Source organism: Rhinatrema bivittatum, chromosome 2 (assembly GCF_901001135.1).
Source record: "Rhinatrema bivittatum chromosome 2, aRhiBiv1.1, whole genome shotgun sequence".
NCBI classification, from domain to species: domain Eukaryota; kingdom Metazoa; phylum Chordata; class Amphibia; order Gymnophiona; family Rhinatrematidae; genus Rhinatrema; species Rhinatrema bivittatum.
In genome coordinates, this window is record NC_042616.1 from 673,855,387 (window position 1) to 674,143,744 (window position 288,358).

Sequence of the window (288,358 nt, forward strand, 5' to 3'; positions counted from 1 at the left end):
TTACAGACTTTAGTCCTATGAAGGCTATTAATAAATCACGGTCGAATTTTAAAACGGCCACGTACATAAAAAATGGAGGTTAAGCGTGGCCGGGCCTTTTTGTGCACCATGCGCATTTTCAAAACGATCCGACCACGCGCATAACCGCCATAACATATAGAAGTGCCGGGCCTAGAGAAAGGGGTGGGAAGGGGTGGGGCTGGAACAGTAAGCAATAAAACAAAAAAAAAGGAAAGGTAGGAGAACGTGTTTATGGGGTGGGGAGGAGAGGGGAAGAGGGAGGGAGTATGGGTAGGGGGGGTAGGGAAGTTCCCTCCCAGGCTGCTCCTTAATTGGAGCAGTCTGGGAGGGAACTGAAGGAGGCCCAATTGCGTCGCCGTGCGTAATCTTACAAAATTGGGCCCCCCTGCATGCGCTGCCCACTCATGCACGTGCGGATTATAAAATCCGGCATGCATGTGCACCCAGCCATGGGACTTTATAACATGCATGTGCCAGCGCTCATGTTATAAAATTGGCACGCCCATGTGTGCACGCCGGGAAGCACGCGTACAAGGACGCGCGTGTGCAGCTTTAAAAATCTACCCCTTACTCTCATAGGCCTTGATTTTCAAAGCGACTTATGTCTATAAAAGCAAGACAAAATCAAAATCATGTATCCAAGCCATAATGAGCCATATAATAATGCCATATATGCTCCTAGTTACATTTCTTACTCTTCAGCACAAATCAAAGCTATTCAATATCTGCTATTCCTCTAGTTTGTGAATGCCAATGGTCCATGCATAGGTAGAATTTCCAGAAAGTAGCAACTGTTAAATGAGCTGACAGAAGAAGCCAGTCTACTGGTATTCTCAATTTGGAAGGAATCCTTAGAAGCTCTAGAAGGGGTGTCACTTGTATTGGGATGTCTATAATATCTGAAATTTCATGATTTACCTGAGCCCATTATTATTTTACTCCAGGAGAGCCCCACCACATGTAAAAATAAGAACTAACTGCACATCACCCCTGCTAATAAGAGGTATCTTTAGTAGAAAATAGCTTGTAAAAATAAATATGTTGCAGTAGGTCCTATGGATCAACTTGATTATTAGCTCAGTTCTTCTATTACATTTGGATATATGATGCACCACTTTTCAGATCTTTTTCCAATCTGCAACACTGAACTGTAGGCCTAAATCTGTGTTCCAGGTATCTATTAATGATTGAGGGTTACCAGCCCTTAGTTGAGCCCTCTTAGGGCCAATATCACATTGGTAACACATTAGAGGGCGTTACCAATGCAAATGAGGCTTCTTTCGTGCAGTGGGGAAACATTGCGTGCGGCGATGTTTTCCCAGTGTGCGATGATTCTTTGGGTGTTTCATTGCAGGCCAGAGAGAGAGCACGAGAGAGAGAGAGCGAGCACCTTACTATAGTGCCTATGCCCTAGACAGGTATTTAATCCCTATGGAAGGGCCACCTACTAACTCGGGGTGGGGATTAGGTATGAGCGTCGGGGGTTGGGGGCCACTTTCGCATTCCACATGAGACCTACGGAAAGAACAGTGGTCTCTAGTGAAGATTTGCTGGCCGTCGGAGTGAGGAAACTCACTCCAAGAGGAGATTTGGGCTACGTTCTCTCCACCTAGCTTGTTGTTGCTCAGGTAGAGTATCCAGCATGCTAGGTGGAGAGAACGTTGCCCAAATCTCCTCTTGGAGTGAGTTTCCTCACTCCGACGGCCAGCAAATCTTCACTAGAGACCACTGTTCTTTCCGTAGGTCTCATGTGGAATGCGAAAGTGGCCCCCAACCCCCGACGCTCATACCTAATCCCCACCCCGAGTTAGTAGGTGGCCCTCCCATAGGGATTAAAATACCTGTCTAGGGCATTGGCACTATAGTATGGTTCTCGTTCTCTCTCTCTCTCTCTCTGTGATAACCCTTTACTGGCCCGTAGCGCAGTCCATAATGCAAATGTGAGGGTTGTAGATAGCAGCCGTGCTAACACTGCGGCTGTTTTGCCGCACACGATAAACTGGTTTCTGCTTTACATATGCTCCGCCCCAACTCCGCCCCCTGAATACCAAATTACTAATTTGCATTCGCAAATTAACAGCTGTTAACGCGATTTGCGAATTTATCGCACGCGGTAAACTGCTTGGAAAATGAGGCCCTTAATTGCTAAGAAATTCCTGCAGTCCATTCAATTGCCGTAAAAGTCTCTGTAAATCAGGGAACACTCCCAAGGCTTTCCTAAGCTGTGAGTAGCCAGAGAATCTTCCTGAAGATCAAATTTAGTCTTAAGCTCTGGAAAGGACATGAACCTTTCATCATTCCAAAAATGCCTAACCAGAAACAGTCCATTAGCTCTCCAACTCTGAAATAGAGGGAAGAAGGTACAAGAAGCTATACTTGGATTTTTATAAACAGGAGCAAAGACCTTGAAGATAAACCCAAAAATGTTTGCACGCCTCCATATTCATATTATATGTGCTATGATAGTGTTGCACTGGTGGTGGACCCTTGGCCTGAGGTGGGGTTGATGCTACCCGTAGGGCAGGCCCCACGGGTCCCCACCATTGGGAGGCAGAGCAGACCGGGAGACTGAGGCCAACTGGAGCTTCGCCAATACCAGCCCTTATTCCCCGCAGTTTAAGCCCTTGGGTGCCAGGGCCGGCTGGGTTTAGGCAGGCCTCAATCAGATGAATCCCAGTAGATGTTCGAAGTAGGCAGCCAGGGTCCAGCAGAGGTATCGGAGGGACCTAGACAGGTCCGGACGAGGCAGGAGTCCAGAGGCCCGGGCGGCAAGGATGGACCAGAGTGCAAGGATAGGTGACGCCTGGGCAGTAGAAGGCCAAAGCCTAACAAGGCCAGGCGAGGTCAGGAATGGGCTGGAGTCGGGGCAAGTGGCAGTGCTAGGCAAGGTACAACGGAGCAAAGGTAAAAGCCATAAATCAGTCCTGCGCATAGTCCGAAGCAAGGGTCAAAGCCAGTAATCAGTCCAAGCATAGTCCAACGAAGCAAGGGTCAAAGCCAGTAATCAATCCTGAGTGTAGTCCAACGAAGCAAGGGTCAAAGCCAGTAATCAGTCCAAGGCAGAGGCTAGGTAGGAACCAGGAACGGAGTCAGGAACAGGAACCAGGAACGAAGTCAGGAATCGGAATGGGCAACGAAGCATACAACTAGTGTGGAGATCTGTTGCCAAGGCAAGGAGTGAGTAGCAGGCCCTGCTTAAATAGCGAGGCCTGATGATGTCATCATCCGGGACCGCGGTTTAGTTTCCCGCCGTGGCCCCATTAAAGGCCGACGGGACGCGTGCAAGTGTGCCTAGGAGGAGGCAGGATGGTGGACAATGGCGTCTCCCTGCAGCACACGTGGGGAGACCCGCCAGCAGCAGTCCACGGAGCAACTACCCTGTTTCCCTGAAAATAAGACAGTGTCTTATATTAATTTTTGCTACCAAAGATGCACTAGGCCTTATTTTCAGGGGATGTCTAATAGAGCTGCTGGCCTCCCCTGCGTCAGCCATGTCCCACCAGTGTGCTGTCAGAGAGAGGTAAGAGTGTGCAGCATTCATGGTAGTCAGCTTGGGCTGACTCTGCTGCTTTTGAACCTCTGCACACTGCTTGGAAGGGGTCCCCCGACTGGTACTGCCACCATCCCCAGATGTCAGTAATCTTGCTGCCACTGTCACTGCTGCCACATGGCTATTGGGGAGGCGCCGATTGCTGCTACTGACACTGAAGCCCATTCTGCTGCCTCCTCTGTGCAGGCCCCGTGGGCTTCCACTTTCTCCATGCTGATCTCGTACATTGTGAGATCCGCATAGAGAAAGTGCTATTCTTGCACATTCCCAAAGATTACATGTGCCAATCACTAAAAAGTAATTTTTTTTTTTTTTTACCTTTGCTGGCTGATGTTAGTTTTCTAATCGGTTGGTCACAGGCTTTTTTTTTTTTCCACCTTCCCTTTCTTATTTTTTTGCCAATTCCTTTTATATTGTCCTTTTTTCTTCCGTATTTCTTTTCTCTCCATCTTCTTCCCTCAAACACAGTCAAGTTCTCATTCTCACATGCATTTCTCTCTCTCACACACACAGGCTCTCACTGTCACATGCTGTCTCTCATACAATCATTCATACACAGTCTCTCACTGGCACAGGCTGTCTGAGTCTCACACAAAGGCTCTCTCACACCCCCACATGCTGTCTTGCTCAAGCATAGGCTCTCACCGTCACACGCTGTCTCTCTCACACACACAGAGGCTCTCACATGCTGCCTCTGCAAACATTCAGATCCTCACTCCCACACACAATCTCTCAACTCATCTCATACACGCACGCACGCACACACCCTCTACAGACCCTCAGCCTCTCTCTCACCTCTGGGCCTCCTCTTCGCGGGTTGCCGCAGGATGGGCTCTGCAGCGGCCCTGAACTTCTCAGGGCGCGGCAGCCCTGCTACCGGGCCTCTTCCTCTTCTTTAGCCCTGCTACCGGGCCTCTTCCTCTTCTTGGGCCACTGCGACTTGGGATTCGCAGCAGCCCGCGGCGGCTCCTCTTCTGCATGCGCTGATGCTCTTCCTCCTTTCTGCCCATGCGGCTCCGGCAACGTTTACTTCCGGGGCCGCACAGGCAGGGAGGAAGAGCATCAGCGCGTTTGAACGCAATCTTTTTCTTCGGGCAAGGAGGCTCAGCGGCCGCATGATCCTCCTTGCGCCCGGGGGCATTGGCTCCCCTGGGGATACCACTGCTCGCGTCTGCCCCTAATACTTTGGAAACTTTATTAAAAAAAAAAAAATTGACGTCACAGGATTGACCGGCCCACCGGGGGAAGTCCGATCCCCTGATAGCTCAATCCGCCCCTGTTTACAAGGGATGGCTTACTTTCGGGGGAGGTCTTATATTTAGGAATTCGGCAAAATCTCTACTAGGTCTTATTTTTGGGGGATGTCTTATTTTCGGGGAAACACGGTAGGAGCACCCGAGAAGGCAGCAGGGGAGCAGGAGCACAGGCGGCTGCTCACCGCCGTCAGTGAGGACGGGCCAGGTCTGGGAGCCGGGCGCCAGAGGTAAGTAGGCCCGGTCGCGGGCCTGCCGCAGCCGGGGCATGCAACAGATAGGTCAATTTCAACATATCAGGTAACTAAGTGGAAGGGAAGCAGGCAGGCATGTATAGCAAAGCTGTCAAGTTGGCTATGCTAGCCTGCTCTCTTTTTTGTATATTATGCTTTTTGGCACTTCAGAGTGTATTATATTCAAGTACTGTAGGTATTTTCCTATCCCCAGAGGGCTTTACAATCTAATTGTACCTGAGGAAGCAGAAGGTAAAATGACTTGCCCAAAGTCACAAGGAACAACATTAGGACTTGAACTGTGGTTGCCCTGGTTTGTAGTCCACTGCTCTAACACCTAGGATACTCCTCTACCCTTTCGGTGTAAACCAGGTTTTAATAATCATGAGTCATGCTTCCCAGTAATACATATGGAGGTTGGGCAGAGTGAAGCCTCCCTGTACCTTTGTAATCCTAGCCGACTCAGCTTGATTCTTGCTTGCTTACGTTGCCAGATAATAGTGCTCAGGTGCCTGTGCATATCAGTAAAACCTTTCACTGGAATGTTATAAGGAATCTGCTGAAAGAGGTATAAAAACTTAGGAAATGCATTCATTTTAAACAAATTGCATCGGCTCAGCCAAGAAATGGTGACATATTCCCACTGAGCAATATACTGTTTAATTTTACCAAAGGTGGCACCATAATTCTTTAGATATAGAAATTGAGGGTCACCTGCCACATAAATACCAAAGTATTTAAAACTGTCCTAAACCATACTGAAAATCCCCTGGCAAGGAAGAATTGAAATTTACCACCAAGTGGGAACAACTCTGATTTGTCAGACTTAATTTTGTAACCAGAGAGAGAGAGAGAGCTCTATAGCAACAACACCTCCATCAAGGCCAGTGGTATAGCCAGAATTGATTTTCTGGGTGGGCACAAGGTTAACATGGGTGGGCTGTAGGCATGTAGGTCTGAGACCTTCTAACTGTATTCTTATTGATAAATAATGCCATATTGTTGCGCTGGGAGTGGACCCTTGGCCTGGTGCAGGATTGGTACTGCCCTCCGGTCGGACCCGGAGAGCGCCTGTCACTAGGAGGCGAAGCACAGGAGGAGACAGAGGCTAGCTGGAACTTCACCAATAGCATCCTGGGGTTCCCTCAGGTTGAGCCCTTGATTATCCGGGCCGCCTGGTCTTAGGTAGGCCTCGCAGGGTTTCCTAGAGATAAGGTTCAAGGAAGTGCCCACCACAAACAAGGGTGCACAGTCGGTGCTCAGACAAGGAAGTCCAGAGGTCGCAGGAGGCCAGTCCGAGTGTATGGCAAGAAACAAGGCCAGAGTCTTGTGCAGAATGGTCAGCCAGGTAGGGTCGGTAGCAAGGGTCAGTCCAGACATAGTCAGGTCAAGAAGGGTTTGGGTTCCAGGTGGCAGACGAGAATAGTCAGTGTTCCAGGCAGAGGTCAGGTCAGGTGGCGATCAAGGATAGTCGGAGTTCCAGGAAGAGGTCAGGGCAGGAAGCGATCAGAGAGTAGTCAGGAACAAGCAAAGGTCAGTACTGTGAGATCAGTCCGAAGGGTACTACCAGGGATGGAGAGACAAAGGAGCAGGAGACGCTGCACTTTAGTCACACACGCACACAGGCAAAACAGACACCAACCTTTACCTAATATAGAAATAGGATACTACAAATTAGAAACAGAAACATGCAGAGAAAACCAAAATAGAAAGCCTTAGAAACTAGACTCTGAACAGTGGAATACTGAAGAAAGAGCAACATACAAAAATATAAGAAATGGTCTCATTTTCCCTTATCGCTCATTTCCTAATTCCTTTATAGTGTCTCTTTTCTACTACTATCTTCTTCCCTTCCTCTCTCCCACTCAAACATACACACACACACACTTTCTCTCACAGACTTCATCATACACACAAGCTCTCACTCTCATATTCTCTCCCCCCACACACAAGCTCACATTCTCTACACACATACACACACATAAGCTCTCACTCTACATGTTGTATCATACACACACCCACACAAGCTCCCCCCCCCCAGGTTCCCATTCTAAGCATACACAGTCACACACATCAGGCTCCCATTCTTATACACACATACACTTACCCAGACTCCCATTTTCACCCACATACACACATTTGAACTCCCATTCTCACCCACACATACACACATTCAAGCTCCCATTCTCACTCACCCACACACACACTTTCAAGCTCCCATTTTCACCCACATACACACATTCAAGCTCCCATTCTCATCCACACATACCCAGGCTCCCAGTCTCACCCACACATACACACCTTCAAGCTCCCATTCTTATCCACACATACACACATTAAAGTTCCCATTCTCACCACATACACACATTCAAGCTCCTATTCTCACCTATACATACACACATTCAAGCTCCCATTCTCACTCACACATACACACATTCTAGCTTCCATTCTCACCCTCACACACACAGGACCCTTTCAATAGGCACAGCTGCACAGCCAAAATCCTACTTCTGCCGCTGCAGGGATGGGATCCCGCAGCAGTCTTGCAACTCCGGCCCTCCTCTTCGCTGTTGTGGGGATGGGATCCCACAATGGGTGTGCAACTACGGCCCTCTTCTTTGCCGTCGCGGGGTTGGGACCCTACAATCGGCTTGCAACTCCAGCCCTCCTCCGCCGTCATGGGGATGGGATCCTGGATTGGCCTTGCAGTACCCGTGCTCCTCTTCTCCATCACTGGGGAGGAGATCCCGTGACTGCATTGCTCAAACAGGCTTCTTCTGGTTCTAGTTGGGTGGGCCTTGGTCCAAATTGGATGGGCAATTGCCCACCTAGACCCACCTGTGGCTATGTCACTGATCAAGGCAGGCCCCAATTTTGGAGGCTCAATTAGGTAGAGAAGGACATCATTAGAATAAAAGGAAATGTTATATTTCCCCCCTGCCCCCCAGTCATACACCCTTAATACTTTTCAACTGCTGAATAGCAACTGCCAGGGGCTCAATGGCTAGTTCAAACAAAAGCAGGGAAAGTGGGCACCCTTGCTATTTCCTTCTCTCTATTGCAAAGGAATTATTAATTAGCAGCCAAGCCCTAGACCTTTCATATAAGGCCTTTATCCACTCCATGAACTAGCCAGAACACCCAAATTCTTCTAACACTGTAAACAGGAACAAGATATCCATTCAAAGGCTTTTTCAGTGTCCAAAGAAGCAATCAATCCAGATAGATCTTTCTTTTTCGCCATGTGCAGGATATTAAAAAGTTGACAGGTATTATTTGTGCTTACCCTAGTATCAATGTACTATAGATTGCAGAAAAGATTCCAATCTCAACTGCAGTTTGGTCAGAAACTTAAGATCTGAATTAAATAAGGTAATGGGTCTACAAGAACTGCAAGTCTCATACTACCCCTTCTTTTATATAGGTGTTTCTATCATGTTTCTTAGAGATGCTTCTTGAACCCCTGAGACATTAAACAAACTCAAAAGAAGGGCACAAATCTGGCAAAAAACATTTTGTAAAAGTCAACAAGGAGCCCATCTGGGTCAGGGCATTTCCCTCTGGTTAAAGATTTAACTGCATCTGAATCTCCATGAACTCTAGCTGGTCAATACATTTCTAAGTTTAGGAAGCTTTAGAGAAGACGGGAACTGCTGGGTGTCCAAATTAGATACCTCATCCTGTTTTGAGTACAAATCTGTGAATTATTGAACAAATTCTCTCTCTACATCAGCGGGTTAATAAATAATGGTACCTGATTTACATTTGATTTTCTGGATATTGAACTTCACGGCCCGCCCAGCACTTAACAGCTGTTGACAATAGCGCCCCAAGTTGGTCTCCATGATCATAAAATTTCAGCGTGGTATATCTTATGGAGTTTTCTATGGCACTAATTTCCAAAGTTTTTAACTCCTGCAGGGATTTCTCCAGTAGGACAAGGTACAAACTAAGCAATCAATTTTATGCTGACACTCAAGTTCTTTTATTTTCCCCAGTGGATAATTGATCTTTTGCTTGCACTCACTCTGCTTAAAGCTAGTATATGAAATGATTTTTCCCCTTAGAAATGCTTTAAATGCCTCCCTGCATAAAACAGGGGAATAGTCCCCTTCTGGGTTAAATTGATTAAACTCTGAAACTGCCTCTATCATTAATGTAGGAAAATATTTATCACCCAGCAGTAAGACACTGAACCGCCAAAAGAAATCCTGGGAGAAATCTTCCCAAAGTCCAGAATAGATCTCATTAAGATATCACTAACAATGATCATGGAATAAAAATCTGGAGAGCACATGAAAAATATGATTCTACTATACATCTGATGCCTGGGTGAGTATAATGTATAGTCTCTGGCATCCAGATGTTGCTTCCTCCAGACATCAAGCAGCTGGAAAATGTCAACAATTACCTTAGGATTTAACCTCAGACCAGAGTATATCAGAGATGTTTTATCTATATAAGTGTCAGGACAAACATTCCAATCCCCTTCAATAATCAATTTCCCCAGATCAGTTGAGAACAACTAGTCAACTATACTTCTATAAAACACCTTTTGGTCGGTGGTAGGATTGTAAACATTGACTAAAGTAAATTTAAGTGAATACAGGCAGCAAATCATAATGACATAACCTGCCTTGTGTGTTGGTTAGAACTGCATTCATTGTAAGTGGAAGGTTTTTGTCAATAAGAATGCACACACCTCTGCTCCTTGAGTTACTGTTATGGTTTAGCGGTGTTTGGGTGGATTCTTGGTGCTGTGGCAGATGACCATGCCCACGGGGAGGAGCCCTGTGGGGAACTACAGTACTGGGCTAGACTTAGAACACACAAACACAAAATAGATCTTTATTTGTACAGCTGAAGTAAGCCACCAGAGGTGGCAGTAGTGAGCAGGTCCTGAAGTAGCATTCCAGGGACCCTCGGCAGAGGGGACCCGTCTCACCAAGATTACATAGGGAGGTTTTGGTGTAGGTTCCCTAGCATGGCAAGCTGTAGATGAGACAGACTGAGAATTAGATTACTCCCTAGATGGTAGCTGTAAAGTTGAAGGTTTCCACCAGGCCGAAGTAGATGGTTCCAAGGAGAGCAGGTCCTCGAGGAGTGAGTACCTGATCCCAGTAAGGCACCTGAAGGAAAAAGGAAGGGCCCCCGAGGAGCGGGTACCCAGGTTAGCAGTTACCCTGAAGGGCAGAGAGAGAGCTTCCAGTGGTAGCACAAAAGCGACAGAGCAGCGTAGACCGGACGAATCCAATCCCACTCACACTCTGGGACAAGTCTGTAAATCCATAAGAACATAAGAACATAAGAAATTGCCATGCTGGGTCAGACCAAGGATCCATCAAGCCCAGCATCCTGTTTCCACAGAGGCCAAAACCAGGCCACAAGAACCTGGCAATTACCCAAACACTAAGAAGAACCCATGCTACTGATGAAATTAATAGCAGTGGTTATTCCCTAATGGGTGGATTTTAAAAGCCCAGCTCGTGTAAATCCACCCGGATTTACACGAGCAGGGCCCTTGTTCGGCGGCGCGCCCATTTTGCATAGGCTGCCGGCGCGTGCAGAGCCCCGGGACGCGCGTAAGTCCCGGGTTTTTTTTTAAGGGGGCGTGCCGGGGGCGTGTCAGGGCGGGGCTGAACGACGCGGCCTTTCGGGGGCGGGATGCGGCATTTTGGGGGCAGAACCGGGGGCGTGGCGCCGGCCCAGGGGCGTGGCCGAGGCCTCCGGACCAGGCCCCGGGTAAGGGGGGGTTTAGATAGGGCCGGGGGGGTGGGTTAGGTAGGGGAAGGGAGGGTAAGGTAAGGGGAGGACAAAAGAAAGTTCCCTCTGAGGCCGCTCCGATTTCGGAGCGGCCTCGGAGGGAACGGAGGCAGGCTGCGCGGCTCAGCGCGCGTAGGCTGCCCAAAATCAGCAGCCTTGCGTGCGCCGATCCATGATTTTATAAGATACGTGCGGCTATGCGCGTATCTTATAAAATTCTGCGTACTTTTGTTTGCTAGGGATGTGAATCGTTTTTTGACGATTTAAAATATCGTCCGATATATTTTAAATCATCAAAAATCGTTAGGGCCACGATACAATACCAATTCCCCTGATTTATCATCAAAAAATCGTAAATCGGGGGAAGGGGGAGGGCAGGAAAACCGGCACACTAAAACACCCTAAAACCCACCCCCGACCCTTTAAATTAAATCCCTCACCCTCCCGAACCCCCCCCCAAATGCCTTAAACTACCTGGGGGTCCAGCGGCACACTAAAACACGGCACACTAAAACCCCCTAAAACCCACCCCGACCCTTTAAATTAAATCCCCCACCCTCCCGCACCCCCCCCCCCCAAATGCCTTAAATTACCTGGGGGTCCGTAGCGGCGGTCCGTAGCTTAAATTACCTCCGTAGCCTTAAATTACCTCCGTAGCGGCGGTCCGTAGCTAAATCGGGGGAAGGGGGAGAGCAGGAAAACCGGCACACTGAATCGTGTAGTCTTCAGCCGGCGCCATTTTGCAAAATGGCCGCCGCAAAATTGCGGCGGCCATAGACCAAAACGATTCGACGCAGGAGGTCGTTCCGGACCCCCGCTGGATTTTGGCAAGTCTTGTGGGGGTCAGGAGGCCCCCCCAAGCTGGCCAAAAGTTCCTGGGGGTCCAGCGGGGGTCCGGGAGCGATCTCCTGCCGCGAATCATTTTCCGTATGGAAAATGGCGCCGGCCATACGCGTATGGCCGGCGCCATTGTCCGCACGGAAAATGGTGCCGGCAGGAGATCGACTGCAGGAGGTCGTTCAGCGAGGGTTTAGCACCTATTATTTATTTCGTTCATTGTTCCTTTTCTCACTCCACTGTTTATTGTAAAGAAAATAAATAATGGACTTCTCCTCCAAGAACTTATCCAAACCTTTTTTGAACCCAGCTACACTAACTGCTCTAACCACATCCTCTGGCAACAAATTCCAGAGCTTTATTGTGCGTTGAGTGAAAAAGAATTTTCTCCGATTAGTCTTAAATCTGCTACTTGCTAACTTCATGGAATGCCCCCTAATCCTTCTATTATTCAAAAATGTAAATAACCGAGTCACATCTACTCGTTCAAGACCTCTCATGATCTTAAAGAACTCTATCATATCCCCCCTCAGCCATCTCTTCTCCAAGCTGAACAGCCCTAACCTCTTCAGCCTTTCCTCATAGGGGAGCTGTTCCATCCCCTTATCATTTTGGTCGCCCTTCTCTGTACCTTCTCTATCACAACTATATCTTTTTTGAGATGCGGCGACCAGAATTGTACACAGTATTCAAGGTGCAGTCTCACCATGGAGTTTCTCATGAAGAGGATTAGGGAAGTCCAGTAACTGCTGGTAGAGATCCCAGTGGGCTGAGGTAGATGGTTACGAGCACCGTCAGGGAGAGCAGGCCCTCAAGGAGCGAGTACCTGATCCCTTTAAGGCACCTGAAAGAAGTCAAGGGGCCTCGAGGAGTAAGTACCCAGGTAGAATAAATTCCCAACGGCAGTCCGAAGGCAAAATAGAAGCAAGAGAATTTTGATGATGGCGAGAAGTCCAGGTATGCAAATCAGAGGGAGAGAACCAATCAATGTCCTGCGGAATTGAAGAAACTGGAACAAAGGAAGTCTAAAAAATAGAAGAACCTTCTGAACGATAAATCATGGAGAAGCTTGGAATGCCAAAGAGAATTCCTTGCTAACTCAAGGAGTGAAAGATGGAAGAGGCTTTAAATAGCCCTCTTGGGATGACGTCATCCACGGGGTGGACTCAGGTCTTCCCACCCTGGTCTCTTTAAACTTCCTACAATGACGTGCGTGCACGGGTAGAGATGTCAGGAGGCGGGGATTAATGAGATGACGGTGTTCCGGCTGTGGATCCAGGCCGCCCACCCGCAGGGTAGGTCGCAAGACACCACGGAGTCTTGGAGGGTGCTCTGCCCTCCTCTGGAGAAGCAGGAAGTGCGGCCGGCTGGAGGGTGAGCAAGCTCGGCCGTGTTAAGTGAAACCAAGCGTCGCAACAGTTACATGATGAATAATAAATATAAGCAACCCACCCACTTTCAATTTTTCATACTCAGATTAAGTAGGTCTCTTGAAGTAGAAGAATTTTAGTTTTATTCCTATGGGCCAAATGCAAACTGCAAAGCATGTTTCCTTTTAATCGTTGTTGAACTATCTTTAAAAGCTAGTGCTTTTTAACAATTGCTGTCATTTAAGAAAACTAGCATACATTTCTGAGTCCCAGCAATCAAGAATCATCCCCATAGTTATACCTTTCCAATAGGGATGTGAATCGTTTTCCATATCGTCTTAACGATAGAAATCGTGTGGCAGGGCAAGAAAATCGTCTTAGGCACGATTTTTTAGTTAAAAAATCGTTAAAAATCGTTTTTTCCGATTAGTGCGCACTAACTCGAGTTAGTGCGCACTAACGGGAGTTAGTGCACACTAACTGGGAGTTAGTGCGCACTAACTGAAAATGATACAATTTGACACTTTTCAGGTCAGTTAAGGTCAGTTTAGGAATGAATATGTATTCCTATTGGCTGCCCTCTTATTTATTCATGTTACCAAGTTTCCTACTGACAGTATATGGGGGATGGGAAATGGAAACAGTTGGTAGCTTGACAAAACAAGTAATGTGATCAGTCAATGTGACTAGAACTTGTGCCCTAACCCTGATACCAGGGGTATTGTGATCTTCCTGCACACAGTGCCCTATCCCTATTAATACCAGGAGTGTTGTGATCTTCCTGCACACAGTGCCCTATCCCTAATACCAGGGGTGTTGTGATCTTCCTGCACACAGTGCCCTATTCCTGATACTGGGGGTGTTGTGATCTTCCTGCACACAGTGCCCTATTCCTGATACCGGGGGTGTTGTGATCTTCTTGCACACATCCTGGTATTAATAGGGATAGGGCACTGCATGCAGGAAGATCACAACACTCCTGGTATTAATAGGGATAGGGCACTGCATGCAGGAAGATCACAACACCCCTGGTATCAGGGATAGGGCACTGTGTGCAGGAAGATCACAATACCCCGGAGGAGTGAGGGTCAGGCAGCTCCCCCCTGTCTGTGAAGCCAGCCTCTCACTAGTAATGCAGGGAGGGAGCTGTCTCAGACTTCACCATCCTCCCCCCCCCCTCACCCACACACCATTCACTAGCTGGGACATGGGGGAAGTCAGGAGTGAGGGTCAGGCAGCTCCCCCCTGTCTGTGAAGCCAGCCTCTCACTAGTAATGCAGGGAGGGAGCTGTCTCAGACTTCACCATCCTCCCCCCCCCCTCACCCACACACCATTCACTAGCTGGGACATGGGGGAAGTCAGGAGTGAGGGTCAGGCAGCTCCCCCCTGTCTGTGAAGCCAGCCTCTCACTAGTAATGCAGGGAGGGAGCTGTCTCAGACTTCACCATCCTCCCCCCCCCCCTCACCCACACACCATTCACTAGCTGGGACATGGGGGAAGTCAGGAGTGAGGGTCAGGCAGCTCCCCCCTGTCTGTGAAGCCAGCCTCTCACTAGTAATGCAGGGAGGGAGCTGTCTCAGACTTCACCATCCTCCCCCCCCCCCCCCTCACCCACACACCATTCACTAGCTGGGACATGGGGGAAGTCAGGAGTGAGGGTCAGGCAGCTCCCCCCTGTCTGTGAAGCCAGCCTCTCACTAGTAATGCAGGGAGGGAGCTGTCTCAGACTTCACCATCCTCCCCCCCCCCCCCTCACCCACACACCATTCACTAGCTGGGACATGGGGGAAGTCAGGAGTGAGGGTCAGGCAGCTCCCCCCTGTCTGTGAAGCCAGCCTCTCACTAGTAATGCAGGGAGGGAGCTGTCTCAGACTGGTATCAGGGTTAGGGCACTGTGTGCAGGAAGATCACAACACTCCTGGTATTAATAGGGATAGGGCACTGTAAGAGATGACTGTAGTAGATTGAATAAAGATCTGATGTTTCTGCTCTCCTCACACCAAACAAAAACAACACACAAGCAGAGAAGCCCTTCTTACAAAGCTGAGCTAGTGAGTTAAGTAGGAGGAAAAGTAAACATACTGGTGCCAGTGTGGCTACTTAAAAAATACACTTACCAACAATCAATTACATATATTTGAACTGTGTACAGTTCCAGCCAGGACCACCTTTCTAAAATGCACAGTGATTGGCAAATTCAACATGCACTAGCATTTCAGGTGCCTGCTAACAAAAATAATAAACAAACAAGTTCTAGTCACGTGAGTGCTGATCATTACATTACTTTTTTTTGTCAAGCTTCCAACTGTTTCCATTTCACATCCCCCCAACCATATTGGTAACATCAATAGATAAGAGCACAGCCAGCCAATAGGAATACATACATACATATTCATTCCTAAGTGACCTTTACTGACCTGGGAAGTGTGAACACTTTGTTTCATTTTCTGTTGGTGTTCGTTAGTTTCCAGTTCCATTTCCCATCCCCCCCAACCATCACCTCAGTGGTAACCTTGGTAATATCAATAGATAAGAGGGCAGCCAGCCAATAGGAACACATATTCATTCCTAACTGACCTTCAGTGACCTGGAAAGTGTTTATTTGTATCATTTTCAGTTAGTGCGCACTAAATCGAGTTAGTGCGCACTAACGGGGAGTTAGTGCGCACTAACTCGAGTTTAGTGCGCACTAACACGATTTAACGATTTTTAACGATAAATCGTTAGAATTTCTATTGTATCGTGTTCTATAACGATTTAAGACGATATAAACATTATCGGACGATAATTTTAATCGTTGAAAAACGATTCACATCCCTACTTTCCAATACTATATCATATAGCGTTAGTGTACACTTCTGTTCCTCATTTAAATCAATCACCTTGGTGCAAGCATTACCAAATCAACAAGTGAAATTTTTGTTTTCAGGCTACAACCCAAACCTGGGCCTAATATGAACACAATCAGCCCTCCATATACCTTTACCCTAAACTCTTTAACTATTAACTAACCCCTCTCTCACCTAGACTGAATCCACCCAGAAAAGGCTGAAGGACCCTGTTCACCTCCAGTGGGATGCAACTTGGAACTGAGAGGATGCATTACTTGACCCCCAGAAACCATCCAAACCCCCTTCCCTTCCACCCCTCTTGCTGTCCCTCCCAAACCCCCAGCAATACCATACTCAGAAAGTTCCAGTACTTTGAATGAAAGGATAAAAACTATAAAAATAACAGTCCCAAAATAAATAAATACAGTTTAGAAGGAAATCAGATGCTTGCAGCATACTCTGAAAGCTCAGAATGGAAGAGCAACTATGAAAGCCTCTCAAAAGAAAGAGATATTCATCAAGCAGTATGTATCATGCAGAGCCAATGCATCAGCAAAGTGGCAGCCCTAAGATCCAAAGACCACTTGACCAGCATTTTGAAAGCATATATTGTCCATTGTTGTCCTGGACCCAGAGAGATTGATCAGCAAATGGTTGTTCAGTATGCTTTGCTGGATGAGAAGGAGAAGCATGCAACCATCAAAGAGGCATGGCAACCTCCAAAGATACAACAAAAAATACTGAGACAAAAATAAAAGAAGGAAATGCAAATATAGTGTTCATTCTTTAAGACCACCGGAGAGATTAACAGCAAGTGACCTAGCTATCACTCCCACCTGAATATGAGAGACAACTAACAGCATATAAAAAAAAAAACCATGAGGATTTATGTTTCAGCCATGTAGCTAGAGTTCTGCTTGAGCAGCAATTTTTCAGTTCCTTAACTAATTCAAAAATGACATGTTTACCGTCAACCACCAGTTTGAGCTTTGCAGGATAAAGCATAGAGTAACCCGTTCAGTGTTTGCAGATATCTTTTGATCCCTAGGAAAGTCTGCTGCTTACGCTGTACTTCCACAAAGAGTCTTGAAAAATAATAATGTGTTGCCTTGGAAGGTCAAGTCTGATGCCTTCTGTACTGCATTTAATAATGCTCTTTTACCTCTGAAGTTTTGCAATTTTACTATTACTGCACATGGCCACCCTTCCAGCCCAGGAACCAGTGCTAGTGAGCAGTGGGCATAATTAACTTCAACCAAGGCTTTGGCACATTCCATTTTCAAAACTTTGAGGAGCCATCCACCTTCTCCAAGATGCCGAGAATTCAGAAGTATCTCAAATTTATTTTTATTTTATTTATTTATTTAGAGTTTTTATATACCGGCAATCATGAAAAACATATCTTGCTGGTTTACATCGAACAGGAGTGCATTATATACAAAAACTAGAACTGTGGTGTCCGAAGGTACAGTTACATTTAACAAGGGTAGCCGAACTAGGAGAAGGAAGAAGAGAGGAGAGAAAAGAGATGGTTAAACAATATACAATTTAAATATAGTATACAAAATAAATGTTATATACAAGAGGAATGGTGTTTTAGGAGTCATTGGAATGTGTCATTGGGTTGTGTCCGGAAATGCTTGTTTGAATAACCAAGTCTTAAGTTTTTTCCTAAAAGTTGGGAGGCAGGGCTCCTGTCTGAGGTCTGTAGGAATGGAATTCCACAAAAGAGGGCCAGCTGTGGAGGTGGCGCGATCTCTTATGGTGATGTGTCTGGTCGTTTTTGCTGGGGGAACTTGGAGGGAGCCTCTATAAGCATCTCTAGTAGGTCTGGTAGAATTATGTGTTTGGAGAGGGAATTGAAGATCGAGAGTGGTGAGTTGATGTATAGTTTTGTAGGTGATGGTTATGGCTTTGTACATGATGCGGAAGTAGACGGGTAACCAGTGAAGCTCTTTCAGGACGGGGGGATATGTGGTCTCTTTTCCTTGCGCCTGTCAAGATTCGGGCTGCTGAATTTTGAACCATCTGTAGGGGTTTGGAGTATGATGATGGTAGACCTAGCAATAGGGAATTGCAATAGTCTAGTTTCGAAAAAATGACTGCTTGGATGATCGTTCTGAAGTCTTGAGCGTGGAAAAGAGGTCTTATCCTTTTCAGGACCTGGAGTTTATAGAAGCAGTCTTTGGTTGTTTTGTTGATGTGTGCCTTGAAGTTTAGCCGGTTGTCTATTATTACTCCTAGGTCTCTAGCTTGTGTGGTAGGCAGATTGGTAGGAAGAGTACTGTTGGAGGTGTTGTTCTCAGGAGAGATGAGTAGGATTTCAGTCTTAGAGGAATTTAAGATGAGGTGTAGGCTGTTGAGTAGTTGTTTGATTTTTTTGTGGCATGATTCCCAGTAGTCAAGAGTATTAGAGTATGTGTCTTTGATAGGGATGATGATTTGAATATCATCTGCGTATAGGAAAAACTTTAGATTGAGGTCGGTGAGAAGTTGGCAGAGAGGAAGAAGGTAAATATTGAATAGAGTCGGAGATAAAGACGAACCTTGTGGGACTCCTATGGCAGAGTTGAATCTTGAGGATTCCTTGTTTTGGAGTTTAACTTTGTAACCTCTATTGTTGAGAAAGGTTTTAAACCAGGAAAGGACGGTGCCGCTGATTCCTATGGATGACAACTGGTTAAGGAGGATAGCGTGGTTGACCGTGTCGAATGCTGCGGATAGGTCTAGCAGGATCAATAGGTATGAATTTCCTTTGTCAAGGCCCAGTAGGATATGGTCTGTCAAAGAGATAAGGAGGGATTCTGTGCCTCAATTTTTTCGGAATCCGTGTTGTGGGGCGAAGAGGAGATTGTTGTCTTCGATGTAGTTTGAAAGTTGAGAGTTGACTAGTTTTTCCATGATCTTGGCGATGAATGGAAGGTTAGCTATGGGGCGGAAGTTGTTAGGGTCCTTCGGATCAAGGTTGGGTTTCTTTAGGAGTGCTGAGATTGAAGCCATTTTGAGATCATCTGGGAAGGATCCTTGGGCTAGAGAGCAGTTAATGATGTTTATCAATGATGTGGCTATTGTGTCTGGAATAGATAGAAGTAGTTTGGTGGGGATGTGGTCTGCGGGATGAGACGAAGGTTTCATTCTTCTCAAGATGGCTTGTATCTCAGTGGAAGAGACGGGCTCAAAAGTGTTTAGGCTGGAGTTTTTGAAGGTTGGGTGTTGATATAATGGAAAGGCGTCAGCGGTATTGGAGGGCAGTTGAGTTAAAAGATTGTTGATTTTATTTTGGAAAAACTGAGCGAGTTCATCAGCTTTAGACTGTGCCATGTCGCAGGGGATTTCTCGCGGTATGGTTTGAGTGAGGCTGGAGACATAAGCGAAGAGAGCTTTAGCATCAAAGACCAGGTTGTGAATCTTAGATGCAAAATAATCTTTTTTTTATTTTGAGGTGAGGGCTTTGTACTGATATAGTGTGGATTTGTATGAAGAAATGGTGATGTCACAAGGGGTTTTACGCCAAGTCGCGTCTTTCTTTCTTAAGCTTTGTTTTAGTTCATTGGTGAACCAAGTTCATTGGTGAACCAAGGCTGTCTGTTGGAGGCGTTGGTGTGAGATTTTTTTATAGTTGAAGGGCAGAGCTTGTTAGCTATGTTTTCTGTTATGTTGTTCCAGGAACGAATGGCAGTGTTCGGGTCGGTGAAATCTAATAGAGGGAGCTGTGAATCCAGCTGGTTGTGAAGGTCTTCTGGGGGGCATCGCCTCCTGTATTGGAATGAAGGTGAGCGGATATTAGGAGAGTTGGTTTCTTTCAGAGCGAAAGAGGTAGAGATGAGAGTGTGATCCGACCATGGGACCTTTATGTTCTTCAAATTGGATGTAGTAGTAATGCCTTTGTTGATGAAAATCAAGTCCAGAGTGTGACCCGCTTTGTGTGTGGGTTCATTGACTAATTGTTGGAATCCCATTGCTGACAGGGCTGTGAGGAGGGTTACGCAGCTGTTAGAAGGTGAAGGATTGTCTATGTGCAGATTGAAATCTCCTAAGATGATTGCTGGAGAATCCAGGTTGATGAGCGTAGTGGTGATTTCAAGGATGGGGGAGACATCGGATTCTAGGAGCCCTGGGGGGGCGTAGACAAGAAGGATTTGAAGATGTTGTGATGTGAAGAAACCGACTTCCAGTTTTGTGTTAGAACTGAATGGGTGTTGGGTGAAGTTAAGGCTTTTTTTGGTAGCCAGAAGGATTCCCCCTCCTCTTTTTTTCAGTCTTGGGAGTGAGAAGAAGTCATAGGTCAGCGTAGGGAGTTGGTTTATTAAAGCTGTATCTGAGGGCTTAAGCCATGTTTCGGTTACTGCGCAAATATCTGGTTTGGCGTCGGTGAGGTAATCATTGAAAATTAGAGATTTTTTTGTTAGGGATTGTGCATTGAAGAGTGAAAGTGAAAAGAGGGTGAGGCCTAAAAGCTGGGTGATTGGTGCAATCAGAATAGGGGTGAGTGTTTTCAAGTTGTAGTGAAGGGCTTGTCTGGCAGATGGTCTTTAGGTAGGAGGTGGTGTTGCAGAATTGATATTGGAAGAGCTGGATACATTTTGGATGGTTAGCTGGATGGTTGCTTGCAGGATGAGCGCTGGATGGTTGCTGCAGGGTGAACGCTGGATGGTTGTTTGTAGGGTGAGCGCTGGATGGTTGTTTGTAGGGTGAGCGCTGGATGGTTGCTGCAGGGTGAGCGCTGGATGGTTGTTTGTAGGGTGAGCGCTGGGTTAGCACTGGTACGGTGCTTGTGGGGTAATGCTCGGGGAGAGCGAAGGGCGACACGAAGGGGCGAAACAAAGGGGCAGGCCCCTTTGTCGCGCTCCTTTGTGCGCGCGACGCCCGGCGCGCGACACCAGGGAGGGTGGTGGATTAAATACCCCGCCGGTCGGTCGCGCCTCTGACGTCACCGCCGCGACGTTTTCGTGGGCGTCTCTTTTTCTATGATGGCGGTTCCGGGCGAGGGCTCACGGCTCGGGTCTAGGCCGGCGGAAGCGAGGGCTCGCGGCCCGGGTCGAGGCCAAAGAGGGCGGATGTTCGCGGCCTTACCGGATGGTAAGCAGCTGGAGAGTTTCTGCAGAGAAGGGCCGGCGATCGGCGCAGGAGCCCGTGAGGGGCGAGCGGAACAAGAGGCCTTACCCCGACGGGCTTCAGCGCCGATCGCGCAGGCCAAGTTCACCGCTGGACCCCAGGTAAGCAAAGGATTGAGTTGAGGAGAGCGATGGTTTAAATACCCCGCCGGTCGGTCACGCCTCTGACGTCACTGCCGCGACGTTTTCGTGGGCGTCTCTTTTTCTATGATGGCGGTTCCGGGCGAGGGCTCACGGCTCGGGTCTAGGCCAGCGGAAGTGAGGGCTCGCGGCCCGGGTCGAGGCCGAAGAGGGCGGATGTTCACGGCCTTACCGGATGGTAAGCAGCTGGAGAGTTTCTGCAGAGAAGGGCCGGCGATCGGCGCAGGAGCCCGAGAGGGGCGAGCGGAACAAGAGGCCTTACCCCGACGGGCTTCAGCGCCGATCGCGCAGGCCAAGTTCACCGCTGGACCCCAGGTAAGCAAATGGTTCTCAAGGTCATCAATCTTATCCAAGGTATATTTCCTTTCCATTTTTTCCAGTTTAGCCATTGCTGTAATAACGAAGGGTTCTAAGTCAAGAAGCTGTATCTCATGCTCTTCAAAACCACACAGCATTGTCCTGAACTAAATCAGCTGTCAAAGCCACATTTTCAACAATTATTGCCAGGCACAAATCTATTTTCTTAGATATTTTCTTGGCAAGTCTCTCTATCCAATTGCAAATGGAGGCCACATTTTCTCCAAATTGTGTATTTCCACCCCCATGTCTTCCTCAAGGCCGAGTCATCTATGAGCATCAGTTTGATCACAGAAGCAGTTTTACTGGTATTTTAACTCAAATGATCAACAACCAAATTCAGCATTTAAAAGACATCTCTGCAGCAGCAGTCAAAAGAAGCTTTATTTAAGAAAAATCTACAATTGTTTGGCAGGAGCTTAGTGAAGTCACAGCCTCTACTTTCAGAACATAACCTTCATCTAATTACATTTTTACATCTAACTTACCAATGCTTACGCTCTTTCCTATTTTCCTCATGTGAGTCTGCTTTCCATTTGGATTTAATTGCCTCATTAATCTCATTATTTAACCATGCCAACAGTCATTTGATTTTCTTTCAATCTTTTTTAGTTCATGAAATACATTTTGTCTGAACTTCTAGGATAGTAATTTTAAACAGTGTCCACGCCTCCCCTGCAAGTTGTTAACCTTGTGGATTGCTCCTTTCAATTTTTCTCCAATATATTTACTCATTTTATCATAGTCTCCATTTTATAGTTAAATGCTATTGCTGTAGTTTTCCTTAGTATTTGCCCTCCAGTGATTATGTGAATTCAACTACACTGTTTAACTGTCACCAAGCAGATCAACCACCTTAATCTCTTGCAATTCATTGATAACTAGATCTAATGTAATTTCCCCTCTTGTTGGTTCCATGACCAACTGCTGCATAAAGCAGTCATTGATGGCATCTAGAACTTTTCCTCCCTTAAATGTTCTGAAGTGAAACTTACCAATCAATACTAGGGTAACTGAAGTATTCCATTATTATTGTTCTCTCATTTCACCAGCCAGTGCCATTCTGCAGTCTGTTTCCTCATCCTGGATAGGTGGGTGGTAGTATATCTACACTACTATACTCTTCCCTTTTACCTTGAAATTTCTATCCAGTTTCTATCTGGCATGACTCTTTGCCCACACCTTTCCTTAGAGTCCTCTCTAGAAACACTCAGTATTTCTGACCTATCTGAACTGTCAAGTAAGGATTATAAGTTATACACCATGGCCTCTCAGTGTTATCCACTGTAAATTTGATTCAACTGTAATTGTAAATAACCTTCGACCAATGTACTATAACTATTAATTAAAAGTTGTTTTGTAATCTACCTTAAGGCCACTCATGCAAAAAGGTGGAATATCAAATGTTTATAAATATATCTCTATGGTGTGACCTCATCTTGAGTATTGTGTGTAGTTCTGGTCACCAAATCTCAATAAAAATAAAGCAGAATTAGGAAAGTTACAGAGAAGGGTGAACAATATGATAAAGGGGATGTAACAATTCTCCTATGAAGAAAGGGTAAAGAGGTTAGGCCTCTTCAGCTTGGAGAAGAGATGGCTGAGGGATTATTTATTTATCTATTTATTTGTTTATTTGTTTACTTATTTATTTATTTGAAGTTTTTCTAGACCGACATTCGTTGGGAACATCACATCGGTTTTCATGGAATAAGAAATACAGCTATAGGCTTTACAATGAACTGACTTTAACATAATAATGTAGGGCAGGTTGATTAAATAATGGGAGATGAACTGTGTAAATAATATAGGTAATATAAGTATAGGTATAAAATATAAAATATAAAATGAAGATAAGATATTTACATGGTGATAAGAAGAGAGTAGAGAGCTGAAAAGGATAGATTGTGGTTGCCGTACAATTAAAATATGCATTATAAGGGGGAGGGGAAAGTGAATAGGGCATCGGGGTGAGAAAGTATGGCAAGATAGTAGTGAAGTGGTATTATTGCGGAAAGAGCGTGTAAGAGCAGGTGGATGAAGAAAATGCCTGTTTGAATAGCCATGATAGAAGTTGATAAAATAACGAGTGGAATGGAACAAGTAAATGTTAATCAGTTGTTAACTCTTTCTTAAAGTAAAACAAAAACAGGGCACACTAATAAGAGAAAATATTGTTTTTTTCAACACATAATTAAACTTTGGAATTCATTGCTAGAGGATGTGGTGAAAGCTATTAGTGTAGCTACATTTAAAAAAGATTTGGACAAGTTCCTGGAGGAAAAGTCTATTAACCATTATTAAGATAGAATTGCAGAAATCCACTGCTTATTTTTGGGATAAGCAGCTTGGGATCTATTTACTTCTTGGGATCCTGCCAGGTACTTGTGACTTGGATTGGCCACTGTTGCAAACAGGATACTGGCCTGGGTTGATGGATCTTTGGTCTGGCCCAGTATAGCAAGTCTTAGACTTCTGGCATTAGCATACAAACATTTCAAAGTGTGTTTTTTGTTTGTATTTATATTCTGCTTTTCAGTTAACAGGCTAAATTGAAATCTTTTAGACTCCATTTTTAATACAAAAACACAAACTTCTGTTTGTTGCCTGCTTTTCTGACTACCTTTTAAAAACAAAAAAAAACACAAACTTCTGTTTGTTGCCTGTCTTTCTACTACATATTTAAAATAAAAGCACACAAACTTCTGTTTGTTGCCTGTCTTTCTACCTATTTAAAACAAAACACTCAAACATATTAATATAACCCAATAGTTTCCCATGCTCCGATACTTTTAAGTTTTAAAAATTTCTCCAAGCAGTATTTACTGATTCTTTCCAGCCACCAGCAAGGTAATCCTCTCCTTTCAGTACTTCTATTGGATTATGGGTTACTGAGCTCTTCCCTTACATTATATCTGGTGCTTCTAAGGTAAATTAGTAGAAAACAATATCTTTGGAGATTTACACTACGGTTAGTTGTCCTGAGTGACTCACTGACGTTCTGATTAACAAATGGTACCTAATCAAATCAAATACACAACCTTATCACTTCATTTGGTCAGCCTGAGTGACTCACCGCTGTCTTGATTAACAAATGCTAGTACCTAATCAAATTGATCACACTACCTTAACACCTTTCGAAGGTGGGTAACTGAACATTTTTCAAACGTTTACCTTAGGTATACACTGTTCCCAGCTTATTTCTTTCTTCTGGCTAACTTTTCAATACAAACACAAACTTATGTTTGTTGCCTGTCTTTCTGACTACCTTTGCTCTCAGTGCTCCCACTGTTATTGATGGCAGAAAAAATCCAAATTGTCCATCCCTGTCTGCCCAGCAATTTACTTATGGTATCCACCGTTCCATGCAGGCTACCTCCATGTTTCTATTAAGGGTAGTAGCTGCTGTTCCATGCATGTTGCCCTCATGTTTCTGTTAAGGGTAGTAACTGCCACACTATGTAGGATACCTCCAAGCCTTATATATTAACATAGCAATATTTTTACTGAGTGAGGAGCCTTCTTGAAAATTCAGTCAATGCTACTTGACATACTTTGCTTTTGGACTTGGCTGTAGAAGCAGTCCTATGCTTTTTCTCTTCTGTCTGTGTATCAATACCCCATATCATAAAAGTTGGGGCTCAAGCTGATTGTCACCTGAATCCAATTCTCCTCCCCTGCTGTCAAAGCAGAGAGCAATGTTGCAGCTGTATCAAAAGCATCAAAGCTTATTGATTAAGGGTAGTGATCCCCATGCATACTGTTAAGGGTAGTAACCACCGCCAACAGGTTATTCTCATGCACCCTCTTCTTCATTTCTTTCCTTTAGAGATCCACGTGTATATCCCATACCTCTTTGAATTCTTTAATTGTTTTTATGTTCTCCACTTACTTTGGAAGGGCATTTCAGGCATCCACCACCATTTCCATGAAAATATGTTTCCTGATGTTGGTTTTGAGTCGTCCCTCCTGGAGTTTCATTTTGTGAACCCTAGTTCTGCTGTTTCCAAGAGAAAAGGTTTGAAGTTTTTGTATCACTGAAACCTGTCAGGTGTGTAATCATTTCTCCCCTGTACCTCCTCTCTTCCAGGGTGTATAAATTCAGATCCTTCAGTGTATCCTTATAAGTCTTCCAATACAGACTGTCACCACTTTTTCCTCCAATAATCTGGATGTCATCTCCTCTGAGTTGAGGAGGTGGTGGGACCTTCAAACTTATTCTGTGCTAGAGGGATTCTGAAGTCAGTTGCCATAGCCATAGTGGAGGAGGCCTGAACAGCAGTTGGACTCGCTTGGCCAATGAATAAAAAGTCATCCAGGTATGTCCAATGCAGAAAAGAGCTGAGCAGTTCGAATAGATGCACAAATATCGAGCAGCCCATAGGCACTTATCCCCTTTCATTCTAGTTATTCCCATCCAAAGCATATTCGCCCTAATGCTCTCACTACCTCCTCTTTATAGCTCAATTCTTGGCCCTAAAACTGAAAGAATGGCTAGAAATCTGAGTTAGTTTCTGTAGGCCTGCTGCTCAGGTTCAACTTTCTGCTCTCATGAGGTGCCCAACCACCAGCAAGTGTTGCACCAACCTGGCCATCATCTGAAGAGTTTTAGCTTGCTGGGTGCCAACCTGCCTTCTACTATGTCTCCACTTTCTTACCACTAAGACTCTTCTGTATTTATCTCATGTCCTTTTGAGGTCAGTTACTGCTTTAGCCTCTGGCTCCCAAAGACTGTTTCATGAATGCCACACCCTTTCCTGGAAAAAATATTTTCTGATAAAATTCCTGAATCTACCATCTTGGAGCCTCACATCCCATCCTCCAGTTCCAGAACTTCCCCTTCATTTGAAAGGTTCATTCATTGTGTACAATTACCAATCTCTAGGTATTTGAATGTCTCCACCATTGTCCCTGCAAGGCCACAGACCAACTCCAAATCCAATGCCAATGGGAAAACTGCCATAAAAGTGGCATGTATGAAACCAAAAAGGCCCCTTGCCTAAAACCAGGTTTGACAGAACAATGTGTACCTCACTCTGATTGAATAACTGCATGAAGCAGCAGTTGCTACCTTTAAGAGAATCATGGAGTAACCTTCATGGCATGGCAGATACCACCAAAATAAGCTTGTTGGGCAGACTAAATGGACACTGGTCCTTTTCTGCCCTCACAACTAGGTTACTACATCTTGAAAGGAAACCTAGGAGGTGGCCAATATAATGCAGGCATCTGAGCATCCAAGTCTCTGTCACCCATAGGGCCTGCAGACACAGTAGGGCACTCAATATGACAGACTATGCTATGCAACCATGTGTACCCAAGACATGGAGAAGAGAAAAGAGAACACGCGTGCACCTCCCCACTTGTTTGCAACTTCTGAATGCCAGCAGCTACAGGATCTGATGGAGATTCCATCAAGCCCATCACCATGCCTCAAATAGTGGCCAATCCAGACCACAATCACCTGGAAAGCACACAAACTCCAAATAGATCTTATAATACCAATGCCAGCAATAGTTGAATTTCTCTTTTTTTTATTAATAATACCTCCCTTCATGTGTAAAAACCCTCATGCATGGTGATGGCCACCACTACCTCCCAATAAGACTGCTAACTGGGGGGGGGGGGGGGGAGGGACCATGCACCAGGGCCAATGCCAACTGGATCATCCAGCTATAATCCCAGAACTGCTGACCAACTTCCAACCCACCCTCCAACCACACTACAGAGAGCCCAGAAGGGAGGAACGTCACATCCACGCTAGTATCCAGCCAGACTATCCACTCTGCATTCCGTCAAGCTCAAGCCACAGCTTCCAACTCCCCCAACCACTGCTTAAATGTGCCATGTTGCCACCTCCTTGCTGAAACAGTCCCTCATCAGGAGGGAAGTACTGCAGGAGTTCTCTAGCAGCGCTACCAAGTAAAGACCTGAAACCTACCCCCTGATTCCCTCAGCAGGGATTGCCACCAACCCCTCTCCAGCTCTGGACCTGCACCGCTGAAAACCATTGCTGTGGCCCAGTGACTCCCCACCTCGGAAGCTGCCCACAGGTCTGACCAGCATGGCTCAAAAGAGAAATGAAGAAACTGCTGAGTGCCAGCTAAACTACACCACAGCTGCCACCAGGGAAGAAAAAAGGAGGAGGACCCCACCCTCAGAATACGAAAAACATGGTGCTGAGCCTAGTAAGGCAATGGAAAGAGGGGCGGGAGGAGAAAGCACATCCCAAATGCGGCAATGGCCTCCAATATCCTGCCTCATCCCTCATTGAACAAAGCAGCTGCAAAGCATGCCTAACTCCCAGGCTCCTCCCTCCTGACCCGCATTTCTGCCTGGGATGCCCGATGCCATAGGACATGATGAGCTGATGTATCTCTGCCTTGCCACCTATTTCAGCATGCAGCTTCCAACGCCATCCAGCTGATAGTCCTGTCCCTACTCTCCTCCCCCACCTCTACACTCTCACCCGCAGAAGAGTTGCACTATGAAACCGAGGTGATAGTCTCTCTCTGAGCATCTGCTGCACTGCCGCCTCCTCGGACCATACGCAGAATAGCGCCGAAGCTGCCGCCCAAGTCAGCAGAGAGGTAGTGGGGGGGGGGGGGGGGGCGTGATCACGCACGCAGCCTTGCACTACAGCTGGGGACAGCCACAGCTGGAAGTCAGGTAGGCCAGAAAATGCACAAATGGTGGCCGTGAAAGGAAGAGGCCAGAAATGCCTCAGTTGTGGCCCTTTAACTGGGCCGCAACATCATCATCACACATCCACTCTTCCTACCGCTCTCCCTGCCTGGCCGTGCACCATCATGCTGGGCCAAGGAAGGAAGGAAAGCCGCACCCGACTGTGCTTGGATACAACCGGGCTGCCACGCACGTCACATAGTTACTTGTGGGCTCCAGGCTTGGGGGCATGTTTTTGTTCTTTGTAAACAGGTTTGATTTGCATCTAATGTAGGAAGATCGGTATAAAAAAACAAAAAATAAATAAATAAATAAATAAATAAATAAATAAATAAATGGGCCCACTCATTTCCCTTGTGATTTGTCTTGATCTGTGTGAGTGAAAGTTAGTGTTAGTTTGTCCAGTTTGTCTGATCGTCTTTGTTTTTGGGTGAGGCGTGGTGATGAGGCAGAGGAGGAATGGCGAGGAAGAGTGGTGGGGCATGGTGATGAGGCAAAGGAGGAGTTGTGAGATGTGGTGGTGAGGCAGAGAAGAACTGGTGAGGAGAAGTGGTGAGGTGTAGTCATGAGGAAGAAGAGGAGTGATGAAGCATGGTGTATTGAGGATGGAGCATGAGAGATAAGGGAGAGAGGAGAGGAGAGGCATGAGGAAAGAGGGGGAGGAAGGAGGACGAGGGTAGGAGTGATAGGAGAAGGAAGAGGTGTAGGAATAGGAGTAAGGACAGGGACATAGACATAGACAGGATTAGAGCTAGAGAGGGGAGATAGGATAGGAGGAGGCAGGAGGTGGAAGGGAATAGGCAGGTGAGTCCTGTGGCAGGAAGACAACAGACTAGAGTGAGACAGAGAGAGTAGAGGGGAGGGGAGTTTGTAGATCAGGTGCAGAGGGGGGGGAGAAAGGGAGGGGAGATGGTAGGGGACATGAGAGTCAGGAAAGAGAGGACACCTTACCAAAAGCGGAAATGCACCCCATTCAGGCAGCCAGGCAGCAGGGTGCATTCATCTGAGAGCACTGAAGTTTATCCCAGAGGACAATGAGATAATCATTGTGAGGTCCTGGAACATTATGCCATGCTCTTTGGCAATCATGCGGCCAAGACCTCGAGTGCATCCAAGAGCCAGATCAGGTGCATCCATACCCAGACTATCTCAAGGCACAGAGGCATGAAACACAGTGGGGAGCAGGTAGCTCACAGGTACCGGGACATAAAGGCCCAGTTGAAGACAAAGGTGGCTAACTGCAACAAATACATGTGACAGACTGGCGGAGGAGCTCCATGTCTGATTGAGCTCACACCCATGGAGGACACCTCATCCAACAGCTGGGACCGGATTTGTTCGAAGGCATGGCTGAGCCACTGAACACCATGTGAATCATAGCCGGTAAGCTAACCTCACCTGTAAATGGCAAGGCTGCTACAGTTGTGCACATCATTTGGCATAAAATGCTCACATTGATTGACATGAATCTCATGCCAATCAGTGCTTCTTATGCCAAGTGGTGCATGTGTGTATCTCTTGGATTTGGTACATATGTCTTCTTCTTTGTTTCCACAGCTATCACAGCAGTCCCAGCCATCAAGCCCAAGTAACCAGCAGTGAAGCCCCAGGGACCAAAAGTGAAGCCCCAGGGATCAGCTGCACAACAGTACTTTTTCCATAAGAACATGCCATACTGGGTCAGACCAAGGGTCCATCAAGCCCAGCATCCTGTCTCCAACAGTGGCCAATCCAGGCCATAAGAACCTGGCAAGTACCCAAAAACTAAGTATATCCCATGTTACTGTTGCTAGTAATAGCAATGGCTATTTTCCAAGTCAACTTAATTAATAGCAGATAATTGGCTTCTCCTCCAAGAACTTATCCAATCCTTTCTTCAACCCAGCTACACTAACTGCACTAACCACATCCCCTGGCAACAAATTCCAGAGTTTAATTGTGCAGTGAGTGAAAAAGAACTTTCTCCGATTAGTTTTAAATGTGCCACATGCTAACTTCATGGAGTTCCCCCTAGTCCATACCCCCTTGCTTATAGATTCACAGACACAGTTCAGCCAGGAGGAGGAGAAGTAGGAGTAGCAGCAGCAGCAGCCTCCTTAGCACAGCCAGATCCTAGAAGTCTTGGGCTCACCAAGCCTACTGAATGTGAGCTTAAACATTTCAGCATTCATGGAGGAACCCAGCCTTCAGTGAGATACAGTTTAACCAGTGCAACCTCGCTCAAGCACACTACATGGCCAGCACAAGGCAGCAGGCACTGAGTCAGAACAGCCTACCAACATCCTTATGCCACTTCTAGAGGCCCAAACATCCACTCTGGCTTTGACGAGTACACAATCAGCACCAGCTCTGGCACTGACAGAGACCTCAATTGATGAGCAGCTGGACTGGCTGGAAAGGAACAATGGTGTCCACCTCCACCATATACGGGCAGAGCTAGTGTGCCTCAGGAGGGATGTGAATGGGTAGATCCAAGCCCTCTGTGACCAGATGGCAGCCCACACACAAGCTCTCATCACAGTGGCTACCTCGATAAATAACCTCACCAGTGTCCTAACCCAGATTCTGCAACGAATACCGAAAACTCCACTTGTGCCATCCCCAGCATCCCAAGACTCCATGCCACCTAGCAGTCCTCAGCCTGAGAGATGATGCAGGGATAGGCCCTCAAAGACATGACACCCTCAAGTGACAAGCCACGGTATGGCAAAGGGCCATGAAGGATCAGAACTGCTGCCCTGTAATGCCTAAGAACAAGACTTATTGAACAAGCCTGCTGGAAGTCTGGATAGAGTTCCTGTGCCAGCTAGATGGAAGAAGCTTGCTGGGCTCATCCTGACTACTGAGTTCCAATGCTGGCTAAATAGAAGAAGCCTGCTGGGCCCATCCTGACTACAGAATTTCTGTGCCGGCTAGATGATGGGGATGGTCTACTGTCTGCCAATGTTGTCCTGCTGTCTGTTTCTAATGCTATCCTCAATGCTCTGCCCATACGTCAGCCTCCTTGATGCCACCTCCAGTCACAGTCCAGCTGATGTCTATTCTCATCATGCTTCATCTCCTGCTTCTGATGCTGGTGTTTCATACCATCTCATCTAATCTCATCCTGCTGCTGCCTCCATGCTGGTGTTTCATTTCATTTCATCCTGCTGCTGCCTCCATGCTGATGTCTCATCTTATCTCATTCTGCTGCTGCTTCCATGCTGCTGTGTCTTCTCCTGGGTATCCTGCCTCCATGCTGCAGTGTCTTGTCCTGGGGATCCTGCCTGCATGCTGTGATGTCTTCTCATGAGGCTCCTGCTTCCATGCTGTGCTCCCCAGTCCTGGTCCTGCTGCTTGTTACTTAACCTTTTCTGTTTTGGCCCTTAGGCTGTCCCCCTTGAGTGCACTCTTTCATCATGGACTGTCTAGGGGCCTTCATTTGAAATCTGCTGCCTTGCCCTTAGCCTGTCTTCTTGAGTGCAATCTTTCAACATAGACTGTTTGGGGGCCTTTTGATTATCACATAGTTGTGCTGTTATCAGCTCTTATGTTAGAGCTGTACTGTAGCTATTGGGGTGCCATTTCCGCTTTTTATGTTCTTTGCTGTAATTATAATTGTTCAAAAGGATAATATACTAATACTGTATATGTAATGTTGCCATAGAGGTCTACACTCAATGTGCTGTTCATTTCAATTGCAATGTCATGTGCAATTGCATATCTTGTCCTTGCAGAATGTGATTACCAAAGATGTTGACTTGCTTTCAATCTGATGACATTTGTTGTGTAATAAAGTGATCACATGTTGGAAAGAACAATTTCTGCGTGTCTGTTTTTATTGTATGCTTTTTCTCTTAAGGATTCACTGTCGAAGGTTTTGGATCCACATGGCCTTGCATGCTAGAGTGCCATTAGCCATTCCACATAGGCACTTTTGTGGCAGGCAAGACCATATGACCTTCGGCCTACAACCAAAAGCAGATTGTATGCTCCCAAGGAAGACAGCAAGAACTAAAAAGGAAGTTACTTACTGTGGAGCTTCAGTATTGATGCAGATTGCTTCTCCAGGGAGCATTTTCTTAGCTAACTGTTGGGTACATGGGCATGTATGTGAGATGGGCACTAGCTAGCTAGTTTTCACCTCCATATGCAGTCCAGTAGAATAGATGCAGAAATGTTTGCTTAGAGGTGCAGTAGCTATGTCTTCACTCTGTTCGGGACCAATCAGTTGTCTAGCTATTACAAGCCATTGGCTTGTAACATTGTGAAGAATTATCACCTCTTATCAAATAATGGCTCTGCTCTCTGGTTCCGGCACCAAATGCTATCATGACAGAGGGCAACTTGAAAATGACATAAAGCCCTAGGTGTATTTTATCTCTAAGAAACATAAATGTACAGCTGCGGTATCCTTGACAGAGGTGGTGTTAAGGGCAAGTTACATTAATTACCCCACAAGACTTACTTGGGTCCTCATTCCACCTGAAAGGCAATCTTGATGAAACGTTTTTTAGATTCCACACTAAAAAAATGTCTTCTACTTCCAGGCTGCTCTAATACTGTGTCAGCCAATGTGTGACAACTGAGAAGGAGTGAGGGAACTGTGAGGGCTAGATAAACCCGATAGTCTAAAAGCTAGAGATGAGCTTTGTTTTTTTCTACCGGGTAGTTTTTTTGAGTCGGACGCTTCGGGGTAAAGTTCGTTTTTTCTCGGTTAGTTTTTTTGGGAAAACTAAACGGGGACAAACGAAACCGACCCAAAAAATGACGCGGGAAAACGAAGCTCAAAAAAACCCACCCCAAGCATTAAAATTAACTTTAATATATTAAATACAACCCCCCCCCCCATACCATCCCGATACCTCCCCAAGACTTACTAACATTCCTGGTCGTCCAGTGGGGTCCCGTGAGGGATTTCTCCCTCCATGCTGTCTGACTTTCAAGCCTGCCTCGATCAAAATGGCACCGATAGCCTTTGCCCATACTTTGTCACAGGGGCTACTGGTGCCATTGGTCAGCCCCTGTCACATGGCCATCAGCGCCATCTTGTGCTCCTACCATGTGACAGGGGCTGACCAATGGCACCGGTAGCCCCTGTGACATAGTATGGGCAAAGGCTATTGGCGCCATTTTGATTACTGGCGCCGATGGTCTGAGTGCAAGAGGTCACTCCCAGACCCCCGCTGGACCACCACATGGCCATCGACGCCATCTTGTGCTCCTACCATGTGACAGGGGCTGACCAATGGCACCGGTAGCCCCTGTGACATAGTATGATCAAAGGCTATCAGCGACATTTTGATTACTTTCCCCATACTATGTCACAGGGGCTACCAGTGCCATTGGTCAGCTCCTGTCAAATGGTAGGAACAATGGATGGCCGGCACCATCTTGTGCTTCTACCATGTGACAGGGGTCGACCAATGGCACCGGTAGCCCCTGTGACATAGTATGGGCAAAGGCTATCGGCGCCATTTGGATTACTGGCGACAACGGTCCGAGTGCAGGAGGTCACAGGGGCTACCAGTGCCATAGTATGGGCAAAGGCTATCGTCGCCAGTAATCCAAATGACGCCGATAGCCTTTGCCCATACTATGTCACAGGGGCTACCGGTGCCATTGGTTGACCCCTGTCACATGGTAGGAGCACAAGATGGTGCCGGCCATCCATTGTTCCTACCATTTGACAGGGGCTGACCAATGGCACTGGTAGCCCCTGTGACATAGTATGGGCAAAGGCTATTGGCACCATTTTGATTACTTGCGCCGACGGTCCAACCGCCGACGGTCCGAGTGCAGGAGGTCGCTCCCGGACCCCCGCTGGACTGTTTGCAAGACTTGTAGGGATCAGTAGGATCCCCCAAGACTTGCCAAAAGTCCCTTGTGGTCCAGCGGGGGTCCGGGAGCGACATCCTGCACTCGGACCATCGGCGCCAGTAATCAAAATGTCGCCGATAGCCTTTGATCATACTATGTCACAGGGGCTACCGGTGCCATTGGTCAGCCCCTGTCACATGGTAGGAGCACAAGATGGCGCCAATGGCCATGTGACAGGGCATGACCAATGGCACCAGTAGCCCCTGTGACATAGTATGAGCAAAGTCTATCGGAGCCATTTTGATCGAGGCAGGCCCGTAAGTCAGACAGCACGGAGGGAGAAATCCCTCGCGGGACCCCGCTGGACCACCAGGGATGTTAGTAAGTCTTGGGGAGGGATTGAGATGGTGTGTGTGTGTGTGGGGGGGGGGGGGGTTGTATTACAATTAATTTTAATGCTTGGGGTGGTATTTTGTACAAACCCGAAAAACTAATTTTCCTCGTAGTTCGGGGAAAATTAGGGTTCGGGGCCCCCGATCCACGATGAATTCGTGATAAACGAATGCACATCTCTACTAAAAGCAGACAGCTAGGAGGCCTACTGTTGATTCAGAGCAGGCAGATCTCCACAGATTGGCTGCCTCCCCTGTTTTGGCCTGGCTTATGGGTCTGTATAATACCTGTTTGCTAAGGTTGAAAGTTAGACAAGTTTCACATTCACTCCCCCTCCCCCCCCAGGAATAAAAAGTGTGAGCTATAGGTGGAATGTTTTTTTGAGTAAGCCTAAGGCCATTTTCTCCACATACGACTTAGTTTTTGGGTAATAGACTTAGTTTTTGGGTACTTGCCAGGTTCTTATGGCCTGGATTGGCCACTGTTGGAAACAGGATGCTGGGCTTGATGTACATGGTCTGACCCAGTATGGCATTTTCTTATGTTCTTACGATACAATCATATCTCTGAGGCACCTGTGGTAAACAATGGAAGCACAGGATCACTTGTGTTGAAAGACAGTCTGTGCAAAATGGATGCATACAAACACTGCCTGCTCTGGGGTATGCATAACTATGACAATGGAAGGAACAACAAGACCAACATTACCCGCAGACAAAGATGTAGATGAAGGCTTACACAGCACATCACTTTTCCAGATGCACAGAGTCACACATATGTGTTGGCCTTCTTTGCAGTTTGTGTACCTATATATTGGCAATGAGTATGTTCCTGGCATGTCCATAATCCTCCATCATTGATGTATGTGGCTGCCTGGTTCCTAACTGATAATGAGTGAGTCAGAGTCTGAACTATGCACAGAAGATTTGGTACACCTGCCAACATGACAGACATCTGTGAGAAGCATATATGATAAGCACTTTGTCAGAGATACTAACATGAGCTCTTCAAGCCTTCAGATGGCAGATCTTGGAAATGGACCATTCTGCAAGCTGTTCACCCCAGGATTCCTCAGCCTATGTGCTTTAAGGATGGCCACAGAAAGCATAAGGACTGTAACTGATACTAGCTATCGCAACAAGCAAACTACTCTGCATATTTTCTAGGTACAGCAGCACCATCTGACTATTCCTGAGCTAGTATGGTACCAATCCACAAGAGTATTTATCAGATCCCCCACGTGTCTAATTAATCAACCTTAGCAAACAGATATAATTAAGATATGAAATATAATGATTTAATGATAATACTTTTGTAATAAATACACATGCTGTTTTTAAAGGGATGAAATGCAATAAATTAATAAATAATATTTTGTGAAATAATTGAACTGTGTATATAAAAATATAAAAATATAGTGTATATGGTGGGATGAAATTAGTGGTGCAGATGTACATGGTTTAGTCTTTTGTGATGCCCATTGTTATGTGTAGTTGAAGTATTCCTGAGCTAGACCAGCCAAGGGCCTTGTCTCACCTGACCTGTGACAGGTCAGGTGAGACAAATAGCTTCTAACACATCTTTGAATTGGGTTCAGTGACAGGAACCTTTTCTTAAGAGACATGTGAGTGCTCTTAGAGTCATTAGAAACTATACTGTGACACTGGCATTTCTGAGGTCACTTGCAAATACAAATGAAGGCATGACAACATCTGATTCCCAAACCTGCCTTCACACCAGCATCCTTGTCTAGCCTCCCCGAGAAGCCAACCTAACCAACATGACATCCCAACAGTCAAGGCCCTCAACAACTGTACATGATAGTTGAATGTTTTCCTAGGTAGGTGTAGAAGGGGGCATCTGTATATGGGTGCATGCAGCCACAAAGAGGTATGCTAGCTTGGAATGACCTGTGAGCATTGTAGGACTACCACAATGTTGCACAGGTGCTTTACTAAAGGATGGAACTGAAGGCCTGCTAGGCGAGCACTCTGATGTCAGCACTGGCCCTGAAACAGCTGAGGCAGTGCTGTCAACAGTGTCTTTGCAGGCCCTTATGACACAAAGCATCCCAAGTTCAGGTGCATAACTTCACATGCACATGGTTGTCAACTATGGGACGAGGCTGTAAAATGGCAAATCTGTGATTAATACCTTAAACTATCTACCAGTTTTAGGCTGTGCCATTAAACTTCAGAGCTACTTGTGATTTATAGGATTTCTAGAGCTGTTGCTCTCCATTTTAAAAGCACAGATGAAGTTCCATTACACAAATGGCACTATCTTACCCACATGTGTTACACACTGAAAAAGACAAAGGAGCAGTGAGTAAAACAAAGATGATAGAGAGGATAACAGCTGCAAATATTCTATTGGCCTCCCTTCCATGGAAAGGGAAGGAATAGTTGAGGCCTAACAGGCAAAGTAGCATTTTATGAGGCTTTGCTGAAGCTGGCTGCCACTCAGTGTGGTGTCATCAGCTTGTTCGGGGGTACATTGGGGATCCTGGGGTAGATCCAGAAGTATCATTGTTAACCCATGGTGTAGATTGAGATTATGGAATATACAGCAGAGTAGCACTATATCTCCAACTTTGGGTGGGGCATACATTAAAGCTTCACCCTTTTTGTCCAAACAGAGAAATCTACTTTTGAGAACTCTGAAGATGCTTTCTATGACACAGCAGGTAGAACATAAGGACTCATGGTACCACATCTCTGCCTGTGTGTTGAGAATAGTAATAGAGGTGAGAAGCCACATCCTTCAACCATATCCCAAATCTCCTACGGCAAGCACAGAATGCATCATTCACACCATGGTCACTTTGAGATCTGGCTGCCAAACCACAGCATGCTATAAGACAGTAGAAGCTAACCTCTAGCTCAGCATGAGCCTTAAAAGCTTATTTCCCTACCCTGTGCATGCCACCTTTCTTCTGTGAATCTATAATACCAATATAGCAGTAGTCTAGTAAACTGCATCTGGGGATTCCACCAAATGAGTGGAAGCCCCTCACAACCAAGCTAAGGCTACTCATTTGAAGCAGTCATCAATTCCTAAGGCACTACATCAGAGCCGCCACACCTATCCTAGCAGAAAAACCTCTGCCTAGTGATCTGAATGTGCAAATCCCTGGCTGCTGTGACATATGTCCTTCAGAGATACAAATTTGTCAGCCCTGACACAGGGAATATGCTAGGCCCCAAAATGCACAGGCTGTAGCTTCTGGTTTAGCTGTGTGATGAGCAAGACCAATGGTGCCTGACATCCTGGCTGACCCATCACTAACAGAGCAAACCTGATTTACGTGTACCAGTAGTGTGGACACTTAAATGTGATTAATCAGTGAGATTTTAACTGCTCCAAATGGGAGGAATGGAAAAGGCCACTGTTTAAAGTGAACCCGTAGAAAGTGTGCAGTGCCTGCTCATACCCCAAGCTTTATGGCAAGTGTATTATTTGGCATCACAAGATTAGCAGGCCTCTGGAGCATGGGGAGAGAAAACCAGGACCTGGCACAATGCCGTGTACACCTAACTGTACAAGCCACCTGTCATGTCAGGGATGCTGTTACATCCCTCACCGCCACACTCCTCCCCCCATGTCCACTCCTTTTGCTGCAAAAACATAGCCAGAGGGGGAATAGAGAAAGAGGCATCTCTGTTACCTATGAACCAACCACTGATGAATTTATTTAAAGAAGTATAAGAAATAGCAAAAGAGAGAGGATTTCTTACTATAAAGAAATTGTGTTTTTAAAGCTGGAACATCCAAAACTTCCAGTTTTATACACAGTCCCCATGATATATAAAGCCTTGAAAATCCTCCAGGCAGATCTATAGTTCCATAAATTGGCTCCATTCTAGAACCACTGTCTATATTTATAGATTCCTTTATGAAAAGTGCTGTGTCTAAAGCTAGATCGTACATCAGAGACACTAAAACAAATGTTAAGCAGTTTAGAAAAAAAATGATATCAATAACAGAAGATTCTATCTTAGTGACTCACTCTAGATATTCAAGTGTTATACACTAAGGGGTAGATTTTAAAAGCCCTGCGTGCGTAAATCCTGCCGGATTTGCGTGCGCAGGGCACTCTTGCGCTGGCACGCCCATTTTGCATAGGCCGCCGGCGCGCGCAAAGCCCCGGGACGCGCGTAAGTCCCGGGGCTTCGTAAAAGGGGCGGGAGGGTGTGTGTCTGGGGGCGTGTCAGCAGGCCAGGGATGTGTCCAGGGGCATGTCCTGGGTCAGGGGGCGGTCCGGGGCAGGTCCGGGGGCGAGCCGACGGTTCGGTGGTGGGCCGGGAGGGCGGTCCCGAGTCCCCCGGCACTGCGGCCTGTGCCGGGGGATGCCTCAAGCAGGCGTAACTTGCACAACAAAGGTAGGGGGGGGGGATTTAGGTAGGGCTGGGGGGTGGGTTAGATAGGGGAAGGGAGAGGAAGGTGGGGGGACGCGGAAGGAAAGTTCCCTCCGAGGCCGCTCCAATTTCGGAGCGGCTTCGGAGGGAACGGAGGCAGGCTGCGCAGCTTGGCGCACGCAGGCTGCCGATTTTGCACAGCCTTGCAGGCGCCAACCCAGGATTTTATAAGATATGCGTGGCTATGCGCATATCTTATAAAATCCGGCGTACTTTTCTTTGCGCCGGATGCGCTAACAAAAGTACGTGCGCGTACTTTTTTAAGATCTACCTCTAAGAGGTAGATTTTCATACATACGCACAGGTGTACATGTGCGTGCACTACCCAGTGTGCACACAAGTATACCCAATTTTAAAACATGCACCGTAGAGGCATGTTATAAAATCGGGAATTGGCGCACGCAAGGGGGTGTACAATTGTGCACCCTGCGCGCCAATGCCTGTGGGCTTCCCCCATTCCCTACCCCCTAGCCTGACCTTCCCACCACTTTCCCTAGCCTTTCCGCCCCTAACCCTAACCTAACCCCCCCCTCAAATTTGTATTTCACCTTTTACGCCGGTTGCGCACACACACGATCCTCCGACACAACCACAAATGGCCACTGTGCTGGAGGCCTCTGGCCTCACCCCGCCCCACCCCTTTTGTAAATCCTCGGGACTTAGACGCGTCCTGGGGCTTTATGCGCATTCCCAGGCCTTTATAAAATAGGCCCGGCGCATGAAACCCCCACTATGCCCATAAATCCTTTGGATTTATGCGCGAAGGGCTCTTAAAATCCGGCCCCAATATTCCTCAGCAGGCTGCACTAGAGGTGGTTTATGCCATATTAGAACAACAGACCAGACTCCAAAATATACTATCAGAGTTTATTTTGAAATTGGCTGTACTATGTATTTGCTGTACTATGCAAATACATAGTACAGCAATGGGAGCCACTATGTTCCCCAGTGTATTGAACCTTATTGTGGCACAATTTGAAGAAAGATTTTTGTATTCATCACCTGCTTTTCATCACATTGACTGTTGGTCTAGATACATCAATAATGTATTTTTTTCTTTCTACTTCCTCGTTGAATATTTTAACATTTTTGCAGTGGCTTAATTCTCTTAATCAGAATTTACAATTTTCCAAGGCATATGATTACCTTTTTTTAGATATTCTGATTTATAAATATCAAGAAAGGTTGGGATCATCAATGTAAAGAAACAATGCAAACAGAATGTTGGGAATTATTAGAAAGGGAATGGTGAATAAAATGGAAAATGGCATAATGCCTCTGTATCGCTCCATGGTGAGACCGCACCTTGAATACTCTGTACAAATCTGGTTGCCACATCTCAAAGAAGATATAGTTGTGATGGAGAAGGTACAGGGAAGGGCGACCAAAATGATAAAGGAGATGGAATAGCTCCCCTATGAGGAAAGACTAAACTGGTTAGGACTGGTCAGCTTGGAGAAGAAATGGCTGAGGGGAGCTATTATAGAGATGTTTAAATCATGAGAGGTCTAGAATGGGTAAAAGTGAATCAGTTATTTACTCTTTCGGATAATCGAAGGACTAGGGGGCACTCCATGAAGCTGGCATGTAGCACAATTAAAACTAATCGGAGAAAGTTCTTTTTCACTCAACGCACAATTAAACTCTGGAATTACTTGACAAGGGATGTGGTTAGTGCAGTTAGTGTAGCTGGGTTTAAAAAAGGTTTGGATAAGTTCTTGAAGGAGAAATCCATTTCCTGCTATTAAGTTGACTTAGAAAATAGCCATTGCTATTACTAGCATCAGTAGCATGGGATAGACTTAATTTTGGGGTACTTGCCAGGTTCTTATGGCCTGGATTGGCCACTGTTGGAAACAGGATGCTAGGCTTGATGGTCTCTTGGTCTGACCCAGTGTGGTATGTTCTTATGTTCTTACCAGTTTTCTCCCATATCGTCTATCCAATTTGCCAGTAGGACAGTTCTTGCAATTAAGGTGCCTTTGTACACAAATAGAAGATTTTAAGAAGCAAGTGCAAGATCTAAGCACTTGCTTGTTGGTGAGAGGATATCCTTTTTCAATTATTAAAAAAGTTTACAAAAGTGCTCTGCATGAGGACTGTACTTGGTTATTGCTGGACAGAGTACATCAAGACACATTTAATATAGAATGTGTCCTTAGATATTCATCAAACGCAGATGCTGTTCCATCAATCTTACACAAACATTGGCATGCATGCACCTTCACCCAATTTTCACAATACTGTAGCAAAAAGATTTTATATGCAGTCAAAACATTAAAGACTACTTGGTTCACTCCCAGCTCCCTTTGAAAACAGTTGTCTCTGAAAGTTGTTTTGAAGGACCTAAGCCACGTGGATTATGTGACTTTTGCAGTGCTACTCTATTGGGTGAGACATGGCAAGATCCAGTATCTGGAAAAAGTTTTTAAACTCTTGTGCTACCACATGCCTTTCAATATTTGTAATCTGTTACATCAAATGTCCATGTGAAAAATTATATATTGGCAGAAAAAAGATTATGATAAAAATGCATCTTTTGTAACACCAAAGTTGTTTGAAAATGAAGAAAATTCAAGCACCCCTAGTAGAAGAACATTGTCTAGAATATCAACACTTTTCAAGATTTAAAGTGGGGTGTCATTGAACAGGTACCTGAATTCTCAGGGGGAGGGGTTCGTCAAGTCTATTTAAATCATAGCAAACAATTTTAGATATTTTCCCTCCTAACAACTGTTCCAAGAGGACTCAATCTATATACATTGAGTGGTACTCTATTACATAGAGCAAACCCCCACAGGTCCCTACCATCAGGAGGCGAGGCCAAGCAGGAAGCGGAGGCTGACTGGAGCTTCGGCAATACCAGTCCTCATTCCCCACAGGTTGAGCTCTTTGGTCCCGGGGCTGGATGATCCAGGGAGATATTCCAGAGGGCAGAATGCCAGATAGCAATGGAGTTGGAGGGTCCCAGCAAGGCGAGATGAGGGCCAAGGTCGAGTCCAGGTAGAAGGTCGAAGGCAGGTGGCTATAGGTGAGGTCAGGTTTAGGCAGAATGGTTGGCTGCAGGTGCTAGGCTTGGAGTCTAGTCCAGGCAGAATGTCGAAGGCAGGTGGCTATAGGCGAGATCAGGTTTAGGCAGAATGGGCGGCTGCAGGTGGCTAAGCTCAGAGTCGAGTTCAGGCTGAAGGTCAGTGGCAGGCGGCAAGGTTCGAAGTCAGATTCAAGTCTGGGCCAAGCCAAGGAAGTCTGTCCGAAGGTAGAGCACAAATAGGAAATGAAGCTGGAGCAGGAACTGGATCAGGAGCTGGAACTGGAGCAGGTACTGGATCAGGAACTGGGTCAGCAACAAAGCACATAGCAGAGAAGCATGGAAACCTGTTGCCAAGGCAGGCTCTGAGCATCTGAGCCTGCCTTATATAGTGGAGCCAGTGGACATCATCACCTGGGGCCGCAGGAGACTTTCCCTCTGCGGTTCCTTTAAATTCCGGGGAGACGCGTGCATACCTAGGGCCGACAGGCCAAAGTAGAGGTGGTGGCACACACATGGAGGCCTGGTCGGCCCCGGAGGAACTCATTGTGGCACAGGAGGGTCCCGGGAACCCGGGAGGAGCTTGGGCGCTGAGGTGACTGCCCACTGCCGCCAAAGAGGTTGGGCCAGCTCCAGAGGTCCAGTGTCAGGGGTGAGTGAACCCAGTCATGGGCCTATCATGGCCAGGGAAAGCAACACAGTATGAGGGATAGCAGTTCCTCTTTTATTATATGATAATATGAGAAACCAGGAAGTCACTCTCACTACCATAGATTGATTGACATTCATTTCCATCACCTATGTTATGAAGGAGTGACATCAGAACTGATGCAAAGATGAATCAATATTATTGGGAGACACATTTGAGAGCAGGGACGCTCATTTAATGATGGTCTCTTTAACCCTGCCTTGTTGTTTACCTCTTTTAAACTTTGTGTGTCTTGTGCGATTTATGATTTTGATTTGTTTATTTGTTATCATTTTTCTTGCTCATATAATTTGTATTATTTCTAGATAAAATGATTACAACTATGGTGTAAATGAAATGTTTAAAGACCTCAGTAGACAGAAGATTCTAAGATCACCCTGATGCACATCTTTCAAAACATGGACCTGTGTCGGTGGTACATAGATTACATAGTGTACAACACCGTAAGTTTTGAAGTTTTTTAAGTGCAATATAAAATACCAGAAAAGTACATACAATCAACTTATGATCAATTGAAAGATGCTGACCTATGATTATGAATAAGGCAAATGAAACTTATTACAGAAGTGCCTAGTATGAAGGTCAAAATCTGAATGAGTATAATTTATTGGAGGATCTTTTATATTGATCACAGTTCCTTTGATTCCTCATCTTAGACATACATTTCCTTTGTAAATGACTAATTTAATTATCTAGAAGCCAAAATACAGTAAACGTATTATCCCTGGGCAAGTTAAAGTCAAAGGAGATCTATGTTATGAAGGTTCCATATTAGGAGCTACCACCCAAGAAAGAGATCTAGGCGTCATAGTAGATAATACATTGAAATCGTCAGCTCAGTGTGCTGCAGCAGTCAAAAAAGCAAATAAAATGTTAGGAATTATTAGGAAGGGAATGGTTAATAAAACGGAAAATGTCATAATGCCTCTATATCGCTCCATGGTGAGACCACACCTTGAATACTGTGTACAATTCTGGTCGCCGTATCTCAAAAAAGATATAGTTGCAATGGAGAAGGTACAGAGAAGGGCAACCAAAATGATAAAGGGGATGGAACAGCTCCCCTATGAGGAAAGGCTGAAGAGGTTAGGGCTGTTCAGCTTGGAGAAGAGACGGCTGAGGGGGGATATCATAGAGGTCTTTAAGATCATGAGAGGTCTTGAACTAGTAGATGTGACTCGGTTATTTACACTTTCGAATAATAGAAGGACTAGGGGGCATTCCATGAAGTTAGCAAGTAGCACATTTAAGACTAATCAGAGAAAATTCTTTTTCACTCAACGCACAATAAATCTCTGGAATTTGTTGCCAGAGGATGTGGTTAGTGCAGTTAGTGTAGCTGGGTTCAAAAAAGGTTTGGATAAGTTCTTGGAAGAGAAGTCCATTAACTGCTATTAATCAAGTTTACTTAGGGAATAGTCACTGCTATTAATTGCATCAGTAGCATGGGATCTTCTAGGTGTTTGGGTAATTGCCAGGTTCTTGTGGCCTGGTTTGGCCTCTGTTGGAAACAGGATGCTGGGCTTGATGGACCCTTGGTCTGACCCAGCATGGCAATTTCTTATGTTCTTATGTTCTTATAAATAGGTCCATATTGGTCCTGATGTGCAAATTGGTTGTCAGACCAAACTATAGGGCAAAAAATGAATCAAACCATCTAGAGCTCCATACTCAAAAGCCACTTAGATGGCTAACACAAAAGCTAAAATATATATAAGCACCACTGTGAACAGCGATCCTCTTAATACATAAACCAATCAAGAACAAAATGTTGCTCTGTCGCTATAGAAAAAAATGTTCATAATTTTTTTCACATGATTCATGGATCAATTTTAAATGAAGGTATATTCAAAGTTAGAATTTTGATTTAAATACCTACAATCAAAAGCAGAAATCTCCAACTACTGCATATCTCGGAACAGATGTCTCGGGACATCAGCTGTTCCGAGATATGGAGTGGCAAAGAAGCGGAAAAAAGCGGAGTAATGAGTAATGTGAAGTGATGAACTGTGCAGCGAGGTAAATTATTCCAGTAGTTGGAGATTTCTACGGTGATATTCCCCTGAAGAAAGACTCAGGTCTGAAACACGAATGTGTCGGGATATATTTTCATCATTTAAGGAAGCCAACACCAAAGAGGCCTGAAGGTACCCGCTTTAATATCAGCATAAATTTCATCTAAAAAGTTTTATTTTTCTCCAACCAAAGAGCAGTGTTAACTTAATACGGACGTCATCGAGATTTTGGGACTACATTGAGAAAATAATTTCTAAAAAATGTTTTCAAAAAAATTAGGTATATGGAGGTGGCAGGAGGTTAATGATTATAACCAACACAAATTGGTGCGGGGACACCTAAACTCTATATGAAACCTTCTGTTCTTCCTAAAAAAATATTCTTTCAGATAAAACTTGTTAGATGAATAAATAAGATTCATTGAAAAATTATCAGACCTACTTTTGATTGTAGGTATTTAAATCAAAATTCTAACTTTGAATATACCTTCATTTAAAATTGATACATGAATCATGTGAAAAAAATTATGAAAAAAAAATGTTCTACAGCGACAGAGCAACATTTAACTCAAAAGCTAGCCATCTAAATGGCAAAATTGACAGACTGACAGACATTTATACAGCTAAATGTATTTAGCTGATTAAAAGGGGGCTTTCCAGGGGTGTAATGGGAAGGGTTTGAGTTATCCGGTTAACATAGCTGAATATCAGGGATATCCACTGCAGAACTGATCTAAAGTTATCTGGCCTTATGTAGCTGGATAACTTTCTGCTTACCTGGATATCTTTAAAAGATATCTGGTAAGTATCACTGACAGTCAAAAATAAAAAATCAATTGACCTGAGGCTCAAAGTATTCCTTCCCTATTTTTAAATATAAAATTGCTCAGTCTTCCCAGCACCCCAATCATTACTGGCTCGCTTCCACTTCTTTTCCCCACTTTGCAGTAAAAAGTTTAACTTTCACATCCCCCTCCCACAAGCTCAAACAAATGTGGACCTTCCTCCCACACTTCCAGACTCCCCCATCCACTCCACCAAAGCCCAAAACAATTCCCTGCTAGGTGTGAGGTTCTTCCTTTACACACTCTCAGCAGCTTCCACTTAGTAACAGTGTTGATGTGAAATCAGACCTCAGATCTGGGACTAGAGATAAAGGCTACTTCAACCATCTAGAATCCATAAGATAGTAAACATTTTTTCCTGGACAAGGTAATGTCAAAGAAAATTTCTACAAGAGGTCATAGTGATTCTGATGTTTCCATAGAGCATCATGCAGAGGTAAAAACACCCAAAAGCAACAAACAGTAGGGATGTGGGTGTAAAAAATTTCAGTACAGTTAGTTTGCCTTCAAGATTCAATTTATTTAGTTTCAAATGAAAAACATGCTTTCATTTATTTATGTCATTTGTTCATTTGTTTCCCATTAAAGTTGATGGGGGAAGCAATGCATCTTATTTTGGGCTAAAATAATTGTTTTGTTTGTTTTCAAGTTTAAGGAAACTTGCAGAAAGTAATCAACAGCAAAGAGAAGAGCATTCCAAGACAGTATGAATGCAGCAAAGTTGTACCAAGAGTGACATGAATACCCCAAGGTATTGTGACAGGGCAAAACAGCACAAAAAGAGGCATCAAAACCACTATGAGAGGAGCAAAGCAGCATCAAGAAAGGCAAGAAAAGAAGGTCAATGGGCACTAACAACAGTGGCATAATATTCCAAGCTATCATGGGAGAATGGGAGATGCAAGTGTGTAAAGCATCAGCTTGGCATGGCAATACCAATAATCAGGAGGTACTATATTTATTTTATTTATTTATTTTTAATTTTTATATACCGAAGTTCTTGTATCAGATACAAATCACTCCGGTTTACATAAAACAGTGAGATGCCCAAACGGAAGGGGCTTTACATATAACTATAAGACAACAGGCTTTACATATAACTATAAAACTGTAATAACAGCGTACAACTGTAACATGGTATAGAGATAGTTACAAGAGAAGGAAAAACTTTTGATTATAGCGATAAATAACAGTGGGTATGGTAGATTTGAACATGAGCTAAAATAAAGGTAAAAGTAATGCATTAAAACAGAAAAAAAATGCAAAGTAATAAGCGCAGTATATACAATAAAGCATATTATCTTAATGGGGTAACATGTGGAAGCGTTGATTTGATTGAAAACTCTATTGTATATTGCGCAAGAATGCGAGAATCTAGGCTGCGTTAAGTGTCTGGGTATGCTTGGCGGAAGAGCCAGGTTTTTAGTTTTTTTTTGAACTCCTGATGACTGGGTTCAAGTCTTAGATCTGGGGGGAGCGCGTTCCACTGGTGGGGGCCTGCTGAAGATAGTGCTCTTTTCCCTAGTAGTGTTTTTGCAGGTGGGACTATAAGGGAATCTAAAAAGAAGTATGAAGACAGCAGGAGCAAAGGCAGAAATACCCATGACACAAAGAAACCAAAATAGGCCCAGAGCAACAGGAGAACTGCTGTTAAAACTACAAACCATAAATGCAGAGTAAGAAGAGTGACTTTGAGCCACTCTATGAGGCTCCATGAGGGGGCAGAACAGCCTAGACATAGGTATGAACAGCCCAAGGCATCAAAAGAGGAGCAAATGGCACCAGCAGCAATGGCATGAACATTTCTCAGTACTAAACTGTGAAGGATTTCAAAGGGGCATGGGATAAACAGTGTGGATCCATAAAGGCTAGAGGATAGGAATGAAAAGAGCCATGGGGGTGGCTTACTGGAGTGGAGGCTACTACATAGTGATTACTTACTACCCTTACTCAATAAGCCTTTCCAAGGTTAATGCAACTCCAACATTGCTCTCTGCTTCAACTGCAGGGGGAAATGTGGAAAAGAGGATTTGCATTCAGACAACAACCAACAAAGACTGAACTTCACAATCTGGATAAACAAATAAGCGTGGGGGTAGCTTGCTTATTACGGCGGTTACTACCCTAAACCAGTTAAGCCTGATACATCACTTTGAATGCATATTTAGCATTGCTCTCGAAATGTTGGAAACATGATTTACATTCAGACAACATCCAACAAGGCAATGATCTGAGCAGTCTGGGTAAACAAGCATTGGGGTAATTTGCTTGATGCGGTGGTTACTACCCTTAACCATTAAGCCTTATGCTCACCTTTGATGCAACTTCAACATTACTCTCTGCATCAATGGCAGGGGATGGCAAGAAACTTGAATCAAACAGTTAACAACAAGGGCCCTGAAATTGGTGGTGGTGAAACAGATACGTATGGGAAAATAAGTGTGGGAGCTTGCTGGGCAGACTGGATGGGCCAATTGGTCTTTTTCTGCTGTCATTTCTCTGTTTCTCTGTTTCTATATGTTTCTAAAGGGGAGCAAAGCACCAATTAGCTGCAGAAATACCTATTCTGTAGGACTCTTTACAGCAGATGTCAAAGAGAGTGTTTGTGAATGTATAAGGTAAAAAACACCAAATCTTTAGATAGGCACCCAATGCCTTCAAGGGATTTATACAATATGACAATCAATAAATCACAAACCCCTCTTGAAAAAAACTTTTGCACAAGCTATATGAAATTAACTGCCCCGATATCGGGTGATGTGTCAAATGTGACCTGAACATTTTTTTATTAGGATCTGTATAACGAAAACAAATTTTTGATGAGAAGAGGAACATTTCATATATTAGTATCATGAACCCCAACGGGTGATACAGTCATAGTATAATCATGAACGGATCTCCTCCATCCCCATTTTTTTCTTTATATTGTGATGCACCAAGTGAACTGAATAAATCATTCGTTTAAAAAAATCTTTGCTTGTGTTTAAATTCAACACTTATGAGACTTAAACTAGCAATATCAAAATCCAAGCGAAATCAAAGTCCCGGCATTATTTAATGTAAGGCTTAAATAAGCTCCCTCAATGTCCAAGACGTATCTGTTATTAGCAAAAGATGACCATTTATTCAATCAAATGCTAGTAAAACTTTGACAAGCTATGTCAACCTCCCAGGCATTATTTGATGTGAAACAAGGCTTGAAAAACAAGCTCTATCAATGTCCCGACTTATCTGATGTTGTAAGCAAATGACCGACGCAGCCACATTTCAGGTGATGTATTAACTCACTAGGCAAGATTTCAACACCCACCGACAGAGGATTAATAAGGACAAATTCCCTGATGAAAGGTCCCTGGGCGGACCTGAAACGTGGCTGCGTCGGTCATTTGCTTACAACATTTTTAAAGATGGCACCGGCCGTCCATTACTCCTACCATGTGACAGGGGCCGGCCAATGGCATGGATACCCTGTCACATGGTAAGGGCAAAGGTCCATCGGCGCCATTTTGCTTAGTGGCAGCCGACAGCCCGAGAGCGGGAGATCCCTCCCGGGGCTCCCACTGGACCACCAGGTACTTGTAAAACGTTTTAGGGGGTTTTGGGAGGGTGGGAGAAGCTAAGGGATCAGTTTTAAAGGGTCGGGGTGGGTTTAGGGATTGTTTTGGTGTGCCGTTTTTCCCGCCCTCCCCCAAAACGATAAGAGAACCCCACGAACAATTTTGTGGGGTTTTCCTATTGGTTTCAGAGAGCCCCATATTTCTAATGACTTTGAAAATATCATATGATATTTTCAATCGTCAGAATCATGATTCACATCCCTAATGCTTAACATTTTTATCCAGTGGATAATAACGTATCACAAAGGGGCCTATATGGGTAGAAATCCCTTGTGTGTTGGGGAAGACTATAGTGATAGGGGTATACTACCGTCCACCTGGTCAAGATGGTGAGACGGACAGTGAAATGCTAAGAGAAATTAGGGAAGCTAACCAAATTGGTAGTGCAGTAATAATGGGAGACTTCAATTACCCCAATATTGAGTGGGTAAATGTATCATCGGGACATGCTAGAGAGGTAACATTCCTGGATGGAATAAATGATAGGGGTGTGCACTCGGTCCTTACGTATTGGCAATCCGCAACGGATGTGTCAATATTCGTTGTATTCGTGGGGAAGCGAAACATATCGCGATTCCCCATGGATACAACTAATTTTCGCCGAATTATTCGGCCGCCGATTTAAACAACCCCCCCACCCTCCTGATCCCCCCCAAGACTTACCAAAACTCCCTGGTGGTCCAGCGGGGGATCCGGGAACCATCCCCTGCACTCTCACACCCTCAGTACCAGTTCAAAATGGCGCCTATAGCCTTTGACCTGCTATGTCACAGGGGCTACCGGTGCCATTGATCAGCCCCTGTCACATGGCCATCGGCGCCATCTTGTGCTCCTGCCATGTGACAGGGACTGACTAATGGTGTCGGTGGCCCCTGTGACATGGTAAGGGCATAGGAACAACGCAGGATCAAGGAATGCAAGACTGCAACTAGCTACACCGGAAGTGTCGACCCGATTGCCAAGGCGAGGTCCTGGGGACAGGGCCTCGCTTTAAATAGAAAGTTCAAGGGTCGTCATCTGGGTGCGCCGCGGAGGGAGTTCCTGTCATGGACCCTTAAAAATGTGTGGAATCCATGCGCGCGCTCCTAATGGCGTGGTCTCAGCTCGGGAGGATGCCGAGGCCCTGCACAAGGCGTGCAGGGTGGCCTGGGAGATCGAAGGCTCAGAAGAGGCAGACGAAACCGATGCGGAGCTCCCGGGATGGCAGCGATTGGCTGCGGCAGCGTGGGATACCGGGTTGGGGCCTGTCAGAGCATGGCCAAGGTGAGCAGGGCCATCAGCCGTGGGGCCTCGGATGGGTCGCACAACATTAGGGACCTTTGGTTTCCTGACCAAGGTTTTTTACCATGAGAAACAGTACTCATGGCTGGTTCAGAGACTTTTTTTTTAATAGAATCAGTGTAAAACCTCTTTTTTTCTGCTTGAATGAATATATCTGTTTAGAGGCTCTCTCTTCTTATCTCTCTGTTCTTCTTAGTTGTATGCCAAATAGGGATGTGAATCGTTTATCTGACGATTGAAAATATCGTCCGATATTTTCAATATCATCAGATATCGGGGGGATCCCGATAGCGGTAGGAAACCCCACAATTAATTTAGTGGGGTTTATGCCCCCACCCTCTGGACCCCCCAAACATTTTTTTAAAATACCTGGTGGTCCAGCGGGGGTCCCAGGAGCATTCTTCCGCACTCGGGCTAAAAATGGCGCCGATGGCCCTTTGCTCTTACCGTGTGACAGGGGCTATCGGTGCCATTGGTCAGCCCCTGTCACATGGTAGGTGCACTGGATGGCCCACGCCATTTTTAAAGATGGCGCCGGCCGATAAAAAAACCCGATCGGACTGCAAGATAAAAATTTCACGATGTGAATCGGAACCGGAATGGCATACAGCTGCACCAAAGCCGTTCTGGGGACGCCAGATAGGTCGGCTTGATGACGCTGTGGTAGCCATCTTGCCCAGGTAAACGGGAGGAGCCAAGGTAGGGGTACAACAAGCATTAAATGAATTGAATGAACCGTATGAGGATATTATAATGGTGACACTAGATATAGAAGCTCTATATACAAACATACCCCAGTTGGCAGCACTAGAAATTATTATGCAGATATTACAGATACGTACAACACATAAACGCATCCCTAATGAATTTCTGATTAATTTAGCAAGAATAGCACTCACAAAATCTTTTTTTAGCTTCAACAGAAATGTATATCAGCAGATAAAAGGAGTAGCTATGGGGTTCACGATGGCCCCATCAATTGTGAACCTATATGTAGCTAAATTTGAAAAAGATTTTTTAGTAGTCCATGAATTTGAAGAAAATATATTACTATGGAAAAGATTCATTGATGACATTTTTGTATTATGGAAGGGCAATACGGAGACTTTAGACAAATTTTATATTTGGTTGAATTCCTTGGATTCCAATTTAAATTTCACCATGAATCACAATAAAACATTGATTCCTTTTCTAGATATTCAGATTAATATAATTAATGGTAAATTCATTACAGATATTTACAGGAAGCCGACTGACACAAATAAATTATTGCATTATACGAGTAGTCACAATAAATCATTGTTGAAAATCTTACCTTACTCACAGTTCTTAAGGTTAAGGTGACTTTGTACTACTGAATCCACTTTCAAAGAAAGGTCAATACAGATGAAACAGAGGTTTTTAGAAAAAGATTATCCTCTCAAGCATGTACAGATTGGTTTTGAGAAAGCATTGAAACAGAAATGGTCTGAATTACTGACGAAGACAAATAAGAAAACAATTGACCATGTAGTCTGTCCTATCACTTTCTCTCACATGTCGCATAATATTATTGTCTTGAAAAAGGTCTGGCCCATCATACATGCATTACCTGCCTTTAAAGAAAAGGACTTGATGATAGCAAATAAAAGAATCACAAATCTGAAGGATCTACTGGCTCCATCCTCATTGACATTTAATCCAGTCCGCGACAAGAGACCACTGGGCCACCACCTGTGTGGTAATTGTTTAGTTTGTAAAGTTAATATTAAAACAGATAAACTACAAATACCTGGACAGCAAAAATATTTTAAACTCAAATCATTTACTAATTGTAAAAGTAAAGGAGTGGTATACACAGCGATATGCCCATGTAATACATTTTACATAGGTAAAACGATTAGAGGGTTTAACAAACGTATCATAGAACATAGGAGCAGTTTGAAACGCTGTGTAACGTCTAAACCTTTGGTCGAGCATTCTGTACAATATAATCACAAGTTCGATGTATATAAATTTTGCGTAATTCAGCAACCCACTCTTAACTGGAGAGGAGGTAATCTGGACCAATTACTGTTGCAATTAGAACAAAAATATATATATGAATTCAACACCATGGCTCCAAATGGATTAAATATGGAAATAGATTATTCTGTGTTTTTATGAAAATGCTCATAGTTTGTATCACTGTATAATATCTGCAATATAATTATTTGCTGCATTTTTTTAAACCTGTCCTTTTAAATATTTTTACAAGAATTTTTCTTAATATTTATACAAGTTTTTATTTTTTAGCTTGACCATTTTATTATCTCATCTTTATTGAACTTTTTAATGTTTTTATTTTTCGTCCTCTGCGCTAATTTTTTGCACAGTCATTATATGCCTTTACAATTTTAGTAATTTTTTAGATACAATTACTATGCATGGCGCACAATAATAATTAAAAAAAAAAAAGTAGTTTACCCATTGTCCGATACCTCTCTGATATGTCTGTTTGCACCTCACCTTTGCAGGCGATTGTTGTTCATCCACATAAAGACATCTTAACATATTTATATTAGTTAGTTTACAGTCCTCTTCAAAAATATATTTTCAGTAATGTATAAAGCAAAATATATATTTGGTTAAATAACAGCGTTTCTATAACAGGTCATTTAAATTGAATGCTTCCTCAGCTGTTTTTTATGTTGAAACCACATCCAGTTAGTTGATTGACAACATCATGCATTTTTGTTTGAGGAAAGATTTTTATTGGTCTTATAGTTTTTTTTATATTTTTTATTTTTTACATTATGGAATTCAATAACTTGTGTTTATTTAAAGTATATTTGGACTTTTAAATTTTAAGTTTTTGGCACCAAAATAGCCCTTAAAAATGGTCGACTGACAGCGCTTAGTGTACGGTACGGCGCGTTGCAAGGTAAATAGTCTGTCTAGTTTAATCGCGTTTTTAAATTACTGCCTTGTGCCCAATTAAAAGAGTAGCAATGTGATCTAGGCTTACTTTAACAAAGATACCTTGATCTGATTTCACTAGTCGGCTTACAGTCATAGAAAAATTAAAAAAATGCTTTTCTAGCAATACATAAAATCAACAGCGCTTCCTTTAAAAAAGTCCATTTAAATTATATGCCTTCTGTTTGAACCGCGGTCAGATTATCGACTGAAGAGATCATGTATTTTAGTTGAAGGCAAGTTTGTCTTTTTACAGCATAGCATTTTTCTGAATTATTTGCGGCTCTTTTAAACTAATGTGTTTGGCGCCAAAATATCCCCTTCATAATTGGAAAACCGGCAGCGCTTAGATCTTTTACAATTTAAGGGTAGTAAGTGAACACTAGACTGTATGATGCAGGGCCAACATTTATTATGATTTTAAATTATTCTTTTTTGATATTTTTCTATTCGCGATTGTACTGTTTTCAACATTCGCTTTTATGGCCTGCCCTTTTTTTTGATCATACACATTGGAGTCAATTCAACTGGGTGCTTTTAATATCATAGATTTTAAAGGACGTTTTAAACACTGGGCTGGTTTTAAATATGTTGTAAGCTTCACTTTTCAACTAAGTTATAGAGGGTAGTTGTATTGTAATATATGGATTATAAGACTCGTGCAGAGGAGAGGTGTCTACTCCAATTTGGTTTTCCAATGGTAGATTTTAATAAGATGATATTTTTTATTTAATTTATAGATAGTTAAAACAAAGGTTAATATTAAAATTAAGCATTGTAAAGGTTTAAATATTACTTATTGTTCATTAATGACTTGTGCATTTTTTGTAGTTGCTTTGCATTGCCAACTTACAGAAATTTGTTCCTTGATGTTTCCACATCATTCTAAATTTACTCGAGATTCATGATTGTCTAAGGTAAAGAGGGATAATAACATTGGTCATTATATATTGACAAGGAAAATTCTCTGTATAAGTAACACATCAACAGTATTCTTTATGTTACATCTTCTGTCAAACTATAGATGTCACCATTTCACAATTTTAATCGAGTTTCACAAGTTATCTGTATGATAGCTGAAAGTTTTCAATTTACTTATTATATTTATTGTATGATTTATTTATAGCCCTTGAGGCAGTGGCTGTTGAGCTGCGAAACTCGGCCTGAGTCGGGCATTTTTTAAAAAAAATACGTCTCTAATAAATATTTGAAAAAGGACCAAGGCATCTATTTCCTTTGTTTTCCTGATGGCCATTATAGATCACTTACCTCTTTGCTTTTTGGGACCATCCCTTTTGGGGACCATGTCTTTTTCACCGTGGAAAGATGGTGAACTGAATGAACCTCTTCCTTCTGAGCCTTTCTTAAAAAATGATGAAGTTTTTGATGATTTTATAAAGAAATGGGAGCAAACAATAAGCATCAGCAAGAGTCTAATAAGAAGTTCCCTACACGCATCAACACTCCTAGACTATTGCCGATTTAAACGCATACCTAGAGGGCTGTGGGTCAATAAACCCCCCAGCATGTTCTGAGATGATTCAACATTTATGAACTGCTGGGAAGCTATTCTCAATAAATGTTCTTTGGACTTGATGATATTGATTATTAAGACTTCCAAAAAAAGAGAAGAAAAACTTAAAAGTGAATTAGACGACCATTTGGATTATTTGAAAAAACACAATGTATGCTTCGACATCATTCACGAAGACTATAAAAACAATGTTGAAAGCTTAACTAAAGAATTGAAAACAACGAAATATGAAAAATTTAAGCATGACGAAGCAGACTATAAGAACAATCGAGTTTACTCTTGGCAGTACTCCAAAAAACAGACTTATAACAAACATGACTATGTTAACAATGTCAATACTAGAACATTTAATAAAGATGAGAGGATTGAAAAGAGACAATAGGATAACCCTAACACAGATAGGAATGTGAAACGTGTGCAGCGTAGTACTGATCCTGATATTGACACTTCAGCACCTTTATTTACCACCATTAATAAAGAGAGACCATTTATTAGAATACATGAAATTGGTAAATTTTGGAGAAATAAATATTTGAAAAAGAACCAAGGCATTTATTTCCTTTGTTTTCCTGACATCTTGTCTACAGTACATACACAGCCCTAATTTCTTCCGCGTTCTTCTCTCCTTTGACATCAGGTGGCTGCGGCCTAATTGCATCAGTTCCTCTTCGCCAATGGCTGGGGCCGTAGAGGCAGCCTTGGATGCAGTCTTGACTCGGACTTCACTCAGAAAGGGTCTCCTGGAAATCTTGGTTTCTTGAACTTTATCTCAAAGCCAGCAATCAATTCTAGTTGCCAGTTTCACCAGTTCAGCCAAGGTTTCAGGCATCTCTCTGGCTGAGAGTTCATCCTTCAGGCGAGTGTTCAGTCCTTCAAAGAACAGCGTCTTCAGGCATCTTGGGTCCCAGGATAATTCAAATGCCAGTGTCTTGAATTCAATAGCGAAGTCAGCTAGGGTCTTGCTCCCTTGCTTTAGGTGAACCAAGGAAGATCCTGCAACAAAATATTGGGCAGGGTCATCAAAAACTGATTTAAACAGTTCAAGGAATCCTTCAATGTTGTGAAAGATCGGGTCCTCGCATTCCCACAGCAAAGATGCCCAGGACAGGGCTCGTCCATCTAGGCATGAAAAGATATATGTAGTCTTTGCATAAGCTGTGGGGAACTATCCAGGTTGTAACGCAAACTGCATGCAGCATTGGACAATGAAGTATCTACATCTCTATACTTCTCCCGAAAAGCGGGTAGGAGCTGCTAGAGGTACAGTCGTCTTGACCGTCACCTCTGACGGTTTTAGCCTCTTACCTGATGTGGGAGGCGAATTCATCTGTTGGTGTAGCAAATTAAATGCAGCAGTCTGCCCTCCAGCGCAGTCTGCTGTTCAGCGATCCGCTGGGCCAGGCTTGGAATGGCCTGCAACGCCGTGAGCTGAGGCGGATCCATGGAGTTGGCAATCTGTTGTTATCACTTGTGTTTTAGTGGATCCTTGGGTGCTGTGGAGATGACCACGCCCATGAGGAGGAGCCCCGTGAGGAGCCTCAGCACTGGGCTAGACTCTTATACACTAAACACCGGGATATAACTCTTTATTTATACAGCTGAAGATAGCCACCAAGTGGCAGTGGTGAGTTGTAGTCTCAGGGACCTCGGCAGAGGGAGCCCTTCTCTCCTTGGTGACATCAGGAGGTTCCGCATAGAGTTGTGGTCCGTTTATCACGAATTAGGCAATTTCAACGAAATTGCCTAATTCGTCATGGGTCGGGGGCCCGGATCCCTGAAACTGATTTTCCCCGAACTACGAGGAAAATTAGTTTTTCGGGTTTGTAGGGGGGGAGGGGCACATTTTATTTTTTAAATAAAAAACAACCCCAAGCATAAAATTTATTGTAATACAACCCCCCCTCCACCATCCCGCTCCCTCCCCAAGACTTACTAATATCCCTGGTGGTCCAGCGGGGTCCCGTAAGGGATTTCTCCCTCCGTGCCGTCAGGCTGTCTGGCCTGCCTCGATCAAAATGGCGCTGATAGCCTTTGACCTACTATGTCACAGGGGCTACCGGTGCCATTGGTCAGCCCCTGTCACATGGCCATTGACGCCATCTTGTGCTCCTACCATGTCACAGGATCCGGCCAATGGCACGGATACCCTGTCACATGGTAAGGACAAAGGGCCATCAGCGCCATTTTGATTAGTGGCAGCCGACGGCCCGGGAGCAGGAGGACCGCCCGGAGCGGGAGATTGTGGGAGATCACTCCCGGGACCCCCACTGGACCACCAGGTACCTGTAAAAAGTTTTTTGGGGGGGGGTCGGGAGGGTGGGGGAAGCTAAGGGGTTACTTTTAAAGGGTCGGGGTGGGTTTTTTATCGGCTCGGGCGCAGCCGATAAACAAATCTGCGATCGGGCCCGATTGAAAAAAACCCACATGTGAATCGGAACCGGAATCCGAACTGATTCCAGTTCCAATTCACATCTCTAGTGCTTAGCCCTAGCAGGAAAAAGAAGAAAATCAGAGTAGAAATAGGATCACAAGAGACAAATGAAGTCTTTAAGGTTGAGAGGACAAGCATGGTTCTTGGTATCTGGGAGGATTTCTTCATCTGTTGGATTTCTGGCTATTCAGTTGAAAGTTCCTGAAGTTGCTGCTGATTCAACTGCATTGTCTGATCTTCCTCCATCTTTTCTTCCTTTGTTGCAGGTTCCTTCTCCTACTCTTGATCCACCTCCTCCTTATCCTCCATTAAGTCCAAGACAGAGAAGGCCAGTTCACTCTCCCTCTCTATTTTCTTCAAGGGTTGCTGGACATTCAGAGTTTTCTGGAACATCTGCTAAACTTGCAGCTTCAGTCACATGTCATTTTTCTCCTCATCTTCCTCTATTGTAAGATTTGTCAGCTTCTCAGTAACAGAATACTCCTCTCTAGTCATTTCCTTGAACTCAACTGCAACACAATTCTAGGATATACCTCTTCTACAATCAGATAAATTGAAGCCAGTGACCCATTTCTAGTCCAGATAACATATTGTTGAATATTGGGTACTTTGTTCTTCACCTGATGTTTACAATCATAAAACATTGTTATGCTTGTAGGTATGTGGGTCCTGGGCTGAGGTGAGAGATGGTACCACCCACAGGGAGGAGCCCTGTGAGTTCACCGTCAGGAGGCGCGGTCTCAGTGGATGTCAGACACAGCTGTGGAATAGAGTCTTTATTAGAGAGGTAGAAAGGCACAGCCTGTGGATCAGGAGGTGCAGGAAAAGTAACAATGTCTGAGCAGAGGGGTATACCCAGAGGGAATACCTCAGACGTGGAGATCCAGTAGTGGCCCACAGAGTGGCGTACGTCGAAGAAGTCTCTCCATAGTGGTGATGCGGTAGAGGCCTGCAGCGCAGGGTACCCCAAGGGATTCCTCATTCAGAGACAGTATGGTAGTGGCCCGAGGTACGGGAACACGGGTGAGGATCCTGTAGAGATGATGCAGTAATGGCCTGAAGCACAGGGTACACTGGAGTGGTTCCTTACTTAGAGATGGCACGGTAGTGGCCCGAAGCACAGGGTACATCAGAGAGGGTCCCACAATAAGGCTGGTATAGTAGTGGTCCGTGGAGTAAAGGTACTCACAGAGTGGTAGTTCCAGGAGAGGTCCCGGGGAACAGGAACAGACAGAAGTCCAAGGCAGAAGGCCCCCCGAGGAGCAGATAGCCAGAGATGAGGAAGGGCCCCCGAGGAGCAGGTACCCATAGCGTCTCACGCTGAAGTGCAAAACTGGAACAGGAAGTTCGTAAGAGTGAAGCGGATTCAGCAATGAGGGAACTCCTTGCTAACTCGTCAATAAGCAGGGCCAGCCAGCTTAAGTATAGCAGAGTGAAGATGCCATCTAGAGTGGACGCCCCCGATGTTCCCACCATGACGTGCTTAAGACTGGCCTGTGGGCGCGCCTAAGTGAACCCGAAGGCAAGATGGCAGTCGGCAGCACCAACACCAACACTGTTTCGGTAACGCCAGGAAGGTCGGCGGTAGCTGGCAGAGGCCGCCACTCTCCCCAATGAGGACAACGTAGCAAAGAAAGAGGTGAGGTCTTGCGAGAAAACCAGAATGTCATCCAGGTATACCACTATACAGCTGTAAAGCAGATCCCTGAATATTTCATTCATGATATTTTGAAATACTGCTGGGGTGTTGCAGAGGCCAATCTGCATAACTAAATATTCAAAATGGCCATCGTGGGTGTTAGTGTGGTTTTCCATTCATCGCCCCGGCGTATCCTTACCAAGTTATATACTCCTCTGAGGTCCAATTTAGTGAATATTTGGCCCTTTGGAGCCTATCAAAAGTTCAGAGATTAAGGGCAATGGGTAGCGGTCCTTCAGGGTGATCTCATTCAAGCCACTGTAATCTATGCACAGCCGAAAGGAACCATCCTTTCCCACAAAAAAGAACCCGGCTCCAGCAGGAGACTTAGAAGACCAGATGAAGCCTTTCACCAAATTCTCTTGAATATATTCAGACATGGCCTTGGTTTCCATCAGAGAAAGTGGGTACACCCTTCCTCTGGGAGGTTCAATGTTGGGTAACAAGTTTATGGTGCAATCAAATGAGTAGTGAGGTGGTAGAGTGTCCGCAGCTTTCTTGGAGAATACGTCTTGAAAAGAGTAGTACTGCAGAGGAAGACCTGGAAGGGATGTGGTTGTGGTCAGGCAAGGCATAGGAGTCACGACCTCTAAACACTTTCCATGGAAGGACTTGCCACATTGGGACAGTTGAAAGGTGCTCTAATCAAATTATGGTGTGTGCATTTGTAACCATAGCAGTCTAAGCACCACAGGATGTATAGCCTTATTTAAGACCAAAAAGGAAATGGTCTCCGTGTGCAGTGACCCAGTGCGAAGTTGGACTGGCGTGGTGGAGTAGGTAACTTCACCTGGTAATGGCTTGCCATGAATTGAAGACAGTAGCAATGGCGTAGGTGTCCAGACGGTGGGGATTCGTAGGTGTTCCACAAGTTGTCTGAGTATAAAGTTCTCACCGGCCCCGGAGTCCACCAGAACTAGGGTGTGGAATTCTAAGGTGTCCGAGTTAATGGAGACAGGTAGTATCAGCGGAGGAGATGGCACAGTCAGGCCTAGGAGGAGTCCTACGGTGGATCCTAGGCCTAGAAGTTTCCCAGACAGAGTGGACAGGAGGGTACCGCATGACCAGGCTGGCCACAATACATGCGAAGACCTGATCTTTGCCGATGACGCCTCTCCTTAGCTGATAGATGACTGTGACCCATTTGCATTGGTTCCTCCTCCTCGATACTGGGTGCAGGAGCAGTCTGAGTGGTAGATGTTGGATGAATGCGTGGAGCCCCTAGCCTCGTGTGATCGCTCACGTAGACGATGAGCAGTGCGACCGGCCAGGTCGATATGGGAGTCCAAGGCCTCAGGAAGCTCACGTGCTGCTAATTCATCTTTGATGCATGAACTTAGACCTTCCAGGAATATGGCACGCAGGCAGCCCAGATCCCAGTGTAATTCTGAGGAGAGTCCTAAACTCAATGACATATTCAGTCAGTGATCTGGCACCTTGTTGTAGATGCAGGAGTGCGGATCCAACGATGGTCTTGCGACTGGGGTAATCAAATACATAGTGAAATAGGGCAAGGAAGCCTGTAAAGTCATTGAGAATTGGATCCATTCACTCCCAAAGGGGTGATGCACAGGCCAAGGCTTTTCCGTCCAGGAGGGATAAGATGTACGTAGTTTTGGACACTACGTCGGGAAAATATGCAGGTTGCAAAGAAAAGTGAATGCTGCAGTGGTTCAAAAAGCCCCTACATGACAAGGGGTCACCTGCAAAGCGAGGGGGTGCCGGCAAGGACACAGAAGGCCGGAAAGGCAATGCATGTGAAGCAGAACTTGACTTGGCAGGCATCAAGGCAGAGTCCAGCCGAGTGCTTAATTGCTTAATGACGTTAGCCAATGTCTCTAAAAATTTTTGCTGCTCTGAAATTCGCTGGGTCAGGCCAGGGATGGCCTGCATCACTGAGACCTGTGCCAGGTCCATGGAGTTAGCAATCTGTTATGACGTAGGTGTGTGGGCCCTGGGTCGAGGTGAGAGATGGTACCACCCACAGTGAGCCTCACTGTCGGGAGGTGCGGTCTCAGTGGATGTCAGACATAGCTCTGAAATAGAGTCTTTATTAGAGAGGTAGAAAGGCAGAGCCCGCAGATCGGGAGGTGCAGGAAAAGTAACAAAGTAATGGCCTGCAGCACAAGGTACACCAGAGTGGTTCCTCACTTAGAGATGACACGCTAGTGGCCCAAGGCATGGGGTACACCAGAGAGGATCCCACAATGAGGCTGGTATATAGTGGTCCGTGGAGTCAAGGTACTCACAGAGTGGTAGTTCCAGGAGAGGTCCCAGGGAATGGGAACAGACAGCAGTCCAAGGCAGAAGGCCCTCCGAGGAGCGGATAGCCAGAGCATCTCAGCCGAAGTGCAAAGCTGTAAGTCTACATACTAGATAGCATCTGACCACTAAAGGTGCAATAGGATCCCTCCCTACTTGCCTTATTTTCTATTCTCCCATATTTGCTGTTCTTTTCTCTCTCACTTCTCTCACACTCTTTTTCCCTCTCCCACTCTACTACACTCTCTCTGATCACTACTTTCATTCTCTGTCTTCACCACTGAGACACCAATACACTCTAACACAAACTAAGTTAGTACAAATCACACTCAGTTTCACTGCCACAGATACCAAAGACCAGAGGGATAGGTATCAGAAGAGAAAGACAATGGATTGGAGACAACAATCAACAATGGCATTATGAAACTTTGAACAATCAAATCCTCCACAACATATGTCCAGATCTACCTCCACCCACCACTCCACATTCATAACACTGACAAATTTTATCCATAGAGACCTGAATTAAACTTTATAAGAAAGTATGTGTCAAGAAATGATAGTTTTGGTATTGGGTGTGTGAAGAATAAGATGTGATACTTATTGTACCTAGTATTGCTCTTGCAAGAAATACAATGTCTTCCCAGACCTAGATGATATTCACTATACTTACTTCTTTCATCACACCACTTTTCATGATAAATGCCAACAAATCATTATACCCTATTATTAAAGATGTGTATTCATTGTGTTACTTTATGAATGAAATTTTCTATGCTCATAAAATGGTACTTGAACACATAAAATTGATTTTATGCATGTAAGAACCTAAGAACATAAGAAGTTGCCATACTGGGTCAGACTGAGGATCCATGAAGTCCAGCATCCTGTTTCCAACAGTGGTCAATCCAAATTACAAGTACCTGGCAAGTACCCAAACATTAAATAGATCCCATGCTTCTAATGCCAGTAATACCAGTGACTCTACCATAAGTCAACTTGATTAATATCAGTTTATTAACTTCTCCTCCAGGAAATTATCTAAACCTTTTTTATGCACAGCTACACTAGCTGCATTAACCACATCCTCTGGCAACAGAGCTTAATTGTGCTTTGAATTAAAAAGAGTTTTCTCTGATTAGTTTTAGATGTGTCCTATAGTCCTATTATCTGAAAGAGTAAATAACCGATTCACATTTACCCATTCTAATTCTCTCATGATTTCCTATTTCCCCTCAGCTGTTGCGTTTCTCGGTCACGGCAGGCCCGTGGCCGGCTTCACTCACTCCTCAGGTCCCTGACCTGGCCCATCTTGTCTGGCAGTGATAGGCATCTGCATAGATGCTTGTACTCTCTGTGCTCCCAGGCCCCTCCTGTGTTGTTGCGGTATCCTCCGGTCCCGGCTGGGCCTCCCCATGTGCGACACGGAGAGAACCGCCACCTCTTAGTTTCCGGCCTGTCCACGTTATGTGCGCATGCGCCTTCCCTGGCTTTAAAGGGACCGTGGCGGGAAAGCCTCCCGCACCCCCGGATGATGACATCACTCAGCATCTATATATAAGGCAGTCCTTGCCACAGACTTCGCCTTGGCAGCAGGTCTCCATGCTTCCTGTTGTGTGCTTTGTTGCTGTTTGTTCCAGTTCCTATTCCAGTGTTCTAGTACCTATTCCTTGTTCCAGTACCTGTTCCAGCATTCTGCACCTGTTCCTTGTTCCAGTACCTGTTCCAGCATTCCAGTACCTGTTCCAGCTTCCTGCTCCTTCTACCCTTCGGACAGATCTCCCTGGCTTAGACCCTTGCTCAGACCTGACTTTGTCTCTAGTCGCTTGCCCTGACTTCTGCTTGAACCTGACCTTGTCTCCAGCCGCCTGCTCTGACTTCTGCTTGAACCTGACTTTGTCATCAGTCGACTGTCCTGATCCTTGCTTGTACATGGCCCTGTCTTAGGCTTTTGCCTAACTTACAGTTCGGACTTAACCTTCCTGCTTCAGTCTGTCCGGACTTTGGAACCCAGCCTCATCTTCAGCTCTGCCTGACTTGCAGTCTGGACTTGCCTCTGTCCCAGTCAGTTCAACCTTGAATCCTGCCTCTCCGCTGCTTCCTGCCACCCCGCCTTGGGCCTGGATCAACCACGCAGAGGCCCACATAAGTCCAGCTGGCCCCGGCACCCAAGGGCTCCACCTGCGGGGAACGAGGGCTGGTATTGGTGAAGCCCCAGTTGGCCTCCACTTCCCGTTTGGCCTCACCTTCTGATGGTGGGGACCCGTGGGGGCTTTTTCTCCATAGGTAGCGCCAACACCACCTTGGGCCAAGGGTCCACCTCCGCAACAGCCATCTCTTCTCCAAGCTTTATTATTTTGGTTGCCCTTCTCTGTACCTTCTCCAGTGCAATTATATCTTTTTTGAGAGGCGGCAATAAGAATTGCATGCAGTATTCAAGATGTGGTCTCACCAAGGAGCACTACAGAGGCATTATGACATCCTCCATTTTATTCACCATTCCCTTCCAAATTATTTTTAACATTCTATTTGTTTTTTGACCACCACAGTTGTGATTCCTCCTGTGGCCAGAGCCACGGGAGGCCTCTTACCTATTGCAGCAGGAGCCACGAATGCCCTGGTTCCTGAGGTTCGGGCCCGGGTTCGCCTCCACGGCCGGTGGCTGCCATCTTGCCAGGAGCCATGCCAGGGTTCTTCATGTGCCGGGAGCCGCTGCGAGCTAGCCATTACCGTTAATGGTTCTGTGACCTCTTGCACTTTTCCTTCAGACCTGTTTTCAAATTTAGCCTTCTATGGATTATACCACCAAATTATGGTCCTTGGCTGTCTTGATGCATCAGGGTATTATTAACTCACCTTAGACACAGAAAATGGAAAGTCAATCTTCAAACCTAACTCTCCAGCTAATTTCCCAAGTGATGCCATTGGGAAATGACAACAAGTTCATTAGAGACCTGCTGCAGAGATTCCCACATGACTTTCTTCTCCTAAGTTTAGCAAGTTTACCATTGCCAGTCTTCTAGATGGTTTGATTAGTCATTTTCCCTATATATACATGTCTGAGATATAATTTGCATATCATGACTTCCACAGACCTTCTCCAAACATTTCTCTGGCTTCTTGTCACTGTTTGTGATGATTTTCCCCTCTCATGCTAATTTGGAGTTTCTAGCAAGGAAACACAATTCATGTAAACCTGGCCAGAGAAAGGTACTTCTGCTTTTAAAGAAGGTTTCCTTTTTGACCAAGCACCTAGCTCTGGAGGGACGAGTATGGAGCAATGAGGGACGAAGGGGATATCCATCCTCCCACCTATCCAGGCAGATCAGCTGGATCAATCAATTCAAACATGTCACAGCTAGAATGCCCCCACATCCCTCTCCTGGTGCCTTGGGTTTTTTTATGCCAGTGCTGTTGGTACCATTTGTCTTTCTTTTGTTGCCTTGGTGTCTCTGTAATAATCTTATTGGTGACCTTTGCTTCTCATTTGGAGCCTTGGAGTATTCTTGCCACTGTGGGTGGATGCTTTGCCCTCTTTGGGGGTCTTCATGCCACTGTTCATGCTGCATTGGCACTCTATTGGTGTCTTAGCGTATTTCCTATTTGCTGCTTTTTAGTTCTTTCTCTCATGGTGCATTAATCTGTTTATTTATATATTTATTTCAAGCATTTATAGGTTGCCTTGAGGCTAAAACATACACAATCCAAAAAAATAAAACATAACACACCACATCAGCATAAAAAAAACCAACATATTCATGAGTAAAACTCAACTCAGCAGCAGTAAATAACTGCTACGTGAATGCCTGCTGAAATAAAAATATTCATGCCACTGATGGTGCTGCTTTGCACCTTGCTTGGCACATTGAAGTCTTCATGCTACTGCTGTTGGTACCCTATGCCACTCTTTTGGAGCCTTGGGCTTTTCTTGCCAGTCTTGGTGCTGCTTTGCTTCTGTCACAGTGCTTTGGGGGTGTTGGTTGATGCTTCTGTTTGGGCTACTTTGCCCTGTCATGATGTCGTGAGCTATTTATGCTACTCAGTGCCACTTTATGCCAGTATTGGTGCCTTTAAGTGCTTTTCCTTCTGCTGTTGATGTCTTCTTGCAAATGTCACTAAACTTGAATAGCCAACCCAAACCTGAGTGCCAAAGGGGATTCATTACTTTCTGAATTCACTTTAATGAAAAATGAATGAACAAAAGAAATGAATAAACAAATACATTTGCTTTCATTTGAAATAAACAAAACAAATTGTGGAAGCAAATTTAACAAATTAATGAACCAAAATGAAAGACTGTTCTCCACATGTCCCTAGTTCTCTCCATCCTTCCTCCTGGCACTTTCTCGCACTTTGTCCTATCCCTCCTTCCAAGCATATCTCCCCTTTTCCTTCTTTCCCAGTACACATTCCCTTTTTCCCTCCTCCTAACCTCCAGTCACTCTATCCCCCTTTTCTTCATCCTCCCTGACACTCTTGCCCTCATCTCCCTGCTCTCTCCAGATACTACCCCCTTTCTTCCCTCCTTTTCCCTCTCCCCCCAAATACTGAAAATGTTTATTCCGCTTGGGAAAAGCACAGCTGTTCCCTAGAATATTCTGCTCTTTTCTTCAGCAGACATCAGGGATCAATGAAGAAAATGTGATTTAAAAAAAAAAATCTTGCAATATTTTCAAAGTAACCCAGTTGCAACACTAGCCCTTCTCCTGATTCTTCCTAAATCCCAAGCTAGCAGGAGGAGCACACTTAATCAGATATAGTCTTCTGCTGACAAATTGCTCATTTCATAAGACTGGTCCCATCTGGCAACAGAATATGACATCTGATAAAGCACTGCAGTGTTCCTCTTGCCTAGCTAGGGGGGTGGGAGGAGGAAGAGTTCCAATGTATTGGGAGGTCAAGGCAAGTGATGCTATTGATCTACTTGGAAAATGTCTTTTTTTTTTTTCATTCCATTGCTTTGAGCAGAAATGTGGATTGCCCCAAGCTAGTAGGGATGTGCAGAGCAAAATTTTATGTTCATATTTTTTATGTCCGAAAGGGGGTCCCACTTGCGGCCAATATGGACATAAAAAAAATCCAATGAGTTGGGTATATGTACATATGTGCAAAAAAAAAAATTAAACCCCCTCACCCTCCTTAATCCCCCCCCCAGACTTACCACAACTCCCTGGTGATCGAGCGAGGAGTGAGGACGTCATTTCTGCAATCCTTGGCGAGAAGCATGTGACGTCGGTGGCACGTCGAGTGACGCAGCGTCACGTGATTCCCGGCTCGTTCGCGCCGGACGGCTCGTTCGGCCCAAAAAGAACTTTTGGCCAGCTTGAGGGGGTCAGGAGGCCCCCCCAAGCTGGCCAAAAGTTCTTTTTGGGCCGAACGAGCCGTCCGGCGCGAACGAGCCGGGAATCACGTGGCGCCGCGTCACTCAGACGCGACGTCACGTGATTCCCGGCAAGTTCGCGCCGGACGGCTCGTTCGGCCCAAAAAGAACTTTTGGCCAGCTTGGGGGGGCCTCCTGACCCCCTCAAGCTGGCCAAAAGTTATTTTTGGGCCGAACGAGCCGTCCGGCGCGAACTTGCCGGGAATCACGTGACGTCGGTGTCACGTGATTCCCGGCTTGTTCGCGCCGAACGAGCCGTCCGGCGCGAACTTGCCGGGAATCACGTGACGTCGCGTCTGAGTGACGCGGCGCCACGTGATTCCCGGCTCGTTCGCGCCGGACGGCTCGTTCGGCCCAAAAAGAACTTTTGGCCAGCTTGGGGGGGTCAGGAGGCCCCCCCAAGCTGGCCAAAAGTTCTTTTTGGGCCGAACGAGCCATCCGGCGCGAACGAGCCGGGAATCACGTGACGCCGGCGTCACTCGACGTGCCGCCGACGTCACATGCTTCTCGCCAAGGATTGCAGAAATGGCGTCCTCACTCCTCGCTCCATCACCAGGGAGTTGTGGTAAGTCGGGGGGGGGGGGGATTAAGGAGGGTGAGGGGGTTTATATTTTTATTTTGGCTCAACAATCGCGATTTCCCACATATCGAACATATCTATGTTCGATATGTGGGAAATCCGATCGTTTATGTCGAATCAATTTTTTAAGTAAAAAAAAAATATGAGTTGCGTTTTACTAATGCGGTCAATCCGAATGCACACCCCTACAAGCTAGCAGGAATGGAAAAGGTGGTCATGGCACAAGTCTGTAACATTGTGGAGGCAAGAGGGATGCAAGCCATTTTTGGAGAGGGGGAAACTTGCCTCATCTTGCCTTTCTGTCTGCTGGAATGTCCAAAACAACTGCATGATTATATCACTTGCAGGCAACGTGTCTTATCGCTGGGAATGTGATAAAAGAAATAGATCAACTATTGGGGATCCAACTATTAGGAATCAGATGGATACTTGTGAACTGGACTGGCCACTGTCAGAGACATTATGCTGAGCTTGATTGACCTTGGTCTGATCCAGAATGGCATTTCTTATGATCTTTTGCACTTATATTTATTCCTTTGCTGGATCTGCCACTTCACAGCAAGCATCAGAGTTCCATTCCTAGTAGCATCAAGACAAACTAATCAAATACAACAGGTGTCTACATACAGTTTGGTCAACATCTTTCCTTGCTATACCCTAATACACTGCTAAACTCCTAGCAACAGACTTTACAGTCTTCCCCTTTCCTAGAGGAAATTGTAGCTTCAGGTTCGCATAGTCTCACTTTGATTGCTTGTCTGGCAGCTTGCTGGGCCTGACTTTCCTGGCCACACGGTTGCCAACCAGATCCAAATTTTCAGGACAGGTTGATCCAGTCCTGGGTTTACTCCCCTGCACGCAGGTACTTATAGTCTTGTTTTTCTGAGGGAAAGCAATAGGTAAATCAGAATAAGTCCCAGCATGCAGTGGGATTATACCAGGACTGGATCAACCTGTCCTGAAATTCTGGAGCCGGTTGGCAACCCTACCTGGTCTTTTCCTGGCCTTCTTATCCTTGTGACTTCTCCATGAGTTTCCTCTCGTTTTCTAACTCACACTCTGCCTGGTTACCCCCTGCATGTCTCCCTGGTACTATAATTCCCAGTAGTTATATCTTAAAGTGATCTCTTAGTGCTTTATCTCATTCATCTTGCTTTCTGGTGCACCTTTTGTGTCTATGCTGAGCTAACAGCAAACCTATCTCTGGGCAGACTCAGTTTCTGCAGAGTATTAGTTCAATCACAAATGCATCTTACCCATCAATATGATCTGCCAGTAGTTGAAAACCTGCCAATAGTTGCCATCTGCTCAACCAGCTCCTTAATAATTATTCTTGATGCTCATTAGATAAGACATATAGCCCCAATACACAATAATTTTAATTTTAATAAATATCATACTTGGGTGTTTATCCACAAACCCTGTGCTACCATGAATTTCAGCATTCTACCCCAAATATAAGCATTAATGGATCTTGATAAATACAAATTCAAGTAAAAAGGACATTCAAATTTGATCTGGTCTTTTAAAAAAATCTTACAATAAAGTTCAGATCATATTTGAAATCTCCTCATTTATAGTCCAGTTATCCTGCTTGAGAGAAAACAAAAGGACATGCACTATTAATATTCCCATAAAATTCATACTTCTTTCTCAGCCACTGACAATGCTGGAGTTATTAAAAATCAGTATTTCCCTTTACTTTATGTCATATTTTACAATCCACAATATGCAAATTCAAAGCACAGTATAGAAAAATATAGTTAATATTGTAGGTAGAAATAGACTTTCTATTTATTGTAAAATGTACTTTTTATAATTAAAAATAAGACTTTTCATGTTTTTCCATTTGTGCTGGATAATGGAGTCATGGGTATATTTTAGACCAACTATTGAGAAAAGCCATGTTCAATACCAATGTCTATACCATTTAAACAATAAAAGCATCAGGTAAGTAACAACATTTGGACAGCAAGTCAATAAGACTATGAAAGGTCTCCAATAATGAACAAATTCAAACCAATACACCGTTTGAGTATTTGGCCTTCCTATTGACAAAGGTTGCTTTCAATCACACTGTATCTATTCCCATATCAATCATCACTCTAAATGAATACAACATTATCATTGACGAAGACATCACTTAAACAGGGAAACTAAAGGCCCTCTATAAAAAAGGAATATAGAAAGCTAAGCTGATCTCAGCATCACATGCCTCAATCTGTTTAACAGTAAAACAAACACATTGCAACAGAAAATGCAAAATCTGTTACTGCCTGGAGATTTTAGGATATATGGGAAATGATCAAACATTCTTAATTATTAAAGATAATGCAATTCAATATTATGCTTGCTGTACAAATTAAGATATGGAATTGAACTGATGAAAATGATTTACGTGCAGGATTAAAATATTGGCAGCTTTATAGAGTGAAATGTCACTATTCTGCTGTAGCTTCAAGTTTTACATTTCCTTCTTTGAATCCCTGTCAGCCCTCATGAACAGTAGAGAGTTTAATCAATGTTTGTAGTAGCCATAATATAACACTGAATATTTTTCCCATGTAATAATCAAAATGCTATTTAGTATGAGTCATGATGAGAAATGACAAATACATATATTTTCGATCTGGCACATTTACAATTTACATAACAGTGCACATAAAAAGCAATTCAAGTGCATTTCAACAGATCCTATATCTGTATGAAACAAGACCACCTTCTGCTGCAGCTCAACGTTGCCTACGGCAATCCGCTTGCATTAAGGAGGACTCAGAGGGCATAAAGCTCACAAGCCTATGAGACAGAGCACTTGAAACAATTTTTAATTCATTAGATACAAAACACTTATGAAACAAGCACCTTAATTTCTCTGTGCACACCTTAGGTTTGGATTCTGCTTTTCTATTTTGCTGCATTTTGTGAAAATAGGAAACATTACCAACTGTTTAATTAGTTTCAAAAGAAAAGAAGAGAGTGCTTTTATAGTGTTATATGACTCAAGTTCTTGTTTGGATTAACCACAGTAATTTTTAAATTTAATCTTATTAAGACAAATCTTAAATTCTAAGGAACAACTAAAGAGTACATAGATATAACCTAATATTGTACAAATAAACAAACAACAATGTTTTGGATAAAACTGAATGCAACTTCTTTTTTTCCCATTTTGTAGACAAGAAATACTATTATTGCACATACAGAGGTCAACAAAATAAAATGCAGCAAAAAGTGTAAACCAAGAACATAAGAAATGCCATGCTGAGTCAGACCAAAGCCTATCAATTCTAGCATCAAATCTAGCAACAGTGGCTAGTCTGGATTACAAGTACCCATCAGTTCCAAAAAAGTAGATCTATGTCTTGTTACTTTTTCCCAGGATTTCCATAGTCTTTCTGGCTAATGGGCTTTTCCTTCAGGAATTTGCCTAAACCTCTTTTAAACCCTGCTATGCTAGTCACCTTGATCATATCCTCTGGTAACAGATTCTACAGCTTGATTGCACTTTCAGGCCGATACAGTACAGTGCGCTCCGACGGAGCACACTGTTAGCCTTCTCTTGGATGCGCGTTTTCCCTTACCCCTTATTCAGTAAGGGGAGGAAAATGTGTGTCCAACCCGCGGCACCTAATAGCGCCCTCAACATGCAAATGCATGTTGATGGCCCTATTAGGTATTTGCACGCGATACAGAAAGTAAAATGTGCAGCCAAGCCGCACATTTTACTTTCAGAAATTAGCGCCTACCCAAAGGTAGGAGCTAATTTCTTCCGGCACCGGGAAAGTGCACAGAAAAGCAGTAAAAACTGCTTTTCTGTGCACCCTCCGACTTAATATCATGGCGATATTAAGTCGGAGGTCCCGAAGAGTAAAAAAAAGTTAAAAAAAAAAATTTGAATTCGGCCCGCAGCTGTCGGGCCGAAAACCGGATGCTCAATTTTGCCGGTGTCCGGTTTCTGAGCCTGTGGCTGTCAGTGGGCTCGAGAACCGACGCCGGCAAAATTGAGTGCCAGCTGTCAAACCCGTTGACAGCCGCCGCTCTGGGCTAAAAAGAGGCGCTATGGATGCGCTAGTGTCCCTAGCACCTCCTTTTGCCCGTTTTTACCGCCAGGCCTAATTTAAATACTGAATCACGCGCACCGGCGAGTGGCTGGTGCATGCGCCAGGAATTCGCCCGCTCTCCCGCGGACTTTACTGTATCGGCCTTTTTGAGGGAAAATTACTTCTACTTTAATGTTTTAAATCTGCTGGTTCTTATTTTCATGGAATGACTATTATTGTAGTATTATTTAATAGGGTAAACAACCATCCTTTATTTACTTGTTCTGCACCACTCCTGATTTTATAAACTTCTATCATGTCCCCCCTCAGCTGTCTCTTTTCCAGGCTGAAGAGCTTGTAACCTGACTAGACTCTCTTCATATGGGAGCTATTCCAGCCCCTTTATTATTATTATTTTTTGCTATTCACTGCAACCTTTAAAGTTTTGCTATGTGTTTTTTGAGATTAGGGCCACCACAACTGCATGCAATAATCAAGGTGCTGTTGCACTATGGCTCGATACAGAAGCAATATGGTATTTTTCTGTGTTATTCTCTGCTTTTCAGGCTGCTGCCACACATTGAACCAAGGATTTCAATGTATTATCCACAAGGACAATACATTGAAAAGGTCCTTTTCCTGAGTGGTGACTCCCAATACAGAACGCATCATTTTGAACTTGTAGTTAGAATATAAGAAGACTAGCCTTAATGCCCATTAAAACGGGCGAGATTTGCAGTGCTCCAGCTGTCCTAACTCCCTCCCCCCTTCCCCGGCAGCAGCAGAGGGACGGGCTCAGGCTTTGTTGGTCTGATTGACCTTCTTCCCCCAGCACCACGAAGGGCCGGAGGCGGCGGCGGCGGTGGTGGTGGCAGGAGCTGCAGCGGCGGCTGAGGGGGATCTCGCGAGGCGTCTCATGACTGTCCCAGCTCCCTCCCCCCTTCCCCAGCGTCGGAGGGACGATGCCGTGCATGCGCGGCCGTCCCATCTCCCTCCCCCCTTCCCTGGTGTCAGAGGGACGATCCTGTGCATGTGCCGGCCGTCCCAGCTCCCTTCCCCAGCATCAAAGGGACGATTGCTCTGCCTTGGGGCGTCAAATCAGCACGTCCATTGGAGCTATCTCTTCACCGCATGCGCAGCCCATCGGACCCAGCCGCTCTCTACTGCGCATTCGTGGCACGTCGGTCCGGGCTCCCTTATAGGTATGATAAGAACATGCCATACTGGGTCAGACCAAGGGTCCATCAAGCCCAGCATCCTGCTTCCAACAATGGCCAATCCAGGCCATAAGAACCTGGCAAGTACCCAAAAACTAAGTCTATTCCATTTTCCTGTTGGAATTATTTTTCCCTATGTGAAGGATTTTGTACTTTTCCACATTGATTTCATCTTCTATTCAGCCATCTATTCTTGCAAAGTCCTTTTGCAGTTCCTCACAATTTGGGTTCTATTCATTATCTATTAATTAATGTACGTATATGAAAATGATAGAGGTGTGAACAGGAAAAGTTTTATTTTGATTATTTTGTTTTGTTCACTTTTTATCACATTTGTTTAATTTTTGTTTCATTACTTATGGTTGAAAAGAAGTGGCCAAAGAGGAAAAAAATCATAATAAAAACTTTTAAAAATATATCCATAAGTAGGAAGCCTACAAGGGAGTTGGTTGGACCATTAGATGATCGATGGGTTAAAGGGATACTTAGAGAAAATAAGACCATTGTGGAAAGACTAAATGAATCCTTTGCTTCTGTGTTTACAAATGAAGATGTTGGGGAGATATCCATTCCAGAAACAGTTTTCAAGGGTGATGATTTGGAAGAACTGATCCAAATCACGGTGAACCTGAAAGATGTAATAGGTCAGATTGACAAACTGCAGAATAGCAAATCACCTGGACCAGATGGTATATATACCAGGGTTCTGAAAGAACTAAAAAAATGAAATTTCAGACCTATTAGTAATAATTTGTAACTTATTCCTAAAATGATCCATTGTACATGAAGACTGGAAGGTAGCCAATGTAACCCCAATATTTAAAAAAGGATCCAGTGATGATCCGGGAAACTGTAGACCAGTGAGCCTGACTATAGTGCTGGGAAAAATTATGGAAACTATTCTAAAGAACAAAATCACAGAACATATAGATATACATGGTTTAATGGAACACAGTCAGCATGCATTTCCCCAAGAGATGTCTTGTCTTACAAATCTAAATTTTTTATAAGGGTTAATAAACCTGTGGATAAAGGTGAACCAGTAGATGTACTGTATTCTGATTTTCAGAAGGTTTTTGACAAAGTCCATCATGAGAGGCTTCTAAAATACTAAAAAGTCATTGGATAGTAGGTTATGCCCTTTTATGGATTGCAAATGGTTAAAAGACAAGAAACAGAGAGATTAAATGGTCAGTTTTCTCAGTGGATAAAGGTAAACAGTGGAGTGCCTCAGGGACCTGTTCTTGGACCAGTGTTTTTTTAATATATTTATAAATGATCTAGAAAGGGATACGATGAATGAAGTGATCAAATTTTCAGATGACACAAAATTATTCAGAGTAGATAATCACAAGTGGATTGTGATAAATTGCAGGAGAACCTTGTGAGATTAGAAGACTGGGCATCCAAATGGCAGATGAAATTTAAGGAGGACAAGTGAAAGGTGAATCATATAGGGAGAAATAACCCATGCTATACTTACAAGATGTTAGATTAGATTTTTGTAGTTACCACCCATAGTGGTATCATAGTGAATAATACATTGAAATCATCAGCTCAGTGTGCTGTGGTTGTTGTGCTGCGATGGGAGAGAGCACCAGGGGGCACTCCCTAGCGCGGGGTGAGAGTTGTGTGCCCTTGCGGAGAGACGGTCCTTGTCTGGGAACTGGAGAACCGGGGACCTCCTCCGGACCTGCATGCTTCCGTGAGGCCACCAACGCAATGGTGGGCTCTGAGAGGTCCTCCGACCACTCCAAGCCCTTTAGGACCTGCCGCTGGGTAACAACAAGAAGCGTCAGGCCAGACAGAGGTCATGGGCGGACGGAGACATCTGGAAAGGATGAAGACTCAGGCAATAAGGAAGATGAAGACTCAGGCATTGAGGAAGACGAAGACTCAAGCTTTGAAGAAGATAAAGACTCAGGCATTGAGGAAGATGAGGAATGGCAAGGCAAGGCAAGGCAGGACATGGCAAGGCAAGGCAAGATATGGCACAATAAGGCATGGCATGGCAAGGCAAGGCAAGGTTAAAATCAAGTAGTTAAAAATCCGGAACCTCCAGGCAAGCAATGTCTCTCTGGTGCCTGGCACAGCCCAGCCGGGCTGGTTGCGGACCACACTGAAGGACGGGCCTGCCCAGGGAAGGAAGACATCAGGCTTTCAGACATCAGGATAAGGCAGACATTGAACATCAGGAACAAGGCAGATCTGACGAGGGTCAAGAAGACTCCTTGGTGTCGTCAGATGGAAATACTCACCAGCGCCCTACACATCACAGCGGGGGTGGTCGCGGACCACGGGGCCACTATGCGCTCTATTCAACCCAGCTGGGCTAGTTGAGGATCACGAGAGATGAGTCAGAGCGGAGCTGAGGATATCTGGACATTGGACGAAGACATCAGGGAATCTAAGACAAAGGACGTTGGGAATGCTGGGACATCAAGGAAAGCTAGAACACTAGACATATCAGGAGAGACCGGAACATGGAACATCCAGAGAAGAGACCAGGAATGAAGAGGAATCCCATGAAGATACAGGGATGCCAGCAGGAGCAGAGACAAGGAGTCCTCAGGAGACCAGCTTCAGAAGGACAAGTTCCAGGAAGGAACTTGCTCCTTGGGAAGGCAAGTTGGAAATGAGGACTGAACCCTTTTATAAGGCTCTGCAGGAAACACCCAGGGAGGAGCTTGCAGGTGGGGCCAGAGGGAACACTCCCTCCTGGCCCTTTAACTCTGGAGAGGAGATGCAGGCCTGCCCCTAGAAGGCAGGAAGAGGAAGTCTGCAGGACCCTGGGCAGTGGCCCTGCAGATGCTGAAGCACGGAGGAGCCAGAGCTGGGCCGTGCAGGCCCTGACAAGGGAGATGGCTCCCTTGCCGCCCAAGGAGGAACGAGAGCGGCTCCCTGGTGTGGAGGACACCGGGGACTGTGGCCTCCGGGCCGCGAAGAGAATGGCTATCTCACGGCGGCTCCCGCTGCGTGAAGAACCCTGGCACAGCTCCTGCTGCGCCGGCACGATGGCGGCCTGGACCACAGGAACCAGGGTGTTCGCAGCTCCTGCCGCAATAGATAAGAGGCCTCCCATGGCTCTGGCCATGGGAGAAATTGCATCAGCACCCCCCCCCCAAAGGGGGTTCCCTCCTGTCCTTCAGGAGGTTGGAGATAGAGGAACATCGATGATGCAGGCATCTCCTGCAGGTCGTGAAGGGAAAGAAGAAAAACTAATTTTTTTTTTTTTGAGGCCAAAGAAAGAGTCTAGAAGTAAGACCCAGGACAAGGATGTCCCACCAGGCACATGGCCTTCACAATCTGTTATCCTGCGAAGGGAGAGAGCACCAGGGGCCACTCCCCAGTGTGGGACGAGAGTTGTGTGCCCTTGTGGAGAGTCAGTCCTTGTCTTAGAAGTGGAGAACTGGGATCCTCCACCGGACCTGCACACTTTCGTGAGGCCACCAATACAATGGTGGTCTCTGAATGGCTAGGTCACCTTATTGCATAAGGGGATTAGTTAGTGCCTATACAACCCACTGTTATCTTTGGTGTTGACAGACTGCTTGGGAGACAGCAGTCTGTAGGTATTTGTAGGTGGATCCTTGGACCAGTGGCAGATAACGATGCCCTCAAGGAAAGATCCTGAGAAGAACCACCAGTCAGGCTTAGAGTATGGAGGCAGACACACACTAGTTCTTTTATTAAACAGTATACTGAACCACCAGGGGTGGCAGTAATGAGTTGGAATGCCCGGCTGGGCTGCAGTCCCTCTGATACTGGAACAGTGATCCCTGGAGGCTGAGCTGGAGAGAAACTGAAATATAGTGAGTAGGCAGGGTATGCAAAGTTCATGTATCGAACCAGATGATAACACTCACACACTGTCTCACAGAAGCCCAGGAGCTGAAAGGTATAGGCCCTCGAGGAGCAAGTACCTGTTCCAGGGAAAGCTCTGAGAGAGTGATGGTAACTCACTGAAGTAGTTTGGCAGTAAATACTTCCAGACAGAAGGGAATTCAGCAACAGGTCCGGGGACGTAGGCCCTCGAGGAGCAAGTACCGGTTCCAGACTGACCTGAAAAACAAGAAGAGAGCGAGGCCCCCGAGGAGTGGGTACCCCTGGTAAGTCCAAGGAGGCAGAATAGCTCAGATAGAACAAATCCTTATCCTTGCTAAGTCAATGTGTTAGCAAATACTGAGACCTTAAATATCCATTGTGGGTGACGTCACCTTCGGGGGACGCCCACGAGGTTCGCGTCATTGCCTGTACTTCTGTCGGAGCCGTGCCGCACGCGCCCCTAGGCCTCTCAGGAACATGGCGGTTTGCAGTGTGGAGCCGATCCTGGGACGCCGGAGGACCTTGGCAAGAAGATGCCGTGGCAGCCATTCTTCCCGCGGACGAAGAGGGAGGCGCCAAGGAGGTGAGGAGGGCAGAGAGAGGGCATCGGGCACCGACGGACACAACACCCATGTCCAACTGCGGGTTATACAATGCGCTTGGCTGAGCGCACTGTATGGCATCGCCCCCTATAAGTGCAAATCAATGCAGCAAGAAGAGTGGCATTAACACCTCAAGGCTTACAGTGAGGGGATGTAGAAAGCCAGGAGGGTTTAGTCTTATAATAATACACAAACTCCCAAACAGAGCAGACAATCATGTTTGATAGACAAAAAGCACACAGTAGTATTATCAACACCCCAAAAAATGAAGAGAGATGCTAAACCAGGATGAAGTGTAGTATCAAACCTTGAAAGCACTGAAAAGTCAGCAAAGGAGCACTATCATGAGTACCACTTCTTCACTAATATGAACACCCATTACCCATGGACACCAAGATAGCCTAGATGCAGTAGGATCACTGGCAGTCAAACACACAAATTATAGATACAGAGCAATACAACAATATGAGCACCATCTACATATCAAAGCTCTGTGATGGGGCCATCATCGCCTAATACCTACAGTACCGGAATGTAATCTACTTTGAAGTGGCTGAAAGGTGGAATATAAAAGTTAAAAAAATAAATCAATCATTGACATGAACACCACAGAGGAGCAAGGACACCAAAAGCAGTGGAATGAAGACCGCAAAGCATTAAAAGAGGAGCAAAGTACACCATCAGTAGTGGAAAGAACACTCCAAAAGAAGGACAAAAGACAAAAACAATAGTGGAATGAAAAGCAGGCTTTGTGAGAGGTATGGAAGGGAATTCTGGCACTTACCCAAAGATCCCTAAGGTTGAGTCAGCTGATCTGGCTGGTTATGTGCATGGGTGAGTGTCCCCTTCCTCCCTTACTACTCCTTACTTATCTCTTTGTAAGCTGTACAAATGATTAGAGAGAATGACCTTCTAGGGATGTGCATTCGTTTTGAACTTATGCACAATCCTCAACAGATAGGTCCCTATTCATTACATTTGTGGGATTCCGTAACGTATGGCGAACCCCCACGAATGCAATGTATCATTAACTAATAAAATCCCCACCCTCCTGACCCCCACCCCCCAAGACTTGCCAAAAGTCCCTGGTGGTCCAGCGGAGGTCCTGGAGCGATCTCCTGCACTTGGGCCGTCGGCTTCCGGTATTCAAAATGGCGCCGATAGCCTTTGCCCTTACCTTGTCACAGGGGTTACCGGTGCCATTGGTTGGCCCCTGTCACATGGTAGGAGCACAAGATGGTGCCGGCCATCCATTGCACAGTGCAATGGATGGCCGGCGCCATCTTGTAACCAACTAATGGACGAATCAGGGTCCCCCAAAAACGGATGCAACGGATTTGGGTCCCGACGAATACGAATACCGAATCAGATGAATCCGTCCCTGCGGCACATCCCTATGACCTTCTCTGATGGAAAAAGTATCTTTCTTTGGTCAAGATTATATGATCAAATAGAAGACTACATTTAAAACAATCTCCAATTGATAACTTATTCCGCTAAAGGTAGCCAGCTAAATTATGTCAGATATTCAGTGTGATAAATGTCTCACTGAATATCCTCGATTAAAATTATCCAGCTGCTTTTAAAATTTAACTATCTTTTGAATATCGCTGGTTCGGTTTAAAGTTAGCCTCATGTGGCTGGATAACTTTACATTTAACTGGCTATATTAAAAAGAATGTAGCCAGTTAAGTGGAAAATAAGTAATAAAAAATAATAATTGTGTATCATGGACTAGGTGGTGCCATTCCAAACCCAACCTCACGCCTACTAAATGAAAAAAATGTGGTCTAACAGGCCAAGTCCCCAACTCCCTCAATTATCCCTCAAAGAATTGAATACAAATCAAATTTTGAAGGATCGGAGCCAGCCTCTCCCTTACCCATCCACTTCCTTGTTCAGCATAAATTTATCCCCAGTGAGTCTGTCTGTACCTCCTAACCCTCCCCCCATCTCAACACTCCCACCCTCCAGTCCCTTTTTCAAGTACATTTTGCCTGACTTACTAAGGATTTTTCAATAAATTTGAGTTACTTTAAATTTATCTGTGTTATAAATATGCCCTGATGAAGCATATTTAGAGAAACAATGGGCACCTCAGCATTATATGAAACCTCTTTCACCATAGCTACTGTGGGTTGATGAGCTCTAGATGCCTCAACTTTCTTGCTCTCCATTTCATTAAATTGCATGGACATGTTTTGCTGCATCTATTAAGCTAATTTCTACCTTTTTAAAGCATTTATCTCATGTGCTTTACATTCTTTATAAGTGAGGAATTTGAATTCTCCCTTCCCCCTTTTTTAATTTTGACTATGTATCCTATTACTTATTACCATGATTGTTAAGGCTACATATTTACCAATGTAGTCTTTATATCAAAGCAGATGGCAATGTAATTGTTGGTCCCATGTTATGAATCCAGGATGAAAACTTATCAACAGATATTCAGGTGCATTGGAACATGATCTGGCGACAATATGAAATCAATAGATCCCTAATTGATTTTGAAGTGTGACAAATAATTGTTTAAAAATGTCAGTTCATGAATATGAATCATGTTCTTGTAAATAAATAGCATGTATAGCAAGCATTCTTCAGCTGCACTCCCTCCAATAAAGTGAAATCCTTAAGAAGACCTAATAGTGAGTAACAGAAAGCAAGATACTGCTGGACTTTCTTACCTAACCATTCCTCAACTTAGGCGGTCATTTACTAAGCATTTTTCTCATAGACACAGAATGGGAGAAAACCTTTAGTAAATGACCCCCTTAGTGAGGTGCAACATAGTGAAACTCCTTTTTTGGAAGTGGTAACTTCTTTCAGGTCACACAACTAATGTATATCTTTGGGTTCTTCTGGCTAACACTTCTGCCAGGTCCTGAACTCTCTATCCCAGAGAGGAATTCTTTTTTTTTTTTTTTTTTTTGGGGGTGGGGGAGACTCGTGTTGGTAGCAGTGGCAACCCCAGGAGATACTTGCTGTAACAGAATAAGCAGGATAAGTGCTTCTTGGTGTTTGCTGTCTCCTATCTTGTTGTTATTTTGTGATTAGATTGAGTTCAGGATTGCTGGGATTGTTTGTTTTTTAGTTCCAGAATAAGCAGGCCAGGCACTGGTTGTTAAATAATAATTTATGATTGGATAAAATCAACTTAAAATCTATCTTTAAATATGTATGTAGTTATAGTTGATTTTAGTACAAATAAGGTGTCTCATCTTGGGTAGGTGTCCTTTTCTTCAGCAAACTGGTCAAGCTCCCATGGTGGTGTAAAATATGCCGCGAAAGCTCTCCCAGCAGCTTACCCAGGATTCCTATGTCATAAATTCCCGTTTAATATAGAAAAACCCATCCTACTTCAGTTCCAGTTCAAATCCAAACACTTAGGCCTGGGTCCTGGTCCCATGTAAGCAGAGATCTGGATGGGGCCTCCATGATCTTATTTGATTCCTTCAGTTGATCTGAAAAATAAAAGATTGAAGAGTCTGGGGGTTCAGGGATCCAGCCAGGCTCCCAGTGAGGTGAGGTGGCTCAAAACCACCTCATCACAACAAAAAAGAAATTGCTTTCCTAGTCAAAAATCTTCCCAGGCTGGTGTTCCGCTGTCACAGGTGCTTACCACATTCATGGGGTGAATAGGCTCACTGAATCTTCAGCCCCTGCCCTCTGAGTCCAGACAGCGAGGATGACTTTCTTCAAAGAAGCAGAGTTAAACACAGTCCCTTCCAAAAACAGGATTCTTCTAGACTTCAAGCCCCTCACACAGCCAAACCTGTCACAGGTGCTTGACTCATTCAGGGAGGAATAATCTTCAGTCCTGGTGTGGGAGTCCCGTAGGGGTTCCAGCAAAAAGAGGTCCTAATTGTAACTAAACTCTAAGAGTCCTTCAAACTCTAAGATTCCCCTCAAAAAGCAAAAATCTGATGAGGCAGAGACGCCTCACCAGGAAGGGAAACACATTCATCTTTACTGCTCTTTGTCTGTTCTGAACTAATTCTAGCCACAAGTTATCTCACAAAATGGCTAGTTAAAAAGCAACGAGCAACCAATCACAGCTTTTCTAGGTGGGAGGAGGTCGAGGGGGGTGGAAAGCTCAGGTATGTTTTCCATCCAGAATGGACACCAAGGGAATTTAGTGGCGGACTGGGGAGGTCTTGCCACAATAGAAAATGGCACTTCATTATTATGAAGCTGTTTCTTCACCTCCACATATTGCTACCTCAGCCTATCTATGTCAACATTTTAGTCAGGGTAAAACATAGGTTTATGACTCGTATACTGTACCTCACTCATTTGCCACAAAATCTTCAAAATCTGCTCCATTTGCTTGAAATTCAATTGAGGAGTGTGATCATGGTAGTGCATAGTCGGTCATCAGTCTTATTTGGGCATGTGACAGCATGTATATTCTAGGGCAATCAGACCAGGAGAGACACAGCTTTTCACTTCACTTGTAGCATGTGATCTCCCAACTCTATTCTAAATATTCTCATAATTCCATACTGACTATTCAATTACATTGTTTGCCTCACCTTTAATGATCATCATTCACAAATTATCTGTGGCTAGTATGGAAATGCCAGTATGTGCCCAATCCATTATTTTTCATGGAGTTAGCTGCAAATTGCTCACTATTCTTATTGCATTAACCACAAATTCCCATAGCAGAATAAAGATGAGGTGCACCTTAGAAAGAAAAGAAGTAGTTTTAATTATAAACTTGCCTATCTGGGGAAGAGTTGTTTAAACTAAGTTTTTCAGGGGATGGTGACTAAAGCCTATTGGTAAGCAAGAAATATAGTATCCAGAAAGATACACTGAAACAGAAGTGAATCATATGTCATTTCTAATACTTGACTGGAATTGTTTAGTTCCTAGGTTTGCATTGGCTGGATAGAGGAATAAAAATAGCCTAGTCCATCCTAAGAGAAAAAAGCCCAAATTCAACTGTATAATAATGGAAAGATACAATTGAATGTGGAAGCGATGGTGGTCAGTTTACAGAATAAAAAGTAAAGAACTAATAATAAACAAGTGAAAAAGTTATAAACTATCTAACAAATCATTGACCTAGAAGCTACCATAGTGAAGAGGACCTTGCTGTGATGTCATTAAGTAATGATGGTTCAGATACAATCGAGACTGGAAAGTGACCATATTGGGATATGCACTTTTCAGAAAGGACAAGATAGGTTAAAAAAAGAGAGAGAGATAATTCCTACATGTTCGTGATGAAATAAATGCCATTGGAGTCAAAGTGAGCAAGGAGTTGCTGCATTTGTGTGGGGATATAAGATTCAGTATCTATATAGATGTGATAAATTGAAGGAATCAGAGTGCATGTGGAAGCAAAGATATTATAATAGCCTTGGTTCGGCGAGACCTTTCTTTCATATCCTGGTATGGTAGTTGCCACAAATGTTCCTTATTCTTTATGATAGAGTAGTTAACATCCCAAAGCAGGTATTGTGATGCCAAAACTCAATTGTATTTGGACCAGGGAAAAAAACAAAGCTAAATTTCCCCTATTTCTCACGTTACATTTGGCATATTGGTAGCAGCAAGGCTATGTATTCCCAACCTCCTCTCCAGTCTAAATCTAATCTTAAATTCCGCAAGAACAGAACTCCTCATAATTTCACCCGAAAACAGTAACCTCACCTCAAATCCACCAACCGGCTTTCAAACTTCACAAGTAAGAGACCTAGGAGCCATCATTGATAATCGACTAAATCTAAAATCATTTATTAATCAAACCACGAAGGACTGCTTTCATAAGCTGCACGTCTTAAAAAGAATTAAATCACTTTTCCACTTCCACGATTACAGAACAGTCTTGCAATCAATAATCTTCTCGAAGTTAGATTATTGCAATTCTATTCTATTAGGTCTCCCGTCTTCCCATACTAAACCTCTTCAGATGGTTCAGAACACGGCGGCCAGAATTTTGACAAACACAAGAAGAAGAGACCACATATCTCCGATCCTCAAAGACTTACATTGGCTGCCAGTGCACTATAGAATTTTATATAAATCCATTACCACCATATACAAAGCATTCCATCAACTCTCTCCGCTTAACCTCCAAATCCCATTTAAAAAACATACCTCCACCAGACCGATCAGAGAGTCCTACAGAGATTCACTACAGGTTCCTCCTGCCAAAACCTTTCACCATATGACTCTTAGAGAAAGGGCCTTCTCTACTGCAGGACCGACTTTGTGGAACTCCATCCCACCAGAACTGAGACAGGAACCCTGTCTTCCTACATTTAGAAAAAGACTTAAAACCTGGTTATTTATGAAAGCCTTTCCAGATACCAACTGAACTTACTTTCAATTCAAGCAACTCAACTCCGACAGAGTAATCAACAACCTTGGACAACTCCTTAATGTATTTTTCTTTTTCTAATTTGGCAGGTTGTATTACCTTGGCTATTTCTTTTTTAGCTCATTGTTAATTTCTCTTTCACCTTCTCTACAATCCAAGTTGCATTATGTCCCTGTTTTATTGTAACTGCTATCTTCCTATTCTATCACATGTTAATGTTAAGTGTTTTTAAGTATTTATCCTTTTGTCACACCCTGTTTATTGTAAACCGGCATGATGCGACTCCCATCGCGAATGCCGGTATATAAGAAATGCAAATAAATAAATAAAATAAATAAATGTAATCAGTGATAGCAGGAGTGTATAGTTTCCTTCGAATAGAAGGAGACTCATGGGTAGAAATTTTTAATTGCATGCATACAAAAAAGGCTTTGAAATAAATAATTTCTAACTGTATGATTATAGACACAAAGGGATGACATAGCACATGTCCTTCAGTAAATTTAATTCTCAATCTATGCAATTTTATTTTTATTATTATTACTATTATTTTTACCACTTTGTAAACCATTTTGGTCACATAATTGTTAAGATGGTATAGAAATTGTTAAAATAAATAAATAAATCAATTAATTAAATAATTGATACATAGATGTCAATTATCAAGGCATTACTGTTCACAAGCTAATTCAACACCTTTTGTATTTTTAGCTTTATGGTTATAATGATTGCTGGATTTTGATGATCTTGATGCTCTTATCTTTTATGAATAAATGTGTCTCATGCATTTATTTATTTATTTACTTACTTATTTATTTAGGGGCCAATATTCAAAACCACCTGAGCCCCTAAAATTTGGCTCCTAAGTAGGTCCCTAAATTTGACACCTATTTTCATCCAAAGATAGGAGCCTAAGTGTTGTATCTGTGGACCTTGACATAGGGTGAGATTGGCTCTCCCTGCAGAGGAGAGCCCTACAGGATTTCCCTGCCACCAGGTAGAACCAGGTGAAGCAGATACCTATCTGGAGCTTTGCCTTTACCAGCCCATGTTCCCCTTGGGTTGAGCCTTTGGGTGCTGGGGTTGACAATACTTAGGCAAGGGTCTCTACTGATGACTAAGGATATGGTCCAAGGCTAGGCTAAGGTCATAGGCAGGTAGTGATCAGTTGTCTTGAGAATCCAGGCAAGGGTCAATAGCAGGCAGCAATCAGGCATATTGAGAGTCCAGGAAAGGGTCAGAACCAAGTATCCATCTTAGGGGAGGAAGATGGACAGATAGCACTGAGGCAGGCTTAGTAAGCAAGGCAGGAGCAGGCAGGGCAAATGAAGGTTAAAACAGGCTGGAGGATGCAGCAGGCTAGGCAGATGAAAGCAGGAACAGGCAGGGCTAATGAAGGAAGAAAGCAGCATGTACTGCAATCTTAGCTGGACCTGTTGCTGAGGCAAAGTGAGTTGGAGGAGCTGCCCTAATGGTGAAGAGAATGATGTCATCAGTAACGGCCACAGGGACTTTCCTGCCACAGTCCCTTTAAGAGGCCCGATGTTGGGCACCTGCATGCCTAATGGGTGCAAGAAAAGGCAGGAGCTGGTGGCACTTGGTGGCCTCCTGCTGCATGAGGGGTCAGCAGTGTCCAGCCATGGAGGGGCAGCAGCGGCAGGTTGGAGCATACCAGCCACATAGGAGAGAGTGACAGCTATAGGCTGATCCTAAGAGTTATCAAATGCAACAGTACCTTCCTTCTTAAGCACCCTCCCTGAGGTTTTGGGTTTGGGTTTCATTGAGTACCGCTGATGGAAGTCCTTCAGTAGACTGCAATCCAGTATGTTGGATGATGGCTCCCATTAGTTTTTCTCTGGGTCATAGTTCTTCCAGGAGATCAGGCTCTCAATTTTTTTGCCTCTTTGGCAGGAGTCCAGGATCTCTTGGACTTCATATACCTGGTCTTCATTAGATACAACTTCTTGGGATTCGGGCAGCACCCTAGAAGGCCAGGAAAGAATCAGTGGTTTGAGCAATGAAACATGGAACACACTGAATCTTTAAGGTGGGTGGTAACTTCAACTGGTAGGTGACATGATCAAGTTGTTGTATCCCTGAAAACAGTCCAATGAAGCATGGCTCCCAGTCATAAGGAGAGAAGTCACAGGTATAAGTGTATGGTGTTTATTATCCATCCTGAACTGGGGAACTGGCCTTTTTCAGACGTTAGCAGTTCTTTTGGTTCGTGTAGCGGCCTTTTCAATTAGCTGGTTGGTTTGATCCGACAGGTCATGTAATCCTTTGGCAACAGTTGAGCCGCTGCTGAAGAGACTGTCATGATCATTGGTAATGGTAGGCGGGGTTGTTTTTCATAAACAATTAGGAAAGGGGAAGAGCTGGGAGCTGCATTAATGTGATTGTCATGAAAGAATTCGGCCCAGAGCAGGAGGGCAGTCCAGTTGTCCTGGCGCTCATTGACATAGGAGGAAAGACATGTTTTAAAGGCTTGGGGCCGATACAATACAGTGTGCTCAGCTTTCTGTGATAATATTGCATCGGCCCCTTGATTAGTACATTCCACTTGTCCATTGCTCTATGGATGATAGCAGTCGTGTAGTTAAGAGTGGTGCCAAATTTCTTGCAGACAGAGCGCTAGTACAGGGTAGTAAATTGAACCCTTCTATCTGATAGAATATGTTTTGGTAAGTCATGCAAGTGGAAGATGTGGAGAGTAAAGAGACATGCAGAAAGAAGGATGGGCAATGGTATAAAATGCACCATCTTTGAGAAATGATTGATTACCACTTATATCATTGTAACACCATTACAGAGAGGGAGATCTATGATATAATCCATGGACAAGTGAGTCTGTGGTTCCCTTGGAGCTGGTAATAGTCCAGCATCGGCCATGCAAGGCTTTTTGCTATGTGCAGATGAGACATGAGGTGACATAGGCCTGACATCCTGCTTCACTTGGGGCTACCAATAGTGCTGTTGAAACAGTTCAAAGGTTCATGCCTGTCCAGAGTATCCTGCTACATGAGATTCATGGATTCATTTTTATACTTTTTCAAACAATCTGGAAGGCACCACCATCTTCTCTGGAGGGACGGGTACTGCTGAAGCCAGGAGTAACTTAGCGGGATTGATGATTTGTCTTGGAGTTTCCAGGACATCCTCAGTCCAAAAAGTGTGAGAGAAGGCATCTGCTGGTTGATCTTTGAGTATGGGGTGGTATCATAGCTCAAAATCAAAATGGGAAAAGAACTAACAAGCTTGTCTTGCTGTCTAGCTGCTGAGCTTGATGTAGATATTCAAGATTCTTGTGAGCCATGTATATAGTAATGCAATGTTGAGCCCCCTCAAGAAGATGATACAACTCTTCTAGGGCTAATTTCTACCAAGAACTCCCAATCCCCAATGCTATAGTTGCACATGGCCAAAGAGAACTTTGTGGAGAAGAAGGAACTTAAACAAAGAGCACCTTCAGAGCTGTGTTGGCTGAGAACAGCCCCTAATAACCAGCATAGAGGCATCTATATCCAAAATGAATGGATCCAGGTGACATAGACAAGGTCAATGGGAAAAGGCATTCTTTAGTCTCTGAAAAGTCTCAGTAGCCTCTGACACCAATCTTTTGTGTTGGCACCCTTGCAGGTAAGGATGATAAGGAAGGCTGCCAAGGTGGCGTAAGTAGGGATAAACTGGGGATAATAATTAGCAAACCCCAGGAACCTTTGCAAGGCTCAGAGTCCAACTAGGCAAGGCAATCCAGAGTGGCTTTTATCTTGGCCGGGTCAATCTGAAATCCATCTTGAAAGACTATATTCACCTGAGGAATAGGAGCTCCTCTTGCTCAAATAGACTTTTCTCCAGTTTGATGTAGAGGTTATTTTCCCAGAGGCATTGAAGAATGGTCCACACATTTCTGCGATGGGAGCATAAGGTCTTGGAAAATATCAGTATGTCATCCAGATATATGACCATGCAGGTGCACAGCAGGTCTTGAAAGATCTTGTTGATCATTTTCTGGAAGACTGCAAGGAAGTTGTAAAGTCAAAAGGGCATTACCAAATACTCTTAGTGCCCATCGAGTGTGTTAAAATCGGTCTTCCGGGGGGCGTGTTCAAGATGGCGACCGCATGAGACGCTGTTGAAGGAGCTGCAGTTTTTTCCTCCTTGAAATTTGCCAATATTTCCTAAGAATGCCTCACACTAAACGCAAGGCTCGTCTTCGAGAGAGCCTTGCGAATGCAGATTTAGAAGAATTAAAACAAACTACTATTTCCACCTTTTACGCGTCAACCCCGAAAGAGCTGGGAGCGAGAGCCGTGGGAGGCCTGGGTGGAGAGCGAACGCCCGTGCCTCAGGCTGAAGAGATCTCGCTTAGCCCCGGCGAGCCAGAGATGCCGTCCCAGCCTCAGCGTCAGAGGTCAGTGCTAGAGGCGGAGATGAAAGAGCTGCTGCAAGCTGTTGGAGAGAAAAGATCTTGCCGGGAGGAATAGTTGCAGCAGAAACTAGTGAAAGCCCAGCACTGGGGACATACATTCCTGCCGCTTTGGAGGCCGGTGAGCTCGCAGATCTGCGGGAGCACGAAAGGGACTCTGTAACCGAGACCGTGGAAAGGGGTGAGTTACCTCAACCTTTAACTCCTTTCTTGGTGAGGCCAGAAGACATTACAAATGAAGCAATATGGGAAGCACTAGCAGCAATTGAGAGTGCTATTGTAAATTTTTCTAAAACAGTTTCTGTGGTTGCGAAAAATTCAGTTGAGAATGAAGGAAAATTGCAAGTTCAAGAAAGAAAGATTGGAACTGTAGAAGAAAAGATTAAAACCATAGAAAACCATCATCAGAGGATGTTTCAGAAGGAAACAATACAAGACAAGAGATTAGAAAACATTGAAAACTCCTTGAGGAGTCTAAATGTGAGAGTAACAAATTTTCCACGAATAGATCATATTGTACCTATGGATCTATTTAAAGAATATTTGAATAAGATATTAAAGATCCCGAAAGAAGCAGCTCCTCTGATAACTAGAGCATATTTCTTACCACAGAGAAATAGAGAACAGCAAGAACCGCGGCAACAACAACAACAATTGGATGTTTCAGCGCTACTAGAGTTAAGTAGTAATGAAGAAATTACTACGCGAGGAACATTACTAGTAACATTTGCATTTACTTCAGAAAAAAATAATATCATGAGATTGTTTTTTCGCAATAGCCAAGAACTGTTTCGGGGACAAAAGATATGGATGTTTCCTGTTATCACTAGATCCACCCAAGAGAGGAGAAAGAAATTCCTGGAGTTGAGAGAAGAAGCTGTGTTAAAGTGTTCAAAATTCACTTTAAGATATCCTTGCAAGTGTATTATTAAGTATCAAAGTTTTTCCTATGTGTTCTTTGAGCCATCACAGCTCCGTTTTTTTCTTAGTTCCCACCCTGAACCGATCCATACGGTTCAGAATGGCAATGAGTAAGGGTTTCATCCGGTCGCCTGAAATTCCTATTATTGTTTGGAGATAACATTCGCTTATAGTTCTTTATATACACAACCCCCACTTAATTTCCTTTTATATAGTGGTATTATAGAAGACATTTTGGAAAAGTATATTGAAATATTGTTTGTTATTTGCATCTGGATACCACTTATCTATTGTCACAATGTATAAATTGTGTAAAATTTAAAAATTCAATAAAAATAAAAATAAATAAATAAATAAAATCGGTCTTCCATTCATTCCCACCCTTGATACAGATGAGATTGTATGCACCCCAGAGATACAGTAGCACCTCGCAGACAATCAAAGAGCTCCATTATTAATGGCTGGGGTTATCTTTCCTTTTTATTAATAGCATTCACATTGCAATAATCTATATATGGTCTGAGAAATCCATCTATCTTTGGGATGAAAAATAAACTATCTCCTGCTGGATTAGAGGATGAATCCATGGCAAGGTTCTCTTGAATATAGGCTGACATGGCAAGAGTCTCGAGTGGCGATAAAGGATAGACCGGTCCCCATGGGGGTGTAAATCCAGGAATAAGCTCAATGCCACAGTCAGAAGAGCAATGAGGCAGCAGGGTCTTGGCACTCTTCTTAGAGAAGATATCTCTGTACTCCAAACATTGAGGTGGAAGTCCCAGAAATGTTGGACAAAGTCATTGGGGAGACAGATACCAAGCAGGATTCTGTACATCCATGCCCCCAGTGAGTGAGCTCCAAAGTGCATTAGTCAAACTGAGGTTGATGTTGTTAGAGACATGGCAGGCCTAATATCACCAGATTCATGACTCTGAGAATGACGTGGAAACTGATTTTTTCCATGTTCAAGAGACCCATGTGTAAGGTCAGAGGCAAGGTGGTCCGAGTGACCTGTTTCAGGAATTGGTCACAATAGAGGATATTATAAGTGGAGAGGTCATCTGAACAGTGGTTATTTGCAGCTGGTGGACCAGGTCCTGCAGAATTAAGTTCCTCCCAGTCCCAGAATCCACAAAGGCCTGTGTGGAGAAGAAAGTCAGGCCCAGTACCAGAATAATTGGCAGTAAAATTTGAGAAGTAAAATTTGGGACCATGAGACCTAGGGTCATCTCCCCAAGTAACCCTAAGTGTTTAAGTTTCCTGACCTCTCAAGGCAATGAGCCAGGAGATGACCCAAGCCATGCAGTAGTGACAGAGGCCCTGGTGCTTGCGATGAGGCCTCTCTTCAGCAGCCAGGTGGCAGTGGCCCAACTGCATTGGTTCTTCCAGCACTGTAGAGGCCAAAGACATGGCAGTAGTGGGCAAGAGCGGGTATTGGAAACATAGTGCAAAGGTGATGATTCTGCATGCTGGATGAATCTCTCTGGCTCTTTCCTGCAGATGTAAATCTATCTTGCCAGTTAGTGCAATGAGAGCCTCTAGCGAGTTTGGGAGCTCCAAGGGAGTGAGTTAATCTTTAATATTCCCCAAGAGGTCTTCCAAGAAGATGGCAACCAAGGTATACCCTTGCCACTTGTTTGGAGTCCAGGATTATGAACTTCATGGCATACTTGCCTAAGGTGTGGGAGCCCTGATAAAGATGAAAGGCTGCCGTGGCTGCTCAACCTGACTCTTCAAAGATGGAACAGAATTGTTCAGGAACTGCTAGAAGTCAAGCAGGATGGAGTTCTCTCATTCCCAGAGTGGGGAGGCCCAGGCTTGCACTGCCCCATCTAGCAGAGAGAGGATGTAGGTTGCCTTGGCTTGGTCATCAGGAACAGAGGAGCCTGAAGCTGGAAGTGCATTCTGCATACATGTAGATGGATAACTTTAAGCAAGTATATTCAGCGGGACATTTATCCCACTAAATATACAGGACACATTATCCGTCTAACTTTACCAAAATAGCTTGTCCACTAAACGGCCTACTGAATATTGGCCTCTGGGTGTCCGCAAGGTCAGAGTTAGGGCACCTATTGTATATTCTTGTCTATAAGTCGATCTCATGTATAAGTCAAGGGTATTTTTTGGGCCCCAAAATCAAGAATTTTCTGTGACCCATGGATAACTCAAGGGTAAAACCTAGGGGTCTTTTGAAATAGTGAAATCACATGAAGAAATAAACCAGTAACTTAAGAAAATCATTTTTATTTATTTTTAAAAAGCAGAATAAAGTATATCACAAGAAACAGTATTTTGATCTTATTGCTGTATACTGTATGTGCTGATAGCTAACTGAGAAAGAGATACATGAAACACCTATTTCATTATTTATCCAGTAATTGTATCAGTAGCATGACATCTTCTTGGTGTTTGGGTAATTGCCAGGTTCTTGTGGCCTGGTTTGGCCTCTGTTGGAAACAGGATGCTGGGCTTGATGGACCCTTGGTCTGACCCAGCATGGCAATTTTTTATGTTCTTATGTTCTTATGTAACATTATCATTTAACAACTTAAATCTCTTATTTACCAGTAGTTATTAAATGAAGAATAAAGTGCCTCATTCAAGTCCTTCTAAGTCCAGTTCATCAATCCATACACAACCAACTACCACTAGACCTCCAGTTCCCATTAAAGCTATACTTGTCCGCAAGACCAACTAGAGAAGCATATAAAGGAACCCTTCAAGCTCCCCCAACTAAATCCACATGCCTAACCTCCACCAAAGAACGGGCATTCTCCACAGTGGGACCCATCATCTGGAACAACCTTCCGACAGACCTAAGATTGGAACCCTGCCTGCTAACCTTCCATAAAAAACTCAAAACCTGGCTTTTCCTCCAAGCCTTCCCTTAGCCCGAATATCTCATCATAATTCAATCAGATGCTTCCCAATTAGCCAGACGCCCGCTCCAGTCACAATATAGACATAAGTTCTCATCCTCTAGTTTTTTTGCTTTCCTTTTATTTCCAGACTACCCTAGCCCCCAAGTTCTATCTCCCTGTTATATGTAACTATGCTTCGGCCTTCCTGTTAGTTGGTTATGTTTAGTTAGCCCCTAAGTTCCATGTAAACCGGTCTGATATGAATCTTGTCATGAAGTTCGGTATAGAAAAATGTTAAATAAATAAATAAATAAATCATTGGAATGTCTGAATAAATCATGGAATTGTTCTTTGTTGATGCCATTAACATAAACATTGTCTTCAGTGTTTCCAACTGTTGAATCATTATCTGATGCTGATTTGTCCTTGTCTTCATTTATGGCGTTGTCTTCTGTTCCTTCCATAGCATTGCTAAAAAGCTGCATTTTAGGAATGACTTCTTGACCATTTCTGGTGGAATTGATTCCCAGGCATCCTTTATCCATTTTGCTAGCAAATCAATGTCTGTTTTAATCAAGTTCCATCCTTCGTTAACTTTGCTTGACCAGAACACATCTATTGTTGCCACAAATTCCACAAGTGGTCCTTAAAAGGCTTGTTGAGACACACATCTAACAGCTGGAGCATTGATGTCAGACTTCTTGGAATCACTGCCAACGTGGTCACCAATTTCTTTGTATCATACTTCACATCTTCTATTATATGTGCATGGAACATATCCTACACTATGTTTTCTTAGCCCCACGCCTGGTCGCCTAGCCCACACATTGCACAGCAACCATTTCTTTATCTCCTCATCCTTCCAGCCTTTAGAATGAACCCAAACATTTATGCCTGCTGGAATTTTTAGGTTCATGGGCATCATTTTCCTCTTGAATATTACCACTGGATGCAGTTTTCTGCCATCTTCCAGGCAAGACAGGACCACTGTGAAATGGGTCTTTTCATGACCAGTTGTTTTTACAAGTACAGTCGTCTCACCATTGTCAGCTACAATGTGATTGCCAGGCACATCAAATGTCATTGGCATTTTGTCCATATTACCAATGTTATTCATATTGAAATGATTCTTTATTCACTTCTGAATAATGAATTTGTAGAATGAACAGATCTTTTCATCAAGCTCTGTAAGCAGTTTCTGTGAAATCTTTGTGTGCTGATGAAGGCACAATCCATATCAATTCATGAACAGCGAACACCAACCAGATGATGCTGAGAATTCTTTCAGACCTTCGGTCGCTGAATATTTTTCTTCTTTTGCCATTTGAAGGGCACGAATGCTAATGCTCGAATGAGTCACAATGTAGCCATTCTGTATGCATCCCATTACCCAGTCATTCAAATCCTTTTCCATTCCTTCAAAAGGTGCAATTTTGAAATGCAAGGCTTTCTTTGACTTTGGCATGTCTAGCAGCTTTTCCTCATTTTTTCACCAATATCTGCCATATGAACCCTTCCCTCCCTCACCATGGCTGTCCCTGCTATATGAAACCTTCCCCCCTCCTACATGGCTGTCACTGCCATATGAATGCCTCCCTCCCCCCCCCCCCCCCCATGGCTGTCCTTGCTGTATGAATCTTTCCCTCCCTCCCTCATGGCTGCCTCTCCTGTTTGAAACATTCCAGACATCCCCCTTGCAGTATGAATCCTCCCCTCCTTTCCTCATGATTGTCCCTGCTGTCTGAATTATTCACTCACTTCCCCTCCTCACCCACTGCTATCTGGATGGCGATGGCACTTGTAGTTTCTCAGGAACGTCCTCCCTTCTCCCCTGTAGTATCCAGGTGCGGTGGTAGGACAGCTTCTCCCCCACAACTCCTCCGGATCCTTAACTCAACTGCTTGCTGCTTCTATGAGGACTACAAACTTACAGTCAGTCATATCCTCCCTCCTCCCCTGCAGGGTCTCAGTGGTGAGCTTTCAACCACAGGGTTCTAAGTGCACCAAATGGACCCTGGCTTGGGATGACAGAGGATGTCCCTGCACAACCTCATGTCTCGTTGTTGTTCTGATAGGAGCAAGCAGATGAGTTAAGGAATAGGGAGAGGGTGCAGATGAGAAGCTGTCTGAATGCCTTGGTGGATCACCACAGGGGAGAGGGAGGATACGCTTTAGCAACTGCAAGTGCCCTCATTGTCCTCAAAGCACTGGGTGAGTTAAGGGATCAGAGGAGGATTGAGTGAACAATTCAATCATGCATCATTAAGGTAGATTGACACACAAAAAAGATGACTGCGATTTCAAGGACCGATTTTTGGGGTAAAATTGTCCACTTATACACTATTATATAAGGATCCTAAATTGTCCTTATATAAGGATCCTAAAATTGTCCACTTATACACTAGTAATTTAGGATCCTAAATTGAGGAAAATGAATAGCAGGTTTAAATTTAGGAGCTTAAATTTTAGACCTTAAAAGCATGAGAATTTTCAGCTGAAAATTTAGGCTCCTAAGTTGGGCTGAAAATAGACACTTAATTTTGCTACCTAACATAGGGCTGGATTTTCTATTTTCGTACAGCTTACTGAATCCCGTGGTAACGGGGGGGCGGGCCTGCGAAAACAGGCAGCGATTGCACCACCACAGTGTTATCGCTGCTGGCTTTCACACCCAATAGCACCACCATGAAAGGTGGTGCTATTGGGCACGCCACTGGCGGCAATAACGGGTGAGTGATAATGGTGAGTGAAATAATGTTGATAATGTATTACAATAGGATAAAATGCCAGGTACATAGATCAGAAACAGATGAACAAAATATTCTTTGTTTCTTTATTTATTTTACTAAAGTTAGCACAGCAAGAAATACAATTATAAACAGTTTGCTCTTTTTTGAGATATGCTTCGCTTTAGTCTGCAGTGTCTAGTATTAAAGGAATGTTATACTGCTTGAGCACTTCCTTAGAATCATGTTATATCTAGTTCAGTTTCTAATTTATCTAGACCCAGCTTGTCATCAGAAACATAGTCTGTTATTGATTAGATAATTCATTTAGCTGTCCATGTGATGACAAATCTGCTTATAGTCACCAGAAAGTTGATATATACTTTGGATAGGTAGTATAGCTGTTGGAAAGACATTTTCCATTGCAGTAAAGTTCTATTTACATTTTAAATACTGTATACTTCCATCTGCAGAGTTTTATTCTCATTAAATGCAAGACATGCTTTTTCTTAGAAAGACTGAAATAAGACCCCAAAATACAAAATCAAAGCATTTATAGACTGGATCATGTTACCACTTTTTTTCTTTACTGTCCTTTCCCTTGCGAAATCTCATGTAGTATACACATTAAAAATAGATTTATTCAAAAAAGGAATAATAGGGTCTAAAGAAACCATACAATAAAGTTATGTTTTTCAGAAACTCCTAAACTTCTACACACATATTTGAAATGCATTTGTGAGTAGTATTTGGTCTTATTGCTATATACTGTATGTGCTGCTAGCTAGCCGAGAGAAGCTCAGAGATACAAGAAACACCTATTTCATTATCTATCCAGTAATATATATGTATCAATTAACTAGTCATTTAAATAACCATTCTTAATAAAGAGACTAATTTTTTGCATTTCCTTTAAGCACAGCATTCATTCACTAATGATGAATATTATATTCTATCAGTGCCCTATTTAGTTTCAAAGTATTTAATCAGAACATCATCATTTTAGTGATGTATATATATGATAATGTATATCATGTACATGCATGTGTATGTGTGATTTTTATTTAAGAGACATAATTTCACATGGTTTCATTCTTATTCTATAGTAATCTCTATGGAATGTTAATATAACATAGATTTTAAATTAAGATGCTACTAAATTTGTATAGCACATTATATAAGGTAGGATGCTTTTTTTTTTTTAGAAGCAATCATTTCAGTGACTAAAAGCATCACAAAGTTTTGTGTAAGGGGGAAGTGCGCTGATAAACAAATGTTAGTTTGCAGATTGGTTTTACCTCAAAGGTTATTTGGGGTCATAATTGTAAATCTCATTACCTTGCTTGAAGGAGAAGGTCTTTTTCATTATTACAGTGCTGAGGTCCATATCCCTGAAGCTAATTGCAAGGTATTGCTGCAGAGTTCTAATTGTTTGCCATCAAAGTAGCTGTGTAAGCTTGATTAACAGTGTTCAGGAACATTCATAATAGTCCAAACCTGGTCCTGCATAAAATAGAAACTGGGAAAAAATCAATAAGATTTAATAAGATCAGGAACAATCACTTACAATAGTACATCAATCACACAAAGTAATAGGCACTGGATTTGATAGGGTCCTGAACTGCCTGAGAGATTCATAACCAGTACTCGTTAATGATTTCTTCATTTGCATTTTATCAATCCTGCTACAACTGACAAGCCAAAAGAGCTGTGAGGAAATATGTTGACTTAAACTCATCAAACTTTGCAATTAAGAAAAATAACAGATAATAGCATTTGACATGTCATATGGAAATAAGGTGAAAAGATGTAGGAAAATATCTACCTTTTGCTATAAGCTAACTCACATTAGCAAAAGCCGGTGGGTAATGGTGCTCCTATAACCTCAAAGTTGCATTATGTTATAAGAAGTCTACAGCTGAAAGGACATTTACTGTATCCTACTTTTTTAACTCATTTCACTCCAATTTTCTTTGGACTCTGGAGGGTGAACACGGAGGAAAATCACCAGATAACTAATATAAATGTAGCTATTTTGCATGTTTGGCTACATATTTTTCACAACTTGAAAAAATGAGTTTGAAATGCTCCATTTGTTATGAATCCCAGTCGCGGGATGCTGCCGGGCTCTCACCTGCCTTGCTGTCAACTCCTGCCGAGTCGTGGCTTTCTCTGGCCTTCCCCGGGCCATGGCTGGGCCTCTCCGCGGTGGCATCTCCATGAGGGAGACGTCGCCGAGCTCCTGCTGCAAACCCCGCCCCTTAGGCGTGCGTGCGCGCAAGGGCTCAGATTTTAAAGGGGACGTGGAGGGAAACCCTGGCCCGGCCCCTAGGATGATGTCAGACACCACAGGGTATTTAAACCCAGCAGCTGCTTCTATGCTTTGCCTTGCAATGAGGTTCACTCTACTGTGTCACTAGTTGCTCTGATCCTGATCCTGCTGTTCCTGATCCTGATCCTGCTGGTCCTGAACCTGATCCTGCTGTTCCTGATCTTGCCCCAGTACCTGCTTCCGAGTCCTCGCTCCAGCCCCCAGCTTCCTCTTGGCTTGTCTTCCTGGTTCCTGACTTTGGTTTTGTTTCTGGTGCTCTGTGTCTGCTGCTTGCCCTGACTACTGGTCTGTTTCCTCATTGTACTTCTCTGACGCTTGCCACGACCTCTGAACTCTCTCTGACTACATTTCTTCTCCGCCTGCCTTGACCTGGACTTCTCTTCGGACTCTTCTTCACCAGGAGACCGCACCTAAGTCCAAGCGTCCTGGATTCCCAAGGGCTCCACCCGGGGGAATCCTCAGGCTTCCAGTGGTGAAGCTCCAGTTGGTCTCCTGACCTTGATCCCCCTCCCGGCTACGGATTCTGCTGAGGGCCACCCCTCAGCAGCCTCTCATCATCTCCTAGCCGGCCCAAGGGTCCACTCCATAACACCATTAATACCAGCTGTTTATACCTGGTATACCTGTTTAATCAAATAGTTTGTGATAAGTCACCCGTTGTAACCTGCTACAAAACCTGCCAGATCACCCAAAAACAATAGCATAGTCTAGAACTTGAAACAAACAGTGTCTTTATTTTCCTTCTCTATCTGCTCCTCTACATAAAACAACAAAGTTCAATGGCCCTGAGGCATCACGGTAACTCCAGATAGGTACAGCAGGCATTTAAACAAAGACAGGGATAAAACCTATGCATCCAAACCACTGTTGTTTCCTTTTCTACTGCTGGCTCTAAGCCACAGGATCTTCAGTCTTCTTATCAATATATCCCCACTTAAAGGTGAATTTTAAAAACCCAATGTGCATCGAAATTAGGGGATGCACGAATATGTCAGGCCGGTGCATGCCGAGCAGATTTTAAAAGCCAGTCGGATACGCACGTATTTGCCACTGTATGCATAAATGAAAAGTTCAAAAAAGGGGTGGAGTTTGGGAATGGTTTGGGCAGGGCATGGGCGTTCTTGGATTCAAACTTGAAATGTGTGCATAAATACTAACACGAACCGGTGCACGCTGGGGTCCACTGTTACAGATGACGTGTAAGTTGTAAAACAAACAATTCTAGGTAGATCAGCACGGTTTTAAAGGTTGGGGTTAACGGGGTAAAGGCAGACTATTAAACTAGGGGGGGTTTGGAAATTCCATCCCTTACTTGGGCGAACTAGGAATGAACTGGGAAAACTATAATGGCATTGATGGGTGTCTTTTAAAATCCCCCCAGTTATCGTGGATGAAGTAGCATTTGTGAGCACAGGGCAGCATCCACTTAAAACTGCATGCACATGTGCATACGGTCAGGCTTTTTTATAATATGTGTGCATATCCGCTCGTATGTTATAAAGTGGTTGCATCCCTGGACACATGTGTGCCTGCATGCCGGTTTTAAAGTTACCATCTTAGTACTGTGGGAGATCTTGGTCTATCATTGCTTCACCCCATGCAACCCCTACATCTCTGGCATCCATCTGCCTTCCTTTTGGACTTCTTGTTTGGTAGTCTCCTGTTATGCTGCTGTTCTCTTTCAGTAAATCCTTAAATAACCATCTTCTATAGAAACATAAGGATCAATTAGGTGATGGTGATGAAATATAACAATAGATCTCTTTGTTTCTGTCAGTCTACAAGAACTCAAAAAGGTCCGTTGGTAGAGGATTTCTCATTCTCACATGGTGAGATAACTCAGGATCTTTCCCATTCTCCCATGTTATATAATATTTATTCATTTAAAAATGTATAACCTGCCTATCTGCAATACTAATTTCTAAGTGTGGTCTCAGTTATTTTATATAAACAGATGACATTCAACCTTTAGTACTACTGGGGCATTATATTCAGAGTTCTATTACAAATTTGAACTCTTGATTGGCAACTATTTTCACTTGATTGTTACAGAATAAGTGTAAACTAAATGGAACTAAATTTGAAATATTATTCATTGGAGGTGATGCTAATGGTAGATGGTATAGTTTGTGAACTAAAAATAAAAATGCATAAATTAAGTATCTTACTAAACTCTGGCTTAATTTTTGAGCCACGTGCCCAGGAAATCACAAAAAAAAAAGATTTTTGCAAACCTCACCTGGTGCTCCAGCTCAAACCACATTTTGAACCAGACCACCCCATAAAACTATATTGCAATCCCTGGCAATTTCACAGATAGATTACCACAATTCACTCTTCATAGTACTTCCAAAAAAATGATATGATACTACTAATAATAAAAAGCACACACGCCAAGGGGTCGATGCATTAAAAGTGCACAGAAAATGGCAGCACAGTGTTTAGCACCCACTTTCCTAACAAGCGCCAGGCACCTCGTCTGGGGTCGAGCTGCCAAGGAGGGTCGAGCTGCCAAGGAGGAGCTAGGGTCAATTGCACACCCCTAGTGCTTCCTTGGTAGGAAGCCCAGGAGAGAATGCTAAATTTATCAGTGTCCATTTCCCTAATGGCGCACAGCCATGGGTTCAGAATACGGACGCTTGTTAACTGAGGTCCGTTTCCCTAACCTGACCGCTGGCACCTTTTTTTTTTTTTTTTTAAATCTTTTAAACTTTTTATCCTTCCGATTTTGTATCGCCACGATATTAAGTTGAAGGCTGTACAGAAAAGCAGTATTTTCTGCTTTTCTATACAACGTTTTGGGCTGCTCGAAATTAATGCCTACTCTGGGGAGGTGTTAATTTCTGAGTATAAAATTGTGTGGGTCCGGTGCACATTTTTTTTTTTTTTGCATCTAGGGAGCATAGCTAATAGCCTCATCAACATGCATTTGCATGTGACGAGCACTATTAGTTTTGCTGCGCATTGGACACACATTGTGGACGCACTAATCCCCTTATAGCATAAGGGGCTATGAACGCTCATCCAAAACGCATGTCCAACCGCGGATAAACCAGTGTGCTCAGCAAATCACATTGTATTGAATCTGCCTGCAAGAATATTATTATGGACATATAAATCAGGGAGAGAGTTTTTCCTTTACTAAATGAATTGCATTGGCTGTCACTGATGGCAGACAGTAAATTTAAAATACTTTCTCTGTTCTATAAAGATTTTCAAAGTATTGACACTAAATACCTCTCATCATGTTTAGGGATGGCAGAGAGTCCAACAGGATAAAGATCCTGCATGAGATTAAATGCACAATCAAATCTTTATGGGTAGGAATCCCTTGTGATTTGGGGAAGAGTATTCTGATAGGAGTATACTACTGTCCACCTGGCCAAGATGGTGAGCCGGACAGTGAAATGCTAAGAGAAATTAGGGAAGCTAACCAAATTGGTATGCAGTAATAATTGGAGATTTCAATTATCCCAATATTGACTGGGTAAGTGAAACATCAGGACATGCTAGAGAGAGAAAGTTCCTGGATGGAATAAATGAAAATTTTATGGAGCACTTGGTTCAGGAACTGACGAGAGAGGGAGCAATTTTAGATCTAATTCTCAGTGGAGCACAGGATTTGATGAGAGAGGAAACAGTGGTGGGCCTGCTTGCCAATAGTGATCATAATATGATCAAATTTGAATTAATGAGTGGAAAGGGGACAGAATGTAAATCCATGGCTCTAGCGCTAAACTTTTAAAAGGGACATGTCGCAATTTCAAAATTCAAATTAGAGAAAGGGGAGGAGTTTCGGCATGGTTTAGGCAAAGTAGGGGGCTGTGGCGCTGCGGTTGATAATATATCACACATTATCACCCGCAGTAGCGCCAGAAATAGCTACAGCTATTTCATAGTTCTATGGAGGTGATAGTGTGCAGTGCAACTACAACCATGGTGGGCAAAAATGCACCACTACAATGCAGCCAGCTCCTCACTATCACCCCCACCCCTTTTCTGGCTGCGGCTCATCATTTATAATGGAATGATGAATCCAGGGATATTTTTGTGGAGTTTCCTTCCCATGAGTATTTGGGTAGTAAAACAGTGCATGCCATTAAGAAAAAAAATATAAAGACAGAGGGGTTGAGTTTAAAATGAGCGCGCGCGCGTCCATGTGCATGGTTCCAGGGGCGAACAATTGGACGCACTGATTTTATAACATGCGCGTGCCAGCACACTCATATTATAAAATCCAATAGCTGCACACACATGTGCGCCACATTTTAAAATCCGTGCACGTATGTGTGGGTGGCCTGTGATTCTCAAGCATGGGGGGGATTTTATAACCTGTGCACGGCGACGCAATCAGGTGGTCCCCTGTTCCCTCCCAGTCCACTCCAATTAAGGAGCGAACTGGGAGGGAACTTTCCTTTCCCTAACCCTACTCTTCCTACCTCTTCCCCTCTCCACACTGACCCCTAAATCTATCCTAGCTATCCCTTTTCTTGCAACTTCCTTCATGCCCTGAGCTGGTTGCGCGCACCGTCTAGCTGCTGGCAAACAGATCATCGGGACAGCGCAAAATGGAGCTCTCCTGGCCCACCACCTGCCCCGCCTCTCCCACCCAGAGCACGCCACCCAGCCCACCCCTTTTTCAGGGCCCGGCACTTCATCGCGTAGCTGAGGTTACGCTCGTGGCCGGGTCCATTCTAAAATGCGTGCAGTGCGCGCAAGGCTTGGCCTCTTGCGTAACCCCCATTTTTTACTCGCATGGCTCTTTTAAAATTGGGTCAATAGCTTTTTAATACAATTGTTTAGGTTAATCTGGAGGCTTGTTCTGATAATGAGAAAGATATAAATATGCCTCATAGAATTGTAGCTTGTTCTTATGTATATTTTGTTTGCATATTGTAAAACTTGGTCTGCTTGATTTTATCTCTAGTGCGGTCATGATTATTTGATCCCATATAACTGTGCTGTACTTCATTTTGGTCAAATGTATTATAAAAGTGAGCCATGCATTTTTTAATGACATTAAATCCTTCAATCAATGCCACAGTCCTTCTTTCTAACTAGCTTTAGGTTAAGTCTCCTTGGTACTACAATTCCCATCATCCTTTCTCTATATCTCTTTTTTTTTTTTTAAATGACATCACCAATTTCTCTGTTTCCCTTTCCCCTCTGGTGTTTTCATTATGGCACCATCTGTATTTCGGGCCAGCTACTTTCATCCATCACTGAACTGTTTCTCTCTATGAGGCACCCACCTCATCACATACATACATACATGTATTCTTTTTACTCACCTCCAGCAGCTTTCAGACACAGATATATATATATTCCTTTATGAGACTGGCATAAGGATAGACCAGAGCACTACCAGAGCCACATTGATCCCATTACTTCCTATGAGAGAAATTTTGACACTTTTAACACAGTTTGACAGGAAACAAAGTTATGATTAAATCTCTTTTTACTCTATCACCCATCTCATTTCGCTACACAAATAAAAAATGTCCGTCTGTATTTTTAAAGATTATCTTTTCTTTCTGATGTAAAAAGTATTGTTTAAAGGTAAGCACTTCTTTTTACTTGCCATCATAACTTTATATACTATGTTCCTTTCTCATTCTTTGTCACCCTTCACACAGTTTGCACTGTATATTCTTTTTCAATACATGCAAACCTTTTTACATATCTAAAGTCCTCAACTGTTCAAACATACAGCATATATCTTTATATCAGTCACAAGCATTATAGGAAAAAAACACGAAAGATAGAGAACTAGCACACTGATCTCTAAGCTAAACTAGCAAGTAGTAATGAGCATTTGTTTTAAAACAAATGATAATTCAAACCAAACTGGACAATTTTGTTTTGGTTCATTTTATCCCAAAACAAATGAAAAATCACCTTGAAAATCCTAAAAATGTTGGGGTTAACTAGTTTTGGAAAATAGTGTGCACAATTTGGGGTAGATTTTATAAAAGTACGCCTGTGCGTACTTTTGTTCATGCACCAGGCACAAACAAAAGTATGCTGGATTTTAATAGATACATGCGGCAAGGCTGCGCAAAATCGGCAACCTGCACGTGCCGAGCCACGCAGCCTGCCTCCGTTCCCTCCAACCCTCCGCACCTTCCCCTCCCTTCCCCTAACTAACCTGCCCCCCAGCCCTAATTCCCCCCCTACCTTTATCGCGAAAGTTATGCCTGCCCGAGGCAGGCGTAACTTGCGCGCGCCGGGCCGGCTGCTGGCGCGCCATGGTCCGTTCCGGGGGCTGATCCAGAGGCCATGTCCACGCCCATGGAATGACCCTGATGGTACGCTGGCCATGACACGCCCCTCCAACAAGCCCGCGTCCCGGGGCTTTGCGTGTGCCGGCAGCCGGCCCGGCACGCGCAAGTTACGCCTGCCTTGGGCAGGCGGAACTTTTGTGATAAAGGTAGGGGGGGAATTAGTTAGGGCCGGGGGGCGGGTTAGTTAGGGGAAGGGAGGGGAAGATGCAGGGGGGTGGAAGGAAAGTTCCCTCCAAGGCCGCTCCAATTTCGGAGGCAGGCTGTGCGGCTCGGTGCGTGCAGGCTTCCGATTTTGCGCAGGCTGCTGATTTTCCCTCCCTTCCCCTATTTAACCCTTCCTAAATCCCCCCTACCTTATTTCGTTGAGTTAAGCCTGCCTCTGGCAGGCATAACTTGCACGCGCTGGCTCGTTATCCCCCGGTACATGCCGCTGTGCAGGAGGATTCTGGCCCGCCCCCGGACTGCCCCCGAACTGCTGCCACGCCCACTTCCCCGGCCCCGGCCCCGCCCCTGCCCCCGGACCGCCCATTTTTTAAAGCCCCGGGACATACGTGCGTCCCAGGGCTTGCATGCCACCAAGCCTATGCAAAATAGCCTATGCAAAATAGGCTCGGCGCACGCAGGGGTAGGTTTTTGGGGGTTACGCGCTTTGTTTGTCCTTACCAATGGGACAAACAAAGCGCATGCAGGGGTAGGTTTTTGGGGGTTACGCGCTTTGTTTGTCCTTACCAATGCAGGCCTATTGGCGAAACATGGTTGTGTGACATATAAAAATTATATATGAAGATTATTGAATAAGCCTCTTGAAACTTTACAAGTGTCCACCGAATGAGTGACTTAATATTGAACAGATAAACTTGATCCTTCACACATCAGAATTGTATGCATTGTTTCTTAATCTGTGATTTCTTTATTCCATGCCTTTTTTTGGCATCTTATATGATATATGAAATGTGTTGCCAGAAGATGCGATCAAGGCAAATAGAATAGCTGAGCTGAAAAAGGGTTTGGACAAGTTCCTGAAAGAAAAGTCCATAAAAAATTATTAGCTTGGTAGACATAAGGAAAGCCACTGCATATCCCTGGGAGTGGACAACATGAAACAGATCTATTCTTTGGGATGTGACAGGTACGTCCTAGAGATTTGGAAGCAAGATACTTGGCTCATTCAATCCTTGGTCTGATGTAGTATGAGTCCAGACCTTGTTTAGACTAAGCTATGCCAGTAGCCTTGACCACATTCTCTGGTAACAAATTACATAGCCCAAATATTCGCTGATGGAAAAATTACTTTAAAAATGTGATTTCAATTTGCTAAATTTTAGCTTCATTGCAAGTTCTCTAGTCCAAGTATTGTTTGATAGAGTTAAAAAAAAGTTCCATATTAACTGGTTCAACAACACTCATGACTTTGTCAACCTTCATTGTAATCCTTCTCAGTTTAAGAGCTATTCTTCTAAGCATTTCCTCAAAAGGAAGCCATGCCATCATATTTGTTACCTTTTTCTAGTACTGCTATACTCAAGATGCGATCACACTAGTAGACATTAATATATTATCTGTTTGTAGAACAATGCACATAATTTTATATATATTGAGGATTGGCTATTTTAATACATTTACACAGTCAAAAAGTATTATATCTGCAGAAATAAGCTTTCCAAATTAATTTCCCCATAACAAGTATCTGATCCTGTATAAACTGTTTGTTTTGGGATGAGGATAACATGCATATGCTTTTTAGTAAGGATGCACAGGTACATATTTTTCTTTTAGTTCATTGTATTCATTTTCAGCAGTTTTTATTTGTACTTTTGCTTTGTGGGTTTTTCTTTTTTTTTTTTTTCATGTTTATTCTTTTCAGAAAATAGTGCACGCTATTTGCAAATAGCATGCACTGTTCACAAAGGGATGGTGATTTTTAAACCAGCACATGTGTGCATGTTCATCGGCCCACACCAGGGATGTGGCCATTTGATAACATACATGCATATGTGCATACATGTTATAAAATAGCCTGACTGTACTCACTAGGGATGTGCATTCGTATTGACCGCATATGTAAAACGCTACTCATATTTTTTTTTTAAGTTAAAAAAAGGATTTGACATATACGATCGGATTTCCCACATATCCAACATAGCTATGTTGGATATGTTGGAAATCGCGATTGTTGAGCCAAAATAAAAAATTTAAACCCCCTCACCCTCCTTAATCCCCCCCCAGACTTACTACAACTCCCTGGTGATCGAGCAAGGAGTGAGGACGCCATTTCTGCAATCCTTGGCGAGAAGCATGTGACGTCGCGCCACGTTGAGTGACGCGGTGCCACGTGATTCCCGGCGAGTTCACGCCGGAAGGCTCGTTCGGCCCAAAAAGAACTTTTGGCCAGCTTGGGGGGACCTCCTGACCCCCCCAAGCTAGCCAAAAGTTCCTTTTGGGCCGAACGAGCCTTCCGGCGCGAACTCGCCGGGAATCACGTGGCGCCGCGTCACTCCGACGCGGCGTCACGTGAGGCCCCCCCGGCTTGGGGGGGCTCCTGACCCCCCCAAGCTGGCCAAAAGTTCTTTTTGGGCCGAACGAGCCTTCCGGCGCGAACTCGCCGGGAATCACGTGACGCCGGCGTCACTCGACGTGCCGCCGACGTCACATGCTTCTCGCCAAGGATTGCAGAAATGACGTCCTCACTCCTCGCTCGATCACCAGGGAGTTGTGGTAAGTCTGGGGGGGGGATTAAGGAGGGTGAGGGGGTTTTAAATTTTTTTTTTTGCACATATGGACATATACCCAACTCATTTAATTTTTTTTATGTCCATATTGACCGCAAATGGGACCCCCTTTGGACATATGGACATATGGACATAAACTTTTGCTCTGCACATCCCTAGTACTCACACATGTGCATGCAATTTTAAGTGGATTCATGCTTATGCATGCAAATGCCGCGTATACCACTTAAGTGGAAGGATTTTTAGACATGTGCACTGGCGCCATTTTCAGTTTTCCCAGTTCATTTCCAGTTTGTTCCCAAATAAGGAATAGGACTTCCAAAATCCCTTAGTTTAATAGCCTCCCTTCTCTCCTGTTAGCTCCAACCCTTAAAACCCCGCCGATCTGTCTATTTATCTGTATTTTATATCTTGCACATCATCCAAAGCAGAAGTAAAGTTACATGGCAGGGACCATGGTGCACACCTGTGTGTGTAATTATTTACATGCTAATTTAAATTAAAATCCAGGAATGCCCATGTTCCATTCAGATCATGCCCATGTCCCACCCCTTTTTTGAACTTTTCATTTGTGTGCATAGCAGTAAATATGCGCACATCCAGGCGGCTTATAAAATCTGCTCGGCGCACACCAGTCCAACATATGCTTGGTGCATGCCAAGCTTTTAAAATTCAGCTAATAGCATGCACTATTTGAAAATAGACTGGGTCATTCATCAAAATGCATTAGGGCCTGATCGTATGTTAAACAGCTCTAACGCATGCGATAAATAACTCAACACACCTTAGTATGCAAATTTCCCATTTAGGGGGTCATTTTCTATGCGGATATTTTGCATGCAATAGCTAAATCGGGGCGGGATCTGGGCGGCGTCCACACCAGAAGGGAAACACATTTCATATATCATATAAGATGCGACTTTAGAAAATCCAGGACTTAGTATGCAAGTGGGAGGAGTTAATGGAAATGAGTGACTGCTAGCATGGAATGCGGAAGAGTAATGCACAGTGACACAGGATGTAACATCAGAAATAACTATACCTTTTTTTCTTAGCGTTCTTGCGTGAAACTTTTTTTATTGCACAACCACAACCGTTATTGCGTGTGAGAGAGAGAGCAAGGGAGATACTGCATTGTACAAATCAACTCCTCTTGTTGTGTCTTTCATCAATTCAAGTGATAGAAATTCTTCAGTGATATTAAATTTGTAAAATTCTTCAGTGATATTAAATTTGCAGTTAATTCCTCCGAATGTTTAGGTAACACAACCCCCAAAGCCACTCTGTTTCCCATCCTCATTGCTACTTGTATATAGAGTCCCAGTCACCTTATTAAAGTATGCTCTCTCTCTCTCTCTCTCTCTCTGTCTCCTCCCACACATGATAATGGCTGTGGTTCTGCGATAAAAATAAATAATGTACGATGCGATATTTATTGATGCAGTAACTCTGCAATTTTCCGAACCACGCCCTTTTTTTTATCTCAGGCACTATTTCTGCTATATTTATAGCATTTTGATGAATCTAGGTCATAGGGGCAGATTTTCAAAGGGGTACGCGCGTAAGACATGCGCGTACCACCCGAAAACCTGCCCCAAGCTCCCCCTACATGCGCCGAGCCTATGTTGCATAGGCTGCCGGCACGCGCAAAGCCCTGGACACGAGTAAGTTCCGGGGATTTCCTGGGGGGGCCTGCTGGGGGCGTGTCGCGGCCAGCGCGTCACCGGGGGCGTGTCAGGGCGTGTCAGAGGGGCGTGTCGCAGCCGGCGCACCATCGGGGTCATTCCAGGAGGCATGGCCACGGCCTCTGGATCAGCCCCCGGACTGGACCATGGCGGTCCGGGGGCTGGTCCGGGGCCTGGCCCGGACCGGACCATGACGTATGTGTCCATATTTGGACTTCTCATAGTCTGAATGTCTACTCGCACAATACAGATAGTAACCCTAGGAAACAAACAAATCCACCAGAACCCTCTTCAACCTAAACCCTTCCAGGGTGTCTTTGGTTCCAGGCACACATACAAAGACGATTTACTATGCCGTTAATTTTCTCACTCAGACCCGTCGGGGATTCGCTACCAAAATGGCGTCCGCTGACGTATGTGCCCATATTTGGTCCTTTCTTAGCCTGACCGTCCATGTGCATAACCAAGATGACGATCTAATGATGTACGTGACCATATATGGTCACTTCAATCTAATTAACATATGGTTTTGGAGTGCGATTGCGCTTTAAATAATAGCAGTCTGGAGTTCATGCCATTGCTGACAGACTGTTCGCAGCGGAGCCATAGACTGTTGCTCTGACAGCGCGCAAGTAAGCACTACAGCTCTTCAGGTATAAAACCTCACACTAATGCTGACATAATCTTTTTTCATTTCTTATGTATATCATTTTTTGCAGCGCAATTTGAAACGATTGTCTCAGCAATATATGAGCACCATATAAATGTAAGGTTTTTTCTCCAATGCTGGCGCCATCTCTTAGAAATTGTATGTAGGTTTCTTCGTACACTCTTTTGTCTTAAATTTTTCAGTCCCTGTACCGGCAAGATTTACATCCGACTCTCTGAAGAAGGAGGTTTCTCCGAAACACCGAGTGTCGGACAGTGTCGGATTTTTCTACTCAGCTGGTTTTCCATTCAGTGCATGGACTCCATCTTTGGACTTTACCAGAAGAATTGAACTGGAAGGTCCAAAATATACCAGCATAAGATAAGTGTACCTCATATTCAGCTCTACACACGTGAGCGATTGCTCCTGCCCATGGGAGCAATTTACAAAATACCTCTGAAATGACCAATGATTAAAAGCAATCCCGCTGCTGAAAGCTCTTCATTTGAGCCTGTAGCTTTCGTAGCCTTTTTCCCTTAAAGGCACGATATATGAGGTCACGCAGAGATATATTATACAATATTTAATCTACCACATACACACAGGATTTTCATATTGTGTAAATTAACAGTATAACAGTAGAGAACTAAGGAGAATAGGTTACTAAATTATACTTAAGCTTATTAAGTTATTAAGTTGTACTTAAACTTGTACTTATTTCAGAGTAACAGAAGAGTACTAAGGAGAATAGGTTATTAATAGGGATGTGAATCGTTTTTTGACGATTTAAAATATCGTCCGATATATTTTAAATCGTCAAAAATCGTTAGGGCCACGATACAATACCAATTCCCCCGATTTATCGTCAAAAAATCGTAAATCGGGGGAAGGGGGAGGGCAGGAAAACCGGCACACTAAAACCCCCTAAAACCCACCCCCGACCCTTTACATTAAATCCCCCACTCTCCCGAACCCCCCCAAATGCCTTAAATTACCTGGGGGTCCAGCGGCGGTCCGGAACGGCAGCGGTCCGGAACGGCCTCCTGCAATTGAATCGTGTTGTCTTCAGCCGGCGCCATTTTTCAAAATGGCGGTGTAAAATGGCGGCGGCCATAGACCAACACAATTTGACTGCAGGAGGTCGTTCTGGACCCCCGCTGGACTTTTGGCAAGTCTTGTGGGGGTCAGGAGGCCCCCCCAAGCTGGCCAAAAGTCCCTGGGGGTCCAGCGGGGGTCCGTAAAACGATCTCCTGCCGCGAATCGTTTTCCGTACGGAAAATGGCGCCGGCAGGAGATCGACTGCAGGAGGTTGTTCAGCGGGGGTTCCGGACCCCGGCTGAAGGACCTCCTGCAGTCGATCTCCTGCCGGCGCCATTTTCCATACGGAAAACAATTTGCGGCAGGAGATCGTTTTCCGGACCCCCGCTGGACACCCAGGGACTTTTGGCCAGCTTGGGGGGGCCTCCTGACCCCCACAAGACTTGCCAAAAGTCCAGTGGGGGTCCGGAACGACCTCCTGCAGTCGAATCGTGTTGGTCTATGGCCGCCGCCATTTTGTGCCGCCATTTTGAAAAATGGCGCCGGCTGACGACAACACGATTCAATTGCAGGAGGCCGTTCCGGACCGCTGCCGTTCCGGACCGCCGCTGGACCCCCAGGTAATTTAAGGCATTTGGGGGGGGGTTTGGGAGGGTGGGGGATTTAATTTAAAGGGTCGGGGGTGGGTTTTAGGGGGTTTTAGTGTGCCGGCTCACGATTTTCACGATTTTCATGATACTTTAAACACCCAAACGGCAACAATACGATTCCCTCCCCCTCCCAGCCGAAATCGATTGTTAAGACGATCGAGGACACGATTCACATCTCTAGTTATTAAGTTATACTTAAACTTATACTTAGATTATACTTAAAATGCATACTTAGACTTATACTTAAGCTTATACTTAAATTACAATGTAGAATTAGAAAAACGTAATAAATTATAACAGTAGAATACTAAAGAGAGTAGGTAATGATATTATTATTCTGTAGCAGTGGAGAGTTCGGCAATCATATAACCATCTATCATATCCTTTCTTAGTCTCCTCTCCTCCAAACTGAAAAGCCCTAATCTGTTTAGCCTTTCTTCATAACATTTACACACAGAAAATGTGGTAAATGGTCTTTTGAAACTTGCCCAGAAGGTTGTTTACATAAAAATTTGCATTGAAGCGATTCTGTGTGTACTTTTATGCTTACTGGAAAGAGGTATCTGGTGTAGAGTTGAGGCTAGGAGAGAATTTATGCATATAATTTTGATTTTTCAAAGTATATGCGTAAATCTACTTGCACACATTTTAATCTGCTATAAATATGTATGTGTATATGTGTGTGTGTGCATGCCGCGCCACCTTTGGCACATACCTAGTGATTCTTAAAGTGGACTTATGCGCATAAGTGTGCTTTGAAAATTCTGGCTAAACTTTAGCCCTACACAGAACCCTGAAAATTACCTTCTTAAATGGTACTTTTGTACCATTGATCGACACAGAAGTATTATATCCTCCATTTTATTTTCACTTCTTTCCAAATCATTCTGTACAGTCTATTTGTTTTTTCGACAGCCACTGTCCACTGAGTTAAGGTTTACAATGTATTATCCACAATGACCCCAAGTAGGGATGTGAATCGTTTTTTGATGATTTAAAATATCGTCCGATATATTTTAAATTGTCAAAAATCGCTAGAGCTGCAATACAATAACAATTCCCGTGATTTATCGTCAAAAAATCGTAAATCAGGGGAAAGGGGAGGGGAAGGGGGAGGGCGGGAAAACCGGCACACTAAAACAACCCTAAAACCCACCCCGACCCTTTAAAATAAATCCCCCACCCTCCCGAACCCCCCCAAAATGCCTTAAATTACCTGGGGTCCAGAGGAAGAGTCCCGGTGTGATCTTTTACTCTCGGACCTCGGACCTCCGTGCGTTGTAGAAACAAAATGGCGCCGGCGCTACCTTTGACCTGTCATATGACAGGCCGGTGCCATTTTGTTTTTTGGTCCCCCGACGTCAGGAGCATAGGAGATCGCTCCCGGACCCCCGCTGGAGCCCCAGGGAATTTTGGCCAGCTTGGGGGGGCCTCCTGACCCCCACAAGACTTGCCAAAAGTCCAGCGGGGGTCCGGAACGACCTCCTGCAGTCGAATCGTTTTTCCGTACAGAAAAATGTTTCGCAGTAGGAGATCACTCCCGGACCCCCGCTGGACCCCCAGGGACTTTTGGCCAGCTTGGGGGGGCCTCCTGACCCCCACAAGACTTGCCAAAAATCCAGCGGGGTCCGAAACGACCTCCTGCAGTCGAATCGTGTTGCCGAATGGCCGGCGCCATTTTGCGTATGGCCGTTTTGCATATGGCCATTTTGCCGTATGGCCGGCGCCATTTTCCATACGGAAAAACGATTCGACTGCAGGAGGTCGTTCCGGACCCCCGCTGGACTTTTGGCAATTCTTCTGGGGGTCAGGAGGCCCCCCCAAGCTGGCCAAAAGTCCCTGGGGGTCCAGCAGGGGTCCGGGAGCGATCTTCTATGCTCCTGACATTGGGGGACAAAAAAACAAAATGGCGCCGGTGCTACCTTTGACTTGTCATATGACATGTCAAAGGTAGCGCCGGCGCCATTTTGTTTCTACAACGCACGGAGGTCCGAGGTCCGAGAGTAAAAGATCACACCGGGACCCTTCCTCTGGACCCCAGGTAATTTAAGGCATTTTGGGGGGGGTTCGGGAGGGTGGGGGATTTATTTTAAAGGGTCGGGGTGGGTTTTAGGGTTGTTTTAGTGTGCCGGTTTTCCCGCCCTCCCCCCCCACTGGACCCCAGGTAATTTAAGGCATTTTGGGGGGTTCGGGAGGGTGGGGGAATTTATTTTAAAGGGTCGGGGTGGGTTTTAGGGATGTTTTAGTGTGCCGGTTTTCGATTTACACGATTTACATGATATTTAAAAAACCGAAACTGCGACGATCCGATTCCCTCCCCCTCCCAGCCGAAATCGATCGTTAAGACGATCGATAGCACGATTCACATCTCTAACCCAAGATCCTTTTCTGAATGGTGACTCCTAATGCAGAATCTAGCATTGTGGACATGTAATTAAGATTATTTTTCCTTGCATGCATCGCTTTGAACTAGTCCACATGAAATATAATTTGCTGTTTTGAATCTCAGCTCCCCAATCTCTTAAGGTCCTTCTGCATTTCCTCACAATCAGCTTGTTTTTTTTAATAAATTTTAATAATTTTGTTTCATCTGCAAATTTGATAACCTTATATTTTATTTATTTATTTATTTAAAATTTTTATATACCGGCATTCATGATACAATCACATCATGCCGGTTTACATAAAACAGGGGTGTACAAATAACAAATTGAGTAATCTATTAGTGAGGAGGAAGCAGTTACAAATAACAAGCTACTAGAACTGGGAAAAGAGAAGAAAGGGCGAGATAACATAGGATGTAGATATATGTTGTTCCCTATGGGAATTCACGATTTACCTTTCTCTATTGGAAAAATTGATCATATAATCCTACTTCCTTTTCTTTAGACAGTTACAGTACTAATCCACAATCCCAGGAGTTTGAAATCTCTGGAGAAGTCTCTCATGAGGGATTTTGTCAAATGCATTCTGAAAATCCAGATATACTATATTGATCAACTCAAGCTTGCACACCTGACTCTATATTACGTGGCTATTCCTGGGTTTTAGTCAGGTAAATCTACCTTTTTAAAAATGTAATCCCCTTTAACTGGCTAAATATGTGGGGTTAAAATTTAGTCAGATAAAAAGGCACTGGATTTGAGCTATTCCTAGGACAGCTTTTCAAATTTAGGCCTGGATTCACCATTCTTTCGCACCACCATGGTATTTTCGCTGCCGGCTTTCACACCCAATAGTGCCACCATGAACGGTGATGCTATTGGGCGTGCTACTGGTGACAATAACATTACTAACCTTATCGCTGCCAGCGAAGACACCACCGAGTCCGCTTCCTCGCTGACCCGACTCCTCCCCTCGCCGCCCCGACTCTGCCCCAGCATGCTATCGCAAGCAAAAAGGGCCTTTTCGCGTGTGATAGAGGCTTATCTCACGTGATAAGCCTTTGAAAATGACCCCCCTTAGCCAGTTAGTGTATTCAGAACTGACTACATGAACCCTGGTAAGCTCAGCCATACAAATGGCATCTAACCGATAGGCAGGTTTTTGCAAATCAATCCCTATGTTGTGTGGGGCTTTTGTACTCTAACCTTTGTAAAATATTTCTCTTCTTTTTGTGATGATCTGCTAAGCAGTCAAAAATATTGATATGGGTGAGTTCTATTTTTATTTTATAGTACATTTTAATATTGTTTCAGTGAACAACTTCTGTATTTTATTATGTATGTAATTTTGTACTGCATATTGAACAATGTGGAAATAGCAAAAAATAAGATAGTGTCAATAACTAAATGAATAAATATATTGGTATTGCTTGATCTTTTATTATGGAGGGTGGGTGATCTTCTGGCCTTATTTCCATCTGTTCTTATACGTCTTGGTAGGGAGCTAAAGTCTAATAAACTGTCAAAATTGGAAGACTTTTTTGAACTACTAGACAAGGAAATGGACCTGAACATATTTCCTTTTACCTTTGTCTTTTAAATTGTCCTCTTTCTAAGGACTCCCCAACAGTGTCCCTGCAGAAGTAGGGACTGATACCATGGCATTGGAGTTACCTAACCTTATAGTTGGCATTACCACACCCATTTGCTTCTGCACTTTGCCTCTTAAATCCAGGGCCTGCATCTTTGTTGTATTGGACCTCAAGGCAGTTTAGTTTAGTTCAAATTTTCCTCATTCAGCGTAAAACATATCTCATTACAATGCAAATCAAATACAATATTTCATTACCAACTACCTTGTGTTTATTCTGGTTATTGGCCAGGACAGGAATGGTGAAAGAAACTGGAAATCCTGAGGCCATGGGGACCAGTAGTCAGAGGGGTATTATATGAGCTTGGAAATAAACCCCCATATCCCAGTATGAGCATAGGGTGTGGCATTGAGCCCACTCCTGGGGAACCTCTGAAAATTGTATTATTTCAAGACAGTAGAAATCCTCTTCTCAGGCCTTTCTGCTGTGCTATGGGTGGTAGATATCTCCTCTCCATACTGAATGCAGAAAATTGGTCCCTGAGATTATTTTAAGCAGAAAAACTTTGGATTTGAGAACTGTGGGAGTACTGGGTTGTCAGGTAAAACCTTGATTAGGCAAATATTAGGTAGAAAACCTGCAGCCATATACATTCTATCTCCCTGCTGTGTTCTCTGGCTACCTGCCCTCCCAAAGCTCTCCCACTCTAAGCTGTAGGAGCTAGAAGCAAATTGTTCTACCCAACCCAGACTGTGCATGGACATTCTGTAAAGGATCACCTTCTAAATTTCAAGATGCTTCATGAAGTAAGGGTCCCCTCCTCACTGGTAGCTCTCTGCTTTTTCAGCCATCCTGCCCCCACCCCTATCCCCCAGCATGTGTAGTTTGCACAGATTCAGTGATAGTGATGCTCTTTCTCCCATGTTCAATATAGGCCCATTTCTCCTAATATTGCTGGCTTTCACTTCATCATGGGCCACCTGCTGATATCGTGAACAAGTTTGAACACTCAGGTTGTACAGGCAGCCAACAGGATGTCTAGACCTGCATCAGAGAAGGGCCTGTCATCCAGTAAGCAGTGCTGAAGATTCATCTGCTGTCAGAGGATATTCTGAGAGATAGGAATAGGTGGACCCAGGGCCAGATTTAGGCATAGGCTGTCAAGTGCCTTGGACCTCAAATTTTAAAGGTGTCCAAAACTAGGATGCCCCTGCTGATTTCAAAGGATGAAATCCTTTATCTCCAATCCTCTGCCTATGGGCTTCATAATCTTAAATCTGGCCCTGGGAGGATCCTATTATGGAGGGCTTTTCAGGGCAATTTTTAAAACGAACATGGAGCAATGTATGCTGATGGACATAAAATAACTATCCATCTGCATTGGTCATAAATCTACCTACAGTTACCAACAGTTTCACAAGCATCTCCTTCATTCCTGCAAGACCCAGAGGGACGTTTTCCCAGCAGGGTATCAGATTACACAAAGCCAAGGAAGATGCCACAATATGAAGACAAGAGAAAGGATGCCAGTAGCACAGGTACCATGTTAAAGTGTAGTTCTTGGTCACTCTGTTTTGGAGCCACTTTCATGACAGATACACTATATTCACCAATAAAAAGGACATTGAGATCTTGAGTTACAGGATAAATTCAAACCTTAAAGTACTATTGATAATCCAATATTCCATTTTTAGCATGTGTCTATCATCAATAGATATCAAATGCTAAAAAAATGGAGCGCTTTCAGTTAATACTTCAGAGGGCAAGAAAAGTCACAACCATGAAAGCTTTCTTAATAAATTATCCCAGATTGAATGTAATTCATTTGTTTCTGTTTCTACCTTTTGCTCAACAATATTTAAAATGTAGGTTTTAGGGTTTTTTTTCTTTTTTATAAATCTTTTTACTTGCCACTATGTTGTCATCTTTTGTCATGTATATTATTCTAGGAAGATTTGATGTCTGGAGTGATTGCACAAATCATATCAGTCATGTCACCACTTATAACTTTTCAATGTGTTAACTTTCTTTATAATCTACATAATGTTTAAATAATATACCTTCTTTTTTCTTATCCCTACATTAATGTGATTAGAATCAGTTGAAGCACTGTAATTTTCTTGTAAGTTGTGCTTTCCACCTACGCTGGCTTATTATAAGGAATATCATTTCTAAAATGAGCTGATCAGTCAAAAGATGTTATTTTTCTCAGGAAAAAATGTAGCTTAAAGTGTACTTTAATGTTCCTTGGCACATCTATTTGAGCAAGCAAACAAACAGCAGATAAGTGTTGCTTCGTCTTAATTATTTTCACACTCACGTCTTTTAACTGTAAGTGGTAGTCGAATAAATCTCCTGATGTATAATGCCATTAAATTGATGGATGGTTAATTGAGTCAGTGTGGCTTACCATATGTGTACCCCTGACCTGAATGTCACTGGTCAGATTAAGGCTTCACACATTTGACCAAATAGCATATGCCGTTATTGAAAGTTCATCAAAAGGTGGCTCTAAGGGTCCAATCTATGAAACAAAGAGCAGAACTGGTCTCTGCTTTTTAGTTAAGACAGTATTAAATTTCAATTAGTCTAGACAGAACAATTTTTCATCATAAAAGATATAAATGAAAAGCTTACAGACATGTTTGGCATTCTTAGTTCTACTTACAACATATTATTCAAAGGAATAGCACTTTCCAGTTTACCCATGGCTAGATAGCTTCTTTAATGAAGTCTAAGCTCCCTACCAGTCATCAAGTTGGGACTGATGTTTCCACTTTGATGATAGATTGGATCATTTTATACAATTATAGAACTAATTTTTAAATGAAAGTTAATACTTGCTAAGTAATTCCTAACTAATATTCCTCCCTCCTCCTTTTAGCCCACTAAAGTCCTGCTTGCCAGAATTGATCCACCAAAAAAACTAGATGTCATTTGCAACACTCTTATAACCTTCAGACCAGAATATATTTAGTCCTGTTACAAGCAGGAGTGGCTTCATCTTGGATGGTTGTTGGAGTATACAGCCCCATTCATTTCTATGGGTACATTTTTAATATATTATTTAGAATCTTCCTTTGAAGTTTCATAAATGCTTTCTCTAGTTGTACCTACACTGCCTCTTATTGCATCCAAAAAAGACAATGCAAAACATTTTTGTGCAATTCCTTAATTTTGAAGGTTTCGGAATTTTAGCCATATTCAGTTTTATTTCAAAGGGCCAGTTGTTCTTTTTCTACTTAATGACTTCATTAAGTATTAGTAGTATGCACAAAAATAAAAATGTTGATTTAGTTTGGATTTTCTGTTCAGTTTCCTGTTTCATTCATTTGGATCAGAAGTTCATTTGTTTCATTCATTCATATTATTAAAGTCAATGGAGAAGGGGGAGGGGTAGAAATGCACCTCTAACTTTGGATTTTTCCATGCTGGTTTTATGAAACTTGCTGGTAAGCATTAACAACAGAGGCAACAGCACTCCAAGAGACCAAGAGTGGCATGAACACCCCTCAGCACCAAAAGAGGAGCAAAGGATACCAAAAGGGGCAAGAACAGCCCAAGCCACTTTGCAAGGGGCCTATGGCACAAGTAGGGGCATGAATACCTCACAGCACAAAAAGAAGGGCGAGAGCAAAACTGGACAAATAGTGGAATTAATAACACACAGCACCAAAAAAAGGACAAAGAACACCAACAATGGCATGAACACTTCAAGGCATAGAGTAAAATGTACAGCAGACAGCACAGGAGTATCAACACTCTAAGGCAGAGAGTATGGTGTATGGCAACAAGCATAAAGGCATGAAGACTCCCAAGGTACAAAGCGAGGGCTACAGCAGGAAGAAGAGTGACAACAACAATGCAGAGTGCCAAAGCACGAAGGAGCAAGGCAATGAAGGAGGAAAAGGCAGGGGCTACAAGAGTAGTTACATGGCTCCTAGGTATTCAGAGAGGCATGGAAGCAGAGAGATTTTTCTTTTTTAAATAATCTTTTCTTTCTTTCTTTCTTTCTTTTTTTTATTTTTTTTTTTGTGTTTGTGTCAAAACGTAGAAGGGTAGCAGGAACAGGCTGTGCAGCAGCTGCAGCAAGAGTGGCAACAACGCAGCAGAACCCAGGACCAGAAGAAAGGGAGGGCAGCAGGAGCAGGCTGGGCAATGGCAACAACAGTGGCAACTGGCAGAAGCACAGCAAGCATCTGAACGAGAAGAGAGATGGGGCATGAGAGGCAGGCCAGGTAGCAGCAAGAAGAGCAACAATTGGCCACAACATAGCATAGAGCAAAACCGAGCAGGATTTCACTCCTGCCATTTGCATGCAAACTCAGGGAAATCAATCAGAGAGAAGAGTATTTTAATATCAAAAAGAAAACCTCAGCCCCGACAACAAATGCTCTCAAAATGTTGTATCCAAGGCAAAAAATGCCATCACATTTGAAAATTTCTTTTTGTTTAAATATCTTATGAAAATGCTTATTCCAAATGTTCAATGTGTAAACAATCAAGACCACAAGGGCTTCAACAAAGTTACAATTTGATTTTAAAAGGCCCACGCAGAAAAATACCGGGGGTTACATGCATGGCCGGATCCTGAAAGGGCATGGCCACTCGCTTAACTCCTGATATGTGCAGAAGTGCTCCGCTTGAAGAAAGGGGTGGGCCTTGGGAGGCGGGGTCTAGGCGGAGAGGGGTGGGATGGGCCAAGACAGCGGGAAGTGTGCGCCAGGAGTTTACTTCTGCTCTGAAGGAGCAATAAGTATGAAAAGAAAAAAATTGGGGCTAGCTAGGGCAGCTTAAGAGGTCGGGGAGGAGAGGGGAAGAGGGAGGAAGGATAGGGTTAGGGTTAGGGAAGTTACATCCCATTCCACTCCTTTATTGGAGTGGACTGGGAGGAAACTGGGCAAAGGCCCAATCGCATCACCGTGTGATTCTTTTAAAATCCTCCCCGCCATACACGGAGGAGGACACCTGCCCGCACATGCGCGTGAGGACATTAAAATCTGGCGCCCATGTGCACGCAGAAACGCATTTTATAATATGCCGACGCGTGCATATTATAAGATAGCTACAGCCATGTGTGTGCACCAGAAACCTACACCTTTATGTCTCAATGGAATAAATATCAGTCAAACAACTTTGCTCCAAAAGAATCCCAAACTTTATTTTTCACTTGTAAAAATTGCTGATTTTTTTTTTTTATTTTAATGAACATCAATTTTTCCACCAACTCTGGTGCCAGTTGTAAATGATATGGACTCGTGATTTCCTCTGCCATACAGAATACCCATTCATTAGGCATACTGATTTGAGGGCAGGAAAATAAATTATTGGCCACTTTGGGCAGGCTACAGCCAGACTGCAGCCCAGTATCCAATGGATCTGGGACCATGTGCTCAATGGGTAATGTGAGATAGCAGGTGACTCAATGCATGCTGGGGGTGGCAGAATATTCTCCATTGCCAACTTCTATAGCTGTGTCATGAGAGCCTGTTCTGCAGTGGCCAAGAGGGCATGGAGAATTAAGTTGGAGGGAGAAGTGGTAGCTAACAGAGTGCTCTTTATATTGACTGTACTGTATGGTGTGCTCATTCTTTCCTGTGCTACATTCTTACTTCCCTCTGCTTCTGGCATAACCATTTCCATACCCTAGCCACCAACATCTCCTTCCACTGTAATAAACTATTGGACCAGAGGTCACCCAAAGTCATACATCATGGTTATCATTTAAGTATCCTATCTCACGTTTTGTGTGTCTTCTGTTGATCCTCCTTTATTGCCATCCCAATATCTATCAACGACAAATCTTTTCCGACAGAAAAAAATCAGCAGAACCAGGGGTCACGAGTTGAAGCTCCAGGGAGGAAGACTCAGAACCAATATCAGGAAGTATTTCTTCACGGAGAGGGTGGTGAATGCCTGGAATGCCCTTCCAGAGGAAGTGGTGAAGACCAGGACTGTGAAGGACTTCAAAGGGGCATGGGATAAACACTGTGGATCCATAAAGTCTAGAGGACGTGAATGAAGAATGGGTGGCTCATGGGAATGACTGCTACTGCCTGGAGATAATACCCTTATTCAATGAACATACACACGGTTAAGGCGACTCCAACATTGCTCTAAGCTTCAACGGCAAGAGGAAATGTGGGAAAAAGGATTTGCATTCACAAAAAAGCAGGGAGTAGCTTGCTTGTTAGGGCGGTTACTACCCCAAACCAAATAAGCCTGATACTTCACTTTCAACAGCATAGCTCTCTGCTTCACCGGCAGGGGAGAAAGACTGATACTTCACGCATATCCAACATAGCTCTCTGCTTCAACGGCAGGGGAGAAAGTCTGATACTTCACTTTCAATGCATATCCAGCATAACTGTCTGCTTCAACAGCAGGGGGAATGAAGAAAAGTGGATCTATATACAGACAACCACCAACCAGGAATGAATTACATAGTCTGGGTAAACAAATAAGCATGGGTGTAGCTTGCTTATTGCGGCGGTTACTACCCCTAACTAAGCAAGATATTTCACTTAGATACAGTTCCAACACTGCTCTCTACATTAATGGTGGGGGTGGAAGGGAAATAGAGCCAAAAGGTTACTAAGAACCAAGAGTAACAGATAAGTATGAGAAAAAAAAGAAGTGCGAAGCTTGCTGGGCAGATTGGATGGGCCGTTTGGTCTTCTTCTGCTGTCATTTCTATGTTTCTATGTTTCTATGTATGTATTGATGTGCCTCAGAACTCTGTCCTAGGCCCTCTTCTCTTATTTATACCAATTCCCTTTGTGCTCTGATCTCCTCTCGTGACCTTCAATATGATCTTTATTAGGGATGTGAATCGGGCTTCTGACGAATGAAAATATCGTACGATATTTTCAAAATTGTCAGAAATTGGGGGCTCCCGAAACCGATAGGAAAACCCCCATTTAGTAAGCCACAGTGACTCACTGCTCTCTTGATTAACAAATGTTGGTCCCTATTCAAACCCTATCACACTACCTCAACACCTTTCCAAGGTGAGTAACTGAGCTGAACTATTCAACTTTTTTACTTAGGTATACACTGCTCCTAGCTTATTTCTAGCTTCTGGCTACTTTTGGGGTTGGTTTTTTTTGTGTGTGTTTTTTATTTCAATATAAACACTCAGCTCTTTAAAAGTCTGCAGAACACTCAGTTCTGCAGACTTTTAAAAATAAACACACCACCTACTGCTTACTAGCTACCTTATTGACTGACTATTTAAAAAATACAGACAGTCTAACTTGTTTATTCACTGCCTTTCTGACTATTAAAGACACAAACACACAAACACACTAAATAATATTCCCAAATAGTTAACTTTGCCCCAATACGTTTAAAAAAGACAATGTCCCAAGCAAAAACTTACTGGATTCCTTTCAGCCACCAGCAAGGTGATCCTCTCCTCTCAGTGTTCCCACTGGAATGTCACTGCTTGTGAGACAGACATCTCCTTTTCTCTGGCTTTTCTGCTGTTGCTGCTTTTAGTGGAAGACAGGTTCCCCAAACTTGGCAGTCTAGTATTAGCAGCTTTCCCTGAAACCAATGCTAACAGATGTTCTTTTTGATGCTGCATGCCACAGTTTGTAATATGGCCCAATGCCTTTCCTCTAGTAACAACAGTGAATGTATGTTACAACTCCACCCTGTTTAAATTGCTTCCACAACTCTGATGGCTTTTGGGATCTTCTCTCCCTCTATGGAGGCTTGAGAGCTGCTGCAGGATCTGGGGTTGAGGGTATACTAGCAGGGAAATGGTCAGGTGCATCTATCATACTCTCTGCTTCTCCTGAGGAGGTGCTCTTCGCCATGGCAGTATCACTTTACGCCTCCTGTGGCTGCTCACTGATGGATAGCTTGCTATTAACTAGATTCCCCAAATCCTCCTGAGCTACTGGAAGGTCAATATTCTCTGAGAATCTCTCACATGATTCATCTGAATAAGTACTTTCTCTAAATATATACTGCAGACATTGATCGGGAGGAATGAGGGGCTGTGCTGCTCTCTTACCAGTGTCCAAGCCCTTCCACTGCTCATTCTATCCTGCACTGACTCTGCCTTTTGCTGTTCCTGCACCATAGGAATAGGGTTGGGAGCCAACAGCAGTACAGGACTCCTGAGCTTCTCACAAAGGCTATCATCACTAGTGCTGCTTGTGCGTGCCCTGTTCCCTGTAGAGGAGACTGACAGATCTTCTTTTGACACGGTTTTTCTCACTAGTGCCACAAGTATCTTTTCCTTCCTGTTGCATGATGGAATTTGAAACACTCAGTCACTAATAGTGGATAGGGATTTTAGTATTACAATTTAGTGCACTGTGCTCTGTATAGATTCAGTACTAGTGTGGACAGAGGCAGACATCAGAACAGACAACTGTCTTTTTTTTCTTTTTCTTTTTACAAAGCATGCCACACATTGAATACTTGCTTTATAACTATAATCTCTTACACTTTAACTGATCCAGTTTTTGGTAAAAGAGTTACACATAACATACACTGTAGTCAGTGTATGCTGACTCATATTTTTATACACACAGAACATCAGAAAGGAGAAAGAAAGGCTTCTGGTCTGCCTGCTCAGTGTGATTGCAGCTGTATGTATAACACTACTGTTAATACTGCAGAAAGAAACATATTCTTACTAATGATATAGTAAATGACTAACAGTGAACATACATAGAAACATAGAAACATAGAAACATAGAAATGACGGCAGAAGAAGACCAAACGGCCCATCCAGTCTGCCCAGCAAGCTTCACACATTTTTACTCTCATACTTATCTGTTTCTCTTAGCTCTTGGTTCTATTTCCCTTCCACTCCCACCATTAATGTAGAGAGCAGTGATGGAGCTGCATCCAAGTGAAATATCTAGCTTGATTAGTTAGGGGCAGTAGGGGTAGTAACCTCCGCAATAAGCAAGCTACACCCATGATTATTTGTTGTACCCAGACTATGTTATACAGCCCTTATTGGTTGTTTTTTCTTCTCTCCTGCCGTTGAAGCAGGGAGCTATGCTGGATATGCGTGAAGTATCAGTTTTTCTTCTCTCCTGCCGTTGAAGCAGAGAGTTATGCTGGATATGCGTGAAGAGTTATGCTGGATATGCGTGAAGTATCAGTCTTTCTCCCATGCCGTTGAAGCAGAGAGCCATGCTGGATATGCATTGAAAGTGAAGTATCAGGTACATTTGGTTTGGGGTAGTAACCACCGTAACAAGCCAGCTACTCCCCACTTTGTGATTGCAAATCCTTTTTTCTTCTCCGCTGCCGTTGAAGCTATGCTGGAAATGCGTGAAGCATCAGTTTTTCTTTTCCCCTGCTGTTGAAGCAGAGAACTATGCTGGAAATGTGTGATGTATCAATCTTTCTCCCATGCTGCTGAAGCAGAGAGCCATGCTGGATATGCATCGAAAGTGAAGTATCAGGCACATTTGGTTTGGGGTAGTAACCGCCGTAACAAGCCAGCTACTCCCCTCTTTGTGAGTGCGAACCCTTTTTTCTTCTCCCCTGCCGTTGAAGCAGAGAGCTCTGCTGGATGTGTGAAGTATCAGTTATTCTTCTCCCCTGCCGTTGAAGCAGAGAGCTATGCTGTATATGCATTGAAAGTGAAGTATCAGGCTTATTTGGTTTGGGGTAGTAACTGCCGTAACAAGCCAGCTACTCCCCTCTTTGTGAGTGCAAATCCTTTTTTCCACATTTCCTCTTGCTGTTGAAGCTTAGCGCAATGTTGGAGTCACAGTAAGCATGTGTATGTTTATTGAATAAGGGTATTGTGTCCAGGCAGTAGCCATCATTCTGGCGAGTCACCCACTCTTCATAGGCGGCCTCTTGACTTTATGGATCCACAGTGTTTATCCCACACCCCTTTGAAGTCCTTCACAGTTCTGGTCTTCACCACTTCCTCCGGAAGGGCATTCCAGGCATCCACCACCCTCTCCGTGAAGAAATACTTCCTGACATTGGTTCTGAATCTTCCTCCCTGGAGCCTCAAATCGTGACCCCTGGTTCTGCTGATTTTTTTCCTACGGAAAAGGTTTGTTGTTGTCTTTGGATCATTAAAACCTTTCAAGTATCTGAAAGTCTGTATCATATCACCCCTGTTCCTCCTTTCCTCCAGGGTGTACATATTTAGATTCTTCAATCTCTCCTCGTACGTCAACCGATGAAGATCCTCCACCTTCCAGGTCGCCCTTCTCTGTACCGCTTCCATCTTGTCTTTGTCTTTTTGTAGATACGGTCTCCAGAACTGAACACAGTACTCCAGGTGAGGCCTCACCAAGGACCTGTACAAGGGAATAATCACTTCCCTTTTCTTACTCGATATTCCTCTCTCTATGCAGCCCAGCATTCTTCTGGCTTTTGCTATCGCCTTGTCGCATTGTTTCGCAGACTTCATATCATTAGACACTATCACCCCAAGGTCCCTCTCCTGCTCCGTGCACATCAGCCTTTCCCCCCCCCATCGAATACAGTTCATTCGGATTTCCACTCCCCATATGCATGACTTTGCACTTCTTGGCACTGAATCTCAGCTGCCATATCTTCGACCACTCTTCCAGTTTCCTTAGATCCCGTCTCATTCTCTCCACTCCTTCCGGCATGTCCACTCTGTTGCAGATCTTAGTGTCATCCACAAAAGACAAACCTTACCTTCTATCCCGTCCGCAATGTCGCTCACAAAGATATTGAACAGGACCGGTCCCAACACCGATCCTTGCGGTACACCACTTAAAACCGCTCTCTCTTCAGAGAAGGTTCCATTTACCATCACACATTGTCTTCTGTCCGTCAACCAATTTGCAATCCAGGTCACCACCTCGGCACTCACTCCTAAGCTTCTCGTTTTATTCACCAGTCTCCTGTGCGGAACCGTATCAAAAGCTTTGCTGAAATCCAAGTATATGATATCGAGCGCTCTCCCTTGATCCCAGATTACATTTCAGTGTATCCTCTGTATCATTAGGCAACAGTCCATGCCACCATGCTCAGTCTCTTCTTCCTTTCCAAATATCTTTTTTAAATATATTATTTGGCTCTGAGAAAGAGTTTTAGAATGAAATCCAATAGAGAAATGAGGTAACACAGTGGTAACTGCTCAGTGTTACACATTGCTTTCAGCTTCAGGTTTAAAAAAAATGAGAACGTCACTATCAATCCATTCAGTTGCCAGCTGGGTTTGGCTGGTTGAAAAAATTCTTCAAGTTGATCAGTCCTCCTCCTTCCTTGCCCATTCTCACCCTCGCTCTAACCTGTTTGGCTTGTCTTGCATAGGAAAAAAGTGCAGCTTTTCTTTCTCCATAGGCTTTAATGGGTCTGAAAACAAATGCAAAATAATGCAACTACTGGTAACTACAAACAAAAATAAATGTAAACTTTTCATTATTTTCATAGACACCATCAATTCATTTTATTTGGAATAAATCAATCATAAATGACTTTTTTTTAGTTCAGATTACTCATTTATTCCAAATGAATGCACAGCCTTACTGCCCATATGGAAAATGGTTAGTGAAAGCATATGTGTTAAATGTATCCATGGTCATCTGTGACCAAAATGAATGCTTACATTGTCAAAGAAGGGCAAAAATATTTTAAGAACATACGCATATTCTAGACCAGGGGTGACAAATATTTTGAGTCATGGTCCCTTTTACATTCATGCAAATAGTTGGGGCCCCCCAAGATGGATTTATATTTTTATCTATCCATCTATCTATATATTCACACACACATATATGAAGGATATTCACTAGGCAGCCTTACTGCCAACCAGTGGCAGTAAGCCTCCATTTTGTTTCTCTTCAAATTGCTGAAAAGAATAAACTTACACATATACAAACACATGGGTACAAAAAGTCAGATATCTGGTATCTAATCAGACAGAGAAACAGATTCCTCATATCCCGACAATCAGAAACTCCCCATACTCAGACCGACAGAGAGCGAAACAGATACAGAGACCTCCAAAGACAGACATAGTTACTCCATTCCAAGACAAACACCCCAAAGCCAGGCCCAGACACTACACATAAATACAGAAACCCGACACCCAGTCAGGCACAGAGACACAGACATTCCACACCTAGAGAGAAAAACACAGACAAACACACCACTCCCCGATACAGACACAGAGAGAGGAATAGATACAGATATAGGCAGAGACAGACAGACAACATCACAAACAGAGACAGAGACCAAAGCACACCAGACAAACACAGAGACACATACCACATTGGTGAGAGCAGAAAAATGTTTTAAAGAAGTTAGGTGCCAGCCAAAATTATTTAGGAGCTGAGAAAACCACCCTGCCCAACTCTTTTTGTTTTCTGTTTTTTTACTGTTTTCAGTAATTTTTCCATATATCTTTGTATTATTCTTAATTGCTCTTCTTTTTTGTTTTCTCGTGTTTGGATTTGCTTATTTAATTTTTTTACACACTATCTGCCTTTATTCTGCTATCCCCCACAACATTCTCTCTGTCCTCATTGCCCATTCCACTTCACTGCCTTACAACTTCTTATTCCCCAACAGCTGTGATCTCTTTCTCCCTAGGTAGGGATCCAGCAGCATCAGAAACTCTTCCAGGGCTGAGGCCCAAGTATGGCAGGTCTTCCTTGATTATGGAACACTGCAGTGGCTGTTACCATGTCCAGCTCTCCATCTGGGCCCACCTCAGCAGAAGCAGCTCCTCTCCCCAGCCCATGGAAAAAGATGCATGGCTAAGCCATGGAATGCTTACAATAAGGTAACTATGGTCTGGCAGTTTCCTCCCTCCTGAGCTTGCAGTGCTTTCTCAACAGCATAGCCATTTTTTTCTTCTTTGATTGGGCCACCAGTGTGCCCCCCCCCCCTTCAGGATTGTTCATCCTCTGGGAGCACAACCTTTAATTTTCTCACCCCTAGATGATAATATTTAACAGGGATATGCATTTGGATAGTCAAAAAATGAAAGACATAATGAGTGAATCAATTTTTAGTTTGGTCTGGTCTACCAAATTAACTGGGAGCAGTCCTCTGAACAATCCAAATCCTTTTTAGCTCATTCAGGCCTGGATTTATCAAAATGCACTAAATATAGCATGTGATAGGAAAAGGGGTGTGTTTTATGGTAATAGGCAGTTTATTGCAATTTGTGCTAATACCTATGTGAAGCACTAAGTTACTGCAAATTGCAATAACTTTTTCACACTATGCAATAAGTGCCAGAATTGTATTTCCTACATACAAGAGTGGTTGGACCATGTTTAGTAGGTCTAAGCTCCTGGAGAGCCAGCCTAACTGTCATGGCCCTTCTACAACCATGGGGGGGGGGGGGGGGAGAGAGAGAGAGAGTGAGAGAGTGAGAGAGAGAGTGCCTAGCCATAATGCCTTCATCCTAGGTAGGTATTTATATCTCTATAGGAGACCCACCTAGTAAAAATTTGTAACTTATCATTAAAATCATCCATTGTACCTGAAGACTGGAGGATAGCAAATGTAACCCCAATATTTAAAAAGGGCTCCAGGGGCGATCCGGGAAACTACAGACTGGTTAGCCTGACTTCAGTGCCAGGAAAAATAGTGGAAAGTGTTCTAAACATCAAAATCACAGAACATATAGAAAGACATGGTTTAATGGAACAAAGTCAGCATGGCTTTACCCAGGGCAAGTCTTGCCTCACAAATCTGCTTCACTTTTTTGAAGGAGTTAATAAACATGTGGATAAAGGTGAACCGGTAGATATAGTATACTTGGATTTTCAGAAGGCGTTTGACAAAGCTCCTCATGAGAGGCTTCTAGGAAAAGTAAAAAGTCATGGGATAGGTGGCGATGTCCTTTCATGGATTGCAAACTGGCTAAAAGACAGGAAACAGAGAGTAGGATTAAATGGACAATTTTCTCAGTGGAGTGCCTCAGGGATCTGTATTGGGACCCTTACTTTTCAATATATTTATAAATGATCTGGAAAGAAATACGATGAGTGAGATAATCAAATTTGCAGATGACACAAAATTGTTCAGAGTAGTTAAATCACAAGCAGATTGTGATAAATTGCAGGAAGACCTTGTGAGACTGGAAAATTGGGCATCCAAATGGCAGATGAAATTTAATGTGGATAAGTGCAAGGTGATGCATATAGGGAAAAATAACCCATGCTATAATTACACAATGTTGGGTTCCATATTAGGTGCTACAACCCAAGAAAGAGATCTAGGTGTCATAGTGGATAACACATTGAAATCGTCGGTACAGTGTGCTGCGGCAGTCAAAAAAGCAAACAGAATGTTGGGAATTATTAGAAAAGGAATGGTGAACAAAACGGAAAATGTCATAATGCCTCTGTATCGCTCCATGGTGAGACCGCACCTTGAATACTGTGTACAATTCTGGTCGCCGCATCTCAAAAAAGATATAATTGCGATGGAGAAGGTACAGAGAATGGCTACCAAAATGATAAGGGGAATGGAACGACTAAAGAGGTTAGGACTTTTCAGCTTGGAGACGAGACGACTGAGGGGGGATATGATAGAGGTGTTTAAAATCATGAGAGGTCTAGAACGGGTAGATGTGAATCGGTTATTTACTCTTTCGGATAGTAGAAAGACTAGGGGGCACTCCATGAAGTTAGCATGGGGCACATTTAAAACTAATCGGAGAAAGTTCTTTTTTACTCAACGCACAATTAAACTCTGGAATCTGTTGCCAGAGAATGTGGTTAGTGCAGTTAGTATAGCTGTGTTTAAAAAAGGATTGGATAAGTTCTTGGAGGAGAAGTCCATTACCTGCTATTATGTTCACTTAGAGAATAGCCACTGCCATTAGCAATGGTTACCTGGAATAGACTTAGTTTTTGGGTACTTGCCAGGTTCTTATGGCCTGGATTGTCCACTGTTGGAAACAGGATGCTGGGCTTGATGGACCCTTGGTCTGACCCAGTATGGCATTTTCTTATGTTCTTATGTTCTAGTAACTCGAGGTGAGGTTTAGGTATTATTGTAGGGGTTAGGGGCCACTTTGACATTCAAAATGAGATGTACGAACAGAACAGTGCTCTCTTGTGAAGATTTGATGGAATTTATCTGGGTAACATCAAGCTAGGCTGAGAGAACATTGCACAAATGTCATCTTTGGGTGAGTTTTCTCACTCTGAAGGTCATCAAATCTTCACAAGAGAGCACTGTTCTGTTCGTAAGTCTCACTTTGAATGTCAAAGTGGCCCCTAACCCCTACACTAATACCTAAACCTCACCTCAAGTTACTAGGGGGGCCTCCCATACAGATATAAATACCAATCTAGTGTGAGGTTATTATATCTAGTCTCTCTCTCTCTCTCACTCTCTCTCATGGTTGTCAGGGCCGACAGCTAGACTGGCTCTCCAGGAGCTAAAAACAGCATCTGTGAAAAAATCACAAAGTGCAATAAAGCCTATCACACAGCTTTGCACAAATGAAAAAAGTATAGTTAAAGCTGTGCGGTATGGCTTTGCAAAATTGTGAACTCAGTCACAAATCACACCCCAAACTCCTCCCTTTTTTCTGATTTGAATCGCATCATGCGTTATGGTGCTTAGGCAGGCGTTAAGGTGTTTTCGCATGCGTTAAAGGGGCTTAATGCAGGCGAAAACACCTTATAGCAATTTGATAAATGACCCTGACAGTTTGGTCCCTTTAACATCTATGGGGAAGCAAAACCAGAGAGAGTGGTGTCAATTAAGGATGGGCAAGGAAGAATGACCAATCATGTTTCAGCACTGATGCAACCAGTTTATCCAAGCTGGCAGCTGCATGGACTAAAGTAATTATATTTTTGGGCGAAAGTGAAACTTAGAATACTTTAAGCATTCACCATTCTGTTCTGTCATTCCTTTGTTGGATCTCAGGGAGAGAAGTCAGAGATGTTGAAGAACCAGAATTGAAGAAAAGATTAGAGACACCGGTAGCTTTAGAGAAGAAAGCAAACTGTACTCTTATAGTCTTTGTTACTATGTACTAGCTGTGTTGCTAGTGGCAAGTAAACTGTTATCTCTCTGTCAGAGGGTTACAGTGAAACTGTATATCAGCAGGGTAAGACTTCATTCCTATAGCAGGCAGTCAGTATGTGCAAGTATAAATCATGGCAATGGGAGAGGTAGAAGAAAAACTATTCTTCTTACAGAGATACTTCGGGCAAACCCACACCACTCCTGTTGCTTCATTGCTCTGTGCCTATAATGTGGGCTTTTAATAACAGTGCTCCTTCTGCTTTGCCCCTCTTTTGGTGTATTTGGTTGTTTTTCCCTCCACTCCTATAACCTTTTCTTTTATTCTATGCCTTTATGTCAGGATTGAGTACACATGACAAAGGCAACCTGTCATCCCAATCTGAACAACTCTAAACAGTGCCCCTCTGTGTCAGAGACCTTCTCCTACTGTTGTGGCTGAGGTTGTGGGGTGCTAAAAGTTGCTTTGTTGCAAGGCCTTCTAGATGGAACCTCATAGGGTTGGATATTCGATGCCCTCTTTCTTACTGGGTGTCCTCAACTGGAATGAGGTCCAGAACCTACCCTGCAAAGTCTCCTATACTGAGTTGCATTGAGTAGACGGTCTTTGGCATGCTACATTTTTCCACCTATTGTTGTGATTGTTCAATCAGGAAGTGGATCCTTGGGCCGCCCGTCCCGGAGGACGGAAGGGAGGCAGAGCTCTGTGGTCTAGACGAGTCTTCACCTGGAAACCCGTGACTCCTCCAGAGGAGCTGTGGGAGCCCGGGTCGCTAGGACTTAGGAGTCTTCGCCCTGGAAGCCCGAAGTCCCCCCGGGAGGAGCCCGTAGGGACCCGGACCGCTGGGACTTAGGAGAAGCTCGAAGAATCCAAGGAGAAGAATACAATCCGGAGTCGGGGCAGGTGGATGGCAAGCAGAACGGAGTCACGGACCGGGGTCAAGGCAGGCGGCAGGCAAGCAGAGTAGAGGTCACGAACCGTAGTCAAGGCAGGCAGATGGCAAGCGGAGCGGAGTCACGGACCGGGGTCAAGGCTGGCGGCAGGCAAGCAGAGTAGAGGTCACAAACCGTAGTCAAGGCAGGCAGATGGCAAGCGGAGCAGAGTCACGGACCGGGGTCAGCAGGCGAAACCAGGATCAGGCAGGCAGGAATCAGGAACCAGGCAAGCAGGAATCAGGAACCAGGCAATCCGAAAGGCAACTAGAGCTCAACAGAGAGACCTCGTTGCAAGGCATTTTGGAAGCGCCAGAGCCCCGTTTAAATCCCCTACCCGGCGTCTGATGTCACAGGGGGCGTGTCTGCACATCCGGGTGCAGACGCCTCAAAACGCGGCCCTTCGCGCGCGCGCATTCCCCCGTCAAGGGGAGGAGTCTTCGGCGGCGTTTCCACGAGGAAACGCCGCTGCCATGCGGCCCTGGAGGCTAGGAACCCGGCGGTTCGCGGCGCGGCAGCACAAGGTAAGAGCCCGGTCACTAAGCTAGTGACCGGGATCGTAACAGTACCCCCCCCTTTACGCCCCCTCCGTAGAGGACCGGGCTTTCCGGGATTGTCCAAATGGAATTGGGTTAGCAGAGACTTGTCCAGAATGTTTCATGCAGGTTCCCAGGAGTCCTCCTCAGACCCACAGCCCTCCCATGCCAGCAAATACTCCCATCGACGATTGTGAAAGCGTACATCGCGTACCTCGTGTACTTGGTAAACAGGTTCCCCAGGAGATGAGACTGAGATATCATCAGGAGTGAGTCGATGAAAACGGGAGTGCACAACTGGTTTCAGAAGGGACACATGAAACACATTGTGAACACGCAAAGATGATGGAAGACCTAGTCTGTAGGATACCAATCCTATTCGCTCTGCCACCGGAAACGGACCACAGAACTTGGGAGCCAACTTGCGGGATCAACCGGAAAAATGCAGATTCTTGGTACTTAGCCATACCTTAGTACCGGGCAGTAACACTGGGGCAGGACGTCGATGACGATTCACTGCTCTTCGTGCCTTTTGTGCTGCCGAGGAGAGTCGTGACTGAAGAGCTGTCCACAGACGAAGAAGTTGAGTGGCTACAGTCTGAGCTGCTGGTGAAGCAACCTCCACGGGAAGTGGAACAGGAGACCTGAGATGGCGTCCAAAGACGGTCTGGAATGGAGATTGGCCTGTAACTGAATGTTCGTGATTATTGTATGCAAATTCAGCCCAGGGCAGCAGGGTAACCCAATTATCCTTCTTCTCTGAAATGAAACTGCGGAGGAAGGACTTGAGAGATCGATTCATCCGTTCCATTTGTCCATTACTTTGGGGGTGAAAAGCGGTAGATAGGTTCAACTGTACCCCAAATTTTTTACAAAGAGCCCGCCAGTAGCGAGCGGTAAACTGGGGACCTTGGTCGGAGACAATGCTTTGCGGGAGACCATGGACCCGGAAGATGTGTTGTATAAAAAGACTTGCCAGTTCTGGTGCTGAAGGAAGTTTGGGCAGAGGTACCAAGTGTACCATTTTAGAAAAACGGTCCACAATAACCCAAATTACCGTCTTTCCCTCTGAGAGAGGTAAGTCTACCACGAAGTCTGTGGCGATGTGGGTCCAAGGTTCCATGGGAATTGGCAGAGGTTGCAGGAGCCCCCAGGGGCGACCAGTGAGAGGCTTCTGTCTGGCACATACTGGGCAGGATGCCACATATTCTTGTACATCCTGTCGCACCCGAGGCCACCAGTAGAAATGGTTCAAGAGAGTTAAGGTTCTTCCTCGACCGGCATGACCTCCTGTAAGCAAGTCGTGAGCCCATTCAAGGACCTTTCTCCGGTCTCGTCGGGGCACTACCACCCTTCCTTGCGCGGATATACTGGTGCTGGCAAGAGAGATCCTGGCACGATCAATGATGTACTGTGGGGAATCATCTTTCTCCTCGAGGATGGTACTCCGTGACAGGGCATCGGCCCGAACATTCTTAGAGGCTGGTCGGTATTTAAGAATGAAATCAAACCGGCTAAAGAACAACGACCACCTAGCTTGCCTGGGATTGAGGTGCTGGGCTTGTGAAAGGAACTCCAAGTTCTTGTGGTCAGTATAAACCGTGATTTGATGTTGAGCTCCCTCTAACCACTGCCTCCAAGCTTCAAAAGCCAACTTGATGGCGAGGAGTTCCTTATCGCCTATTCCATAGTTACTCTCGGCAGGAGTGAACTTTTTAGAAAAGTAGGAGCATGGTAGTAATCTTCCTGAACTGGAGTGTTGTGACAATACTGCTCCTACAGCCACGCTGGAAGCGTCCACTTCCACAACAAAGGGACGTAAAGGGTCAGGATGACGTAAACAAGTCTCCAACAGGAACGCGTCTTTTAAATCCTGAAACGCTTTACAAGCTTCTGAAGTCCATTGGCGAGCATCCGCTCCCTTCCTAGTTAAGGCCGTCAAAGGTGCTACCAGCCGGGAATATCCCGGAATGAAGTGCCTGTAAAAGTTTGCGAAACCTAAAAAGCGTTGCAATGCTTTTAATCCAGCAGGCTGAGGCCACTTTTTGATGGCGGACACCTTTTCAGGATCCATGCTGAATCCAGTAGCCGAAACAATATACCCTAGGAAGGGCAAAGAGTCCTGTTCAAAGAGACATTTCTCTAGTTTTGCGTAGAGGCGCTGGTCCCGGAGAATCTGTAGGACTTGTCGGACCTGCTGACGATGAGTGTTCAGGTCCTGTGAATAGATGAGGACGTCGTCCAAGTAAACTATAACACAGGAGTTTAACAGTTCTCTAAGGATCTCATTCATGAGATGCTGGAACACTGCGGGGGCATTGCATAAGCCGAATGGCATGACCAGATATTCATAGTGTCCGTCCCGGGTATTGAAGGCGGTCTTCCACTCGTCCCCGGGACGGATACGCACCAGGTTGTAGGCCCCTCTTAAGTCCAACTTAGTAAAAATTTGAGCCCCTTGGAGCCTGTCTAACAACTCCGGGATCAAAGGTAACGGGTAACGGTTCTTTTTGGTAATACTATTCAAACCCCGGTAATCGATGCAGGGCCGTAGGGACCCATCCTTTTTAGCTACAAAAAAGAAACCTGCCCCAGCAGATGACTTAGACTGACGTATAAATCCTTTAGCGAGGTTTTCCTTGATATAATCAGACATGGCTTTAGTCTCTGGTTGAGAGAGAGGATACACCCTGCCCCGGGGTGGTGCTGTACCGGGAAGAAGTTCAATGGCACAGTCGAAGGGACGATGTTGGGGCAGTAACTCCGCCTTTTCTTTAGAAAAAACGTCAGAATAATCGCTGTATGGAGCCGGAAGTAACGGTCCGGCGTGTGCCAAGGGAATAGGTGGAATCACCGCAGATTTTAGGCAGGACTGGAAACACTGAGAACTCCATTGGGTAATCTGTAAATCATCCCAGCGGATTACCGGATAATGTTGCTGTAACCAGGGCAGGCCAAGGACTACGGGATGTATTGACCTCTCCAAAACGAGAAAAGCGATCACCTCCTCGTGAAGAAGCCCGGTCTGAAGTGTGATCGGGGTTGTGGCCACAGAAATGCTTCCGGGCAAAGAAGTCCCTTGGATGGAGGTGACTCGCAACGGAGGTTCACGGGGGCATGTAGTTATCTGAAGACGTTGTACCAGTGCGTGGGAGATGAAGTTCCCTCCAGCCCCAGAGTCAATCAGTGCCCGCGTCTCGAAGGAACCTCCTGGAAATTTTAAAGTTATAGGTACAGTACATTGAGGAGCAGCATTAAGACAGCCCAGGAGACACTCCTCCATCACTCCTAGGCGTGAGCGTTTCCCGGCCGTTCCTTACACTGTGAAAGGAAATGCCCTCTTCCACCGCAATACATGCACAGTCCTTGTGTCCAGCGGCGGTGTTTCTCCTCTTCAGATAAGGAAGTCCTTCCCAACTGCATAGGCTCTTCTGAAGAGGATTCGGCAGAGGCCCCCGCGGGCCGGGGAGCCGGCATAAGCGGTCTGGAGAATGCAGGAGCTAAGGGCGACATGCGTCGTGGAGGGCGTACTTCCCTGGCTCTTTGTTGCAAGCGCTGATCAATGCGTCCAGCGAGTTCAATGAGAGTGTTGAGGTCCTCAGGAAGGTCTCTGGCGGCTAGTACATCCTTAATCCGACCCGCCAGACCTTCAAGAAAAATTCCCCAAAGAGCATCATCACACCACCCCACCTCAAGTGCAAGAGTGCGGAATTCCAAGGCATACTCCGCCAATGTGCGTGCTCCCTGACGGATTTGCAGTAATTCGGAAGTTGCCGAGGTCTGGCGAGCATGTTCGTCGAAGGCGGCTCGGAAACTGGCCACAAAGAGATCCAGATTAGAAAGAGTGGCGTCATTCTTTTCCCACATAGGCGATGACCAGTTCAAGGCCTTGCCATCCAACAAGGAAAAGATGTACACTACCTTGACATAGTCAGCAGGAAACTGAGTGGGAAGCAAGGCGAACCGTACAAAACATTGGTTGAGGAATCCACGGCAGGCTTTGGGATCCCCCGTGTATCGAGAAAGAGAAGGCAGCTGTGTAGGAGTCTGGAGCGTGACGACCGGAGCGGGTGCAGGAGCCGGGGCCGGTGCAGGAGCTTCAGCATCCATACGAGTAGCCATGCGCTCCACCGTAGCTACTAATGAATCCAGCACCTGTTGCTGTTGTACCAGCCGTTGAGCAAGCCCCGGAATGGCCTGAAGACCCGCGAGATCTGCCGGATCCATGGCCTTGCAAACTGTTGTGATTGTTCAATCAGGAAGTGGATCCTTGGGCCGCCCGTCCCGGAGGACGGAAGGGAGGCAGAGCTCTGTGGTCTAGACGAGTCTTCACCTGGAAACCCGTGACTCCTCCAGAGGAGCTGTGGGAGCCCGGGTCGCTAGGACTTAGGAGTCTTCGCCCTGGAAGCCCAAAGTCCCCCCGGGAGGAGCCCGTAGGGACCCGGACCGCTGGGACTTAGGAGAAGCTCGAAGAATCCAAGGAGAAGAATACAATCCGGAGTCAGGGCAGGTGGATGGCAAGCAGAACGGAGTCACGGACCGGGGTCAAGGCAGGCGGCAGGCAAGCAGAGTAGAGGTCACGAACCGTAGTCAAGGCAGGCAGATGGCAAGCGGAGCGGAGTCACGGACCGGGGTCAGCAGGCGAAACCAGGATCAGGCAGGCAGGAATCAGGAACCAGGCAAGCAGGAATCAGGAACCAGGCAATCCGAAAGGCAACTAGAGCTCAACAGAGAGACCTCGTTGCAAGGCATTTTGGAAGCGCCAGAGCCCCGTTTAAATCCCCTACCCGGCGTCTGATGTCACAGGGGGCGTGTCTGCACATCCGGGTGCAGACGCCTCAAAACGCGGCCCTTCGCGCGCGTGCGTTCCCCCGTCGAGGGGAGGAGTCTTCGGCGGCGTTTCCACGAGGAAACGCCGCTGCCATGCGGCCCTGGAGGCCAGGAACCTGGCGGTTCGCGGCGCGGCAGCACAAGGTAAGAGCCCGGTCACTAAGCTAGTGACCGGGATCGTAACACCTATCAGATAGGAGGAAATTGGCTTTAGGATGTCTTGTTACATTAGAATGTGTTTACTTCAGCACTGGCACAACAAAGAGGAAGTCAATCTCTAAAACTGATCCTGCTACTGCTTCCACAATTGCTGTTGTGGGGAAACTACAACAAGACCGTTACATATATTTCCTCTGGCATTGCCATGCCCAGAGTTAATAAACTCACTATCTTCTAGCTTCTAAATTGATTAGTCTTTTGTCAATACCTAGTCTGAAGCCCAATTTATATGTCAGAACTTCTACAGACCTTCTCCAGAGATTTTCTCTGGCTTCGTTCTGCCAAAGGATAATATGTTTTCCATTTTTCAGCTCCTAGATAGTTTGATTAACCCTATAGCCAGTTCTGAGGATTGATGTACATATAACACGGTTATATCTGGCACTAAGTTTTCTCCTCCCCTTGCATTTAATCCTCACCTATTTATGGGAGACTTCTATGGACTCTAGATGTCCCTGGAGCATGCTCAGAAATCAGAGGGATGGTGAGAAGTGACCAGGGAAGGAAATTAGTGAAGATAGGAGATGGGAGTTTTGAAGATTTTTGCTACTTTGGCGTCTGAGTGGTACCAGTTCCTGATGGAAGGGATTCTCCCCAGCATCTGGAAGAGCTGGCTTTGATTCTTTTTGCCTTTACTTAGTCAATAGTGAAGGTCAAGAGTAGAAGATTGTTGATAGATTTGCTGGTGGTTGTCTGCTCACAACCATTTAACAGTGAGTAGCAACTGCTACAGGAGGTTGCCTTCCCCATGACCATAGTCAGTGGGCTGTGACTCTTATGCTATATTTGAATGGTTTTGAAGGTTGGATGACAGTTTCCTTGGGTGTACACCAGGGATATGCTTTATCCTCCACTCTGTTTAACATGTATTTAGCCCCATTATGCAGAATTTTCTCATGTTTAGGAGTGACATAAAATATATGCGGACGATTTACAGCTTTTTCAACCCCAAGAATACCACCTGGTCTGACATCTTATATCTGATCTCCCTTTGCATACAATCAGTAAACTGAAGGTTGTCCCATAATAAGTTAAAATTAAATATTAAAAAAAATGAAATTCTGATGCTCACCAAAAATGAAATCCTTATCTTCTGAGTTTCCCATCTGAATTACCAATGAAACTGTATTCCAATCATGCATAAAGCTAGAAAATTAGGTGTAATGCTTGACAGTAATTTATCCATGTAGTCAAATATTGCAAAGACAATAACCTCCTTTTTTTACAAATTGCATTTATAAAGAAAATTAAAACTGTTCCTTGAATATCAAGACTTTCAGTTAGTGCTGCAATCATTTATTTTAAACCAACTAGACTATTGTAACTCTTTATACCTCGGTCTTCCTGCAATTATGATACATCCAGTGCAGGTGATTAGAAACTCTACAGCATGAGTCATGACTAGCACTCGTCTCTCAGAGATCACATAACACCGATTCTATATGATCTTCATTGGTTCCCAATTGCTTCTAGAATCCATTACAAAGTCTTAACTTTGGTTCATAACTCAGTGCACAATAATTCTTCACTATAGTTAAATGCCTCACTCCCTCTATAGAAACCTGTGAGACAATTATGATCCTCTGAAAAAAAAAATCTACTAGATAATCCTACACTGAATCTGACCCACCTACTCAATACTCATCACTGTTAGCAAAAGGAGAAAAGAGAAAGCAGGACAGGTTACGTACTTTGTTGTTAGATGGACTATGCTTCTAAGACAAATTAATTGTATATTCATTTCTTGCATTTTACTAATAAAGATTATTCATTAAGATAAGAAGTTGTGAGTTATTACAGATGGGCAGGCCTTCTGCCCCATCCTTTGAAATCCCGGAGTAATGGCAGCTCTCCGGTAATGAACATCACTCATAATAGAGCTTTCTGTGTTGCAAGTCCCAGTCTATGGAATTCCATCTCTGATCAGCTGCATGATATTTCCTGTCCAAAATTGTTTAAAAAGCCACTAAAACCTTTCTTCTTTGTTAGAGCGCACTAAAGAAAAAGAATATATATCGCACCATTTTCAATACCGGCATCCTAGGGCGTGAGTGCAGGAGATGGCTCCCAGACCCCCCGCTGGACCACCAGGGAGTTTTGGTAAGTCTTGGGGGGGTCAGGAGGGTGGGGGTTTGTTTAAATTTGCTCCTTTAGATGGCCGAATTATTCGGCAAAGATTCATTGTATTCGTGGGGAATTGCGATACGTTTTGCTTCCCCACGAATACAACAAATATGGGCCTATACGTTGCGGATTACCAATACGTAGGAAACAAATGCACACCCCTAGTAGCACCATGAGTAATAAAAACAAGGATCAAAAAGGGGAACAAAGTATACCAACAGTGACAAGTAATCTGCATTGAACAATTCCATTGTAACTAGCATTATAGAAATATAGAAAATAAATAAATAAGTAAATGAAGGAATGATGGCGCCAGCCATCAGCCCCTATTATAGAGTATAGTATAATAGGGGCTGATGAGTAAAGATGGCGCCAGCCATCAGCCCCTAATATAGAGTATAGTATAATAGGGGCTGATGAGTAAAGATGGCCGGCGCCATCTTTAAAGATGGCACCGGCCATCCAGTGCTCCTACCATGTGACAGGGGCCGGCCAATGGCACGGATACCCTCTTACATGGTAAGGGCAAAGGGGCATCGGCGCCATTTTTTTTTAGCGCAGCTGATGCCTGGGAATGGGAAATCACTCACCGAGGCCCCCCTGGACCACCAGGTAATTTTAAAAGGTTTTGGGGGGTCGGGAGGCTGGGGGAGGCTAAGGGGGTCGATTTAAAGGGTCAGGTGGGTTTTTTTTTTATCGGGCCATCGGCGCCATTTTAATTGGTGGCAGCCAAAATGGCGCCGATGGCCCGAGAGCGGGAGATCGCGCCGGGACCCCCCCACTGGACCACCAGGTAATTTAACATTTTGGGGGGGTTCGGGAGGGTGGGGGAGGGTAAGGAATTGGTTTTAAAGGGTTGGGGTGGGTTTAGGGGTTGTTTTGGTGTGCCGGTTTTCCCACCCTCCCCCAAATAATTCCTGTGCCCTATTTAACGATTTAGGACGATTTATGACGATAAATCGGGGGCATTTGTATTGTATCATGCACTCTGACGATTTAGGACGATTTTAAAATTATTTGACGATAATTTTAATCGTTCAAAAATGATTCACATCCCTAACAGGAAGTGATCCTTCTTTTATAGATAACATACAATATTGTGGAAGCTTATAGACTTGCGTGACTGCCCAAAGAATCATTTACATAGGTTGTCATGTCAACTGCATGATAATATCATCCCTAGCTACCCCTGATTAGTTTTCCCAGGAGGTGGGGCCCATTTGCCCTCACTCTCGAGATAGTCTTTTGTTCTGTTAAAATCTTACTGGTCAAGATAATTAACACATCTGTAGCTGTGTTGATAACAACTCCTGAGAATAGTGCCTGAAGCTCCCGCCGTTGGTTTCTTCTTTGTGACCCTATGAATAGGCATCACCTTTCTGGTGCCAGCTTGTCTGCCTTTGTGGATTTCCAGGGAAATTCTGCAAGTCATGCTCAGAAAGTCACTTAGAGTTCATTCAGCCCAGGCAGGCTAAAGAAAAGCAAAGGATTCTGGGGATTTCCTTCTCCATGTTGGTTTTCTGTTCAGGCACACTCATCAGTAAACAAATAAGCATGGGTGTAGCTTGCTTATTGTGCCGGTTACTACCCCTAACTAATGAAGCTAGATATTTCACTTAGATGCAGTTTCAACACTGCTTTCCACATTAATGGTGGGGGTGGAAGGGAAATAGGACCAAAAGGTTACTAAAAGCCAAGAGTAACAGATAAGTATGAGAAAAAAAAAGTGCAAAACTTGCTGGGCAGACTGGATGGGCTGTTTGGTCTTCTTCTGCTGTCATTTCTATGTTTCTATATAAAGCTAGACAGAAACATTACCAAAATATTATATAAAACATAGGTCGACATTGAGGTCATAGGTCGACAAGTGGACCCTGGTGTTCCAGTGGGGGTCTGGGAGCGATCTCCTGCATTTGGGCCGTTGGCTGCCAGTAATCAAAATGGCACCGATAGCCTTTGCCCTTACTATGTCACAGGGGCTACTGGTGTCATTGGTCAGCCCCTGTCACATGGTAGGAGCACAAGATGGTGCCTGCCATCCATTGCTCCTACCATGTGACAGGGGCCGACCAATGGCACCTAGTCTCTGTGACATAGTAAGGTCAAAGGCTATCAGCGCCATTTTGAATACCGGCAGCCGAGGGTGTGAGTGTAGGAGATGGCTCCCGGACCCCCCGCTGGACCACCAGGGAGTTTTGGTAAGTCCTGGAGGGGTCAGGAGGGTGGGGGGGTAGCTGGGAAACGAATAAGAACACATGAACGTATCGGGGGCACCCCTTGCCGAATGCAACGTATCTGCCCCCCCGATGAATACGAATCCCGAATGCAACGTATAGCGTCCCTCTGCACATCCCTAGGTGCTACTTTGGTCCTCTCACAGTGCCTTGGAGTGCTGATTCCTCTGTTTTGGCTGCTTTACCCTATAATAATGCCTTGAGGGTTACTCCACTTTTAGAAGTAAAATTTAAGACCTTTTTGTGTACGCACATGGATGCACATTTTCCTGGTGTGTGTACATGGATTCACTGATTTTATAACATACGCGTATATATGCACATATGTGCACATGAGATAAAATTGGCTATCCGCGCATACATGCACTCATGATTTTATATTGATGTGCACATGTATGGGCAAATGCCATCTCAAACTTGTAAGTGGGGGGAATTTTAGTAGGTAAGCACAGTGATGCAATAGGCCTTTTTCCCGGTTCGCTTCCAGTTCTCCTCAGTAAAGGAGAGGAATTCCTAAATCCCTTAGCTAACTTGACTCCTTTTCACCCTATTAAACTCAACCCTTAAAACCCAGCTAACTAGAGTATTTTGTTTTATTATATGGCTTACATGCCATCCAAAGCAGAATTAAAATTACGTGGTAGGGGACCCTGATGTGTGCTTGTGCATGTAAATAATTATGCGCTGGATTCATGCTACAGACCCAGCCCGTCCATGCCCCACCCATGCTCTGCCCAGAGCATTCCCATGCCCCTCCCATTTTGGTGTGAAAAATGTTTATGCGCAAACCTGGAGATACACTCATGCCTGCATTGGATTTAAAATCTGTGTAGCACATGCTAGGCCTAGTCACACAGGTACCTCCTGGCTTTGGTAAGCGTAGGGCTTTTAAAATTCACTTGTAGTGTCTTGGAATACATTTCTATCTGCTGCTGATGTCTGCCTGCAAATTTCACTAAACTTGGAAAACCCCTATTTTAGAGCCCAAATTAGTATGCATTGCTTCAGCATTGACTTTGTATGGAAACAAATAACCAAATGACACAAATAAATAAATAATTATTTTGCCCCATACCAAACAAAAATAATCACTGAGCCAAATGAACAGAACCAACATTTTTTTCCACGCATACCCCTAACAGTCAGTACTGTCATTCTCTCTGCATTTGCTTTTATCCCTCCCCTTCTATTCAACATATGCACACACACAAACACACACACACCCATATACCTTTTGTCCATCTAAAGTTTCTTTGTAACATAATATCCTAAAAGTGTACAAGACTAAAATAGCTAACAATCATGATTCTATTAAAATCACCCTAAAATCACAATATGATTAACTTAATGAAACTTCAATAAATAGGTTACCATTATCAATCTGTTTATGCTCATATATGAAACTGGCCAAAGCATTAAACAATAACAAATTATGAACACTTCCTGACTGTCTTGCAATGAACAGAACTGTTAAAATATATATGCTACCCCAACATGATCTTCAAACTATGCCTCTGTATCGCTCCATGGTGAGACCGCACCTTGAATACTGTGTACAATTCTGGTCGCCGCATCTCAAAAAAGATATAATTGCGATGGAGAAGGTACAGAGAAGGGCTACCAAAATGATAAGGGGAATGGAACAACTCTCCTATGAGGAAAGACTAAAGAGGTTAGGATTTTTCAGCTTGGAGAAGAGACGACTGAGGGGGGATATGATAGAGGTGTTTAAAATCATGAGAGGTCTAGAACGGGTAGATGTGAATCGGTTATTTACTCTTTCGGATAGTAGAAAGACTAGGGGGCACTCCATGAAGTTAGCATGGGGCACATTTAAAACTAATCGGAGAAAGTTCTTTTTTACTCAACGCACAATTAGACTCTGGAATTTGTTGCCGGAGGATGTGGTTAGTGCAGTTAATATAGCTGTGTTTAAAAAAGGATTGGATAAGTTCTTGGAGGAGAAGTCCATTACCTGCTATTAAGTTCACTTAAGGGCGGATTTTAAAAGCCCTGCTCGTGTTTACGCGTTTACGCGAGCAGGGCCTTGCGCGCCGGCGCGCCTATTTTCCATAGGCCTGCCGGCGCGCCCAGAGCCCCGGGACTCGCGTAAGTCCCGGGGTTTTTTGTCGGGGTCGGGGCGGGGCCGATCAACGCGGCATTTTGGGGGCGGGACGCAGCATTTTGGGGGCGGGCCCGGGGGCATGGTTTCGGCCCGGGGCGGTCCGGGGGCGTGGCCGTGCCCTCCGGAACCGCCCCCGGGTTGTGTCTTGGAGCACCAGCGGCCCGCTGGCGCGTGTGGATTTACTTCTCCCTCCGGGAGGCGTAAATCCGTGGACAAAGGTAGGGGGGGCTTTAGATAGGGCCAGGGGGGTGAGTTAGGTAGAGGAAGGGAGGGGAAGGTGAGGGGAGGGCGAAAGAGAGTTCCCTCCAAGGCCACTCCGATTTTGGAGCGGCCTCGGAGGGAACAGAGGCAGGCTGCGCGGCTCGGCGCGCGCCGGCTGCCCAAAATCGGCAGCCTTGCGCGCGCCGATCCTGGATTTTAGAAGATACGAGCGGCTACGCGCGTATCTACTAAAATCCAGCGTACTTTTGTTTGCGACTGGTGCGCCAACAAAAGTACGTGAATGCGCATTTTTTTTAAAATCTACCCCTTAGAGCAGAGCTTTCCAAACTTTTCAGGTTGGTGACACACTTTTTAGACAAACATAATTTCGTGACACAGTAATTCAGTCTACCAGCAAACCAGAAGTTAAAGGTTAAACGAACAAAATGTATTTCAACAATTTATGTATGTTTCCTTAAATATATACATAAATAAAATGTTTCACAACACAACCTATCTCATAATAAATATTTGCAGGCTTCCACTTCGTCCATGCTGATCTCGTACATTGTGAGATCGGCATAAAGTGCTACTCTTGCACATTCCCATAGATTACATGTGCCAATCACTAAAAAGTAATTTTTTTTTTTACCTTTGCTGTCTGATCTTAGTTTTCTAATCGGTTGGTCACAGGCTTTTTTTTCCACCTTTCCTTTCTTGTTTTTTTGCCAATTCCTTTTACAGGGTCTTTTTTTCTATTTCTTTTCTCTCCATCTGTCTTCCCTCAAACACACAATCAGGTTCTCATTCTCACACACTATCTCACACATTCTCACACACACAGGCTCTCACTCACATGCAATCTCACACATCCACAGCTCTCACTCTCACATGCCTCTCTCTCATACATACATACATACTGTCTCTCTCGTGCACATGCTGTTTCACTCTCACACACACAGGCTCTCTCACTCCTACATGCTCTCTTGCTCAAGCACAGGCTCTCACTGGCACATGCTGTCCCTCTGCACGGGTTGCCGAAGGATGGGCTCTTCAGAGGCCCTGATCTTCCCTGGCCGTGACATGGGATCTGCAGCGGCCCTGCTATCGGGTTTCCTCCTCTTCTCGGGCCGTCGCGACGTGGGATCCGCAACGGCCCATTAATGCTGCTCTTCCTCTGTACGCAGCAGATGCTCCTCCTCCTTCCTGCCCACGCGGCTCCGGCAATGTTTTTCTTCCAGGGCTGCACAGGCAGGAAGGAGGAGGAGTGAACGTGACCCTTTTCTTCGGGCCGTGGTGATGTAAGCTCCACCACTGCCCGCCGATCTTCCTGCTATAGTTCCCTGCTTCCGCCGGCCCTGTGGACCGGGCGACACACCTCCACACTACAGGCGACACACTAATGTGTCCCGACACACACTTTGGAAAGCTCTGCCTTAGAGAATAGCCACTGCCATTAGCAATGCTTACATTGAATAGACTTAGTTTTTGGGTACTTGCCAGGTTCTTATGGCCTGGATTGGCCACTGTTGGAAACAGGATGCTGGGCTTGATGGACCCTTGGTCTGACCCAGTATGGCATTTTCTTATGTTCTTATGTTCTATTTAAAAAGGGCATTAAAACATGGCTATTCAAACATGCCTTCCAAGAATTGTTAACCTAATGATTTTAACCTACTAATCATACACCAAGGTAATGTATATTGTTAATTTTATTATCTCTCCTCTTATTATCCTGTCTCTCTAACTATCTAAATTTTAGGATTATTTAGTTTATATTTTATTTTATTTATATTATGAAACTATGTACTCACTTCCTTTTCTCTTTTGGAAATGGAAATATTTTTAACTGAATATTTGATAAATAATGTAAACCAATTTGATATGTTCTCATGAATCATCGGTATATAAAAATTATTAAATAAATAAATGATCTGCAGCTATGGAGAAAAAAAATTGAGAATCCATGAACTAGCCGAAATTAGATAAACTTACTTAACCATAATGAAATCATATGAAAACCAACAAACTAAGGACAACAAGTTGATCCGTGCAGAACATATAATAAACATTCACACATTGCACAGAAATAAAAATATATCTGTAAAACATACTGCAAAATAAATTTATATAACATATGTTTGTTAAAAAATTTAAAATTCTGCGCACAAAAACTTAAAATTCTGCAAAATTCTGCAAACTTTATATTTGTCAAAATAATACAATTTACATGACAGTCTTTATGTAATTACATTTTAAATTAATACAGAAAAAAGTTATTACTTAGTGATGCAGAATTTTAAATATTTTGAGCAGAATTTCCCTAGAAATTCACTGTAAGATTGTCCTTTCCACTCGCTCTCCCTACTCCCCTGGACACTTTTTCCTCTTAGGCCCCAATTCCTCCATCTGTCAGTATGTCTCCTCTACCTCTAGGCTCAACCCTTCCACTCTATCGCTGGTCTCAGAGTTTGACCCTGTTCTCAGTACTGCCCCTCACACAGGCTTCCTCTTTCCCTCCCTCTCTCTAGTACACATACACACACCCTCATTCAGGCTCCCTCACACTCTCACACACACATATCCCCTCATACAGGGTCCCTCTCTCTTGCACACACACCCACACAAGGTTCCTTTCTCTTTCATACATATATCCTCACACAGGCTACCAATATCTTTCTCTCATGTACCCGTTCATACAGGCTCTGTCTCACACATACACAATCCCTTCACAAAGGCTAGCACCCTCACATTCATACAACCCCTTTTTCATACACATGAGCTCCCAATCTCTCACATACATAAACACTCCTTCACAATCTCCTCATAGGGGCTCCCTGTCTCTGGCACCCACACTCAAGCATCTCCCCCATGCTCTCTCATCTCCCATGCTCTCTCACACTTTCTTACTCACCCCCTGCTCTCTCACACCCCCTCCCCTCTCTCACACCCCCTCCTCTCTCACACAGCCCCTGCCCTCCCTCTCCTCTCTCACACCCCCTCCCCTTTCTCACACCCTCTCCCTCTCCTCTCACACACACACATTCACTCTCAACAGGGCCTTCATCTTTCCCACGAACGGAGAACACTCCATTCACAACACACAGGGGGCCTTCATCTTCGCCATGAGCAGAGCATACTCTGTTCGCAGCACACGGGGGCCTTCACCTTCGCCATGAGAAGAGCATACTCCATTCATGGCACATGGGGGCCTTCAACTTTGCTGCGAATTGTGCACCAGGATCTTCATCTTTGCCATGAGCAAAGTGCATCCAGCGGCAAATGGGGGCCTTCATCTTTGTGAGCTCCATTTGCGGCATGCCAGGGTCTTCTCTGCCATTTTCTGAGCAGGGGGGGAATTCTGTGCAAATTCTGTGCTCCACAGTAGCACAGAACTCCCCCAGGACTAAAACATTACTATAGTCTGTATCAAATTTGATAATGGATACCCCTCTGCATACAATGCTTTGAACAAGAGAACTAACATTTTAAACTGTATTCATTCAGTCATTGATAATCAATCTAAATACTGTAGAACTGGGTGAATTAGGTGGACTTCAAACTGAAGAAATTGAATTGGTAATTTCATTGCCATACTCATGTTAGAAAATCTCCTGACTGACGCATGTAAATGTTAATTTACGGTGGTAAATGCATCTAATTTACAAGTGTTAAATCTACTCACATATCATTTTAAAATTAAATGTAAAAATAAGTGGGTATACCAGTTGTGTACACTTATCCGGATGAATTCCAATTTATCTGGCTAAGTAGTGGCATTTTTGCACTTATCAGGATAAATTCTGAGTAATCCAGCAAAGCAGCAACACTTATCCAGACAAGAACCAATTTATTCAGCTATGTAGCAGCAAAGGCAGCTAAGTAACGGCAAAGCACTGAAGGAAAAGTTATTTATTTATTTAATTTATTTATTTATACAGAGACCTGTATTCCTCAGTTCTATAAATTGTGTTCAATGCTGATTCCAAAGAAAATGTATACTATCACAAAAAGCATGAAACACACTTATTAAAACTTACAAAAGCTTTAAAAGTGCTATAACTAAAACAGTACATCAACTATCTTCCTTGCCACACTAGTGACCTTGCAAGAAAAAACATACTTTAACTTCTGCTTCCATTCTCAATTGTAATGGCAACTCATTTCATATTAGGAGTTACCACCCAGAAAAGATTCTGGACATCATACATAGTAATTTAGTAATGAGAGCTAGAGATGTGAATCGTGTCCTCGATCGTCTTAACGATCGATTTCGGCTGGGAGGGGGAGGGAATCGTATTGTCGCCGTTTGGGTGTTTAGAGTATCGTGAAAATTGTTAAAATCGTGAACCGGCACACTAAAACCCCCTAAAACCCACCCCGACCCTTTAAATTAAATCCCCCACCCTCCCGAACCCCCCCCCCAAATGCCTTAAATTACCTGGGGGTCCAGCGGCGGTCCCGTAGCTAAATCGGGGGAAGGGGGAGGGCAGGAAAACCGGCACACTAAAACCCCCTAAAACCCCCCCCCGACCCTTTAAATTAAATCCCCCACCCTCCCGAACCCCCCCCCAAATGCCTTAAATTACCTGGGGGTCCAGCGGCGGTCCGTAGCTAAATCGGGGGAAGGGGGAGGGCAGGAAAACCGGCACACTAAAACCCCCTAAAACCCACCCCCGACCCTTTAAATTAAATCCCCCACCCTCCCGAACCCCCCCCAAATGCCTTAAATTACCTGGGGGTCCAGCGGCGGTCCGTAGCTAAATCGGGGGAAGGGGGAGGGCAGGAAAACCGGCACACTAAAACCCCCTAAAACCCACCCCCGACCCTTTAAATTAAATCCCCCCCCCCCCCGAACCCCCCCCCCCCCCCAAATGCCTTAAATTACCTGGGGGTCCAGCGGCGGTCCGGAACGGCCTCCTGCAATTGAATCGTGTTGTCTTCAGCCGGCGCCATTCTGCGCCGCCATTTTTCAAAATGGCGGCGCAAAATGGCGGCGGCCATAGACCAACACGATTCGACTGCAGGAGGTTGTTCCGGACCCCCGCTGGACTTTTGGCAAGTCTTGTGGGGGTCAGGAGGCCCCCCCAAGCTGGCCAAAAGTCCCTGGGGGTCCAGCGGGGGTCCGGGAGCGATCTCCTGCCGCGAATCGTTTTCCGTACGGAAAATGGCGCCGGCAGGAGATCGACTGCAGGAGGTCGTTCAGCCGGGGTCCGGAACCCCCGCTGAACGACCTCCTGCAGTCGATCTCCTGCCGGCGCCATTTTCCGTACGGAAAACGATTTGCGGCAGGAAATCGCTCCCGGAATCCCGCTGGACCCCCAGGGACTTTTGGCCAGCTTGGGGGGGCCTTCTGACCCCCACAAGACTTGTCAAAAGTCCAGCGGGGGTCCGGAACGACCTCCTGCAGTCGAATCGTGTTGGTCTATGGCCGCCGCCATTTTGCGCTGCCATTTTGCAAAATGGCGGCGTAGAATGGCGCCGGCTGAAGACAACACGATTCAATTGCAGGAGGCCGTTCCGGACTGCCGCTGGACCCCCAGGTAATTTAAGGCATTTGGGGGGGGGTTCGGGAGGGTGGGGGATTTAATTTAAAGGGTCGGGGGTGGGTTTTAGGGGGTTTTAGTGTGCCGGTTTTCCTGCCCTCCCCCTTCCCCCGATTTACGATTTTTTGACGATAAATCGGGGGAATTGGTATTGTATCGTGGCCCTAACAATTTTTGACGATTTAAAATATATCGAACGATATTTTAAATCGTCAAAAAACGATTCACATCCCTAATGAGAGCAGAAAAGGATCAAATGGGTTATCCAGCCTGCCCTTCAAGCTTCTTATGGTAGCATCTGCCATGTCTTGCAAGTTATACCGATGTTTCTCTTAAATTATTTGATGCTAGCAATAATTTTACTGAGTGATGGGCCTTCTTGAAATTTCAGACAGTTCTGATGAGTTTTGCTTATGGATTTGGCCTTAGGGTGAGAGGACATCGTAGAAATTTCATCTTTTTGAGACTTTCCTCATTCCAAATGACATCAAATCTTCACCAAGATGTACTATGCTGTTTGTACATCTCACTATGTGCAAAACTGGCCCCTAAACCCTAAACCACCACTAACAGCTCACCTCAACCTATTAAGTGGCCCTCCTATAGAGATATAAATAGGTAGGTCCTCCTCAGAGGTTCTCTCTCTCTCTCACAGGCATTAGTAATACTTTTTGATGAATCTAGGGGAAAATGTGCAGTGAAGTGGTCCTAGAGACCTGATTCCTCATCCTCCACATGAGTGTACTAAACATAGGACCTTCCAGCCCAATCTTCTCTTCCTCCTACCCCCCCCCCCCCCACCTTCCGAAGTTCCCCAATGATTAAATAAAATGTACTTATATAAAGTGGTGGATCACTGTCTCTCCCTTGGTTTAGCCAATCAAATGTTATACTAGCCCACTCCTCATGCTACCTCTCCCCTATATCCCTGGAACCCCAACCCTATCCCTCTCACCTCAGCTGGATTTCTGGAAAACCTATTGCAACAATGGGATCAATGTACACTCATATCATGATCCTGGAGGGTTCCTGTAATCTTTTATGTCTGTACCAAAAAGCAGGTATCCTACCCGTCCCACTCTTTAGGAAAGGTCTGAAAAATCACTCTGATATGCTACTCTTTATTATGACTTAGTCATCTTTAATTCTTTATTCACTACTTGCGTCAACATCTTCAAAGGGGCATTGACAAGGAACAAGCAATTTAAAAAGGGCCTCCAAAATGGTACATGGCCATACTATAATCCATATAGAAAGACTGAAGGAGATAAAGAGGTAATCTAGGCAATAAGAAGGGGAAAACAAGATATGATACCAAACATTAATATCTTTAGCAGGTTTCAATTTTTATGAATATTTATTGGTTCCTGCTTAGAACGAAAGATAGTGTCAGCAATAAATGTTTTAAAATAAATATTATAATGTATGCTGAACAGAGGGAAGCTCAAAAAGAATGAGAGAAAATTTTTTCACTTCGTGGAAGTTATTGGAATCAAAACAGTGAGAGAATTCAAGCATGCCTGGGACAGATGCTAAGAGACCTCAGTGATAAAGGGGGAGAGAGAGGAAAGACTACAGATCAGGTAAGACTTGTGTAGCATACTAGGCAGGTACAAATGGTGGGTAGATTGGGTGGTCCAAGTCAACATTTTCTATGTTTAGCCAGTTAAGTAGGTTGTGTTCGGGGGGGGGGGGGGGGGGGAGGGATGGAGGCAGGAGGTATTCTGGGGAGGAGCAGAGTTAGTTGGATAAGTTAACCGGCTAACTAGTGTTAGCTGGTTAACTTGGGACTTAAGAACATAAGAACATAAGAAATTGCCATGCTGGGTCAGACCAAAGGTCCATCAAAACCAGCATCCTGTTTCTAACAGAGGCCAAACCAGGTCACAAGAACCTGACAAGTACCCAAACACTAAGAAGATGCCATGCTACTGATGCCAGTAATAACAGAGGCCATTCCCTACTCTTTCTAGCCTCAAAGAAATTCAAATTCACTCAATACCCCAACATCCTCCACCTCTGGAAATTGGCCTCTTCAAAACTAAAAACCTTCAAATCATGATGGTATATGCCCCATCCAAATGCCTGGACTTCCATATATCCTTTCTCATAGAAATCATCCCATCACACATTAACATGGACACACCAGCAATCATCCTAGGAGACTTCAACCTCCATATAGACTCCACCCCACAATCACCCACATGCAAACTCCTGCTCGAAACTATGTCAGCCATTGGATTCAATCAAATAGTAAACACACCAACGCAGAAATCAGGCCATACGCTTGACCTCATCTTTATCAACAACAAAACATCACGCACCAACAACCCCCTCCAACAACCAACATCCCATGGTCCGACCACAAACTGATCCATGCCACACTCAAACTCAAAACCAACCACACAGAACCAGCTACAACAAAAAATACATCAAATTCCCCAAGCCATGCCCCAGTGAAGACATTGCTGAAGCCCTCCCCATAGCACTAAATCTCAACACTGCAAACACAGCTACCAACTCCTGGCTTACCATCAATGCTGAAATAGCAAAAGCAAAATGTCCTATCATCACCAAAGAAATCAAAACTGGGAGCTCCATTAAAGCGCCATGGTACAAACACGAACTGAAAAACATTAAGCTGAAAAAAAGTGGAGAAAAGATCCTACCCCTACCCACCTGGACAGATACAGAACAATACCTCACACCTACAAAACTGACATAGATCACGCCAAATGAGAATACTACGCAAAGAAAATCCACGATCACCAATACTACCCAAGAGCCCTCTTCAACTTTGTCACCAAGCTTACCCAACCCATCCAAACTCCACCCTGCAATAGAATGCTTCAATAACCTGCGACAAACTAGCACAATTCTTCCTAGACAAAATCTCCAAACTAATAACACCCACCTCTCAAGCCACCAAGGATACAGTGACCTCCCAACCCACGACCATCCCCACCTGGACCACCTTTGAACCCACCACCTCCACCAAGATAAAAACCATCACACAAAAAATAAACCCAGCCACACACCCCCTCGACCCCATACCTATCACAACCTTAACACTAATCCCAGATATCATAGCCAAACCTATAGCAGACATCATCAACACATCCCTAAAGCAAGGAAATTTCCCCGAAGCCCTGAAATGCGCCATCATCAAACCTATACTAAAAAACCCACACCTTGATTCCAATGACCCTACTAACTTCAGACCCATATCTAACCTCTCATTCATCGCAAAAATTCTTGGAAAAACTGTTAACCATCAACTCACTGAACACCTGGAATCGCAAAAAATTCTATATTCATCACAACACGGATTCAGAAAAACCCTCAGCATGGAGATACTCCTACTTACCAACTCAGCACTCAGAGGACTTGATGCCGGCCACACCTACCTTCTTATACTACTAGACATATCCACCGCATTCGACACCATCAACCACAACACCCTCCTAACAAGACTAAGCGAGATTGGACTAGGCTGCACCACAATCAAATGGTTTAACTCCTACCTAACAAACAGATCATACAAAGTAACCTTCAACAACAAAGAATCAAAACAGTTTCTCATTTCACATAGCATCCCTCAAGGATCATCACTTTCCCCCACCAACATCTACATGCTCCCACTATGCAAACTCATCACTGACCTGGGCCTACAATACTTTGTATATGCCGATGACATCCAGATCCTCCTCCCCATGAAAGAAGGCAAACAAAACACCCTCCTACAATGGAACTCCATCCTAGCCCAAATACAAAAACTCCTATCACAACTATCACTCACCATTAACCACTCAAAAACAGAAATCCTGCACATCTCTAATAATCTCCTTACAGAGAGTATCCAAGACCATTCCGCCATGCAGAGCAAAAGCCAAATCGTTGCAACTGTAAGAGACCTAGGCATCACACTAGACTCCGAGCTCAACCTGAAAACCTTCATCGATACTATAATAAAAGAGGGCTACTTCAAATTACAAGTCCTCAAAAAAATCAAACCCCCTACTACTCACTCAAGACTATTGGTCAATTCTCCAGGCCCTCATCCTATCGAAACTCAACTACTGTAACTCCATCCTCCTCAGACTCCCTGCCTCCACCCTCAAGCCACTCAGCTACTGCAAAATGCGACAGCCAGATCCCTCACAAACGGCAAATGCTCCACACACATCACCCCCATACTAAAAGACCTACACTGGCTCCCCATAACCCACAGAATTCAATTATAAAACCCTTACCCTCATGCACAAATCCATCAACAATGAGAAAACAGACTGGCTAAAGGACACCCTTCATCCATACACCACGCAAAGAAACCTGCGCTCTAAAAACACTGGACTACTTACTATCCCCTCCATCAAACAGGCCCACCTCACCTCAATACAACAACACGCAATCTCAATAGCAGGCCCTGCACTGTGGAACAAACTACCAGAAAAACTCTGAACAGAACCCTCATCTCAAAACTTCAAGAAAGCACTAAAAACCTGGCTTTTCCGAAAAGCCTATCCCGCCAACAATTAACCCTCGTCAATGAGATCCAACCCTAAACCACCAGCTCTATAACCAACCCCACACATAACCCACTAGAGATCTCAATACATCTCCAACCAAAGGCCCATACTTTTCATAATAACATTAACCGTTATAATGTTAAGAATTCAAGTTGTGTTTGTTATTCAAAGTAATAATATTATAATTGTTAGAGCAATATGTAGATGCAGTTTTTTTACTCTGTTACAATGTTACAATGTAAAGATAATATGACCTGTGGTCACACTATCACTTGTTATTATGTAAACAGATATGATACTTATGTTTAAATATCGGTATATAAAAACAAATAAATAAATAAGTCAACTTGATTAATAGCAGTTAATGGACTTCTCCTTCAAGAACTTATTCAAACCTTTTTTAAACCCAGCTACACTAACTGCACTACCAAATCCTCTGGCAACAAATTCCAGAGCTTAATTGTGTACTAAGTGAAAAATAATTTTCTCCGATTAGTCTTAAATGTGCTACTAGCTAACTTAATGGAGTGCCCCCTAGTCCTTCTATTATCCGAAAGTGTAAATAACCAATTCACATTTACTCATTCAAGACCTCTTATTATTTTAAAGACCTCTATCATATCCCCCTTCAGCTGTCTCTTCTCCAAGCTGAACAGCCCTAACCTCTTCAGCCTTTCCTCATAGGGGAGCTGTTCCATCCCCTTTAACATTTTGGTCACCCTTCTCTGTACTTTCTCCATCGCAATTATATTTTTTTGAGATGCGGCGACCAGAATTATACACAGTATTCAAGAGGTGGTCTCACCATGGAGCGATACAGAGGCATTATTCCATTTTCTGTTTTGTTAGCCATTCCCTTCTTAATAATTCCTAACATTCTGTTTGCTTTTTTTTAACTGCTGTAACACACTGAGCTGACGATTTCAAAGTATTATCCACTATGATGCCTAGATCTATTTCCTGGTTGGTAGCTCCTAATATGGAACCTATCATTGTGTAACTACAGCAGGGGTTATTTTTCCCTATATGCAACACCTTGCACTTGTCCACATTAAATTGCATCTGTCATTTGGATGCCTTATCTTCCAGTCTTGCAAGGTCTTCCTGCAATGTATCACAATCCGCTTGTGATTTAACTACTCTGAATAATTTTGTATCTTATGCAAATTTGATAACCTCACTCATCATATTCCTTTCAAGATCATTTACAAATATATTGAAAAGCACCAGTCCAAGTACAGATCCCCGAGGCACTCCACTGTTTACCCTTTTCTACTGAGAAAATTGCTCATGTAATCCTACTCTCTGTTTCCTGTCTTTTAACCAGTTTGTAATCCACGAAAGGACATCGCCTCCTATCCCATGACTTTTTAGTTTTCTTAGAAGCCTCTCATGAGGGATTTTGTCAAATGCCTTCTGACAATCCAAATAAACTTAAAGTTGGGACATAGAGCTTTCCTAAAGTTAGATGGTTATACATAACCGGCTAACTTTAAGATAGTTGGCTATATTCAGCAGAGTGACCGTACTACTGAATATACTCTGCTAATTAGCCAGATATGTTTATTTGTTTAACTAGCCGAGTCACTCTGTGGCTGAAAATTGCCCCTTTCTTACTTGATCCAAGTCCTTGAACATAAGTGAGATTTTGTGCCAAGTGGAAGTGATGATCTTGGAAAGCATGCCTGATTGTGAGTTTCTAAGGTGTGCAATGACAATATGTGATATTCTTTGCTGGAAATGATCATGTTCTAAGTGCTATTTCATCAGAAGTTAGCATAGCAAAAGCAAAGTATCTTATGATGAAGTAAAAATCGCTTATTTTCATTACAAGCCATGTTGTATATTAAGGCTTTTAGAAATGTATGAATTTGGGGAAGCAGGTTAAAATATTATAATTTTAATTTTTTAAATCTTCTGTAATTCTTTTTTCTGTTATGTTTCCAAAAAAATTTAGAAAGGTATAAAAGGGGAGGGTATCTATTTCTTCAGCTGTACTGATATCAGAATATGATTATGTTCACTATTTTTTCAAGATCTCTTTTTCAGATATCATCAGGGAAAGAGACTTACCAAAAAAAAGGGCAATGATGCTCATTCATATGGCAATTAGATTAATAAGATATTCAGCAAACTGAAGTTGGGTGTTCTAAAAGAATATTAGGGGGGTTGTGTAACATTTAGGGGATGACCTCCTCTCCCACTTCGAATCACTTATTTTAACTTTGAATACATTTTTATTCACAACCTTGGTGATTTTCTTTCACAAATTAAGTCCATATTACCAAACCTAATCTAATTGGATGGATGACAGCATAGAAAAGATTGTATAAAGAAGATGAATGGGCTTCAGTATAGACAATTGTAAGTTAATGTAGCTTGGCAATAGCAACAAATGTGTTGTACATAAACTGAATGGTATGGAAATTAATTGTAGTAACGCTAGAAAGGATCTAAAGGCTCTTGTGGACAATCAGCTCCCAATGTCAATGAAAAGCCAATCCATAACTCATAAAATATCAGATATAATCAATTGCATAAGAAAACAAGTTATTTCTATGTTGCAGGGATATTCAAATTGTAAAACTGTGTGACAAGCTTCATGGTATGTTATCATGTAGCAATCTGTATATATGACTAGAGATCCACGTTATATTTATTTTATTTGTATACCTTCATTCTGTAGACAATATACCTATAAAATTAGACTATCCTGTAACTCATAATGTGGTCCCCATATTTTATGACATCTAGTCATAATAAAATGATTAAGTCAGCTCAAAATGCTTAGGTTTTCATTATGGCACAAAGAATCACTTAATCCTAATGGTATATATAACCAGTAACTATTCTTTACCACCTATGGAGAAACAAAGGAACATCAAGTGCCCAGAGATCAAGAGACCAGGAAAATATGGCAGAAAGATATAGAAAATAGCCTCAGTTGTTTTGGGCACCCACTGTTCTGATTAAAAAGAACTTCCACTGGGAGCCTAAATTTAGGAACTCAGCCTTAGTACATTTTCAAAAGGGCCAATTTAGGAGCCCAACTCCTAAAGTTAGGCATGTAAATCCTTTGTAAATTGATGTCTTTGTTGAACAATGCATGTCCTTTTAGTTATTTTGTTTGAGCAATATCCAGTCAGTTGATTTGTGAGCATAAATCACCATATACCCATGTAAATGGCTTTGAAATCTGTCCTCGGTACTAATGAATGTGGTAATATAAAATATCACTGTGTAGACTGGTTGCATGCACAAGCAGAACAAGACTGGATCCAATGGATTGGAGTCTTCTTTCAGTTTAAACTTCCCTGCAAGCCATATACCCAGAATGCACAAAAATTAAATGCTTCTCTGTTCTTGACAGCTACTTTACATAATGGTCCTCCTAAACAGTGCTTTATGGAAAATATTCATGCCTCTCTAATATCCCAAGCAGATCATGTTATTTATATTCTTATTTTTTACAAAAAGTATTGCAATGGAACTGGAACACACATCCTGTTTTACCTTTGACAGTGCTTTGATGACTCATCCATTCTGACAGGTAGCTGTCTGCTTTATAGCCATTTAGTTTGCATCAACACTGGGAAAAAAAAAGTGATTTTGAACAGCATGTACTGTGGAAGCAAAATAACATACAATCACAGTATTGTTTGAAAAATAAAGATTTATAATGGATGAAAATAGCTAATAGAAAAAAATGTCTTTGAATCAGTCATTGATTTTGTAGCAAAACTGTCCAGAATTAACTTACACATCCTTTGTCCACTAGCTTTAACCTGTAAAAGAGTGATACTGTCTGCACTGTATAATTTGTTTCCACACTGAGGAAGATTATGATAATGTACATATAATAAAATTGACAACAATGGAGAAGTCTTGTAATTGTGAACGAAATTCAAGGAGGCTGCTTTGAGAATGAGAACTAACAGTGTCTTCATTTTGATTAGCTTTACCTTTTCAAGTGTTCTGCTAGGAGCCTCTATCATACAAATTGAGGCAGGAACTTTATTATCATCGCTATAGCAACTGCAGGGAATTTTATTTCAGAACAGTTGGCTACCTGAAAATTTTCTCTGGGCTGAAAGAACAGCAGATGATATGTACATTTTAATTCATTTTCATTTATTCCTGTTTAAAGGTGTTCCATAAACTAGGCCACTTCTTTTTAATGACAAGATGTACAGTTCCATCTAGAATTACTTCTTCCTTCCAGCAGGTTTCCATTAAGAAGCAGAATATCTGGAAGCCGGTTATAGCATTATTTATAAGCAAACCCTGTTATATGTCACTTGAATTCTCTGACTTTTCCAATGCATCAGATTCCAGTCATTTCTTTTGGTTAAGCCCTAAAGAATCACATGGGCTTTAATTAAACTTTAAGCCCCAATTTATAAAACCTTCCACAAGATATCACGATGCATCTGTGCAGTCATGTTTTCTCCAAGGGATCAGTTGATAGAGATGCATATGCTATGCATTATTGGTAGAGAAAAATTGATGGCTTTTGAGGATACATGCAATATCACCATGTAGACAAAGTTTAGGCATACATACTAGTGAAAATCGACGTCGTATATGAACTTCGAAATGACCCCAGGTTCACAGTTAGGCTTACTGCATATTGGTCAATCTACACAGTAGCATTACCCATTTCTTGCTGCATTGTGGAGCATCAAAGTATAGTATCGGAGACAAAACTGAATTCTTAATCACGCAGCTCTCTACAATTTGCATTTTCTGCTTCCCTGCAATGCAAGTGCTTGCTTTTTTTTTTTTTAATGAAATTAAAGTATATTTAGTTTAAAAATAATTAAATAGCAAAAGAATATGGTATTACATTAGGCATTAACATGGGAGTTAAACTAAAGAAAAATATTTGTAAGCATTTGTACCATTAAAGCATTTTAAGACCTAAGAGGCCAATACTCAGTCATTATCTCACTAACTTGGCCAAAATATTCAGTGGCACGACCATGCCACTGAATACACTCAGCTATGTTTTAGTTATCCAGGTAAGTTTACCCAGCTAATTATAGGACATCCATATAATTGTCCTAGACTTAGGGGTAGATTTTAATACCTACGCTTGCGCAACCATGTGTGCGCGTTACCCAGCACGCACACATGGACGCTCGATTTTATAACATGCATGCACAGGTGCGCACATGTTATAAAATCGGGGGTCGGTGCAGGCAAGGGGGTGCACAATTGTGCAACCTGCGTGCGCTGATGCCCATGGCCTTGCCCCGTTCCCTCCCAGGCTGCTCTGATTTCGGAGGGAACTTCCCAACCCCCTAACCTAACCTCCCTTCCCCTTGCTCTAAACCTCCCGCCCCCTAGCCCTATCCTAACCCCCACCCCAACCTGTTGCGCCTGCTGGCATGCGATCTTCTGGCCCCGCCACACTCCCCTGGACTGCCCACCTCGCCCCCTCGCTGCCCTCTCCCTGACCCTTTTTCAAAGCCCCGGGACATACATGCGTCCCAGGGCCTTACGCGCATCACCGGGCCTTTCTAAAATAGGCCCGGCACGCATAACCCCACCATTGGATTTACACACATAGGCTTTTTAAAATCTACCCCTTATCCATCTAACCAAGCCAGATAAGGCTGAATATCGCATTTATCTGGATATGTTAAAACGTGTACCTGATTCACTAAGGGGACACAAAATGGGAGAAAAGCCTTAATAAATCTGGCCATTAGCTGGATAAGTAACTCCACCCCAGAATCCTCCAATCTCATCCCTCATTTATGTGGCTAACTGTGAGGTTGAATATTCATACTGTACTGCTTAGCTAGCTAAGTTGGAACTTAATGTTAAGTGACTCTGAATATCAACCTCCCACTGTATTCTGAAATTTCACATTAATTAGAAGTCATCTAGTTAGAAATCTGTAGCTCACTATCCCCTCATTTATCAAAATGCACTATTGTGAGAGAGAGAGAGAATGAGAGAATGTCATCACCCTATATATGTATTTATATTTCTATGGGAGGCCCACCTCGAGGTGAGGTTTAGGTATTAGTGTAGGGGGTTAGAGGCTACTTTAGCATTCAATGTGAGACGTGTGAACAGAACAGTGCTCTCTTGTGAACATTTGATGACCCTCGTAGTGATGAGATTTGTGCAATGTTCTCTCAACCTAACGTTATGTTACCCAGGTAGAGAGTCCATCAAGCTAGGTTGAGAGAATATTGCACAAATCTCATCTTTGGGTGAGTTTCCTCACTCCAAGGGTCATCAAATGTTCATAAGACAGCAGTGTTCTGTTCATACATCTCACATTGAATGTCAAAGTGGCCCCTAGTCCCTACACTAATACCTAAACTTCACCTCGAGTTACTAGGTGGGCCTTCCATAGAAATATAAATACCTATCTAGGGTCAGAGAATTATGGCTAGGTTTTCTCTCTCTCTCTCTCTCAATTGCAATTTGCTGTACCTTAGCTCTTCACATATGCATTATTGTGATAAACTCCCTATTACCATAAAACACACCCCTTTTCTCATCACATGCAATATTTACCACATTTTGATACATCCAGGCCTATGACAGTTATATATTCTATAATGTAAATTGAATTTTCTGTATATCATGTTTAGCTTTCTCTTCAAAGACTTTAACCTTGCTCTTCTCTCCCACCTCCAGCCAAACATACAACCTAACCCAAATTCAAAACCAAGCTATCTGAAACTGAAAAATCTTTTATGACAATGTTGACGATTTTCAAGATTTTCTCTAGAGGGTCACAAAAGTAGTAGCAGAGCAAGGCTCAAAACTACAGACTGGCTAGCCTTACCTTGGTGGTGGGAAAATTAATGGAGAGACAGCTAGAAGAAAGGATAGTGAACTATCTACAGTTTGGTGGGTTGATGAATCTGAGGCAACATGATTTCACCAGAGGAAGATTGTAGCAAACAAATCTGATAGATGTTTTAATTGAGTGACTGGATTTCAGCAAAGCCTTTGATATGGTCCCACATTGGAGGCTTATAAATAAAATGAGAAGCCTGGGAGTGGGTACCAAGGTGGTGAAATAGATTACAAATTGGTTGACTGATAGACAACAGCTGCTAATGGTAAATGGAGGGTACTCTGGAGAGATACATGGGCTTCCTGAAGGACCAGATCTGGCATTGATTCTGTTCAATATCTTTGTGAATAATATTGCAGAGGGGTTAGAAGGAAAATTGTACCTTTTTATGGATGGCACTAAGATCTGCAATAGAGTGGGCACACCTGAAGGGGTAGAGAGAATGAAAAGTGATTTAAGAAAGCCTGAAGAGTATTTGATGATTTGAGATCCGGGATTCAATGCCAAGAAGTTCAGAGTCATGTATTTTGTGTGCCGTAATCCAAAGGAGCTATATGTGATGGGAGGCTCAGGGGGTGAAAGACTGAAATGCATGGACTGAGAGAGAGATCTTGGGGGTTATAGTGGTTAATGAACTGAAATTAGTGAAGCAATGTGACAAGGCAGAGGCTAAGGCCAATAGGGATGCTGGGCTGTATAGGCATAACCAGCAGGAAAAAGGAGGTAATAATGGCCCTTTACTGGAAATATTTCTTCATCGAAAGGGTGGTGGATGGATGGAATGCCCTCCTAGAAGATATAGTGAAGACAAGAACAGTAGTGGAATTCAAAAGAGCATGGGATAAACACTGCGGATCCTTAGGGCAGTATTTCCCAAACCTCTCCTTGAGGCATTCCTACCCAGTCCGGTTTTCAGGTTTACTACAATGAATATCCATGAGATAGACTTGCATACATTGAGACCCAGTATATGCAAATCTATTTCATACATATTCATTATGGATATCCTGAAAACTTAACTGGTTAGATGTGCCTCCTGAAGAAGGTTGGAAAACACGGCTCCAGAGGAAATCGTGCAACCTATGTTAACTTTAAGTGTAACATTTCTGCATGGGGCTAACATGCACAGATTGATAGTTAGTTTTACTACACTGAGCAACTTATTAGAAAGACTGGATGGACTATTTTGGTCTTTTTCTGCCATCATTTACAGTGTGCTAGTTTTGCTGCAAGTTCATATCTATTAGATGTATTCACACTTTACTTATTCAATTTATATTCTACATTCCATGAACTTCAAAGCAGATTACATTCAGGTACTGTAGGCATTTCCCTGTCCCCAGAGGGGTTACAATCTAAGGTCCTGATTTACTAAGGCTTTTCTCCTATTCTGTGTTTATGGGAAAAATTCTTAGTAAATGAAGCCCTAAGGCAATGGAGGGTGAAACGCCTAAGATCACAAGCAGTGACAATTTGAATCTTGGCTTCCCTGATTCACCATCCACTGCTTTAACCGCTAAGCTAGTCCTCTACTCTGTGCTATGAATACTATAAATTCAATAAAATATAATTACATATGATGAAAATTCCATTGACTACAACAATACAGGTGATGAATATGACAGAAACTTAAGCACATATATACACGGCAAAAGACAGAATACTGGGGACTCTAGCACTAGATATTTGGGGAACATATTCTTTACAATAAAACACAGTTTCTGTCTGTCTGTCATGTTCCCATAAAAGAAAAATACTAACCCTCCCCTTGAGTCACTGATCTGCTAGGGGTGGTGCACGCATATGGTGTTGAGTAGTCTTCTGAAATTGCTGCTAGCACCACTGTGGCTGCACAAAGCTCACTGTCAGGGTCCCTCAGCTCGATATATCACCACAGTGGTACTTATTACCTTCATTCTGTTACTGACTTTCCACAAGACTGAAAACTTCTGACTCCACCAGCTCCTCCACCAAACATTTCCAACAGTTTCTACTAGGGGGCCAAGCTCTCCAGCTGTTAAACCTGTTGCAACTGTGGCCGATGGCTCCTGCTCCTTCCCCACTCTTATAGCATAAATCTCACCACCGCTCTGACCAAACCCTAATTTGGAACCCTTCATTGTTTCTTGGGCCAGCCCAACCTTCAACTGTCTCTCCCAGGGACCTGTTAATAGCCACAGTTTAAAACCAGGCCTTGCTTCCTGCTTACCTGCAAGGGTGGGATCTTAAAGGGATAACACATTTTTACTCAAATGGCTTTAATGTGAGAGAGAGAGAAGTTCCAATGGAGTCTGATTTAGGGAGAGAGAGGAAAAAACTGTTGTGTTCTGACTTGAGGAGGGAGGGATAGAAAAGAAATCAGTGGCTTGAGTGTTAGGGAGGAGAGAGATTGTGGTAGAGTCTGGCTTGAGGGGTTTGGAAGAGAGGGTGTTACTATACTTTTGAGTTCCTGCCCCTGAGGTTCTGGGTTTGGTGGCAGTGTTTCTCGCAGTAAGGGTCCAATACATTTTATTTTTTTAGTGCAGCAGGCAGAATCTGCTTTCTCACGGTTTCCTTGGTCTCACTGGTTCCCAGACAAGAGGAATTATAGTCCTTTGTGCTACACTGCTGCAGCCCTGGAAATGCTGGCTCACTTCAGTCACCAGTGACTGTTCCACAGCCCACCGCTTGACTTCCAGCATTGCTCAGGCGTGGGAACTGGCAGGCATGGTTGGATAACACTGGACTTACCTGGGTACCGCTGCCACTCCTTTCCTGGGATGCCCCCCCCCCCGCCCCGCCCCCAACATGGGTTTCCCTGTCTAGATGCAGGGACTTCTTCCGCAAAGAGAGAGTCCCAATCTCTTCATTATAGAACTTCAGGCTCTCCTGCCTCTAACAAACATTAACATTAACCTAATGATAACACTCACAGTTCTAAGTCTTTCTTTCTTGGATTTCTTTTTTGTGAAATTCCCTGATGTCCACACCCTCCCAACAGGCCTTCCCCTCCTCCAATTGCCATCTCCCCTGTCCCGTATCTGCATGCATCCATAGGCAGGGAGCTAAATGGCAGACCATAGGAGCTAGGTGTCCCACTCTGTGATTACAGCATGGAAAGCAACAGGAAGCAAGGGAGAGGTGGAAGAGCACAGCAGTGGCTGCCAAATGGCAGAGGCATGTGAGCTACTGCCCAGGTTTATGGTATTCTGTGGTCTAGCTTGGTGGCAGAGAAAGAGTGAGGTCAGGTCCAGGAGTGAGAGGGTGTAGTGGGATCCAACTTGGAGGTGGTATGACAGAAAGATGGTGGCAGGATCTCACTTGAAGGAGGGAGGAAGGAGAGAGTGTGTGCTCTGGTCTGGCTTGGGAATTGGGGGAAAGGTAGAACATGTGGTAAGCAAGGGAGAGAGAGTGAGAGAGAGAAAGTGAGCTAGGGTCCAACTTGCAGGGGAAAGGGGTGGAGAGAGAAGGCATACTGAGGATCAGTGTTTTGGGGAGAGTATAGATATTTGAAATCTTTACATTTTTGACATGAATTTTTCTAGTTATAATATTTTCCCCTAGTGTGATCAAAAGTACAGAATGTAGCCCCTTCAGAAAAGTTTCCAATAGACCAACTTCTTGCTCCTTTTTTGGATCAGACCACAGGTATTGCAATAAGTAGAAGCAATCGTAAATTGACCAAAGGGTTCTTTCAAAGTTTTTTTTTGCCAACTCTCCATACCTCAGCCAAACTGAAAAGTTAGACTTTAATTAATACAGAAACAAACCTAGCTTTCCTACTTAAAAATGTTGTTGTTTGGACGGATGAATAACCTTTGCAAAAGAGATGTGAACTGCTCCGAGCTCCAGCAGAGAATATTTAATATTAATAAAGATAAAGATAAAAAATCAATAGCAACAAAAAATACCACCGATTCCCCTACGGGTGCCGAAGCTGGGAAATACGAGCGTGACTCATTGCAGAATACACTGCGAGGATTTTAAAACCCATGCGTGTCTGCGCGCATCTCCTGGTACACACATAAAAAATGTTTTCACCAAAAGTGCGGGGCATGGGCGTGGTCTGGGCAGGGCATGGCGGGACATAGGCGGGCTGGAACTGCACCATGAAGTCTGCACATACATATTTATGTATACAAGCATGCGCTGGGGTCCCCTACGGCATAACTTTACTTCTGCTATGGATGGCGTGTAAGTCACATAACAAAAAAATAGGCTCGTCAGTGGAATTTTAAGGCTGGGGGCTGGGGTGAACTGGCATCAAACTGGGAAAAAAGGCTATTGCTTCAGTGCGCGTTTCTACTAAACTCCCCCCACTTATGCAACGCAAGGTGGCATCTGCGTGCAACAGTACAAAATTGTGCGCATATGTATGTGCGTATAGCAGATTTTATAACATGCACACATATACGTGCATATACACGCGCATGCTATAAAACCACCGCATCCATGTGTGCGTGCCAGCAAACAGATGCATATCTACACCCATGCACAGGTCTTAAGATTCACCTCATTTTGTATAGTGGGCTATGCCATCTATTTTTTTGTAATGGTCCAAAATGTTGTTGCTTCGTTGGCAAAGAATGTGCTTATGTTATTAAAAACAATCAAAAGATATCATGCCTCAATGTTCAAAAGGGGTTGCAAGGATGCACTAAAAACAACCTATGTAAACCCTGAGAAATGTCTATAAATTCAGGGCATTGAATACTTTGTGAATTTCCTTAATGTCACTAACATTTAGAGAGAAAACTGGTCAGCCCTGCTAACCCACAAACACTGTACAGTCCCCAATGTGCTATTTTGCAAACCAAAACCATTCTGAAAAAGGACACATTTCAACTTTTCATATCAGAAACAAACACCAGCATAAAACATGGTCTGACGTTTTGCACTTAGATGTATTTTGCAGGCGTTCCTTGCAATTTTAATTCACGGATTCTGAATTTTAGACATCAGTTTCTGGATATCCATGTCATGTGTCTGAACTTCCAGGAAAATTAGTCAGTCTCTGTCAAAACTTGTTGGAGATTTCCAGCATAGCTCTGAATGCCATTGGATGGTGTTGAAATGTGCCCAGGCTAGGTAAGAAAATAAGAACAGAGGCCCTTCAAGGAAAAGATGTTTATCTTCATTATGTTTAACAAAATGCACAGTATTGCTGCAACAATGTAATATTATTTTAAATATTGTTGATCTGCTTCTAAAGTTGTTCAATTTGAAAATAATGAATACTTCTATGCTATAAACAGCTTTTCACTTAATAAAATAATACAAAATATACATTAATGGTCCTTAACATCAATATTGTATTACACTTTATTACTTAATGGGGCAGTTTTGAAAACGCAATGGGCCGTTATCGTGTGCGTTAAGGCCTAACGCACGCGATAACGACCACATCGTGGAGATATAATTTAAATGAGGGAAAAGGGAGGGGTTTTACATGCGCATATACAGAAACGAAATTTAGTTAAATTTATTTTAATTTAGTTATTTTAAGATGCATTAATGTTTAAAGTTTCTAAGGTAAAGTTTTATGGTTTTATTGTTTTAACTTAATTTAATATTTTGATTTTATGATTTGACTATTAACTTGTCTTTGATTAGATTACTATATTATTGTATACAACTGTATTTTATGTACACTGTTGTGATGGTTGAATAACTGATGTGACAGTATATAAAACCAAATAAACTATAACTATAAACTATTTTAGGTGAGATTAAAAAACTGGGGGCCAGCAGTAGTGCCAGAAATAGCTCCGCCTTTTGAAGAGGTGGTATGGGGGCGATAGTGTGCGCAGCAGCCACAACCGCCCCGGGCAAAAAAGCCCTGCCATGATGCGGCGGGATGCACCCTATTACCCTCGCCCCTTTTCTAGCTGTGGATCTTCCATTCCTCTATATTTATAGCGGGATGAAAAATCCTACGGAATATTTGGTAAAATGTGTTTTTTTGACGTGTAACAAGCAGCTTCATCACTATTTAGGAATGGCGGGCATCTGTTTGCGTATTGTTTTGGATTCTAATATGATCATTTATGGATACATGAGCCTGATTGAACCAAAGAGAAGAGAAATAATTTTGTTTGGCCTCAAAATTAAATTTCTAAGGTACAAGTAGTGATCAGTAGATATTTTCATGAGCTAGACAGTATCCAAATTATAGGCATGGCTCCTTGCCTATGCAATCAGTGGGCCACTGTGGAATATTGTCATTTTCAATTATTTATCATTTTTAAATAAAATTTAACTATGGCTGCGTTTTGGAAGAAATATAAGAAATCTTGGTTAAGAATCCTGTTTAATATTGGTTTGTCCTACTCTGTGCATATAGCAAAATATTTTTAAAAAATGCTGAATCAACCTTCTTCCAGCTATGCTTATCCTTGGTAAGGGTCCTTTTACTGCTGATAATTTATGAGGTGTTTTTTTTTTTAACTATCTCCAATCTTTTCCCAGCATAGTTTTAGTTGCAAAGTCTCAGTTATGAGCTGATGATGGTCTAAGGTTGACCTTTTGGCTGAGACTGAGAATGTGTATGCTATGAGGGATTAATGCCCCAGCACACAACCACACTAGAGACATAATTATGTTATGAATGAATATAGCCAAAGCTAAAAGATTAAACCTCCTTTTAAAAAGTATGTTTCCAATAAGGGATCTTTATGAGGAGAAATAGTAAATCCATTCCAAAAAGTCTTGATGCAGCCCAAAAATTAGGAATCTGAAGGGCCAATTTTCAAACAACTTGCAGGAATGCAAAGCACATGGATACTTTAACCCCACAGCCCTTGTACTTAATTTTCAAAGGGCAAGTATGCATATAAGAACATAAGATGTGCCATTCTGAATCAGAACAATGGTCCATTGAGCCCAGCCCAGCATCCTGTCTCTGACAGTGGCCAAGCGAGGTCACTTGGAAACACCCGGCAGATCTTAAATCCATTCCACGTTGCTCACTCCCAGAGGTAAGAGATGGAGGCAATAATTGTTAGTGGACTTGTCCTCCAGAAACCCATCCATACCTTTTTAAAGCTCAGCTATACCACTAGCCTTGACCGCATTTTCTGGTAACAAATTCCATGGCTTAATTGTGTATTGATTGAAAAAAACCAACAAGTTTTCTTTGACAACCCACAGATTTTGCACCTGCTTTTTCTGTAGACCGATTTTTGCTAGAAAACATCATGTGTAATTTAAAAAAATCTAACCTGCTAATATTCCCATAGTACCTTAATGTAATCCCTTTTGTAGTGCCCAAAAATCCCCAGAATAAAATAGATAAATAAATATGCAGTGTTTTCTTTCCCTACTCTAACCACCCCTCCTCGTCCAGCTATATGTGAACATGCTATAGAAATGCACATGTACTTTTAGCCCGATTTACTGAGAGTCATTTTCAGACAGCTGGTTTTTCCAAGTAAATCAAAGTTTGAAGATTTGGAAATCTTCCTAGCGGACAAGTCGATAGACCAGGTAGCCTTGGGGAGTGACAACATCAAGTAAATCTCTTTGGGATATTCTGAGTGACCTGGAGTGGCCATTGTCAGAGGCAGGAAGCTGGGCTTGACTGGACTAACACAGCTTGGCCTTTCTTGTGTTCTTTTTCACCTGGAGAAATGGCTTTGAAAATTGCCTTCCTGAAGTTACAATTAAAATTGCAACAATCCATGTTCTTCTGAGTTCTAGATAATGTGAGAATATCATTTATGCATAATGGGGTGAATTTTCAAAGACCTACAAGGGCCTGTCCATGTAAAATTGGCATCCGCACATGTACATAGCCTCTGTGCATGGCAAGCACATTTTCAGAAGGGTGTGAGGTCATGTACTGTCGCTGCCACACAGAAATGTAGGCATGTACCAAGGGGGTGTTTCAAGGGTATTGCAAGGGTATTCCATGGTGTAGTCATAAAGTATGTGCACACTCATTTATAAGTGGAGTGTGCTCATATAATATCAAACAAGTGCATGTGCTTTTACACCAGCAAGTCAAGTCACGGATATTAAATTTGAAGCGCCCTATGTCTGCAGTTTTTAAGTGGGGGATCTTACAGTCATGAAACATAATGGTGCCGGCCACATAGAGATAGGCACGAAAGTCAAGTCACTTTAGTACCTCTTTCCATATTGCTGGAGACATTTTTAAAATCTGCAATCCAGTGGGCAGTGACAAATGGCATTGCTTGTGCTCTTTTCATCATAAGGACCCCATGCAAAGGGGATAAGTAGAGGCTGGAGAAGAGGTCCCTGGTCTCAGCAAATGGTTCTGTGGGAGGCAGGCAGGAGCATCCAGGGAAGCCCAGACAGGCCTGGGACCCAGGCTCTGTTTTCAACCATTCAATGGGGGTCAGAGGGGTCTGGGAAGGCCCTAGTTGGGCCCAGCTCAGCCCAACCCTACAGGCCTGGACTTCAGGGATTTCTTGGGATTGGGGTGGGGCGGAAGGTTTCCAGGAGGTTGATTTGGGTTTTTTTTCTTTTTTTGGGGGGGGGATGTTTTATTTATTTCTTTATTTTGGGGTTTGGAAATAAAAAACAAAACAAAAAACCAGTAAGGTATAGGGCACACTTTTGTTTATTGGTTACACTGTTTAAATTGTTGCATGCTGAGATGCTTTGTATTCTACAAAAAATAAATGAAATGGTACCCTCAAATAGAGATTATAAATCTCAAAGAATTTGGGAAACAGCTTTTTCATATGTGGCTCCAATATTTTGGAATGCTTTACCATTGCATTTGAAAAAAAGAGACAGATATAAAAGTGTTTAGAAAAATTGTAAAGGCATAACTTTTTCAAGAGGCATCTGAGTAAAGACAGTTCTATAGATCTTTTAGATATTGTTTTGAATATGTGATATTAGTTTTATGTTTATATGCTAATTATGTATGTATTTATGTACACCACACTGAGCACTAAATAGTATGGAAGGCTGAGGTATATAAGTTTTAACAAATACATAAATAAATAAATAAATAGATTGCACGAATTAAGAAAACAAAATCCCTGAAATGAAAAATGAACCAAAATGTATTTTTTACTGCTACATACCTCTGTTATACACAATTATATTATGTACTTTATATCAGCGTTATTTGTGACTCTCAGGGACAAAAGTTAGAAGTTAAAAGGATTAATAGTAAATATGCCTCAATAATTTTGGGGTATTTCCCCAGGATTTACACATTAGGGTAAACATAAAAAAGTGTAAGCCATCACTCACATATGGATATTTCCAAAAATATAGTCCTTATGGATGTTGCTAAATAAAAACAAAATATGTGTTTGGCTATGTTTATTCCTGTTCCCAGTGATATTTCATTTAGTTCAAAACTACAAAATTAGCTTAGTATCGAATGCTTATTTACATTCTGGTCTGAGAAAAAACTTTGGTTTTGCAGAGCCTGCCCAACTCTAATGACCACAAAGTCACAGTTTGTATTTATCTTAGACTCCCAGCTTATTCGCGATATGCAATAATTTTTGGCCGAGTATTACTGAACATTCAAGGTCCACAGGCAATCATATGGCAAAGGTTAGCATAGTGTTTAGTTGTTGATTCCAAGAAGTAGAATGTCAGTCATTTAATGAACCCTCTAGAGATGCACTCCCATGCGGAGCAGGCTGTGTCTATACTTAAGAAGGTTTAAATTAGTTATTTCTTAGAATAACCTTGGATGAAAGCCTGCTACCAACTGCTTTTCTTGTCACCAGCTCTTCAGGGCAATAAACCAATTAGCTGCTGCTTCTGTAAGGGTCATTTCTTACTATTTTGAATGTATGTTAGGGATACAAAGCCCCTCATCTATTTTGGGAGTCAGCATTTCCAGTTCATTATGATTGCAAATGAATGTGTTCCCTCACAAAGGTGGCTTTGTTGTCAAAGAGCACCTTTTATTGACTGTATTGCTTCTAAAAATGGTATTATAACATATTTTACCTTCTTCAGAATATAGCTTCTTTTTCTTTAATTGTTCACTATCTAGCCCCCGCTCACAACCTTCCCTAATCCTAAATCTCTCTAGACCACAATTGTGCAGATGTCTAAAAGTCATCAGCATCCTAAATGTTTCAATTTCTCCTTCAGAAACAGCATTGTTGCTGATCTTGTCTATGAACTGGGTTTCCCTACTGTAATGCAGGTGGATGATGAAACCAAATATTTGGTCTGGAGCCGATATTGCTGAGCCCTGGTGCATTCAGAAATCTGAGCCAGAAATGCAATGCTCAGAACATTTATGAATCTTTAGTAGCCTTCTCCCTGTAAATGCTGAAAGCTGTAGCTTAGTAATAAGATATTTAATGGCAGTACTCAAAATGGTTTCATTTGAGAGTTATTAAGAAAGAAATAAAACAATACACAGTGCTGAAAAGTCTTTTCTCTTGTCACATTTAAAACACAGATGAGAAAGATGCACAAAGCTAGTGATTGAGCCGGCTGATGCCAAATAGATTTAGAATAGATAGGTTTCATATTTACAGGACCAAACAGATGTAAATTATTTATGTTAACAGTAATTCAAGCATACTTTCCTTTTGTAAAAAAAATTAACAAATGTACAAGAAGCTTAACATACCCATGTATACAATTGAATATCTTCCCTACCTTTCAGTTTGTAAGGCGACCCTAAAATGAGATTTTCAGAAATATTTGCTTCATTATTAATAATATTGGCATTAGTATTATATATTTTATGTATTTATTTGTTAGATGCCAATGATAACTTTTTGATATTTATTTGAATGTTATCATTTCATTATATTGCAACACAGGAGCCAATGAAAGCATAATATTTATTTGCTTCTGTCTAATATTCCACAGTGTTTCCAGGAAAATAAAAGCTGAGAAAGAAACCATAAAGCAGTCATTCCCTGCAGACCCCCGAAGGACAACAGAGGGAACTTTCAAGGTTGCATTTGTGTAATAGCAGAGATCCTCACAGTAAGAATGCATGTCAAATATTTTTGTTTTCATTTTTTACAAATCATTGAATGATAAATAGTTGCTTTTTTTTCTTATATTTGCAAATAATTTTGCCATATATTCTTTTTGGCCAGTCTAATCAACATCTGGCAATTATATTTTTATAGAATGTTGATTTATTGCATTGAGCCTTGTAGATTTTTATTTTTCATTGTTGTACTTTTTACTCCAATTAAGATGAATAGATGCTTTACTTTGCATATTTCTTTGTATATAATTTTATTCTAATCTGTGCTCCTGACCTCAAATAAATCACAGCATTTAGAAAGATCAGATACTTTTGCAATAGTTTTGGTAGTTCACAATTTTTACTGCAATATATTGCTTCCTATTCGATATTAATTTTTTTTTTAATCTTGAATTTGGTTGGAGAGGATTGAAATGAAAGTTGTAGAATGCATTCTGAGACCTGCCTCTTGATGTTTACCTCAAAGCATGTCTCTGTGTGCTTGCTTGATTTACATTCAGCAATACCTAAGTGCAAATAGTAATCATACACCAAAGTAAACTAGCCTATATGCAATTGCTTCCTCTGTTTCTTCAATATTGCAGTGGCAATCCCATAGATTCCAATCTTGACAGGTAGCATAATTAGAAAATTCTCTTTGCCTTATTAAATGTGACTCTTCTCAATAGAATTCACTTCATTGGAAGCAGAGAACAGAAAACATACTTCAAATCTAAAATGGGAAATCAAGAGGGACTGTTTTATTTTTATCTGTCTTTGTGCAAGCAGCATTATTATCAAAGGATATTGTAATGCAGAAAATGTACTTTTGGGATTTAAATCATGTATTAGGCTGAAAAGCAAAAAATGCTGTAGGGCCCATGCAATATATTTTCTCATTAATCTGATTGAAAGATTATCCTTCCTATAGCTATAGAAAGTCTAATACCCATATATCCATCTTTCCTGCTAGTGAAATTCAGCTTTGTGCAAAGTCATTGTCTCTTGTGTCTGAGGTCCTGTAGTCTTCCTCATTTCCCTGTAAGCCTATCTATATTAAAATAAATTCAGAGCAGGCCGCCATTTCATGCACACAATTTGATTATTTCATAAGCTGGTTGGGAAAATGGAAGTATTAGCAAGTAAGGCAGTTTCCTGGCAAATGCAATCCTGTCACTAGCTCAGTGGTCATGTGAAAAAGTTTATCTAGAGTACAACGACGAAATGTTCAGTGAGTCAAAACAATATAAATGAGCCATTACTACAATTCTAACACATCTTTGCAATAATGAAATGTGAATATATATGTACTTCCAGAGAAAAATGGCATTTGTAACACATAACTAGCTATGCATTTTTTCTGTTCGCTGCTTCCACCCCCTCCCCCACTCCCCTTTACCCCCCATCAGCCCCTGCATTCTGAATAAAGGAAGTCATTTTGATCAGAGGCCGCATGCAGTAATTGAAGACACTCCTGGTGATTTCATGCAATCAGAGTGCCACATTATTTGTGATGAAAATTAAGTAAAGAAAAAAAGCAGATTTATAGGTTGTCCTGCTAATGGTCAACTACCTTAACAAAAGATTAGCAATTCCACCCTAGCCACCCCATCACGTGCACCCATTTCTTTCTCTTCATATCACAGACTTGCAGAAATTTTCATAGAAACTTAGTAATAACTCGCAGTATCTCAGGATTTTCAGCTTTGTTTAATGAAACTACAAAAAAATGTCTCAGACAGAATGATTTCTATTCTGAGCTCTTTGAGTGCTGACAGCATGAACAGTATAGATGGTTCCAGCCATAACTGTCACACAGATAATATTCTTTTATGCCTCAAGACGCAAAGATGGTGCTGCAGATAACCAAAAGGAATAAGCTGCCACCATCACTAATCTGAAGCTTTGAAACACTATAGCTTTTGCAAGAAGGTAAAATCACCTAGAAGTGTAATACAGATTTTTTTTTTCTTTTTAACAAACACAGGCCAGAGAATAAAAGGTGTTTTTCATAACCAGTAAACAGGATCCTCTGTAGAACAAATCACCCACACTCCCCTTTTTATGCATTATTGTATAGGAATTGAAAATGTAAAATAAGCTGAAACATTTTTATTCCCTTAGGATGTTTTATACTAATGCACTGAAATCGAGAAATGGGGAATAGTTAGTTTGCTGTTTCATTTCAAATTTTTACATCCCAATGTTTACTGTATTTTTCTTATTGATCATAATAATATATATAATAAGCACAGTTTGTTCAAGATAAGATCTTACAACATATTCCAAATATTATAAATGTTAAATTGCTTTTTGAATATGCATCATGCTGAGTAAAAGTTTGATAATCTTAAAGTTTAATAATAATGAGTAGGCTGGGTGAACCAAGCAACCTTTATCTTTCAACATAATTTAAGTTTCCATGACCTTTTGTTTTCCCTGTATTGTAACCTGCTTTACTAGTTTAGAATTAAAGAAGTTACAGCAGATAGAAAAAAAATGTAGATATAACTAAATAGGATTAAAACATTGAAAAAATGCATTACACATTTTTGAACATAAAATATAAAAGGTTCTGGTCTTTCCAAGGTACCCTAAAACACATATTTTTTGCTATTAAATATATCTCAGAAATATTCTCTATATTACTATATCTTGTTACATCTCTCGCTATCTCTCTTTCTATTGATACATACATATTATATATTATGAATTATTGAAGAAGGTTACAATAAATAGAAAAGAAAAGCAAAGATAAACTTAGAATATGTTGACAGATAAGGTTTATTGATCCACCCAGTCTACCAAATATTATCTGACTACTATCTGATACCTTAAATACTTTCTTCCCTCTACGAGGCTATGGATAAAGATTTCTGTATGGAAGTACTTTCCTTTCCAACCACTCCCAGAGTGTCAGCTTGAACTTTTGCTTAAATGTCCCGCTCTTAGGATACTTATTCAGACACTGTTCCAGGAGATCTAACTTAGCTATTTGTGCTTCCCTGAGACAGTTAGTGACCTTTTCCAAATGCCTTGGGGTTGATCTTATGGACACAAGGCCTGTTAAAGATCATGTCCAGTGTTTGACAATATGTTTAACCTGTTGTGCTTTATTTTAAAGTTTGCAACTAAAATGCTTAAAAAATTAAGATCAGGTCCATATTAACTCTGGTAATCTTATATTATTATCATCTACCTGATCCTGTGCAGATATCTGATTGCAAACAATGGCAAAGAGAAGCATTTTTTGTTATTAAAACACAATACTTTGTTTTTCATTGCATTAATGACCAGACTCTAAAAGAAATTCAACACTCACCAATGACATTTCATAAACTCCTGTGTTTTGACTCAAGGGGATCCTTAGAAGATAGTACTATTTTTATTACCAAAATATTTCCATTGTTTATGACCAGACACATGTGTGAAACCTTGTATAATGTATCTTTAGAAGTAACTGACTTGGAGCACTAGTTTTCAGCCCTGCTGCCTAATTTGGAACCTCCTGTCCAAGTAACATGCTTGCTTATATGATGTACCTGAGTTGCATGCAATAAAGTCACATTATTAATTACATGTTGAAAAATATATCTAATTACTTATACTGCTTCCCCAGAGACTCCCATCTTTAAAAGAGATGTGAACCCTTTGCTGAAAGTGAACATTTGGTATACAATAGTGATATGCTGAACTACTTTATGAGGATGCATTTAGATCAATACCAAAGTGAATATACAGCATCCAGATTGAATAATTTGATGCAAGAAGCTAAATAGATGCTCAGTTTGAAGCCAAGAAATCTCTTTGATTGAAACACAGGCCAATAATATAATAAAATATTTTACTTCACTGACTTACATGTTTGGTAATTTGTATGCCTTCTTTTATCTCTTTTTTTAATTACTAAAAAATTAAGAAAATGCTAAAACATAAACATTTTAGTCTACAAAACAATAAACCCCTCTGAACAGGACATTAAAAGCTCATAAATTTATTATCCATAGGGATTTTTTTACTTAATTAAAACATTTAATTACAGACTTATGACAGCATCTAATAATGCAGGTGTAACTGTATTGAATCACAGAGTCTTTCTGCTTAGCAGCACTTCATTTTATTCCATGTATGGGGCCCAAGATAAAGCACAAGTAATTATATTTTGTTCTTTAGGTTTTTAGGCCTTGACTACAATGTCACCAAACAAATGAGTATATTTAGTATATAAAGTATATGGTCCTGTCAAGGAAGTTATTATTTTATTATGATATTTAAATTGTTATTGAGCATAGTAACATTACAAACACAGCATCAACATACATACATGATCTACTAATATATGAGTGATTACCAGCAATAACAATCTAGCAATATCCAAACAGATCACAAGATTATAAAAAGAATATAACAAGAAGGCACAAGCAAAAACAAGGAAATGCTCAATTCATTTTTCCATTACCCCTCTCCCCCTTCAACTGTCCCCAACTTCATTCCCTCTTTATTATAATTAGAAAAGTATAATGGAAAATCCTATATCATAAAGATAAAATGGCAGGCAGTAAAAGGCAAAAGAGCACAATACTACTAAAGCAGGATTTCAGGTGAAGTGTAAAAAGAAGAATTTACAGGTTCCCAAAGATTCCAAACCACCACTTGGCCAACAGAAGCTCTAACTTAGACCATGTAGTCATACTCTTGGACCATTCCTCAAGAGAAGGTGAGGCATTCTTACTCCAATAGTGAAGAATCACTCTTCGACCCATAGCCAGCAGGCTGATCCTGTGCAGATATCTGATTGCAAACAATGGCAAAGAGAAGCATTTTTTGTTATTAAAACACAATACTTTGTTTTTCATTGCATTAATGACCAGACTCTAAAAGAAATTCAAGACTCACCAATGACATTTCATAAACTCCTGTGTTTTGACTCAAGGGGATCCTTAGAAGAAAGTACTATTTTTATTACCAAAATATTTCCATTGTTTATGACCAGATTAACTTAATCACTGGCCATGCATATAAGATATGGGAAAGAGTCTCTGCTGCCACAATCTTGCCAGCATTTATCTGATTTAATAGGATTCATTGCATTTAACCGTGCAGTACAAAATAGGCTTGTCAAACAATTTTATACTCCTGTTCGGTAATATATAATGATCTTGTACACTGCCATAGGTCCAACCATACCAGATCCCAATCCTCCTCTTCTGACTCTATGCCTAGTTCTTTATCCTATGCTTTAATCTACCTTGCTTTTTCAGTAGCCTTTGCCCACTACATTGCTTTATATATTTTACTCAATATCCCCTGAGAAACTTTGTAAACGAATATCATTTTCTTCAACAAAGTCGAAGCTCTAGACATAGCCTCCAGAGATCCCGGCCTCAACAGAACACTTTTCAGTTGAAAGAAGGCTAACAAGGGTAAATTTTGTAGCGATGAATCATTTTGGAAGGACTCCCATGATCTAAAAAACCCTTGTTGAAAAAGCTGAGAACAGGATTTCTGTTTCAACCTCTGACTAATTCCCAAGTTGAAGCTGTCCAGAGTGACATCATCTCCGCATACCCCAATATAGGAGCAGCCCAACATTTAAGAGTCGTACATTCTTTTAAAAATTCCCACCAACATTTTGCATCTACCCCAGATCCAAAGTTCATTTGGGAAGTTTACTTACCCAGGGGTACCAACCTCCTCTGGCTCCCAGTTCCTCAATTCTGATTTTATCCTGTGTCAATAGCTATTCAGATTACTCCACTAGACCAGAATATTGAACAAGACTACCTTATAATAGCTAGCAAAATCCAGAAAATTAATGCCCCACTCTGATTTAAGGCATTGCCAAAATTTCAGCTAATACGAACAACCTTATCCCCCCAGAAAAAGTTCAGGACTAACTAACTTATTTAAATCTTTTAAAAAATTGGAGGGTAACTTTAAGGGTAGCATAACAAATATATATATATAGAAATAATATAGAAATAAATAGGAAGTTATTTTATTATATAGGTTAGACATGTTCAGTATTTTTGGTACAATTCAATAAAAAGGGTTTGATCATTTTCTGCCTATGGGAAAATCTTTAGTAAATTTAGCTCTCAATAAGCTATGTTCAGGACACATACCAGTAAATACCACTACAATACTTTTTCCAAACAGGAATCTCTGTTTTATGGATGAGGCCAGGCTTCATAGTCAGAGTTTACTCTTACCTCATTGAGTAGACTCTTTATAAGACTGTTGTGAATGTTGCCTTAATGTAAATTGTATCTTATTTCTTCCATGGTGGATATAAGGAATAATGACTGTGGTTAACTGTAACATGTTAGTAGTCAAAAGACATGAACATTATGGAGTGAATTTTAAAAGCCTAGCGCCCGCCAAAACTGGTAGAAACATGAGTATGTCTGGCTGGTGTGCGCCGAGCGGATTTTAAAAGCCGCCAGTATACGTGCCTATATCCCCAGTATGCGCACAAATAATACGTTGCAAAAAGGGGGTGCAGCAATGAGGGACATGAGCTCGACATGGGCCTTCCAGGACTTTAACATGAAATGTGCACGTATTTACGTGCGCAAGCGCATGCCAGGGTCCCCTGCCGCTTAACTCTACTACTGCTATGGATGGCATCTAAGTAATAAAATAAAAAAGTCTTGGCTAGTCAGCTGGGTTTTAAGGGTCGGCACTTACAGGGTAAAAGGGAGGCTATTTAACTAGGATGGCTAGAAAGTCCTCTCTCTTACCAGGGCAAATTGGGAATGAACTGGGGAAACTGGTAATTGCATCAGTGCGCATATCTACTAAAATCCCCCCACTTACGCGGTAGAGGTGGCATTTGCACTTACAAGCGTACTCCATATAAAATTGTGCACACTTTTACGCATGTATAGCCTATTTTAATCCATACATGCATAATATGTCTTCGTCCTTTTGTACAAGCCGGCATGCATGAGTACATGTGCACCCGCACACTGATATAAAAGTTACTATCCCTGAGGTTTGTATTTGTCAGGTCAACAAATAAAGAAATGGTCTACCCCAGTACTTCCCAAACCTGTTCTCAGGCACCCCTAGTTTTTTAGGATATATCTTTGAATACAATTGAAAGAGAGCATGCAAATATATGTGAATATCCTAAAAATCCAACGAGTGGGATCTCAGTGGATGGATTTGTGAACTACTTATATATCTAATCCTACATTCTGGCTTAATTTCTGCAGGTAGCCTCTAAAACAAATTATTTCTCCACCTATGACTAATTTTTTTCTCTATTTTTCAAAGATATTCGCCATAAGCATATAATAGGAGGAAACCTCTTAAAAATGGGGTTTTTAATTTATTTAGAATGCAAAACCCTTCTACCTGGTCTGAGATGTGTACACAGGAGAGAATGGGACTTGTACATCTAGTTATGCTTTCCAGCTTCAAGGGTTATGTTCCACATTTTGTTTGGAAATTCATCATCAAAAATCTTATTGTTCTAAGAACATTCGCTGACATGAAAGTGTCAGGAAAGCAGTGATGAAAAATGATAAACTAAACACTTGCAGAGTTGGGCCCACTCTAAATCCCATTTCCTGTTTTCTTTTGTTTTCAAAGCTACAATATATTTTCCAGACCAAAGAGGAATACTACTTAAAACTGGAAAGCAATATGCACATGTTTTTTTTATTGAACACATAAGCTATCAATATTAATCTGCTAGTATGTGCCCTAAAATACAATCATATTGTTGAAACAAAAACACAAAGCATGCAGGAAGCTATTAAACGCACAGCAGTATTTGAAATCGAACCATAGTGGCTTGTTGTTATGGCATGCTGACATTATTGGTTCTTGTAAACAGTTACATAATGCTCTCTGAAGCCAGTTTAAAAAAAAAAAACCTGTTCCATAAAGCCTGTTAACAGATATCAACATCTGGCTGCAGAGGCAACTTTCTAAGATTCTTACAGCTCTATTCAATCAAAAAGGTTTGATCATTTTATGCCTACAGGAAAATCTTTAGTAAATTTAGTTCTCAGTAAGCTAAATTCAGCACATAACATAAATAAAAAAATAAAGTATGCCACATCTAAATAAACGCTAATAAAATTATATGTAATATAGCACTCTCATCCATATAGAATCACAACAATAAACTCTACTATCATAGCATGTCAGAACTTTGCATGTGGGTCAACTTCTCAGCTTTTTAACACTGAATGGAAAAAGAGAATGAAAAAAAAATGGCACTGTTATTATTGTTGTCCTTAGACTTTTACTGCTGAGGTAAACTGAGGCACAAAGGGTAAAGTAACTCATCAGAGGGGAAATCTCCCCTCAGAATATCATGCAGATTACATTTGTGCATTTTTGGTATTTCAAATTTGATAAGCTCATGTATGAAAGTAAAAAAAAAAAAAAATTGCATAGTTGAAAACTTACAAATGAAAAAATTCTTACTCTTCATTTTTGATCTTTCTGATATTTTGAGAATCTTCTGACTCCTCAATGAGAAAAATTAAAATGTAAAAATAGATAAAAATAGGAAAAAAATGTGTGTTATAATCTTAGGCTCAAGCCTCCCAAACGTATTCTGGCCTTCATTTAGCTTTGACCAGGAAGTGTATTGTTAGAAATGTATTTAATTCCAGAAGAGAGTTTTACCTGCAGATTTTTGCTGTTTATTTCTATGTATCCAAGTGGAGTAATGGAGCAAACACATTACTTTATTCATTTTGGCTTCCAGAAAGTAAATAAGGGAAAATATGTAGGACATGCTGAATAGCAACAGTCATAAAAGCAGGTATTTAGAAAGTATTCAGCAAAAAAATAAAAAAAAAACCTATATGGCATGTCCTAAAAAATATTTAGACTATCCAGGAGAAGGAATCATCAAAGCCACTACATATACGGGCGGATTTTAAAAGCCCTGCTCGCGTAAATCCGCCCGGATTTATGCGAGCAGGGCCTTGCGCACTGGCGGCCTATTTTGCATAGGCCTCCAGTGCGCGCAGAGCCCCGGGATGCGCGTAGGTCCCGGGGTTTTTTGAAGAGGGCGTGTCGGGGGGGGAGGGACCGGATGACGTGGCGTTTCGGGGGCGGGACGCGGCATTTTGGGGGCGGGACCATGGGCGTGGCACCGGCCCGGAGGCATGGTCCAGGCCTCTGGACCAGCCCCCGGGTCGGAAGACGGCGCGCCAGCAGTCCGCTGGCGTGCGTAGATTTACGTCTGCTTCTCGCAGGCGTAAATCTAGGGACAAAGGTAAGGGGGGGTTTAGATAGAGCGGGGGGGGGGGGTGGGTTAGGTAGGAGAAGGGAGGGGAAGGTGAGGGGAGGGCGAAAGGAAGTTCCCTCCGAGGCTGTTCCGATTTCGGAGCGGCCTCGGAGGGAACGGAGGTAGGCTGCGCGGCTCGACGCATGCACACTGCCCTAAATTGGCAGCCTTGCGCACGCCGAGCCAGGATTTTAGATGATACACGCGGCTATGCGCGTATCTTATAAAATCCAGCGTTCTTTTGTTTGCTCCTGCTGCGCAAACAAAAGTACGCGATCGCGCTTTTTTTAAAAATCTACCCCACAACCTCTACTTAGCCCAGAACTGGTTCATAAACATGTAAACATCTATTCACCCAAATGTATATGCACCCAGGACCAAAGATATATATTTATGTCTACATGTTCAGCATACAGCACATGTTCAGCATATACGGTACTTTTCAATATATATATAAATTTTCTGGAAAGGAATACGACGAGTGAGGTTATCAAATTTGCAGATGATACAAAATTATTGTTAAATCACAAGCGGATTGTGATACATTACAGGAGGACCTTGCAAGACTGGAAGATTGGGCATCCAAATGGCAGATGAAATTTAATGTGGACAAGTGCAAGGTGTTGCATATAGGGAAAAATAACCCTTGCTGTAGTTACACGATGTTAGGTTCCATATTAGGAGCTGCCATCCAGGAAAAAGATCTAGGCATCATAGTGGATAATACTTTAAAATTGTCAGCTCAGTGTACTGCAGCAGTCAAAAAAGCAAACAGAATGTTAGGAATTATTAGGAAGGGAATGGTTAATAAAATGGAAAATGTCATAATGCCTCTGTATCGCTCCATGGTGAGACCGCACCTTGAATAGTGTGTACAATTCTGGTCGCCGCAGCTCAAAAAAGATATAGTTGCGATGGAGAAGGTAAAGAGAAGGGCAACCAAAATGATAAAGTGGATGGAACAGCTCCCCTGTGAGGAAAGGCTGAAGAGTTTAGGGCTGTTCAGCTTGGAGAAGACACGGCTGAGGGGGGATATGATAGAGGTCTTTATGATCATGAGAGGTCTTGACTGAGTAGATGTGAATCAGTTATTTAAACTTTCAAATAATAGATGGACTAGGGGGAGCATTCCATGAAGTTAGCAAGTAGCACATTTAAGACTAATCAGAGAAAATTATTTTTCACTCAATGCCCAATAAAGCTCTGGAATTTGTTGCCAGAGGATGTGGTTAGTGCAGTTAGTGTAGCTGAGTTCAAAAAAGGTTTGGATAAGTTCTTGGAGGAGAAGTCCATTAACGGCTATTAATCAAGTTTACTAAGGGGGTAATTTTCAAAAGGAGTTACATGCGTAAATGTAGCTACTATTGTAGCAATTTTCAAAAGCCATTTACTCAAGTAAAGTGCACTTATGTGAGCAAATCCTATAGACAAGTCAATGGCATATATTGTAGCAATTTTCAAAAACCCACTTACTCAAGTAAAGTGAATTTACCCCAGTAAACCTGGTTTTTACTCGAGTAAATGCTTTTTAAAATCAGGCCCTTAGGGAATAGCCACTGCTATTAATTGCATCAGTAGCATGAGATCTTCTTAGTGTTTGGGTAATTTCCAGGTTCATGTGGCCTGGTTTGGCCTCTGTTGGAAACAGGATGCTTGGCTTGATGGACCCTTGGTTTGACCCAGCATGGCAATTTCTTATGTTCTTATGTTCTTATACATATTCTCTCCTGTCTAAGACTAGAAGAAGTTCTTGCAAGAATGCTGCACGCTTGCATAGTTCCCCATATTTCCTAGGGGACTAGTTTTGGTTTGACTTGGAAGTTTCCTCCAGCTCCTTTGACCTTCCAGCTCAATTGAAATCAAGGCTGGGATCTGGTGCCATGAAACTTCATGTGCAACTATCGGGGGAGGTTTCCCCTATTTATAGTATATCCTTCCCTCCAACATACCTGGTCAGGTCATCGTGGCAATGGTCCTCAGCCTAGAGTAATGTACCTGGGCTCCTTCTAGAAACCAGGAGTCATGGGCCTTGAATCCAGCCTCCAGAAATACAAAGAAATGACTATGACTTCCTACTGGCCATGCACTGTGAATATTTTTTCTGTAGCATCCTTAGCCCCAGCCAACCTGGGGAGCAGAATCCCCAAAATGGGGATTGGACCAAGGACCTTCCACATGGTCATGATTAGCACTTTTCAGCTGAGCCCCTGGGCCAGTCACTATAGGAGTCATTTTCACATTTTATTTTTAAATTTCATTGTGGAGTAAAATAATAAAGTACTCTTCAATAAAATTGCTTGTTTTATTCTAACACATAACCTTAGAAAATTATTATTATTATTCCTTAATTTTAAACACTGACTACGATTTTCAATGAAAGGCAGTCCAGAGAAGTAGTATGGAAAAAAGTCTACATCAAAAAGTCCTATGAAGTTAGACATAAGGCCCTAAATATGTGTAGAGGACTAAAAGTAAAAGGATCCTCTACTATAGAGGATTGTTCCATTTGTTACAAGGGGAACAGAAGTTTTTGCTCCCCCATGAGGGAATCTGAGATGGTGAGCTCTTACAGTAAATAAACCTCTGCCACCAGACTTTTGAGTTATCTCACTCTGCTGTTCCCTGATTAGTTGTTGTTTTTTTTCCTTGGGAAAGGGCCCTTGGGTCATTAGGGCTGAGGCCTGGGTATAGACAAGTAGGAAGGATGCCTTTGCCTAATCTGAATATGTCTCCTTGGGAACCTTTTGCTTTTTGGAGGAGAAAGTTTGTCCAGCCTTCTTTTCTCTCTTTTAATTTTCTCTTTTTCTAAGACTTTCTTTTTACAACCTATCTGAATACCTTATGGCCCAGGGGTTCAGTGTGATTTAGGGAAGAAGAGTGGTATCTCTCAACTAGACAGCACAGATGGATTATTAGGAGTCCTGTGAAGAAATGAATCTGGGCTCATTCCTGGGAGAAAAAAGAGAAGGAGAAGAAGATCTGTGGCACCCATCTGGTGTTAACCACATCCATATCATCAAGATGCTGAAGAGAGGCGTATGGAGGAACCATCCTGGTACAAACAAGGGAAGAAAGGAGCATGACCACACAACTGAACTAAGGTATGAAATGGGACTTAACTTGAAAACAATTACATTGGAAAAAGATTATCCTATCCATCAAGGAAACTCCAAAACTACCTCGCTAATTGGAATGGATGAAGAAGAAGACAAATCGGTTGATAGCACAAATTTATTAGAAAATCCGAAGCTGTAAAAATGTTTGTAAATAACTGGAACTTGTAACTGAACATTTGTATCAACTTTCCATCATTAATCAATAAAAGTTCAGTTGGAAACCACTAAATGCTTTTAGTGTTGTTATTATTGCTGTTTTCAACAATGTTATTATTACTACTGTATACAAGAGACTTTAATGCTGAATTAACTATGGGATAATGCACAGGTCCTAGGATGTAACCTCCCCCCTGACAGGGAATTCTGGACTTTTAGAATAGTTGAAAATCAGTGGAGGAGAAGTAACAGCTTGATCCTTGTTTGAGGTGTATTCTTTGTGGTCCTGCGAGGCGATACTAGCCCAGTGTTTACATGCAAATGCCCTAGTTGGAATGAAAGATGGGAAGGGAGTTGGTGGTGGAGAAATGATAGTATAATGACATTCATATAACTCAAAGGTATAAATGTCTCAGAGGAAATATTTGTGTAGAAAGGAAGTTCTGATGGGTCTCCCAAGAAAGGGTTCTTTTTGACACAAAGACAATTTGTGGAAAGGATTCTGGGTGGGAGAGACTACTTAAACTCTATTTGTGTGCAAAGATGAATCTGTGGAATGAAGGGGTGTGGTTATACTATAGGAGAGCAGAAACGGTCAGTTACTGCTCAGTGGATAGTATGGGGAGTGTAGTATCTTGAATAGCCACTTGATGGCATCATTTCTAGTAAAAAATTACTCTATGTATTTGCACTATATAAATGTGGGAAGAGTGGTTAATTGTTTGTATGGGTAATATCTCCTTTAAGAAGGATATAGAGTGACATCCTGTAGAGGGAGTTTTCCTCCATTATAAAATGCTGGGTTTAGGATTTGGAGGTAGGAGTTGGAAGGAGATATGGGTTCACCCAGGGTGGCCCCTTTTCTGCGAAAGCCCTGAAAGAGCTCTACCCCTCAAGGGGAAAGGCCTGAGATGGAAAGATGTTTTTTCTCAAGAAGAAGCAAACAGGGGACCTAACCTGAGTCCCAGAAATAGAGATCCCACAGTCGGTGGGGAGAAAATGGAGTGAGGAAGCATTAGAAAGTGATAGCTGGGAACATTAGGGAAATCCCTTTCAATTCATTGGATGGGCACTGGGAAGAGATTCTGAACTGTTATAGAATTATCCAGTGAGTACTGATGCATCTAATATGGTATATGTTATGCTAAGGCTGTGAAAATCATGGCCTCCTAATTTAAAGAGAGAAACAGTGATTGAAGTAAGAAGTAATGGTATTCACCGAGTGTACCTTCTTTTATTGAAGTGGAGAGTGGAGAAGATTTTTTAAGTAAAAGTGCATATAGATGTTGTAGAGTGGGTGCATTGAACATTTCTATATTTTTGTAACTATTACAGCACAACTGCATGGAGAGACAGATACTACAATAAGAAGCTTGCTCGGCAGACTGGATGGGCCATCTGGTACTTTTCTGCCATCATTAACATGTTATCATAACTGTGGAAGTCTATCTTTTCTGATCAAATCAATGATGTGTATATTTTATATACCGGTACTCTGACTTCTGGAAGTAACACCATAAAATAAAAGTTTTGTTGGATGAAATATATCTTAAGAGTGAGTTCCTATTTTCTTTCTTTCTTTTTCTTTTTTAAATTTGTGGGCAGTGAGGTGATAGCAGTCAGAGAGGGTCATAAAAGGATTCTCTTACAGTGAGATTTCTATCCTGCTCAGGATGGTTTACACTCTCCTTGCCTCTGGGACTGGGTCTCGTACACCATCTGCTTGATCCAAATTCATTGGAACCCTATAAAGAGACATGCATTTAGCTAACTCAGGTACCAGACCCTCTCACATGTAATTGCTCTTTCTTTGAAGGATTGCAGGAGTATATTATGAGGCTCCAATGAGGAGTAATATAAGAAATATTTTTTCATAGGAAGGGTAGTGGATATATGGAGCAGCCTCCCAAGGAAAATAGAGAAGGCAAATCAGTCTTAGAATTTTAACAAATCATGGGATAAATGCCAAGGATGCTTACAGTGAGGAAGTGAAGATAAAGCCAGTGAACAAGTGGTACTGCAACAGAAAAGGAAAATATGCAGATCAGATGGACCTTATGGTCTTTATCTGCCATTATTTTATTTATTTGATTCTACTTTTTGGTACTTGAAAGTGGATTATATTCAGGTACTCTAGGTCATGTACTTCCCTATCCCCAGAGGCCTTACAATCTGGAACAGTAACTTTCAAACTGGGGTGAGGCTCAAATTGGAACACATACATTGCCCTGTGCCCAGGCACACAGCCATTTTATAACATATTTATTTATTATTTTTACATACCAACATTCAATCTGAGATATCACATCAGTTTACATTCAGGTACTGTAGGTATTTCCCTATCCCCAAAGGGCTTACAATCTAAGTTTTGTACCTGAGGCAATGGAGGGTAAAGTGACTTGCCCAAAGTCACAAGGAGCATCAGCAGGACTCAAACCTTTATCTCATGGTTTGTATCCTGCTGCTCTAACCACTAGGCTATTCCTCCTCCCAAACCTATGCATTCATGTTCTAAAATAGCCTGCCTATTGGCATGTGTGCCAAATTTTAAGTGGCTGCATGGAAGTGTGCACAAATGCCTCTTCTACCATGTAAATTTGAGAATTTTAAAAGGGACGTATGCCAAGGCTAACCGAGTTTTACCAGTTTGTCCCCTGTTAGCCCAGTTAAGAGATTGGACCTCCAACCTCCCCCCCCCCTAGTTTAATAGCCTTCACTCTCCCCAGTTAGACCTGACACTTAAAACCCCACAGATCTGTCTATTCTTCTTTTTTTTTTAATGTATACATCATCGATATGGACATAGGGGGCCTTGGTGAATGCCAGATCGCGAAAATATTTATGTGCACATTTCAGGTTCATGCCCGAAACGCCCATGTCCACCCAGACTACGTCCACATTCCACCCCTTTTTGAAATCTTACAACACTCTTCCGCCCTGCACACTGCCCACCTTCTTGCCCCTCCCCGATAGCCCATGTGTCCCTTTCCCCACCTCAATCAATCACGGGACACTGTAGTGAGTAAGAAAAGGCCACAGCTATATTAATCAAAACATAACTGATAACTGACATACCCGAGCCAGGTGAAGATCAACCACCCACCGCATTCGAGCAAACGGCATGGTGCAACTGCCCCCCCCCCCCCCCGCCACATCGAGCAAGGGGGACTACACCTTGGGGCACCCATTGTGCCACCAACCTGTTGACAGTTGTCCTACACTGGACTTAATCCACCATTTTTGTAGTTGGAACTTCCGGCATTACATTGCCGTGCCACCCTGGTTCAGATATCCCCCCACCAGCATGAGGTAGTTGGTGACTTGCCTCATGCCCCCTAAAAAAAATAACTGCGGCTATCTTGTCTTAATTCCACAGGCATGCCTCCAACTCTTCCTGCGGGGAATTATTAAATATGTCCTGCCCAATATCGTACAGGCGAACGAGATCATCTCAGTACAATCCTTCGCATTACATGTCTGCCCACTTGTGCTGAATATGATGACCCCCCCCCCAGACTATGTATGCATGCGCCTATGTGCCGATTCAACTTCCAGCACCCCCTGTTCCATAGCTTCGAATCACACCATTTCTCTGTGGTATGATATCGGACCATACTAAGCAAGTGTTTCTAAACATCGCAGCTATTAACTTGAGGTCTTCCCTAATGTCCTTCAGCAACTGTCTGGTAGGTACCCTGCCAAAGTCGTTGCCGCCCAAGTGAATTTCAATGACTTGCAGCTGAGCATGAGCAGCTGCGTCATTCCGCATCAGTGGTAACAGTTGTTCCCGTTCATACCACAATGACCGATCCATTCTATGTGAACTCCATTCAGTGCCAGTTCCAGGTGCATCCTGTAAGGCCTCTCACTCACCCTCCTGGCTGCCCAATGAATGAAGGAGTGTCTGATGATCCAGTTGGTCCTTCTCCCATTGGGTTCACCTGCAACATAAATGACTATATCGTTCATTGCCCTCGACCCTGGTTCTAATGTACAGGTTAACCGCTGCCGACTTCCATCTCCCTATCCTCTGTATTGTTTCCAAGCTTAATCCTGCCCTTGCTGGGTTGGTTGCTGCACTGATCCGAAATGAGTGAGTACCGAACTTGGCGAGCTTGAAACCTAAATGGGTCCAGACCTTCTTGATCACCGCCGTGAACTGATACTTCGTGAGCGGTGCTCTCTAGGCGAGTCTCAACAGATGATTCCTGCCTGTGGCTCTGCACGCCAAATAAAGCTCGAGGTTGCTTAAGGGACAAGTGATCTGAGACTTGACCTTTCTTAGACACAGTGCGACTCCCCTGCCCTCCTGATCAGTTTTTGAGTGATGTATCATGACTGTTACCGCCCCATCCCATTACGGACATTTTTTACCAGTAGGCCATTGCACCCAGAGTCGGCTTTAGAGGCTGCTTCCAATTCGCTAACCCTCAATGTCCCAAAGAAAGCCAGTGAGAAGGCAGCTCTAAATAGGTAAATCTCAAATGCTGAACTACAAACATCAGGTAGAGTATTCCATAGCTACACAAGTAACTAGTGCGTGATGGGCTTCCTGCTGTTCTTCACATGACCCACCCCTCGGCTCCATCCGGCTATCATTTTCTTTACTAAGAAAGCTCTAGTCAGGTCACCCCACCCTAGCGCCTTGGCAAAAAAGGCAAATCCAGCGAGGTGCTTAACTACTGTGTGTGCCCCTGGAGACTGCTGCTTCTTTAGCCCTTGCAATGTACTGCACTATCATACTAGCCGAGGCCGGAACCTGTCCTAACCCAAGCCCTTAAAAAATGCCTGCATGCGCTTGTATCCTCAAGAATAGGAGGCCCACATAGCAGGAGCTACAGCTCTGCACAGCAATTCCCTGGTTGTCATGTCCCAATGGTCCATAGGCATTCCGGGAACTTTGTGGCTTTCTCGTCTGCGGTTCAAACCTGCATGCGAAATGAATCCCATTTAGCATGTGACAAAGTATCAGCCACACCATTGCTTACTCCTGGCACATGGCGCATCCTGATAGCTGTGTTTAAGCGGAAACAGTGGAGGACTATCTCACTAGCTAACTCGCCTACCAGAGAGCACTTCACTGAATGCCTTTCAATGACATCGACTACAGCTCGGTTACCCCAACAAAATATTATTCTTTTGTTGGTTAAACGCTCACTCCATATCACAAGGGCAACCCGTATAGGAAATAACTCAAGGAAGGTTATGTTCCATGTCAATCCCCTTTCCTTCCATGAAACCGGCCAGGGCTCAGTGCACCATGAACCTTGGAAGTACAAACCAAATCCCCAACTGCCTGAAGCATCAGAATAAATGTCCAAGTCACGATTAGAAACCGGGGGGTCCTGCCATATTGATACTCCATTGTATTTGTCTAAAAATTTGGCCCAGACTTCCAAATCCTTCTTAATGACTGAGGACACCTGAATAAAATGATGGGCCTTGCTAATACCCACTGTAGCTAATGATAATCTGCGTAAAAATACCCTTCCTGTGGGGATGACCCAGCACGTGAAATTAAGGCTGCCGATGAGTGACTGTATGCTTTCTAACGTCAAGTTTTTTGCTGCATTCCTAATCATTTACCTCAGCTTGGCTAGCTTGCCGGCCGGTAGTCTGGATGCCATCACCTGAGAATCCAACTCGATACCCAAGATGGGCAGAATCATAGAGGGACCCTCAGTCTTATCCTTGGCTAATGGAACTCCGAACTCCGCAGTAGGGATGTGCAGACAAAAAGTTTATGTTCATAAGTCCATAAGTCGAAAAGGGGGGTCAATTTCGGTCAATATGGACATATGGAGAATTCCATAAGTTGAGTCTATGTCCATACGTGCACCGGTTCCCTAAATAAAAATTTAAACCCCTCACCTTCCTTAATCCCCCCCCAAGACTTACCAAAATTCCCTGGTGGTCCAGCGGGGAGTCAGGAAGCCATTCCTCTATTCCTTTGCGAGGAGCACGTGACGTCTGCGTCACGTCGGAGTGACGCGGCCGTCACGTGGTCCGGGAGCGGAACCAGCTTGGGGGGGTCAGGAGCACGTGATGGCCGCGTCACGAGTTACGCGGCCGTCACGTGGTCCACTGCGGTTCCGCTCCCGGACCCCTCGTTGGACACAAACGGAACTTTTGGCCAGCTTGGGGGGGCCTCCTGACCTCCCCAAGCTGGCCAAAAGTTCCGTTTGTGTCCAACGAGGGGTTCGGGAGCGGAACCGCGGTGGACCACGTGACGGCCGCGTCACTCCGATGTGACGCGGACGTCACGTGCTCCTCGCAAAGGAATAGAGGAATGGCTTCCTGACTCCCCGCTGGACCACCAGGGAGTTTTGGTAAGTCTTGGGGGGGATTAAGGAGGGTGAGGGGTTTAAATTTTTATTTAGGATCAACGATCGCGATTTCCAACGTATTCAACATAGCTATGTTGAATAAGTTGGAAATCCGATCGTTTTCGCCTCATCACTTTTTTAAGTTAAAAAAAAAAAAAAGTAGCGTTTTACATATAAGTTTAAAACGAATGCACACCCCTACTCCGCAGTCATCACCTGAATTCACCTAACAGTGTGGCACAAGTGTTGCACCCCTCTGGGCCAACGAACAGGAAGTCATCCAGATAATGAATGACGTTCAGGATTCCGGCCCGCTGTTTGATGACCCAGTGCAGAAAGGAACTAAACAATTCGAAAGATGTGCATGATGTCGCACACCCCATAGGCATACATTTATCGTAGAAGTACTGCACCTTAAAGTGACCATTTGGCCATTGCGCAGCTGGAATCTCGGAAGCCATCTGAATGCCACTCAGTAGTGTGCCTGCCCCTGGGGTCCATGGTTGCATCTGTTGCTGCCCCGGCCACATGAAGCCAGATGAGCAAACGGGTCCCCCGTAGCTGGTGGAAATGTTCCTCCACAGGCTGGTCCAGTCCAAAAACTACACCCGGCTGCTGCGGATCATCCATGCCCATCGAATTCAGATGTCTGGGGTCCCTCTGCCACCGTTGCGATCATGGCGGTGCCTGAAGGGTGTGTATTGACTTGTGGCATTTGAATAACCACTGCTGCATGAGCGCTGGACGAGAGACACAGTGATGCTTCATCCATCTGCGCCACTCCCAGCTGCATGCTGCGACGGCCCTGTGGTGCTGCTTGTCCGCCTCTCCCTCGGGACCATGTAAATCCACGATGGTCCAATCTGCCTTCCCTCTCCGACTGCCTTGGAACGCTGTCTTGCTTCTGCATGGTACATCTTCGGCCTGGCTCGACCATTTTGGGACCTCGCTCACCCGCAGGCACGTTCCCCACGACACTCGCTCCCCTCGATTCCAGAAATGCGCTTTGGCTCACCTTGGTCTGGCTATGTAAACTCCTTCTCCGTGCAAGAGGTTACATGGCTCCCATCAGGCCACTCTGCAGTGAAGGCTCTTGTTCTCTGGGTTTGGAGCTTGTCTTTGTTGATTTGTTGTGTCTGTCTGTGGTGCTGAACTCAGACGTCGGATCATGTCGAGCGTGCAGTGTGCCTGTGCAGGACTGAGCCACCCGACCGCATGGTTAAGCCGCCCACATGCAATCACAGATGCCGGCACTGATGTGGAACTGCCCCCATCAAATGGCTCCTCGGGTGACGGGCCGGGCCTTTAAATCAGCCCGCGGACGTCATCACGTGGTACCGATTTTCTCCCCCCCCACGATGATGCGCACAATAATGTGCGTGTCGCGTTGCCAGTACGTGCATCCCGTCGATGATGTGCACGCAGCCTCTTCTCCCAAAATCCCACAAGACGCGGGATTTGTTGCTGTCGGCGCGCAGCATGGCCTGCCTCCCTTTCCCCCTACAGAGAGGGTAAGTGCGGGAAGGGAATGGCTGGGGAACCTCCCATCTGGCACCAGGTTAACAAAGAACAAGGCGATGCTGGGTGGGAGGGCCCAGTTCTCCCATTCTATCTAAGGGATATCAATGGGACAATCAGAACTGCAGCTCCATCAATGCAATGGGACAAAATCAAAACTGGATCAACCTATTCGGTTGACTTGGGTGAAATGGCAACTCCTATGTGTGCTCCTTTCCTAGCCATCTGTTTATAAGAATCAGTCTTCATTAGTAACTACAATCTCTAATGTCACTTTTTGAATGGTTTGGACTGTCACTTAAAAAGCCTTCTTTGCCATTTGATTATTAAGATGCATATACGTTTATATAGTTGCTTTATGTTTCTTTTTCTATTGTCTTTCTTTACCCATGGCACACAGTCAACAGTTTATGAGATATAATAGTAATATGCCAAAATAACACGAGAAGTTCAAGTAAATTATCTGTATTCATATAAAATATTGCCATTAAAAAAATAAACAAAACATGAAATAGCAAACAGAAATCAAATCATTAGTCTATCCCATGTGATTTTTGTTTTTGTTTTTTTGTGTTTTCATCTTATAATCATGATGAGTCTGTGGGGTAAGAAATACAATCTTTTTTATGCAATATATAATATATTTGTGAAAACAATGGTACTGTGGAAAAATTGTCAGAATTTATACTTATGAAGGAGCATAGAAAACAATGATGAACAAAGTGTTATATTGCAACATATATATTTTAACATTGGGTTTAATGCTATTACAGTCTTTGTTTAGAAATAGCATCAGTACATTAGTATAATGAAGCATGGACTTTTTTGTTCAGTATGATATTCATGCAAAAGGCAGGAGATGTTCTCATTGGTGCTAGGTTAATAATCCTCAATCACAGCCTACTATATTCACATGTCAACAATCATCATGAGGGGTAAATTTTCAAAGCCACTTATATGCATAAAACATGGTTTTCTGCATGTAAATGACTGTTTAAAATTGACTTGATCTCCCTGCATATAAAAGCATGCATGTAACCCAGTTCAGTATTTACTTTAATTTGAGCTGAGGAAAGGCAGTCCTGGAGGGTGGAGTTTAGGCAGTTTCAGTACTTATGCAGGTTTTTCTCAAGTAAATGCGCTTTAGTCAAGTAAGTGGGCTTTTGAAAATTGCTACAATATACACTATTGAATTGACCATAAGATGTACTCGTGTAAGTGCACTTTATTCGAGCAAATAGGTTTTGAAAATTGCTACAAAAATAGTTACATTTACATGCATAACTCCTTTTGAAAATTACCCTATACTTTTTAATTTTTAAAAGTATGCACATAAATATGTATGTATAAGTTGCAGACTCTGAAGAGGTGTAATTTTACATAAATGAATGTGTGCATGTAGTGTACTAATTACCTGAGTATTATCAAAGCAAACTTAAAAGTCCACGTTTACAATGTACTTGCAGACTTTATCCACTAGGCAGGCTGTTTGAAAAAGTCCTAATTTATATTATAATAACAGTAGAATGAGGAAATCCTCACCAGTGTACTGATATGCATTAACAACAGATTCACTTGCAAATCTAATATATAGGATTCACCAAAATACAAAACATTTCCTTGTAAACTGCAAACTCACAGACTAAGTAGCATTTATTTATGTATTTATTTATTTACCGCAGTTCAGGTAACAAAGTTACTAATCACTTCGGTTCACATTTCAACAATTACAATGACAATATAAAGAATAATGTCTTACATAGAACAGGGTGAGTGCAACTTGGATAATAACTTACAATGAACAGGGAGAATACAATTTATATACAAAGAACTTGGAGGAACAGTTTGTAAAGTCGCTGGGACTGTCTTGGTGAGGTCTAAGTCAACTGTCATGATGTTCAGTGGGTTCAGTAGCATGCAGAAAATGAAGTAGGCAGTCACAATAGTGAACAAACCCTACTATTTACATCCTGTTTACAGTCCTACTGATTTCATATGAAAGGTTGGAGATAGATCTTCATTGCCTCTCAGTATACTCTTTGTAGCAGTTCATCCCCAGGACCTTTACAGATTATAAAGATATTGTCATTTCAGATTTTCTAGGGTAGTGTCAGATTTCTGTCCATTACCTTGGACCAAAATTATATTTTGGACTTGTTCTCTAACATTCTACAAAATATCCATAACTGTGTTTCATATGATAATAGAAAATAAAAGGGAAGAATACATTATGGGGTAGATTTTCAGACGAGCGCGAACAGCCTACTTTTGTTTGCGCTCCAGGCGCAAACAAAAGTACGCTGGATTTTAGTAGATACGCGCGTAGTCGCACGTATCGGCTAAAATCCTGGATCGGCGCGCGCAAGGCTATCGATTTCGTATAGCCTGCGCGCGCCGAGCCGCACAGCCTACCCCCGTTCCCTCCTAGGCTGCTCCGAAATCGGAGCGGCCTAGAAGGGAACTTTCCTTTGCCCTCCCCTCACCTTCCCCTCCCTTCCCCTACCTAACCCACCCGCCCGGCCCTGTCTAAACCCCCATCCTACCTTTGTCGGGGGATTTACGCCTCCCGGAGGGAGGCGTAAATCCCCGCGCGCGAGCGGGACTCCTGCGCGCCGGGCCGCGACCTGGGGGCGGGTACGGAGGGCGCGGCCACGCCCCCGGGCCATAGCCATGCCCCCGTACCCGCCCCCAAAACGCTGCCGACACGCCCCCGAAACGCCGCGATGACCGGGCCCGCCCCCCGACACGCCCCCGACACGCCCCCCTCCGAGAACCCCGGGACTTACGCGAGTCCCGGGGCTCTGCGCGCGCCGGGAGGCCTATGTAAAATAGGCTTCCCGGCGCGCAGGGCCCTGCTCGCGTAAATCCGCCCGGTTTTAGGCGGATTTACGCGAGCAGGGCTCTGAAAATCCGCCCCTATAAGTACTTCATGTAGCATACAGCTAGTGGTAAAATAAGAAGGAAGTATTTTCTAATGTATATGACATATGTAAGAATATACTTATTGACATATTAGGGTAGGCTATCCTGATATCAATGCCCAAGGAGATGGTGCCACAAATAGATTGTCAAAATCCCATCTTCCTTCTACTGCTGGTCAGTGCAACATTCTCCCTCAGGCATGGTTGGTCAAGAAAAGAAAAAAAAACTATTGAGCATATGATTTCGATTTTGAATTATATAAGCCTGGCAAAGAGTAGGTATATTCTTAAAGATTTATGGCCAGCTATTTTTAATGCTTGTCATCCATACCATCATATATATACTAAGTAATATATATAGGAGGATCATTCTCTGTTTCCTTATTTGTAATAATAGGATAGGCATGAATTAACAAGGTAGTTATTGGCAGAGAAGAACCTTTAGACTTACCAAATTTGTCCAGATCTGCCTACTAACTGTGTAGGCCTAAATTTTTCAAGAGGCAAACTAGGCTTGTGCCTAGGCAAGAAAAGTCTTGTATATGTGTGTGTGTGTGTGTGTGTGTGCGTGTGTGTTTGTGTGTGTTTGTGTGTGTGTGTATGGGGCACAGCAGGCCAGCTGAAAATTGTCTGAAGCCTTCTGCTTTGTGCTCCAGCAGAAGGCTGAAACTGAAAGGGATAGAACAAAGAAAAACCGTTCTACTCCCTATTCCAGTTCCTCCCCTCTTGTTCTGTCAATGTCAGATTTAGGATTTTGCCACCTTGGGCACTGTTGGAACTGTCATCCCCTCAACTCCTATAAGGGACTGTATAGAATAGCAAAGGGCTGTTCTCTGCTGAATGGCCTATATTCAACCAGCCTGCTGTCCCTAACTTTTTGCCACTATAAGAACAGGTCTAGTGTGTACTTATTGACTGTTGCGTTTGGCAGCCCGTGGGTCTGCCCCGTGAACTACCACACTTAACTCTGAGCCCGATGCCTTCAAGGAACAGCTGTACAGCCACATGGCAGGCCGCTACACTCCTCTAGATCCAAGACCCCTGATGCGATGCATGGCAGGATGCCACTGGTGAACAGCCGTGCAGCCGCGCGTCAAGCCACCAAGCTTCATCATGCCCACCAACACACTCTCCAGTAGGGGTGTGCATTCGTATTGAACATAAATCTAAAATGCTACTTATTTTTTTTTTTTAACTTAAAAAAGTGATGAGACATAAACGATCGGATTTCCAACTTATTCAACATAGCTATGTTGAATAAGTTGGAAATCGCGATTGTTGATCCAAAATAAAAATTTAAACCCCTCACCTTCCTTAATCCCCCCCCCCAAAGACTTACCACAACTCCCTGGTGATCCAGCGAGGAGTGAGGACGCCATTTCTGAAATTCTTTGCGAGGAGCACGTGACGTCAGCGCCACGTCGGAGTGACGCGGCGTCACGTGATTCCCCGCGGGTTCGCGCCGGAACGCTCGTTCGGCCCAAAAGGAACTTTTGGCCAGCTTGGGGGGGTCAGGAGGCCCCCCCAAGCTGGCCAAAAGTTCCTTTTGGGCCGAACGAGGGTGCCGGAGGGAACTCGCGGGGAATCACGTGACGCCACGTCACTCTGACGTGGCGCCGACGTCACGTGATTCCCCGCGGGGTCACTTCCGGGATCCTCGTTCGGCCCAAAAGGAACTTTTGGCCAGCTTGGGGGTGTCAGGAGGCCCCCCGAAGCTGGCCAAAAGTTCCTTTTGGGCCGAACGAGGGTGCCGGAGGGAACTCGCGGGGAATCACGTGACGCCGCGTCACTCCGACGGGACGCCGACGTCACGTGCTCCTTGCAAAGTTGGTCAGAAATGGCGTCCTGACCCCGCCGGACCACCAGGGAGTTGTGGTAAGTCTTGGGGGGGGGGATTAAGGAGGGTGAGGGGTTTAAATTTTTATTTGCACATATGGACATATACTCAACTCATTGAATTCTGTTTATGTCCATATTGACCGCAAATGGGACCCCCTTTGGACATATGGACATATGAACTTAAACTTTTGCTCTGCACATCCCTACTCTCCAGTCTCTCCAGGCGTACATGCACCTGACTTCCCTAGATTTAGAGGGCCCATGGTGGGAAATCCTTTGCGGTACCCACCAATGATGTCACAGCCTCTGGCCTAAAAAAAAGGCTCTTGCCTCCCTTCAGTCTTCACCTCAGCAACAGTTCTCTCTACTGCCTGAGCATTGTGAGTTGTCTCAGTGTTCCTGTTCTAGTGTCTTCAGTATCTTCATTCTTCTGGTGCTCCTTGTCCTGTTCATCAGTTCCTGTTGTCAGTCTTCTGTCTTCAGTTCTTCTGTTCTTCTATTATTCCATTCTTCTGTGTGCCTTGCCTCCTGTATTGCTCTCTCCCACTCATTTTCACCGGAAGATATCCCGGATCCTCCGCGCCATATCATTGACCCTACTAGGGTACTTCTTTCAGCCACTCACACGGTTCTAGCTGGAAAGATAGTGGTACCCCGGACACGCCTTAAAAAGATCCTCAGATGGGCCCATGACTCACTCCTTGCAGGTCACCCTGACCAATCCAGAACATTGACCACCCTGCAAAGATATTACTGGTGGCCCTCTATGAAAGATATTACTGGTGGCCCTCTATGAAAGAAGATGTACGGGCTTACGTGGAATCATGTCCTACCTGCACAAGACAGAAACCACTTGCCGGTCATCTTTGGGGACTTCTCCAACCTCTGCCCACTCCTAGCGAACCGTGGACGCATATAGCCCCAGACTTTATTGTCGATTTGTGTCCAGTGGCAACACCATCTGGGTCACTGTAGATTGTTTTTCGAAAATGGCTCATTTTGTGGCACTACCCGGGTTACTATCAGCTCCAGAATTAGAGAAGTTATTCATCCGTCACGTCTTCTGTCTGCATGGCATGCCAAAGCACTTCCTCTCTGACCAAGTGGTTCAATTTACAGCAAAATACTGGAGATCTCTCTGCAAAAAGTTTGATATATCTCTGGATCTTACATCAGCTTATGATCCGCAAGCTAATGGACAGACTGAGAGGACGAACTGCAAGCTAAAGCAGTTTCTCCGCTCCTATGTCAACTCCAGCAAAGCGACTGGTCTGAGTTGTTCCCTTGGGCAGAATTTGTGCTGAATTCCCATCCTTCAGCATCCACAGGATCGTCACCTTTTCAACTCATCTATGGAATTCAACCTCTACCTCATTTACCAATGCCTTTGTCAGTATCTTCTCCTGCAGCCCAGGCCTCAGCGCAAGAACTACATCAGCTTTGGGAACACACTAAAGAGTTTCTTCAGAAAGTGGGGCAGCAAGTGAAAAGATTCTATGATGCCCATCATAGAGCAGCTCATCATTTACAACCCGGGGACAAGGTATGGTTCAGTACCCGCTTCATTTGCCTAAAACTGCCTTCAGCTCGATTTGTGCCCCAGTCCATAGGTCCTTTCACAATACTTCGCCGCCTGGGCCCAGTCACGTACAGCTTGCAGTTACCATCCTCTCTTAAAATCCACAACGCCTTCCACATCTCTCTTCTAAAACCGCTCATTGTCAGAATTCTCAAGGAAGACTCCTGAACCTCAGCCTCTCTCCGCTGAAGAGGACATTACCTATCAGGTGGAAGATACCCTTGATCCCTTGATGTATGAAAATGTGGAAGACGCTGGGAGTACCTCATATCCTGGGAAGGATTTGGACCAGAGGAAAATAGTTGGGAGCCTGCAAGCAACATTCTCGACAAGGAGTTGATCAGACAATTTCATCTGTCACATCCTAGGAAGCCAAAACCCCCGGGGAGGGGCCTTGCCCGTCAGTCACAGATGGCTGCAACCTTTCATGCTCACCTCTTTTTTCCCTGCACCGTCAATCCTAGGATGAATGGTGGCCTCCACCAGCCACTGCCGACCTCCCTGGGGTTCCTGGGATGGCGTGGGTGCTGCCAACCATCTTACTTCTGGAATCACCTAAGGCACGTGCGTGCGTGCAAGGGCCTCCTTTGTACATGTCATGGCGGGAACCTCAGGGGCATCCCCTCCAAATGACGTCAACTCGCTGCTGTACTTAAACTGACCAGCCCTGTGCTTCTATGAGTTAGCAAGGAGTTCTCTCATTGCTGAATCTGCTCCATTCTTGGATCTCCAGTTCCAGTATCCTGTCCTGGTGGGTACCCGCTCCACGGGGGTCCTTCTGCGTATCTGGCTATCCACTCCACGGAGTGCCTTCCTGCCTTGGACTTTCTCCTGGAACTTCCTATTGTGAGTACCTTCAAGTCTGCTATACCAGCATTACTGAGGTTCCCGACGGCGTATCCCGTGCCTCGGGCCACTACCGTTCTTCTTCAGTAGATATCATTCCAGCATATCCTGAGCAGCAGTGTGTTGCCGCAATTGCTACAAGGCCCACTTCAGATTCCTGCATCTCAGACTATTCTATATCTGTGTCTTCAGTACAGTCATCCTCGGTGTACCCTGCGCTGTGTGCCATTACCGGATTTGCACTTCTGAGGTAATCTCCACATGTCTGAAGGAATCTCCTGGTGTACCCCGCGCTGCGGGCCACTACCAGATCTTCTCATCAGCGGTTCACCCTGGGTATACCCTATTGCTCAAGAACTGTGTTTATTACATTTCCCGCTCTGCAGGTTATACCTTGCTTCTCTTCTTAATAAAGTCTCCATTACATCTGTGTCCTACATTGCTGAGACTACGCCCACCGACGGTGAGGCTCACAGGGCTCCTCCCTGTGGACAGAGACATCTCTCATCTTGGCCCAGAGTTCACATTCTTACAAAACCATAACATGAATATTCACCCCATGTTAAAAACATCTTATTCTTCTCTCATAATCACTAGTTTTCTCACAGGTCTACTTAGAGGGACTATGCCAAAGTACTTACTGAAGTCCAAGCAGACATCTACTCTTCTTCACTTATCCACTATTCTGGTCACGTCATCGACAAACTTGATCAAATTTGTTTGCATGAATTTCCTTAATATTGTTTGTGATCCTGGAGTATCTCATTTCAAGGTATTGAGCTATCCTTTTCTTCAGCATTATTTCCATATTTTTGCCCACCACTGAAGTTAAACCTACTGATCTGTACTTTTCTTCCTCCTCCTTGTTTCCATTTTTATAAAATGAGACTACCTTTTCAGCCTTGCAATTCCAATAATAAAATGAAGAGTGTTATGAGGCAGGTGTGCAGCTGCAAGGGGGCCTCAGGAGCTTCTGCCCCCTCACATTTGACTCAGGCTCCATCTCCTAGCAGCAGGATCACGTCAGATCTGAATCATCCCTTAGATGTACAACAGTTAGAGGACCTCGAGGCACTGGAATCACTGCCAGTCTATTATCCCCTGCCCTTTAAGGAGGCTAATTTGAACAGAGAAACAACACTGTCCTTGGGCTAGTCCTGTAAAGATTTGAGACCATCAAAAGCTTTCTGTTTACTTTATCAGGTAATTAGCTTCCCCTCCTCTCAGCACCTTTTGGTTGGATGCCTGTTTACACAATTGTTCTAAAGTAACTTGAGAGATTATTAGCATTCATAAAATAACTGTTATAACCACAGAGGAAGAAGGAGAGAAAGCCAAGCCATGGCGAGAATGAAAAGACAAAAGATACAGAGGTTTGCCGGAAATGAAAGGGTATATTAGCCACTATTGTTAGGATCCACATAGGATAGTGTTAGGAATGGGGGCAGAGTGTGAGACTAGCACAGTGCTCCACCTTATTAAGACCAAAATAAAAAATATGGTCTGACTATGTCCCTGTTGTTTGGTTGCAGCTCTCTCAGTATTCTTGAGTGCACTCCATCAGATTCCATTGAATAATACACTTTCATCTGAGCTTGTAATTCAAGTATTTCCTTCCCTGTAAATAGGTTTGTGACCATTTCTCAGTTATTTTTGCAATGGAATTCTGCCTTGGACACATTCATTTTCCTTATTCACTGAACACCTTACAAACATTTGTTTAAGGTTTTCTGCCTTTGATTTTTCTTCTCTTTTTTTATATATCTTTAAGAACATAAGAGCATAAGAACATGCCATACTGGGTCAGACCAAGGGTCCATCAAGCCCAGCATCCTGTTTCCAAGAGTGGCCAATCCAGGCCATAAGAACCTGGCAAGTACCCAAAAGCTAAGTCTATCCCATGCTACTGATGCTAGTAATAGAAGTGGCTATTTTCTAAGTCAACTTAATTATAGTGTTAATTGTTAATTATATTGTTATTGAATTCATAATAATTTATCTTAATATAATTTACATTTGGTGAACATAACTAACTTTCTGGTAGGATGCTACTACCATATTGTACAACATATTTTATATAATAACACAATAAAGGTTGAAATTATGGCACTTGGGATATATAATGATCTCTTGGTTTCCAGATTTTCAGAAATTGTTTTAGTCTATTATATTTTTTACTACAAAAGCTTCATATTTGCACATCAAATCAAGACCTGGTTATTTAAACAGGCCTATCCCAATGCTTCACAATCCTAGCCTGTGACTTCTCATCACTCATCATTTCCCTCACCCCTGTACAGTTTCCCCCCGCCCCCCACACTCCTCCCCCCTCCTTACCTTTACCACCCCCCCCATCCATTTTGCAGCTTCCTATATACTTTTACCATCTCTCCTTCCCATCGCCACCCCCTGCCCCCTTGTTCAGTTCCACCCCCCACCCCGCCTCCCCTGTGCGCTTCACCCCCGCCCTATCCCCCACACTGCCTCCTCTTGTATATAATTAATCTTGGCTAATTTTATCTAATTTTACCTAATTTGGTTATTTATATGTAACCCCGTTTATTAACTGTGACGCCCGTTGGCTCTACAGCAAAGTTATCTCATCTTCTAACTACCTATCCTTTCTCCACCTATCATTGTAATTTCCTTTCTCAGTTGTCTGTAAACCGACATGATGTTTTTTACGAATGCCGGTATATAAAAAGTTATAAATAAATAAATAAATCAAATATACTATATTTCACTAGATATGCATGTCTAGTAAGGCATTATCCTTCTAATTATTAAGGATGAGTTTTAAGGCCACACATAGTAAAATAAGAACATGTAAATATCTATTAATTCCTTATTACAAGCTGAAATATCTTCCATATTGTAATCAATTTATAAATAATAATTTGAAATGAAACTTCACATTGGATATTTAGTATGAGGGTAGTTTACAAAGAATTTTCCGATAATAAAACAGGTTTATATGTGTAAAAGGCTTCTCATAAAATTGAGTGGGATTTGTATATGCAAAAGTATGCATAAAATCTATTTTGTGAATATTTTTATATGTACTAAAGATAAGTTATCTGGGGTGGGGGGGGGGGGGCTCTTGAGGAGTTTGCATTTATTCACAAACTTTTCATTTTAAAAAGATGGTATGGAAATTATGCGATGCAAAAAAAACCCAAAACAAGTATATCTTTGTGTGGGTTTGTTTATGCAGATTATTAGAGATAATTTTCAAAGCAAATTTATGCACATAAATTTGCTTTGAAAATTGCCATAACTTATGTGGCTTTGGCAACATACAATTTATGTGGGATGCTATAAACTTACATTCCCTATCCTTAATCCTTCCCCATATGCCCATCTGAAATATCCTTGCCTGATTACAGAAATATAAAACATGTGAGAATGTCCTCATCTCTATGTGGTAAAATTTGACATTCATTATTTTCTTGAGCACTCAGTTTGGAGATGTTTACCAGTGGCTAGGCTGCCCCATAAGCAATTAAATACAGATTCTGAATAAGGGATGTAGCCATCAAAATCCACAAAGTCTTACTCCAAAAAATAGTCCTTTGAGCAGGTTCTGTATAGGACTGTATGTCCTTTTTCCATACTATTTCCCACTCGTCATCAACCTCCAGTAAGAGCACTCTGCAAACATTGATAGCATCCCAAAGCAAACTTAGAGGATGCCAGCACTTTATCACAAGTTTTAAAATCTGTTATGCTTATATAGAGTGCCTCAACTGAAGAAATTTAAAACTCAGAGAACTTATCAAGTTAACTCATTCTTATCTTTTGGAAGAAAATAAGTGCTTTTCCTTCTAATTCCTAAGCCTACAGTCATAGGCCCTATTTTGTCACCCAGGTCAACTATAACAAGAATTGTTAATTTGGGGTAATTTTCACATGGATTTACGCACATAAATTTAACATACTATTATAGAATTTTCAAAAGTCATTTACTCGAGTAAAGTGCACTTATTCAAGTAAGTCCAGATATTGTAGCAATTTTCAAAAGCCCACTTATTCTAGAAAAGTGCATTTACTTGAGTAAAACCTGGGGCGGATACTTCTTTGGCACTCCACCCCTCAATATATAATTTTAAAATTTCCCAAACAATGATAAAATATTTCAAAACAGCAGACATATCAAATAACACCCAATAATTAAAACTAATAAGGATTTTAAAAATCTCTCGCTCTCCATTTCCATCCTAAGATTGTTGCACACATATGCATACATACACACACATACACAATGGGGCAGATTTTAAAAGGGTTACACTCGTAATATATGCGAGTAACCCTTTTAAAAGTCTCCTGCACGCACCAAGCCTATTTTGCATAGGCTCGGCAATGCGCGCAAGCTCCGGGACGTGCGTATGTCCTGCGGCTTGAAAAAATGGGCGGGGAGTATGCGGGCCGGGGTGGAGCAGGGCCGGAGCCTCCAGGCACAGCGGCCATTTGCTGCTGTGCCCGGGATTGCGGGCCGGCCGTCGTCTGCCCGGAGACAGCCGCAAATTAATAATTAAAGGTAAGGGGGGGTTTCAGGTAGGGCTGGGGGGTGGGTTAGGTAGGGGAAGGGAGGGGAAGGTGGGGAGGGTGGAAGGAAAGTTCCCTCAGAGGCCTCTCCGATTTCAGATCGGCCTCAGAGGGAACGGAGAAAGGCTGTGCGGCTCGGCGCGCACAAGTTTCACAATTGTGCACCCCCTTGCGTGCGCCGACCCTGGATTTTATAACATTGCGCACACAAACATTGCGCACACAAACATTGCGCACACAAATCTATGCCCGCACATAGGGGTAGATTTTCAGACCGCGCGAATAGACGTACTTTTGCTGGCGCATCAGGCGCAAGCAAAAGTACGCGGGATTTTAGTAGATACGCGCGGAGCTGCGCGTATCCGCTAAAATCCGGGATCGGCGCGCGCAAGGCTATGGATTCTGTATAGCCGGCGTGCGCCGAGCCGCGCAGCCTACCTCCGTTCCCTCTGAGGCCACTCCGAAATCGGAGCGGCCTCGGAGGGAACTTTCTTTTGCCCTCCCCTCACCTTCCCCTCCCTTCCCCTACCTAACCCACCCGCCCGGCCCTGTCTAAACCCCATCCTTACCTTTGTCGGGGGATTTACGCCTCCAAATCCCCGCGCGCCGGGACACGACCTGGGGGCGGGTGCGGGGGTGCGGCCACGCCCCGGACCGCCCCAGGCCGTAACCACGCCCCCGGACCCGCCCCCGAAACGCTCCCGACACGGCCCCAAAATGGCGCTGCCCTCGGTCCTGCCCCCGACACGCCCCCCTCCGAAAACCCCGGGACTTACGCGAGTCCCGGGGCTCTGTGCGCCGGTAGGCCTATGTAAAATAGGCTCACCGGCGCGCAGGGCCCTGCTCGCCTAAATCCGCCCGGATTTGGGCGGATTTAGGCGAGCAGGGCTCTTAAAATCCGCCCCATAGTTTTTAAAATCTGGCCCAATATGCTCCCTCTCTCTCATACACACACACATACATCCTTGGTGAGAGACAGAAGGAGCATGTGTGTGTGTGAGAGAGAGAGACACACACACATATACACACTGTCTTTTAGAGATGTGCTTCGTTTTTTTCTGCCAGGTCGTTTTTTGACTCGGCAAAAGAAGTTTAAAAAAAACCCACCCCAAGCATTTAAAATCAGTTTTCTACATACATACAAACTACCCCCCCCATCCCGATCCCTCCCCAAGACTTACGAAGTAAATCCCTGGTGGTCCAGCGGGGTCCCGGGTTCCATTTGCCCTCCGTGCCCGTGCTACTGCAAGCCGTGCTCTTTAAAATGGTGCCTAATAGCCTCTGAACTACCATGTCACAGGGGCTACTGGCGCCATTGGTCAGCCCCTGTCACATGGCCATCGGCGCCATCTTGTGCTCCTGTCATGTGACTGGAGCTGACCAATGGCGCCGAAAGCCTCTGTGACATAGTATGGGCAAAGGCTATCGGCGCCATTTTGATTACTGGCAGCCGACAACAAAATCGCTCCCGGACCCCCGCTGGACCCCCAGGGATTATTGGCAAGCCTTGGGGAGGTCAAGAGCCCCCTCCTGACCTTCCTCTGTCTCTCACATACATGCACACTTGGTAAGAGTCAGAGGAAGCTTGAGTGTGTGTGTGTGTGTGTGGGTGTGGGTGTGAGAAACAGACACACAAGTTTCCTCCATCACTCTCTCACATATACACACTTCCTTTTTAACTCTCACACACGATTCCACTCACCCCCGCACATACACACATACACACATGCTTCCTGATTCTCACCCCTACCCCCTCATATAGGCACCCTTTCACGCACCCACAGGGAAACACACACACATGCCTACCGTCATACACACACACAAACACCCTCACACATACCCCACACCCTCATACACACCCTCACACACACATCTTCATATACACTCCCACACATCCTCATATACACACACATACGCACACACCTTCATTTACACACACACACCCTTATACACACATACACACACATGCACACTGTCATACATAGACACACTCACACACACACACAAACCCTCATACACACTCTCATACACTGGCACTTACTTTCACAGGGCCACTCTCCCTTCTTTGGTTGGTGGCGGCAATGCTGGGCCTGTTCTTCTGCCACTGGTTTCCGGAGCACCACTGCACCAGCTCCAGGAAATGCGGGCAGTGCCACTGGCCTCTGCCACTGCAGCTCCTTGCTTTTTCTGGCAGGGTTTTGCCTTCCACGTCACTATTCTGTGCTGCCGCAGGACCTTCCTGCTGGTGGTAAGTAATGGCACCCCATTCCCTGTTGCCACCTGGGGAGGACTGCCCCTTTCGCCGCCCCTTAGCATGCCTCTGCACACATAGATGCACTCTCGCATGCTCACACATGCTCACTGCTGAACAACATAATACACCTTTGTACTGGAAGGTACAGGTTGAAAAAAAGTGCAAGCTGAATGGCTCATGAGAGGCTTCTAAGAAAAGTAAAAAGTCATGGGATAGGTGGCAATGTCTTACAAACTGGTTAGAAGACAGGAAACAGAGAGTAGGATTAAATGGACACATTTCTCAGTGGAAAAGGATAAACAGTGGAGTGCCTCAAGTATCTGTACTAGGACTCGTGCTTTTTAATATATTTATAAATGATCTGGAAAGGAATCCAACGAGTGAGGTAATCAAATTTGCAGATGATACAAAATTATTCAGAGTAGTTAAATCACTAGCAGATTGTGATAAATTGCAGGGGGACCTTGTGAGATTGGAAAATTGGGCATCCAAATGGCAGATGAAATTTAATGTGGATAAGTGCAAGATGATGCATATAGGGAAAAATAACCCATGCTGTAGTTACACGATTTTAGGTTCCATAGTAGAAGCTATTTCCCAGGAAATAGATCTAGGCAACATACTGGATAATACTATGAAATTGTCAGCTCAGTGTGCTGTGGCAGTCAAAAAAGCAAACAGAATGTTAGGAATTATTAGGAAGGGAATGGTGAATAAAACGGAGGATTTCAAAATGCCTCTATATCGCTCCATGGTGAGACCGCACCTTGAATATTGTACACAATTATGGTTGCCGCATCTCAAGAAAGATATAGTTGTGATGGAGAAGGTTCAGAGAAGGTCAAACAAAATGATAAAGTGGATGGAACTGCTCCCCTATGAGGAAAGAATAAAGAGGTTAGGGCTGTTCAGCTTGCAGAAAAGACGGCTGAGAGGTCTTTAAAATCATGAAATGTCTAGAATGGGTAAATGTGAGTAAGTTATTTACTCTTTCAGGTACTAGAAGGACTGGGGGCACTCCATGAAGTTAGCATGTAGCACATTTAAAACTAATCAGAGAAAATTATTTTTCACTCAACACACAATTAAATTCTGGAATTTGTTGCCAGGGGATGTGGTAAGTACAGTTAGGGGTAGATTTTCAAAGAGTTGCGTGCGTAAGATATGCGTACAACCCCCGAAAACCTACCCCTGCCTCCCCCTGCGCGTATGTCCCAGGGCTTGCAAAAAGGGGCGGGGCATGGGTGGTCTGGGGCAGTCCGTTGGAAGGGGCGGGGCGGGGCCTGAGCCTCCAGGCACGGTGGCCATTTGCCGCTGTGCCCAGGATCGCGGGCTGGCCGTCGGCTGGCATGTGTAACTTCTTCAACAAAGGTAAGGGGGGGTTCTAGGTAGGGCTGGGTGGCGGGTTAGGTAGGGGAAGGGAGGGGAAGGGGCGGGGGGATGTGGAAGGAAAGTTCCCTCTGAGGGTGCTCTGACTTTAGAGCAGCCACGGAGGGAACGGAGGCAGACTGCGTGGCTCGGCGCGCGCAAGTCGCACAATTGTGCACTCTCTTGCGCGCATCGACCCTGGATTTTATAACATGTGCGCGGCTGGGAGCGCATGTTATAAAATCGGGCATAGATTTGTTCGCGCCGAGTTACGCGAACAAATCTGCGCCAGCAAGCAGGATTTAAAATCTGCCCCTTAGTATAGCTGAGTTTAGAAAAGGTTTGGATACGTTTTTGGAGGAGAAGTCCATTACCTGCTATTAATCAAGTTGACTTAGAAAATACCCACTTCTATTACTAGAATCAGTAGCGTGGGATATACTTATTTTTGGGTACTTGCCAAGTACTTGTAGCCTGGATTGGCCACTCTTGGAAACTGGATGCTGGGCTTGATGGAGCCTTGGTCTGACTCAGTATGCAATTTTTTATGTTCTAATGTTCTTAAGGCTACTGATCCTGACATAGAAACTACCCACTAGCAAAATACCTCAGTCCCACAAGCAAAATACAAGCAAAATACAAACAGACCCTCACCAAATACAGAACAACTGACTACAAATTAAAAAGAGAAATATGGAGACAAACACTGAAGTGGAAACCCAAAAAGCCAGACTCTTCCTGCAGTATAACACCAGAAGAATAAAAAAATGTGCATTTTCCCTGTACTGTAAAAAATAGAAATACTGAGATGCACATTTCCCAAAATGACACAAGAAAACCAAATTATACCTATCTCCCCTCTCAGAAAAACATCAGCAATAGTAGTCTGACTTTCCTACTTCTGTCAGTCCCCAGCAGTCTGATCCCCAGTCCCCTCAACCCCCAGTCTCCAAGTCTTGCTTTCCAGCCCCCTCCCCTTTCAGCCGACTCATAATGCAATAATACAAAAACAGAAACAACATTCCTCATAAAATAAAATAAAAAAATATAAAACAATCATAATAGTAAATCATATTAATAATTTTTTCAAAACTAATGACTATAATACCTAATAAAAAGAATTAGAATAAAAAGATACTTTAAACATATCTCAAAAATTAATTAAATATTTCAAAATAGCAGACAGAAAGCCATTTCTTCAATGGGGTAAATATCTGGGGGCAGGGGGTATGGGGGCTTGGGAGGCAGAACCTAATGGAGAATTTGTATGATTTTGGGGTCAAGTAGGAAGGGCTTCTAAAAGAGATATCATTTAACAATTATTGGGGGTCACAGAGGCGGGGGGGGGGGGAGACAATAGATCATCAGGCAATTGCTTCTTTATTTTGAGGGATTATCTCATACAAACAGTGAGCCCCATTTAAATCCCTGTGGTGGTTCACACATACCACCACTTCCAGGACCTGGCCTGGAAAATAACTACTCCTGAGGAGTAGTTATTTATTTATTTTTTGCAAACACAGGCCTGTGAAGGGTTTCTTGCATGCCATTTTCACAAAATTCCTCAGTAATGAGCTTGCATCATAGTAGCTCATTACTGGGGAATTTAAATAAGTTTTCATGCGTAGCAGACTACATGTGAAAATTTACTACTGCAAAGCAGGCATACGTGAAATCTTTTCACAAAATGGTATTTTGTGAAAACATTTATGAAAAACACCCACACTTATGTGATTTTGTGCATTTGTGGGTGTTTTGCTAAATTTTTTATACAAAAAGCCATTTTGCAAAACAAATTACAATTTTGTACATCAGCCTCTTATTGTGAATTATTTATCTGTAGCATATTAGACCTAATATTTTCAAGTCTGTTCCACCACAGTAATTATAATGATCACATATCTATAATAACTTCTTGTGGTAAACATTCAATCTTTAACCAAATTAACACAGTAACCCCACAACTTAATTCCATATTAATCAAAATTCTTATTTCTTAATCATTATGGTTTATCACTCCCAAGTACTTAATCCCTTTCTTTTTCCACTCAAATGAGCAAGGATCTAAAATTGCCTTTATGTAATGAATATTAAGGAGGAGAGCTTTTGATTTGGACAAATTGATTTTGTAACCTGAGAGAACCATAAACAAGTCAATAATGTCTAACAGTTTAGGAAAGGAAACATCAAATTCCCTTTGATGGGGACATCTTTCTTAAGAACAAGGGAATCTGGAAGAATATCCAGTAACAAATAGCCATTCTCTATGGGCCCCACAGAGCATAATTTCATTTGCACAAAAGATTGCCAAAACCAAATCATTATAAAATTTTATATTGAGCTCTACTGGGTCTCTACTAAAAGTAATAAACCTTCAGTGTACATAAGAACATAAGAACAAAAGAAATTGCCATGCTGGGTCAGACCAAGGGTCCATAAAGCCCAGCATCCTGTTTCCAACAGTGGCCAATCCAGGCTACAATACCTGGCAAGTTCCCAAACACTAATTATATCCTATGCTACTGATGCTAGTAATAGCAGAGGCTATTTTGTAAATCAACATGATTAATAGCAGGAAATTGATTTCTCTAAGAACTTATCCAAACCTGATCGTCTTAGTTTTTTAGGTTAAAAAATTGTTTTATCGGGGGAGGGGGGAGGGCGGGAAAACCGGCACACCAAAACAACCCTAAAACCCACCCCGACCCTTTAAAATAAATCCTCCACCCTCCCGAACCCCCCCAAATGTTTTAAATTACCTGGGGTCCAGTGGGAAGGGGGGTCCCGGCGCGATCTCCCGCTCTCTGGCCACGGCTGCGTTAAGAGAAATGGCGCCGGTGGCCCTTTGCCCTTATCATATGACAGGGCAAAGGTAGCACCGGCGCCATTTTGGTTCGTGACCCGACGTCACGAGTGCAGGAGATCGCTCCCGGACCCCCGCTGGACTCCCAGGGACTTTTGGCCAGCTTGGGGGGGCCTCCTGACCCCCACAAGACTTGCCAAAAGTCCAGCGGAGGTCCGGGAGCGACCTTCTGCACTCGGGCCAATTTGCCAATATTCAAAATGGCGCTGGCAAAGGTAGCGCCGGCGCCATTTTGAATATTGGCAATACGGCCAATACAGCAATACGGCCCCCCCAAGCTGGCCAAAAGTCCCTGGTGGTCCAGTTGAGCAAGAAGTTCAAGCTAAAAGAGCATCTGCTACTTCCTCCCACGCTCATCTCTATTGCTATGGTGCAGGGGCAGGAGAAGGAACAGCAACTGTAGGATGGTATCAGCAGCAGGCACTAGGAATACAGCAAGCAAAAGCAGCGCAGCACTACCCCTGATTCTTCCTGAACAGTGTCTACAATAGATACTTGGAAAAGTCCTGATTTAGATGAATAATTTGAGGATGTTATGGTTCTGGCTGCTGTGTAGCCTCCCCTCCACGAGGGGACCCCATCAAGCTTACCATTCAGGCTAGCTAGACCCTCCTTCCTGCCTGCACCATACCCAGATTCCAGCCCTATTTAACTCTGTCTGTCTTTTACTTCGAAGCTTCTGCATTGGGTCTCCTTTTGCTACCTGCCTTAGCCAACTTTGTCTTACCTTGCCTTGTCTCGTGGCCTCCAAGCCTTCTGACCTTAGCCTTACCTTGTCTTGTGGCTTAAGGGCCTTCCTGTGCTTTACCTTATTCTGTGGTCTACCTAGGCCTCTGCCTTGCCCCTTGGGGGCCTTCCTTTCCTGCAAAGCCTTTGGGCTGTTATATTTCATATTCTGTGTTGTCTCTGTCTTGTCCTGTCCTGACTTACCCCCTCGTTTATCAAAATGTTATAAAGCGTTTTTGCATGCATTAAAGCCTTATCGCACGCGATAGCACCATATTGTATGGTGTGATGCAAATCTGAAAAAGATGAGGAGTTAGGGATGGTTTACCATTTTGCAAAGCCCTATTGCACACCTAGCTATCAGGAGAGAGAGAGAGAGAGAAAGAGAGAGAGAGAGAGCACCTAGCCATAATGCCCTCACACTGGATAGGTATTTATATCTCTATGGGAGGCCCACCTAGTAACTCGAGATGAGGTTTAGGTATTAGTGTAGGGGTTAGGGGCCACTTTGACATTCAAAGTGAGACGTACGAACAGAGCAGTACTTTCTAGTGAAGATTTGATGACCCTTGGAGTGAGCACTCACCCAAAGATGAGATTTATGCAATGTTCTCTCAACCTAGCATAGTGAACATCATCTCTGGGTAAGGCTGGACAGTCTGGCAAGGTGGAGCAAAGCTTGGACATGCTGGTGCATGTTGAAGCTAGGTTGAGAGAACATTGCACAAATCTCATATTTGGGTGAGTGCCCTCACTCCAAGGGTCATCAAATCTTCACTAGAGAGCACTGTTCTGTTCATACGTCTCACTTTGAATGTCAAAGTGGCCCCTAACCCCCTCCCCCCCTCGCTTGGGGCTCCGGCACACACACTGACAGACCCATGCATGGGTGGGTCTTCAGGCTCTTGCCCCGCCTCTGAAAGGGGCCTGGGACATCAGGACCGGCATCCCATTTAGGCTTGGACCTCGGCAGTCTGCTTTGCCTTGCAACAGGTTCTCCTCCTTGTGAGTTGCTGTCTGCTGAGCCTTATGTCTGTGTTCCTGCCTTGTGCCCCGACTTGCATCCTGCCCTTGTGTTCCTGTACCAGCCCATCTACCTCCGTGTTCCTGCCCTGCTACCCATTTACTGTCCGGCTTGTCTTGGTCCTGACCTCGGAACGCCCCTGGATTCTCCTTGCCTGCTGCCTGCCCCTGATCTTGGAATGCCCCTGGATTCTGCTTGCCTGCTGCCTGCCCCTGACCTTGGAATGCCCCTGGATTCTGCTTGCCTGCTGCCTGCCCCTGACCTTGGAATGCCCCTGGATTCTGCTTGCCTGCTGCCTGCCCCTGACCTTGGAATGCCCCTGGATTCTGCTTGCCTGCTGCCTGCCCCTGACCTTGGAATGCCCCTGGATTCTGCTTGCCTGCTGCCTGCCTCTGACCTCGGAATGCCCCTGGATTCTGCTTGCCTGCTGCCTGCCCCTGACCTTGGAATGCCCCTGGATTCTGCTTGCCTGCTGCCTGCCCCTGACCTTGGAATGCCCCTGGATTCTGCTTGCCTGCTGCCTGCCTCTGACCTCGGAATGCCCCTGGATTCTGCTTGCCTGCTGCCTGCCCCTGACCTTGGAATGCCCCTGGATTCTGCTTGCCTGCTGCCTGCCTCTGACCTCGGAATGTCCGTGGATTCTGCCTGCCTGCCGCTTGCCTCTGACCCCGGTACGTTCCTGGATTCTGCCTGCTTGGTACCTGGCCAACCTCTCCATTACCTAGTGTTGTAGGATCTTCTTTATCAGGAACCCCACCTAAGTCCTACCTGCCCTGGCACCCAAGGGCGCAACCCGCGGGGAACGAAGGTTGATACAGGTGAAGATACAGCTCAGGTTTCTGCTCCAACCAGTACCACCTGCCGATGGTGGGGGACCTGTGGGACGTCCTGACAGGTAGCACTAACTTTGCCTTGGTTAAGGGTCCACACCTCAGCTGGCAACAGCCAACACCTCCTCTAAACCTGAATTCTTCTATTGCCTCTCTAATTGGCATAATTTCTTTTTTGATTTGCCAATTCAGTATTATACCAAAGGGCCGCTGTACTTCTCGCTACTCTAGTCCCTTTTTTAATCCCTCTCATAGGAACTTAGTTTTTGGGTACTTGCCAGGTTCTTGTGGCCTGGATTGGCCACTGTTGGAAACGGGATGCTGGGCTTGATGGACCCTTGGTCTGACCCAGTATGGCATTTTCTTATGTTCTTATGTTCTTATGGTACATTCTGAGACCCCCTTTTCTAGCAAGGAGTACCAGCTCGTAGCCCAGGCTTTGACATCAATCAAGCAGCTCTCTTCTAAACCTGATAGTTTCTCTATCAATTTCTCCAAATCAATGTTTTTAAATCTATACTTCTGCTGGATCCCATCTGATTTATCCCTCACTTTAGGAAAAAAACTCAATTTGACAAATTAATTAATGATCACAACACAGCAAACTCTCTGAGTCTTCAAAGTGAAGATGTCCTTGCCCTCTTGCTAATGAGGACCCAAATATTTATTCTAATGTATGATTCCACCCCCCCCCCCCCCAGGTGTGGCCCCTAAAACTATCCACTCTAATTCATTTACTATAAGAGATTTCAAAAAATCTTCTGCCTTCCTATACCCCATCACATCGACCTGATAATTAAACTCTCCTATAACTAACATTAAGGCTATTTTAATGCTTGTACTGAAATCACCTCTGTTACACTGTCCATCACTTCATTTGATATACTTGGTGGGCAATAACATAAGGAAACCACACTAGGTTCCTGATAATCCATCTTCAGTGAGATATTTTCACAGCCATGGACTGGATCCATATACAATATATTTTAAGGTAAATTTTCCTTATAAATGACTGCCACCCCTCCCCCTTGTTAACACACTCTATTACAGCTCATTAGCAAAAAAAACTTGGGAAAAACTTGAGTAATAGCAGTCACCTGCCTAACTGTTAACCAAGTTTCTGTAAAATAGAACAAATCTACATTGTTTTCAATTATCAAATCATGCACATATAGCCAGTGCTTTTGCAAAAAATGCACATTGACTAATAAAAAATGTAAATGATCCCACAAGCCCTCCCCCATCTATAGCTAAATTATTAGCATTCAAATGCAGAGCTGCCAGCACATCTCTGAGCACCCTCAGTATCCTGGGATGAACCTCATCAGGCCCCATGGCTTTGTCCACTTTCACTTTTCCTAGCTCTTCCCATACATTCTCTTCCATAAACGGAGTTTCATCCATTCCACTCCCTCCAGTTTCTTGTTAACTAGAGACAATCCTTCTCCGGGGTCTTCTTTAGTGAACACCAAACTGAAGTATTCATTTAATATTTCTGCCATTTCTTCATCTGTCTCCACTCATTGATCCTTTTCACCTTTCAGTTTCACTATATCACTTTGGACTTTTCTCCTTTCACTGATGTATCTGAAAAACGTTTTGTCACCTCGCTTTACCTCTTTGGCAATCCTTTCTTCCGCTTGACCTTTCGCTTTCTTGATTACTTTCTTCGTCTCCCTCAGTTTTATCAGATATTCTTCCTTTGGGATCTTTTATATTTCTTAAACGCTGTTCTTTTATCTTTTATTTTATCAGCCACCTCCTTTGTGAACCAGATAGGCTTCATTCTTTTCTTGCTTTTCTTTATGAGTCCATAGATACTTTACTTGCTTTTAATATTGCTTATATGGTACACGATGAATGTGAAACCATTTTGAACATTTTCTCCATAGGATTGAATTTCACAAAGAATGCATTAAGTCCAAAAACTGCCCAATCTCTGCCTTCAGGAATGCCTCTGCTCTGTCCAAGTAAAATTACATATTATTTTATTATGTATGTTTCCATTGTAAATCGCTTAGGTTATTGTATACGACAAACAAATAAATAAATAAACATGATATACACACAAAAGTTTAACAACATATCAGGTGGACACTTTTGAAAAATGACACTTCTGCTTTACAACAGAAGTCCCTTTGAAAATTACCTCCTGTATGTATTACTTTGCCCACAATATACAAATTGACATGCCAATAAAGTTTCTTTAATATGAATTTGAGACAGATTGTGGAAAAGGAAGTTTGACTTTCTAAACTTTGGGCATTGTGGTGATGAAGATGGCTGAATAGGAAGTTGCTATGAGAAAACATGGTGAAGAAAATAGCCCCAATTAGATCCCTGGCATTTTCACAGGAGCCAGTGATTGGAAGGAGCTTGTTTAGTGAGGCTGCAGGATTACTTTAGTAACCTTTCAGAGCAAAGGAGTTTCAGTCTGAGGTGCAGCATGAGAAGGAGAAAACAAATATGCAAAACATCTTTAAGAGAACAGCAGCCTACTGTATCCCTCCCCAGAAGTGCCTGGTTTATAAAGCTGAACTTGCCTTGAGGAAACTACTGTATACTAGGGGTATGCATGGAAATATTTTTCTTTCTTTTTTCCTAAATTATTCATTTTTTGTTTTGTTTGATATTTGTTTTGTTTTGGTTTGTTTATTTGAAATAGAATAAACATTGCATTAAAAAAAAATACTAAAAGGAAAGGAAGGGGCCAGGTTCCCACTCTCCTCACCAATCCCTCCCCCCACTACATCCCTAGCACTGCCCCCAATGTTGCTGAAATTAACTCTCCCCCCCCCAAGGCCTTCCCTATTTCCCCCTCCCTCTGACACATGTTACACCAAATATGAGGTTCCAGTAATCCAATTAGAGCAGGAGCTAGTCCCAGTAACTCCTCCCTGCTTGTTCCCGATTTGAAAATGACACCAGCCAGCCCAGAAGCCAACACCATTTTCTTGTATGGCCATACCACATCTGCTGCAAACTATTTATATGCTACTACTATTATGAACAAGATGATACTGGAAAGACATGCTATCAGTCTTTTTTAAATCTGTATGTTTATCTAAGGCAGGAGCTGAGATGCTTAAAGATATTGATGCCAATTGTTCAGTAAAGAACTAAATGTTAGGATCACAAGGGTGGTTTTATGCAATGGAGCTAAAGGAGAGAGAAAGAGAGAGCAAGCAGCATTTTGAAGGGATAAGTGAGAGAAAGTGAAAAGGAAATACTAGCATTTCTAAAGAAAATATATTTCTTTTTCAGTTCAGAACCTGGCCTACAGAATCAAATGAGTCTTTTTATCATTTTATTTGACATATTAGATACTTTGATTTTCACCATAGGAGGCTTCAAATAATGTTTTTGTTAAAGAACTGCTGTATACATGTTTGCCTCTGATATAGAGATAATGGCAGGATCCCTTGAGATGTATGTTGTGACTGAGGTCAAGGACAAGGCTTAAAGTCCCTAGTTACAAAATACTATAGAAATATGTGAAGTAGCCTCTGATCAAATTTTTCAGCCCTGAATACAAACAATGTTGACCGCTCAAGATTCTTCCAGTTTTCAACTGTGTAGAATTCTTTAGTATTTTAACTCAGCAGTAATTACATAAACACACAACATTCTACCACCCCAGATCAATATCAGATCCTGTTTACTAAAACATGATTTTGACTGAGGTTTTCTCTTTTATTGAATTGCATAATAAGTTATTTTACTCAATCAAATTTTTCTGTTCCTATTATAAAACTCTATTGACGTCCACTTTAACAACAGGAGAGTAAAAAGCATTATAACAACACATTCAAAAGGAGCTGCAACTTATACAATTATATTGAGACAGTATGAGGTTAATATTCAAAGCCATTTAGCTGGATGATTCATAAATTATCCAACTAAATAGAAACTTTTGAATATTCCCCTTGCTCAAAGCTAGCCATATAAGTCATTATCTGAATGCGATTAAGCCAAATAAGAAAGGCATGTTGGAGGCATTCCAGAGCAGTATTGTGTTAGCTGAATAGCTTATCTAGCTACATCCAAGATTTGGAGTTAGCCAAATAAGTTATTTCATTAACTCAAGACATACCTGAGAGCAGGTCTAAAGTTATCTGGGAATGTTTTCCTGAACTATTTTAGCCTTAACCAGCTGACATTACTAGAGGCCCAATCCTCACCTCCTCTCTGTATACACCGGATCATCTCCCAGGTAGGGGTGAGCTATCCACCACAAGGGTTTCAGCTCCCAGCAAGAAATCCCTTCATCACCATTCCAACACTAATATCCAGTTAAGTTCTGAACTGCAGGATTTAAAGAGAGTATCAGACTTATTGGAAAATGAGATTGTAATGGATTTTATAGAACAAGGGCTTGTAAATTGTTATTTATTTAATCTTTCAATCAATTATCAGTAAAGTTGTGTTAGAATGAATCACATTCATTGTCCAGCATGTTTATTACAGTATATCATACAGACTGTTAAAACAACAGTCAGGGCCGTGGAGAGAATTAGCTACCTCATCAGAGAATTCTGGAAAATAGTGGGCTTTTGGAAGATATAGGAAGTTTGGATATCTTAAGTAGGGTTGGGAAGAAGTAAAAATGTTGTTTCATATTATATTTTGTCTTTTTTGGGGGTCCCCACAAATTTTGCTTTGTTTAATGTGTACTTATTTATTTAATTAAAAATCTAAACAAATATTTAAAAAAATGGAAAAAGAAAGAAAGGGGTCTCCAGAGACTTCCCATTGCTACCTCCCATCCAAAAAACTACCAGGGCCAGGATTCTCACCAGCCCCCACTTACCTGGTCTGGAAGGGATCTGACTTCGAGGCATCGGGATACAGCCTCCAGTTTGGGTTCTGGCATCATTCCTGTGCCCAGGCCCTGGCCTAGGCTGAGGTTTAGTCATGAGGACCCAATCTCTGCACTGGGCTGGGACATTGGATCAGATAAGTGAAAAAAAATGTAGGGTTGGGGGCTTTGCTTGGGACTCAGCTGAGGCCCCAGCATCAGTCCAGGGCCTAGGCCAAGATGCCAGTACCTTGCTCAGCATAGGCCATGGCCCCTCCATCGGACCAGAGCCTATGCCTAGGTGAGGCCTAGGCCAAGCACAGGAGTCATGCTTGGGCTTTGACCGGGGCCCATGCTTTGGGCCTTGGCCTATTCCCTAGGTGAGGCCTTGGTTTCAGGCCTAGGCATAGGCCTGAACATTTTTTTATCAATTAAAAAAAAATGAGATTCCAACAAAATTTCATCGGAATTTAAATTCTTCCATTTTGTAAACAACCCAAGGAGAAATAGGAAATTTCATCTTCTTTCCTCTTTCATTTTTCATGAATGCCTACCCTTAATATTAAGCCATGTAATTGGAAATATGCCTTTGAACTCCTAGTGAAGGATCTCGGCTTGTGGGTTATATATAAAAATAAAACGGCCAATTCCAGTGCTGGTCTCCACCCCTGCCTAGTCTAGTCAAATTTGTAACAAATAACATCTTCCCCATCACATTTCTAATGCTCACACCCTCATATACCTTTAATCTGTACTTTCTTCAACCCAGATCATGGTAGCAGCCTACTGCAACCCAGGTCCTGTACACTAGAAGCATACACTGGAACACCCCCATCACCCTTTCTTATTCAGCTAAATCTTAGCCAAATGATGACATATTCAGCTAACTTTTAGCTGGATAATCAAAAGGAATATTCAAAAGTTACCATTTAACTGGATAAATTGTAAGTTATTCGGCTAAATGACTTTCATTATTGTACTCAGGATATACAATCCAGTGGTCATTCAACTTCATCCTCAAATGACTTGTTTCCTAGAATGCCAATGGAATGTATTTCAAACTTAAGATAGATAAATAGATAAAATGTATGTTTCATTTTTTGTTTGCTTCTTTTTAAATTTTAAGTGAAAAAATGAAATAAACAAATAAAAAAAGAAGAAAAACATGATGTGAAAAATAAAACACAAAACAAGTCAGGTGACAGAAGAAACAAAATCCAGACAAGGCCTCCTCATCGATTCCCCTCCAAACCCTCTACCATATTTTTCTTTCTTCACAGGTCACAAATAATTGGTATTGAAATCTGTAGAAAATTCCAGGTAAATCATTAAAGTTTACTGTGGGTTAGGTGAATTACACATATACAGTAAATCTCTACATTTTTACTGGTTTGTACTGCATGTATGTAAGGTATAACAAAAAGATTATAATAACCACAGACTTTAAACAGTTTTCTAATTCTTCAGCTCCATTGGAACATCCCTTTCTCAAGGACTTACAATGAAGAAATCAAAGAAAAAAAAGAATAAAGGAAGCAATCATATTATATGTGTATTGAGAAAAAGGAAAGGATTTAAATACATCTTTTATACTCTGATAAAAAGAAATACTATTTTAACATATTTTCTGAGATATAAAAGCTATTTACTAAGGGACTCATATTCAGCCATTGTGCAGCTGTGCTAGTTAGCCGATTATACATAACCAGCTAACAAGCGGTGTATATTCAGTGGTGCAGCCATGCTGCTGTATTTAGCCAGCTGACTTAAAGTTAGCCATGTATAACCGGCTAACTTTAGCACAGACCTATGGCTCGACGAATGTTAGCCGGGTAAGATCAGAGTTAGCCAGTTAACTTATCTGGCTAACTTCACTCCTCTCCAAAATGCCTCTTGCTCACCCCGGAACATCTCTGACTTATCTGGCTAGAATTCATCCAAACTTAGGCTGAATTTAGCTGGGTAAGCCATTTAGATGGATAACTATTGTGTTATCCACCTAAATGTCGTTTGAATATAGCCCTCCAATTGTTTTTTTTCTTCACTCAATGGTTTCTTGCTGCTCCTTTGGCCTTCTAGCTTAGTTGGAAGCAGCTCTCTTTGGGCCATGAAGCTTTATTCACAATTGCCTTGGGATTTTTCCTGCCTTTTATAATTCACCCAACCATCTCAGTGAAAGCCCCTAAGCTTATGGCACACATACTGCAGCTCATTCCAGAACCCAGCTAACATAAACTCTAAATAAGGCCATCATGTTTTGCCAATGTGTGATGACTGAAGCTCCCTTCCTACAGAAACTGAAAACTTCCTCCGCTGCATTCTCAACCTTGACCACCCTGGGAAAGAGAAAACCTGACCCAGGAATCAAATCCAGGTCCTCTGCATGGCAATATATTGAACTGGAAGTGAGCCACTAGGCCAATCTACCAATAACTATTATTTTAAAGAATCTGATTTCATATCGCTTTTTCCTTTTCCTTGTGTTTACCTCCTTCATTCCAATCTATGTATTTTTCCACCTTTCATTCAAATTATTTGATTAAATAAGGCAATGCTTATTTTGGCTGAATGACTCAATAGCAGCATTTTGCTGTGCAAAACACTCAGGTTCAAATCCAAATCCCAGCTCTGGATCTCAAGACCAGAAGGATGCTGCAGAGGCAGTGCTGGAGGGAGTCCTAGACATTGCACAACTAACATAGACTGGCTCAGGATGCACTTTTGTAGAGTTCTGAAGAGATGGGTAATCGGTAACCCCCTGACCAGGGACTGTTATTGTGATGATTACACTAGATGGGAAGGAGGAGCAATTGGTTCAGGAACCAACAAAAGAGGGAGCTATTTTAGATTTAATTCTTAGTGGAATGCAGGATTTAGTGAGAAAGGTAACAGTGGTGGGGCCACTTGGCAACAATGATCATAACATGATCAAATTTAAACTAATAACTGGAAGGGGGACAATAAGTAAATCTGCAGTTCTAACACTAAACTTTCAAAAGGGAAACTTTGATAAAATGTGGAAAATAGTTAGAAAAAACTGAAAGGTGCAGCTACAAAGGTTAAAAGTGTTCAACAGGCTTGGACATAGTTTAAAAATACAATCCTAGAGGCACGGTCCATATGTATTCCACACATTAAGAAGGTGGAAAGAAGGCAAAACGATTACCATCATGGTTAAAAGGTGAGGTGAAAGAGGCTATTTTAGCCAAAAAAAATCCTTCAAAAATTGGAAAAAGGATCCATCTGAAGAAAACAGGATAAAACATAAGCATTGTCAAGTTAAGTGTAAAACATTGATAAGAGAGGCGAAGAGAGAATTTGAAATGAAGTTGGCCATAGAGGCAAAAACTCATAATAAAAACTTTTTAAAATATATCTGAAGCAAGAAACCTGTGAGAGAGTCGGAGGACCTTGCAAGACTGGAAGATTGGGCATCCAAATGGCAGATGAAATGTAATGTGGACAAGTGCAAGGTGTTGCATATAGGGAAAAATAACCCTTGCTGTAGTTACAAGATGTTAGATTCCATATTAGGAGCTACCACCCAGGAAAAAGATCTAGGCATCATTGTGGATAATACTTTTAAATTGTCGGCTCAGTGTGCTGCAGCAGTCAAAAAAGCAAACAGAATGTTAGGAATTATTAGGAAGGGAATGGTTAATAAACGGAAAATGCCATAATGCCTCTATATCACTCCATGGTGAGACCGCATCTTGAATGCTGTGTACAATTCTGATCACCGCATCTCAAAAAAGATATAGTTGCAATGGAGAAGGTACAGAGAAGGGCAACCAAAATGATAAAGAGGATGGAACAGCTTCCCTATGAGGAAAGGCTGAAGAGGTTAGGACTGTTCAGCTTGGAGAAGAGACGGCTGAGGGGGGATATGATAGAGGTCTTTAAGATCTTGAGAGGTCTTGAACGAGTAGATGTGACTCGGTTATTTACACTTTCGAATAATAGAAGGACTGGGGGCATTCCATGAAGTTAGCAAGTAGCACATTTAAGACTAATCGGAGAACATTCTTTTTCACTGAATGCACAATAAAGCTCTGGCATTTGTTGTCAGAGGATGTGGTTAGTGCAGTTAGTGTAGCTGGGTTGAAAAAAGGTTTGGATACGTTTTTGGAGGAGAAGTCCATTAACGGCTATTAATCAAGTTTACTTAGGGAATAGCCATTGCTATTAATTGCATCAGTAGCATGGGATCTTCTTAGTTTTTGGGTGCTTGCAAGGTTCTTATGGCCTGGTTTGGCCTCTGTTAGAAACAGGATGCTGGGCTTGATGGACCCTTGGTCTGACCCAGCATGGCAATTTCTTATGTTTTTATGTAATTAAATATGAGAACAAACAGACTGCTGTGAATGAAAACTCATAACACTAGCCCTAAAAAGGATCAGTTCCAAATTGAGTTGCATGTGCAAAGAAGCAGGAAGAAGTTGCCAGCCCATAAAAAAGGAGGAACAGCAATGAAATAAAGAAGGAACAGAATACTTTAGTACATTAATACTAAAGATGGGAAAGTTCAAACCCAATTTAAATGGAGAGTTTGGATATTCACTTGAATTGAAATAGGCCTCGTATAGAACTGGATAAATCAGAACGTTTTGCAGATTGATTTGAAAATGTATTTTAATCCAAATCAGATTTTTCATATGGATCTATTAAGAGATTTATGTTTATACTTAAAGTGATGGATTTTCAAAGAGCCATTAGCTTTCTAACTTAATCCGCGAAAATCTAGCTGTCTAAATTAAGATGATTTCCTCCTGGACTGAGAAGGATCCGTTTTCAGCTGAAAATTCATCCTAAATTTAGCTGGCTAGATTTATGCCAGCCATTTGGAGGCCCAATTTAAGGGAACTTTGCCTGCTAGGGCTGGACATCTGTTAAAATATTCACCAACTGGGGATAGGTTTGTAATTCTTTCTGAGGATAGGAATGAGGCTGAGATTCTTTTTGGAGGTGTAGATGGGTGAGCAGCTAAGAGTCCCTAATACTTAATGTGCAGGGGGATGATTGCTCTGTACTAGCTTTCCCTTGCACTTTTTGCTTGTTCGTACATTGGATTTTGACATAATGTATGCTTCCTTTAGCATGGGAGAGAAACTGGCAGTATGATAGAAATATTTAAATTCCTCAAATGTATCCTGTGTTTATATACTACCATAATAAAATTGTTTGTAGCAGATTGCAATAAAAAGAAAATGAACAAAACCATATTCAATTTTGCATAAAGAGATGTCAAATAGTAAATTTAAAGAAAAAAGACCATGTATTTGAAATCTAGAAAAATGAAGTTTAAAAAAAAGGAAAAAGAACAATAAAATAAAAAGGGTTGAAGTTACATTACATAGAATCCAATCATTGCTTCTTAATAACAAGATGAGAAATAAATAACTAAAAATATATATCCCATAAAGGTTTTTACAACTGTTGCAATTCTGACTAAATTAATAATCTACTGCTATTTGGGTTAATGATATCCTATATGTTGCGGTCCCAGTCGCGGCAGCCGCGACTAGGCCCTTACCTCCTTGGTCCCAGCCCATCTCCGATGGCCTGTGGCCTGTTTCGCGGCATCCCCGCAGGGGGGACGCCACCGAGAAGCCCTGCCCGGATGCCTTCTCCCTAGGCGCGCAAGCCGCGCTTATGAAGGCCGTTTCCCGCCACTGAAGGCTCCGCCCTATCTGTGACATCAGACGCCGCGGCCTATGTAAGGACGCCGTGGAGCCCAGGACTTTGCCTTGCAACGGGGTTCCTTGCTGTGCTCTGTTGCGCCGTGCCCCGGAGTGTGCTATTGCGTTAGCAACTCCGTTCCTGCCCGAGACTTGTTTCACTCCGTGCCCAAGTCTTGCTTCTGTCTGGCTTGCTTGCAGTAACCTGTTCTGCTTCAGTTCCAGCTTGGTTCCAGTAGCCAGTAGGGATGTGAATCGTGTCCTCGATCGTCTTAACGATCGATTTCGGCTGGGAGGGGGAGGGAATCGTATTGTTGCCGTTTGGGGGGGTAAAATATCGTGAAAAATCGTGAAAATCGTTAAAAAATCGAAAAATCGAAAAATCGAAAAACCGGCACATTAAAACCCCCTAAAACCCACCCCCGACCCTTTAAATTAAATCCCCCACCCCCAAATAACTTAAATAACCTGCGGGTCCAGCGGCGGTCCGGAACGGCAGCGGTCCGGAACGGGCTCCTGCTCCTGCATCTTGTCGTCTTCGGCCGGCGCCATTTTCCAAAATGGCGCCGAAAAATGGCGGCGGCCATAGACGAAAAAGATTGGACGGCAGGAGGTCCTTCCGGACCCCCGCTGGACTTTTGGCAAGTCTCGTGGGGGTCAGGAGGCCCCCCACAAGCTGGCCAAAAGTTCCTGGAGGTCCAGCGGGGGTCAGGGAGCGATTTCCCGCCACGAATCGTTTTCGTACGGAAAATGGCGCCGGCAGGAGATCGACTGCAGGAGGTCGTTCAGCGAGGGTTCCGGCGCCTCGCTGAACGACCTCCTGCAGTCGATCTCCTGCCGGCGCCATTTTCCGTACGAAAACGATTTGCGGCGGGAAATCGCTCCCTGACCCCCGCTGGACCTCCAGGAACTTTTGGCCAGCTTGTGGGGGGCCTCCTGACCCCCACGAGACTTGCCAAAAGTCCAGCGGGGGTCCGGAAGGACCTCCTGCCGTCCAATCTTTTTCGTCTATGGCCACCGCCATTTTTCGGCGCCATTTTGGAAAATGGCGCCGGCCGAAGACGACAAGATGCAGGAGCAGGAGCCCGTTCCGGACCGCTGCCGTTCCGGACCGCCGCTGGACCCGCAGGTTATTTAAGTTATTTGGGGGGGGGTCGGGAGGGTGGGGGATTTAATTTAAAGGGTCGGGGGTGGGTTTTAGGGGGTTTTAGTGTGCCGGCTCACGATTCTAACGATTTATAACGATAAATCGTTAGAATCTGTATTGTATTGTGTTCCATAACGGTTTAAGACGATATTAAAATTATCGGACGATAATTTTAATCGTCCTAAAACGATTCACATCCCTAGTAGCCAGTCCTGCTTCAGCTCCTGTCTGGCTCCAGTAGCCAGTCCTGCTTCAGCTCCTGTCTGGCTCCAGTAGCCAGTTCTGCTTCGGCTCCTGCCTGGCTCCAATAGCCAGTCCTGCTTCGGCTCCTGCCTGGCTCCAATAGCCAGTCCTTCTTCGGCTCCTGTCTGGCTCCAGTAGCCAGTCCTGCTTCAGCTCCTGTCTGGTTCCAGTAGCCAGTCTGCTTCAGTTCCTGCCTGACCGCTGATCCCTGCCTGTCTGCTCCAGCTCCAGCTTCCGTGATCTCCTAAGTCCCAGCGGCTGGGCTCTTACGGGCTCCTCTCAGGGGAGTACCGGCTTCCAGGGTGAAGCTCACGTCCAGCTCCTGCCTGGTATCCGCCTCCCGACCTGTCACTCACCAGAGACTATAGTACACCTCTCCCCAGTCTCTCACAGGTCGGCCCAAGGGTCCACTAAACAGCTCACTCACAACACTATATGCAATATAAAAAGGCTTTATCACTATGGCAGTGATATTCACCTCTAGGTCCTGAGGGCCACAAATGGGCTAGGTTTTCAGAATATCCCTAATAAATATGCATGCGATAGATTTACATGCAAATTTATTTCATGCATATTTGTGAAACATATCCTGAAAACCTGATCTGTTTGTGGCTCTTAAGAACATAAGATTTAATTTACAGAGTCAGACCAAAAGTTCATCATGCCCAATATCCCATTCTAACAGAGAACAATCTAGGTCACAAATATCTGGCAGGATCCCAAAGGTAGATAGATTCCAAGCTGCAATGATCAATGGACTTTCCCTCCATGAACTTGTCCAAACCTGTTTTAAACACAGCTATACTAATAGCTTTCACCACATCCTCTGGTAAAGCTTAATTATGCATTAAGTAAAAAAACAATTTTGTCTTATTAGTTTTAAATGTACAACTTAGTAACTAAGGGGTTCATTTTCAAAAGGGATCGCACGTGAAAAGTCCCTTTTCGCGTGCGATACCTTGATCTTGGTGGGTTCTGGGTGGCGTCTGCTCCGGAAGGGGAGGAGTTGGGGCGGCACCGGGGCGGATGCCGTGAAGACGTCACTGATGGCGAAAAGGTAAGGGCCCTTTTTGCCTCCAGGTTTACGCCCAATAGCACCACCTTTTACGATGGCGCTATTGGGTGCGAAAGCCAGCAGCAATAGTACTGCGGAGGTGCGATCGCTGCCGGCTTACGCAGGCCCGTCCCCCACTTTGCCACCCCACCTCCTGTTACCACCAGATTTTCTAAGGTCTGCGACCTTAGAAAATCCAGGCCTAATTTCCATAGTCTTTTGTACTTTTTGAAAAATGAAATAACCAATTTATATTTCCTTGTTCCACTCCACTTATTGTTTTATAAACCTCTATTGTATCTCCCCTCAGCCATCTGTTCTCCAAGCTGAAGAATTCTAACCTCATAGGGGAATCATTCCATCCCATTTATCATTTTGGTCATTCTTCTCTGTACCTTTTCTAATTCTTCTATTTCTTTTATGAGATGTGGTGACCAGAAGTGCACACAATACTCAAGATGAGGTTGCACCATAGATCAATACAGAGGTTTTATGATAATTTCTGTTTTATTCCCCAATACTTTTCTAATAATTCATAACATACTGTTTGCTTTCTTGGCTGCTGCTGCACACTGAGCAGAAGATTTCAATGTATTATCAATGATGATGCCTAAATCAAAGGTGACCTAATGTGGAGCCCTGCATTGGTTAGCTATAATTTGGCTTAGTTTGCCCTAAAAGTTAGATTTTAAAAACCTTGCACATGCAGAAACAGCCACATATGCATGGGCTATGCAGGAGCAAAAGAGAAAGAGAGAGAGAGAACCTTATAAGGCTCAGTCTGATACTCTATATATGCACCATTGTAAGGGGGCACTTTGAATTGGGGTGAGTTTTTGTGAGGTTGGTTGGGGTTGGGGGGTGTTTTTACAGACACATTCAGAGGTACCCATTGTAAAATTGACATCATTACAGAATTTTTAGACCTTATAAGTGATGAAAAGGATGAAAAGGAGTTGATATGTACAATGTAGCTAGCAGACCCTGCAGTATATAAATCAACTCCTCTGCAAGAATTGTCATCACTTTTAAGGTAAAAAATTATTTAATGATGTCAATTTTACAATTTTACCTCTGAATGTGTCTGTAACAACACTTCCCAACCCCAAACCACCTCCCAAAAACTCACCCTGAATCAAACTACCCCCTTACAAAGGTCCATATATAGGGGCGGATTTTCAGAACCCTACTCGCCTAAATCCGCCCAAAACCGGGCGGATTTAGGCGAGCAGGGCCCTGCGCACCGGTGAGCCTATTTTACATAGGCCTACCGGCGCGCGCAGAGCCCCGGGACTCGCGTAAGTCCCGGGGTTTTCGGAGGGGGGCGGGTCAGGGGCGTGTCGGGGGCGGGGCCGAGCGCCGCGCGGTTTCGGGGGCATGTTGGCAGCGTTTTGGGGGCGGGTACGGGGGCGTGGCTACGGCCCGGGTGGTCCAGGGGCGTGGCCGCGCCCTCCGTACCCGCCCCCAGGTTGCGTCCCGGTGCGCAACAGGCCCGCTGGCGCGCGGGGATTTACTTCTCCCTCCGGGAGGCGTAAATCCCCGGAGAAAGGTAAGGGGGGGGTGTAGACAGGGCCGGGCGGGTGGGTTAGGTAGAGGAAGGGAGGGGAAGGTGAGGGGAGGACGTTAGAGGATTCCCTCCAAGGCCGCTCCGATTTCGGAGCGGCCTTGGAGGGAAAGGGGGTAGGCTGCGCGGCTCGGCGCGCGCCGGCTATACAGAATTCATAGCCTTGCGCGCGCCGATCCAGGATTTTAGTGGATACGCGCGGCTCCGCGCATATCTACTAAAATCCAGCGTACGTTTGCTTGCGCCTGATGCGCCAGCAAAAGTACGCCTATTTGCGTTTTTTGAAAATCTACCCCACAGCGTATCAGACTGATTCTTATAAGGCACTCTCTCTCTCTCTCCCCCCCCCCCCCTCTTTCTCTCTCTCTTTCATTCTCGCTCTCTCTCTCCCCCCTCCCTCCCCCACTGGACTCTTTAGCTGTAGCAAATTGGTGTGAATGCAGAGTAATTTATAACCTAGGTTTATAAAATAGCACATATCTTTGTGCATGGCAAGATATGCACATTTATAGGTGCATGATCAGCCTTTTTAAAATCTACCTTAAATGCATCACTTTGCACTTGTTATGTTTTGGCAGTCTGCAGGCTTTCTCCTATGAAACACTGCACTCATCTGGGTCAGTTCTGACACCAATGAGTTCCCTTCCCAGCCAGGCTTTCCTAGGTGCACGTGTACCCGACATCACAATTCTTAAAGGACCCATGGTGGGAAATCCCTGATGGCGCCCATTGATGACCTCACAGGCTGAGACCTATAAAAGACTTTTGCTCTCTCTTCCATGCTGCCCTGGCAATAGGTCTTCCCACTGCAATGGTAGTGCATGTTGTTTCAACATTATGTTCCAGCATTCCAGTCTTCAGTTCAGCATTCTTGTCTTCAGTTCTTCAGTCCAGCATCTTTGTCTTCAGGCCTTCTGCCGTCATCCTTGTCTTAAGATCTTCAGTCCAGCATCCTTGTCTTCAGTTCTTCAGTGTCTGCCTTGTTACTCATGTGTGATTCTCCTCGCCTTCCTTTCTTGCCTTTGTGTTCCACCATTCCCTTCTGACAGATACCTGAATTTGACTTTGGCCTGCCTCTGGATACACTTGACCTCCACCTGCCACTGACCATTGCCTTTCCCTGGATTCACTAGATCACCTCCTGCCTCCAACTCCTGTCAGCGGATATGCCTGACCATCACCTACCCTGACCCAGCCATCTTGACAGATCCCTCCATCAACAGCAGAGGATCTCACCTAAGACCTGCTGGCCCGAGCATCCAAGTGCTCAACCCCAGTGGAACATGGGCTGGTAAAGGTGAAGTTCCAGCTGGGCCTTCACTTATTTTGGGCCCGCCTACTGATTGTAGGGACCTGCAGGGCTCCTCCCTGCAGGCTAATCAACCCTCCCTCAGCCTAAGTGTTCACAAATGCAACAGAACTTGACTACATTCAATTTCATTTGCCATCTGCATGCCCAGTCTCCCAATCCTGCAACGTCCTCTTGCAATATCTTAGAATCCTCTTGTGATTTAACAACTTTGAATAATTTTAAGTCATCAGCAAATTTGATCACCTCACATACTGTGTGTTTCGCGCGCACAGGCCAGTGTCCTGTGCGTGCGAAACAGTAAAACAAAATATTTAAATTAGGGCCCGCAGTAAAAAGAGGCGTTAGGGCCACTAGCGCATCCCTAGCGCCTCTTTTTGGACAGGAGCGGCGGCTGTCAGCGGGTTTGACAGCCGACGCTCAATTTTGCCGGCGTCAGTTCTCGAGCCCTCTGACAGCCATGGGTTCGGAAACTGGACGCCGGCAAAATTGAGCATCCGGTTTTCAACCTGTGAGCCGCGGGCTGATTTAAATTTTTTTTTTAACTTTTTTTAACTTTTGGGACCTCCGACTTAATATCGCCATGATATTGTCGGAGGGTGCTCAGAAAAGCAGTTTTTACTGCTTTTCAGTGCACTTCCCTGGCGCCGGCAGAAATTAAAGCCTACCTTTGGGTAGGCGCTAATTTAAAGTAAAATGTGCGGCTTGGCTGCACATTTTACTTACTTTATTGCGCGGGAATGACTAATAGGGCCATCAACATGCATTTGCATGTTGCGGGCGCTATTAGTCTCGGGGGGGGGGGGTTGGACGTGTGTTTTTGACACGCTATTACCCCTTACTGAATAAGGGATAAAGCTAATGCGTCGAAAACGTGTGTCCAAATGTACTGTATCGGCCTGTCAGTGTTCCTATTTCCAGATCAATTATAAATATATTAAAAAGCAGTAGTCCCAGAACAGATCCCTGGGTCACTCCTCTATTCATCTTTTGACACTCAGAAAATTTACTATTAATCCCTACTCTATTTACTATCTTTTAACCAGTTCTCAATGCACAATAGAATATTGCCTCCTAATCCATCACTTTTTAATTTCCTGAAAAATATCGCATGATGGACTTTATCAAATGCTTTCTTGAAATCCAGATACATTATATGAACTGGCTCATCATTATCCACATATTTATGTACACCCTCAAAAAATATAGCAGATTGGTGAGGCAAGACTTCCTTTGACTAAATCTATAATGGTTTTGTCCCATTAAACTGTGCCTATCTATATGTTTAATAATTTTGTTCTTTATGATAATTCCTATCATTTTACATGGCATGCGGATTAAAAGTGAATATCACTGCATTGAAGGGTGGATTTTCAAAAGGCTTATCTAGTTAATTTTGGAAGATCGCTAGATAACTCTAACCAGATAAAAATTGTCTCTTTTTGACCTGCTAAATTTGTGCTCCTTAAATAGCAAAGCACACAAATGTATCCGATCTTAGGGTAGGGATAAAGGTATTAATGGTGCAGATTTTTTATTTAGCTAGTCAGCACAGATTTTCAGCACTAACCAGCTAAATTTGACTGCAAAACTGTTGTCATACAAATGGTTTCCCTAAATCAAATGGGAAACATTTTGTCCAGCTAGCCTTAGGATGATTTTTAGCTGCAAATCTAGCTAAAATGTCCCTGAAAATCCAGTTAAATATAATCAGGTAATGCAGTTATCTTACCTGTTGAGCAGGTTTTTGAATATTTACCTAAAAAGGTTAGCTTGCACTCTAGGTATATTTATCATGCATGCTACCCCAGACTTGGCAGATATTATTATATGTTTATAGACATTTGATATTCAGCCTTTCACCACAAATGTCCTGAAGGCAGATTGCAATCAATGTTATATAGAAAGAACATAAGAACATAAGCAATTTCCATACTGGGTCAGATCAAGGGTCCATCAAGCCCAGCATTTTGATTCCAACAGTGGCCAATCTGAGTCACAAGTACTTGGCAAGTACCCAAACACTAAGTAGATCTCTTGCTACTGATGCCAATAATAGCAGTGGCTGTTCCCTAAGTCAGCTTGATTAATAGCAGGTAATGGACTTTTCCTCCAAGAACTTATCCAAACCTTTTTTAAATCCATCTACACTAACTACACTAACCATATCCTCTGGCAACAAATTCCAGAGCTTAATTGTGCATTGAGTGAAAAAGAATGTTCTCTGATTAGTTTTAAATGTACTGCTTGCTAACTTCATGGAGTGCCCCTTAGTTCTTCTATTATCCAAAAGCATAAATAACCGATTCACATTTACCGTTCTAGACCTTTCATGATTTTAAAAACTTCTCCAAGCTGAACAGCCCTAACCTCTTTAGCCTTTCCTCATAGGGGAGCTGTTCCAACGAAATAACTTATAATAGTGATCTAATTTGCAGATAGAATAGCATTAGCATACAACCAAGCAAACCATGCATTTGGCTACAGTTACCGGTAGCTATAATGTGTAAATCTCTCTACTGATTGGACTTTGCTTCAGGTATATATTTGACTATGCTATTGTTTATAATGGTAACTTTACTCCTAATAAATAGTCAAATGGAAAAAAAAAAGAATAGCATTAGCATGTATGTGTTAAATTGAGTGCATATGCTATGCAAATTAAGCAACAGAAGATATACATTTGACTTGCAAACTCATGCCAATTAGCGTGGTATGATTGCCTCCACATGCTATTTAATATGGGTTCATTAATGCTGAAAATGTAGCATCTGGCTTGGGCTGGGTGATAAATATTAGCAACATTTCATTTCCCAACATGCAGGGCACAACGTCAAGTCCCCAATAACTCCATACCCTTCTTGGGTGCCAGATGAATGGACCTCTGAGCTTTGATCTCTGTAATACCCTCTCCACAACTCGAAACAAAGGGTATGACATTCTTTCATCCCCTCCACCACACTTAACAGAAATATAAAGAGGTTGACACACAGCTATAACTCCCAACATCAAGACAATGGGGTTGTAATACTCAGATCCCAAACACCCATCCTAAAACAAAGGGTCTACAGTTCCCCACCAACCCCCTTTCTCCCCCCTCCACCTTCTAGTTCATGCCCCTTACTTTACTTATCCAAAGTTATATTTCAAACAATGGGACAGAAAAAAGCACATTGAGCCCAAGATCCAAAATAGTTTTGACTGATCTAATGTGTTCGTTTGCCCCAGGTTTCTGCTGGGGTAAGGGAAAGGGTGAAAGGGAATTGGGGCAGGTTGGCTCCTTAGCCTTGGGGTAATGGGTAGGGAGATTGGGGCATACCATCCCCTTTGTGCTTCACCCATCTGGGGGAGGGAAAGAGAGGAGTGATATTCTGCCATCAGGGGAGGAATAAAATCCCTTGTGCTATTCAGCACTTTCACTGTTGGCTGGTTAGAGTAGGGTAACTCAAGATGCAGTGTTAGAGTGCATGGTGATGTTGTGTTCTTGCTATAGAGACCTCATTATAGTGGAAATACAAAAAAAAATAATTCACGTGTTAAGTACTTTTTTAGATTTTACACTTGTGCAAAGAATTGTGTTTGCTGTGCCATTTCTCTTGGAGCCATGGAATTAAGGCTTAACAAATGGGATGTATGTAATGCATCTGATGAAGTAGACTTTGTCCTTCTAAGTTTATGCTTTGTCAATAAGATAACACCAAACTCCTGTCATTTTTGTGATACCTTACAATATATCTGTGACAAGGTTTTGAGAGTTATTCTCTCTTCATCAGGTCAGTGAAGTAACAGCACATTTACACTGGTTAGGACTGTTCAGCTTGGAGAAGAGACACCTGAGGGGGGATATGATAGTGGTGTTTAAAATCATGAGAGGTCTAGATTGGGTAAATGTGAATCAGTTATTTAATCTTTCGGATAATAGAAGGACTAGGGGGCACTCCATGAAGTTAGCATGGGGCACATTTAAAACTAATCAGAGAAAGTTCTTTTTCACTTGACGCACAATTAAACTCTGGAATTTGTTGCCAGAGGATGTGGTTAGTGCAGTTAGTGTAGCTGGGTTTAAAACAGAATTGGATAAGTTCTTGGAGGAGAAGTCCATTACCTGCTATTAATTAAGTTGACTTAGAAAATAGCCACTGCTATTACTAGCAACAGTAACATGGAATAGACTTAGTTTTTGGGTACTTGCCAGTTTCTTATGGCCTGGATTGGCCACTGTTGGAAACAGGATGCTGGGCTTGATGGACCCTTGGTCTGACCCAGTATGGCATGTTCTTATGTTCTTATACGGTCATCTAGGTTTTAGCCATATGTATATGTTATTACAGTTCAGTAAAATAAAGGTGGGGGAGAGAATAGCAGAGCTGATGAGACCCTAAAACTACAGCTGAAAGGGTCTATGGCTGAGAAAGCCAATATCCTTATTGTACTTTTGTATTTATCTTTTGAGGGATGGAATGCATTGAAGATTTATTTTATTTATTTATTTAAATGATTTTATATACCGATAGCCGTTTGCACATCGTATCGGTTTCCAGAAAACTAAAACTTTTTGACAGTGTCATTAAACAGAACTTTTGGCACTGTCAAAAGATGTTGGAAAACTGCTTAAGTTTTTCTTTTCCTTCAAGTCATGAAGATGTCATCAATGTATTGGTAATATCTGAAGGGTGTGTAGTGGTGACCACTCAGTGGTTAGTTTTACCCATTATCAAATATAGTCCCTTTCAGCTGCAATGTTTTATGTTGTCATCACCTCTGGCATTCCCCTCTTTTCTTTTCTGAGCTGTAATGTCATGATTATTGCTAGATGATGCAGTACTCTTTAAAACCGGTATATTCTGCTGTTTCTTCACTGACCTGATGAAGAGAGGATCGAAATGTGGAATATCATCAAAACAAATAAATAAATAAATAAATAAATAAATAAATAACTTAAAGCTTGCACAGAAAAGTTAAAATAGCCTAATAAAAGTATCACCTAGAACTTGTTTGTTTACCCTTCATTCCATGTAAATTGTGCACAAAAAATTTGAATGTCTTCACATACAAAAAAAAATGTTAACATGCCTTTGAATACATAGGCCCAATATTGGGATGACTTCTTGTCTTGGTCTAATATCAGCTCACATATTTCTTTATAAACTTCATATAACCAGGTAGATTCTTTGGATATCACTATTTACTAAAATGTCAGTGAAGTGCCTGAACATGAATAAAACCTCAAATAAGCATTTTAGGTTCTACATTGCAAATGCAGCATTCTTTATATAATTCAGTAATTACAGACAATATCAAAGATTTTCAGTTTGCTTAGCATCACCAGCTTGAATTTGTGGTGAGTTTATGTTAAGTGATTCATTTACTCTTGAGCTAAGCATTAAGATAATTGTATAATAGACCACAATCAATGAGGTCCTCTAAAGAGTGTCACATTATTACCATATATTAGTATTTTTTAACTGTAAGTCCTGACAACTAGCAACATAAAGGGAGTAATTTTCAAAAGGGTTTATGTGCTTAAAAGTTGCATATTTGTAGGATTTTCAAAAGCCCATTTATGTGATTAGTGTACTTATGTGCATAAAACAATTGACAATTCAATAGCATATATCGTAGCAATTTTCAAAAGCCCACTTACTTACGTAAAGTGCGTAAAACCCAGTTTTAAGTGTGTAAATACTTTTTAAAATTACCCCTTATATGTAGTAGTTTTCTGAGAAGGAAAATGTTTTGTTTTCATGTTTCCTGTCACAGGCACATAGGCCATAAATATAAATCTTGTCATCTGATTTATTTTACTTATTTCATTTCTGAAAAATCAATACTTATCTTCTTAAAGGAAAAAACAATTCAAATGCCTATTAATTCCTTTCAAGTAAATTGTGGAATTTTGCTGAGATACAATAACCTTCCTTATATATAACTGACTTAATTTGGGCACAAAATGGAATATCTTTACTATTTTACCTTTCTCTTGCTACTAATTGGTCCACATATACTCTGAACTAGGGATGTGAATCGGGCTTCGGACAATTGAAAATATCGTACGATATTTTCAAAATCATCAGAAATCAGGGGCTCCCCCAAAACGATAGGAAAACCACACGATATTGCCCGTGGGGGTTCTCTTATCGTTTTGGGGGTGGGCGGGAAAAACAGCACACAAAAATAACCCCTAAACCCACCCCAACCCTTTAAAACTAATCCCTTAGCTTCCCCCACCCTCCCGACCCCCCAAAAAACCTTTTACAGGTACCTGGTGGTCCAGTGGGGGTCCCGGGAGCGATCTCCCGCTCGCAGGCCATCGGCTGCCACTAATCAAAATGGCGCCGATGGCCCTTTGCCCTTACCATGTGACAGGGTATCCGTGCCATTGGCCGGCCCCTGTCACTTGGTAGGATTCATTCATTCATTCATTCATTTTGTTGGCACCAAAATGTATTTCATTAGTCTCAAAAAGAAAAAAAAATATTTGTTTGATTTATTTGTTAATTCATTTGCCATTAAAATCATTGGGGTATGCACTGCAACCTTTTTTGGGCTACATCAATTCTAATGAAACTTGTAGGAAGACACCCTCAGAAGAGATAGGGCATGCCAACATATCAAGACTATACCAACATAGCACGAAAAGTAGCATGAATAGCCTAAAGCACTGTAAAAGGTCAAATGGGTAACAGAAGTGGCAGGAGTTCTCCAAAGAGTCGTCAGAGGAGCAAAGAAGTAGCAAGATGGGAAAAGAACACCCCAAAACCTCAAAGGAGGGCACCAACAACAGTGGCATGAACCTTCAAATAAAGTGCAAGAGACAAAGTGGTATAAATGGTGGCATTAAGAGCTTAAGGCACCGTGAAAGGGGAACAAAGCAGGAAAGGTAACAGGAAAACCCCCAAGGCTCAGAATAAGGGACAAGTAGAACAAGGAGTAGCATCAATACACTAAAACACGATGTGAGGTGTAAAGCAGCTTTCCTGAGTGGTGAGAGCATCCAAAGATATCAAGTCTGGGGTATTCCAGCAAGGCAGAGTGACAGCAAGACACCCAAATTATAACATCAGGGGCATGTAAGCAATTTCGTTTGGAAAAAAAACTCCTATGGTGAAAGATAAGGGATACACAGAGAGGCATGAGAGATGTCTGTCTTCCTATAGGAGCATTTGCCACTTGTCAAATTTAGTACAAGAGAAAGCTCTATCATCAGTAACACTTTTCTGACATCCACTTTCATTATATTCCCTACTTGAAATTGATATTGTTGTTTAGTGGAATTTTGGGTTTCTTAGGAAATCTGCTTTCTTTATTGAAACTTTAGTCACAATCAGTACATGAAAATGGTGTCTCCTCAAAGTGACTTTCCTAGTTTTGTGAAGATTTCTTTATTAAGAAAACTTTTCCAGTATTCTATAGCTGTACACAGTCTCTTCTCTTTCTTGATTTTCTCGTGTTGCTTTAGTTTTATTTGACTTCTGAAATTTTAACCACATTTAGAACATGTAAAAGATCTCTCCTGTGCATCTTTTCTATTCAGGCTACATTTATTCCTTCTGACGGAGGGTTCTTGGGGACAGCACACTCCAGTACAATGAAGAAAGAAGAAAGGTGAGAGAGCTAGGCTTGGATACTAGAGGTGTACAACAAAAGAGGAATGGTGAGTGAGCTGGGATTGGATACTAGAGATGTACAACAAAATGGTAAGGAAGAAGACCAGAAAAAAATTGTATTGTTTTTTCTTTTTTAATTTTCTTCTCTGAGAACAAAACATCCCAGTTTAGACAATAAACAAACAGGGTAGTAGAATTTGACTGGGATTATATGGAGTAGAAAAAAACAAGGAACCATAAAATAGTTGGAGGGGGAGGAAAAACTTGTATTTTTTCTTTCTTTACATTTTTCTGGGGACAAAACAAACACCCCAGTAGTGGCAGAAGAGGATCCCAACCTACTTCTTCCACCCTCTCCAGTATAACCAACAAACTAAAAAAGCAACATCATGGAGATAGCAAAACTCCCATGCTGGTACATAAAATACATGGTAGGTAGGCAGAGTGGAGGCAGTAAGACCCCTAAGTTGGTATAAGGGGCATGGCAGGTAGGCATAGTAGTGGCAAGACCCTAAATTGGTACATCTGGAGCTTAACAGGCATATCAGTAGCAGCAAGACCTATAAGTTGATATGTAATGGGCATGGCAGGTGGGCAGATGTATAGCAGCAAGACCTCTAAAGTGGTACGTCTCAGGTAGGTAGGTACGTGACAGAAAACACCTCTAAGGTGGTATAAGGGGGAATAACTGGTGGTGGCAGCAAAACCCCTAAGGTGCTGCCTCTGTGGTATGGCAGGTAGGTAGAGAGGTGGCAGCAAGATCCCTAAAGTGATCCATCTGAGGTATGGTAGGTAGGCAGAGTGGCAGGAAGGCCTTCAAGGTGCTCTCAGTCATCTTGCCACTCACATGGAAATTCTGTGAACCTAAGCAAAGGCAGATTTTTCATCAACTCCGGTGCCAGTCTTGACAATGAGGTCTTATTTCAGACTCCCTAACATTGAGAAGACAAGTTCACTGATTGTTTGGCAGGAAAGCTAGCACTGAGCCACTGTGTATAGATCTGGATAGATTGTGGATTTGTGTCCAATATGCAAGTGCATCTGTGTCCATGTCCTTGATGGACTCTGAGAGATAGCATATCACAGACATTAGTTCTAGGGTCTCTTTTGCTAGAATGGGCCAAGAATCTCTCTTGCCAGTTGCTTTAATAATGAATCATACCAGGAGAGATGATCCTTTGCAGGCAATGTGGCTTTGGCATATTGAGGTGGAGATGGAAGTGCTAACTGACAGAATGCTTCCCCTGCTTGCCCTACTCTCTGAGGTGGCTTCTCTTCAGTGCTACATCCCCACTAAGCCTCTGCCTCTGGCACTCCTGGAGGGCAATGCACCACACAAAAGATCACAAAGTGTGGCAGGAATGAGAAGATTCAGACTCTGATGCATCTGCTGCTGCAAGGAGTCCAGAAACCACAACATCTCTACATTCATTCCCTCTTGCTGACAGAAGCCCGCCAACTTTTTCTCCATATATACTTACTTTAAGGATGACTCACCCAGAGTGGCACTTTTGGAACTCAGATCTCCTGTGTCATCTTTGAAAAGCCTTCAAGATTTCTACCAGATGCCTCATCACTACTCAGTCATGATGCCACAGGGCACATTGCACATCTATCTCTTTGTCCCAAGACAGAATGTGAAGGGGTGTCTGCTATCCATTAACCACAGCATCATATAGGTGGGATTTGAGCAGATGCCAACATCTTGAATCAGATGCTTATAAGGCATTCTGAATTCTCCCTGCTTTTCACAGAGAAGCTTCCCCATCTTCACACTTATATGGAAGTGTCCTGCCATTTTCCAATACTTCTCTATCAACTCCTGCAGAAATACATTTTGAGGGTCCTTGGAACCCAGCTCCAGCACATCCTTCACTTGCAGGTGCAGTGAATGTGCAAACACGATGGATAATAGGGATGTGAATCGTTTTTTGACGATTTAAAATATCGTCCGATATATTTTAAATCATCAAAAATCGTTAGAGGCGATATTTAATAGGAATTCCCCCGATTTATCGTCAAAAATCATAAATCGGGGGAAGGGGGAGGGGAAGGGGGAGGGCGGGAAAACCGGCACACTAAAACATCCCTAAAACCCACCCCGACCCTTTAAAATAAATCCCCCACCCTCCCGAACCCCCCCAAAATGTCTTAAATTACCTGGTGTCCAGAGGGAGGGTCCCGGTGTGATCTTTTACTCTCGGGCCTCCGGTGCGTTGTAGAAATGGCGCCGGCGCTACCTTTGCCCTGTCATATGGCCAGCGCCATTTTGTACGGCAAAACGATTCGAGTGCAGGAGGTCATTCCCGGACCCCCGCTGGAGTTTTGGCAAGTCTTGTGGGGGTCAGGAGGCCCCCCCAAGCTGGCCAAAAGTCCCTGGAGGTCCAGCGGGGGTCCAGGAGCGATCTCCTACGCTCCTGACGTCGGGGGACAAAAAACAAAATGGCACCGGTGCTACCTTTGCCCTGTCATATGACAGGGCAAAGGTAGTGCCGGCGCCATTTCTACAACGCACCGGAGGCCCGAGAGTAAAAGATCACACCGGGACCCCCCCCACTGGACCCCAGGTAATTTAAGGCATTTGGGGGGGGGTTCAGGAGGGTGGGGGATTTATTTTAAAGGGTCGGGGATGGGTTTTAGGGTTGTTTTAGTGTGCCGGTTTTCCTGCCCTCCCCCAATTTACGATTTACACAATATTTAAAAAAACAAAACCGCGACGATCCGATTCCCTCCCTCCCCCAGCCGAAATCGATCGTTAAGACGATCGATCACACGATTCACATCTCTAATGGATAACCTTTTATTATATTTGTAGCCTTATCTGTCATAAAGACTTCTGCCTCTCCAGTTTAGCTGCCAACCATCCAGCATATTTCTTATGGCTGTCAGAATATTGTCTGAGGTATGGAGGCTATATATCAACTGGGCATGTAGCAAAGCTAACCTGCACTCTAATGCTCCATCCCTCCTAGACTGATGCCTAACCCTGCTTCAGCCAGATCCCACCAGTGGTGCTGTCAGGGAGAGGTAAGTGTGCATAACATTTGTGGCAGTCCAGATATTGCTGTTGAAATGCACGCTACTCCCCTCTGACTTAGCCTGCAGTTCCTGGCTGTGCATATGGCACTGGTTGTACAAGCTTACAATGATTTTCCTATCAAATGTAGTTCTGGAAGGAACTTTGTAATTTGGGGATAATATATGCAGCAGATACTTAAAACCCACATCCCCGTTACCTGCAGGGGCTGCTCATCAAAAGCAATCTTTTCCCAGTGTTCATCGTTGCAACTTTTGTTGCTGGCTGGCTGCTTACCTCTTGTCCTGGGACAGTGCTACTGAACACCACCCCATTTCCTCCATGGTGAGTTTCCACTTTGGTTGCATGCAAAGTGCCATGGCAAGGGGCTCTTGGTCTGCCACCTGGCTACTGGAAGGGGCCATGGGATCAGCTTGGAGAAAGGTCTTCCCCTTTTCAACCCCTTTCCTGTAGTGTCAGAAGGGGTTCCCAAGTTATTTCTTCCACCCTCTCCTGATGCCAATGCTAGTGGGTGCTGCTTCTCCAGCTGATACTGCATACCAGTTTTTGAAAGATGTCCCGTTTGCTTCCCTCAATGAATATCCTTCACACAATGATTGCACTGAGCAATTTGTGAGTTCTCCCTTACTTGAAGTGCTTCCAGATAAAGGATTTCTTTGATGATGCTTTTGCTACATCCTTTGGGGCAGATGCTGGCACTGGAGTTGAGGTGGGGAGTTTACCCTGAGGAACAATTCAGGGGCATCACCCACATTCTCTATCTGCCATGCAGAAATAAGAGGAAAAGCTCAGTATGGCTTCTATAGCCAAGTCCCATAGCAAAGAACATCAAGCAACGTCTGAATTATCAAGAAGCCTCCTTATCCAGTTAAAATGTTGCTAGCAGTAATTTATGAGTTTGACAGTAGCTTGGTTTTGATTAATTGTAAATATTACTACCCTTATCAAAAGGCTTGGGGGTGCCAGGTTTTCACGTCCAGCACCGGACGCCTATTTAATATCTTACACATGACCAAGAAACTGGGTAAAACTGGGTTAATTATTTCCTTAGATGCCGAGAAGGCTTTTGACTGTATTTCATGGTCTTATCTGTTTGCGGTGATGCGCCACATGCAGCTGCAAGGGCATTTCTTATAGTGGGTAGAAGCCATGTATGAGTACCCTTATCAAAAGGCTTGGGGGTGTCAGGTTTCCACGTCCAGCACCGGATGCCTATTTAATATCTTACACATGACCAAGAAACTGGGTAAAACTGGATTAATTATTTCCTTAGATGCCGAGAAGGCTTTTGACTGTATTTCATGGTCTTATCTGTTTGCGGTGATGCGCCACATGCAGCTGCAAGGGCATTTCTTATAGTGGGTAGAAGTCATGTATGAGACTCCCCGAGCCTGACTTCTTGTTAACGATGTCTTATCTTCTTACTTTCCTATTGCACATAGTACGTGGCAAGGTTGCCCCTTGTCCCCCCTGCTCTTTGACCTTGCCATTGAACCTCTGGCAGCCTTAGTTAGATTTGCATATTCAGGGGTTTCAATTTGGTTCCACTATGCACTCTATTTCTCTCTATGCGAATGATGTTCTTCTTTTCCTGTCCAATGCACGGGCTTCCAGTCCAGCCCTAATGCATGCTCTGGAAACCTTTAACCACATTTCGTGCCACAAAATTAATTTTATGAAGTTGAAAATCCTCCCCCTGGGCCCACGTGCAGTGATTCCTCCCTGTATGGCAGAGTTTCGGGAGGTTGATGAGGGGTTTTCATATCTAGGGATATACATTCCAATAAACGTGAACCCTTTTCACGAAGAATTTTCACAGTTTGATAGCCCAGACCAAATCCAAATTGAAAAAATGGTCCACTCTTCCTCTCTCCTGGGCAGGGTGTATCAACCTAATTAAAATGGTAATTTTGCCAAAATTATTGTACTTATTCCAACACATCCCCTGTAATATCCCAGCTCCAATTTTTTATTCTCTTCACAGTGTTTTCTCGATTTATCTGGAATTACCGGCAACCTCATATTCAACTTTGTCAGTTATGGCCCCCAAAGAGGCAAGGTGGAATGGCCCTTCCTAATCTTAGGCTTTACTATTGGGCTTCTAGGCTTACAGCTCTTAACTTATGGTTCTGGCATGTTGGAGCAGCCTAGCGCTCACTAGAGCAATTGCAATCTAATGTGGATTTAGCTATGCTACCTTTCTTGCCGCTTACTTCTTCGATATGACGTAGAGCCTCTCAGGCCAACTCTATTATTGCTCATACACTTAAAGTTTGGCAGCAAATCTTATGCTATCTTCAGTTAAATACCAAACCTCTCTCCTGTCTTACCCCCATCTATGGGAATTCTCTTATTTCTGGCTGTTGTGTGTGCCGGCTACGGCAGACCCATGGCCCGGCCCCCTCACCTTTTTTTTGCCAAATCCAGCATCTAATTCCATGTCTCTGGTGGTGGTGGGCCACTGGCTCCAACCTTGGGCCACCCCCGGTGCTCCAGCTTCTGCTACAGGCCTCTGTTCTCCGCGACGGGCCTCTCTGCATGGCCCGTGAAGAGACACTGCCATTCAGCGCCGCGACCTTCCCTAGGCAAGCGCACATCACTGTCGCTTATGAAGGGCCCGAGGCAGGAACTTGGCCGCGTTCCCAGATGATGATGTCGCCGAAGCTCCAGTACTTAAGGCTGGGCTCGGCTCCTGATAGTCGCTTTTGCAACAGGTCTCCATGCTGGTCCATTGCCTCCTGGTGATTTTCCTGCATTCCTGATCCTGATCCCTGCAAGTTCCAGTTCCTGTTCTCCTTCGTTCCTGCATTCCAGATTCCTAGCCCTTCTTCGGATTGACTACTTGGACATGACCTCTGCATTGCCTGACTATGCTACTGATCCTCTCCAAGCCCAGACCTCTGCATTTCCTGACTATGCTACTGATCCTCTCCAAGCCCGGACTTCTGCATTGCCTGACTACACTACTGATCCTCTCCTAGCCCAGACCTCTGCATTGCCTGACTATGCGGCTGATCCTCTGCAAGCCCAGATCTCTGCATTGCCTGACTACGCTGCTGATCCTCTCCAAGCCCGGGCCTCTGCATTGCCTGACTACGTTGCTGATCCTCTCCAAGGCCGGACCTCTGCATTGCCTGACTATGCTGCTGATCCTCTCCAAGCCCGGACCTCTGCTTTGCCTGACCACGCTACTGATCTTCTCTTCGCCTAGACCACTGCTTTGCCTGACTATGCCATTGATCTTCTCCTCACTCAGACCTCAGCCTTGCCTTGCCACCACTCCTTGATTGCCGCCGGCCCTGACTCCAGTTTTCTCTATGACGCCTCTTCAGTTTACAACCTGGACATGGCCTATTCAGGCTTTGGCCTGTTCTTGCTCAGGTGCCCCCTGTCTGACTTTGGTTCTAATGGCGCCCGGGTCTCCGGGACTCCGTTTCATCCAGTACGGACTTCCCAGCTTTGCTGTTGCTGCCACTGGGCTGACCTCTCTACCTTTCCATCAACGATGACATACAGAGGCCCACCTGAGCCCAGCCAGCCTTGGTACCAAAAGGCTCAACCCACGGGGAATGAGGGCTGCCCACTCCGACTGCCGATAGTGGGGACCCATAGGATCCTTCCTATGGGTAGCATCAACCCTACCTCGGCCCAAGGGTCTACCTCCGGTGCAACACTGGCCTCACATTTGCACCAGCATTCAAAGAATGTCACCTGATACAATTATGGGAGGATGGCCTATTTCAAACTTTCAAATCTCTTAGCCTTGAATATGACCTTCCAGCATAGACACATAGCAACATAAGAACATGCCATATTGGGTCAGACCAAGGGTCCATCAAGCCCAGCATCCTGTTTCCAACAGTGGCCAATCCAGGCCATAAGAACCTGGGCAAATACCCAAAAACTAAGTCTATCCCATGTTACTGTTGCTAGTAATATCAGTGGCTATTTTCTAAGTCAACTTAATAGCAGGTAATGGACTTCTCCTCCAAGAACTTAACATGTTAATTACCTACAGTTTCGGACTACACTTTCTTCTTTCTTTGATTTACAGACTCCACTTCCAGAGCCTATCAGGTCCCATAAATATCTTTTAGACCTGGATGCATGTGCAAAGGGTATCAGTCTCCTTTACATGGGTATTCTTCAGTATCAGGCTGGTACTACAACCCCCCCAATTGTTGATAAATCAATGGAATCATGATATGTACCTTTTATACCGCCCAGACTTGAAAACTGATCTGGGAAAATTCTCATCACAGCTCTATATGTCAGCATAGAGTGGAGCTTATACTGCACTTGCTACATCGTACCTATTGCATACCAGTTTTCTATACAAATATATTTCCCTCCTCTACCTCACAATGTAGGAGAGACTATAGTGAATGGGGTACCTATCTCCATATGTGATGATATTGTATTGGGGTCCAATTTTTCTGGCGTAAAGTTATGCGAGAAATAGCGGATATAATTAGTCTTCCCATATATATTTCCCCTGTATTAGACTTATTGGACAGATGGGAGGGTTTGTTAATGCCTCGGAAATATAGATGCCTAGTGACGTATTTACTATTAGCTGCTTGTTTCAACATCGCTATCTTTTGGAAGCATCCACCTTGCCTTGAAGAAACAGGTTCACACTATAGCAGACCTTGAAAGACTTAGATTATAGACTTCAACATGAATTGTTTAAGTATAATGTTATATGGTGAACCTACCACACATTCCTGACTGTTGATGCCCCTGTGGTCTAGAGAAGGTGGATTACAATGCTCAGATATCTTTCTGCAAACTCAAATTGTGTTGTTTATGCTTTCATTATGCCATAGCGGATCTCTGTTACAGTGATTTATTCATTGCTCTTTTGCTGAAGACATGTATTTACTCTGATAACATGCTGATAACATCTGTACTGTAATTTCAAAAAATGATAAATGAAGAGTATAAAAAAGGCTTGGGGTAATTACAAGAAGCAACAGTTAATAGAGATGTGCTTCAGGTCTAAATATCATGTCAGGCTTCGTTTCGGCCTGCCCCCCCCCCCCCCCCCCCCCCCCCCCCGTGGGAATTTTGTTTTTCCAGCGGTTTGGTTTTTTTTTTTTTTTGGGGGGGGGGCCTTGAGAGAAACATGGGGCTATCCTGCACAGACCAGTAGATACTACCATAAAAAGCCTGCAGGCAGACTGGATGGGACTTATGGTCCTTTTCTGTCATCATCATTGCTATGTTACTTTCTATGCTCCCTGATCTTTTTCACTGTCCCATTTCATATTTCTCCTCCATAATTGAAGTGGAGGCTAAGATGCTACTAACTAATTGTCAAAAACATAATTCAGCTAGTCGCTCTTCAATTTCTGATTCAGAGAATCCCATACAACACTCTTCCTCTGAATTAGTTGACACAAAAACTGTGTTCAATGCCTGAGAAGCAGTAAATAACGAAGAACATGCTATTAATTTTTGGCATTCTGCTTTTGATATTCCTGTTGCCCTGCTACTGTGTGCCTTGGATGACACTACCATCTGTGAGAGCTGCAATTGTATATGTGGTGAGGTGGCAAGATCTCAGCTTTTTTTTTAAATGACATCTTGGTAATCCATTCACTGTGGAAGAAGCCCAGGAAGTAATGTAGCCACTGTCATAAGATGCAGAATTTCTACAGGCTGCAGGCAGGAATCCATGTATTCATGGCCCTATTGGGCAAGATGTAGGGTGGCCCAGTCAAAGTGTGGTTGATGGCTGCTGGATCCATGGTAATCATAAAATAATGAGGTAGATGTCCCTGGAAATGACATGCAGACTGAGTTTTTCCAGATGCAGGAGGCCAGTGCATAAGGTAACAGGCAGTCAAGGTGACTTGACCTGGAAGAGGAGCTCCATAGATGAAAGATAATATCAAAGAGAAGGCTATCTGGACTGAGGGGATTAGGAGCTGGCTAACAATTTCCTTCAAGATAAAGTTTCCTACCGAGCCTGAATCCACACAAGCCTGTGAGGAGTAGTATGTGTAACCCAACTCCAGGGTCATGGTAAATAGTAGGTGGAGACCTGGAACAGTAAGGCCTAGGGTCATCTTCCTGCAGGACCCTAAGCATTGAGGCTTTTTGACCTAAGATCAGAAAGATCAGAGGCAGACAACAGTCAGGAAAATCTGACATCAGGCCAAGGTCAGAGGCAGGCAGCAGTCAGGAGAATACAAGATCAGGCCATGGTCAAACTAGGTATCTGTCCAAAGGAGAATATGAGGGATGCATAGGCAGGGCAGGAAGGCAAGGTCAAGCACAGCAGGAACAAGGCTGGCACTAAGCAAATGAAGACAGAAGACAGATTGGGCTGAAGAACTGAAGACAAGAATGCTGGAAGAAATAACTGAAGACAAGTAGGAATGAAGTCGAGATGCTGGAACTTAAGACAAGATGCTGAGAGCAACATGCACTACTTTAGGAGTAGATGGACCTGATGCTGAGACGCTGAAGGCAGAAGTGAGTGAACCCTTTATAGGGTTTTGGCAGTAACATCATCATCTATTGTAGCAGAACTTTTCCTGCCACTGGCTCTTTAAGTAGGCAGAGGTCCTGCGCACATGCCTAAGGAGAGATATGTCAGTCGGGACCAGTGGTATCTGGCCATGTAGTCAGTGGCATCTTGCCACATTGGATTGCAGCAGGACACTGCTTGAGGTGTGGGCAGTGTGTCAGAAGATGGAAGGAAGCTCCCAGTCAAAGGTCCACAGGAGCAGCCCATGCACCACCAAATGTAACTGTTGCACTGCGGATGGAAGTGAGCACCAGGGGGTGCTCCCCAGTGCAGGTCAAGAGATGTGTGTCCTTGCGGTGAGATGTTCGTGACCCTCGACTGAACCTGCATGCTTCCTTGATATCAACAACGGAATGGTGGTCTCTGAATGGTCCTCCTACCATTCCAAGCCTTTTTGGACCACCACTGGGAAGCAGCGGGAAGCAGCAGGTCAGACAGAGGACATCTGACACAGGACAAGACTCAGACATGAGTAGATTAAGACTCAGGCTTGAAGGAAGACAAAGACTCAGTCTTGGAGGAAGATGAAGACTCAGGCTTGAAGGAAGACAAAGACTCAAACTTGGAGGAAGACAAAGACTCAGGCTTGGAGGAAGACTTGGAAGGAGTGCTGTGATGCCACGTACCCTGCACACCCCAGCTGGGATGGTCATGGACCACGTTGGAGGTGAAGCAGCAAGGCTGACATTGACTCAATTACATTAGAGTTCAAGATGTGAGGGTGAAGATCTGAGACGAAACTTAGATGGGTTGAGGATGAAGATCTGAGATGAAACTCAGATGGGTTGAGGATGAAGATCCAAAATGAAACTCAGATGGATTTAGGAAGAAGATCCGAGATAAAATTCAGATGGGTTAAGGATGAAGATCTGAAATGAAACTTAGATGGATTGGGGATGAAGATCTGAGATGAAACAGATGGATTGAGGATGAAGATCCAAGACGAAACTCAGATGAATTGAGGATGAAGATCCGAGATGAAACTCAGATGGATTGAGGTAGAAGCAGGTACAAGTACTCCAAAGACCTATGCAGGATATGAGAAGAAGGATGAAGCTCGGAGGCAGAACTCGAAGCCAGGGACACCAAGACAAAACCCGGAATAGGAGCACTGAGATGAAACCCAGTGCAGGGAGAATAAGAACCGGGGTCCTCAGCTGCTTGAACTGCCGCAGAGAAGGAGATCCAACAAATGGATGATGAGGATGGAGATGATGAGGATCTTTGGTCCATGAGATGGAGGAATCCCACCAGCACCCTACACACCCCAGCCAGGATAGTCGCGGACCACTGGGCTACTACGAGCCCTACCACCAGCTGGGCTGGTCATGGACCACGAGGGATGGGAAGACAGAACTTCAGGAACCTCTGGACTGGAACAAAACATCAGAATACGGAAGACATCAGGAGAACATCTGGAACAAGGATGAAGACAGGAACATCAGGAAACATCAAGACGTCAGAGCAGAGACTGGAACATGGAACAATGACGAAGAAATGGGATCCCATATGAAGCAGAGTGCTTAAGAAGAGCTGGAAGATGTGGAGTCCTGAGGAGGACTTACTCCTTGCAAAGGTAACGTAGGAATGACTGAAGAACCCTTTTATAGGGTGAAGCAGGAAACACCCAAGGCGGAGCTCACAGGAAGAGCCAGAGCGACCACTCCCTGCTGGCCCTTTAACTCCAGAGAGGAGGCGTGGCCCCACACCTAAGGAGAGCAGGCAGAGGACTGCAGGACCATGGACAGTGGCCCTGCAGGATGTTGACGCGCTGGAGCAGGAGCTGGGCCGTACAGGCCCCGACATGAGAGGTGGAGCCAGGCGGCGTCCTTGCCACTGCGGAGCAGGTCTCAGGCCTGTCGAAGACAGAATGGACAGCGGCGCCTGCCACCAAAGACGATGTCGGTGGCCCTTTGCCGCAACAAAGCACAGCGGGCGGCTCCTGCCGCCGAAGACAGTGTTGGTGGCCTCGTGCCGCTGCCGAAGGCCGAAGTCTGCAGTGCTTGTCGTGGTGAAGATGAAAGGCAGGCCATGGCTCCCAGCCATGCACAGGAAATGCCGGTGGCCTCCAGACCACTGAAGACCCCAGGGAAAGGTGAGAGGCCACTTGTGGGCTGGTTCCCACAAACAGAATTGCAACAGTAACAATGTTCTTTTAGATATTATAGCTTTTCTCACCTCTCATTTTAATCATGCCAGTAGTCTTTTAGCCTTTCTTCCACCTTTTCTAATTTGTGGAATACATCTGGTCTTGGTATTTTTATACAACATCCATGCCTGAGCTAAACTCTTAAACTTTACAGTTGCTCCTTTCAGTTTTTCCTAACCATTTTCCTCATTTTATTTTTGAAAGATAAATGCTGTCACAGTAGATTTCTTTAGTAAGCTTCCTCCAGTTTTTAATTCAAATTTGGTTATGTTGTGATCACTATTGTCAAGTGGCTCGAACACTGTTACCTCTCGCAACAAATCCTATGGTCCACTAAGGGCTAGGTCTAAAATAGTTTTGCCTCTTGTTGTTTCCTGTACAAGCTTCTCCCTGAAGCAGTTATTTATTTCATCTAAGAAATTTATCTCTCTAGAATGTGCTGATGTAACATTCACCCATGCAATACTGGGGTAATTGAAATCACCCATTATTACTGTGCTGCTGATTTTATTAGCTTCCCTAATTTCTTTTAGCATTTCATTATCTGTTTGTTCATTCTGGCCAAGTGGATGGTTATACACCCCCACTACTATTTTATTCCCCTTTTTACCTGGAATTTCTATCCATAAAGATTCAACATTGCATTTTGTTTCCTGTAGAACTTTAATCCTATTTGTCTCAAAGTTCTCTTTAACATATAGTGGCACTCCTCCACCAATTTGATCCATCCTATCATTTTGATATCATTTGTACACTGGTATCACAGTGTCCCATTGGTTATCCACCTTCCAGCAGGTCTCTGAGACACCAGTTATATATTTTTCTTCATCTAACTATCCCATCTTATTTTTTAGACTTCTAGCATTTGAATACACACATTTCAAAGTATGTTTTCTGTTTGTATAACAACCTGCTCATCAGCTGACAGGGGTAATTTGGAATCTTTCTATACTTTACTTAAAGACAGCTGGTCCACTTTGGCATTTATTGCAACTTCTATACTTGTATGCCTTATTTTCCATGTTCTTTTAGTATTCCAAACCATGCGCTTCTGAGTGATAATTAGCTTTCCACAGTATCTAGTTTAAAAGCTTGCTATTTCCATTTTAAAGGTAAGTGCCAGTAACCTGGTTCCACTCTGGTTAATGTGGAACCCATCCTTTTGGAAAAGGTGCCCCTTCCCCAAAATGAAGCCCATTTCCTTACCAAGCTAAAACCCTCTTCCCTGCACTATCCTCAGCTGAAGTATGCCATAGAAGATAATATGATTGATAATGGGTTTCCACTTATTTTCCAATCACATATCTCACTTTCTAGGCATTCTTTATCTGCTGCTCAAGACCTGTATCTTGCACACCACATATTTTCCTTCATGCAAAGATGAGGGGAGTTACAGATATTGGTGCAAGGGAGGACACTCTTCATCATTCCAGCAATGCAGACACCATAAAAGTTGACGTGCATATTCCCTATTCCCTTGATGACAGATACCTTCTTTTCCCTATTCTCTGTTCTCTTCTCCGACTTCAAGTCAGGGAAAGGTTACAGATGGTTGAAATCACTGAAGGAAATAATATTGGTGTAATTTGAATATGTGGAAAAAGACAAAAGTTATGTCAGAAGGAAGGTAGAATGAAAAAGGCCCAGAGGAAGACAAAAAAAATGGATCAATATCATTCACTAGGATATCAAGGCCTGCAGCTCAAGAAAGAAAAACAAGCTTGATCAAATTGCATGACAGAGGATGTCTAGGATGCAAATCGTGAACCACACAGAAGAGTGAAACATGCACAGATGAAAAGACTACTGAAGATGGAGTACATACATTGAAAAATGCTTTCTTATTGTATTATGTTATGCAAAGCTATTGATTATTGAAACCTATTCAACTCCCTATAAGATTGAATAATCGATTTTCCACTGTAACTGTACTCAGATTTATTTTATATCCACAAATGTTCATACAATTTATAACTGAATCAAAAATGGTTTGTTAACACAAAAGAGACATATGGCTTTCCTTGGTTTCTTTTTCTCTTCTTTCTTTCCTTCCATCCTTCACATGCCATGCTAAACTATAACAGCAGCTTCTGATTATTGTAGGCTGCTGCTGTTTCATATGTAGAGCTGCCAGTTGTGAGCTCAGCTCTCCATGATGCCAAATCAGAATTCACAGGTTAAGATAACAAGATGGAGCTTCCCATGGTGAAGAATCTGTTTTTTTGGATGGAAGGTGTGTGGCTGTGGTACTAAAATCAGTCAAGTTACAACAATTTGTGAAGATTCTTTAATGGAAGAGAATAAGTGTTGATTAATTTGGCAGGCTTAAGCCTCTGATGCCTGCAACTTATCAAGAGAGTAGAAGTTTGCTTTTAGAAGACATTTAAAAAAATCAGTTCAAATGTTTTTTTAAAATGCTTCCTCAAAAGGCAGAGTTTAGCAGAGATAAGCATATCTGCTGCTACATGTTTTTGTAAGTATAAAGTGAATGTCAGTGTCTTTAGTGTGAAGTGTATGACAGCAAATTTGAGTTTTAGAAACCATACTTTTTAATCTTAGTACTAAACATAAGATTATTTTTAAAATATAAGTATCACGATACCATGTAATTATGCAATTTGCCTCCATGCCCAGTTAATACGGAGTAAAATCTTTCAATAAAGTCAAAATATAAATAGCATTACCATTGTCTTATTCTGTTTAAAATGTTGTAACTGATCTGACCTAAACTGTAATCTTTGGCAACTGTTTATGCCTGTTGAGAAGCTCACTTACATGCCTTAATTTTCTTTGGCTCCTACCCTTCACAAAGACAAAAGAATAATTTTGAAGTTACTGAATGCTATATTATTTTTCAAATATCCATTGGAAACTTTCATTCCAGAAGTATAATAACATTTTTTCTTTAGAAATCCAAAGTAGACAGTAAACAATCTCCATGAAAACTTTAATCCACGGTAGTCTGGTTTAGTTTGGCATGCATTTTTTTAATGTGGTGCAACATTACTACATCATTCTTTAAAGATTTTTTTTACTGCCTTATGATGAGGTCTAACAGTTTCAGAATATGTTAGAATAAATTTACTCCATATGCAATTGAAAAAGGCTGCTTCTGAGGTTCTAAAGTGAATCTTGTCATAACTTGTAGGAGATGTTTTGTTTCCATGGTTTGTCAGGATTTTTTCTCTGTTGCTTGAAGCATAGAAGCATTTGTCCACCAGTACAGTATGTGTGTGTGTGTGTGTGTGTGTATGTCAGAAAGAAATATTTCAATAGTTTTAATATGATTCAAATACTACATGTTTTAAGTTGCATGAAAATATCTGTTGTTCATGTAGAAAAAAAGGGAGAGGTTTCACTGAGTTAATTGTAGGCTGACATTGATGTAAATTAGGGGATACATTTTTCTTGATTACAAAATATGTTGGTTGAGATTCAAACTCATCAGCAAAGAATAAACACACATGATTATTGCAAGCTGCTTCCATTTGATAGAAACTCAGACTAAGAACATCCAAACACAAGTAGCTGCAATCATTAACAACTTTCCGATGGGTGTGTGTGCTCCGACAGATAAACCCATGTGTTATTACTGATATATATATATATATATATATAAGGGTATGGCTGGGCTTAATTATATATCTCCCTCTACATAAAAATGAAAGACAAGCCTACAGGATTTATATATCTGTTTATTTCTCTCTCTCTCTTTCTATTTATCTATATCTATATATCTGTTATGCCCGTCGGTCGCAGACGGCTGCGACCGCTGTTGCTCACCTCCTGCTTTGCAGCTTTAACTGTGTTGGGAAGACTTGTGGCCTTTGCCAGCTATCATTGGCCTGCCTACCATTCCTGGGCCTCTCTGGACGCTGCGGACGCTGCCGACGCCATCTTGCCCTCGGAATCCCCTAGGCGGCACAATGGCCAGTCTTAAGCATGTCATGGCGGGAACCTCGGGAGCGTCCCCTCCGGATGACGTCATCCTTCCAGGACAATTAAGCTGGCTGGCCCTGCCTACCTGTTATGATCTGCTATGCTGATGGGAGGAGCAAGCAGATGGGAGTTAGCAATCTGTAGAAATCTACTCCTCAAGATGGGAGGAGTTAGCAATCTGTTATAATCTGCTATGCTGAAGGGAGAAGCAAGCAGATGGGAGTTAACAATCTGTTATGAACTGGCTGCTGGATACTCCCATTGAAGGAGGAGTTTAGCAAACTTGTTATGGATCTGCTAGGGAGTTAGCAATCTGTTATGATCTGCTCCTGTAGAGGGAGGAGTTAACAATCTTGTTATGCTCTGTAGGCAGAGTTAGTAAAGTAGTTAGGATATAGACTGCAGAGTTAGCAATCTGTATCAGCAGAGTGTTAGAGAGGGCACTCAGCTGTAGAGGAATGTAAATAGGTAGATCCTTGGGCCGATGGCAGATGACAGCGCCCCCAGGAGGATATCCTGAAAGGGACCACCGGCTAGGCTTGGTTATGGAGACAGACACAGATAGTTCATTTATTGGACAGGTTAGTAGAACCACCAGAGGTGGCAGTAGTGAGCTGTTGTGCCCAGCAGGGCTGAAGTCCCTCAGATACTGGAACAGCGCTCCCAGGGTTGCTGAGCTGTAGAAAGACTGTAAATAGTGAGTAGACAGGGTATGCTGTATTCATAGCCAGAACTAGATGACAGATCTCACATAAGGTATTAAGGAGGCTCAGTAGCTAGAAAGAGGCCCTTGAGGAGCGAGTATATGGTTCCAGGGAAAGCTCTGAGAGAGCAATGGTAACTCACAAATGTCTGTATCTGCGATAGCTTCCAGGCAGTAGAGAATCTTCAGAGTGTCCAGGAATATGGGCCCTCAAGGAGCAAGTACAGGTTCCTATCTGCAATATGAAATAGAGAAAAGAGAGTGAGGCCCCCGAGAAGCGGGTACCCCTGGTAAGTCCGAGGAGGCAGAGTAGCTTGGACGAATCCGTAGCGAGTCCGAATCAAAGTCTGAATTCATGTCTGATTCGTAGTCCTTGCTAACTCAATCTGTTAGCGAAAGTATGAGACCTTTTATACTGGAAGCGGATGACATCATCTCAGGGGACGCCCCTGAGGTTCGCGCCCTTGCTGGTACATACATCGGAGCACACGCGTGCGTCCTATGTCATCAGGAACATGGCGGATCCGCAGCGTCAAGCCGGTCCGGGTACGCCAGAGAGAGGCGGCATGGAGACGCTGCGGCAGCAAGCCGTCCATCAGACCTGGAGGGAGTCGCCACAGAGGTAGAGAGTGTGGAGTGAGAGCATAGAGCAGTCATGAAGGCAACACTACCGACTACTAGGCAATGAATTCCCTCATTGCTGAATCAGCTTCGCTCACTATGGACTTCCCGTTCCAGTTCCTGCTACTTTGGCATGAGACGCTCTGGGTCCCGCTCCTCAGGGGCCCTTCCTCATCTCTGGCTATCCGCTCCTCGGAGGGCCTTTCCCTTGGACTATTACTTGCCCCATTCCCCGGGGCTTCTCCTGGAACCTTCGCTACTGTGAGTACCTCCGCTCTACGGACCACTACCGTACCATCTCTAGTGTGGAAACCTCATCGGTGTACCCTGCACTGCGGGCCACTACTGCACCATCTCTAGTGAGGAACCCTCATTGATGTACCCCGTGCTGCGGTCCACTACCGTGTCATCTATAGTGAGGGCATCAGTGTACCCCGTGCTGCGGACCACTACAGTGTCATCTCCTCTGAGGACCCTTCACTGGTGTGCCCTGCTCCACGGGCCACTATCACATAATCTCTACCAAGGAGCCTCATCAGTGTACCCCGCTCCATGGACCATTACCATATCTCCACTACAGAGGTATTCCCCTTGGGTATACCCCATCGCAGAGACTTTGTGTCTTTCTCCTGCACTCACCGCTTCACAGGCAGTGCCTCTCTATCTCTCTAATAAAGACTCTATTCCACAGCTGTGTCTGACGTCTGCTGAGACCTCGCATCCCGACAGTGAGTTTCACAGGGTTCCTACCTGTGGGTGGTACCATCTCGCACCTCGGCCCAGGGACCACATACCTACAAATCCTAACAATATCTAGCTCTGCCTCTCCATATATGTAAATATAGATGTAAGATAGAGAGAGAGAGAGAGTGAAATTTTGCTCTGAATATATAACAATAAAGGAAAGGTTAGATTTAAAAAAAAGTATATTCCTATAAGTTCACATCCTATTCCTGTTTATCATTGAATCATGATTTAGTGGCTGCAACCAAATCATTGTCATCTTCCACCATGGTGGCTTTTAGATTAAGACATTTGTTAGATTACAAACACTTGAACACATGATTTTCTAAGTTGCTTTTCCACCTCCATATCTCCTGCTTCCTCTGTTCCTTCCTAGGCAATACTTCAATTTTTCCACTATTATTTGACCAACCCCCTTACTCTTTTCAGTTCACTATCTTCAAAGTTCTATCAAGTATTTTAAATACCTTCCAATTTACCATTGTGTAAGTTTATCCATCTTATACCCCTTCATTCCCAAAATAACATTCCATTTGTTAATTGTTCTGTTTACCTGTGGATTTTTGTGGCCATCGCCTCATTTAAGGGCAGATTTTAAATGTCTGGCTTGTGTAAATTCCGTCCTTTATGCACGTGGTTGGGCCTTACACGTGCTGGGAGAATCTTCCAAGAGGCCTGGCCATGCACGTAAGGGCCAGTACGAGCTCAAGTGCCGGGCTTCCTGGAAGAGGCAGTCCAGAGGGTGTGTTTTGGGCAGGGAGGGACAGGGAGGAATGGGGCAGGAGGCAGGCTGGGACAGCGCCATTGTTCGCTGTCCCGGAGCCTCGCACACTGGCTGGTGCATGCACCTTACTTCAGCTCGGAAGCTGAAGTAAGTTGAGCAAAAAAGGTAAAGACTAAAAAAATTTAGATTTAGGGGTTGGGGAGGAGAGGAGAAGGGGAAGGGAAAGGGAGGTTAGGGTAGGGAAGTTCCCTCCCAGTCCGCTCCTTAATTGGAGCAGACTGGGTAAACCTATGATGCGTTGCCCCTTGAATTTGTTGTTGTGTCCGTCGGTCTTCGATGGCTTCACCCCGCCTACCTCTCTCTACTTGCGGCTCCTCTCTCTCACCTTGGACTGATGGCCGCCATGGCGTCTGCTTGCCGACCTCTCCGGTGTCCCCAGACCGGCTATGGTGCTGCCTCCCGTCATTCTCCTTCAAGGTACCTCTAGGGCGCGCGCGCGCATGTCACCCTCATCTTTATTTCCACATTGGTGCGAACCTCAGGGGCGTTCCCCTGTTCTGACGTCACTGTCTTCTACACTTTCTAGCTCGTTGAGTTAGCAACAGAATTCATACAGATGGGATTCGCTCTCCGATCCTAAGCTACTCTGCCACTCCAGCTTTCAACTGGATCTCTTACTACCCTTCGGGGTCACTAATGGGGTACCCGCTCCTCTCTGCTTCTTTCAGGTGCTATCATGAAACCAGTATTCACTCCTCGAGGGCCCATGTTCCCTGTGTCACTGCCTGCAACCTCTACCTTCTACTTGGAAGAACTAACTACAGTTACCATCTGTGAGTACAGAAACATCTCTCTACAGTACTGCTTCACCGGAATCAGGTACTCGCACCTTGAGGGCCTTCCCTCTGCTCCGATGCCAGACCTCTCATCTAGTGGAATCTCTGCTACTGCTAGTGAGTACAGCGCTACTGAGTTTCTCTGCTCTAAGGGATCAGATACTCACTGCTCGAGGGCCTGCTCTCCCTGGCTCGGAGGTCTCCTATTCTACTTGGGACTCTGAATGCTAATTCTATTGTGTGCTCATAACTCTCAGTCTCTTTTCCACTACAGCACTGCCTACAGAGGATCTGCTGTTCCAGCGTCCTGTGAGAGATGCGCCCAGCCAGGCTCTACAACCACTACTCACTACTGCCACCTCTGGTGGTTCCATATACTGTTAAATAAAAGATTCATTTTGTGCTTGTCTGTCCGGAGTTTAGCCTGACACTGTGGTCCCTCATGGGACTGCCCCCCATGGGCGTGGTCAGCTGCCACAGTGTCCTAGGAACCACCCAAACGCCAATAACCATAACATTTGCACAATTTTAGCCCCCTTGTGCGCACAACATGCACATGTACAAACAGATTATAAAATCTGGCATAGATGTGCGTGCAGCCCACTGATTTTATAACATGTGTGCACCAGCACCAGCATGTTATAAAATTGGCGCGTCCATGTGTGCACGCCGGGAAATGTGCTCACATGGCTGTGTGTGTGCACCTTACAAAATCCACCCGTTAAAACCTTATACACTGGGTTGCTGAGTTTATGACTAAAGATACTTTTACTTTTCTTTACTCAGCATTCTTCTTTTAAAATCTAACCATTATCCATGCAAACAAAGCTTTGCCTTGACACATTTATGTGGTCATATGTTCTAGGGATGTGAATAGTTTTATGATGATTTAAAAAAATCGTCAGATATTTTTTAAATCGTCAAAAATCATTAGAGTCGCGATCCAATAGAAATTCCCCTGATTTATCGTGAAAAATCGTAAATCGGGGGAGGGCTGGAAAACCAGCACACCAAAACAACCCCTAAACCCACCCTGACCCTTTAAAACGAATCCCTTACCCTCCCCCACCCTCCCAAACCCCCCCAAAATGTTTTAAATTACCTGGAGGTCCAGTGGGGGGGTGGGTGTCCCGGCACGATCTCCCGCTCTCGGGCCTTCGGCGCCATTTTGGCTGCCACTAATAAAAATGGCGCCAATGGCCCGATAAAAAAAACCCCACCCGACCCTTTAAACTGACCCCCTTAGCTTCCCCCACCCTCCCGACCCCCCCACCAAACCTTTTAAAATTACCTGGTGGTCCAGTGGGGGCACGGGGAGCGATCTCCCGCTCTCGGGCCATCGGCTGCCACTAATAAAAATGGCGCCGATGGCCCTTTGCCCTTACCATGTGACAGGGTATCCGTGCCATTGGCCGGCCCCTGTCACATGGTAGGAGCACTGGATGGCCGGTGCCATGTTTAAAGATGGTGCCGGCCATCCAGTGCTCCAACCATGTGACAGGGCCGGCCAATGGCACGGATACCCTGTCACATGGTAAGGGCAAAGGGCCATCGGCGCCATTTTTATTAGTGGCAGCCGATGGCCCGAGAGGGGGAAATTGCTCCCCGTGCCCCCACTGGACCACCAGGTAATTTTAAAACCTTTTTTGGGGGTTCGGGAGGGTGGGGGAGAGTTTTTTGATTATCGGATCGGGCGCAGCTGATAATCAAAAATCAAATCTGGCCGGGCGATAAAAATTTTAAGATTTGGATCGGAACCGGAACCGATCAGATTCCGGTTCCGATTCACATCTCTAATATGTTCTTCCCTAGGATAAGCCTATCCATTGCTATGTTATTACCTTTGATTGGAAAGATAGATGAGAATACTAACTGTACCTGTGCCTCCTCCATCTTTACTCTCGGTGCCATGTAGTCCTTTCTAATCTGCTCAGAGTCATGCCTTGAGACATAATTGGTGTCTACATGGATGGACAGAACCTGCTGAGTTTTGGTGACCTCTCTTCTGTGTCTCAAATTCAGGTTTCTGGGCATTACTCTGATTTCCTCTTTGGTTTGTTGTGTATATTCCTTTCCCCTGATTCTTAGACACATATATATGTTCTGTAGCTGAAATGATGGGAATCGGGGGTGGTGTGTTTTCTACTTCTAGAAGTACCTATCTTGAAATTTTCATTAAAATTGGATGCAATCTATATCCACTTTGGTTGAAGCTACATCAACATTTTCTACTCGCATTCAATCTGTTCAAACAGAGTTGGCTTCTCATTCCCAGAAGATTAATGTCTTGGAACAACAAGTTTCTTCTTTTTAAAAGTTCAAGAGACTTTGGTTAAATCTGACATTTTACACTCTAGAAAATTGGAAAATATTGAGAACTCTCTTCACTATCTAAATCTTAGATTATTGATCTCTGCTATTGGTTCATTTAAAAAAATCATCTGAGGTCTTTAAAATACCTATTGAAGTCACATCTACCATTGCTAAAGCTTACATGACAAAGTCATTAGATTTGAATCTGACTAATCATGCTCAAGAACCAGATTTGAATTTGATCCAGTTCCTGGAATCTTTAATGGATATGGTTATTTCTAAATGTGGGACTCTTTTTATTTCTTTTTTTTTCTCAGGACTGAGATCTGGTCTTAAGATATTTTTTCCATTATAGATTGTTTTTCTTTTTTGGCCAATGAGTCTGGATATATCCAGATATTTCATGTTCTACTCAGAAACATAGTAAAAAATTTCTTTCAATCCATTCATATATTTTGGCACTTGGTTCAAAATTTATTTTGAGATTTCCCTTTCTGAGTACTGTTACTCAGCTTGGATCTAAATATGTGTATTTTGACCATGTTCAAGTACATAGTTATTTGGATTCTCATCCCCTGGCTAATTCTGCTTAGTTTTATTAGTCAGAGGTTTCTAGAATCAAATGCTGTCTCTCCTTTCTAATTTTCTTCAGTGGTTTATTGCATGTAATATATACCGTTGGGTTTTTTTTCATCTTGAATCTCCCAATTTCCTTAAAATTGTAATGGATCTGGTTTTAATTTACCTTATAACTGTATTACTGATAATCATATCTCATGTATATTGCTACAAGTTATATGCTTGTTATAATTCTGAAATTTCAATAAACATAAAGTTAAAAAAAAATTGGATGCAATGATTATACCTGCATACATGACTTTCCAAGAATTTTTCTACCTCCTTCACTATTATTTTCTATCTGTTCCTTTCTAGACTTCTACCAATCCATACCCCAGAACCACCACTACCACTACAACTTGACCAATCCCCTTGCTCTCCCTTTCATTGTGTTTATGCTTGTTTCTTAAGTTAGTGTACAGTCCAAAAACATCAGGAAGACTGGCAAACCTGAAAGTGGACAAAGCATGGAGCTGGCTGAAGTAATCTTAGGATACTAAAAGGTGAATTTTAAAAGCCAGGCACATGCCAAAATTGGGAGATACGCACACACATTATGCTGCTGCACACCAAGCAGATTTTAAAAGCTGCCCATGTATGTGCATACTTGCCACTTCACGTGCAAGTATGCAGTATTTTCTGCTTTTCTGTACAGTTTTTTGTGCTGATCAGAAATTAACGCCTGCTCTGGGCACGCATTAATTTCTCAGCGTAAACTGTACAGGTCAGGCACACAATTTTATTTTGCTCTGGGGAGAATAGCTAATAGCCTAATCAAAATGTATTTGCATATGATGAGCACTATTATATTGCAGGGGGTTGCTCATGCATTTTGGACGTGCTAATCCTCTTGTAGCATAAGGGATTGTGGACAGGCATCCAAAACACGTATCCAACCACAGGTTAAATAGTGCGCTCAGCTGAGCACACTGTATTGCATAGGCCTCTAAATAAGTCAATATTTTTATAAGAAAACCTACAGGTTTTCAAGTGAAGTTGCTGTCAAGAGAAGAGCAGTGAGATAATTGGAAAGGCATTGGAGGAAGCTGAAAGATCAATGATCTATATATGCTTATAAATCTGCCTTAAATGTATATCATAGCTTTTGCTCTGAATGTAAAGAATCTTATTTTTAATGAAATAATTGAAAAGTCATTTAATGAGCGACGGGAATTATACTCTGTAGTATGTAGATTATTGCAGAAGTCAACCACTTACTCAAATCTCAATCCTACTTGTGAAACCCTGTCAAAGTTTTTCAAGAGAAAAATCTGAGTTTATGTTTGCAGACTCGTGATATTCTGGGTATGGAAATACAATGGTCATCATTTGAATATATTCATGAATTGAATACCAGAAGATAATTGGAAGTTTAAAAACAACCTCTTGCAGTCTTGCTTCTTGCCCCTTGCCCCTTTGCTTATGTGAAGTGTATTGGTGAGGATACTGTTAAGCTTTTGCAGGAGATAGTGAATTCTTCTATGAATGGTATTGCGTCTGCCGACCTTAAAACCTATACAATAAGGCCTATATTGAAAAAAAGATAATGTATCTCCCGCTAAGGATGAAAACTACTGCACATTTTCCAACATTCCAACTGTGGCTAAAATCATAGAAAAATGTGTTTATCTTTAGTTAGAATATGTTCTGACTGTGAATTCCATTCTTGATAAATATCAGCATGGTTTTTGCAAATCTTAAAATGCCGAGTCCCTGCTGGTCTCATTGATGGCTGAACTATTTTTGAAGTTGGACCATAGTGGATCAGGATTATTGATCCAGTTAAACATTCATTCAGCATTTGATGCAATTAACCATTAGAGATGTGAATCGTGTGATCGATCGTCTTAACGATCGATTTCGGCTGGGAGGGGGAGGGAATCAGATCGTCGCAGTTTGGGTTTTTTAAATATCGTGTAAATCGTGTAAATCGTGTAAATCGAAAACCGGCACACTAAAACATCCTTAAAACCCACCCCAACCCTTTAAAATAAATCCCCCACCCTCCCGAACCCCCCCCCCCAAATGCCTTAAATTACCTGGGGTCCAGAGGAAGGGTCGCGGTGTGATCTTTTACTCTTGGACCTCCATGCGTTGTAGAAATGACCCGGCGCTACCTTTGACCTGTCATATGACAGGTCAAAGGTAGCGCCGGCGCCATTTTGTTTTTTTGTCCCCCGACGTCAGGAGCATAGGAGATCGCTCCCGGACCCCCGCTGGACCCCCAGGGACTTTTGGCCAGCTTGGGGGGGCCTCCTGACCCCCACAAGACTTGCCAAAAGTCCAGCGGGGGTCCGGGAACGACTTCCTGCACGCGAATCGTTTTTCCGTACGGAAAATGGCGCCAGCCATACGGCGTATGGCCGGCGCAAAATGGCGCCGGCCGTACGGCAACACGATTCGACTGCAGGAGGTCGTTCCGGACCCCCGCTGGACTTTTGGCAAGTCTTGTGGGGGTCAGGAGGCCCCCCCAAGCTGGCCAAAAGTCCATGGGGGTCCAGCGGGGGTCCGGGAGCGATCTCCTACGCTCCTGACGTCAGGGGACAAAAAAACAAAATGGCGCCGCGCTACCTTTGACCTGTCATATGACAGGTCAAAGGTAGCGCCGGCGCCATTTTGTTTCTACAATGCACGGAGGTCCGAGGTCCGAGAGTAAAAGATCACACCGGGACCCTTCCTCTGGACCCCAGGTAATTTAAGGCATTTTCGGGGGGGGTTCGGGAGGGTGGGGGATTTATTTTAAAGGGTCGGGGTGGGTTTTAGGGTTGTTTTAGTGTGCCGGTTTCGATTTACACGATTTACACGATTTACACGATATTTAAAAATCCAAACTGCGACGATCCGATTCCCTCCCCCTCCCAGCCGAAATCGATCGTTAAGACGATCGATCACACGATTCACATCTCTACTTCGAATTCCTTCGCAGAGATTTGCTCCAAGATTTATTGGACCATTCCTGATTACCCGATGCATTGGACCTGTGACTTACCAGTTCTGGTTGCCTCCTTCCTTGGGTATACATAATACCTTTCATGTTTCTTTGCTTAAGCCGGTAGTGTTGTCCTGGCCTACCTGGACATTTCCTGAGCCATCTGCATTGGTAACAGAGCCTGATACGACATATAAGGTCCATAAAGTTTTAGACATTTGCTGTAGAGGCCGCGGATTGGAGTACCTCCTTTCTTGGTAGGGTTATGAACCCGAGGAAAATCCATGGGAGCCTGCTCATAATATCTTGGACAAGAACCTCCTCTCGAGTTTCCATTGTGCCCATCTGGGCAAACCCCGACCTCCAGGAGGGGGCGTAAAGGGGGAGGTACTGTTACGCTCACCACCCATGGCAGCCCCGCAGTGCGGCCTTCTCACCTTTCTACACAAGCTTCAGGCTCCAGCCCCTCATCACTGTCAGCAGTGGGCCACCAGTCCCTACCTCGGACTTCCGCCACCTCTCCGGCCCTGCTCTGCTTTCCGGGACCTCCAGCCAGGATGCCGTGCCCCTCCCTAGGCGCGCGCATGCACACCAGTGAAACCTTTAAAGGGCCCGCGGCAGGGACCTGGCCACGGACCCAATGTTGACATCAGTTCCCTCAGCGCTTAAATGCTCAGGTCTCGCACTGAAGCATGGCCTTTGCAACAGGTCTCCTGTTCCAGGTTTCCTTCTACTCGTTGCTTCTCCATGCTTCTTCATGTTCCTGTTTCTCCAAGTTCCTGGTTCCTTGTCCATGTTCGTCTCATCTGTGTGCTGATTGACTTCCTGGTTCTGCCCATCGCTACGCCTGACCTTGCCTGCCTTCTCCAAGCCTGACCATCGCTACGCCTGACCTTGAATGCTTTCTCTGTGCCTTCATCATTGCTACGTCTGACCACGCCTGCCTCTTCCAAGCCTGACCATTGCTATGTCTGACCATGCCTGCCTTCTCTGTGCCTTGACCATTGCTACATCTGACCACACCTGCCTTTTCCATGCCTTGACCATTGCTATGTCTGACCATGCCTGCCATCTCTGTGCCTTGACCATTGCTTCATCTGACCCTGCCTGCCTTCTCTATGCCTTGATAATTGCCACGTCTGACCATGTCTGCCTTCTCCGTGCCTTGACCATTGCTATGAATGACTTCGCCTCAGACTTTCTTGAGTCCAGAGTTCCACGTTGCTTACTACACCATCCAAGTGCCACCAGCTTCCATTCAAGCTTGACAGTGACACCTCTGGACATGGACTATTAAGGCTTCGATCTTATTTTGTTCAGGCACCTTTAGTTCCTTCTTGTTCCTTGGTGCTTGAGTTCCTGTTCCACATCTGTCCAGGATAGGACCACACCACCTGCTGGCTGCTGTCTCTGAGCTGAGTCATCTACTACCTGTACTTAACCTTGAGACCCACCTAAGTCCTGCCGGCCCTGGCACCTGAAGGTTCAACCCGAGGGGAACATGGGCTGGTATAGGTGAAGCTCCTAGTTCTGCCCAGCGCTACGTCTGACCTTGCCTGCCTTCTCCAAGCCTGACCACTCCACCTGCTGATGGTGGGGACCTGTAGGCCCTCGTCTACAGATTGCATCAACCCCACCTCAGCCCAAGGATCCACCTCCTACGCAACAATGAGAAAGTCTCAGTTGAGCAATTCTTCCTGAACCCGAATTGGTTTGGATGTAGAATGTGATGGTCATCTAGATAATCTTTTAGTTGAGATAAAACTGCATTTTTGAGAATTTTTGAGAGAAAGGGCAGGTTTCCCAACTGTCAGAACTGCTGGTATTAGTTTTTAGTATAGGTTTTATCCATGCTTGTTTCGCTATATCAGGGACTAATCTTTCTGAGAGTGATTGATTGATTAAGGATGTGATTGTTGGAGTGATAGTGCTATAAATTAGTTTTAAAGAGCTAGCTGGGTGGGTGATTTTGCAGGTTTTATTTTAGTTATGAGTTGAGTAAGTTTGTAGTTTAGATACTCTGTTGAAAGCAGTCCATTTAGCTGATCCATGTTTTTCTTCATCTTCTCTGGTTGGTGAGGAGGTAGAGAGTTGAGTTTTTCGTCTAGTTATTTTTTCCAACAGATGATTGCCATAATCGTTGCAGTCATTTTTTGACGAGCTGTCGTTTCTTGAGATTGAGGAAGATGGGTCCTTGCTTAGGTGTTTAACAACATCAGAGAGTAATTTAGAGTTAAAGATTACCCCATAAATATGTTTGGTATAATATTCTTTTTTTGCTTTGTTGATTAGCACCCAGGATTGAGAGAGAGGAGTGATCTGTATTTTCCAAGTAATTCAGAAATTGAGCTTTTCCGACAAAGTTTATTGGATTTTCTCAAAGATTGCTTAGAGTTCTTAAATCTTTGTTGTACCATGATTTCTTTTAACAGCATTTTAGCAGCATTTTGGGGGAAAAGGAGAAGGTTTTAAAACTGGCATTCTATCTGAGTAAACAGATTTTTATATGCATGATTACCTTTGAAAATTATCCTCTTAAAGTTTGACAAATCAAAATGAGATCTGTTCAATTTATTTTATTACCTGATTCACAATGAGCCTGATTTTCAAAAGTGTTTACACGAGTAAAACTGGGTTTTATGTGTGTAAATGCACTTTACTCATGTATGTGGTCTTTTGAAAATTGCTACATATATGCCATTGAATTATCTATAGGATTTACCCACGTAAGTGCACTTTACGTGCGTAAATGTTTTTTAAAAATTGCTACAATAGTATGTTACATTTTCATGTGTAACACCTTTGAAAATTCACCTGTAAGGATTTTTCACTTAGACAAATGATAGGAAAGATAAATGAGGATCTTACTGTAGCTGTTTATTTAAAAGCAAGTGATAATACTAAAATCTATTCAAACTCAGAAAATCTGAGAACAGGGCATTAGAAAAGCAATGGAATTTGGCCAATATCCGACATTACAATTTCACTTTCTCCTTGAAAATGACTGAGGTTCACAAATTGTAAAAGATCTTCTATTAAAATATAATTATTCATAGACTAATCAGATTTGTTTTTGATTTAAGCTTAAGTGAAAACGATAAACAGACAAATGGTCAAACATACTCTGGTAGCTAATGTCATATCAGATGAACTGAGGACCCCAGGCAATGCTGAGGTCATGTCAGCTCTTATAGTGAGCACAATTACCCATAGCTGAACAAATAAATTGCCATTAGGTATAGCCATTTAGTGAGAAAGCCAATTGTACCTAATTAAGCTCATAGTAACAACTAGAATGACTGAAATTGTCATATAACAGGACTTTGAATATTTTTGCTGCTAAGTTAAAGTTATTAATTAGGCACTAAGGGGGAAACTGTATTATTCATTGAATTTTGTTTCCAGAAGCCCTAAGGTAAGTACTCAAGTAAGTAAATCTTTAGGGGTAAATTTTTAAAACAATTACTCATGTAAAACTGGAAGTTACACAGGTTCATAGCATGTAGGTGCATAAGGAGTATTTTGCAAGAGCTCAAAGTATGCACATACTAGCAATGTCAAACAAACAAACAAACAAACAAACCTTTTCCATTAGAAAAAAACCATCAGAACCAGGGGTCACGATTTGAAACTCCAGGGAGGAAGACTCAGAACCAATGTCAGGAAGTATTTCTTCACAGAGAGGGTGCTAGATGCCTGGAACGCCCTTCCGGAGGAAGTGGTGAAGACCAAAACTGTGAAGGACTTCAAAGGGGCGTGGGATAAATACTGTGGATCCATAAAGTCTAGAGAATGTGAATGAAGAGAAGAGGCATGGAGGTGGCTTGCGGGAATGACAGCTACTACCTGGAGATTACTACCCTTATTCAATAAACATACTCACTGTCAATGCGACTCCAGCATTGCTCTATGCTTCAACAGCAAGAGGAAATGTGGTAAAAAGGATTTGCATTCACAACAAAAACCGGGGAGTAGCTTGCTTGTTGCAGCGGTTACTCCCCCAAACCAAATAAGTCTGATCACTTTCAATGCATATCCAGCATAGCTCTCTGCTTCAGCAGCAGGGGGGAAAGACTGATACTTCACTTTCAATGCATATCCAGCATAGCTCTCTGCTTCAACGGCAGGAGGGCAAGTGGAAAAGAGGATTTATATTCAGGCAACAACCAACAAGGACTGAATTACATAGTCTGGGTAAACAAATAATTATGGGTGTAGCTTGCTTGTTACGGTGGTTATTACCCCAAATCAATTAGACCTGATACTTCACTTTGGAATACATATCCAGCGCAACTCACTGCTTCAATGGCAGGGGGGAATAAAGAAAAGAGGAATTATATTCAGACAACAACCAACAAGCACTGAATGGCACAGGCTGGGTAAAAAAATAAGTGTGGGAGTAGCTTGCTTATTGCAGCAGTTTACGACCCCTAACCAATTAAGCTAGATACTTCACTTAGATGCAGCTCCAGCACTGCTCTCTACATCAATGGCGGGGGTGGAAGGTAACTAGAACCAAAAAGTTACTAATAAGGGCCAAGAGTAACAGATAGGTATGAGAAAAAAAAAGTGTGAAAGCTTGCTGGGCAGACTGGATGGGCCGTTTGGTCTTCTTCTGCCATCATTTCTATGTTTCTATGTTTGTATGAATGCGAAAGAAGAAGCAAGGGATGGAAGTTCACACTCATTAGTATTTTGTAAGGGATATATATGCTTTCATTAACATATTGGTCTATATGATTTTACACCTGCTAATTAAGAAGAGAAAGTGAAAGTGCTTTTGTTTTTTGTTTGTAGATTTTGGGTAGAAGGTCTGGGTTAAATGGTGGGGGTAAGAATGAAGTACTGGAGGGTCTTGATTAACTCAAGAAACAACATCTAAGGGGCTCCCTCCACCACTTTCCTCACTGATGGCAAGGACTTACCATATTCAGGACTCCTGCTTCCTGCCCTCTCTGAGTGACATCTTCAAATGTGGCCACTTGGCACTTTTAAAGGGCCACATTGGAGCTGCATAGCAGAAACTAGTACCTGACCTGGGGTGAAGAGAGATGAATGAGATGGCCCTCATCAATGTCCAAGGGCACCCTTCTTGCTAATGGCAAGATCCTACCATGACCAGGACTCCTCCTCCCTGCCCCCTCCAAGGTATGCCATCAAATGTGGCCACACTGCCCTTATAGGGCTACACCTGAGGTGGATCCCTCTGCCATCAGGACTGCACCAAAGGGCCTTGCCAAAGAACATGCCCCTTTGTGCACCTCTTGGTATGCAACTGAAAGAAGCAACTATAAAGAATAGCCATACCATACAACAATCAACCTAACCTGTGATCCCCCACCTGTTTCTACTCTGAGACTGCTACCAGCAGCTCCTGAATCTTCAGCAGGGGTAAATAAAGCCTCTTGATTTACACTAGGTGTTGCGCTTGGAGGTGGATCTTTGTCCAGGAGCAGTGGGGAACGGCTCCCTGGTAGGGACCAGGAAGCACCTGCTCCCAGAGGGTGGAGCACAGGAGGAGACAGAGGATAGGATGAGCTTCACCACTGGAAGCCTGAGGTCCCCCCAGGTGGAGCCTGTAGGGACCCGGGTCACTTGGACTTAGGTGGGCCTCGCAGAGTCTCCCAGAGAGGTAGTAGAGAGGCGTGCCCACGATCAGCAAGGGAACGTGGTCAGGCTTCACGCTGTTGGACTGGAAAGGCAAGGAAGGCCCAAACAGTGTAGGTGATGACAAGGCAAGGAACAGAGCCAGAATCAGGAGATGTGGTCAATGGCAGTCGAGGTCAGAATCCGAGGATCAGTCCGAGGAGTAGTCAACGAGGCAGAGGTCAGGTTCCGGAGGTCAGAAGAGGTCACAAGGCAGGCAGATGTCAGGATGCAGGCAGCAGACAGGATGGTTAAGGAACAGGCCAAGGTCAGTCCCAGAGAGACAGTCCAAGGGTACTACCTGGGAGGATGGGCAGACAGACACAGGAACAGAAGGATGCTGGAACAAGGCTGGAACAAGACTGGAACGCTGAGGCAAACTAGTACACTTACAGTGCCGACCCGATTGCCAAGGCAGGAAGTGCAGGCAGGGACTTCCTTATATCGTTCTATCAATCAGGGCGCAACGCAGAGCTAGGACCAACCCCTGGCCCTATAAAAGGCTGGGCGGTCCACGCGTGCGTGCGTAAGGGCATGGCCAGTGCCACTGGAGATGCCGAAATCCGGCGTGAGGCTTGGTGTGCAGTGGAAGGCCTGGCGACCACCGCCGTGGGACGCTGAGGCCTAGAGGAGCTCGCGGCTGCTACTGGGGAGGCCGACCCATGACCTGCAGAGGAGCTAGCGAGGTGAGCAGGCCTGTCCGTGGGCCGGGTGTGGATGGGGCGCACAACAGTACCCCCCTTCTAGGCCTCCCTCTACGGGGCCGTGGCTTGTCAGGATGGGTTCTATGGAAGGCTTTAAGGAGTTCTTTGTCAAGAATGTTATGGGAAGGTGCTGCGTTCATGCCTGTTCTCGCCCTCGTTTCACCCTCTCTATCTTAGAGGCAACTCCCTTCGGGTCTGACGGACAGATGCTGCTGTGGCTTCTCCTCACCGTTCTTCCTGGAATCCCCGGGCTGGCCTGACGCTGTGGAGCCACCATGTTCCTGATGATGTATGGGCGTGCGCGCGTGCTCCAGAGTTTGTACCGGCAAGGGTGCGAACCTCGGCGGCGTACCCCCGTAGTGATGTCATTCGCTTCTACTTTAAAAGGTCTTTTCTTGCAACTATGAATCGAGTTAGCAAGGGGTTTGATTGCGGGGACCATTCCGACCCGCTTAATCCTCCGCTGCTCTGCCTCCACCACCTTACCTAGGGGTACCCGCTCCTTGGGGGCCCCGTTCTCTCTTCTTGATTTCAGATTGCTAAGACTGGATCCGGTACTCGCTCCTCAAGGGCCTAAGTCCCTGAATGCTCATAAGACTCCTTACTACCTGGAAGCGATCGCAGACGTGAACACAGTGAGTTCTATTACAGATAGGAACCGGTACTCGCTTCACGAGGGCCTATGTTCCTAATCTCCGAAGACTCCCTTCTGTCTAAGACATTATCACAGGAATGGAGATCGTGCGTCATTATTGTAGATTGCAGATAGGAACCGGTACTCGCTCCACGAGGGCCCATGTTCCTAAATCCCTTCTCAACTCTCTTCTATATCAGAAGCTATCATATATCTATATCTTGTGAATTACTATTATAGATTGTAGACAGGAACCGGTACTCGCTCTATGAGGGCCTATGTTCCTAAAACCCTCCAAAGACTATCTTCTATTCCATAAGCCATCTCATATACAGATATTGTGAGTTCTCATTCCAGACTGCATATAGGAACCAGCACTCGTCTATGGCTCCTGTTCCTGAATATACTGAAGACTCTCTGTTGCCTAGAAGCCATGACAGATATCTACAATTGTGAGTGTATCATCTACTACTGGTTATGTATCCAGCATACCCTGTCTACTCACTACCTATAGTCTCTCTCTACCATTACTAGAGTGGTATTATACGACTGCCACTCTGTGGGAAGCCAACCCACTACAGAACACTAACTCCACCTATGGAGTATTACAATTGTTAGCTCTTCCCCTTGACAGAGTGATCCACAACAGATTGCTAACTCCCTGGCAGACTTAAAACAGATTGCCAACGCCTCCCCTTGGTGGGATGATGTATTACAGATTCTAACTCCGCCCCTGGGGAGCGGTTTCTACAGATTGCTACTCCTAGCAGCAGAGATTGATAACAGATTGGTAACTCCTCCCTCTTCAGGGGGAGATCCATATCATGTTGCTAACTCTGAGCAGCAGATTTATAACATTTAAAACATAAGAACATAAGAACATGCCATACTGGGTCAGACCAAGGGTCCATCAAGCCCAGTATCCCGTTTCCAACAGTGGCCAATCCAGGCCACAAGAACCTGGCAAGCACCCAAAAACTAAGTCTATTCCATGTTACCGTTGCTAGGTTCCATGAATTCTCCTCAGCCCCATAACCCTCCCAGGCTAGGAGGTATTCCCATCTACCTTAACGCCGAAGGACCTGAAGAGATTAGTCTGGTTCAGTGGAGATCCATGGAGGTGAAGGATCTCTACGAGAGGGCCAGGAGAAGTCCAAGGGGTTCAACAGCGAGACATGGAACATGTTATGGATGCCCATGGCACGTGGTAGCTGTAGCTGATTCAACACTGCTCCCATTCTTCGAAGCACCAGAAATGGACAGATGTACTTGGGAGCCAGATGATGAGAAGGAAGCCTCAAACTTATGTGTCTCAATCTTATGTGTCGTGTGCTTAACAACACCTTTTGACTAGGACGGAAGAGTGGAGCATCAGAAGTATACTTGGAGCATTCAGCGGCCTGGGTAAGGCGTTCTTTGACTTGATTCCACACCTGGCGAATGGTGTGGGCCATGAACTGTGCCGATGGGGAAGGAACAGTCAGAGGAACTGGAAGTGGCAGCTGAGGTTGTCGTCTGAATACCACGGAAAACGTAGATACATTGGTGGCAGCAGTGACGTGGGTATTATGCGACAACTCAGCGCAGGGTAGCAAATCAGACCAGTTGTCCTGCTGGTCATTCACGTAGGACGGAGTAATGTTTTCAAGGTCCGATTGGTCCTTTCAGCTTAACTATTGGCCTGTGGATGTTAGGCCGACGTAAAATTCAGGGCAATATTAAATTTCTTGTATTTGTGCATAAACTTATATACTTGTATAAATTCTGGTGTAAAGATACACATATTTTTTAAAAATTGAATCTTTATTGGCATTTAAACATAATCCTAATTTTATAAAGCGTGTATACGTGTGAAATTGGGTTTTACTCTAGTAAATGTACTTTACTTATGTAAATGGGCTTTTGAAAATTGCTACAATATATGCCATTGAATTGCTTTAGGATTTATGTACGTGTACTTTACTTGAGTAAATGGCTTTTGAAAATTGCCTCGATAGTATGTTACATTTATGTGCATAACTCCTTTGAAAATTATCTCCCATATGAATAAATACCATGAAAAGGAAGTGTCATATGATCAAAGTGTCATATAATCACCATGTGGAAAATAATTGAGCAATAAAAAAATACAAAATGTCACACAATTCCATCAAGATATGCATATTTTATAATATGCATGTATATGATACACAGAGGTTATAAAATACTATCATTCATCTGTACATGGCCATATACTCAAGTATATGCTGTTGCATACAGTTGTTTGAAAGTTATCTTCTAAGTATGGTCCAACCAAATAAGCCTGATGCTTCACCTTCAATGCATATACAGCATAGTTCTCTGCTTCAACGGCAGGGGAGAAGAAAAAAGGGTTCGCCCTCACAAAGCGGGGAGTAGCTGGCTTGTTACGGCGGTTACTACCCCAAACCAAATGTGTCTAATACTTCACTTTCGATGCATATCCAGCATGGCTCTCTGCTTCAACGGCATGGGAGAAGACTGATACATCACGCATTTCCAGCATAGCTCCCTGCTTCAACAGCAGGGGAGAAGAAAAACAACCAATAAGGACTGTATAACATAGTCTGGGTAAAACAAATAAGCATGGGTGTAGCTTGCTTATTGCGGCGGTTACTACCCCTACTACCCCTAACTAATCAAGCTAGATATTTCAATGGTGGGGGTGGAAGGGAAATAGAACCAAGAGCTAAGAGAAACAGATAAGTATGAGAGAAAAAAATGTGTGAAGCTTGCTGGGCAGACTGGATGGGCCGTTTGGTCTTCTTCTGCCGTCATTTCTATGTTTCATTATACCTACTTTTTTTGTGGGTTGATTTTTGCTGGAAAAGTAAGCATGAAGATTTTGAAATGCGGTCTATGTGTGTTCTTTTCTTTCACCAACCTAAACACTGCTGGGCCATCACCTCGCAATATAGTAAATGGATGTGCATTGTAGAACTCTGCACGAACTTTCAGCAGCTTTGAAGAATGGCAATTTTCAGAAAACTGATTTACTTGGGTAAAATGCTTAGTACACTCGTAAATCAATTTGAAAAGGGTCCTCATAAAATCTACTTTAAATAATGTAGTTTATACTAATTTTTTAACCTTTCTGCCTCAGACTTCAAATAGATACTTATACGGGCCTGCAAGTTTGTTATTCTATGGGTCTTTGTCTCACTTGCTTGTTCCTAGAGTGTTTGTCTCACTTAACCACTGTATCTTTTTCTCATTCAGTGTTGCTCAATGATATATTTTTTTCATGCTTTCACTGTCATGGAAATTGATATGCTTCCTGTATTTGTATCTTTTGCTATATCTGACCTTGATAATAGGAGCACACTGATATGATTAAGATTTTGAAGTCATTTATTTTTATAAAAGGTACTTGACATGTAGACAGCTCTCCTTCCCTTTACCATTTATAATGTTAATGAACAAATAACCTTATATCCTTCCCTTATTGCCATTAACACCTGAATGTTAATCATGAGCATTTATGAATAATATAACACTGGGTGCATTACTGGCTTGTGAAATAAAAAAAATGAAGAAGGCTTAGAGGAAAGGAGTAAGAGGTTATAATTTACTGAGTGTTGCAAACAATCTTAATCTACATATTGCATTCAGACTCTTGGTGAACAGATATCATACTATGTACAATGTAGACTGCAGCCACCTAGGCACCTTTCATGGCTGCACCACAGTTATGAAAATTGCCTCCATCAGAGCAGTGTCTTCCATCCATGACTAAAAAGATGTGTATCATGGAAATTGTGCTTCTTTGAAGCAGTCTGACATCTTTAAGCTACATTTTGACAGCCATGCCCAATGGCTATACCAATGGCAGTCACATTCCTTAAGCAGTCTTTGTGGCTAGGCCTATGTCATGGCAACTACATACCTTTGGTTATATCATACTAGATGCACCTGTCTTGGGGCTATACCTGTTGTGAACAAGCTCTCCTCAGATATATTATAGAAAACTTTATGGTGCATCATAGTGACCAGTTCCTCAGAGCTGGACTGATGTAGATTTTTTCCCTAAGGCTAGTGGATGGGCACCTTATAACAGTGCATTATGGTCACATCTCTTTGATGCACCTTCATGAATGCCAAGCCTATGGGGTCATGTCAAGAGTATAAATCTTTAATTGCAATTCCATTATGGGATCAGTGTCCATCTATGTCATTGCTTCTTCTCCTACTGAGCCATTGCTAATAAGCTAGAGGAAAAAGCAGGTAACATTGAAGGTAAGGATGCGGTGTATAGGATAAATGATGACCTTGATGACTAGGCTCTGTAGTAGAGGAAAATGAGGGATGTAAGTGGCTGCTGCACCTCTTAGCCCCAATTACAAAAAGTTTCCTCCAGGACATAAGAGCATAACAAATGCCATACTGGGGGTCAGCAAACGGACAATCAAGCCCAGCATCCTGACTCTGACAGTGGCCAATCTGAATCACAAGTACCTGAAAGGATCCCAAAGAATAAATGCAGCCCTTCTTTCTCATAACCACGGATGATCAATTGTTTCCCCAGATCTACATTGCTTATAATGGTTAATGGATTTTTCTTCCAGGAACTTGTCCAAAACCTTTTTAAACCTAGCTATGCTAACTACTTTCACCACATTCTCTGGCAACTAATTCCACAGATTAATTGTGCACTGAATGAAAAAATAAATATGTTCTTCAATTTGTTCTAAATGTGTTTAGGGAGTGTCCCCTAGTCCCAGTACTATTTGAAATGGTAAACAACTATCCCCTGTTTATCCATTCCACCCCACTTAAGATTTTATAGACCTCTAACATATCTCCTCTTAGCCATTTCTTCTCCAGGCTGAAGAGCCCTAACCTGTTATCCTTTCCTAGCAGAGGAACTGTTCCATCCCCTTTAGCATTTTGGTAGCCCTTCTCTGTACCTTTTCTAGTTTTGTTATATCTTTTTTGAGATGGCTTGACTAGAACTGCACACACAGTACTGAAAGTGAGGTTACACCATGGATCGACACAGAGACATTATGAAATCTTCCATTTTATATTCTATTCTTTTCCTAATAATATCTAGCATTCTATTTGCTTTTTCTTTACTTTCACTGTGCAGTGTGCACTAGGCTGAGGATGTCAAAGCATTGCCCATAATGATTCCAAGATCTTTTTCCTGGGTGATTTCTCCTAATATGGTGCCCAGCCTTAAGTACCTAGAGTTTTGATTTTTCTTTCCTATGTGCATTATTTTGCATTTGTGCACATTAAATTTAATTTCACATTTAGACACCAAGTTCCTCAGGACATCATTTAGTAAGACATTTTACCCTCATCCTGTACTCTCAATGCCACATTCAGGTGCATGTTCTTCTGGCCAAGGTAAAATAGAGTACCATCCATTTCACCAGGACCAGCCAGAATGCTAGGCACACTGGTGGCAGGTGGATGAGGCAGGGAAAGACAGCAGGTTGCTTGAATTTTTTTTTTAAACAGACAGTAGTAGTAACATGAGAATGGCAGTGGAAGATTGGGGCCTATCAGGTGATCTGATGCTTTTGCATACTTGCTGCATCTAATATTAAGGGATACAGTGGTGTCAAGGAATGAAGCTGTTTAGTTCTGAAGGTGCAGGAAAATAGAGGAGCATTTTCACCTGAGTGTGAAGGGTGGACAGCAGCTCCATGAGACACAAGAAGCAATGCTGTTGTCTCTGCCCTGGCTTATTCATGATGTAAGGCACCAGGCAGAATTCTATCTATCTTATGCAGCAGACAGCATTGGATCAACAGCTATGGCAAAAGAAAGGCAGGTATTTTATGAAATCTGAAAAGGTTATTACATAACTACTGTTCCTTGCATGGGTTAACATGAATTTGAAAGTCAGATGCATTACATATCTACAACCAGCACATGGTACTAGGTTAATCTAAAGAAACAGGCCAGGGATGTACAGAACAAATAATATTATTCCATGTTTTTTTTTCATTTCCTCGTGGAGTGGTTGGCACCCAAATGGTGCTTCATTGAGGGCTTTTTTGTTTGTTGGGGGAGTGTCATTTTTTTCGTTTTGGCAGATAGTGTACACTATTCAGAAATAGTGTGTAGTATTCAGAAACAGTGCATACTTCAAAAAGATAGAAAATAATTGTTTTCTATTGTTTCTTTTTAAAAACGATATGAAATGATAATGACAATGTTGTTGACATCTATATCATTTCAAACAAAAGCACTTTCCTATAACAGACTAGCTTTTTTATAAGCTAGTACTTTATGTCACAGGTTACCACCTAGGTCCTGCACAACCCAGTGACAATTTTCAGGAACATAAGGCTAAAAGCCAGCCACTTGCAGTAAAAAAAAAATCCTGTATACCTTTATTGACTGCTATTGATCAGGTTGACTTGAGGAATAGCCACTGCTTTGCTGGCAGAAGTAGTATGGGATCTACTTAGTGTTTGGGTACTTGCCAGGTACTTGTAGCCTGGATTGGCCATTGTTGGAAACAGGATGGTCTGACCCAGTATGGCAATTTCTTATGTCCTTACTTCCCAGTTGCAACTTTTTCAGATTTACAAGCACTACTAAATAGAGATGTGCATTCGTTTTTGCCGAATTGGAAAATTGCAACGAAATTGTCCAATTCGGCATGTTTCAGGGAGCCCGAAAAAAATCAGGATTTTCCTGTTTTTTCGCAAAAATTTGTTTTTCCGATTAGTGCGCACTAACGGGAGTCAGTGCGCGCTAACTCCCCGTTAGTGCGCGATAAGTCCTGTTAGTGCGCACTAACAAAAACTAACAAAAACTAACAAAATCTAACGGTTTTTGTTAGTGCGCGCTAACAGGAGTTAGCGCGCACTAACGGGGAGTTAGCGCGCACTAACTAAAAATCGATTTTTCGCAAAAAAAAGACCCGAACCGAAAAAAAACGACATTTTTCATGGCGGCCGAAAAACGAAGAACGACACAAACACAAAAAACGATGCACATCTCTACTACTAAAGGCAGTAGGCATCTACTTCTGGGTCCAGGTAAGTCTTTCTCTTGGCTCACCGTCTGGTTCTGTCTCCTGTCTGTAGGCAGAACTCTTACTCTTTTAACCATCTTGACCACAACTAATAGCTTTATATTTTGCCTCAGCTATGTCTCCCAATTAGTTATACAGCTTTCAGTGGCTGTTGCTGTCACCTTGATTATTTCTCTGTAAAATGTCTTAAAATTCCAGGGGCAGCAGGAGGGTGTTGGACAAGGTGTCTCATTAGATCGCCAAGGTTTTGGCAATACTGGGTGGAGTGTTAGGGTCCCCATTCTTCTGGGGAAAGTTAACTACAACTCAAGATTGGTAACTAACTTTAAATCAAATAATGTGGCTTGAGATTCTTGAGGTAAGCCGCTTTAATTAGTTTATATCATTTTACCTAATAATGAACTGATTAGCATGCATTGGCTCATTATTATGCTTGCAATATCTGAGAAAGATGATGAGTGATATTTAAAATACCACTCGTTATCGCTGCCTTAGTACAATCATTGTACGCTAAAGGCCTAACAAACTTAGTAATGACCCCCTTACACTGTAAGACCTCTAGGGTCAGGAAAAATGCCCACTGTATCTGAAAGTAATTCAACTTGAATTGCCAATGAAAAGATATATACTAAATGTAAATAAATAAATTGGAAAACAGAAGTTAATTTAAAAGCTTTTGTGACCTTACAATAATTCTACTGAGTAAAACAGTGTTGCTGTGTAATATCTCCTAGCATATTATAATATTATATCACTACAACAGCTTTCAAATTAATTTTTGCTTCTGCAAAAATGATTTCATCATTTTGTTATAAATTTAATAATTTAAGGTGATCATACACATTAGCTATAATCAGGTATAAAATGAAAGGTAAACATGTCGTACATTATTTAGTTGGGCTGATACATTTTTCATGAATCAGAACTGACATTCAGAATAATGTGAGTTTTCTCAATGAATAAGGTATTTTCACTTTGTCACTGAATTCCTTCTTACTACCACTTGAACTCTGTATGAAGAAAGGAATACATATAAATATTGGAAGCTATATGCTTTAATTCCTTTGGATATGCTCCTTTTTTCCTCTGTCCTAGTAACTAGAAATGAGTACTGAAGATCATTATGTATTTAGGAATACTACTAGAGTATGTGATTTTGGTGGTAGGACAGAAGGAAAACTGCGAGTGGTATCAAAGTTTGAACCAGGAACTTGGGGATCTGCAGTACACAGTCCTTGTTCAAGAAACTATCCATTAGACTGGCTCTAAATACAGCATAATGATCAGGGAGTACAAGGATATCTTGTAGGCTATCTCCGCACTTGCCAAACCTCCATTGGCTCCACAGAGTCCAACTCAGAGTGGCAACTATACTTAATTTCTAGTTTCTACTTGAAGTCTTTGTTAGTTCAACAGCTCAGAGAAACAAGTCTCTCTGTTCCTGTCTATCAAACCTCTGGTGCTGTGTTTTCTACATCTGCCTTAGAACCCTGTAGATCCTGCCTCCAGCCCATTCCTACTTCTAGTCAGTCCCTTGGACTGACTGCTTTATAAGAAAATAAGAACATGCCAACTGGGTCAGACCAAGGGTCCATCAAGCCCAGCATCCTGTTTCCAACAGTGGCCAATCCAGGCCATAAGAACCTGGCAAGTACCCAAAAACTAAGTCTATTCCATGTTACCATTGCTAATAATAGCAGTGGCTATTTTCTAAGTCAACTTAAGTAATAGCAGGTAATGTACTCCTCCAAGAACTTATCCAATCCTTTTTTAAACACAGCTATACTAACTGCACTAACCACATCCTCTGGCAACAAATTCCAGAGTTCAATTGTGCGTTGAGTGAAAAAGAACTTTCTCCGATTAGTTTTAAATGTGCCCCATGCTAACTTCATGGAGTGCCCCCTAGTCTTTCTATTATCTGAAAGAGAAAATAACCGATTCACATCTACCTGTTCTAGACCTCTCATGATTTTAAATACCTCTATCATAACCTCCCTCAGCTGTCTCTTCTCCAAGCTGAAAAGTCCTAACCTCTTTAGTCTTTCCTCATAGGGGAGCTGTTCCATTCCCCTTATCATTTTGGTCATCCTTCTCTGTACCTTCTCCATCATAACTATATCTTTTTTGAGATGTGGCGACCAGAATTGTACATAGTATTCAAGGTGCGGTCTCACCATGGAGCAATACAGAGGCATTATGACATTTTCTGTTTTATTCACCATTCCCTTTCTAATAATTCCCAACATTCTGTTTACTATTTTGACTGCTGCAGCACCAATGATTTCAATCTGTTATCCACTATGACGCCTAGATCTCTTTCTTGGATGGTAGCACCTAATATGGAACCTAACATTGTGTAACTATAGCATGGATTATTTTTCCCTATATGCATCACCATACACATCCACATTAAATTTCATCTGCCATTTCGATGCCCAATTTTCCAGTCTCACAAGGTCTTCCTACAATTTATCACAATCTGCTTGTGATTTAACTACTCTGAACAATTTTGTATCATCTGCAAATTTGATTACCTCACTTGTCGTATTTCTTTCCAGATCATTTATAAATATATTGAAAAGTAAGGGTCCCAATACAGATCCCTGAGGCACTCCACTGCCCACTTCCTTCCACTGAGAAAATTGTTCTTTTAATCATATTCTCTGATTCCTGTCTTTTAGCCAGTTTATAATCCATGAAAGGACATCGCCACCTAGCCCATTACTTTTTACTTTTCCTAGAAGCCTCTCATGAGGAACTTTGTCAAACATCTTCAGAAAATCCAACTATACTACATCTACTGGTTCACCTTTATCCACATGTTTATTAACTCCTTCAAAAAAGTGAAGCAGATTTGTGAGGCAAGACTTGCCTTGGGTAAAGCCATGCTGACTTTGTTCCATTAAACCATGTCTTTCTATATGTTCTATTATTTTGATATTTAGAACACTTTCCACTATTTTTCCTGGCACTGAAGTCAGGCTAACTGGTCTGTAGTTTCCCGTATCGCCCCTGGAGCCCTTTTTAAATATTGGGGTTACATTAGCTATCCTCCAGTCTTCAGGTACAATGGATGATTGTAATGATAGGTTACACATTTTTACTAATAGGTCTGAAATGTCATTTTTTAGTTCCTTCAGAACTCTGGGGTGTATACCATCTGGTCCAGGTGATTTACTATTCTTCAGTTTGTCAATTAGGCTTACCACATCTTCTAAGTTCACCGTGATTTGGTTCAGTCCATCTGAATCATTACCCAGGAAAACCTTCTCCAGTATGTAACTGGAGTTGTTTGCCTGATTAGACTGGTTAAGGTGCTGTCCTTGATGTGATTTACACTTCTGTGGGAATTGTGTTCTGTATAGTGCTTTGCTTAAATCTAACAATTTGAGCTAGCTTAAAAGAAAAGATAAGCATGACTCATAAAAACTTGTTGAGAGATATGCTGGCATGGAATGTGGTCATGGTTTAATATTCTGAAGCTACAACTAATAAAACGGAGGAGTAACCTAATGGTTAGAGAAGCAGGCTGAGAACCATAGAATATAAGGTTTTAAATCCTGCTTCATTCCCTAATGCTCCTTGTGACTTTGGGCAAGTCACTTCAACTACTATTTTTTAAGCAATGGTATTTTCACTGAAGGGATAAGGGGAGAATTATGCCTTCAGCCATTAGCTGCCATTTTAAAAATGGTGGAGTTGCACTGGAATACTAAGGGGATACTATCTGACTCAATGAATCACCATGGACTTTAAGACAGTCTACCAAAAGGGCTAGGTGGACCTGGTAGGGAGAGGTAAAGGTCATGGGTTTGGGGATGTTATTTTTGATACTCAAAGGAAGCAGGGTGTGGGACTGGGGCGGGGCCAAGCTTACACTATTTTAACATTTTAAGTTACATTTCTACAACATTGGCCACAACAAGAGATAGAAGAGATAGGAGACAAGAGTCTCAATAGACCCTCCCCCCCCAGGGGATTTACCCTTCCAGGGTAGGGTGCCAGTTTGCGAGCCACTTGAACACTTTAAGGATATATCCCAGGAGCATTGGGATGTGAGTTAACATTCCAATGCTGTCAGTTAAAGTTAGCTGCACCTATTGAGATACAGCTAACTTTCAAGCAAATAACATGGCTTGTGAATTGTGAGGCAAATTGTGTTATTTGATTAGCGTAGAATCAACTAGGAAAGAGCTAAGTTTCATGTATTTGCATACAACTCATCTCATTTTAATTCTGGGGAAAATAACACGCAGTATTTGAAATTCCGTTTGGTATCTCTGTGTTAAGGCAATTACTGTATGATAAATTCTATTTGCCACACGATAAAGCCCTAACTCAGTTTTGTTAATGTCTCCTATAGATTATAAACCCTCTGAGACAGGAGGGACTGTAGCTGAAATAAAACTTGACTTGAGCTTGGGTTTGGAAAACAGAATAATCAAATCTAAAATCCAAATCCATTACATTCTGCTTCTTCCACAACCTTCAGACTTTCTGTATACATAGTATACATAAGATGCGGTTAGAGGTGGGAGGGGTGGAAGATGCTAGATGGCTCCTTAGAAAAGATTGTGCTCAGTGAGAGCTTCTCATTCCTCAGTATCCTTTTTTTTTCTTTTTGTTTATTTGCGTTTCAATTATAATTTCAAGGTAACACTTGAGAAAGCCAAAGCACAATTACAGCAATGAATTAACATCCTACTAAAGAAATGAAATATGAAAATCTCAGTATTGTTTTTCTTGAAGTTAATTACCTCTTCCTCTATGGGAAAAAGAAAATGGAGAGCCAGGATGTATCCTGCATTCTCTGTGTCTTCTCCAGCAGACACTTTTATTTTATACTGTGGACCACCAGAGATCCTGGAGCTAATTGGGAAGTTTTATGAAGCTGTACTTCGCCTTCTCCATGCAGGAGTATTTTTTTCAGACAGGAGTGGAGGGAGCCTCCAAAGGATTCATTGGAAGGTTGAGTCTCCTATACCTTAGCCAACCCGGCAATGACTGATGACATTTTGCAAATGGTGCACAGATATGGAGCTGACTGTGGTTCCAGTAGGCAGCAGTGACTAGGATATTGATATTGTCAGCTCAGTGTGCTGCAACAGTCAAAAAAGCAAACAAAATGTTAGAAATTATTAGGAAGAGAATGGTTAATAGAGATGTGAATCGTGTCCTCGATCGTCTTAACGATCGATTTCGGCTGGGAGGGGGAGGGAATCGTATTGTTGCCGTTTGGGTGTGTAAAGTATCATGAAAATCGTTAAAATCGTGAGCCGGCACACTAAAACCCCCTAAAACCCACCCCGACCCTTTAAATTAAATCCCCCACCCTCCCTAACCCCCCCCCCAAATGCCTTAAATGACCTGGGGGTCCAGCGGCACACTAAAACACGGCAACTAAAACCCCCTAAAACCCACCCTGACCCTTTAAATTAAATCCCCCCCCCCAAATGCCTTAAATTACCTGGGGGTCCGTAGCGGTGATCCATAGCTTAAATTACCTCCATAGCGGCGGTCCGTAGCTAAATCAGGGGAAGGGGGAGAGCAGGAAAACCGGCACACTAAGTGTAGTCTTCAGCCGGCGCCATTTTGCAAAATGGCCGCCGCAAAATGGCGGCGGCCATAGACCAAAACGATTCGACGCAGGAGGTCGTTCCAGACCCCCGCTGGACTTTTGGCAAGTCTTGTGGGGTCAGGAGGCCCCCCCAAGCTGGCCAAAAGTTCCTGGGGGTCCAGCGGGGGTCAAGGAGCGATTTCCTGCCGCAAATCGTTTTCTGTACGGAAAATGGCGCCGGCAGGAGATCGACTGCAGGAGGTCGTTCAGCGAGGGTTCCTGACCCCCGCTGAACGACCTCCTGCAGTCGATCTCCTGCCGGCGCCATTTTCCGTACAGAAAACGATTCGCGGCAGGAAATCACTCCTTGACCCCCGCTGGACCCCCAGGAACTTTTGGCCAGCTTGGGGGGGCCTCCTGACCCCCACAAGACTTGCCAAAAGTCCAGCGGGGGTCCGGAACGACCTCCTGCGTCAAATCGTTTTGGTCTATGGCCACCGCCATTTTGCGGCGGCCATTTTGCAAAATGGCGCCGGCTGAAGACTACACTTAGTGTGCCGGTTTTCCTGCTCTCCCCCTTCCCCCGATTTAGCTATGGACCGCCGCTACGGAGGTAATTTAAGCTATGGATCGCCGCTATGGACCCCCAGGTAATTTAAGGCATTTTGGGGGGGGGGGATTTAATTTAAAGGGTCGGGGTGGGTTTTAGGGGGGTTTTAGTTGCCGTGTTTTAGTGTGCCGCTGGCATTTGGGGGGGGTTCGGGAGGGTGGGGGATTTAATTTAAAGGGTCGGGGGTGGGTTTTAGGGTGTTTTAGTGTGCCGGTTTTCCTGCCCTACCCCTTCCCCCGATTTACGATCTTTTGACGATAAATCGGGGGAATTGGTATTGTATCGTGGCCCTAACGATTTTTGACGATTTAAAATATATCGGACGATATTTTAAATCGTCAAAAAACGATGCACATCCCTAATGGTTAATACAATGGAAAATGTCATAATGCCTCTGTATCGCTCCATGGTGAGACCACACCTTGAATACTGTGTACAATTCTGGTCGCCGCATCTCAGAAAAGAGTTGCAATGGAGAAGGTACAGAGAAGGGCAACCAAAATGATAAAGGGGATGGAACAGCTCCCGTATGAGGAAAGGCTGTTCAGCTTGGAGAAGAGACGGCTGAGGGGGGATATGATAGAGGTCTTTAAGATCATGAGAGGTCTTGAACGAGTAGATGTGAATCAGTTATTTACACTTTCGGATAATAGGACTGGGGGCATTCCATGAAATTAGCAAGTAGCACATTTAAGACTAATCAGAGAAAATTCTTTTTCACTCAATGTACTATTAATCTCTGGAATTTGTTGCTAGAGGATGTGGTTAGTGCAGTTAGTGTAGCTGGGTTCAAAAAAGGTTTGGATAAGTTCTTGCAGGAGAAGTCCATTAACTGCTATTAATCAAGTTTACTTAGGAAATAGCCACTGCTATTAATTGCATCAGTAGCATGGGATCTTCTTGGTGTTTGGTTAATTGCCAGGTTCTTGTGGCCTGCTTTGGCCTCTGTGGGAAACAGGATGCTGGGCTTGATGGACCCTTGGTCTGACCCAGCATGGCAATTTCTTATGTTCTTATGAGAAATGAGCTAGTATGAGTTAGCAGGTTCTGAGACATTTGGTAATTTGTATACTTATACCTCTTATGAAATAGTGACTTTCGTATGAACTTCTGATCTCTGCCCTGAAATGTCCATCGACCAGCTCTTTATTCCAGGTAAAATGTGCACACCTCAATTTAAGTACACACATACTTTCAAGGTTTATATAATAGCATATATCTATGTACATGTTATTTATATGTGTATATGTTTTGTTTTTTTTTAAACAAAACCCCTTTGAAAATTCACTCCTATATTCCTATGTACTATAATGGAAAATTTGGAAAATCAAGTCACAATTTTGTGGTTCATAAACTTTTCTAGGATTAAGGGATCTTTTTTTAACCGCTGTCTCTGGTCCAAAGTTCATACATTGCTTCTGTATTCAAAGTGAAAGTATATGCACACAAATTTACTTTGAAAATTATCCTAGTAAAACTATCTGTACACATTTACAATCCCACCCCTCAGCAATGAATCTTCTTAATGCAGGTAAATTTGTAAATTCAGTGGTACTAATTTACATGCCATAGAGAGGGCTAGGGATGTGCATTCGTCCTGGTTTGGGGAGCCTGAAATGAGAGGGAATTTTTCCCGATTTTCAGGAAAAATTTGGTTTTGGGTTTAGTGCGCTCTAACTCCTGTTAGTGTGCACTAACAAAAAAATGTTAGTGCGCACTAACCCCGTTAGCACACATTAAAATAAAATTCAGGTCTCCCCGAATTTTAAAGGCCCAAACCACGGGAAATACAAAACTTCCCATGGCTGGCCGAAAACAAAGCCCAAACCAATAGGTTCCTGCTTCCCACATCCCTAGAGAGGGTACTTTACACATAGAAATGTCTTTGAACATTGCTCTCTAAATCTATGTCTGCTTTGCTTTGATTGATATTTGATAAAGGTTCTTACAGTTCTAACATAGTCCTTTCCACTGGTTGCTAGGGCTTATAATTTTATGACCAATAAGGGAAAAAATGAAGATGCTCAAAAAAAACTTTATAATTTCAGACAATCAACTGGATTTAATAACTTTTTTTGGAGATGCCAAACAAGAATTTTGTGACCCTGGCTTTACTGATTATGTCGTTAGACCTAATAGATATTTCTTAGATTGTTTGTTGAGAATCAAGAAGGGACATTCATTAAGATAGAGGTCAGCGCCTTCCTGATATAGCTAATGCTACACTGAAGAAAATGTACATGCTGTAGATTGCTTAGAAACATATTTATTAGGTGATTAACAAATAATTTCAAATAAATAAATAAATAAGATAGTTCCTCTTTATGAGAACTAATCTATTTGTCATTTCATTTATTCATTTAGACATCATCTTACCAAGCAAAAATTTGATCAAGCTGATATGCATCAACATAAAAAATAAAAGGTCAATAATTAGCGTTACTTAACCATAAGTGTCCAGTCATGTTCACTGGCCACCACTTAGCCAGCTAAGTAGTTATTCAGCTGAGTAGTTAGCCTATTAAGTGGTGGGTAGGATGCAGGCATTCCTGGGAGGAGTTATTATCTGGCTAACATAGCTGAATAAGTGCCAATATTCTGACTTATCTGGCTAACTGGATCATTCATCAAGCTGTGTTAGGACTCTAACGTGCGTTATATTGGGGCAGATTTTCAAAGAGGTACGCGCGTAAGATACGCGTGTACCCCCCGAAAACCTGCCCCAAGCTCCCCTTGCGCGTGCCGAGCCTATGTTACATAGGCTGCCGGCGCGCGCAAAGCCCCGTGATGCGCGTAAGTCCCGGGGATTTCCTGGGGGGGCGTGTTGGGGTCGCGTTGGGGGGCGTGTCGCGGCCGGCACATCATCGGGGGCATTCTGGGGGCGTGGCAGCGACCTCCGGATCTGCCCCCGGACCGGACCATGGGACGCCGGCAGCCTGCCCAGCATACACAAGTTATGCCTGCCTTGGCTACGCGCGCATCTATTAAAATCCAGCGTACTTTTGTTTGTGCCTGGTGCGTGAACAAAAGTACACACGTGCGTACTTTTATAAAATCTACCCCATTGTGTATATCACACAATATCGCCATGACAGTGCACTATTGTGGTGATATTGTGCAATATACACAATATTTTGCAGCTCCCCGCACAGATACCCCCCATTACAATTACCTTTTTTAAATGCAATTTCCATGCATGAATAATGCAAATGCATCCAAAGAAGGTCATTACTACTCAATTTTCTGTAAATATTTGATCTTGGCCAACCAAGAAGGTGGTTAGCCGTGATAAAATATCTACACCTCTTTGAAATATGTTAGATGTACAGCAGGAGGCCAAGGACCATAACTCGGGTCCCGAGGCTCCCGCCGCATATTTAAAGCAATAGAATTTTGTTTTTAAAAAGTCAAAACCAAACAGGGAAGTTGAACAACTGTCATTGCTGTCCCCCCTGTCTCAATCCAGGGCCGCAAGTCAAGGCATCCCTGACACCCCCAAAGAATTTTAAAAGTTAAAAAAGAACAGAGCAGTGAAGGGTCCTCCCCCCTGACCCCCGCTCAACCTTCTTGTTTGGCCGTAACTTTTTATTTTTGGGCCAGTGGCCCTGTAAGGCGATGGTGATCCTGAGAGGTTGGGGCCACCCTCTTTCTTTCAGAAGTTTCTCATACTTCCCTACCTCGCTACCCACCATGCTGTTTCTTATCTTGTCCTGGCCTCCTCTTTCAAACTCCCATAGATGGTAGGTGGACTTCAGCCCAAGAAGTAAATTTAAAAAAATGTTTTTTTTATTCTATTTATTAAATTGTTAAAGCAAAGAAGTGCCCCTTTTATGTTGGGCATCCCATTGAGCCCTGAGCTGGCAGAGGCATGTAGCACCCTGATGTTTGGGATTTTTGGTTCCTTTGAGCATCCAAGCAAAGGAAAAAGGCTGACAGATACAAGATAGTCAGCATCCCACCTCCGAGGGACAGACAAGCAGTGAGAATACTCCCAATGGGCTCCCCCTGCAGTTGGGGAAGTCCCTGAAGAGCTACATGGCAGCCTATGTTAAACCTGGAAGTGAAGAGTGGTATTACTTCAACTGTTCCGTGCAGACAGAAGCGACACAAGAGAGAAAGAGAGAGAGAGAGAGAGACAGACACAGTGGCAAAAGGGAGCTAGCAGGTTGTCTGGGTTTGCTGCTATTTTATGTCCCTCAGAATGTCTTGCAAATTTGAACTTACTTTTTTATGGCTGTGATCTGAGGTGGAGAGGAGAGAGAGGTGGAGGAGAGAGAGGTGGAGAGGAGAGGATCACCTTGCTGGTGGCTGAAAGGAATCAGTAAGTTTTTGCTTGGGACATTGACTTTTTTAAAAGTATTGGGGCAAAGTTAACTATTTGGGAATATTATTTAGTGTGTTTGTGTGTTTGTGACTTTAATAGTCAGAAAGGCAGTGAATAAACAAGTTAGACTGTTTGCATTTTTAAATAGTCAGTCAATAAGGTAGCAGTAGGTAAGCAGTGAATAAACAAGTTAGACTGTTTGTGTTTTTAGTCAGTCAATAAGGTAGCAGTAGATAGTGTGTTTATTTTTAAAAGTCTGCAGAACTGAGTGTTCTCCAGACTTTTAAAGAGCTGACTGTTTGTTTTTAATACTAACTGAGTGCATTGTATTGAAAAAAACAAAAAACCCACAAAAAAGTAGCCAGAAGCTAGAAATAAGCTAGGAGCAGTATATACCAAAGTAAAAAAGTTGAATAGTTCAGCTCAGTTACTCACCTTGGAAAGGTGTTGAGGTAGTGTGATTGGGTTTGAATAGGGACCAACATTTGTTAATCAAGGGAGCAGTGAGTCACTCAGGCTGACTAACTGAAGTTAGACTGTTTGTATTTCCCAACCCTCCCACCCCTCGCCCACCCACCCCTAGCTCATCCCTTAATTTATAGGCAGGTGCCACTTTCACAAAAAAAAAAAAAAAAACATCAACAAAAACTTTATTGAGAATTCGATCAGACCCCGGTAGGCCACTACCAGACACATAGTGAATTCACTAATACATTTAAAGGAAGTTAGACACATTCCTACTCCCATAGCAACCTAAAACTTAACTAGGAACTGATCAAAATTGAGATGAAGGCAGCAAGAGGGGGGCTTCCCAGTCTTTTGCATCGAGTGTCACATATATGATTTTTTACCCACCGGTGAGAAGTTGTACATGTGCATGCGATGCAAAGAGCTCCTGGCTCTCAGAGAACGAGTCCGATCTCTGGAGGCTAGAGTGGCAGACCTGGAGGAGCTGAGGCAGACAGAGAGGTATATAGATGAGACCTTCAGGGACATAGTAGTCAAGTCCCAACTTCAGACTGGCAGCCCTGGTGCTACCTTGGAGGAAGAAGGTCTCATAATGGGAGAGCACCAACCAGGTGTAGCAGGAAAGGATCCTGTAGCAAGGACCTGCTCTCTAGGTGATGCATTGTCCTTTCGCACTGAGGATATCTCCCCAAGGCCTACTGCCCAGGAGGGAAGGGTTAGGTCGGCCGTCATAGTTGGTGATTCGATTATTAGGAATGTAGATAGCTGGGTGGCTGGTGGGCGTGAGGATCGCCTGGTAACATGCCTACCTGGTGCGAAGGTGGCGGACCTCACGCGTCACCTAGATAGGATTTTAGACAGTGCTGGGGAGGAGCCGGCTGTCGTGGTACACGTGGGCACCAACGACATAGGAAAATGTGGGAGGGAGGTTCTGGAAGCCAAATTTAGGCTCTTAGGTAGAAAGATTAAATCCAGAACCTCCAGGGTAGCATTCTCTGAAATGCTCCCTGTTCCACGCGCAGGTCACCAGAGGCAGGCAGAGCTCCGGAGTCTCAATGCGTGGATGAGACGATGGTGCAAGGAAGAGGGATTCAGTTTTGTTAGGAACTGGGGAACCTTTTGGGGAAGGGGGAGTCTCTTCCGAAGGGATGGGCTCCACCTTAACCAGGGTGGAACCAGACTGCTGGTGCTAACCTTTATTTATTTTATTTATTTATTTATTTAAGATTTTTATATACCGACGTTCATCAGGGATATCACATCGGTTTACAGTGTAACTGAAATTGGCGCCTGGGAAGGCGTTTTACATCGAACAGATATAACGAAGTAACATGAAAACAAATGAGGATGCGATTTACATCAAACAGATATAACGAGTTAACATGAGAAGAAAAGAGGGGGGGAAATAAGGGCGAGAGATAATCAGAAAAAACGTTATGAACAAAATTTACAGAAATTTACAAATATATATAGAGTATCAATATATACAGAATATTCATAAAAATAGCAATGTCCTAGAAGGACAAGTGTGTAGAGTTGGAAGAGGGAGGGGAGGGGATGGGATGGGGAGGGGGTGGAGGTGGATAAGAGGGAAGGAGGGGTGGAGGGGGGTTAAAGGAGTAAGCGAGCTAAGAGATAGGGGCATGTTAGACGGCTGAACAGAAGGGGGGCAAGGAAGTACCTAAAGGTGGGGGTGAGGAAAGGGGAGGAGGGTAGGTGGGGATGAGAGAGGAAAGAGAGGAAATTAGGTGTATGCCTTGGTGAAGAGCCAGGTCTTCAGCTTCCGTTTGAATGTTTTTGTGCATTCTTCTTGTCGTAATTCGACAGGCATAGTGTTCCAAAGGGTAGGCCCGGCGATAGAGAGCGCTCGGGCTCTCGTGGAGGTAAGTTTGTAATGTTTGGGAGAAGGTGTAGGCATGGAGGCGAGATGTTGGTGTCTGATGGGCCTGTTGGATTGGTGGAGGCGGAAGGATTCGTTGAACCAGTTCATTTCAGGGTTGTATAAAGCCTTGTGGACAAGGGAGAGAGCCTTGTATTGGATGCGTGATGCAATTGGGAGCCAGTGTAAGTCTTTTAATACCGGTGTGATATGGTCGTTTAATACCGGTGTGATATGGTCGTTTAATACCGGTGTGATATGGTCGTTTAAAAAGAAGATAGAGCAGCTTTTAAACTAGAACAAAGGGGAAAGCCGACAGTCGCTCAGCAGCGCATGGTTCGGAGAGAGGTATCTAAAGGATACTAATGATGCATTAGAATTAGGGCATCCCAACAGTGAGGTTCCAATAATTAGAAAAGTAGTCCAAGTGCCTGTAACTAAAAACTCACCTGACCTAAAAAATTCTAACTTATCCCTTTCAATTAAAAAGCAGAATAAAAATACAAACAAAAAACAAACTTTGAAATGTTTGTATGCTAATGCCAGAAGTCTAAGAAGTAAGATGGGAGAATTAGAATGTATAGCAGTAAATGATGACATAGACTTAATTGGCATCTCAGAGACATGGTGGAAAGAGGATAACCAATGGGACAGTGCTATACCGGGGTACAAATTATATCACAATGACAGAGAGGAGCAGTCGGGAGGAGGTGTGGTGCTTTATGTCCGGGATGGCATAGAGTCCAACAGGATAAACATCCTGCATGAGACTAAATACAAAATTGAATCTTTATGGGTAGAAATCCCTTGTGTGTCAGGGAAGACTACAGTGATAGGGGTATACTACCGTTCACCTGGTCAAGATGGTGAGATGGACAGTGAAATGCTAAGAGAAATTAGGGAAGCTAACCAAATTGGTAGTGCAGTAATAATGGGAGACTTCAATTACCCCAATATAGACTGGGTAAATGTATCATCGGGTCACGCTAGAGAGATAACGTTCCTGGATGGAATAAATGATAGCTTTATGGAGCAATTGGTTCAGGAACCGACGAGAGAGGGAGAAATTTTAGATCTAATTCTCAGTGGAGCACAGGACTTGGTGAGAGAGGTAACGGTGGTGGGGCCGCTTGGCAATACTGATCATAATATGATCAAATTTGATTTAATGACTGGAAAAGGAAGTGTGCAAATCCAAGGCTCTCGTGCTAAACTTTCAAAAGGGAAACTTTGATAAAATGAGAAAAATTGTTAGAAAAAAAATTGAAAGGAGCAGCTACAAAAGTAAAAAATGTCCAAGAGGCGTGGTCATTGTTAAAAAAATACCATTCCAGAAGCACAGTCCAGATGTATTCCACACATTAAGAAAGGTGGAAAGAAGGCAAAACGATTACCGGCATGGTTAAAAGGGGAGGTGAAAGA